This window comes from Helicoverpa armigera, chromosome 3, assembly GCF_030705265.1.
Source record: "Helicoverpa armigera isolate CAAS_96S chromosome 3, ASM3070526v1, whole genome shotgun sequence".
In the NCBI taxonomy this organism is placed as follows: domain Eukaryota; kingdom Metazoa; phylum Arthropoda; class Insecta; order Lepidoptera; family Noctuidae; genus Helicoverpa; species Helicoverpa armigera.
Genome location: NC_087122.1, coordinates 5,039,497 through 5,327,854, shown reverse-complemented (window position 1 = coordinate 5,327,854; position 288,358 = coordinate 5,039,497). Strand labels below are relative to the sequence as shown.

Genomic DNA, 288,358 nt, shown 5'->3' with positions numbered 1-288,358 from the left:
CAACGAACCGCTGAGAGCCGTCACATATTCCCTCCACTTGCGGCTGTTGGTCATTGTCGGTGTTGTCGCGAACTTTGGGCACTAACATTTATGCTCTGTGACAGCGGAGCACGCATGGGGACACGGAGTGATGCGGTGCGCGACTGAGCGTGCGGTGTAGCATGCCGCTGTCGCGCTAATATTACTCGGCCACGTGTTGTCCGCGTTTCGTTGTAAGCGCCAATGGTTAGCTGAACGCGCCCAGACAACACAATAATATTCCCGTTTTGTTGACGGTTTCAGCTGTCAAAGTACTGCGTGAAGTCGTCCGCGGCGGGGCGCCTCTGCCGAGCCTGTGTTGCCTGCCTAGCTTCAGATATTGCTGTTATATGTTTTATCGTTCGTTGTGCACCCAACCAGACAGATAACGTCACAATGTTTGTGCAAAACTTCACATCGTTAATTTTGTTTTGTTTTTTGTTTACGGGATTCCACCTTTTTGTAATGATTTCATTTATTTATACAATTCTGCTTTTTTACTGAAGAAGATGATAGCTACATTAGAACGTGACATTTTTGACAACCATTTTATTTCTTTGTAGATTCGTATTTCATAACTTACAATAAAAAGTTTCACTGTACTATAATTTCCAATAGGAACTGATTCAAAACAAATGAAGTCTTGTTGTGTTTACTGGTAATCACTTTACGCAAGGTTACGACACATGCAATATTCGTGGCAACCGCTAAAAATAGTCTTATCGCCTGGTTTTGTGTTCGGGAAATGTTGCTGTAGGAATAATAATAGCTTGTTGTATTAGAATGAAAATATACAAGTATTCATCACGGGTTGGATGTTTGACACTGATCATAATACTAACTGTCGCACGGAGAGCAGAAAGATCTAGACCGAAGAATATAAATATACACCGATTGACTGACTCACTAATCTGCACATTGGACTTGAGAAAGTCTAGTGCAGATCTGTTGCTATGACAACGATGTAAATAAAATTTCAGATGTAAAGGTTCAATGTCCAAGAAGTTTCTAATAACGTTACTTATTTAATATCTTAGATATTAACATTGTTTCTTCAGGGAGTAGTATACTTGGCAGCAATATAGAGTAGTTTTATAACTGATAATTATATTTTCTTATCCCTGTTAAATTCTTTCATCCGTCTTATGGTTCGAAACTTTCAAAGAAGTATCTTTGGTGCTCCTAAAGCCTAGAGCCCTTTCTATGAATAACTAGGTCCCAATTTGCCACTGAGCATGGCAACCTGTTAAGTGACTGTTTTCTAACAGTATTCTGTATTTGATGTGCGTTTTAAACTACACACACACCTACTGAAGGAAAAATGCTAATTTGCTAATTTTGTCAATTCAAATAGTACGCTTCAAATACCATGGCCCTAACAATTTATTATTTTAATTGATTTTACTTTTGTACCGTATTCTAACTGCTTTGTTGCCCATCAATGAAAGCGCCCGCATAGCTATACTTTGTTAGAAAAACAAAAACAATACAAAATAACAATTGATTTTACTATTTAAAAATAATAGGATTTTAGTGTATTGTGTATTAGGTACTTAAAGTTCTTGAACCATAAACCATAAACGGAATCCTCAGTTAAATATTGCACCTACCTACTTTTTCTCAATTTTTTTGTTGCTATTCTTGGGGCCAAAGGAATCGATAAAGAGGTTGTTTGAAGTGGTAATTTTAATGTAATAGGTAGCCATAGGCATTTTTCGGCAATGTCAAAGCAAAAAGCAGCAATTTTGTCCGGCGTGCATACTTTTTGTGAACACTACTAAAAAAAAAAACGCACGCTAGTATATTCTTAGATTTCGTTCGTCTCGGATTAGACAATGTTGGTATTTATGGTGCAATCCAGAATTCATGTTTGTGCTTGTTAAATTTAACTCGTATTAATTAATGATGCGATGACTTACATAAATCATTTATATGATGCAATCGTATTCATCATCCTTAAGAATAGGTTAGGTTGGATATCTACCACGGAGGAAGGAAAGTCATTTTGTTCTCCATGACAGCTACTTACATTATAAAAAGGACTTAGTTTCAAATAATGTAGATGCTGTCATAATTGCAGATATGTATAGTGTTTTTAACAGTATTCCTATTACATATCCTCTGATAGTATTTTCAACCATTTAAACGGCTTGTGGTACTTCAAATCCAGACACGAATATGTAAAAAACAGGTTCTTCACACTTGGCTGATCATGAAAGAAAAAAAAAAACTCCGAAGTAAGACAGTTAGTCGCCTAGCATTAACACCAATGTACGACATAAATCTAGTCAATCCAATTGTAACACAGTCATTCGTTTTAAGACGAAACTCTGCGATGTTACTGACAGGGTGATATATTTAAGTCTCGAAAAGAAGATTGACTAATGTATTGAAAGAACCAAAGTCAGGTCGAAGATCGCAGTTAGTGAGAGCAGATAGGTGACATCATCATGGCGACAGAATGCCTTAGGGACTGGCCGAAAATAAAAATCACCTTTTTTGGGTGCCTGAGAACTTGGTTGTGCTGCTTCCTTTTTTAGCAGCGTAAAGATGTTCAGGTACTCTTTTCTTTGAAATTAACGTAATAATAACACATAATGACCCAATTGTAGAAGATCAGATCCCTCAGCCCCGCAAGCTCTATTGGTTCCCAGTGAACTCTTCCTATCTTAAGTAGGTTGTCACTCAGGTTGACCGTATAAATGTAAATAAAACCTTTGCACATACAAACTTAACTATGTACAGTCCGTATTTCACTCCTGGAATAATCCCAAGACGTTTCTCTGAGCGCAGTATCTTTTTCTACATTTATTTTACACAATCCTGTAATTGTATTCACGGCGTAAATAAACAAATGGATTACGTAAAGAGGCTCTCGGTGGCATTTTAAAATTCCATGACACCAATACTGTTTTCGTAGTAAGATGTGTAAAGCTTTGCTTAAGTTACTTACTGAGGAGTAAGTAACTTAGGGACCGCAGTGGAACCGCAAGCTGCGAACGAATTTACGGTTTGTTGAACCGATGGGTGGGTACCTCAAGGTAACTAAACAACTAAACGTGAATTACTGTGACCTGTTAAGACATGTTAGGACGTGATGCAAAAACTAGACGTTCTGGTTTTATCGGTAGTACATAAAACACGTGCTGTCATGATTATCTATGTGCTATATTTCTGATCACATGATTGATTGAAATTACTAACATGATTTGATCGTAAGATAGATTTCGTTTTGAGATAATGATATCTAATATCAAATATCAGGAAGGTGAGATAGGACATGTTAAACTGGAATATACCTGACTTAATTTAATTACTGTTTGACAATAAGTAGGTATGCATTTTTTCAGAATTTATTTAGTTACCCAGTGGGTGTGAGCATGTAATCTGTCTTCCTGGAAATAATAAACGATTCAATTATAATTATCATAATCTGCGCTATGTATGTAACTATAATGGCATAGAGTTGAACACAAACAGATTACAGACAATTTGATGACTGAATAATTGAAGAAGAGACATTTGAATAAGAACATTCATTTCAAATTCCAACTTACCCTAGGTATAGTATAGTATAGTATATTGTTATAACAAAAATGAATCTGAGGAAAAGTTTGTGCCTCTGAGCTGAGTCCTTGACTGTTAATTGCAGTCCAATCTAATGTTGAATGTCCAGTGTCCATTTGTCAATTGTACACCGTCTACGTGTAATAGCGTGCTTTCATTAACGTCTATTGTTCCTCTTTTACTATTTCTCTTACAATTGGAAGCACGAAAGTCCGCACCGGATTGTCAGAACTTTTGAAAGTAAGGACAGATGAAGAGAGAAGTAAAATGCCAATGATCGTAGTTTCGACACTAATTGTAACAAACAAACACAAATTCGACAAATTCGATACTAATTGTAATGGAAATTACATAAGCAGATACTTAGTTGGTATATCAGCCATCTTAAGTTTAATTATATTATTATTGTAAAATATAATTAAAGCTCTTTACGGTATAAGTGCATTGTGCAAAGATCGTAAGGGCATTGTGCAAAGATTTAATATTTGTGGAAAGTTGGCGTTTGGATTGTCAATAGCCGTGATATTATCGGAAGCTTCAACGTAACCGGCTTTCCAAAAAGGAGGATGCTCTCAATACGGATGATTATATATTTTTATTTTGGTAGTACATAATTGCATCATACCTTCATTCGAATAATGTGTCATAAGTTAGATGGTAAACCGTTTAATCATACCTATTTGGGTTATTACATCTGACGAAAGAATGCCTTATCATGTATTGGGATAAGTGGACCGCATGACGATGTATACTAGATTGCATCATTCTGAGCGTAGATATTTGGATTAAGTGCATACTGGATTACACCTGATCGTTGGTTTCAATGGGATGCCAGATCTATCAAACGTGTTATAATGTTACAAAGCCCTGGAATGCAAATAAATACTTACAGTGGAGATACCTTTAGTTTATATCAAAATCATATTATTCTAGAATCTGCACCAATCAAGTCACCCTGCCAGTTATTTAAAATGCTATAAACGATTACATACGTCTGTATTTAATTCTGATTGCTGTTCCGAGAACATCTCGTATAAACCATGACTGCAGTTTATACCACATTGTTCAAATTGATATTTAATTGAGTGCGGAAAAACAATGTAGGTTGTATTCTTTTTGCACAGATACGTACTGAATTATTTACAATTGGCTGACTGTCTGCGTAAGTTTATTTTTTCAAAAAAAGAACCGTGGAGTTTATTTATTTAAAAAATACTGCCACATCACAAACATTTAACATTCGATAACTTAAACTACTTATTTAGTTTATGGTCATTCGGTTCCTTTTTTTTTTCTTTAAAGAATTTACGTTCAATGAAAACCAAAACCTTTCCCACGGCTCTGCCTTCAAACTCATTCTCATCTGCAATTGCTTTTTTCCGTACATTTTTAAATTTCTGTATTTATGTAATAATAATCTGTTACTATTTATATATCGCCAGGAAATCCTGACTATAGTCTGAAATCACCAACGTTCAATCCTTTTATACGTAAGGGGTGGCTTGTGCCCAATATTGGGACCATAAAGAGGCTGGACGACGAATATATTACTATAAAACTAATACAGTTTCGGTCCTCTATGAAAACTGTATGGATGGATGCGGGCTGTCCATGACCGGGATGGATGGCGTTCCTTGGGGAGGCCTACGTTCAGCAGTGGGTAGTAATTGGCCGATATGATGATGATGATTAGATTAAACTTTATAACATTTTAATCATAGTTACTTTCGGCAAAATATTGTAAGGTTATTTGGAAAATACGCTCCTGTTTAACTGCGCAAAACAATGTGCTACTTTATTAAATTAAAATCACAATACATTAACTGATAAAACAGCGCTCAAATAAACATAATATTATTATAGTATCTGATTCCTAAGCAAACACAATCTTCATTATATGGCGCATCAAACAATTGTGCTAGTGTGTGTAAGTCATTGTCGATTTGATCGGCCCTTGCGCTGACATAATATATACTGCAACAATAAATTCATTGAGTCGCAAACTCACGCGCACTTGGCCTGCCAATCATGGAATTAACCCTGAATTTAATTTTATTCAATAAAAACGGCAAAGGATCTTTCCATCATCAAAACATAATTTTAAAGTATATGTAACTTGTTGTAAAGTATATGTTTACCTTCAAATGTTTGGTAACAGACTGCTTCCAACATTTTTTTTGCCCTTGGAAGAAGCTTCCCCGCAGAGGCTTCACCAAGAAGTTACGTCTTGCGGCTGTGACGATAGAGATGATATATGGCTCCTGTTTTGGTTTGTAGTTTTTACAAACCTCTATCATCAATACCATTGTGATGAAACAGTGAAACAGGTAGCTTTGAGTGGACCATTGGCCTTTAAAAAGTCAACCATAATTTAATATTTTACTAAAGAGTATTCCTGCTTTTAATTACGTAGGCAGTTCACTTATTTGAGACCACAGAGAGCCTTTATAGTCTTTGATGTGGAAAGTCAATACCAGCAGTACAAAATAAATAAACAGGAAATGTTTGCGCGTATTTTTGGATACACACGTTCGTTCATTAACAAGGTTGTTACATTGCATTGACTTAAAAGCAATGCTTAATTATTTTTGCATTGGAATTTATTTCAGGTCAACGTATATGGATTCGAAATTATTATGCTGTCACTTCAATCAAGGTACATAATAAAAGGAGGTGGGAAGGGGAATTATGATTTTGGTCATATATTTTCTGATGTGTTAAAACACTGCTGTTTTTTTGAGCCACCACAAATATTTTAAGAAGATCTTCAAGGTTCATTTAGGATTTGCGGCATATATAAATAAACAACAAAGCGTTACTTTGAGAAGGAAGATAAAGAAACATTACGAATTATACGTATAGTATAGCGTATCATAATACTCTCGAATACGTTGCAAAGGGCTTCCTCGGCACACAGGAAAAACAAAAATAAGGAATATAAACAACGGAATTCTCTCGTTTACATGAATGGCAAAAATAAATACACCTTTATATTTATTTAAGGATTGGACTGATTTGATAAGATAAGCGATTCCTCTAAGTACTTGTTTATTAAAACCAATTCAATCAGATAGTGTAATTGTGAAGTTTACGAGGGTACAATAAGTGTAGCTCTGCTTCTAATAAATTTGAGGACTGTCGCAATAGCCAATCCGATGTTTTATTGAGGACTTATTTTTAAGTAAGATTGAATGAATGATTTTGTATATTACTTTTATTTATTGTTTTTTTTTTCTGAATGTTTGCTATGTAATTAAGGCATCCATTTTTCTTCAATAGTATGAGAAAGTTTGATTCAGATTTAATTGTAAGGCATGTCCTATGCAGGAAGGTAATACTTGTAAGTCAACAGGATTATAAGAATATAATATTATTACTAATAATATTCATAAACATTCCAAAATGAAATAAAGTACTAAGAATTTTATTTTAACAAAATACCAAAACGTTGCAAAAATTAATGAAAATAATTTTCACGTTTTCCTTTGAAATGAATTAAACTTTTACGCCCCATGATGCGACGTCGCATGAATTTTTATATCGTACCCACTGAATTCGGTACTCGGACGACGGGGTTATTTCTCCGTAGATTTACGAGTACTAAAGGAACGGACATCCGTTGAGAGGCACGCAGACATGCACCAAAGACGTCCGTTCTGAATGGAAGACCTTTGTGTACCTGTGCCATATCTACGGGACAGATTCAATGGGACATATTTTGGGTGCGGAAAATACGCGTATGTTTATATAAACATTCAAAAATGCTCTATAGGTCATTAAATGTGTGTATTGTGTAAGTTCAGATCAAAGATTTTTGATCTGAGTGTGTAAGTATAGAATCTGCAATATCATCCGGCGTATTCAGTCTACCCAAAATCTAGTTTTATCTTGTTTGTTAGTGAGTCAAAATTGCAATATTGACTGAAGATTCACATTGTTTGAGATGAGTCATCGCTGTAATTTCGTACGTTTCAACTTCAGCTGTTATAATCCGTTTTACTTCTCTCTAATGAGAATAGCATATACTGTGTAGGTATGTTTGCTGAAGGCATTAGTATAGTTTAACTTTATGACAAATAGGCCTCCACTGGATTGGTCATTACGTATATTTCATGATGGGGTATTTAGTGAAACGTCATGGAACATGTTAAAACAATTTTGTGTCATCGTGACTACTCTTAAATAGGCCAAGGTAAAGAGACGTACTTGTACTAAGAATTATTTGGGAACCACTAATATTTCCATAAACTATTTACAATAACACACATGCAATGGTATGGAGCCATAAAATAAGTTGTAAAAGTGAAATGTAATTAAAACTTAGCATAGAACAAATTGACTGTGTACTTGAAAATTTGTTAACAGTATAAGATTTAGAACTTTCTAAGGGTAAAAAAGAAGAATGTTCTTAGCTGCGCTATAATTATTAACAGCTAAATTAAAGTCTGCACTCAAGATTACCTGAAATAATGATTTTTTGTTTAAGTTACTTTATCTTAATCCTTTAGATGATAAATGCTACATTATTTAATACTTTTATAATCATTTCATAACTCCGATGATAAGGCAAAAACAGCGGTTACAGGACGTCCATCAATGTCATTTCTATCAACTCCAATACAATATAATTGAGAAGACCGTTGTTATGGCATCAAGTCTAAATAATAAATCAGATAAGGCTATTGAGCTCGTCAAAAGTGTATAAGTCAATTCATCTATTATTGCGATGATCTCGCAAAGACCTGAACTTTTTCTTAATAAAAAAAAAACCCATTATATAGTACCTAAATGCTTAATCATCACTACATTACATATACCTAATACAAAGTCAACCGTTGCGTCTGTTGGTTTGTTGACAATTATACTCAAAATTGTCAATATAAGATGAAGTGATTCATGGCATTTATAATAATAATAATAAGAAGAAGTCTATGAACACTGAATTAAAAAAAAATACCTGGTAAAATTAGTGTAGTAAATAGTAACTCTTTAGTGCAGTAAATAGAAAATCATCTGGACATAAGAGAATTAAGCCGCCAAACGTAACAATTACAATTGAGATTTTAGTGTTAAGGTATATTTTAATTTTGATAATGGTTAAAATAGCTAAAACAGATTAAAGAAAAATCTAGTTAGAAAAGATAACTATGTTAGAGATAAGATTTAAAGATAACAGCATATTTCGCAGCAGAATCTGATGTCGACCTAATTGATATGCTCGCCCCACCGCCCGCTTGGTCCGATAAAGTTCAAAGTAACTCTTTGTAAGTCAGAAAATATGCAACAAAGGAACTGAAAAAAATCCCCTGAGGAGTTCCAAGTCTCATCTATTTTGTTCTAGAATCTAGATGGTGAGGGAAAATTACGATATTGCACCTGAAATGGGAAGCTTATTTCTTTGGATCTCAGGAAGTTTAGTCTCTTAGGACTTTTAAAGAATGAATATTCTAGGTTCAAGCTAAAAAATTTACTTGACGGATCAATAATTGTACATTGCTTTTCTCACGCTTTTATTCGTCGAATATTTTTTTTTGAATATCATTATAATCGGGTTCACGTGAGTTTATTTGTGCACGAGTTATAGAAATATAAAAATTTGAATATCTATAATGAGAGCAACACGTTAAAAAACATAGCCGTTGTTAAAAGGACACTAGAAGATATACTGTACGAGAAAATAATGTTATGTGCATAAATATACTTGCATAATATAAAATAACGTTGAATAACCATTGCGTTAATTAAAGCAATACGGAATTATTAGTTCCTTCCTCGTTAACGAGATTTTATTTCCACCATTCTTTTAATAGCATGTTGTCTCATTTATGGCATTATATCGTTGTTGCATTTATGGCTGAACATAAATGTTACTTTATAATGTAGAACGTGCGTTTCTCTTAGAAGAGTAGATGAACTGAAATAATTTAACGTCTTTTAGATGGGGGTATGACATATAGAAGTAGCTTTCGTAAATTGGTTTATCAATGGTCGTCATCCTTTTTGCTTATAACAATTTTTGTCAACAAGAGGACTTTTCAAGAGGAAATACAGACGAAATGTGACTGCACCAATAAAAAACCTAGGCGACGTCTCCATGGAGGAAGGTAACAGGATTAAAACTTTAATTCGCAAAGAATATATTGCCTCTTTGTAAATAATTAAGAAGACGTGGATAGTTGGAGCGAGGCCACAACTTTGTTGACGGGGAGTTAGTTCCCCTCGCAGCGGGGGACTCACAGCTGAATATTAATTCAGCCACAGCTTTCTCTTTAAGGAGGTAATTATTTAACTGCTATTACGAAGTAAGGACTAGTTAGTAATAGGGGAGTGACCTGAAAGAGGGTTGACTTGTGTAAAGAGGAGGCCAACTCGCCCTCGTTACGCGAAACTGTCACCAACTATGTATTTTGTAACTTATGTGACTAGTTCCGGCGCCCTGCTGTGAACATGGGTGAAGTTTTAAATACTTTTTAGCGATAGCAACACAATATTATACCATATTTGACTTATTAAATTCCATATGGGTATACAATTATCCTAAGCTTTATGTCAGAATTAAAGCACCCTTGAACAAGTAATAATTAACACGAGTTGCACATGACAAATACAAATGTTGCTTATCATAGTCGAAATAAGTTGCTTCAACTAAGCAAAAAATGCTTTGCTGAAAAAGTCAAAGAGTGCCATAATGAGTGCTTTTTTGGGTTTCACATGACTGTCATTATATCAAGTATCAGAGTTTAGACTAACGATGCCCTTTCTTTTCTATAGTAAAATGCAAAAGGCCATACAACGTACGCCGTCATATTTTGAAGTGAAATGTAAATGAGCGCTTCTGTTTACCTACCTGTACAAATGTTTGCTATTGCTGTTTATAATGATCCAGCGAATGAATGAAAATGATCCTTATCTCCATAGTTGAACTATATTTCATCCGAATATGACACATTTACTATAGAGATTATAGATAGCAGTTGTAAACTTTCTGTATCGTTGGAGAGAAACTAAGAGTTGATCAGTGTCATCTTTTATCTTTTGTAACTTTTCTAAGAATATATCTAACAAAAAAGCAACATTATTATACGAGTCGATTTCAAGCGTAACATGGTATAAGCCTGGTTTATCGAACTCAGCACAGAGCTACCCTTGTGTATTTTTGTAAAAGTTAAACTCCTATTTTGTAGCGCATTAAAACCTCTTTATTTTTATGAGGATCCCTATACCGAACAAAGCAATCCCTGCAATAAACATGAGTGCCGTCCGTAGTCTACAGAAATTGTGTCTTAAAAAATAATGTTTCTATACCATCAAAAGCTTTCAACGTATAAAATTGCATGTTTCAAGATTTTAAAACACAATAGAGGAGTCTTCTTATGATATTTTTGTTCAGTGAAAGTATTTTGTGAGGCTTTCCTCGCAGAGATCGCGAAGCCGCGAAGCTGCTCGCTTGGGATGCATTAGAATTTATTTTGCGTTTACATCCGACTCGAGCTAGTTCTATCAAGTTAGATTATACGAAACTACGTGTAGTTCAAGAACATATCATAATCATTTTGAATAATGTCGCTGAGATTATTCTCTGCGGAGAGATTGCTAGATGATTAGGTTTGTGTAGCTATGTTTGGGGACGCTTGTTTCGCGTTGTACATGTGTATGTTTAATGAGTCACGAAGTTGCTCACTTTTTCGTACGCCTTTCTGATTATAGAGTTAATTTATCAATTTAAAATATTTCGCAATAATTCAATTTCCTGATTTATCACGCATCATACACCATATCACACATCACATCCGAAGTATTTAAATATTTTATTTCCGTAGTTATAATTAATTACACCATGTGACTACATTAATGCTATGTAATGTGTATGTGTCACTATGTATTGTGAATAGGTATTCCACTTCTAACTGGTTCACCTTACAACGCAACGTAAGATTTAGATTTTATAATATAATCAGAACAATATTTTTTGAGAATAAAATGGAGACCTATAGACAAGGTATACAAAACGGCATAAACGGTAAAGTACTTGCGTTACCAAGTTTAATGCGTCTTTTATATGTAGAGATGAACAATACCACGACCAAGAGGAGTAATTTATGCTCTCAAAATTAGAAAGGGTGTGTAAACTTTTGTATGATCAGTCTAACATCAAAACTATTAATTTGTCAGCGTATTAGCAAAACGTAAAGTTTTCTATCTGAATACATTTCAATGTTTATTCAGCAAGTTTATCAGATCATAAATAAATTTAACGCATCACTGGATGATTCTCCGATTTGTCCTAATTAGAATAAATCTTTGATCCATAACTTTATTTGGCTATTGACTGTCTGTTACAGCTGAATAGTAGTTTTACTTAAATTAACATCCAAACGAATCATTGAGACGTACGATTTACTTAATTTGAATTTTGGGATTTTACGTAAAACTTCTTAGACGAAACGCCTTAAATAGAAATTCTATCACTTCCTTAAATATAATGAGTTAAGGAGATGCTTAAAGTTTCCAATTTGTGAAGTCAGTAGGTGCAGTCAGGCAATTTTTATGTGAAAAGTTCACGAGTTCCAGGCAATTTCCACGAAAATCCTTTTCCATTTGCATTTGGTATGCCATTACAAAAGACCAGAGCTCCATAGATGGCGTTAGATGTCGCTAGATATTTGGCTTCGTTCGCAATTTATGAGTGTGGTCCCGCCGGCCTCATAGGGTTTTAATTAAAGTGCTAAACGTTAGCTGCATCTTTCGGGCCAGCCGGCCCTCAGTCACAATTCTCTTATTTTAGCCTCCCGACTTAATTAAGTTACTTTTTCAACCACGCTACCGGCACAATAGGATTTGAAAATGCAATTTTAATTTTGTTAGCATTCTCCAAATATATTTTCGTTTCGTTTCTGAATAGAAATAAATAATGAGCTGTTACTAAAAGTGATGCAATTCGAGGTCAAAGAAAACCTGTTGCTTCGTCCGGTGCCTCGTTCTAGAAACTTTTTGTGTCTAGATGTCAATGGAATTAGAAAACTTAATTAGATTTTTAATGGCGTTTCAATTTGCAAAATGTAAACAAATGTTATCTTGATTAATCATTATCGGAATTGAAAGGCTAGTTCATATTGTTTTGTTTACGGTAATTTCGTTTTCCTGATAAATCAATATCTAATTATTAGAATCGGTAAAATTTATTTACAGTTACATTTGTTCTATGAGTATCAATAGCATACATTATCAAAGATGATGAAAGAAAATACATATTATTTGTGTGGTGTGTTTGACGAACGCGCAATAATTCAAGTTGATACTAATTTGATTATATTGCACCTTGAATAGCTGTAGTGTGATTGATTCGATAATTGCATGACAGACATCTAGGTGTACCTGTGTGTGCAAGATCTCTGGTATTGATATTCATAGGGGCGGAATAAATACGCTCCGTACTGCCTGTACAGGCTTAGATTTATCTAGATGGTGCAAGAATGTTCATATTTATTTGTTTGAAAACTTACAATCGGGAATTGAGTTATCCAATTATAAAAAAAGATTCAAGATTTTCTGGCGTTCGATAAGCAGGCGCTGATCGAGTGCGACTACTTATTTCGAGACTGGTACATTTGCGCTGTCTAGGTCTATCTATATCCATGGTCGCATGTGAAGGGGCATTCAAGAGGAACAATACAGGATAGGTAATCATATTACATCAAAGTAATTGCTTTGTGCACACGTGTAACATTTAACTCTCAGTTTAATATTTAACATTTCGTTGTTTCCTAAACAAAGGTTACAATATAAGCTCACTTGATTCTCTTGTCCCTTGAGATTAGCCCCGAATCCAAATTCACGTACGAGTTCTTCGCCGAATTCGGTTCAAACGAAATTAAACGGACACAATACCGGCCATTGTTTCAGTAGCCCCTTTTTCGAGCAATAATGGAACTCGAAAAATAGTAGCAAGGAACACAAGCGTGGGATGGTGTGACTTGACACTTAATTCCGTAGCTCTTGCTAGTGTTGTGTTGTGTGCAACATGAACGAATGTACGATGTTCTGTGAGCCGCCTGTCAAACTATTTCCCTCTTCTTAACGTTATTAGTATCGTGTATGTCGTAGATAGCTACGTTGTCACATCTGTGAGAGGAATAACGATAGAAGTGCGGAGTAAAATTGTTCGCAAGGATACATATCGATGTTTTCGAGAGCGGAAACTTACTGTAACAACCTACGTAACACATACGTAGGTAGAATAAACTACTCCTCACCTATTAGCATTTTAGTAACTGCTAACCTATTAATATGTATGCCATTTTAGACTTGTTTGAATAATTTTGCACAAACACAAGCACATTAATATCGGATCGTTTTACGTTGTAACATTAGAATGTGAAAAAATATTCAGAGTCAAATATCATATATATTGCATATTCATATGGCATATTTAATAAACAGATAAATGACTTCATCATACCTATGCACCTATATATTCAATACCTGTGTACTCATAAAACCTCTTATACTTGGATATATTCTACTCTCGTTGATATTCGTTTCGCTAGATCCATATTCCTAACCCAGTACAAATACCTCTGAAGGTAACCAATGCATAAATTACATAACAGTAGCGTTGGATGGAAATCGAGTTTTCATGTACGCTCGCTGTCAAAATTTACGTGTAAATAACAAACCACCAAATACCATCATGGCGGATGAAGCTAACAAATCACAGTGCTGTTTGGGAGTGCGGATCATTTAGGCTTATCTGTCGGCCAGCCAGCTCGTATTGTTCCCAACTAATTTAACATCTAGATCTATCGAATGATTATCGATTACACAGAACTCAACATTGTGTGCCTATCGATACGGCCGACCGATTGAACCATGGAGCATTGTTCTCAAATACAATGTTCATGTTCATGTGTGAAAGTATCTTCCGTATAAACCTATCATAAAATGAAATATCGGGTTCATTCAGAATATTCTTCACAATGGAATAGTCTATACACAAAAGCATTGCCGGTAAATGGGCATATATGATTCGATCCAAATCCAATAGTCAGAGCAAATGCAAGACGCGCTCCTAGGCTACATCGCTTTCGGCAACTAACTTCGTTTGAGCAAACACTCCGGCTAAGAACTCTTTGCCCACTTGGCTCTCGCTTCCACTTGGTTTGCAGAACCTACTAAGTTCTATAAGAATATTCGCTGCCGTTTTAGTGCTCTCAGGCTTAATTAAAAACTTCGACTTCGAGATGCCTTTTCAATTACCGTTAATTATTTTAATCTCTAAGTATCCTCGGAGAACCACAGTTCATTTTTGTTGGACACAAGTTCGGTATGAGTGCAGCACGCGATAAGTAATGTTGAACTTTAGTGTCTTCCTCATAAATACAGGCAAGATAAACACTTTGCTGTGTTGGTGTCAGGGATAAGCGCAAGTGGACAATATAGTTTATGGAAGTCGCAAAATTTATATGCAATCTAGCGCTGTAGCCTGAAGTTCAGAGCGCCAAAGGACGAGGGCTCTAAGTTTGTTAATTTCACATAGTGGTTGGCATGCAACAAACTTTATCAATCTATGCGTCGCTAACTTTATAATTCGCCCCTAGGAACGTCGTATTCAGGAGTGGCTTTAAATAAGATACATAGTTGGAATCTTTGCACTTTCTGAGGTGGCAACACCTTCCAATGAATTCGTTCAAGATTAAAAATCTAAAGAACTGTTTTAAAGTCTTTTCAGCAATCGTTTCTAGTTTTCTGTAGTGAAAGGCAATCAAAAGGCTAACGGCTTCTTTTTCAAAAGCTTGGATGCTGGAATCGGATAAAATACTTGAGGTGCTTTCAACACTGCGGAACGGAGGCTAGTTATGTAATTCCATAGCACCGTATAATTTTAAGAGAACATAATAAAGATATATTTTTCAATGATACGGGTACAATATTTAATAAAGAATGATAAATAAAATCAACAATGAAACCGATTGAACATTTTAGATCCGGGCATTGTTAAAAGCTTGTTTGTTCCCGTTTACGAATTCGCCAAATGTTGACACAGCAGAATACAATAAGAACCAGATTTACGATTCGAACATTTTTACATACGATACCGGGTCTGCTTACCAAAAATGGAGTAGATACAATATTTGCATAATATTTCTGATACGGAGCCGAGGAAGTATCCCTTTCGCTCGTATGTGCTCGGAATATTATGACCTTCGCCTTAAAACCATATAAGCGTTCACTCCGACACAAAAAGGTACGATGTTCTCCCACTTGTGGGAATACCGGGATTAGATTAAGCAAGATACGTGATGTGATTAGTGATACGGATTATGTTCGGTTTAATGACGAACATTGGCAAAGGTGGGGCAGCGTTTTAGTGGTTTGTGGACGTTTAATACCAAAGTTGAAATATTGGATTACGAGAGTCCGCAAATAGTGCGAATGGTTCAAATATATATAAAATTTGCCTGTCTAAAACGTGTTGTTTTGATTCAAAATTATTGTACTTAGAAATACCACTTCACTGAATGCGGCGGAGGAAAACCTCTTCAATAAACTCCGGCCCTTACCTGGAAAGCTTCTTATCGAACTGCGATAGATCGACATTGACATTAAGTAGAACCCAGCTTTGCGTACCCCTTCGTGGAATTTAGAGTGTAATGTGTTGTGTACATGGGGTAATTTGTACCTTGCACTTGTAGGTCTGTGGCAGGCGGGCCGCAGGTAGCGACACCCGACGGCGGCGTCCACTCCCTCTCCCCGGGGACTTATTCTAGCAATTTATTTTTCCCCGTGACGTCGGGACTTTCATTCTGAATAGTTTTGCCTGTCGCCAATCCCATTTGTATCGTGTGAAGCGTAAACTTTATTCCCTTAGCCAAAACAGAGTAGTCAGTCAAGGAAATGTGAAAAGATTCTAAAGTTGTCTTTTCCTTTTGAGTCTTGCTGTTGGCTTTTCTACTACATCAACTGTGAAAGCTTCGTACCTGAGGGATTTAAACTTCATTTTACTTATTCTCTGTTGACATTTAAAGCATTCGACGAACAACAAGTTTACGGATAATGGCTTGCTCTCTTTTGTTCTCAGTGATGGAATTGGGCATTACGTGGACAAATTAATATAGGCAATAAATTGACAGGCCTATTTAAAAGGATCGTAGGGTGAAGCAAAAAATGTACTAACATAAATAACAATAAATCTAATAAACCGCTAAGCCGGGCTCAGTACAGCTGGCGGTAGGTAGCAGGCTCCACGTCGTGATGGACGACCCGCATTCGTTTCCAGCACACAGATAAGCCTCAGGCGGGATTTTGCCCACCATCTGGTTGCTAGATTGCCTTTGTCAGTCGAGGCCCGTGAACATTCAGCGCATACGAATACACTAGAGGTAACTTATCTGTCTGACGCAAGTTGCTAGTTAGTTCTAGTGAGTTTAACGCCACTGGAACATAGTTGTGTTATTATCAAGTGAGACCGCACTGGAACAAAGGCGCCACCTGCCCGCGAACTGCTTTAAACTTGTCTAACTAATTCGAAATGCCGTATCGTGTCGAAGTTTTGACTTTGGGGTATCAAGTTTCTGTGATTACTCAGCTAGCAACTACCTGTTTCAGGCATTTTGATACAATATGATATGTTGTGTCTATTTCTATTTGCGTCGGAAACTTCCTCCTAAGTTATCGTTTTATTGGAACGTGTGGGAAGATTTCGCAGAGAAAGCAAAAAGGTTTCATTAATTTAATGCTGTAGATAGTCAGGTTGATATCAGGAAGGCAGGTACATATTTCTTGCCGTGACAGTATTATATTGTTCGTGTGATCAGATAATTCGGAAGTGTTTGCTGGGCGGCCGACCGGCCACTCGTAAATTTTACCTTTTATGAGCCATTATATTGGCGATAATTCCGGCGGCCAGGACCGTTACACGAACATTTTGCACTGGAAAATATTCTATTTTATATCTAACAAACATTGTTATTTCTAAACCGCGGTTTTCAAAATATCAACGTTATTGATGCTATTAATTAGGGTATAATATTCCGAATATATAGAATGGATAAATACAATATCATATGATATTAAATGTTACATTAATTGACGATAGCCGCGTACTGGTGAACTATGAATTATAAACGTTTGAATATATTTTGCTTTATAAGGAGATGATGTGATATAACTTCATAAATATTACCCATCTGAAAATTGTATTGAAGATTTAGTAAAAATAGCTTACAAAGAAAGATGGGCAAACTTACGTATTCATGTAGTTTATTTAATCGAAATAACGACGGTCCCAACGTTGACCTACATTTCGATCAAAGAGCAGACCCCTGTCAGTACTACTCGTATATTTACTTGAAAAATAGACAGTTATTAAAACCAGTTCTTAACAGCATGCGACTGAAAAATATTTCCTTGTTGTTGCCATTATTCTAAAGGAAAAGTGCGGCCAGTAAATTGCGGTCTTAAGAACCGCCATCAACCACCTAGCTTTTGATGTTTGTCATTCGCAAACTTAACGGACCAGAATCTATTAAAATGAGAAAAGAGACGTTGTTGTGAATTTGTTTATACAAATTGTGGTGAGATCGAAGCGGACAGTTAACGACTCGGCTCACCAGTAGATTTGGCTTTAAGCCTGCTATTAAGTGTAATACGAAGCTCAACTACAATATAACATTGTGTATTAGATTAGAGTAGTTGGCAGCTAAGCCGTTACAGTCCAACAGCAAAATGGTATGGTAATGAGAAAACAGTCGCGGCGCTGGCGATTACTCTAAGATCCGATAATGCCGTCGTTTTTCTTCTATAATCCTGAAAAAGTGATGCAGCCCGGGCATTACGAGAATGGCTACAAAAACGATTCCCTGACTAATATAAATAAAACCTTTCGGATTCCTGTTTTAAATCCAATTGTTAAGGCTTGGGAGAATTCGGTATTGGAGAAATTTATTATTATCAGGCGGATACTGAGTGTTTTTTTTTATCCTGGATGGATACCTATTAGGTATAATTAGAATATATTTTTATGTGTATATTTAGTTAATGTGTATGTGTCCATGTACGAATGAACATTCAAACACGCCAAATTAAATGTTGATTTATTGGTTTTTGCATTATCGTCGTTATCTGTTTCTTAGGCTTTTTCAACATAATTTCTTTACAATAGCATTTTGTTCAACCAAGTTCGACCCCAAGAATCTATGTGGAATATTTTAGCTTTTTGTAATCAGCTTTTAACATTTCATTCTTTATGAAGATTACTGAAATATAATTAGAATATTAAGATAAAAAAAAAATATTTTATAAATTCAATTTTTCAATGTCTTACATAAAACATCTGGCGTTAATATTATTTTTTTAATAAATTGGTAACTTAAATAGAACGCCTACTAGAAACCCACGTGAACATCCATTTAATCGGTCTAACGACCCACGTTCAATGTCTTCTCATTAAATAAATAAATATTTTCAATCAAGTGTAATGGGAAAACTAAGCCTATCTTACAGTGATTACTGGCATCCCCTTTTCAGTTATTGCTGTAAATTGGCCTTCATATTCAACTGTTTTTTTATTCGAGAAAAAAACTATGGTTTTGATTATAATGGACAAAAAAGGAAGTAGTTACTTATGTTGCAGATTGACATACAAACAAACGACTTGTATGTTGGATGCAAAGTGTCCACATGGTTATCCCAGCATACTTCACCTAAATTCCTGTAGATACCTTATTACTTACATGATTTCGAATTATTTTTGGTGATTGAAACAACAATTTTATTTACCTTTTATCCTCCCGCGTACATTACAGTCAGAAATCCGCTCATTATCTCAGTCAACTTTGGAAATCTAAATATTGTTTCGCAGTTAAATTGAAACCAATATTCGACCACCAGGCGACCATAATTTATGCAGATGTCGGTGTAGTGTATATATACAATATCAGCACATATGTGTACGTCGTAATCAAGGCCTATTAGCATAAAGCGGAATTGACAAAGGCCGTCTAACCAGTCTCATCAGCTGGCAGATCTCATTTGTACATCGATAATGAAGTTGCTATTACGTATGTTTGAAGTTGGCTTATCAAACTGGGCCTCATTATATTGCTAAGGACGTTATTGTTGCTTGGTGATGTCCTTTGATTGTGTAAGGCTCTAGTTTTGGCATTGAAGGTTCTATGTGGAACGTAAACACAGGAAGTGTTTGTGTGATATAGCGTATCAAAATATAGTGTTATACCTACTGAGCGGCGCACTATCTGTTGTATGTGTAAGGCTCAACCAGCTCAAACCTCAATACAGGTACCCTTTATATGCAGAGTTCACGTGCTATTTGTGCGATTTCCATGTTATATCGACTGAATTAAGGATTATGGTAAAACGCTTTGCAAATATAGACGAGTGGAGAATATCCCACTATCAACTATGTATGTTCTACAGTTTTGAACGTTTTCCTAGTTTTGGTTGTAACTCACCAACCTTTATAGGATTATGAAAGCTTGGATATTCCCTTTGTAGCATTAGTTTGATAAAAACTTTAGCCTGACAACCCCATTGGTTTGCAAAAATTGAGGTAGTTCCATCCCATTTATTTGGTTGAGCGCGCTGAGTACTCTTACGTCCCCAACTGACAGTGTAGTGGTTACGGATTTCCAGTTAGTTAAACTTCCAGTTTTCCTACACAAATCAATCTTGCTGCTCGAATGAATGTAAAATAAATTGGACAAATTACAAAACAATGGTTTGCTCTTATAAAGGACCTGATTATTATATGTTCAAAATAATGAATTAACAATGTAATTTGTCCATAGAATGGACCGGGGTGGACCGCAGTGGTCTACCTAATGACCGGCGCAAGCGTTACGGTTCAATGTACCGCCGCAAACCAATTTATAATTTGTATCTTTTAAAATAGATTGTAAAATAAATTCGGCATTTCAGCTAATATAATTCGCTGGTTTACTGAATTAAACCTGTTTAGTCAACTTTATCAGGTGGTAAACTTTTATTGCTTGTGTTGTTGCCATCTACTATTGACTTCAAAACGTTAATGCCACCATAATGTACTTAATTACTATGTATAACCATAAGTAGGTGTTCTTTTATTTGGTACCTACCTATAGGCGACATGAACCAATCAAAATTGATTTGCGATTATACATATAAAGCAAATCCTTAACACCGTCATGTACCAATACTAATATTTCTCCGGGTTTTATCCAACTTTGCTTACTGTATCATATAAATCAAGAAGATTAACATTTTAAATAAATTCCGTAGTTTGGAAATAAAAATAACATTGTTTTATTTTCCAAAGAAATTACTAATTGTCTAGATAACGTTTTTGCCTTGTTACTGGGCTTAAATTGTGACCTTGTTCGGTCATCCTCATTTTTAAGTAAACGAAAATTTCCTTGTCCTTTTTAAGGTTGTTCGAACTATGCTATGCCAGTATTTTATTTATTGTAGGGACATGACATCTTTCAATCATCCATTTTCAAGCTGCGTATGGATGTTTATTTTTTTACACGTTCCATCATACCTATGCATGAAAAATTAAAAAAGATAGCGAGATTTAAACACACCTACTTGTTAACATGTTATGACTATGTCGTGTTATCCGATGGGGTTTTTCATTCAGAATTAGTAGTCCTTATTAGACGTTATGTGTTAACGATAACATAGAATAATTATTTACCTAACTGAAGAGACATGTGAATGATGCCGTCCTGTTATTACCTAAACTGTTTATTTATTTTATTAACTTTGAAACTTATTTCTGAAAAAAAAAGACAATTTGAGTCAAGATTTGTTTGTGGCTTACTCATCATCATCCTCCGAGCCTTTTCCCAAACTATGTTGGGGTCGGCTTCCAGTCTAACCGGATTCAGCTGAGTACCAGTGCTTTACAAGAAGCGACTGCCTATCTGACCTCCTCAACCCAGTTACCCGGGCAACCCGATACCCCTTGGTTAGACTGGTGTCAGACTTACTGGCTTCTGAGTACCCGTAACGACTGCCAAGGATGTTCTATGACAGCCGGGACCTACAGTTTAACGTGCCATCCGAAACACAGTCATTGGTGTCTAAGATATACTTAGAAAGTACATACAAACTTAGAAAAGTTGCATTGGTACTTGCCTGACCTGGAGTCGAACCCGCGCCCTCATACTCGAGAGGTCGGTTCTTTGCCCACTAGGCCACCACGACTTTTTTCTTTTTTGTTTGTGGCTTACTACAAGACATAATAAATCAACCTAAGGATCGGTTCACACGGGCACTCTCACCGCCCCTTTTGCCGTGAAATCAGTTTCAACAGTGAGCTGTCTTCAGTAGTATTATGCACGCGTACTGTCATTAGTGTAATACTTTCATACATTCATTCTTGCTTCACAATGTTCCAAGTGAGAATTGTTGTGTATGAGTAAAGCTTTTGTGGTTATGATGTGGCCGTTTTTATAATAGGTAGGTACCTATTGAATGAATTCACGAAAATATTATTCTCATTGAACGAATTTTGTTCCCTATGTACGAGGCTTTATTATAGCCTAGAGAGCTATATTTAAGTAAATATTGGTCCACGATGACGCACCTAAGGCTTTTAGCTATTATTAATGTAAGATAAGGTCAAACCTCTTATGTTATTTTCTGTAATATAAATGAAAACCGACTGTAGTTTCCTGTAGTGACTTACCACTTTAATAACAACAAATGGAATTTTCCACATTAAAAAGGAAAATAGAAGTGTGTAGGTAGATATTTAGTTTTTTTCAGAGAAGGATTTTTCCAAGGCTATTGTGTCGATGATTAAAAGTAACGTAGGCGTGAACTACAAAGATAAATACAATTTTCGACTGTTAAAAACCCAGAGCACGTTACATAAAGTTATATTAGCTACTTATTGATGTATGTTTATTATATAAAGTTAGTAAATAAGTAAATTAAGTGGCTACATGAATAACTTTGGGTCTGCAATTTGTCGCCGAAACAGTCAACTATCGTTAAAAAGCTACTGAAATTTAGCACTGTAAGAATGTCATAAAATATTTTAATGATTGCTGTAAACGCCGTGGGTAAAGCCAAGTATTCGGTCAAGTGGGACAGTCGCTCATGCAATTAATGCCCCATTTTGTAGAGTGCTTCAGGCAATTTAAGGACCTCAATAATTAAATTATGTCCTTTTTCCTGAATTATCTAAGAATCATTTTATGTGCGGATTTGATTGTGAATTTTATGTGTCTGATGATTTTTAATTTAATATTAATTTTCCTGAAACGCCGAGGTCAGATCAGTTGGAGCTGGGTTACCGATGGCCTTTCTCTTCAAGCTTCTAAATTATTATCAGATGATAAAAGTTTTCCTTCCGATTTAGAATCCGATAATAAAAGTCACACGAAGGTAAAGTGCAAGATGAATAGGTTGATTAATTAACACATTTTTTCATAAAATATCTTACTAGGACATTAATTGTAATTACATATGCTATTTTTTCACTATCACTGACTTTAAATACGTGCCTTGAAAGTGACGTCATAACTTGAAAATATTTTCCTGTAAATGCTGTAGGTATAATAATAGAACAACTACTTAGTTTTAATGGTACGTTACATGGCACGTTCATATACTTAACTTATACCTAGCTGCCCATAACATAGAGAGAATAATAATTTGTCAAACATAAACACACTGTTTATGTGTCTACCTTGCTAAACAGATCTCATTTGAATGTAAATATCAAAAGAAATAGGACACGCACGTTTCTGATAACACTTACACGTCACATATCTTTGCGATAAGTACAGTTATCTCGGTCATCTTACAAAATAGCTTCATATTCATATCAACGCTATAAATATATCACTAAGTATTTATTTAAGAGGTGTGTTTTCATTCTTATTTCTGAGAATTGGCATCATGACCCTGAAATTCTTTATCTCGAACATTAGTACGTGCGAGCAGGGAGATAAAAGAAATTACCACTGGAAGGCATGTGACGACACGCTGAATAAAAATGGCAGAAAAGTAACTGTTAACATTTTAAATGTTTCTTCATGATTACCAAAACATTAGGTTAATAAACACAACACTTTTTGGAAAAGCGATTTTTTTTTATTTGAAGGCCACATATTCTGACTATTGCGTGTAGGCACTATTAAAGTTTCCTAAAAAACATCTGAAGCCTTTGTATAACTGCAGTGTACGTATGCATGTATATGTAATATTTGACCTAGCTAACGGATAGTGATAAGTTACAAACTCACAAACCATGTGTGCGCTAGTTTGTAACAAGTTCAGCTTCTGTATTTCTTGTCTCGTAAGCTTTACAATGTTGGGAAGTCACGTCATAAATTTGGCGGTTTGGACAGGCGGTTTCCTTCCGTCAGGGCATGCGCACTGCACTCGGGAACCACAACTTTTTATTTTGGACTTCCGCAAACTCGCACACGCTTGTGCTTTGAGCTTACAAATGAATATTCTAGCTTTATCTATGGCTCTTCTATCCGGTTTGAAAATGGAAGGAGAATAAAGTGCTATCAACCAGTGTTTTTAAGTTCGAGTTATTGTAACTTTTTGGTCAGATTGAAATAAATCTTATTTCTCTCTACCCTAGACATCTAGTGGAAACGCGTGGGTCGAGGATAATTAATACTAATGTCTTTAAGTTCAGATCTTAGTTTATATTATTTTAATTGGCTTCAAATGCCGTAAATATAAATGAAAATTAATATCGTAGACGGATTTAGATTTTCTTAGAAGAATAAAATATGGATTATTTTCTTTATAATATAAGGCTTTATTTAATTTACTGTGCGTATTTGGATGCGTGCCTATAAAAAAAAATAAGCAATGAAAATATTTAAAAAATAAATTGAAAAACTGTCCACCTGTTGGTTTTTAAATGATAAAGTAATTAATTTAATTTTTTAAATATATTTTTATGATATTTTATGTAATATTAAATTGTAGGTTTGTTGTGTGGTGGGCTTATTTTTTATCTATTGAATGAATATTACAAAATATTTTTTTCCATAACTATTGAATCAATTTGTACACGAAAACTGAATTTACTGTATGAAAACGTTATGAAAGCCAAATCCAGCTTAGTTGTGAACTTTTAGGATTATTTCCATTTATATCGACTATATTTTTGTAAATACAGATTATAGGAATCGATGGAGGAGCCTAGTTATGTAATATTTTTAATTCGTTATATGAACAGTCGTCGATTGATCGATTATAAAGTTAAGCAACGCTTGGCGCGGTTAGTCCGTGGATAGGTGCCCACCTTGTCATAACGAGCTTTTCCGTTTTTCGGGAAGCACGATAAATCGAGGTCACGGTTGTCATTTGAACATCTTTGCCAGTCGTTAGTCAGAAGCCAGTAGGTACCTAAGTCTGACAATCAGTCTTACCAAGGGATGGGTTTGCCCGGGTAACTGGATTGAAGAGGTCAGAAAGGCAGTCCCTCCTTAAACGCACTGATACCTACTCAACTGCATCCAGTTAGGCTGAAAGCTGACCCCAACATAGCTGAAAAAAGGTTAGGCAAATAATGATGTAGGGACAGTTTTATTTCTCTTCTAATTCAGTTATAAACAAGCCACTTAATACGCTATGCTCACAGCCTCGTTGCAGCCAACAGTTTGCATGCACAGGAAACATCCATTAAAAGTTGCAATTGACTCGAACATTGGCACTGGAGTTGGGATTAGTTCCACGAACTAAATCATTTATCTTTCAAAAGTGTGCTCTTGTACGTTCTTAACTGTTCCAGTTCCGACGTGCTGGTGTTACGGAACCGTTCCTAGTATATGGTATTAGTTTTTACGGAATAGTATTAGATTATGTTGTTATTCAGATGTTTTAGATGGCAGCCTTGCTCGCGGTTTATGGAATATTGTAGATTAATTCTAGGAGAAGCTCGTGAATTTCTATGACATAAAATGGATAACTTAATTCTATAAGTAAGTCTTCTCTTAAAAACTGCTAAGAAAAAGGTTTGTTTCAAATTAGAGCGACAATAGCACCGACACCAAACGTAAAATTTTGAAAGAACACTAACGATAAAGGCAATTTTTTTAAAGTGTGATGTCGGTTAAAATTGGATGAATGAAATAAATAAAAAAAACACCGATTTAATGTATTCTACAACAGTAAAGTTTTACCAATATCGATAAACAAGTTGCTACCAAAAATAAACTACTATGTTTTAAAAAAATAGCTACAAAATCATTCTATGTATTTTCATTGAATGCCAGTTTCATTTTTGTCAACATTTCGTTGAGAACCAATTACCAATATTTTCATATGGTTCATATTTGTATACGAAAATTAATATTGTTTTCGTACATTGTTAGTGCTAAAACGCTTTCATGCAAATGGTCGTTTTATTTTTTTGCAAATAAAATATGCACTTGCCGTAATGATAATGCACGGTTTACACTGAAGTTTGGTTGATTTGGTATTATAAAATAATCATAACAACAACATGTATTTCTACCTCGTATTTCTGCGCTATCTTTTGTATATTTATTTGTGTTCTAAGTTGAATGTTGTTTTGCCCTAATTTTATTTTAAGAATAATAATAAAGAGGGCCAATTATTGTAAAATAATTGCTCTAGACTGTTGTTGTTTATACCGTAGTGGAAAGACCCCAGATTATTTATTGTTTATTTCTTATCAATAATAGGTACTTGTTTGTTTATTACTACCATGATTCTGAGTTGTTGTTTATTTGGCAAATTATATGAAGTAGATCAATTAATTATTTGGAACAATACTGCTGAAATTATATAGTTCTAAGATTCATAGTGTGACCAACATGTTGATTCTGCTGTGAAGGAAAGTAAGACCTTTATACTTCATTCGTCTTCATTACACACCTATTATGTTGTAAAGAAAGATAAATTCCATTTTTACATTTCTTCATACGATGAGGGAATAATATAGGTAAACCAAGAAGTATAAGTTAATAAAGGCTGCGTTTTGTAAGAATATAACACTTATTTTCCTAATTATCACAGAATATGGTTTTGGAAAGCAATATTTCAGATCATGTATGAAGTTTCAAACATAAGAACAATGTCGTTTATTTTATCACAAAACTTAACTGGATGTTCTGATGACATATTTAAATTAAATGAGATATTCTCGAAAGTTTTTTTGCTTTAAAGATATAAATAGTTTAGAAATGCATAATATAATTTCCCGATTATAGCACAACTTTGTGAAATGAGTCAAGTAAGCAATTCTTGAGATGCCAAATTAGAAATTTCGCGATGATATAAAGGATTCATTTGCCTGGAATCAGAGGTAGATATTCACAATTAGGATTACTAGAATATAGTTTCTAAAAGCTTTTATTTCAAAATATCATACAAAATTCATTCGAAATCTAATTCTTACAATCCGTTTTTTTTCGAGCTTAGTTGGCAACGCCTCAACAAATCCTGTTTATATCTGTTAATATTTAATACGACCTTGTCTTGCCTTGTCTGACCTATATTCGTACCTTGTTGCACTGAACAAAGTTTTTACACTTATATACTTACATCTATTTTTGTGCTCAAACTTTGAATTTATTGCTAACACTTACATACAGCTTTATGCTTGCTGAATCAAGTTGAAGAAAATTGTATTCTGAAATTGAACTATGAATTTCTGATATAAGGCTATAAATCTAAGCTATTATACTATAAATATTTATATTATAAAGAATACGTACCTACATAAATATTACATGTAGGTACATATATATTTTGTGTGATCTAAAAATCAAAGGGGAGAAAAAAAATACATTGTGTATTTCATTTGTTTTTTTTTTCGTCCTGAATGTACGAAAAGCACGTGGCTACTTTTATAGCTATAGGTACATTGATAGTTAGTAATTGAAGTGAGGCAAATACTATCCGCTGATCGCTCGATTAAGCAACGCTTACCACGCTCGGGTGGGCAGCTATACACTTACAGGACTATACTTTACAGGAGCCGTGCTTCCGAGAACACGTCTAACAAATATCTTTGACAGACGTGCGTATTGTCAGAAGCTCGGAAGTATAGATAAATAGAAGGATTATTTTCTATCTTGCTCTGTAGAAAAGGAATTTCAAATCTACTTATATACCTAATAACTAAGTATTGTGTGTTTCAAACTTAATTTAAAGTTAGATTAGTTGTCATAATATTCTATGTCAAAGATAAATTTATGCCATGTCTCAACCCAGTCTCACAGTATGATGAATGCTTAGTTCTAACCGAAGATAAGAGGATACAACTGAGTTTAGTCGCATACGGCCAGTTACACCTAGTTGTAGTCGGTTCAACCAAGGCCCGAAATACTAGCCGTATTTCGGGCATAAGCCGTATCATTTACATACATTTCACCATTAAATTTAAAAAGAGCAGCACAAAATTGCAAGTACAAAAACACATTTTACAGTTGCAGGAAGCCATATTGAACGAGAAGCAACAATTTGAAAGTTGTGCATTAAATTTATAGAGTACTTAGCTGGGTAGTGTTGCGGAAAGGTGAAAAGAACTCCGCACGGCGCAATTACGTGCCAGCTAAATTATTATTTCCAGAATTCTACAGTTGGACCATAAAATATTGTAAAATTGCCTCCAGTTGTTCGATAACCAATTTTATTTCATTTTCATTTTTCCACTGTGAATATTGTTTGTTTATTTTCATATTTGCAAAATGGCTTTTTCCGCGAAAGATCAGTAACGTGTAGTCGAATATCTCCTTGTGTTTGTCCGTGGGCATTCAAATAATCCAATTACATCTATGACTGATATCTATACCAACCTTCTACGAAAAACGGCTGAAACAAACCTTCTTCTATCGCACAAAATAGCGAGAAAAAAAATACAGTAGCTACAATTGATATATTAGGGCCTTTCGTTGTTACTTTACTTACCATATAACACATAGTACCTAGGTATGTATACTATTACAAACAGCCAGCCTCCAAAACAAACAAAATTAAATTCTCATTCTGTATGTAAATACTTTACTTTTAATCCTACCTCGATACATAAAAAGTGTCACAAGTTTGTAGGCCAGTGGTTTCCGGGCGCAACAGAGGGCAGGCGATATCTCCCACGGGTGTCATGAGGACGGAGTAAGGGATTATGTCGGGGTTCCCAGGTACCTGTGACCCAGTGATGCTATGACGTCATAATCATTCTGCTCTCTGCAGAATTGCCTTGGAAGAAAAGGTAATTAAAAGAAGAGTTGTTAAAGACTGATACTAAAAATGGTATTTACTACATAAATGACTAATTAAAGGTAAATAATATGGTGTGTAAGAAATTACAAAGGTTTGCTTGTTCTTCAGAACTTTGAGGAAAGTCATGAAATATGGGAAGGAAAGTCAGTATGATATATTGGAATAGATACAGAGAACTGACAGGTCTGATACGCTTGCTGATACCAAAAAACCCAAAATATGATTTAGTTAAAGCCATTACACGCTTCGAGGAAAATATTCGCCAACTAATTCTAAGAATCCAAAACTGTTTTAAGTTTCCTACTAAATTCAAGACAAAAGTACCTACCTAACTAAACTGCGCAAGTCGCAAACACAACCCTGAAACACATTCTATTCAACAATAATAACTTTAAACTAATAACAAAGACTAAACAAATGTATGCAATATGAATCAGTAACGACACCCATACAAAACGAATAATACTTAGTTCCGTTTCAGACAAACATAAGTTTAATACCTTACAGAAAGGAAATTGTACCACTCTTAAGGCTATATTCGGCTAGTTCCCACCTGCTCCACAAATTCCTTCCCATCACCATCCTCCGAGCCTTTTCCCAATCATGTTGGGGTCGGCTTCCAGTCTAACCGGATTCAGCTGAGTACCAGTGCTTTACAAGAAGCGACTGCCTATCTGACCTCCTCAACCCAGTTACCTGGGCAACCCGATACCCCTTGGTTAGACTGGTGTCAGACTTACTGGCTTCTGACTACGCGTAACGACTGCCAAGGATGTTCAATGACAGCCGGGACTTACAGTTTAACGTGCCACAAATTCCTTCCCAACGGGTTCAAAGCGAAAAAAAATTTATCTAAAACTAGTGAAATCCTTCCCCCGAGTTTTCAAAAGATTTTACATAATTACAGAGAGGTACATAATTTTGATATTTTTCTGACAATACACAACATTTTTTGGAGCCATGTGTAAGGAATTTGAAGGTACATTTAAATGGGCTGCGGGATTGTTCGAAAGAGTTACCACGGCCCCGGTACATAAAAGGCATACGACGGAGCACGACGGTTTTCAGTCAGTAAGAGTCTGACACTCCCTCACCGCTGCTAACCTACGTCGGGAGAGACATTTGTGGTCTTACTACAAAAACTTAAACACGTGTCTTACAGTTGTCTACAAAAAATGTGGTTGCAAAATGGACCTTATCTCAACGTCATAATTTGACATTTTTTTAGACAAGTCATAAACTGACGTTTAAAAGTTTTTGTGGTATGACGGTAGATGTTTTGGACGTCGTTAAAAAAACGTTATCAAATGTATTTATTTTGTTCCACAAAATTTTGGATCCAAGTGGAAGAAATGTATGAAAACTTTGCTGACAGAAAACAATGGGTTTGGGAGTAAAAGGGAACAAGCCTATTATTCAGGACAATACGCAATAAAAGTGCTTAGACATCACATAAGCCTCTTGAAGTAATGAATGGTGGCGGCAATAAACTGTCGGTTATCACCAAACGCCTTCTGCTACAAAGGAAACCACAGAAAAAAAGGAATACATAAAGACACGATACAATAAGAAATAGCTTTTTATGTTTCTAAAGACAACTAGTTGAACTTGATAATTTATTTGAATAAAACTATGAAGGGTTGAAGGTAGGTTATGATTATTATTTGTTCATCAGGAAAACTGGCAAATTATTTACAATATTTTAATTACTTCTTTTGTAGTGGTTTTGTAGGTAAATAATCATGTAAATAAGAGGAAAAAATAATTAATAAAAATTAATTAAGGAGCCGCAAAAGCTACTTGCTGCACAAACTTCACAGAGCCAACGGTTTTTCGCAGAATTGTAGAAGTAAACGAGTTTAAAATAATATGAATGGGGTGAGAAAATTAATAACGTTGCAAACCAGAATATTAAATACTTAATTTGATGTAAATTGTAATTAATAACGTAAAATAATTAAATATCTGCATATCACTAGGTACATGCATAGAATGGTTAATTTGTATAAAATTAATTAAGCATATAGTTATAATGAAATGTGCAATTGCCTTGAGTTTATATGAAGTACCAACGATCAATATTATAAGCATAAATCTTGTCAATAAACTCCATTATAGTGTACCTGTACATATCAGCAACACCCATGGGAAGTCCGATATGATGCTGACATGAAAAGGGTATGGGGAGGACCCATCCCTTCTGCCACAAAAAGGTATCATGTACCCATGTACCCTGACTAACACAACAAGCTACCCCTATATCTGATAAACAGAGTTTCTTCAATATTCGAAAGAACATTTTTTTATAGAAAATAGCTGTGTTATTGTTTGCCACACTTAATATCTAACAAAACGTCATTCGAACGCAATTTACAGTGGCTCCAAACAATGGATATTTTTCGTTCACGAAAATGTCACAGAAAATTTTATCGCCCCATAAATGCATGGAATTTTTATAAGAAAATATTGACTTACGACGCATTGGCCTTTCTAGAAGCTCGGTAAATAAAGATCGAGTGGTGCGTTTAAGAGTACCCACTGTAGATGAAATAGTCGGCCGACAGTTGCCCTGAAAAATATATTTTTATAAGAAAATCGTAAATCAAATCAAAGTTTTTATTCGGCTTGATACCTGATCTTTGTAATGTGCGTACTACAATTCATTTTCATACTGATTTATGAGCTCAAACAAACTATCGGCCGACTAAAAGTCTGTAGTATGCGGGTAGGCCAACAAACGGTTTAGTGTACGCTTCAATCTTTATTTAACTTCAGTGTTTCCTTCAAAATAACAGTGCTTTGTTCTTCCTGACCTTTGTCCAGTTTATAATAGCTACTTTATAAAGTTACTTGAAGGAAGTGTTTTAATATTAAAATCATTTTTCGTTTTCGGAAAAAATAAAAGCATTACAGAGTTTTTTTTTAGCAAGAAACATAAAGTTAGTGTTAGTCACAATAAACAGCATTATGCTTACGGAATAAACTTGTAAATATTTATAGTTAAGCGGATTTCACTACAGATTTTACTAGAAGTCACATGTCGATTTGCACACGTGAATAAACCACGTGTAAACTTTTAAAGGAAAGTCGGATTGAAACACCTACACAGGGAACATCAATATATACATATGTATTAATAAATTCTCTCATTTGCCGCTCATTGCGGAGTTCTGCGGACGGCGTAATAAACAGAAATCAATTAGTTAGCATCGATATTCAGATAATTTCATTTTTCCACTTCGAATAGCTGATATAATGAGGCTGACCCGTACTCTCTTTGTGTTTTCTCTCGTGCGCTTTACTTGGAACTATACGTAGATAATTAAAATTTAAAAAAATTACGTACCTAATGCAGTGTTAGAGTTAACTGTTGACCTATATACGTGATGTCTGTAGTCGGTCAAGAATATGTAGGATCGTAAATCAAAAGTTAGCGCAGCGGAGCTCGCCGGCGATTCTTCAATACCTCTCGAGGGAACACGAGCACTACATAAGTAATTCCTGTCTGAATATTTCCTCTGTTTCAGTAACAAAAAAATGGCGCGCCCTCGAGGCAAAAGTTTCTCTGAAAACGTCGTTTTGGATATATTGGATTTTTTGGTAACCCGAGACTTATAACTCGCCTCAGGCTTTTCTATTTACGATGATAGCAACACCATGTACGTGCTGTAAAATAGTCGCTGTAAAATATTCGCGTTCCAAACTAGCTTTGTTATATAAGTTGAAAAGGCATTAAGTATAATACAAGGCGTGGATTAGCAAAAGACTTGAACAACTATTTTCGCGACTTAAGTAAAGAGTAAAAGGCGTCTATTAGTACAAAGGTACCGAGACAAAGGAACTAACGACCGTCGCTGTGGTAATTAATGAATTCATTATCTTTTTAATTTCACCTGGAACAGATATTAATGGGGTTTGTACCTGTTTAATGTAAAATTTGCTGAAACTCCGTCGTCGACTCTTTCAGGTGTCAAGATAACTTCGTTAATAGTTGATCGATGGACTGGCGTGATTCGGAATTTTATCGAATAATCGAGAGCGTATTTTAGGAACGTTAGCGAGCGACGCCCCCATTTGCTAGTTAGTAAGAAACTACGCAAATGATTTGTCGAGGGCTAGTCTTTAAAGTGCATTGCCCTTACAATGAGTCTGAGTGATTTATTATTAAAATGAATGCACCCTTTCTTGAAGGATTAACATAAATTGAGCAGAAAACTGATTGTGCTTCACAAAATATTACCAAATCTAAATCTTCTTAAACGTACACTGAAATGTTAAAGGTTTATGAGTTAACGTATTTTACACTAAAATAATTCTCATATCTACCTCAATAGATAGGTAATTTTTCTTTGTATTATTGTAATTCATAACATAGGTAACACACAGTAAAATCACAAAGGTATTTAAACAGATGATGAGAAAATGTGAATACTTACATTATATAAGGTACGTGCCTAATTATATTAAAGTAGTAAGATACTTAACTTTTTTAAGTCGGCATTCGTGATCAGAGGCAGCGTAATAGTAAAACGAGCGATTTTCATGAAAACGCCATTGATTTGATTTGACTCGCTCACCAATCGCCCGGTGCCCGTTTGCCGACGAGAAGAGCACTAGATTTTAACGAGTTTTGCTCTAAGAGTCTTCACGAGCAATTATTATTATCCGCCGTTGACTTCTGTTAAGTGAATTTCCACTTATAAGTTTTAATTGTTCATTTTACAACTATTGCAAAAACTGCGCGGTTGGTATAGAAACGTACCTAGGAAAGTAGTACTTAGATTTTTACGCCTTTTGTACTAAAGTCGAACAAGTCAAGTATTTTCGAATTCTTTCGCAGCTTCGAGTCGGTGGTTGCCGAGAGTTTATAGGGAAAGTTTCCCGATGCGCTGGCCTAGTGAAATATTCAACTTGTTAGAAAACCGCACGAGACGTCGTAAAATGCGAAATCAATAAGACATTCACGTATTTCACTTTTAACCTTTAGGACAATGGGACGTTCTATCTAAAGCGTCTAGATTTAATTGCCCGATAAGAAAGAAGTCAACTTAATTGCGCAATGAAACAAGATCGAAAAGAAAGGGTGGCGAGGATAAAGAAAGGAATATTTCCATGTTGCTCGAGTTAAGCTGTTCGGAGGCCGTTATCATTCATTGTTATTTGGCTCTAAAGGGCGATAAACAAAAAGCGATATTGCATCGAAATATAAGAAAATACAAATGTTATTTTTATGTTTTGTTGGTTCCTTTTCTTGTTTACGTACGAGTGGCGTTTTCAATCCATGTTCAATCAATTTGCATGTGGCCTACATCGGCGCGCTTCAGCGACCAACTTCCGAAGGACTACCCTTTTTATTCTCGAGTTATGTGATTGAACTCATCGGTATTCCACCCGCAGCTTCTCAAGTTTTATACTTAATAAAAGACACGCACACGGTACAAATAATGCGAAGGCTATTTTGTTCTGTAATAACGGTTTTATTCCAACTAAATAAGTTTAAGAGCGGGGAGACGAAGGACGCCAATCTAAATGAACGACACGTAATAATTTTTATAAAGTTTTATTTTTAGACTCTATTGAGGTTCGGGCGGAGGAAAACGTGTGTTTTTCTCAAAGTAAAAACTCTTTTATGCGAGGAAGGAGACTGAAGGGCTGAAAAGCTCGTCACGAGTGGAATATTAGCTCGTTTCATATGTTAAAACTCAGTGAAGCAGTGTTCTGTACTTGTATTTTATTCTCAGTCTAGATTTACCTACTCGAAATTTGAATGACTACGTAATATGAAGTGAGTATATTTTTTAACCTCAGCTTGTTATGAAAAAAAAAATCGATGATATTTTATAAGCACCCTTATCACAATGAAAGTGCCCGTAGTCCATGGTTGAATACTTCATACAAGATACAGTTACTTCATACAGATAATTAATAAAAACATTTAATCTAATTTAAACGCGTACTCGTTTATAAATAGTAACTCGAAGATTATTTATAGCTCCATCTTTATTAAGCTCCGAGTGTGGGTAGTTAAAATGGCAAACAAATGTTAAAATTATGTTAAATAAATTAGGCGTACCCAGTCCCACGTTAGCAAAAATAGCATCAAGGGAATAAGAAATGTATTTCCTTATTAAGTACAACCTCTTCACAATTTTGTCGTGTCGTTAATTATAATACTTGTGAAGAGTGCCCCGTCACTCTCAACATCAACAATGTTGGTTACAACAACAAACTGTCGAGGTGGTTTCCAACAAAACAATAGATTGATCAAAGAAATAAGTCCCGTGGCTGTCCGCTCCGCAACTGTAAGCCAGCTTAGATGTTGTCTAATACTTGAAGAGAAACAGTTCATGAAGGTACACAGTTTATAATATTTCGCCTAGGTAAATAAACCTCCTACAATTTACAAAATGGAAAACGAGCCAATTTAAATTTTACGCAACACTCGGCCTCAAAAACGTTTTCTACGGACACGAATTCCCTTTCTGCGAACGTCATACGAATGAGCGTAAAAAGGAATTACATAGTAAAGCGATGCTTACTCTTTTACGGCCCAAAGATCGGGAAAATAAAGTTCTTTTTATTGCCCTCAGTTTTACAGCCCTGGTAATAGGTGAATTCGGTGAACTCAGCGTTTGAAATTCCTGGGTGCAAGCCGTGACGCGCAATGCACACTACCTTTTATGTTATTGGCGAACACTCGTGCTTGAGATTGTGGGAAACATTTTTAGTATCAGCGAGTGTAGCTGTTTTATCTAGGTCGGGAATAACTGTTCTGTTGCCTTCTTTTATTGAAGCTTGCAACTTTCTTGACCTCTGCCCTCAATACGTCGCTTTCGCATTTAGTTGAATCCGTTAAGACAGGGTTTATATTTTTATACGATTAAAGTGGTTACAGGGAACGCTGACTGCATTTAAAATGGATTGGAAGTAATTTTATAATTGTCTTGGTTATTAAGACAGATTCGTATCTGTCTTCAGTTTAGCACATACAGTCTCGTCATCCCACGTTAACATTATGATTGAACTATTAAGCTTAATTACTTGAGTGCTAGTGCTTTACAATACAAGAACACACAGCACATATTATTGCAGACCTATGTGGCGAGGATGATTTCAGGAAGTGGGCCATTATTCTGCTCGTATGCGAGAAGGAAGATAATGGTTGATACTACCAGGCCTCTGTCACTCGACGTACTTGCGCGCGATAAATGCCTACCGCTCGCTGGGTTACCGGTAGCCCCACGCGGCTCAGGGCTTTCAATAGTATCACGCGCCGCGCGCGTTCCAATATTATTATTTTTATTTCGTGGCATGTTATGCTGTTGGTTTTTATTAGTTTTTTAAGCTACCTAACAAACTGATGGATTATTATGAGTTGTGTTGGTTTATATGCGACTATTGTAAGATCTAGAAACATTTTATATTTATGAACTTATCTAGTAATTCAATTTTTTTAAAATAAATTAATAATTATCTACTTTATGATTTTAACAACAGAGATCATTAGGTACTTATTTTACTTTAGATACCTACTTAGTTATATGAACTGTATTGTGAGTTTTGTAGCTCAAAACACTTCTCGAGTGTAAGTAGGTATAGTTCTGGTCCAACTTAATGACGACTCGGAACATTACGCGTGTCGCTACGCAGAAACTAATTTTAGGTAGGTATGTATCAACACTCGACGGAGTTGTACCATATGGGGTATGGCGCTTGTGCTCGAAAAATAGTTGGAAACCGCCTTTGATTTTGACGAAAGCTTTACTTAAGTACTTAGGTACCTATGCTTACGTATTAGGTAATATTTAGTAATATGTACCTACCCATACTCCATTTTAGTAGGCAATACAATAGTTAACTAAAGAAAAATATTCTTGATATTACTTTTTATTTAAAAACTCAGTTTTAAAAAAGGCTATCTTAAAATAAGCGTAACTTTGTTTTCCTACTTAAATATTAATAAATTGTAAGAAGCAACCCTAAGCACGGCCACGGCACGGTTGCGGTCACTGAACTGTGCGCTATCGTATTGGAATAACAATCAAGCGCTCGAGCTTTTAAGGTTCATTTTATAACGCAGCTAGGAATTTGTAGGTAGTTGGGGAACTTGTAGGTGCTTATAACAGTAGGTATGGACTTTTTTCTATGGAGTGATTTATCTGTTACGTAGTAACTATTATATAATCTGTGATACTACTTGGAGACATAATGTAAAGCCGTTTAACTGAATAGATTGTTGTCATACATGATGACAGGTGAAGTGATGTGATGCGAAGCAATCTGTGTCGGTGTTGGGGTTAAGACATACTGCACCGTAGTTTTAATATAATGTACATTGTACATACTTAAATACATTCACATAAAGCGAAGGCAGCTAATGGTTGATGTATTTCAGGTATAATTACGTTAAATTGTACCAATATTGTTTAGAGGATTAGTTAGGAGTAAAGACAACAAAAAAGCGAAAGGTTAGCGTTTTAGAAACTACAAATTACAGCCTCTAGGTACAGGCCCATTTAATTTGAAAAGTCCCACCTAATCGATGATCCACATCAAATATTTGTGGATCCTAAACTACAACAAACAAGCGGTTGTTGACTTTGTAATAACTAATAGTTTATTATCATAGTTTAGTTGGATTTGTGAACAGTACATAAGCGCGGCAATACAACAATGTTATTTCAAATTATCGAGGCAACTTCACCGAGGGCCCGGGGCGTAACACTGAAATTAAATTCCAATACTCATTGGCTTCCAACAAGAGCCGTCATAATCAATACAAGAGGAAATAAGTTCAGCAGCGAGTCGCGGCTAACAGGTCAAAGTTCGTTACTTTCTTCCTTTATAGTTTTATCCCAGTTATTTTAGTTTTAAAAATATTGGAGCGCTCAAAGTGAAATTAAATTAAGAATTTTATTTTGTCGACGCGGCACTGCCAAGCCTTATAACGTAATTACTGGGTCAATAGGCTTACTGGGTCGGAAGTCTAGATATTCCAAAATTACTGTGTAGGTTCATAGCCATTCATTTTTGAAGCTTTCAATCGCTGGAATTTTTCAACCATATTACTATATCCTTTTTTGTCTCGGCAACAAGTTATGGAACGAAAAAATAGCAAAACTCATTGTTAGGTTGCAGCTTTTTTTATAAAACAGCCAAATAAAGTTAATAAATTTTTGAAGTGAGAACCTATACATTAAATTTAGACTCAACATTCAATTTTCTCGAAGGCGTCTACAAGATTTGGCGTATAGTTTACAAGGTACTTCCAAGAAGCAATCTATAGAGACAGGCAATCTTCATCAATGGCTTGTAGTCACTGAATATCAGATATTCCAATCTTGCAGTGGCCGGCAAACAAAGTGAATCCCTTGCTTTTGAGTAAGACACGAGAATTCGATCTCAGCCTATGTAACGGTACCGTTTGTGTTCAGGACGGGAGTAAACGCCTCTCTTACAGGTATGTCTGTTACTTGGCATAATACTGAAGCACAGTAACATAAGGTGATATGGCAATAAAACTTGACATGATTTGATTTTCGGATTTATAAACAAAACCCTCTCTAGAATGGTTGATTTTTTTGTTTGTTGACTCAGTCTTCAAAATCTGGCAAACCGTGGTTCCTATTTCGGCTAACTGTAGTTTACTCAATGTTTGTGTACACTTTTTTTGTGGTTATTCAGCGTAACATAAAAATTCTTCTAAAATAAAAAGTTGCGGCTTCACTGTCACCAAAACGAATTGAGAGCAGTCTTTGCCGAAGGACCGTTATGCCAGAATAAACCATATGGTTTGATCCATACCTACTAATAAAAAAATACATCAAAAAGTTCCACACATTCAAATCGTCTTCGTAAAACAAAACAAAAGCGATCTAGTTTCGTTCTATACTCTGCCGATAAATAAAAACGTATCCTTAGAAGAAATGGTTCACTCTATGACGCTCCGAGGTGATGGCCTAGTAATTTATTGCTAGTAAAATCCTTAAAGGAAAGTAGAAGCTGAGTAAGTAGTTCACGTTGATGTGAAGGCAAAATTGTTGGGTTACTATGTGCTAAAAGGTATGGAGAATAAGGTCCGTAATAATTGTTAGTTTGCGGCGAAGCGTGTTTGAGTGGTTTCCTACAAAAGGGCGTATAATGTTCGTTGGTGAATTTATTTTGGAATGCTAATTGGAATTTTGTTTGACCTTTGTGAAGCGTTGCTATGGATACACAAATTAGATTGCACACAATAAAAAACTAAGTGGTCTTATTTAAAGTCAAACTGATAGAAAAGATAAATATTTATTCAACTTGTAAAGTATCAATAAAACTCAAACGTGTTCAAAATGTTGCGTGGTATTAAGATAAAACACAGCATTTTATAATTTTTATGCTTTCGTTCTAAATGTCAACGCCACAGCCAATGAATTCAATTAAAAAATGCCTCCTTTTCGTTATCAACGAAGAATTACAAACACAATTAAGGTTTTATTTGAAATTCATTCAGAAATATAACTTGGATGAGCCGCTTTGACATGAGACCTCTCGGCTTCCTTGAAAAGTTATTTAAAGGGGCATACCCTTTAAATATTGTACTTTCGCAGAACAGACTATAACAATGACAAAGGTTTTAGAAGTAATTAATTAGACTCTTCCGCTGTCTCCTAACAACCCTTCAGATGTTTTATTTTTATGTAATTTTCTTGTGAAAGGTCTATCGTGAAGCATCGTCTGTTATGGTTGGCTGCTAAAGAAGGAAAATGAATTCCTTGAGAGAAATGTTGGTCTGACCTTTGAAAATATAAACTTAGAATCAATTTATCATACGGTCAGTTTATAGACTGTATTGAAGCGTTGTATTGCTGCTAGTGGGCTAACCAATATATAAACAATCCAAATAAGTTTTTAAGCAGAAAAAAAAGCACCGTAACGATTTGGAATAACAAATAATATAGTCTAGAATATAATAAAAATTGTTGAAAGTCTTAGCAACACATGACTCCCAAAGCCTTAAATCACAAAACTGAATTTCTGATACACGCAACAAAGCGCTGCCAAGTGGAAACGGATTGAGTAGGTATCAAAAGATGGAGTCGAATGTTTGACGCTCTCTTTCAAGTATTTGCCTTTAGGATTAAATCAAATGGAAAACATATGAGGGTCAAAATATTCGTGATTGGATTGGCGACATCTCATTCTAAGGTTTGTTAACACGTATGCCTTTGTACGATCTGTCTAACTCTTTAGAGTACAGCAAATAGTGATACGATGAATTATGTGAAACATTTACGCCAAATGAAGCGAGGTACGTCACTGATGCGAATTTGGAAATTCAAGAATTTAGTATATGTGTACACTTTCTTTGATAGTCTTGGCAACGATAGTATAATATCTACAGTTTAAATATTTTAAGTGAAATTATATAATTAGTGAACTGAAACGATATTTTAGTACTTACTTATCTGTATAGGTTTATCTCCAAAGTTTAACTAATTTATGCAAAATAATCCCAAGTCCGTCATTTAACGATGTTGTAAAACGACTACATTGATAGATACCATGTTTATCACTCATTAACATCCCGGTAATAAACTTACTAAATGACTAAGTTCCTAACTCAGGCTCATTCATATTCACGGACCCAGAGTTTAAAGGCTACGGTCAGAATTATTTTAAATCTCAAGAAAATTACAAATCTCTTAATTCTCTGAGAGTTTATCTTCTTTAATCTCTTCGAACAAAATTCTGTTGAAACAACTCCTTTAAGTAGCAACTTAGTTAAGAGACAAGATCCAATACTAAAAGGGTTTACTTTGTGACTCCACGCTTTGTGACTTAGCGACAACATTTTGATGTAGGTAATATTGAATGAACGTCATGTAAATTGTGTAATAATAATATATCCTGCATACTTTGAATTTGAAAGGTGAAGGACTTTTACCCGGTTCGCTTCAACTTCTTCGGGGCACAGTTAAGGCTTATCAATGTTTTTCTCAATATGAAACAGTGAATTCAAATAAAGAACGCTGTTTTCATTTGTTTGAAGTCCGATATAATAGAAAGATGTATTGTGGCAGTGTTATTTATGTTCAAAGTAACAAAAGAATCGCGAATCGGAATTCAATGATATTTTTGTAGAAACAGGCCACCTGTGCAGAACCTTCTAGGATGTTTTATTGACCTTTCTGTAATTCTACAGAAGCTCGCAAATATTTGTATCTTTTCGACATAACTTGTAAAATCCAAATATAAAATGCCTATTGGTGAAATCAGGTTAATTTTGAAGAATCGCTCGCTCACCGTGCTTCTTTTGATTTCCCAAGAGTACTTATGAAGTTACTAGAAAACCTGACGGTGTGTTACGTTCTTCCTTTAAGGAGATAAGGAAATATATAAAAGAAAAGGAAACAAAAGATGTACCTATGTAATTAAAAGTAAAAGTTTTTATTCTCAGAACAAAGTAAACGGAAAACATATTGCTATTAATAAAACATCAGGTTATTGACACTGTGGACATTTCATGGAGTTTAAAATGGATAATAGACTTCCAATAAATAAAATAAGAACCTTATTCCATAGAGGTCAGTTACCTTTATTGTTAAAAATAAATAAACCAAATAAAATAACAAAAGCGAATAGGTAAAGGCTAACAAACGGTGGAGCACGACAAAGTAAAATGGAGTGCGATAAAAATGTTAGGCGTTTATTATAAGTACTTACGACAATAACAAAAGAATTTCATTTGTAAAACAATTATTCTGATTTTAATACTATAAAAAACAAATGGTATTTCTTATGTCTAAAAATAGTATGAAGTGTTTTGTTTTTATTGTACTTGAAAATTAATTGACGATTTGATCCGGCTGAGTGGCACCATCTTAAATGTTGAGTGAAATCATCGGCTTAAGAGTTTTTAACTTTATTTTACCATGTCCAAATACAAAAGAAATTAAATAAGTACATTGTTACGCTAACCTTCTTTGTAGTTTACCTTTTTAAATTCGAGGATTTTTTAAGTTCTCAATTCGAATTTTCATTACTACAGATTTCATTTCTATCCAGGAATGCGAATGGCTCACAATAGCTTTGCTAATAAACAAAAATACCCTTTCAGTGTTTTCTTGGAAAAGCAGAATTAAAGTCTGAATGGATCCTCAGGTTTCAAGTAATTCTGAAAACAATTAGTTCCTTTTAATTGGGTCTTAGCATTGAATTGCAGCAAAACGGGAAGCTAGTCAGAAACGACGTAGGATTATCCTTTGTGCGAAAAAATGCAAGGGTTTTGGGATTGCAGGAGGAAAAATTCACCAATTAATTTCAGTCGAAGCAATAATCCGCTCTTTTTGAAGAACATCACTCAAGTTGCTTTGATAAAGGTTCACGCTTAAAATGTTCTGAGTAACATTTTCTGTCGGTAAGATTCACAAGTTCTGTAAGGGTCCTTCGCCTAGAAGTTATTACATACGCTCTAACAAGCGACCTCTTGCGTCTCCGGGCAGGGCTTATGCTTGGAGTAAGTAGGTAAGGTGTTAGCTCCTAACAACCCCCACTAATTGCGCCATTGACTTAGATTACATCAATTAAAATATGAACTTGGAGTTACTCAAAACCATTGCTAATGTAATGCGTGTAATTAGCGATATTAGAATTAGTAGGACGGTCGCCACTCGTATGAATCTCAGTTTTATTAAGGGAAAGGGCCATTTACATTTAAAATTGCTTGTTTGAATGACTTGTCAGGATAACGTTTACACGCAAATTAGGGGTTTAATAAACTGAGCTTCCGTAATGTTACGTATATAATTAAACTTTATAAATGATGTATTTTTGAGATCCTTAAAACGGTGGTAGGAAAACCGTAATACCAATTAATATGGTTCGGAAATATACCCAAATATTTTACTAAGCATAATCACCAATTTGCTTTCAAATCGAACCGTTTGAATATCGAATAATACGTTAATCCCTTGCAAGCCACGATTCCAGTCAAAGTGCTCTCATTTTTTGTCCCACTTTTTAGCCTGTTGCCGGGATGTGTTTTACCAAGCGTACGGGAAGTTCCCTCATCCATGCTACCCGGGACCAAACAGCATTAGCCGGGGACCACATAGAATTACCCTCAGGCTACGCAGTGCTAGGTACGCCGTACTTCCAACCTGACTTTTTTCCTGGCCGCTTAGATGCCGTAAAAAGTAGAATGAGCAAAAAGTTCCAATATCCTCTTTGATATAAAACTCATTTGCGTCCTTTAATTATGTTTTCTATTATTTCGCATTGTATTGAAGCCTTGATGAATATTATTTGAAAGATATTTCAGTAGAGATTGTAGTATGTGTGATTTATTTTTGATTTCCATTGTTTCAATTCCAGTTAACCCGAATTTATATAATAGACTTTTCACTTTCATAAAATAGTTTATCTACAAAATGCTATAAAGCTTTAAATTTAAAGCAGTTAAACTAAAAAAATATGTTACGATTTTTTACACAAATTATCAGCCGATTACAGACTTCGCAAAAAAACTATGTCAGTCGATTTGTTTTTCTAATTGGTTGCCATTAAACATAATTTCTGATAAGGCACCCACATTGTGAAAGAGTGTAATAATTCAGGGCTCCCTTTTAATTGTGACAAATGAGGGACTTGTCTGATTAATGATTAATTGTGCTTTGCGTAGATGTAAAAAAAATATTCACATATTTATTTTCAGAAAAATATTTATTCAAACCATTTATTTTTCATATTTTGTAGACCGTACTTTTTTTGCATTTTGTTAACATTGGAAAAATATTGTTTCTATTTAAAAGTAAAATTGACTATACAAAAATATAACTATTTTTCCACTCTGTATTGTTGTAGATTATTATATTTCATTTATTCAAATAAAAATATGTTCCTGATGCATGGGACATTGTTCATATAATTTATGTAAGTAGGTATCATACATGGGACGATAAATCAATACACCAGTTAATTAGTCACTGATTAAGCAACAAGTCAGTTCATGTAACATCTTATACGGCAGATGGCGTCTGTAACTTGACCTGTGCTTGATTCCACCAATAATTAAATCTAAGTAGGGTAAAGCAGGGCTTCGCAGAGGTCTGATAGCTAGTAATAAACCCTAAACTAAGATCATTTTACTGTGGAACTCCGCTAATCTTAGATTACGAACATCGATTAATCTTTCAAAGTTAACGACAGATTAAGCTGTTGCGATGCAGTTTGGGGAATTCAGACGCTATTCAAGTAGAATATTGTGTACGTGCATACAGTTTTAAATGGTAACTTTTCATAAAACATTTTACCATTGTGGTGAAAGCATTAATACATATTTTATTTTGTTATTATTAACAAGCTCATGGGATTTCCATTGAAACTAGGCATTTAAGCCTTTTGTTTAGTTTAAATTTGTCATAAATATTACATTAAGTATTTAAATTCAAAACTTTATCGAAATATTTCATGAAATTAAAACTAATTCAATCGGATGAAAATTCGTATTTTAGTGTAAAGCAGCTTATAATAACATAATTATCATAAACATCATTATTTTGCGCAAAAACTGTAACGTTAGGAACTTAATATTAATCAGCGATGAAATAACATGCGCTTTTGCAAATTAATTATGTTAAGCACAAAAACAGTTACCTCATTAATGAAGAGATGTAAATAATTAATAGCTACCAATACCTATTAAATAACCTAAATCTTTTCAAGCATTGACACAAAATGCGACAAATATCCAACGAAGCGAACCAGATTTAGTCCCGAACATATGAGCGTAAATCACAATCTGTAATTACGAGGCAGACTAAAAGACAGACATCGACCAGTCAGTGCCAACTCAGCTCTATGATTCGGTCTTTTGTGAGAAGGCGACAATTATCTGCTGCCACCATAATTACAGGTGAATTTGTCCCCACAATCCCTGCGAACTCAGCTAGGGTTCAAACAACGCTGAAAGCAACGCAAACGCCGGGAAAAGGCGAAATCTTTTTCGAATTTTTAGCTTTCCACGAAATAGGAGTCGATTATTTTTGTTTTTAGTTTTTGGGACGTGTGTTATAAACAGTTCTAAACTTGAATTTGCAGTTATGTGAGAATGGACTTCTTTTTGAAAATGTTTTGCTACACAAAGAGTCTTTTAGGAGAAAGATCAAAAATTATGGTATAAAGCAATCTTGCAACTTCAACTTTTATTTCTTGTATTTCTTATTTACCTAATGCATACATTTCAGTACTTTGAGCTTCCTATAATTTTTTTCTTCAATCACCATCTGCAGTTATAATTTTTTCAATCCGCGTTTTATGGGTTTCTTCAAGAAGTAATCACGTATGAGATCAGTCACAGAGATTGGGACCGACTGCATATAAACTTGTTCTATAAGTTATCTACTATATACATATATCTGTAATATTTTGCTGTATGTTTCCTTTCTTTTGTGTCATGTAATTTAATTAAATAGAAATCTTTATGTTTTTTTTATGTAGTATTTTTATATTTTTAGGGAATGCTAAGCGCGAGTTTAAACAATAACTGAAAAGGGTCAATATTGCAATGGCATAATAAACTGTAGAACTAGTTAATATTCGAATTAATTAATTCACACATGTACAATGTCTTGAGCGCCTAATCTTGCGTCGACGTCACACAGCCATCATCGCTCCTCTATTATTAAGTTCGAGATAAACCCACCCGATGACATAAAGGGTTTTAATTATTGAACTTAATATTCTGTACAAAGAGCATTAGTTCTGTTACAAGCTCAGCGTTATATAATCTCCGTTGCTTTGGAACATCGGACTTGAGCCTTATTGTAGTCTTTGAAATCTATTCAAAGGGTTGTCCTTGTAGCGAGGTATATTATCAGATTTACGTTAATGCAGTACAAGGCGGTCTGCAGACTTAAGGTAGACACATTACCCAGATTTGAGAATGTCGATGGTTCGCTTCGTTGATTTAATTGTAGTGCGGCGTCATGTTTGGTATTCGAACTAAGTATGTCTGGGGATCTGAGAACATTTCGGCTGTGGGTCGGTGGTTAACATGAAGGTCGTTAGACAATTAAACTTGATGGAGTCAGTGTTATAGATACACTAATGTATAATTCTGATAATACGAATGAATTAACTGATGAACTGTTTCGGATTCACGGACAGATAAATAATGAAACAAAATCTTTTTAGGTACACAAGAAAAACGACGTCTACAAGCACTGAAAACTTTATTTTTTTTGAAAACTCGGGTAAAAATGGACATAATAAAAAGTCGTGGTGGCCTAGTGGGCAAAGAACCAACCTCTCGAGTATGAGGGCGCGGTTCGATTCCAGGTCAGGCAAGTACCAATGCAACTTTTCTAAGTTTGTATGTACTTTCTAAGTATATCTTAGACACCAATGACTGTGTTTCGGATGGCACGTTAAACTGTAGGTCCCGGCTGTCATTGAACATCCTTGGCAGTCGTTACGGGTAGTCAGAAGCCAGTAAGTCTGACACCAGTCTAACCAAGGGGTATCGGGTTGCCCGGGTAACTGGGTTGAGGAGGTCAGATACTTAGGCAGTCGCTTCTTGTAAAGCACTGGTACTCAGCTGAATCCGGTTAGACTGGAAGCCGACCCCAACATAGTTTGGGAAAAGGCTCGGAGGATGGGTAAAAATGGCTACGACATAGGTACACACTGTTCACAATAAATTGGCTTGACAGTTTATACGTAGGCTAATTCGTTTTTATCAGTTTTTTGGTCGCAGAAACGAAACGGGAAATAGATTTATCCTTATCACGCAGATTCATTCATGTAGCATTCATTGTTTTAGTACAAACTCAGTTTAATAATGGATATGTTGAGTGTGGTGTTAATAAATCTGTATTTTTATGTTCTTGTTGTGAAAGTTCAAGGTAAGTTACGATTTTTTTATTTCAGCATTCGACAATGTTAAAAAATTTCGTCGTCTTTCTAAATCGAAATGTTGTTTTCATTAAGGTTTGTTTTTTTAGAAAACTTAAGTAGTGATTATTTATAAATTGGAGAATTTCAAACCTCTCATAAATAATCGTCCTTTATTATTTCTATGGTTCCAATTACTTTATTCTAATCCAATCAATTTGTCATCAGTGTAACAAGCAACCATAAAATGCTTTTATCATTAGCATAGTATCGGAAGATAAGTAAAACAATTCCATTTGTTTCCCCAACATAAAATCCTCTGGGTAATAAATAATGGTCCGTCAGTTTACGGGTCACATGGTAACTGCATTTTAATGTGACCACATGTCTGTGGGCCCTACGTTTTATTGTTGGTTTCTCGTTTCATTTGTACTTGTGTGGGTAGGGGGTGGCTTCCAGTAACGTATCTATCTTTTGTTTTACTTACTGGGGATAGGAATTTGACATTACTTCTACTATGGTCTACTGGGCCAAAGTCAATCTCGAGTTAGTTAAACAAAAGATAGATATTTTATTGAAATTAGGAGTTGGTTTATCTGTCTGTATATCTGTTTTAATTCTCCGAAGTAATGTTTCACTTTATGAGGTATGGGTGACGTAATGTGGTGTAGCTGCACGTGATTTTGGATCCCTAAGTTTAGAGTTTGAAGGGTATTTAACGTTTCAGCTATAAACGGTTTGAGAATGTTGGTCTAGATGTGTGGGCCTCGTTTGCAAGACCACAAAAGTCGTAGCTTGCTTGTTGGTATTTTTAAAGAGTATATCAGTAACCTTTTTCCAATTTCTCATGGGTTGTAAGTTCAACCTCCTTTCCTTCCTTGTCCTTTTTGTTTAAGTCTTATTAGGATTTGTCATTTAAGTATTCTAGTTTGTCCATGTGTTACTGAGATGTTTCTAGTTTCAGCATCGAGTTAGCTGTACCTAAGCTTGTTTGTGTTAAACAAATGAAGTAATCATAGTGTAATGTGGAAATGCTAAAAACTATAGCGTAACGTATCTGAACAATTTAGTTTAATGATATTTTGTAGGTATAGAGATACATAATTTTGCCTATTATATTTGTCATAATTAACAGTAGTATGTTAAAACAGTAATTTCCAAGTGATTAAGTTTGTAACCTTATTGAATGTTTCCATCGTTACTGTTGTTCATTAATTTACGTTCGCGGTAATGATTCATTCTCTACGTGAGCTTGTATTATTTTAAACCAATTGCTTTACTTTGTTTTCGGTTACATTGTTATTAATAAATACGCAATTAACGTACATACTTTCACAATTTTATAGAAATCAAGGATTTACGATCCTTGATTTCTATAAAATTTTGTCTATTTTATGTGTTTTCTTTTCTAATAAACATTGTGAATGAAATACTTAGCAATTAATGAAGTAACCCTTTCAAATATTTCAGTTTATTTTACTAAACTAAAACTCAAGAAAAACAAATACCATACATTTTTATATAAGAACTGGGTACAAGTTTGATTAAGTTGGTTGTTTGCGAAACTTCTCAGATTTCTTTATTTTAAGACCACGGCGCAACAAACAGAACCTAATAAAGTTTAGTTCACAATGTAAGCACGGCTGCGATGTGGGGACTTTTTCTGCTGTATGTAAGTAGCTTTATACTATAAACAAATAAGTTTTGAAACAAATCACGAGCAAACGCAATTCGTTACCGCACGTGTGTGCTGAACTTAACAATTTTTATAAGTAATGCTACTCAATATTCAACAGCGGATATTTGTTACACCTTTATTAGTTTCTTTGTTTAACTCGCAGGTACTTTGTACAAAAATATTCGCGACAATCACGTTCGGCTAATTTGGCTTCAGCGCACGTTTCACCTGAAATGTTTTATTGAGTAACACGCTTCCACGTTTCAGTTGCTTTTTGAAAAATCGCATCTCTCCGTTGGCCGACACGACCCAGAAATTCGGGATGTTCAGTGTAAAAGCAATTTGGAATGACCCTATTTGCGAAGGCGTGAAATGTAGTACGTTTCAAGTTAATGCCCTGAAATCAATCTGAATTCAGGTATTTTGTAGTGGATGGAGCGCCAACCTTTTTTTTTGCTGACGTCGCTGTTTCTATCATTCTGAAGTTTTTATATATGGAAAGCTTTGTAACTAGGTCGGAGATTTCTACGATCTTAAAATGTTAACCAATTTTGTTTAGTAAATTACTCGTGTCACAAATTAGTAATTTATATCATGTCAGCATCTGGACGTTCCATAATTCAAAGCAATCAAATTCTACAGAACTGTGAATTTATTACAATACGGATTCATTCTCTTGAATGTAAGTAATTCATAAGTATGTGCCCAGACTAATAGTTTGAAAGCTTTCACTGACATACAAGTTATTACAAAGCAAACTGTTAGCACGATGACAATGTCGCGCTAATTGCTAATTAACTACTTAATAAATTGAAGCGAATATTAGTTTCGTCTCAAGGAAAAAAAACACGAGGAATTCAGTTCGTAAGGCCATAATAAATAAATGACTGATTTTCCTGAAAATCCTTACGACTAATAAAAAAATGTTTAACTATTTACCGGCTATCAATAAGCAACAAGAGGAAATTGATTTATACGGTATAGGAAAACATGAATAAATAATTGAATAATAAACTTAAGCCCTCCAAGATTTGATTGTTCAATCGAAAGCCTTTTACGTTATTCAGACTCTGTAAAGCGAACACTTTAGCGAAGATTCTTATTCATGTGTTAGCCGACTAAATAAAGGAGGCCTCTATGTGTGTGTCGCTAGAAGCGGAAAGAGTGTTGTTGTTAAAAAGCCAGTTGGCTGGAAGCTCCGCTTCAGTAGCATACTCTCCCTTTAGCGAAAGACGAGCTTACGCACACATTCAAAGCGTTCGCTGACACAGAATTCAGCTGACTAGCAGCGGGTCTGTACGTTCTCTGCGAAGCTTTCAGTAAGAGCGGGTGTTTTGCATGTGTGCGTGCGTCAGGCGGGGAGTGTAGCAAGTGTTGTGTCAGTGAGAGGTGTTATCTGCCGGGAGCGTTATCACGGCGATGCGTATGGCGTATGTGCGTAACGACTGACGCCACGCCCCCCGACGTCTTCGGCTTCGGCACTGTTAAGATGCGCGCGCATTCCTGTTCTAGCGTTAGGGTGAGATCACAGCCGTGCGTCTGTCTGGACCTTTACAAATTCTGTGATTGACTTTTATTTATATTGCGAGTTTGATATCAGTATGAAGGTTTATGTCGTAAATTAGTTGGTTTAGGTACCTACCTAAGAACCAAAAACTGATCAGCTTACTGTATTACATAATTCTACATATTACGATAATGAATGTGTATGTCTTGAGCGTTTAAAGTATAAAAGTATGATATGGATATTTTTGGAGGTACTAGCATTTTTACAAAAAAATATCTGAAAAGCAATCATCGCGCATGATAATGAGTTCCCCCGACTAGTGGAATGAGTATCATATTCTACAAGGCAAGCCCCAAATGCTTATATCAACGATATTAGATTACGAGATATTATAGACACGTTTTCGTGTAATAAAGAAGCCAACTCATAAAAACTAATGGTGCACCCTCAGCCGTCGTAAATAGTCGTTTGTTCAGGAGATCGCATGTGAGCGAGGCTTAACATCGTGTCGTTCGCGTGATGCGTTGGAAAAATCTGTAGCTAGAATCAGCAGCGCAGCGCCGCCGTTCGGTCGCCGAAACTAAACGTAGCTACGTCACGCGTGCGCCGAGCGCCATCTAGCGGCGCGCTGCCTCCGCCGCATCGCCTCACCTGCCTCGCGCGACATTTCTCCGTCGCGCTCGCACCAGTGGCACGTAGAAATAACCTCAAAACTCTCGCGTACCAACCAATCACCAAAATATTGCTCCTCGCAGTATTAATAACAGTGACTACAATCCGTAAGACGGCTAACAGTGTTATGAACGTGACGTAATCCTGTCACACTCCTGGATTTGCCCTGCAGTGTTGCTTCATAGTGATTTTGATAAAATCGAAAGTTTACAGGACGAATGTTCCTTTTGGTGGGCTGTCATCGGGCAGCCCCCAAATTTTGTGCCATAATGTGGTGGTTAATATTTTTATGTGTTGTAAACGTTAAAACGTTCGGTGTATTAGCATCGAATAGCAGTGGGACTATCTCAGAATGTAAGTAGAATTTTTTTGATCATTGTTTAAAAATTGATTGTTGTTTAATTGCATGAATGTAAATAGGAACCTGATAAAATTGTAGTGGTTTGATAATTGGTGTAGATATTAAATCCAAGTAGAATGTAATAAAGTAAACAAAAATTGGTTCGGTATTTATATGTAAATGTTGATCGCGCGATCTTTTTAACAGCTGGGAACACCTTGTCCAGCGCTCAGTGAATGCGTTAACTAGCTTATTCATAGTACAAACAGGTTTGTTACGTACGTACCTGGTGTAAACACGTGTGGTTTACTTTTTCTAGTGATTGTTTATGTTTTTACTGATACGGCAGATCATAGACGTGATAAGATAATGTCAGACTGTCACGCCACCACCTCTTGTACAGTAAATAAGATTATATAAACACGCCCTATCAATGGAAAGATATTTTTCTTAGATGTATAATATTGTTATTTTATGAAGATCTCCTACATTATGAAAAATATACGAACTGTTTTAGAACCTCCTTTGCTTTTACTGGGGTAAAAGCAGATAAGCCGAAAGATAAATCGAAGCACGATAAATATCTAACTTAAGTTAATTAAAAATACCTACTATCGTCTTTGTCATCAATGTGTCATCTATAGTCTACGTATGAAGGATACCATCATGGAATTTTACAAAACTCACCTAAATCTAGAGGAGAACAAACTGTGGAACGAGTGACGAATTTATATGCGTAGTTAACAGATGTGCCGTTTGAACTTATATAATACATACCTACTTACATACCTATTACATGGCATGAAGCATGATAAACACCATAATGTAAGAATCATGATCAATTTTTACGGCAATCCTCCATTGTGTTAAGTAAAACGACACTAATATTGGTGTCAATTTTAACACCATACTGTTGTATGCTTAATTAGATGCCTTCACACCTGTGACTGCTCATTTCAGAGGAATACTCTTGTATAAAATTAAAAGATTGGTGGAAAAATACTGCCGCGTACATAGACTATAAATAAAGTTGAAGGAGACACATACTTATCTCAAGAGCTAGAAACAATCAACATGAATGTGCTAACAGAAACTCAAAATACAACACTAGAAAAAAGTCAAATCAAATGAAAAAACTTAACAAAGCCAGAATGCAATAAAATGACAAGTGTTCAACAAAACAAATGTCAAAAACTCACGGTTGTATAATAAGAAATACATAAGAATGTTAAAATACCGATAAACTGGTTGATTACACTGGCCTGATACCTACATAAAACAACTATTAAAACAGTCAACGCTTGTGTTGATGCAAACCATTCAAGGTCTCCTGCGGTTGTTGCGTCTCGACTATAGTGTTTGTCATGTAGATCGTAATTAATACCGTTATCCTTAGAATGTTCACCACAGAAACGATCACATTCATAGCCGTAAGCATGAATGTGATACAATGATGTATCGCTGACGATCTTACATTCACAGATAGGTACTTGAGAGGCAAATGGAAACCTACCATCCACCCATAGTCGTAAATGCTAGCTATTGTCTTATAGCATCGGTTTACGATTTCTTACAACTTGTAAACAATATTTTGCCATGCACGTCATGCTCTGTATCATTTTGCTTGATATAGGGTATGCGTTTTGTAGAACTGTTGCCAAAATCTTAAAATAGACGGCATAAACAGATGAAAGTGGCCGAAGACACTATGTTTTCCTGAATCGGTACAAAGTTCAATAGCTGTGGCGGAAAGCCAATATTCGGAACAACTATGTGACATTGTTTACTATTTTTTCAAACAAGTAACCTTCCCAGTAATAATCTACATATTTACGCCATCGTAGCGGTCGGCTAGGGTGATAAAGAGCTGCAACCGCTAAATGGGTGGTCGAGCGAAAGTAGTTAGTTATACTGTCTCAATTTTGGCGCCCCACAGCACAGCTGACGCGACGACCATAAAAGTCCCGCTGATGAAAGAGCACAATCCCATTGTGATGGCTATAAAACGGGCTTTGTGCCCGGAGGAGGCGTCATTATATGAAAAATGAAAAACGAATCGCACTTGTCACATTCAGCTCGATTTTATTGGAGACAGAGCCTAAGATCTTAGAATTTGTCAATCGATAGAATATTGTTTGTGAAATGTATTCTTTTTGGATGCTTCAGACGATCAAGCAATTTGCACAACTGAGAAAGTCGATTTGGCACCATTATGATGTTATAAATCTTCCAGTCTTTGCAAAAATTTGTTTATTTTTATGCAGGCGTGTGTGTCTGGATTGTTGCTTTTCTTTCAAAGTGGATGGAGGTGTGTTGAGAACATCATTTGATTGGTTAATAAGCGAAATCAAATGTAACAATGCGACAGTTACCCAAATAGAATCAAAATTGAAATATTCTAAAACTTTCGAACAGAGTGTTCTCCCATTCATTACGAAAACAATCCAATTTCGGGGACCCATTCAATTTTTTTCAACAACGAGCTTTATTTGGACAGCAGATAAAATTGGGGTCAAGTACATCTGTACGGTACCAGCTGCAAAGCAAGAAGGGACAACTGCAGATTAGATAAGGACCCACTTTTTGCCTTTGAGTTTAATGAAGGGCGCACGATCTGCAAACGCTGCACGTTGACCCGAAGCTTTTGGGAACTATTTGTACGCGTACTTACTTGAAGGAAAGGGTCGGGCGTCTAATTTAACTCTTCGAAAAGAGACTCCCGCCGTCCAGTTTGTGTAGACGTCCTATATTTTACAACATAGAAACAAAGCTTACTACACTTTATTTTAGGATTTATTTAACGTGTACTGAACATTGGCATAACATTCGCCCGTTGTTTGAAATACAGTTCAGCGCTTTGGGTAGTTTTGTTACCCCGAGCGTGTTATTAGTATTTTTGCAATTCAAACAAAATGAGAATTACTCTATCTAGTATAGTTTATACGATTTGAAATGGTTGCATTGCGTTGCAGTATATTTTATTAACTGGAATGTAACCAAACTATTTGAAAACAAAAGCATTCTGACGTTGGACTTTAGTACAGTTTTGAAATATTGTAATTATGTATTTGTATTCCTCAAATGGTACCTAATAACTGCTATTTGAAAAATATAAAATCTGAAAAATATGCGTAGTCTAAATTATAACAAGCTATTAATAAATGTTTGGTACATTGTTTTACGCTTATATTGCATTTTTTCTAAATATTATGATAATAATTTTCCGATATTGGATACTGATTACCTTGCTTTATTATTTTCTTTCATAACCGATATATCTAAAATCGCCTGAATAATTTAATTTGCCGACAAGAAAAGATGTATCTAAGCAAAGAAAAATGGTACAAAGCTTATTTAAGACAGGTATTCTCTAGAGGACTTTGTAATGGATGAAGCAGACACCGGCTTGAACTCTTGGATTTTTTTATATTTGTGGAAGAATTTGGTTCATTACACAGTGTTCGCGAGTGAAGAGGGAAGTAAGATTAAAATGTTTTTACGACTAATGTTCCTGACATTAGGTTTTGTTCAAAGATTAACTGTTACTCTTACCCGTTATGTATTAAGCTAGATTTGTTTGTGTTTCTTCGTTTATTAGGCAAAATATTACCAGCTCTGTTAATTCACCGACACGAGGATATACGGCAGTCATTTTCCTGCTTTCCAACTCTTGCACGTGCACGTACACACGTCTCGAAAATCACTTTGCCGCGTTATTCCTTACATTTCTGAGCTGGAGGGAAATTTACAGGGTAATAGCGAAATATAATTTTTTCCCCGTCCAATATAACCGCAACAGTGAGCTCGGAACCATCCATTACTTCGTGACGCGCGATGAGGGTCCCCAAATTGGTTATTTTAGCGACGACGCCGCGCACCGTCGCTCTGGTCGGACAAATTCACCAGTGGGCTTCACACGAAGGGTGACAAAAATTCCCTTTCTGAAATAAATACTTCCTCACTGGAGGTTAATTAAAACAAATCAATTTTTGCTAGCGATAGCTGATCAAGATTAAGTGCCCTAATTTTTAACGATGATAAATGAACATTTTGTTCGCTGACCTTAATTAATTTACAGGTGGGAGTAAGCAAGGAGTTGATATGATTAAAAAGAAAAATAGAAAAAAAGTTTCCACTAATTAAATTGCAGACAGATTTCCAAAATATTTATTTGGTTTTAAAAGCTATTGTATGTTCGTCTTATCTAGCCAATTTATCATGTGGTACACTAATACTGTGTATTAATTATTACATAAGAGATTTCGAAGACACTAAGTGAACAACTTAAATACACACAGTTGTAGCTGACTTAGTCTGGAGTCCCAACTCTTCCATTAATTGCAAGCAAGTTGTGTCTGCAAGTTTCATTAAACATGTGTGCTGAGTAATTCTTGTTAGTGATTTGTTTTCGAAACTTATCTCAATTCTATAATTTTATGCTTTGTCTTGAATTTGCTGTTCTTTCTTTTAATTACTGGCGCAGTTTGCGATTCCGCTCTTAGATTTATTAATATGGTTTTTACCTATCTTTTGGCTTAAATGTGGTTCGAAACCATATTATTCTTTGCAATAAGAAACGTACGGATACAGAATTTCATTGCTTTTCTTTTGTTTAGGCAATAAATCAATACCCAATGAACTGTCATTTCCGAATACGTTTGAGTAATTGATATTGTTGCTATCGCTTCTCTGGTGTTACATTCAATTGTTTACAATCATTGAATGTCCATGAAATTATATCGATCGTTGATTAAATGACACTGAAAAAAAAACAAATATTATTTAAATAAAGGCGAAGGAAATAGTGGTACATATTTTGATGTCGAAAAATACCAACGGCGGTATTCAATATGATGGGAGACGAGTTATCGACATTTATCGGCAACAGTTATAACATCGGTTACAAGCCAAATGATTCAGAGAAAAACCCGTATTTTATACAAATTGGATTTCGTTTATTCGAGATAGATAAAGGTTTGAACCTATTAAAGTTGAAGGTAAAATATATAAAAGCTGATATTATTTCATCTTTATATTTCCCTTTCTAACTTGAGCGGTGTCAGCTGAAGTGGGTTTGAATTCCACTGCAATATCGTGTCAAACCCACTTCTCCGAACTTCTATTATTTTTTCGTCGTTCCATTACTGACCACACGATAACCGCTCAATTAAGGGTCCGTGCCAAGTCCAATGCGACACTTAACGTTGACCTCGATTCTGTATTGGTCCGTTGTCATTAAACCTCACTGCTGCCCTTTGCTATGTCGATGATACTCATAGACAATTCTATAGCAGGGGTTAGATCGGAACCCATACCGAAAATTGACAATCGAATTTAATCCCTTCAACTTCAAAAATAAGTTCGAATATTCGTTGAACACAGTAACAGTTGAAGCCATTTTACTCTTGGGCCAACCATTTGGTTCGAAGCATGTATTAATTGTGGGCGAGTCGGACGCTCAGTACATTTCCGATCAATGGTTTATTTTGTTGGACACAAACTGAGTGGTTGACATTCTAGAAAGTCCCAAGAGAATTTCGACTTTATTAGGAAATGTCGAGCATTTTCTCTTGGCTCCAATAATATTAGTACATATATAAATATTTTGTTTCGTGGGCGTAGACTTTTCTAAAAATGTCTTTTTAGTTCTGTTGACTCTTTATGAAAAATATTTGATTTTGTGCTGTAAATAGCTTCTAGTATGAAAATAACTTCGTTGAAAATCTCACAGCCATAGAAACTCCAATTCAACTTCTGAAAAACTCAATAAAATTGAACATCGTGCACGAAAAGACATTTTAGAGACAGTTTTAGAGTCCTCAAGAGCTTGTTGAAATTCGCGACTTTGTGAAAGGGCCGGGCGGAGCTCTGCCACAAAGTTGTTGTTACAATGCTCCTGATGACTACATAAGGCCATAGTTAATAAAGTTTCGAACAAGTTATTCATAGTTACTAATGAGCCAACTCATACTAGATTTCTCTCGGCATGTTCTCAATTACGCCGATTCAATTGTAGCTCCGACGGCGGTAGGCGCTTTCATTATTTAATTGTCTTAGTTCAGCATTCCTTGAAATATGAATAATAATGATTCCATTTCAGAATTCCTAGTAGGTTGTCGCAAGCGTTAATTTATAAAGAATTCATTTTTGAGAATTACATTAATATTTTACTACCTTCATAATTTTTTTGGAATTTCCTTGAACAGTAATCAGAATGAAACTGCGCTATGCAAATATTTCAGTCGTTCCACGTGTACATTTAAATAGTGAAACGTTCTACGAACTATTCATTAAAATACTTTAAAACTGTGAAAATAGTGAAACATTTCAATGTAGAAGGGAGAAAATTGCATATGGAATGGTCGTAACAAGCGCTGAATCGTTTGGTTGTACGGAATGGTCCCCGGTCGCGGATAGTGGCGGAATGGAAAAAGTAATGCGCCTTACAGATGCAGACACAATGATGATAACGTATACACATTGTGTTGAGCGAACACATATTGCAGCTTTATTGGGATCTGGATTGCGTGAGAATAGATAATGATGTGCATATTTCATTTGTATGGGTTCTCGTGATGTATTAAAGATGTAAAATTGATATGTTTACTTGTTACTAGTAATGAAGCTGGTGTTACTCAGTCGCATTTTGCATATATTTACGTTATTTGGAATCATTATTACACTCTTGTCATCTTACGTTATAATATGCCTAAATACTGTTGAATACTAGGTATTGTATTGAACTAATCAATCTTCGCAAAATAATTTCGTAGTGAAACTCGGTACAAAGGCAATATACAGTCAGCGTTTCCTTTTGCTTCTTTTTCGAAACGCTATTCGCTAAGACCTGCCAGAAAAGATTCGATACTATTTTTTCCTTTTATAATTCTATTGGTAGGTACTTTTTCTCATGTATAGTTAGTTGACTTCGCTACTTTTTCGTGGATTTTCATGAAATTTTGAGCAAGCCACTTCGCAAGGCGTGTCGGCGTATCTGGAGAAAAGTTTGCGCATTAGCGGAACCGGAAAAAGGGGATGAAAAAGTTGACGACAACTTCTACCGAAGACACTAAAATCGCGAGGCGTTTGCAAAAGTTACGCCCAAAGTTAATAGCAAAATGATTTGGTCGGTTTTAGGATATTTATTATAAGTATAGGCGTTAGGAGTTTACCAACAACTTTAACAACTGTCTTTTATCAAATCTTTCAGCGCGAGTTCATCCTACAAGTACCGGTAGGAAGAAAACTTGGTTCCGGAACCATTCGAGTGAATTCTATTAAACGAAATAAATAGCATTATCAATCACCATCGCAATCCAAAGGATTATATTTCAGTCAAACTGAAAATGCAGACGTTCCGAAAATGAGCAACTAACGAGAATAGTTAAACGGACCTGTAATTTGCATACAGATTGGCTTTCAGGGATAAACGGTCCATTTGTATTCAAACGCAGGAACCCAGCTCAGTGGTCGAGGAGCATTTATCCAGTTTAGGATTTAAATCGACCACAGTATCATCTGCTTATCGATATCATGTACTCCTAAGCTCTCCCGTCACTACTAATGCACAATATTTTCCTTTCTATTTAACCTTATTTTGGCACTGTGCCAGTTCCACTTTTTAGGCACCGAATTTGGCATGCAGTTGATTTTTCTAGGATTCGTATTAAAATTTATCGATTATACGGTAATGGAGGACTTTTATCTGGTTTTGGATTGCGCTATTGCTTGAAATAAAAAAACGATTATGAATTTTTTACGAGGAGTATTTTTTTTCTTATAGTTGTCCTTGCTCCGATGTCTAAGCTTATTTATGTTGCCTATAAGCACAGCGTTTCCGTAGATCATTTCTAAAGGATTCATGAAACCGTTTGTAATACTATAGATTAACCTGCTCTGTCGTCACCCAGACTTTGACAGAAGCACATGAGAGACATAATGCTTCTGTTTGCGCGTCCTCTGAATATAATCCTCTTACGGTACCCGAACTACCACTGCTTTCAGTTTAATGGTATATTCTGACCTGGGTTTACTTACCAAACTGTGTTTAACTACTAATGCTTTTTATAACTAGAGCTTTTTTTATAGTAGGTAATAAAGAAGTAGTCTGAAGTCGTCCTAAAGAATTAATGACTATTATTACACGGCCTATTCGTCGCGGTACAATACATAGTTGAGGTGAATGACATACGACCGGGCCGAGACTTGCCGATGCTGACGGACGGGGGGAGCGCGAAAATAGACCAATCTGATGTACGTGACGTCATTCATACCCAATATAGGCATGGGCGGGCAATGTTAGATTTTGGAAAGTTTTTAAAGCTTCAAATTATTGAGCTGTTTTTTTTTGTCTAATAAGAAAAACTATTCCCTTGTCATTAAAGTTGAAAGTTGCCTGGCATTGTGCGGTCACACACAGCTTATCATTATCTTCCCCAACCATTATGGGGTTTGCTATCTGTAACTGTTACTCATAGGTAGGCCTACGTATTTTGTAGACGCTTATAATTTATAGTAAGGAAAAGGTAGCACGGAGGGTTTGGCAAGGGCTCGCAATTTGAAGCTACTAATGCGCTCGTTAAACCCTAAGGTTATCGTTGTACGTGTCTTCGATGAATCTTATGGCAGTCGGAAGTACATTCTATAAGCACATAGAACGTGGCGAGGAATAAGTATAAATGTACCTAAAAATATTGCAGAAGTATAAGAAAGAACCCTTTTTTTGTTTGAACTTTCTTTTTTATTTTTATATCTGTAGATACATCTATTATTTCTAAAGTACCCAACAATGCTGTAAGATCAAAGTCTCGAGTTCTAAAAATGGAAACATCAATGGAATTGGGATGTATTTTTTCCCATGGGCTTACATATCTTTGATGAAAATAACACCGTTCATCGTCATTCATCCTTTTCCGCGAGTGGAAAGTGATATTCCTATCATATTGCAATAGTTCCCTCTAACCGAATTTCCGCAATTTGATCTATTTTAGGGGTTCGCTCAGTAACCATGACAACTTTTAGCCCCAGTAGACGATCATTTATATCAGTACTTATGTAGTCTCATGTTATATTAATTTCTGCAATATTGAAGTCATAGGTACTGTTTTGCACATATTTTACTGTTTCAGAAGTAAATTGCTCTACCTATAACGTCACCCGTAGCTCTAGTGCACTAAACTTTTCAAAGTAGGGTAGAGTAAGATAATTCCTTCTGAAGTTTAGACAGGAAAGCAAGTCATGCTTACCTACGTACCGCCGCTAACTATACTTACCGCACCACGCCTCGCTTCTCTTTCAAAGTACTCACAATAACTACATACTTATATATTGTAATAAATTTCACTCAAGTATAATTTGATTAAACCCTACCAAGCAAATAATTAAGATCGCCCACCTCCTTGGTTCGTTTCTCAGTTTTTTAATTAAAATAATTTTGCTCGCTCGTGCAAATTCTGGGTTGGGAAGCAATGAAAATATTTCTTCAATGTTGCCAAATAATATCTCAAACTTTTTCGGAATAGTGGGTATTGTAATTAGCGTGGGCACAGTTTTGGAATTTTTGAAAGTGTTTAATATTAAAATACTTTCTTCGGCTTTAAGATTTTCTTTTTGTAAAACTTCCAATAGCCGTCGATGCGAGAATTGTTGCTGCCAACAAAATTGAAAGGTGCAAAGCAATGTCGAGTTTTAGAAAAAGTTCGCAATACAGTCGGGGTTTTTTAAATTCGTTGCCGGGAATCCCATCTGCTATTCACAGATTGGCTCTTTCAAACTGATGGTCTTGAAAAAACAAACTTAAAAACACAATTGTTAGAGTCCAAAAGGAAAGGGATAATTTAATGGACACTAGAAATAACAAGGGCCGAAGGGTTTAGACCTGAAATGGCGACAAACCCTTGTCTGAGCCGAGAGTCAAATCGAATAACAAATAAATGTATTAGTTCTAGTTGGGGTCACGAGTTTAGTAAATTCTAATTGGAATATTCCAATATATTCAATCACACACAGGGTTGGTCTCTTAGTTAAGGCAATCGAGTTGATAATTTGGAGGTACACGATTACTAACGTACAGCATTTAGTCAAATGAGTGAACTGAGTAAGATAAATTACCCTCTGCGCTTAGTTCATAGTGCTAACAGCTTGCTACAGGCCAATTATGACATTATGTGCGACATACAAATTGTAGTTAATAACCGTGTGATAAAAAGCATAATGTGCATAGTTCATTGAAGCAAAACTATTTATTATATGCTGCAGAAGTTATTTAAGTAAATAAGGACAAGTATGACGGAAAACAAACATAATAAAAATATCAATCAATAAATCGTATCAGCAAAGCAGATCACCTTCAATGTGCAGTAAAGTTCACGCGAGTTATAAAAGCTACACCGCTCGCTTTGCGAGTATTCACGCTCAGATTAATCAAACACATTTAATGGAATGGTGGACAATCGCTGTCGCTGTCACATCACGTAGATTGGGAGCTATTGGGCCGCAGGATTTCAGTCCCTAAAACAACTTCCAGTGACGGTAACCGTAATGTACAAATTTGCCGGGCCAGTCCCCCCAGGCTCGAGCGATTTGCTCTCAATGAGACAGACATGAGGGTTCTCCACACAGATTGGATGTCAGGGCGAGCGTGGCGCGCGTCACTACTCGCCACGGCCGGCTTTTAGTATAACAACCCTCCTAGAGTAATGAAATTAAATTAGTGTCCCTTTCAGACCACTTAGACTCCATGAATTATATTACCTATCCTATACCATTTAAATTAAACGAGTTTTCTCTTGTCAAGTTGATTCCCTGTCACGTTTTGTTGGCTGAGACAAATTGATGAATTAAGGCGTTCGTACATGTATCTAACATATTCTGGTAATGCAGTTTGAAAATGATTGTGAATTTTATTTTTAATTATAATACAGAGAAAATGACGTAAAAACTTTTCGCATTTGCGCTTCAGCCAAACGTCCGTTTTAAACATTACATTACACGGTGGGGCTAACGTCCAGTACAATTTGGTTCTTGTCAAGTCTGAACGACATTTATAAAAAACATACAGTTGCTAGTGAGGTGAGAACAAAATTATAAGAATTGAAAAAAAAAAGACATTGTCAACAGAAAATGTATGAGAAGGAAATCTTAAACAGCAGAAATTATTTATAATGCATAGACTAGTGATACTGAATGCGTTTAAATGAAGATGTAGGCAATGCAGGTGTGCGCAAGCGCATACAGTTTTAGCAACGCCGACTCTGGCATTGAGCCGGGAAAATGCAATATATCATGAAGCTTCGTGCTAATACTCCACAGTACAATACTAGTTTAAATTATATTTCTAAATTCACAGAAATTTGATATGATACACAACTCAAAAATACCAATAAAATTAAGCTTAGATACCTACCTACATTACAGAACTCTGTCGCTGCCCGACTACAATTTGGTACATAACCATCTCACATTTATATTATTATCCTTTGAAATATTTATGATCCAATAAACCCACAATGAATATTAGATAAAACAGACAATAAGTACTCTACCTACCAACAAAATACAAAAAGTTAATCGGAAACAATGAACAAAGCGTAAAAAATACACCCATTTATCCCAAGAGGACCGTGCTCATATTAAAAGAGCCTTTTGTTTCACAAATATTTACACAGAATAATGCAATCTGCTCTGTTTCGCTATAAATCAATAGCACGTATGTAAATCATTGATTGCAATATTCCATGTACAGGGGATGGGATGGCTTCTCTCGAAAATGTTGGCGCATAAATCAAGTCGAGCGGACAGGGAGATAGTCTCGCCGATTGTATTGACCGTCTGATTCCTTACTTCCATTACATAATGGACTTATAAAGGCTGTTAAGGATCATGGAAATGTACGTCCAATCGTACAGTAAGAGTATAGGCCCGACTGAATTATGTGCCAAGTTTTGATAGGCCATTTTCCTCTATTGTGTGTTTATCTTTGAAATGTGTGTTGGGCGTGCCAGTGTTATGAATGAAAGTTTTTGTACGACACAGATAATTGAGATGTTAACAGAAATACTTACAGAGTTTATGAGATGGGGGAGACACTTGGTACCACAAAAAAACTGTGTCATTATATTTTTCGTTACATACTTGTTTTGACCGACTTAGATATTTGTGGGTCATGAATCAGAATCATAATCCGGATTAGTCAGAAAATATTTTTGTGATATTCCATTAATTTGCAATCTTATCTTGTTAGCTATTTGTGTGATTATGATTCAATTGAAAATAAATCACAATAATGTATCATAGCTGCGATCAATGAAAGATTACCTTAATCACTATTATTGATAAAAATTGCGGTAAGTATAAGTGAAGTAATTTCGACGTAGGTATAATAAATTATGGCGTGACTGATATCAGTTGCTTGGTCATATTAGCATTATACGTTATCTTATCATTACACTTGAACGTTTTGTTGTTTTCCTTCGAACAGAGGAGACATTGTATTCTTTATTCAAAGATAGATTGAAGATAGGCACTGAATACTATCTCAACGGAGCAGTGTGGCTCAGTTATACATTTGAATAAAATTTATGGTTTTAATATTAATCAAGATATTCGTAGTATAAATATATATAGAAAAAAGTGTTTTTGATGAGAATTTATTTAGGTAATGCGAGCCTGAAATTCTGGGAGAATAAAAGCGGCAAATGGTTATTGCGTTTTCCTTATAAACCGGACACCTTTATGTCCATGGAGTTTATGTCAATAGTATGCTCAAAATGGGTCCTTAATGTGATGACGTAACAAACATCCTCTTCATTATTGAACAAAATACGAAGAGGAAGGATAAAATTATTCAAATAATACGAGTTAGAACAATAATAAAGCTACTTAATTAATAGTATCCCTATTCATCCCATTATGTTGATTGAATATGTTATTTTCCTTGAAAATATTTCCTGTAATTTTTTATTCAATTAATTATTCAGCATTGTTTCAATTATGTAGTCATAATTTCTGTGGTAGGAATATTGGTTCTCCTGCCGCGCCGGGGCTATGGAATTTTAAGGGTTCCAGAAGGAACATGGTGGGTTTTAGTCAGTAAGAGTCTGACACCCCGCTGTGGGTGGCTTAGGGGTCGTTAGATGATTTCCCACCAGAAAAAAAGTATATTGCTTTTCATATTTTTTATTTCTTATATAATCAACTGATATTGTCTACTCCCCGCTTCTAAACAATCTTTTGTGTAGTTTTAATAGGCTTCGTGAGATTGCTTACGACTTTTACTTTTTTCATGCATCGTCGAGAAGAAATAGCTTTCAGGCAAAATGGGGAGGTTTTAATGATGTGGTCAAAGTAGGTAGTTAAATGAAACACTGTTATAAAACATTCAATGCATACTTATGTAGCCTTTGGAAATGAAGCAGGTTATAATAGTAAGGAGATTGTAGCTGCCATGAACTTTCGTACTACTGGAATATCATGTACTTGTCTTAATATTGTGTTATTATTGCGAAAATTCATTTATTCAAGCAATGATGTGCGGCTTGCGTTTTATTTCAAAAATGTGGCGATTGTGAATAGGTAGAGATGATAACAATTTCAATACGGAATGATAAGTACTCATTACATTCTCTAAAACACTTAACCATCTTTTCTTCTACTTCCTACAGTAGCTCAGATACATATTTTTCTTTTGACGTGGCCAATTTTTTGACGTGGTAGAATAGTACCACTATGCAGTTTACCTGTACCAGTGAACATCACGTTAGGTGCATACCCGCACATAGCTAATTAGAGTTCCGTGTTTGACGTGACGTCAGATGCAAATCCATACGCATTTAGTTAGCGGAGGGGTGTTTGACACCCCAGCGCGGTGCGACGCATCTAGACGCAAATGTGAATTTATTCCATGAATAAAAACATTTTATCTCTTTGTTTTTACTCAAACAGGGCGATTCTGTGAAAGATATCTTTAAAGTTCTGACGTTGATGATATTTTGAGATTTGAATTTTTTGAATTTCAAGATCTATGCTTCTACAAACAGCTAGTGGACTATCAATATTCATGATCCTCAGATGTTTTATGTATTTAATAATACATAGTTACTACAAAATATACACAATAAACTACTTAAAACTAATCTATAAATCTACAATACTTGCAAATTATAACTGCTCTAGAACCAGGGTTACTTTTTACTAAATCATGGCCTACATCTGAAGCTAGGATGTAGATATAAGGCTAATATAAGACATATAAATAGGCTTCAGAATATTCTTCAAGAAGAAGTACATTAATTAAATGGAATCTTTTTTCTTTGTTACAGCAATATGTTCGTTGAAGCAGTTCCAGTGCAACAATGGCAAGTGCATACCCAGCATGTGGGTGTGTGATCTGGAGAAGGACTGCGAAGACAACTCCGATGAAGAAATTGAAGAATGCAAAAAAGGTTAGTGGCATATCTTTACACACTACAAAATTTTACTCGGCCGACAGTTTTGCTGCAAATGGAAATGAATTGGAAATGAAACATAACAACGATCAGATATTTCGCCAGTATCAGACTGTCAAAAATTTTCATTGAACTCGCGACTTTCTGAAAAAAAAATGTTTTTCTAACTATCGGGCAGACTGTAGGCCGACTGTCTAGTCTGCAGTGTGTGGATACTCTTATGGTTGTGATGAAGTCTGGTGGTAATTCGCTAAAATCTGTCGCGGTTTCTAGCCTATTTCAGAATCTACTACCAAAAAAACTTTCGCAATTCGGATGTTTTTAGAAACACCAACTTTTAGAGCGACGATTTTTAGACCAATTTTTCGAGCGTTTCAGCAAAGTAAATTTATTTTCCTCTCCACAGTTTTTTGGAGGCTGGTTGTATTTTTTAGATCAATAAAATTCCACTACTATCCCGTATGTGTATCACTTGGTAAATAAATATAAGTCAAAATACGTTAACTTTGGCTTAAATTTTGAAATGTTCACGTCCCTTCACAGTTCTCTAAATAAATAAATTTAAATGCAAAAACAAATAATCACGATTATTTTATCACGACATTTCTGACGATGAACGTCATTGAAGACAATATGAAAAAAAAAATCTGTGTTTTCCTTCATTGAACGTTGAAGTAATACATTGTTCGTATTTTAAGTCCAACTTGCGATATTTATAGACATAAAAAAGAATGAATGCGTCATTGTGTTAAACGCTTTAATTATGGCCCGTTTGCATGACTATCCATTCAGTAATAACAAACTGTAAACAACTGGTATTTTATGGTTTATTTATAGAAAATTAACGAACGAGATCGTGCCTAATTTTGCTAGCCTCCACTGCGTTCTGGTCATAAAAATCATTAATCCTGTAAAATATAAAAACAAGTTTTAACAAAGTAAAACATTAATAAGTTTCAAGAACATCTGCAACTATAGCGTCACTTTAATAAATGCTTTTACTATATCGAAAACTCGAAGAATGACGTCAAAAAATTACAAGACCCACCCAAATGATTGAAGGTTATATAATTGAGGACAGATACCCATTTATAATTTAAAGACAGAGTACGTCAACGTATCGTCCGATATTGTCCTCACTTGGGCACGACAAAGGCATCTTGTATTGACGGCCTATTAATATTTATTGGGGAAATAGCTTCGGTAACTTGACGGCTTTCCCCTAATTTTAGATCAATTGGTCTCTCTCAATTTAATTTCCAGAAGCAATTTACGGCGATGGTAGAATCAATACTTGGCCTTAACAGCTTTATGTGAGGGTCGCAAGTCGTGATGTAATTTAATTATTATTTAATTATTTACTGGTTTTAATTTAATATGTTCCGCACACAATGGAATAGCAATGCTTGGGAACAAACAAAGCTAGCGTATAAAGCAGGGCAATAAGTTTTACTGTAGGAATTACGGCTGAGCGTTACCTTAAGTCGCACAACTATTATTTAAACGCTTAATGTCAGTAATTTTTTCTCCTTTATTTCTCTATTTCCTTCATTTATTACACAAGTAAGTGTAATATTTTCTTGTATGCTACCGACTTTTGCTTCTTCTGTTTACCAAGGTTTTATCATTTCGATAAGATAAGGCGAATCTACGCCTGTTGATGTTTTCTGAATATCGAGATAGGTATTTATTTATGTCTGATTTCACCAACAATCTCCGCTGATTTTGATTGAGTGTTATTATTTCTTCGGCCCACATCCTCAATCATATTGTATTTACCAAGAATCAAGTCATACTCTCAGATATTCAAAATAAACGTTAACAATTTACGTATACGATGAAAAGCAGTTGTGCAAATAGAAACACGTGTACCACCCATACTTATTCACGAACACGTGTTAAGTCTTGTATGCCCAACCATTTACAATTACGGTACGATTTTGCCCAGTCAGTTAGTTCCCTCATTGACCCTGAATGGTGACACCTTATTATCAATCTGTATCAATTTATTAACGGCTGATTGCAAGCGTCCACTTGATTGCTTGGGCTTCCTTTATTGATGGGAGATGACTTGCCCCGACTAGCTGGCGCCGTTAGGCAATGCCCACTGCGCATGCGTCGTAGTAATAAACTATGACAAATTAATAATAAGTCATTGTGGCTAAGGCTTGCTTAAAAGATTTTTTGATGCTACATGCACATTCATGGGTTGTTATTCTCCGAAACTGTTGACGCAATCAAACATTTATTATTTACTTAATTTCGTCTGCGAAGAGGTTTGCTAGTTGAGATAATGTCAATTCCAATAAGAAAACCTGTTAATTACAATGTCTACGTAAATGACAGCTAGTGGTTATGTCACAGTGAATAGGTACATGTTTTCTTTTATTTACCATTCGCGTCATTGCTTAAATGAATACTTCAAAGTAACAAACCAACCATAAAATAATTTCGTTTATAAATCAATCTGAACACGTTACACGTTCCTGATTAACCAATAATAACTTTAAATTAATTGAATTCCAAAATCAGGAAACAGGAATTAATTTTCATAAACACTCGAGCATGTTTTCCTTTGTTTACCACTCAGCAATTTGCTAAGAATAATCACAAGGGTACGATATTAGCCAATCACATTAGCTAAACAAGTTTACCGATGTGTAACATTGGCTAGGATTTCTAAGGAATCCGCTACCGTTCAAAATGTACGTAAACAAAGCTGCTCCATTCTCGTTCCGTTTCTCGTTATCTTTATTCAAAGTAATTCGCACAACCGACACCCGAAAGGCCTTTTGCAATTTGTTTTTGCTTGTCTATTATTTTTGTGTGTTACTGAGAAAAGATGTTTTAATAGTTAAAGTAGAAATGATTTTTTTAAAGTAACAATTGAAATCACACTGAATCAGCGCAATGAAAATTGAAAAATAACTCTATAGTTAAGGCTATTTTTGTATTTTATACAAAAAATTAAATCTTTTTCGTTTTCTTTTTTCAGAATTTTGAACATAGTCTCAAATGTGAAACCTAATACGCATAAGTACATAATATTATCGAAGTATACTTTGATTTTATTCATAGACTAGTCTAGCTTAGAGGTAAAGCTAAGACCGCAGTTTGACCTTTGGGATTAATATTACATTTAGAGCTTCGCCTTTTGCCCGCTTTTAGAAACTATTTGTGTTTAGCAGAAACCTAAAAAATAACGCTCTGAAAATATTTTGATACGCACTGAAATAGCTTAATACTTACGCACTTAGGTTCTGTTTTTAGACGGGTACTTGGGCAATATTTATGTAGTCCTGTATAATGCTAGATGTATGTAGGCATAAAACCGTAGGCTTATACATAAACATTCGATCTGAACCTAAAATATTTGGTCAACTCAAAACAAATATTGACTCGATAAATATAGTTGTGACGTGCTCAGTTTTATATAATAAATAAATACATCTATAAAAATTAAACAAAACGCTTATAAAGTAAATGTGAGTAAAATGGTAAAAATACTTTTTTAATTTGTTGTACTTAGTTAAGGGTAAGTTACCTACAATACCTACTATAACATCTACCTCCCCTTAACACCCCTATTTTGTTTATTTGTGTTAAGAAGAATTTGCTCCTACTACAGGTAGACTTAACACCTTCATTTAGGCCCCTAACAATGTTGTATTCCTTTTACGGGGGTGCCTCGTAGCTACTAAAGATATTCTCCTGGTTCCTTCGACAGCCTAACTTCACCTTACCCAAGTCCCAATTGTCTTAATATCACAAAGAAACCCATTAATCATTCTTCAACCAATCTTCTTCACTCGCATTGATGTTAATTTATATTTCCAGTGAATCAGTTTGTTTATCTAATTTATCTTGGCGATTCCCTAAAGTAATCAACTAACTTGCCAAAGAACTGGTAAAACAAAATGGACGTGATTAAATTAGGTCCGTATTCGCATTTAATCTGTTAGATTGCGTATTGTTATCCCTTCATGTTCTATTATTTTTTTACTCTGTGACATGGGTCCAGTGTGCTTTTTGTGAGACGCAAACCATACGCAAAGGTTATGACTTGGCAGTCTGCATTTACAACGTTGCGTTGTTCCGTAATGGTTCACTGCAGAAATAATGTATTACAGTTCTCAGCATGCCTGACACTCTGCAAATTTTACTAGAATTAATATATTTTATAATAGGTGAGCTACACGTCACTGCTTCGTTAATATTATAGGTACTATATCTTGAAAATGCTCTGAATAAAATAAAACATGGAGTATCCTTAAAACGCGTACATTAATATTTTACTGCGCTCTCATAAACTTCAGTAGAAATAAAGGTATTTTCTTGCAAAGAACTTTTTAAATAAATAACTGTACGAGTTCCTGCTTGAAAGCCGAACATGTGAACAACCTGGAGGCTTTATGATTGTAACAAGGAACGGGAATTGTAGTGGTGGTTACTGGGTCACCGCTCAACTTATTTCCTCCCTCTGAGGTACGGAAAGCAAGCTACGTTGTATATTTTGCATTGTATGGACGAGCTCGCTAAAATGTTTGTGTAATATTCCATTAAGTGGGTATCTTTTAACTAGGAATGTAGGTAGATTGTTTGAAATGAAAATGTAAAATTAGAATGCGAGGGAAGTTTGAGGAGGAAGTTGATTTAAGTATATAATTCATACTTGAGTTTCCATAGCTACGCTTTTACTTAATTACTAACCCTCATTTATTATTCTACAACTATTTATTTAATACGGTTAAATCCAATTAATATCTAACTTTCGCTTCAAACCATCAAACCTTTTGATGATGGTACCTGAATGTTACACACTAATCCTAACAGTCAAAGTATACCCGAAGGCTTACAAGATATTTTCATAACTCTCATTAAATTATGTTTAACTTTGTGTTTGGCTTTTCTCCGCCTATGTGAGTATTTTAAATTAGTCGGTATGTCAATGAATATTAAATCAACTTGTTATTACGTAATTGCGTGTAGAACGAACTCGACAATATTTCGACGAATCAGAAATTTAAAGTTTTTGATTTGAGTTTGGTATGAGGATTTCTTCAAAATCTCGTTTGGAAACGCGCTATGTTAGCAGTTACAGTTAAGTGTCATTATTTTGATGACGGCTTAAGAGAGACTCATTACTTTGCGAACCGACTTCATTTTTTTGTTTGAAATCGCATCTTTTTTATCAGAAAATATGATGAGTTTTCAGTAATTTTTTTGACGTCTCAGTGAGATTATTTTTTCGTCAAATATCTGATGTTATTAATGTGTACCATATTGATATTTGCTGCATGTGAACTGAAACGTCGTCAATCATTTCATTTGATTGATTGTCAGTTTTCTCTTTTTAAGTTTTAAAATTAATGATTGCCACAGTCTTTTTCATTTATTTATTTAAAATAAAATGTACACTAAAATAAACTTCAAAGCAGACAAAACAGCAACAATAAAACTGTACCACTCCCTGAACATTATGTTTACCTATTACTACCGGTGAGAAAAATCGCTCGTAGAATATTTCTCAGTTGATCCTAGGAATATTTTCTGTCAGGTTCAAGCGACAGATGGCGTCATATTTGCTCGCGTTCGACATTTTCTAGTCGATGTTGACGATAGTATAGGCTGGGTATACAAGTGTAATATGTCGACATTTCAAAATCTGGTCACGCACATACCTCGATAGCCTCGGCGGCAGAAAATTGTGCGTACATCTAGACTATTCATGAATAACTACCTACTGCTACTGTGTACCTGGTATTTTGTACGGACATTTTGTTACGTCACCCTCATAAATCCTCAGGTTTTAGAACGGTGGGAACAAAAACTGTATTTTGAATGATATGTAAATCTTCGCCAGCCTATAACATTTGCATGAATTTACACCGGGTCAATGTCCTGAAGTTTAGCTAACATATCACTCACATATCTACGATAAAATTTGAGAATAAGTTGTGAATTGAATACATTAATCCAAAGATTCTGCGAACGCGATTACGAAGCTGGAAACTTAATCATATTTCAAACGTGCGTCACAAAGGTGTAGATTGTAGAATTTTGATTATTCAGCCTCCTTTGATCAGCGTAATAGTATTTACGTAGAGCGAGTCTTACTAATTCTACTAAGAATCACATCGCAGTCAAATAATTGTATTCTAAGATTTGCTGAAGAGGGTTGACGAAATACAAAGCGAAAAGGCAAATCTTGTGACATAGGTAGGTAATAACAAAAACGTTGGGTAACATCTAAAGTCTAAATATAGGGTAATAACTAAGTAGCAGAGGAAAATCCTTTGTTAGATATGTCCAACTGAAAATATCACGATAACCGCAAGACTTAGCTGTATTTCGTGCGCAGGTAGTCAAAGGGTGAAGGGTAAACCTCAAAGAGACGCGACAGTATCTCTGTGACCGTTGAGTGAGGTACTCCATTGATTTACTCAAATGACGGCTTTGTGGATACCTACTTACACATGCCAATGTTCTTTATAGGCGAAGGAATTATTAATAGGCCAAAGGTTGTAAACGTGATTGGAACTGATTTTTTCAATTGTAGACGTATTCTTGACAACAGTATAGGATTGATTATGATCAAAATCAATCAAAATTATTAATTGCTTAACAATACATACTGTACTAAATGATCCAATCTCAGCTTCAATATGAAATCAAGCGCTGAATTCGGAAAATAGTGAAGTTCTGAGTACCTACATAGAGTATAGCTATACCTTAATAGCTATTTAATATACAAGACAAACTTCAAGAGCAAATATCTTAACCTTCAAAGACGACATTAGTACAGACGACGTTTAATAGCTGTGTTTATTTCTCATATTATTATTCCCTTAAGTATTTACCTGCCTTTTCATATAAACTTTGTACTTTGAAAGGAGAAATTGTACAGCCAGCGTATTTCTACACATAAATACCTGAAATTACAGTACCGTAAAATGATTATACTATGTCAGGCTTACTGTGAATTTTATGCGCCATTAACTGTCGTTTGCGGCCACGTCAGCTTTATATAAAGTGACAACCCTTTCCGAGGACAGCTTTCTGAATGGCAGGCAACATTAGCGTTTATGTTATGGGTGATAAGAGCGAATTTTCTTTCAACGTGTCTCTTTAAATATATGAGTTGCTTCCTTCCAATACGGCTTTGGCGAGGTGAGGCAACTACAAGTAATGAAGCAGAAACTAAGCACTTTTTGTGTATGATACGGTCAACACTTACCTGATACAAAAGATGGAAGAATAAGTTTTTTTTTTATATCAAAGCTTATAATGTAATGTTGCTTAATGTTTTATTTTTGTGTGAATCATAAAGCTAATGAACTTAGATGTTTATTTATTGGATTGAACCCGCTAATCTCTGAAGCTACAGGGCCGAGTACCAAAATCAATATTTTTTTAAATGAGAACTGAAACATTTTCACACACAGTAAAGATGTGTGTGTGTGCGTGTGTCTGCAAATGCCCTTACGTTGAGCTGAGAGGTTTGAATACCAATGCGATGACTGGCATTGATAGTAATAGTATTTAGTTAATAATATTATTCAGCAATGTTATTAGAATTACGAGCGAACAGCTTCTCTGGCTATAATTACTAAGTACTATCTTGGAATTAGTTTAGATTGATGGTACCTATCATGGTATGATTGAAATGAACAACAAGCCGTTTTCCCGAGGTTTCACTCGCGTCACATGGGTACTACTATCAGACCCGGTATCTATAACATATTCGTATACGTATGTTATTCTTACTCGAAAAGAGTATAGCTTTCCAAGAGTGAAAGATTTTCTCAAATCGGTTAAATCGTTTTGGAGCCTGCATAAAATCATTCTCTTTATTATATCAGTACAGATAGATTAATTCCAAGTAATAACTTACATATACATACATAATTGTATAGTATGTAAAAGTGAATCGTCGAAAATAAACAAATGAATGTTAATGAAATGTTTTTATCTGAACCTGTTAACTCATTTCAACTGAAGCAGATTTTTTGCACATATTGGTTTTTAAACATTTCCAACTGTGGTATTTTCTGTTTGTAAAACTTTTCAATTCTACGTATAGTTAATAAAAAGTAAGTTTGGTTTATATATTCACAGCAAATTAGTTTTTTGTTTATCTTCTTTTGAGCTTATCAACGTTTTCATTGGAATTGCACCTAATTGAAATTATTAAAATTATCCTGTAATTACTGTAAACCGTAATGTAATAACTAACATTATATAGGTAGATATAGCCAGTGTTCTGAACCTGTTCTTCGAACTCATTGTAACCAAACACTTATTAGCTCGTTTGAAATTCCGGGAACTTAATCTGCAAACGTGATTGTGTCTAGTAACGTACTATGTGTGTATTATTGGTAGTGAGTATTGTGAGTAACATAATTAACAATTTCAAAAAGCTTGCCAAGCGATATTAGATAAAACTTGTTTACATCTACCCTAAAACAAACCGTCACGTAACAATTCCATCTGTATTACGCAGTGTTAACGTGATCGACACTGCAAAGGAAGGCTTCGACGCAAATAGATCCAATCCATCCAGGCTTTATGTCAAATCGAGTTCTCCTTCTTCCCGCCAATACCAACGTAGGTAATTTCAAAATTATCGGCGAACTATAAAGAAGTTGGGCATTTGGAATAATCAATGCAGTAACCCCGATTCCCGAAAATCCATAAAAGACAAACGAATCTTCGACATTACAGAGTTGAAGGGTAGTAATTGCCGCCATAAAGTGTGGTGTCCCCTCAACTGCTAGCGGCCGGTATTAAATTTTAGTGCTTTCCCAAGTTTTTGGCCTTAAATCCTTATCGATTCCTTTGTCCCCACATTTATTTTTAAACTCGATTCTTTGGAGTGCCTCAAGCTATTAAAGAGATTAACGGCGCAGACTTTAAAATATGATTGCAGTTATTATTCTATAGCTTACAATGGGTTCTGAAGATCGAAAATTACGTCATGTTAAGTAATTTTTATTTTCATTCATACGAATTTTCGATGATAATGGAGGAATGAAAGCGATTATAATAATTATTTCAAATATTACTTTTAAAGATAGCTCGCTGGGAGTGAAAACGTTTAAATATAAAATAATCTGCTCACCTCTCTTTTAGCGACTGTGAACTCAATAATGGAGCTGTCATAAATAATTAAAGAGCGTTTCAAACATTTTATTTCGATTTAACTTTACAAATGCTAATGAAAATGGTTCGAATAATGTAATCGAATAAATTGAATAGCCGTAATTAGTGCTATCGTGAATATTATTGAAATTCAACTGGTAAGAGTTACAGTGAAAGCTTTTTTTTTTAGTTTCTAAAGAATCCATAGGTTATTCTAGTTTCTCATGAATTAAACTAGCATTAGGTTATCAAAAGCTCCATTGTAAAACTATTTTCTATTACTTACTTATAGACAAAGTTTTTTTGTATTCTATACAATAGAAACTGAAAAGAGCTAAACAACAAAATAGATGGTTATTTCTTACAAAAACCTCTAGGTAACTAAAAAACTGTTCCAGACTAAGCTGTGTCTAGGGAATTATGGAAAGTGTCACTTGTCTTACACGGTCCTTCTTGTAACAAGTATAAAAGTAAGTCGGTCTCGGTCGTTGTCGCACCGGTCACGTCCCGTGGACGGCACGTCAACGGCTCGCTGTAAAATGTACGCAGCCAGCCGCGCCGCCGACCCAATTCTGACACGGAACAAAACCCTGCTGGATGACTAAATGATTAACCAGATACCACATTGATCGGCTGATGATCGGATACTTGGTTAATAGCTGTGGATACAGATATAGACTTGAAATCGATAGACGATTTTGTGTTCTCTTTCTGGGTTTAATGTGGAATTTGAAGTGCCATAAAGTATATTTACAAGTTATCTATAAGTCGAGTCATGCAGCAAAAGTATCATGAAGCGATGCTGTGACAAATACGATAAAAGGGACCTCGGGATGCGCCGCAGAAAAGTCCACTTTTTTCCAACTCGTTAAAAAATATTTCATTAATAAAATAAAAACAAACTTGCGACCAAATTAACTGGCCACGGTGACAGATCGCTGCGACTGCAATCACAATAAAAATTGTGAGTATAACGAAAATTTTAAGAAAGCAAGAGGCGCGTACTTCACCCAATTTACATGAAATTTCCGTCATGGAGAATATTTCTTTCTTTTCTCTTCGCCTTCAAATGGTAATGAGGGTCGGTTGGAAAATTTCAGAAGCAGATTAGATTTCCCCGCTCCTATATTGTCTGTTCAAATGAACGGCATTGGAACTTGTTCACTTGGCCTGATACGTTTTATTGGCGTATTGATTTTGTACTTACGTAATATTTTGCTAAATCTTGTAACTTGTAAACAGGGAACGGATGCTAAGAATATATATGAAATCTACAATATTGTTAACTGGTGTTATATCTCACAGTCAATTAGTTTTTGATTATGTTTAGTTTTATTTTTGTTTTTTATTTATTTTTTGTAGAACTCATTAATTCAGGCAACTGTATTTCCATAGTTCACTAATTACGCATTATAATTTGCACAAACTAATAAGCCGCAGAAATTAACTGCAGGTAATGAGTAGCGGGTTGACGTTATTGTGACAAATTATTTATTATCAATTAGTACCCTACCCAGACCATATTTCAACCATATTTATTTAAATGATGGCGGGTTGATTGTTATGAGTTCAATTCATAAAACATAATTAGGTTCTTTTTAGATGCACTTGGACCAAGAATTTTGGAGCTAACCGTCATCTCACGTTTATGACACAGAACATTCATGTGCTCTAAAGATAATGCATACAGGTTTTATGAAACTCACCATTAAGATAGCGAGACCAGACGTCAAACTGGCTGTAGAGACTTTAAGACCACATCGAGGAACGCTGCCTCGGCACTTGAAGATCCTTTACGAAAACTCAACGGGAAGCAGAAAGACAAGGATTAAGAATAAACCCGGGGCCGGACGTACTCCTTATAAACTTAAGTGGAATTTAGTCTATTAAGAAACCTGCACTCGACTCGAAAATATTCTAAAGCATAATTTTGAGCTAGGAAGTAGAAAAGTTAACTAGACTAAGAAGAGGATAGTTGCTTTATTCACTTTTTTCGTCGTTTCAACGTATATTATACTCTCGAAAACGTTTGTATTTTTAATACCCCGCTTTTGCTAGCTACGATGCAAAAATTTGCGCTGCAGAATAAAGATTTATTTAGAGAAGAAAACTTACCCAAGCGTAATATAAAATCCGCACCTGACGCGCATAATATTAGCAGGATGTCGTTCGCGGGTGCATATTTAACTTTAGTCCGGAGACAGTGTCAAGAACCTTCTTCGTCTCAATCCCCGTGCAAAAATGAAAATTTTCTGTTGAGTTACTGTAAAAACAGCGTATCTGTAACTCGAATAAAGAGGACATCTGCCCTTACAGTAGTGCAGGTAGCCTGAACATTTTTCGAGTCATTAAACATGGCTGACGGTCTCCGCCAACATAACAAAACAAGCCATGCCAAGCTTTGTTTCATAGTTCACGATGAAGTTGGTACACCTGTTTGTTTTGGATCACGTAGCGTTTTGATTACAGTGGGGATAATAATGTCGCTTTTGTGATTTTCAAGTCATGACTCGTTACACTTTGCTTTTATGTTTTGAAATGGTTTTTCGGGCATAAAAGTTGGTGATTAACTAAAATAACTATGAAGCTCTGTAACATATTCATACATTTCAAATGACTATTCTGACATGTCGCTAGCGTGCAAAATTAATACTTATGAATAAATAGTTGCATCCCTTAATTGGGTGCCCGCAATAATCCTAAATTATCGCATCGAATACCTGCACAGGAGATTTGAATTAGATCATTTGTAACCCGCCTTACTGCCGTCTATGTTCGATAACTTTCGCCTCACGTCCGCAGCGAGAAAAAAATCGCTTGTCTTCGTACGAATTTCCGCAAACACCGTCGCCGCGATTGGCTCCGAACGTCGGCGTCTAAATTAAGTTACATCCACCTGCCTAAGTTTTGCGCTTTCTCTTGATAAGCTCGGGGACATGCCGTGTAATTTTAGTTGTGCAACTATGTGCTACTTTTGTTTCTTCAGTTCCAGGTAGTCGCATTATTCAAGGAATAGTGGAGAAATGCTCAAAGTTAAATAAATAAAATACGGTTCTTTCTCAGAAACATAATCTACACAACTTTTCGTCAAGACTGAAATTAAAACGCTAAATTTTTCACCGTTAGTTTTTTCGTGAACGCACGTTAAAAATGACTTACTTATCCCAAGTACTTATGATAAAAAATATCGCTGATGGCCAAGATTTCCATAAAGTGTAAGAAAAAGCCTCCCAAATTACCTGACGTTGAGCCAGCTGAATTCAAAATCAGTCAAAACGCTCACAATTTAGCCTTAGTACGCGAAACGTTCGTGATTCCATACTGAAGAGGCGTAAAAAATGGTTTAACTAAGCTAAAAAACAGCGCTAGGCTTGTGACCTTTGTTCTTCCTTCGAAAAAATGTTGTTTCATTCAAAAAAAATATGTTAGGGCCACGTCAAAATTTGCGCCGCGGAATTTGTGTTTCTGTTACGTTTCGCTACATAATTTATAAGCGGATGAGCCATCCACTCGTATTTCAATGGCGGCCAGCGAGCGGTCTTTTCACGATACGAATTTTTAGCTTTCAGAACACTATCGTATGTTAATAAGCTCTCACTGAGAAGCATGAAACATGAAAATGTGGTCCCTTTTCCTGTGCTATAAAACATAATTAGGTGGGACTTTTATATTCTTTCAGTAAAAAGTTCTGTAAAATTGTTACAAGACACGTTTTAGCTAGTCACTTTGGACCAATTTCTTTATATTGCTTGTTTGCTTGGTCGAAGACTGTTACTTATAGTTTTATTTGTTCGCCGTCTCCTTGACAGTGATCGAAGACTTTAATGGCGTGACTGTGTAAGTGCTGTAAGTATATGTGTGTGAATATAGTCGACGGTGTGAGTTTAAATAGAAGTGGAGCATCTAGATATAAGGTGACATAAAGGTATTACAAGCGAGTAATCTCACTGAGCAAATGTGAGGGTACGATCTTTGTCGTATAATGGCGCTTATTTTGTCACATTCGCGTCGCATAAACGTGACGGAGCGGGCACAATAACACGTAGGCTATGCCGTAATGGCCGACGCCTCTGATTTATACGTATTTCTTTTATGTGCCAACCAAATGGCTTTCTTTATAGAATGTTTCTTTTTCGGGCGCAGCCACAAGTCAGTGTCGCGGCTGGCCGTCTCTAAGTGAGTTACGGTGGCGGCAATGCTTTTAGATTAAATTAAGTTTAACCTTAGTAGTGCTCAAGAAATAATGAAATCCCATTCAATATATTGTCAGTATGAGAATTACTTTATCTTTATTATTGGTACAGTAGGTATAGAATAATATTCGAACACAGCTTTTATATAACATTAGGTTAAAAATTACATAGGTATATGTAAGAAGAATGTAATACGATTATTTTTAAGATTTATATTTTATACACATATTACGGGGGGAAAAATGAGAATTTGAAAGAGTAATAAATAGTATTCTATCTATACTTTATCTTGAACTCGATACACCGAAGAACAAGACAATTATAATGACTAAAGTATACTAAGAACAACCCGCTCGTCACTACCGGGCAAACCGTTGTGACGAGCGTTACCCAGCAACAGATAGGCTTAATATTCTTTTGACACGATAACAGAGACACAATATATCAGCAATGAATAGCAAGCTCATGCCACGGAGATAACAGGCCAGGAACAAAAGGGTTCCATAAATCGTTATTAACTACAGTCTCTTGGTCCCTGTTCAGATAGTATGCGTCACCAGCTAGTAAATTAAATAAGTTGGAAACTGTTACAACTTGGTGCATGCTGTGTATCGCTTGCATAGTATCGGGGAAGTCTAAGTCGCTGAGCTTCCCATAGGTATTTACATGTGGTAAACAGATAAGGTGAGGGTACCCTGTGGCTAAGAAGCAGTCATACTGCTCAATCGATCATAAGGTTAAGCAACGATTGGCGTGGTCTGTCATGACAAGTTCCTCTGTGTTTTGGAAGACACATTATTGATGGGTCCATGGCTGTGATTTGAACATCTTTAGCAGTCGCTACGGGTAGCCAAAAGCCAGAAAATGGTATTGGGTTGCCCGGATAACTAAGCTGAGGGAGTCAGATAGACAGTGACTGGAGGCCAACCCCAATATAGTTAGGAAAAGTATTGGCTGATGATGATGAATAGATAAGGGCAGACCAGTATGTGTCTTGGTTATGTCAGGTGTTCTATCAGAAATAAAAATTTTTAATAGAAGCAAAATAACAGCATTCAAGCATTCCTTTTTATTCTAAAACGGTATAACATCGAATTGGGAATTACACACCTACTCAAACTGAAACATTCACTCTTCTGTATCCAATGGTCCAAAAATAGAATATTCGCTAAAAGTCTATTTTTACATTATTCCCGGAGGAAATAAAAGAAAAATACTTCAGCTTTCACATCTCTTTTGCAACGTGCGAATATGTACCTGCAAAATGGAGTACATTATATTGACAAGGGTCTAAAAATATAAAAGGATTTGAATGACGAATTTATTATGTAACTAGCTTCCTCCCACGATTTCACCCGCGTCCTGACATACTTTCCTTATCCGTGCGAACGTGTGTGTCTCACAACAATTTCATTCAGCCGTTAAAGCGGGATAGAGGAACAAATGTCTAAACCCTCGAATCCCCTTCCTATTCAGGTAATCTTTATTAAATAATGGCTAAAAATAATTTTCATCAGCCTTTTTTATTGTCTCACTGCCGGTCTCCTCTCACACAGAGAAGTATTGAGCGTAGACCACTAGGTGGCGGACTTAACAATATTTAATAACTAGCTTCCACCAGCGGCTTCGCCCGCGTGTTGTGTTGATAAAAAGTAGCCTATGTGTTAATCTAGGGTATCACCTATCTACATACCAAATTTCAACCAAATCGGTCCAGCCGTTTTTGCGTGATTGAATAACAAACATTCATCCATACATTCTCACAAACTTTCACATTTATAATATAAGAATTAGGAATAAGTAGGAATATAAGTAGCATATTTGTTAATCGTGACATTAAAAATGTTTTAAATCAATAAAGTAATGACAAATACTTACAAATATTCCCAATCGAACCACCCACTTCACAAACAGACGTCATGTTCAAAGCATGCAATGGAGCCATAATTGAATTTATTCGCCCATGTGCTAATTAATTTGAATGACTGACTTAATTAAATGTTACCAGACTTTGTACAATGTCCAGAATGTAATTAACTAGCTGCGGTTCAACTTTTTATTTAAGCAGGCATTATGGTGGCCTAGGTAAAGCACCTACCTCTAAAGTACGAGTGTGGTTCGATTCCAGAATAGGCAAGAACCAATGTAACTTTTCTTAGTTATATCCACTTTCTAAGTGTTTTGAACATCAATGATTAAGGAACGTGAAGGAAAACATTTTGAAGAAACCTGGACTTGTAAATTCGCCTTGAGCAAGAGAATCCTTCGCTATGAGAAGTAGTCTGTGCCTTGCAATGGGACCAAAAAATCTTATATTAATTATCTATATGATATTGTACCCCGGTACTCGCATACGGCTTCATCGGTACATTACGGTGTTTATTTTCATTTTCTCAAGAATACTCGCACAGGATTATAAAAGTACGATTATACAGAAGTGTATAGAACTTTCGTAGCAATAATAAAACCTGAAAGCGGTTTTAGCTTGAAAAACCTCGGCGTCGCATTGGCGACCGCAGTTTGTTGTTGTTAGAACATTTATTTACTTTCCCCGTTGCTCACTATAAAGCTGTTTTAAAACTACTATACCTATAGACTCGGGTTTTTTATCCGGCCCATGGCTTAGAAATCAAGTATAATAATTATAGCAAAAAGGATTTTTTTGTGTGTTTGTTTGTGTGTACCCCAAAGGCTCCAAAACTACTGAAACGATTTGAAAAGTTATTTCACTGTTGGAAAAGCTACAATATTCCTGAGTGAAATAGGTTATATTTTATTCCGGTACGGCTATTCCCTGTCATTCATTCACGAGACATGGGTGAAACCGCGAGAAAACGGCTAGTTATTATATCACAGGTCTTTCATGTGAAAAGCTTTAACCAAAACATCTTACAAGGTAGAGCATTACGGAGAACATTAAAGACACACCAAACATTTGCAACGATATCAATTTTAAGATAACAACAGCGCTCTATATTCTCGAATAAATGATGTAAAAACAGGAGACGGGGGAGCGTAACATAATTCTGCGTGTTCCGACGTCGTGGGAGCTCCGATAAATCTAATGTAAACACCATCGCGCCGCAGATAAGATATGAGAAACAAACGAGGAAATGAATCACTATTTATTACATTTTAATATATCGACACGGTGTAGGGGAGTCTATATCGTCATGGGATGAATTGTGAAACATCTTAAAAGTGAGAGAAAAAAAGAAATTCTGCGGTCTTTTGGAATGTGATATGATCAAAAGATTTGGAACGTAGATGCAGTTAAGATGTTGTTTTTTACAAATGTAATTTTTGCATGAATAACCTCCTTTATTCATAACATATCACCCTAGAACGAATCCTTATTCGCGTAAAACAGCATACCTATGTATGCTCGTCTCCATACGACTTTTACGATTTACTCGACACGACGACACTCATAAATACCATCTCTCTCTTTGCTGAAAACACACAAAACAAAAGTGAAGCGAATTTTCCGTATTCAGTTTAGAATTTTACACGCAGAAGTATCCTAAGTGAGATGGGCAGACATAATTATCGAATGTCAGTTGTAGGTACGAAGCTCCGCTCTCGACTCAGGTATGCTAGGGATGTGTTGCATTTGCGGGCATTCCGGCCAAACTGGTACTACACTAGAGATTGTGTTTGTTCAGAGTGCACCCCGATATGTTGGTTCATTTTACTCGGTTTACTCTAAACAGATTCGGTAACTAAAGGTTATTGAGTTCTTGGTGTGGTTATAGGTATTGGAATTTTGTGTACAGCGGGGACTTTTAATTAAAAATAACCGACACATAGCGTGGTTATCATGGATGCAAAACTATTTACACAAGCAGGTGAAGCTACCTTAACCAAGAATAAGTTACTTATATTCTATATTTGAACCACTCTCAATACGTCGTACAAAACTTTGTATAACCCGTGTGAATTCTGCATCTTCAACGTCTTACCAACCAAACATAACCTAGAATTTAACACATGTTTAGCTTACGGAAACAAAACACTACTGGCTACTACAAGTTCACATTTCTGCCACTGACAACAATTCTCTCATTGCATTACACACGTCAATTGTTTTACCCCGTTTTTGTCTTTCAAAGAAACAGTGCTTGGGTTCGTAGTTCGTACTATATTAAAATACAATTTTCAATGAAATCGATTGTTCAGAGAAAAACCATCACGCTTATTTTCCTCGAACGCTTAGTCAAAATGTACGTATCTACGAGGTAACCGATATTTAGCTGGTACCGTTAAAGTTATAATGAAATTAAAGGAATACGTATTTAATCTTCATCCAAGGACAGAGGGAAACTTCGTTAATTCTGGAAAATTCCACGAGGAAAATCCCAAAGCAACAAACACCTATTATTAAATGGGTGCAAGTGGTATAAACATCCGTACCATGGTTTCCTATGAGTAGTCGAGCTGTATTGTAAACAACTCAAGTTTACATGGCTAAATTGAGAATAGGGCCAGACGAATCAAACCTAGACTGCTGCGTCATTGTCGACTAAATAAATTGTTATTTGATGGACAGTGACTGGTTTCTTAGGTATTGATACGGATGCAAGTTGCTACATTATTCATAAGAATGTGAAGTCAGGAGGATTTTAAAATGAAAATGGACTGATTTATTAAGTATTTCTAATAATTTTTAATTTTTCTCTTAGAATACTACACTGCATGTTATAAATAAATATTCAATCTGGGATTTCGATATCATTTTTAATTTCTTTGCGTTATTTTATACAAATTAAATATTAATTCGTGCTTGTAATTTAAAAATATTTATTCAACCCAGCAAAGCGAACTGATTTTCAAACCGAGCCAGTCTTGTTTCTGACTGTACTCAAGCTGGTAATCCTTATGTTTTCAAACGCGGATAACTTATCTCATTACCAAGCGTCAGTAAACTGCAAAGCGTCTAATTATCAGCAAACTGAACTCGGAAACTCCGTCAAGCGAGAGTCAACCTCTAAAAGCTAAAACCTAGAGCTGTTCTAAATACAACAACCACAACTAAATAGTAGCTTTAACGAGTTTTGTATCGAACCAAATAAAATTATAAAACGATAATATAAATATACATGAGCATTCGTAATAACCCGATGGTTTTAAAGAATATAAAACATGGGAAAGTAATGGGAAATCGATTTTGTCTTACATAACAGAAATAAATAAGAGGGATGAGAGAGGGGACTTAACGGTTGCTTTCTGTCAACATGTGTTATGTATGCATGCTGCGGTGAAGAGCGTTATTTCACAAAGAGAACTTACAAAATAATATTAACAAAAAATTACGCCAGGTTCGTGAAATTACACTACTTCGGTAAATATTCAAAGTAACTGCCAATATTTCGAATAAAGATACTCGCAATTTAAGCTTCAATAATATTGTTTTTGTAAATTAAAAACGAAATATTTCAATATACATGTACGAAATTGAGCGACGAAATAATCTTCCCATTTGCAACGAATAAATAATACATAAACAAAGCGTTTCGTATTATTGCAGAGTTAATTGGACGAGCTCTAAACAGGCGGTGTAAACGCATCCATTTGTTTTGACAATTATAAATGACGCATTTCATTATAATCGAACGGTGCTAATTATTTCGGGTTACAGCTGAAAATAATTAACTGCCATTACAAATACTTAGAACCTGTTTACGAACTTTAGATATTATGTGGTGTATAAATGACTGAATCACGGCTCGTGTTTCTATAGTTTAAGTTTATATTCGAAAAGTACGTAATAAGCATTTCAAACGTAAGGCATTTACTAAGTATTCATTCATAAAAGTATCTAATTTTCATTAATTGAGGATTGGATTTCTGTTCTATTGAATTGATTCGCCTGATTCTCGCTCAGCTAATCCCAAACGTGATACCGAGCGAGTCATGCATTCTATTCCCGGCTGAGTAGTGTTATTGTGTTATTCCATCGGGAATTTCTTAGTAGTATCCCGGAGTTCGGGATCTGAGCCCCGTTGCCATACAATACAATGACTGGCAAAATGTGGGTGTAGGAAAGGATAGAGGCCACGTTTGTGCTCGAACCTTCGAGGAAATGGGCTTGCTATTATATGTATATTGTTTAATTATGCATGTTATATCGTATAAACTATTATTAAAATTATAAATAGCTACACTTCTGAGTAATTCAAATACTTACTGTTGTTTGCCCCGTCTAAAATTACGTAATCTGTTTTGAAGAGTGAACCTCTCACCTATTTGGGCGCTTCAATAACAAGTACTTGCTATATATTGCTGATTAATTTTAATTATAACACGGCACAGCGTGGCCTGATTTATAGCCTGTGTTACTAAGTCGGGGTAATTGAAGCATTACTTTGAGGTAGGCAGGTTTACTAAGCAGCTTAATCAGTGTCGGCACCTTGTTATTATGGTTAATGACTTGTTCTAATTCTCTCTCAGTAGTGCTCCAAGTTTTCGAACCGACTGCATCTAAAGCTGGGTACTCACTTAGAAGCGTAGCACGTAACGTATCAGATACGGTATCAAGCAAGCCGCTCGCGCGTGGAGCGCTGTAAGCTCGCAGTGACCCGCCGAGTGGCGGTTTCGCTGCGAACACAAAGACGGCTCGCAGTGTGCTCGTGAGGACCGTGGACGAGCCGTACCCACTTGCAGGTTGATACCGTATCTGATACGTTACGTGCTACACTGCTAAGTGAGTACCCAGCTTTATGAAAGTTTAATGTGTAAGAATCTAAAGTTCCTTAATAGTCGAGGATGAGGTATGAAGTTAAATTGCCTGCAGTTAGGATTAATTGCCGGATGGAGTTATTTGTGGCACGTGTTGTTGATAGTGAGTAGGTTAAGTTCGTGTATGAGTGATTATGACCTTTGAATGTCGTGAACTTAAGGTTGTAAGGTCACGTTGAATGGGTTCGTGTATTTAAATATATAAGTTTATGTAGGGTTTTTGTGGCATAAAGTTTGATTTATGACTTATGTAGGACTGACTTCAAATATTTGTGTTTATGATCTGTTTGGTAGTTGATTTAGGATTCTGATGTTCTATTTTAGTTTGCAAATTTGAATTATTAATTTCAGCATTATTTACAAAATATTGTTACACATAAAAAGACACACGTAAACAAGCAAAACAACATTTTACGATTTTTTTTATGTTTCGTCAAACGCACAACATTTACTGACCTATAACTTTTAATTGACAAACAAATTACACACAACTTTACAAAAGTAAAAAAGGTCATATTTTTTGGGATTCTCTGGGTGTTGTGTTAATTGCGCTATATAAACTTTTACGTCCAATTCATCTTTATTTTCGTACACATTTTTATACGTTCATATAATCCGCACAATAATTCGGCACCATGTGTTATAGGGAGCACGTTATCTCCAAATGAACGTTGTATCATTTCAAATGAATTACACCAACTGTTAACGCGATACAGCCTGTGAAGGTTTTGTTAATTTTATTTTCGGCGCCGCTCAATTCGCCCGCCCTTGTTTTATTCAAATTTGATAGCAAAACATATTTCATACCGAAACTGAGCTTTCTAGGTCAAGCGATATAAGCCAGATGATAATGCCTTCCACCACCGGCGCGGGCGACACTAAGTGGACCTCTAAATAATGCTGCTTGATTAACAACCTTCAATTTAATAACGCCTGTATATTTTTCAGTTTACACAAATCTGTCTACGTTGTATCTTCCGTAAAGCCACGGTCGAAGGAAAGGAAAACGATCTTCACAAAAACCGATCATTCCAGCGTTTTAAGCAATTGATTGAAATCCGGATCGGATAAACACTTGGTGATAGGTTAAAATGGAGATTCCTCCTTCTAATCTCCGAGCTTGCAAATTGAAAGTCTGATAGAAAGACGTACTTATAAGACGAACCTTTGTAATGTTACTTTCATGTCAAGCCTCGGGAAAATTTCCTGCAACACAAATATTTGCCAATTTCTTACTTCGTCACTTTTAAAAACAAGCTTGTTTATAAAATAACGCTGCTATCAAAACATCTTTGATGATCCTGTATTTTTGAATTCTCGTTGAGTATTTTTTGTAAAAGGTAAACAACAAGGTATAGTAAACTTGCTAATCTTAATTGAACACTATCAAAAAGTTTTCGTACCACTCATCTGCAAGTCCGCAGTTATATGCCTATATGCCTGCTACTGAATTTCAAACCATTTCAAAATCTAAGAAAATAAGCGGCTACATTTGAAAGCGAGTCAAACTGCCTTCCCTTTATCCGGCTACCTAATGGTACGTAAAATTTGTAACCGTTTCGAGTACTACGGCTACGACCGCGGTGCTACGAGCGTAGTACTTTTGTAGACCGTAGCGCTACGCTGAGTGGGGTTACTCGTTACTTCGAATGTAAGCTACGTAAAATAAAATTGGTCGTTTGAAGCAGTTTAGTAGATGTAAGTAAAAATGCTACGGATATTGACGGTGCTGCAAAAGATGACGTAGAAAATATGGAATATTAGAAAGGAAATATGTTACCAGGTGGTGGTCTAGATGCAATTTATTGGTACTTATGCAATTTTCTCTTATTGCTTTCAGTGAAATGGTAACAGGAATAGTAATCATTTTAAAGGCTTCTCATACTGAAAATGGGCCACCAGTTAATACTGTTATAGATGCTATTGCGAATTCAAATAGTACGTAATAGGTACGATGTTGAGAGCTTGCTTATTGAATATCTAATGGATCACTCCGCTTAGAAAATTATAAGAATTTAACTTAAAAATCCTACATTTTTAATAACAATTAAAACGTTCTTAATTCTGAATACCGGGGTTGACCTACTGGCCTCTTTACCTAATTTAATGGTATTACTTCCTTGACAATATTGCCATTAAATTAGGCTTTGTCAAAGACATATTAATTAAAATTTTGCGGATTACTCAGAAGGTTAACACCTACTTTGCCCTTATCCAGGTGTCATAAAATTGAATATAAATCCGAACAGTAAGACCGTTCCGAGGAAATTCCGCGAGTTATAAATAAAGACTGAATTAATATTAGTCCTTTCTCGTCTCGAGTAATAAATTACAATATTACGACCCATAATTAACGCCAAGTGTTCGGCTTTTATGTACAGTAGAATCCGGATATAACGACCTTCAAGGGACCGACGATACTATGTCGTACTAACCGGACGACGCACAAAACGGACGGATTATTTCTTAAGTACATAACTTAACTTTTACATACATAAATAACTTACGAATACATATTATTATCTGCTTATGTATAAAAATGAATTGATGTTCGTTAGTCTCACTAAAACTCAAGAATGGCTGGACCGAGTTGGCTTATTTTGGTTTTAAAATGTTCGTAGAGGTCCAGGGAAGGTTTAAACGATACGAAGTTTGTTGGGTCAGCTAGTCTTCTTATATATAAAAATGAATTGCTGTTCGTTAGTCTGACTAAAACTCCGGAATGACTGGACCGATTTGGCTTATTTTGGTTTTAGAATGTTTGTAGTAGTTTCATCTATACTAATATTATAAAGCTGAAGAGTTTGTTGGTTTGAACGCGCTAATCTCAGGAACTACTGGTCCGATTTGAAAAATTCTTTCAGTGTTAGATAGCCCATTTATCGAGGAAGGCTATAGGCTACTTTTTATCCCTACTGGTATGGGAAGTAGTTCCCACGGGATGCGGGTGAAACCGCTGGCAGAAGCTAGTATACTAATAAAACTGGTCGGCAATTCAGTGTTTTATTAGGTACTTAGTTATTATACATAGGTCACAAATGTTAGCGTTGAGGATAATAAGAGATTTTAATTGAAATCACCCCTTTGGGTTCTGTCAACATGAATATGTTAGAAGAATGTTTTATTTAATGAGGGAATAGGTTTATTTGTTTAGGAGTTCCAAATTATTATGGTTTAAAATTAGACCTTTTGTTTTTGCACGTATTTTTGTGTGGGAATGTTATTTCCTTTCTAAGGATTACCTCGTAGGTTTTGGGGACCCACGCACAGTTGATCATGGATTTTGTATATGTAAACTACAATTATTAAAATTTGATGTGGAAATAAAAAAAAAGAGTTAATTTTTGTAGCAGTTCGGTGTCTAGATTACAGAACATATTAATGAAATATATTCAAAACACCTTAACTTTACTTAAGTACACTTTTTCCCGTAGTTAACTGTTTTCTACTTGAAATAATTTAAAGCATTCATATATAGCACAATTTTGATGGCAATAGCACAGTATATGTATATTATGGTAGTAGCGCAACAGAACTAAGCACGAAAGCCCTACTAACCCAAAAGTCATCAAGTTAAATTTGCCCACGCACGATAACAGTAACCAAACCTAAACAGTGGCCATTGGTACCCATCCTATTTCAATTTGGTCCTAAACACGGAGTAAGGAAAGATGAGCGGAGATATCATAATGCAGGTAGGTCAGCAAGACGATCCCGAATGAGGTTCGGGCTCTTTCACACATTTGGCAACTCCTTTGTTAGGGTTCCGTACCCAAAGGGTAAAACGGGACCCTATTGTTTTCGCTCCTCTGTCCGTCCGTCTGTCATCAGGCTGTATCTCATGAACCGTGATAGTAAGAGAATTAAAATTTTCACAGATGATGTATTTCTGTTGCCGCTATAACAACAAATACTGCAAAGTAGAATAAAATAAATATTTTGGGGGGCTCCCATACAACAAACGTGATTTTTTTGCTCCTCTTTGCTCGATATCGTTAAAGATGCTTGAAATATTCACAGAGTACGACTCCCACTTGGCCGGTTTTTTCTTCTTCTTTTGTTTTTCTTCCCCCGCACATCCGCATTTTGGCGCGCTACGTTCTTAGACTTTCCGCTATGGCACCTCCGCTAGTTATTCTGTTCTCCATGGTCCTAAAGTACTTAGCAGCACAGTGCTATCAGATTTCCGCACCGTTTCGGTATTTGTCGGTGAGGCGGGATATCACATGGAATCTCATTTGGATTTCAAAGTTTGCATGAGTACGCAGTGTCGTCCACGGTAATACCGTTGGGTTGAACCTGCTCTGGTAATTAACCGTTGAGCTTGATCATGCGAGTTTAGACGCGATTCAATAATAGCCGCATGATGTTGGTCTTTGTGAATTGTTTAGCTGATACTGAATTTTTGCCTGAAAAAAAAAACACGATTTGAAATAACGTTACGGTAGGGGACAGAACTAAAGTTTACAGAAGAGAAAGAATAATAAATTCTTCAGACTTATTTTTTAAATTATTAAAGTGTCTAGGAAAATTTTAATTGAGATTTTTAATATACTAATCAAGACGATACCTACTTATATGGGTAGATAGATGATATAGGTTTTTTAAAACTTGAGTCTGGTGACGCTGAAAGTGTCCTGAAATATAGCTGAAAGTAAATAATCTCTTTTTTCATCCTCATTTTTGGGTCGTATTTTGCACGTTTTAATTCCTATTTATAATACGTTTTTAACGTAAACTCTCGTATTTGTTTATAACAGACACATAATCCTACTTTGTTTTTCGCGTTAAATAAAGATCAGTTCACGGAATCCAAAATTGTTTGTACAAAATTAAATTTAGCGGAATTACAAAATTCGCTTGAAACGTTAAATTACGCACGATTTAATATTGTTTAGAATGAAACACGAGGACTTACATATTATTATATTCATCTCAGGGTAATGTGAAGCGGTACAAAGACACACATGCATTGTTTTCTTTGTCTTCAAAAGGAATATTTGGGATGGAAGGAAAAACGACACGTTCGCGAAAACAGAATGTGTTACGCCAGTAACGTTTTAGTGACGTTGTAAAGAAAAGGTTCGTTTACGCTTAGTTTTACTCTCGCGGTTATGCTAAGATGTTTCCTCTTCACATAAATATGTACCAACATACGTATAAATACGAGAATATTCGTGTATTAAGGTAAATGGATGTATGCGGATGAGAGTTCTCTACGCGAGACATCGAGACGAATTTTCAATATCAGTCCTTCTCCATAATATGTTCGATATTTTATTATACAATTTCATTGTTAAGGTACGCAGCGAAATAGAAAACAATAGTTTTTGTTTGAATATTTTATTCACAAATAAGTAGCATGTAATATAACGTGCTTATGCAAGATTTGAATATGAACAAACTTGCATTGTTGTAGCCATAATAAAGATTGCAAGTAACAAAACCTTGCATACTCCTCTGTCGTCGGGAAATTTCAGACTGCACAGTTTTTTGTTCGCGCGATATAATGTGTTCATAACAAGAGTTTTGACATTGTTATGGAAAATGACACGGAAACGCGAATTTACGGCTTGTTTCACCCTCCTGCAGGCGACGAACGACTTTCCGACTTTTAACATTTCTTGCAAACTGCGCCCTTGTTTGACTTACATTATAAACATTTGCGACTTTAAAATAACTTTTAATTATCTGGAAGTTTTTAATTCTCTGGTTACGTAACAGTTACGATTGCGAGCTTTATCTGGGATCTCTGGATTGGGTCCACATGGCGTCGTGTTTGGGGTTCTTTATCGTAATTACTTTTGGTCAGTGTTTGCATTAGTTAGCAGAATGAACGATCGATATAATCGGGTCCCAGAGATTAGATGTCCGTCGTCTGCATAATAAATTAGAATCAATAAGCAAAACCCGATAGAGATGGGTCTGGAATGGATTCACTCTTTGTTTATTAAATGGGTATGGTTATCTACTCTGTGATATATTCGGTATTTAATCAGAATTGCGTCTTTCCCAGCCTATTGTTTCCTCAAGTATATTAATCGAAAGGGATCTGAAGTAGGATTTGATAGAGCTCCGAGAGGTTATAAGTGAGGGTAGTCGATACTTCACGTGGCAGGTATTGAATGTTATTCATTGGCATTTCCAGTGTATTGTTCAGATTAGCAGTTAATTATTACGTACGAAGAACTTGAAATGTTCTCGGAGAATACTAATACTCGTGTACTTGAGTGTACTGAACATAGATCCGCATGCAAATTGTACAGTTAACATTTATTTATAGGGAACAATGCGAGACAATGTTAAAATACGAGAGCTTCCGAAAAAGTTTATTTTAACCTGCTTACGCTTCTCCGTGCCTCTCTTGGGACAAAGGGGAAGTTTTTTCCGAAAGGTTTCCGTGGATTTTATTTCAAATACCCTGATTACTTACCATGGTGCTTCACTATGAATACATTTCAATATTTTTGCACAATTCTTTGGCAAGGGGATCTGTTGTCGAGTATTGTAACTTGATTCGCGATACTGAAGGGATTTGCAAGTTTTGAGTGGCCACTACAATGTGATTTTATTATATTTTAGTCAAAACTTTTTATTAGGAAAAGGTTGTTGACCATTGACCTCAATGTTGATTGAGATAGAAACGAGCTACTTCTAAATACAATAACAGTATAATTAACGTTATATAAACTGAAGTCTTTATTCAATATGAAAATGTCAAACCGTTAATTTAAGTCCAACGCCTACTAATTGAATTTTTACTAATTAGCAACACCCTCTGTAAAGAAACGATATTATTATTAAGTTATTTACTCAAAAGCGTCTCTTAAAATTCTAAAGAAATTCAATAAAGTACCGCGTTTGTTATGGACATCAGAATTTTATATAGTAAGTTTTTATTTTATCTTGGTTGCTAAGAAGTGGGCGGTAAATATGATATGTACCTTTTTATTATCACATGGCCTGAGCTAGTAAAATAACGTATGTAGGTACATTATTCTTATTCTATTTCATTCAATGAAAAACCTAGGTTCATCATCATTTCAGTGAGACAAAATACCTACAGCTAGAAGTAATAAAATTCACAAGTGCTAATAACGAAATGATTAAAATTAAGCGCCACGATATTTTTCCTTCATCGCGAGTATCTTCGGCGATACGTGACATGGTAACCTAAGTTCATAAAGGGCCGTTCTTCACACGTACGAGTGTCGGCCAAATAACGAAACTTATTTAACTCTCGCACGTCATATTATTGAACGAAGAATTTTCTCTAGTAATTAAGTAACAATATATCTGACCTCCAGACTTCAAGCCTCTATTTTTATTATAATCTTCACAATAAAGACGTAATTGGATTTCAATGCAATTCGATTAAGCCGAGCTGAATTCGTAAACGATGCTGTCAGTTGCTGGTGTCTCGATGCCGGCGACGTTTGTTCGTTTAAAGTGAAAACAAATCAACAGAAAATGCTGAAATCGTTTCTCAATGCCCGATGACGTATGAAATGGAGCTTACCAAGCAAAAGACAGTTTTCCTTTCATTCGAAATGCGTTTGCATCTGTATACAGATGAGGGTTATTGTTCCAACCCGGTGATGCGGGCGGGTCGGGTTCGGTCTAAAGCTCGACAGTGATAAATGTTTCATTTATTCTTCAGTATGCACACTGCCGTATTCCAAATCTGCTGCTCGAATTTTATTGTTTAATTATTTGTTCCTACCCTCCGAGTTTTTCCTTTCATTGGGTTTTCGTAACGTTGAATTATATCCACGAGCCTACGAGGTCATTCAAGGATATTTTTTCGTAAAAGTAATTTTATTAGATCTGAAAAATATTATATTCAAGCTAGCCCACGGCGGTATAAAAAGTGCTTTTAGCATGTTCTCAAATCTAATTTCAACATCAGTTGTACAAAAAACATGTTTTAATGTAATAAAAGTTACCAAAAAAACTAATCCATTACTTTTTCATTTCAGGTAAGAGTCTGCGTATGTAGCGTTAACATGTCGACAAAAGGTTGGTATTATATCACTAAAAAGCGAAAATTCTCGGGACCTATATCAAACTGAAAAGGTACAAAACTGTCTGAGGTGCTATATCATATTTTATCGTAAAAATGTAATTGCGAAATAGAGGCTCTGCTTGTAAATTATGTGCAAACAGCTGAAATAATGTAGGCGGCGCAACACGAGTGGCCACCGGGGACATATTGAGACACCGAGCCCTTCTCACCGCTTATTTATTGTTTATTTTTACTGTACAAGTGGAAATTGTTTATTACATTAACAACTTTTAGATTCAAACATTATTATCTAAAGAAAACAATAACAATAATTGAGGCACAGATCATCTAGGCATCACAATAAATTAGAATTCACTAAAATAAGTTTTCCTCCCAAATTCCAATTACGGACAAAATAAATATTATGTAACCGCAAGACCGTGGCCTTTGGTAATATGAAAGTCTAGAAAATTACATTATATCTAAGGCTTTGTCGTTAGGGACAAAAAATAATGTTACGAAAGTTGGGCATGTAATCTTCATTATTAAGGTGCTTTCTTTAGTAGCAAATCTCAAAATACGTCTTAGGGGACGTTTAATCAAAACGGAGTGGGGCACCTAGTACGTCACGGTGGAAATATAATGGTTTTTCCATTTTGCTTTATAATATTTAAAAGGCGGGTCGCCTGGCCGCACAATAACCCTGTCGACGTCACGTCACGGTCCTGCCATGATGAAAATAAATAACTCGCAACTTTACCACGGGATTATCCGTCACCATAAATAGGGATTAATAAGGTTTAATTACATGTCCTTTTTCGTATTCGGGTCCGTTATATATTTCCGAGCACGTACGCGGAATGTGCGCGCTCGTCCGCCACGCAACAAATGAAGCTTCGAAGTCGGAACAAACTTTCGACCATCGATTATACTTGATCTATTCGGTTTGTTTACTTTTATCTCGAGTTGCTATTCGATTATACGTAGTTATATCATGGTCAGTTTGCTCCAACTTTAAACTGGCAAAGGCATTTATTACTATATTGGAATACTTGAAAAACTTGGTCTGAATCTTCGAAACCAATATCTTTTTCGAAAAACGTATTCCTAAATAAAAAGACATACATAGGTACCAAGTAAAAAAAACAGACCTTAGTTTATCTATATTCCAGAATAACATAGGTGATCTACAAAGTATCCCTTATTTCCAAACACGAAGCATGATTTAAACACGAAACTATCAATAACCATCGAAACTCATCGTACATTCGGTATCCTCTTACCGAAACGTATTGTGTTTCATGTAAATATGCGGCCTGAAGAATGTGTAGGCAGGAGGTGCTTTCAACGTTACTCGGCTACGAACATGACTAAGAAATTCAATTCTGTTATATCCCTCGTACCCACACCAAGTATAGTGGGGGATCGCTCTAAGTGTAGTGCACATTTATCCTATAGTGTTTCACTAAGAAGTATTTCTTTGGATAGCGTTTAACCTCTTTTTGCGTAACCCATTAAGGTTGCTCTTACACTAGAAAATTCCAAGCACATTCAGTATTATTTTCACACCACAAACAAAGGCTGTTCTGTTTTATGAAATATGTACATATTAATGCTTTGTTTTCCCCGTTATAACCTTTTGTAACAGAGTAAATGACCCATAAGCTATCAAATGGACGTCTAGATCCTGCGAGAAAATTAGCCGTAAGGTATTTATGGTGATACATTATGTTTTTGTATTCTACGAACACAGCGGTAATAAAGAAATGCCTCTATCTATATTATTATTTACTGAATATTCCGTTACAGGTTTTATGTTCAATAAACTATTGTATTTTTATCTTGATAGTAAACACAAAAGCTTTGTAGATATCAAAGACAAAAGTCATGAAAACTGTTGTAAAACGAAAATATAATACAGAGCGAAATGTTGAACCAGTATAATAATTTTGTTGAAACACGTGCACCAAGTCTCCATAGTAGTTTTAAACATTTTGCAACTAGAAAAGAATTTACTATACAATAAACGTCGTGTATCGTGTCACATATTCGGTGTAAATTAAGCGACGGCTGTGGGCTTATCTCGCAGAATAGAGATGAGTGTCCCCTACACTGGGATTTGCTTGAATAAAACTTTGTTTCTGACAACCTCCTGAAACAACTATTTCATTTTTCAAATTGCTTTTTTCGCTGTGTCACTGACAAAACTTCCAAGAAAGGATAACGTAGTACGGTAATATTAAATGCTCAAGCTTGGCGAGAACGCTCAACTTGTGTATAATGTGTTTCCAGGTGTAATTTTTGTGAAAAATAGGCGCCTATTAAAGTGAGTTCACGTTGTTAAAAAGGTACATAACTCATAATTTAATGGAGAAGTTATTTTCACGTTAATAACAAGGCAAATGAGATATTGTCGAAAACTCTTTTGTTTAGCAAGAGCCTTAGGACATGGCAATTAAGTTTCATTGAGTGCCTGTTAAATTGCTAATTTACATTTAATGGATATGTATGGAGAGTTTTGGTACATTTTGAAATGTTGGTTTATATCTATGATTTAAAATACTTCGTAAACTTATTATTGCACATTAAACACAACATTATCAGTTATCTCGAATAATGGAGTTGGTTACTTCGTAGGATTTGCGGGCGCGTATCTGTTGCCCCGGAACTAATCAGATCATTATCAGACCCTTGGCACATTAATCATCTCGTAAGCCGAATCATAAACGTTGGTGGAGCGGTCAACCCGTGCCCGCGGTGATGGAATTCTTCTGCGGCCAGTGCGCAGAGCTTGCGAGTGGTTTAACTACGGCCAAACTTTGCGGTCAACCCTTATATTTTACGCGAATACCCCGATAGTAATTCACATAGCCTTAACAACAGTTTCACACAACTCACAAAGCTTTTGTTCCACCTGAATTATTGGCAATTATTTCGTATTTCTTTTAATTGAGCTCGTTAATATTGCTGACCTACTTTTATTGCGAGCGATTCGTGTTTTTCTTTTTACTCGAGAGAAAGAGAAATGGTAATATCAAATTAGTAAGACACGTGTAGACGATATTTGTATAAAAAATCTATATTAATAATTGAACATTGTATTATTTTCCAACAAATATACTTGAAAAATAATAAAAAGGCGAGTACATAGTATAGCTATACGAATATGAGCATAATTGATTGAGGTTTTATTAATTAAAGTAAAGTTTATTTTAAAAAAGCACCTTTTGAGCAGTATTGTAAACATGACAAGTTAGTTTAGTTTACGATTAATTAATTATATGCACGTACGTACGTTGATACTTTATCTAATTAAAATATAAAAGTTTCCCAATTAACTAAAGTTATTTTGCAATTATTAAAGTATTTTGAATAACAGTACATTAAATATGTATAATGTAATGTTTAAAATTATGAATAAGTGGTAATAAATTAAATCATTTCAGTCAAAGCTTAGCCCTAAGTTCAATACGAGATAACAGATCTACATCGTGGCAGTTTAACAGTAAGCATTATTTTAGTAAATAGTAAACATTGATCAGCTGAAAGTCACAGTTATAATACGTAAATGTGTCAAAATCAAAAGTCATTTATTCAAAGAAGGCTGAAAATCAGCACTTTTTGAACGTCAAATGTACAAAGTGTATCGTCAAACATAGCGATCATTTGATAAACGGTGACGACGAGAGCAAATGTCAAAGTATCATAATTAAGCCTCTAGATAGCATTGACATTTATACTTTTTTCAACTATTTCGATCAAAAGAAATACCCGACATATTTCAAAAATATACAGCCGTAAGGGATGATTCCAATGTTTCAGTGCAACAAAGTTATCTACAAAATTGTTTACCTACATCAATCGGATATTTATTATAATGATAAAGTACGTACGTACGATAAATAAAGGAATTCGAGGAAAAAGTACGATAAAATAAATGATGCATACTTAAGCAAATCGGTTCGATTAACTTTCTTTTAGAAATAAATTAGACCTTTGAAGTTGGCCAGACCTTTGAACAGTAATTTTGGTTTTATTCAACGCTGGTATCACAAAAGAATCGATTACGTAATCTTATTATTTAAGAGTGGAGATAAGCATTTGTTTTTATTTCTTATAACATTACTCGTCTTTACAGCGGGTTGCCTGATGTATCTGTCAGATAAAAATGTTGAACTGCCAACTTGAGCACTTAGTAATGGTACTTTTTTTGCAAAACGATAAAACCTTTTTGGTATTTTTAAGTTCAAGTACTCATTTACTCAAATTTAATTCAATGTGTCTATATTTTTTAGGAATTATACAAATATCAGCTTCTTTTCTTAATTTGGACACACTCAGTCAAAAGACAGTCTGCGGTGTTGTCGATCTTTGTTTAGAAGTAGATACGTGTATTAAATACATGATGGACCCTAAAAGAGCTTAGTTAATGTAGCGTATTATCCTCTAATGTATTTCGCGCCATCCCTGGAGTTAGTGATTGGTAACCAAGACCATCCCCCAATTCTGTGGGCCACCAACGCTATTATCGGAATGTCTCCCAACGACCAGGAATGCTGCTGGCTCAATAAACAAATATATAGCTATATCTATTAAACCGATCCCTTGTACTATTCCCTCATAATCCGATTAAGTGGAAATTCTCTGCTCCCAAAACTCATGTAAAATGAATCGAGCAAAATTAAGCAATTTTATTTTATTTTTAGACTTGCACCTGCTCCTTTTTAAATAATTCATCTTTCAACTTCAGTCTAACAATACATTTATCTTCAAAATCTCTTGAACCCAGAGTTCAACCTCTTACGTGATCTAGAGATAACAAAATATTTTTTTTAAATTAGGTGAGTTCGGATCGCGTAGAATTTTCATATTTAGACTTAAGAATAAGAATAGGCGTACATAATTTTCTTTCATGCATAATTTATTTTATTTTGGCGTTTCTCTTCAGTAGCGGCATCTTTTAGTGAATAGACTTCAATAGACTTTCCAACGAATGCCTAATTTTCTCCCTTTCCTTATTTACTCATATTTCTAGTTGCTATTTTAATTAGTTACCGTAAAGAGCTTTCTGCGTCATTAATTGAATATTTCTTAATTGCCTTCATTTGGCGCCTGAGTGCTTGATGAATAATTAAAGATTGAAGTTTCTTGTCAAATATTACCTACTCTAAAACATCAATCTCTAAAAAAATTAACAGCATGTAATTTAATTTTCAGGTTGAATTTACCTCTGTTGAGTGTGCGTTCACCTCGCAGGTTAAAAATACACACTCCTGTATAACTTGGACATGCTATCTCCATCGTGAATCCGCCGCTTCACGATATATATGGGATCTTTCTGGACCTTACAATCTCCCTTTGCATGCATAATACGTAAACTTAGTGAATTCCCTCCTCAGCGAATATAAAGTTACGACACCAGACCGAGTTACACTGCCTTAAAGTCTGATTGAACGTCTTCCAATGGAATATACTTCGCATTTGTTTAGATTATCCCAAGTAATGGCGATATAAACTTACCGGCTTCCAGAAATTGGTCGTATAAGTAGTTTATTATTTGTTCCCCGCGTTTATTGGATATAAAACAAACTGAAATTGATGTAGTTGATATATATTTAAATATATAGGTATTTTATCAGTGCTCGGTATGGCCTTTTTTATGATTGCCTATTTCGTTTTCGGACCTAAGTGAGTTTGATGTTTCCAATATTTGGACCGCATTCCATTTAGGATTTTGTAAAGCTGCGTGTTTATCATCTAAAGTCGAATAAACCAGTTGTCATTACTTATATTCCTCAGTAAGAGTATTTTACAAACATTTATAGCGATGAAAGTTTTAAAGTGCGGTGGCATTATCTCGCTCTTGACCAAATGGTAGACGTTAGCGAATGTGTTCGACGTGGGCACGGTATATAAATCACAAAGTTGAGAAAGCGACGACTTCCTTAACCAGTCGAGTTGCCAAAAGGCTGCTGTTTAGAAATAACGAAAAAGAAATTTGTTATTTTACGCCCTCCAGCTATGGCTTTCTTATTCAAATTACAATTCGGGCAGAATATTGTATTTTTCTTATGAAAAAAGACATCGATATAGCATTCTGTCCCTTTCAACATATTTTTCCATAATTCCGTATGAAATTAGTGTAAACTTTTAACTAGATCAAACTTTTAAGTCTTGTTATAGTTGGCAAACAAAGGACGGACATTCCATCTATCTATTAAATTATAAATCCGCTCTAGTCCCCGCATCACGCTAGGTGGCCATGTTTAAGTTAGCGCTTTGTTAGTGTTTGCATCGATGACCGACAACTGACGACCGATGCCATGCAACTCTCGCTCACTGTTAGCGCAAATGAAAACCGATGCTTTGTTCAACCACCACATGTTTATATGCCTACCGAGATTTACTGAAATCCCGTGACGTTTCACTGGGCGGTTTCGGCCTGAATTCACTAGAAGTATACCCCGCAATGCTACATTGTTAAATACAGCTCGACAGGTACATCGCAGGTATCTGGGGGCACGTAAACTGTACAATGTACGGACCAAACCACGCTCCCAAAAGGATGTCCCAGGGATTAAGAGAGCGGACAGATGGAGTAATTTCAACGAAGGATTTGTGTCCGCTTCTTTGTTTATAATGTAGGCGGTGTGAGGTTACAATATGCATGTTTGTGATTTGATATTCTGTTCAGGTAGCAAACTAGAGCAACGTTAGCGTTTATCTGGGAATATTATGTACACTGGGATGCAACAAATGTGGGCATAAGCGTCTTGGTTCCCGGGCTCCGTGTAGCGCCGTAGTGCCGTAGATCCGGCGGCGTGGCACCTCAAATAAATCTTGCTTTGTCCGACGACATTATGTATGCTAACGTCGGCCATTCCTTTGCTTGGTGAGCTGAGCGTTGCGGCCTCATTGTGTCCTAACTGGCGACTCTGCTCAGAGCCTAGATTAGTACGGCGTTGTAGCGCACCCGCGAACTTTTTAATAATGAAGTTGAACGTCTTTGTTAAGAACATTATATGGGTGTTATAAAGGATAGCTTAAGATTTATGTCATGGGGTGGAGCAACAAAGTCTTATGACTCGTCAACAGTATAAAATCCTTTGTGACATCATTTTTGCTAGGGCTTTATAGGGTCAAAAACGAGTGGTGACTGGTAGTAATAGTAATGATAATTAGATATCTGATTACATATATCCACGGACCGTGTTTGTTGTGTATTCCCTAGGGCACGTGGCTAATGTTTGAGATCAATGCTCTGTCATGTTGGGACATTTACAAATAGTAGTCGATACTAAATACGTTACTTTGTACTGGACAACCTGACAGGCTGACAGTACATATGTACGTACCTAAGTGTTAATGGACACAACATATCAATAATATATGATAATAATAATATATAATAATAATAATATTCTCTTACAAGGTTTTGTTGTTATGTGAAATAACTAAGAAGGTTAACAAAGTTCACGTTACTTAAAAAGTATGAAAGGCACATCACTTAAAATTTCTTATTTTTCACAAAGTTCAATGACTCTTCTTTTTCATTATATTATTCGACTTACATCTGATATCAAAGAACTTTAACATTGAACATTTAATAGTCGGTATTAGAACCGCGCTGTTTGAGCAGAACTAAGTTTGCACTTATCGATGCCAATTATCTCGAGTTGAGATTTAAATCCAGACACGGTTGCTATGCATTCTTCATTCCCGTGTGGAATATTGGCTTTTAGAACATTCGAGAAAGATCTATTAATGTTGCTTTATTAGATGTTTCTAGTTTATTCAAACCTTATTGTGGGCAATATTAATTGTTTACTCATCAATTAAGTAACCACAAAACTTGCTGAGATGAGGGTTAACAAAATAAGCTCCCGTCACCCCGTCGGACGCCCCACGTCCAAGCAAGACGTATATTAAAGAAGTGAGTCCTAAATATTTTCCCGTGGAGTGGTTAATGTGGTAATAGTGCGGACGGTCGTGCGATCCGTCGGTTCGTGCGACATTTATTGGCCCGCCGGCCGACGACCGACGCCGACATTGACGGACGATCGCGCCGAATGCGAAACGAGACTTATTGGCGACAATTTTTCAAAGTCATCCGATGCACGCTTGATACGGACGGCTTCCTCATTTAACTAGTTTTACAAGTTTGTCGAGATTCGCGAAGTTAGCCCCCCTCTTGGTCACATTGTGATGCCTACAAAGCTAGAATGCTCTAGAGATTATATTTTCTCCTCACAGAAATTAAATTATCCTCGTCGTTTATAAAAGCTTTAGAGAAAGCTATGTTTGCCGACTGATACTGGCTCGCAATCCCTCATTTTCTCACTTTCCTTAAGTCAATGTTATCCGACGTGCCCTAACGATTTTCCTTATTTGTAAAAACTGTAATATGGAATGAAATCGATTGCTCACTCATGCGGGGAAGAAAATAATGATGGTAATGATTCGGAATGAATTGAATAATCGTTAATCGACCAGAATTCAGTATTGTGCCTTTGTTTGGAGAAAAAAACATGATTTATGCCTGACCACGTACTGCGCACAGATTACTAGTGCTTAGCATGAAATATTTGATAAGTTTCCACCCCTCTAACCTGATCTGTAATAAAAAAAATTGTACCTAAATAATATTAAAGTGATTTATACCTAATTATGATAGAAGAAGATCAAGGCTATTTACAATGTAAGTGCGTACACAAAAATCATAGCAAAACTTGGCTCTTCATTTTAAATAAATACCCTTACGAAGTAGGTACTAGTTTCCAAACTCACTTACCTTACCACCCTGGAAATCTTTAAAATTCAAGTAGTGTACAAAGAGACAGATTTAAAAGTAAATGCCTTAGGATTGGTCATTAATTAACACGTTCCCCAGAGTCAACTTTTAGGATAAACATAGACAAAAAACTGTTTAAATTACAAAAAAAAGTTTTTGTGTCTGAAAAGTTTCCTCTTATCCAAATGGTTTTCGGATTAACGCGGGATAACAGAAATAAGTGTTGTGTAAAATACGAAAAATGTAACACATGTGTGAAAATAAAGTATATATGTATGTATCTATTATATAAATGTGTATGTTAAAATGGAATTTCGGTCTACCGAACGCACCATTATCCCATTTCAGGGATTACCTTTTACTATCCACTTTTTGCGGTGAAAACGTTTTTATAATTTTTCCGTGTTACTATGTTTTGCTTTCAAATAAAATTCAAAGGCTGTGTAAAAGCACATATAGCGTTTACTCTGCTAGCACTTAGGTATTGTTATTTTTGGAATCCTATTTCTAATATAATTAACAGATGAAAAAAATACTTTAGTTTGTACGATGTTTTCCTTTTCCATTCTGTAAAATGTTATGGAAACAATAGAATCATTGGAAATTAAAATCACTATAAATTTATTTTTAAACTTTGACATTAAGTTTCAGATGTATGTTTGGCTAAATCTTATTCCCTATGAAAGATTTTACCTATTGATATTAGATACATTCTTACATACATAGGTATCAACTAAAAGCTCCTAATAATTTAGCGTAGGAAAATTTTCTTCCACAATTACGAACATATCCCTTACATAACAATTATTATTGTAGTAATCGCTGTGAAATTACATCCTCAATTATTCCGAGAAAGATTCTAATATTTGCGTAACGACTTGGTTTAGCTTTCAGGTTAGCATTACCTACTGAAATTCATAATAATAACATAGTAGAGTTACCTACGATACATAGGTAAATAATACCTACATTATTTTATTCTTTGCTTATTTTGATATCATATTTACTTACTTGAATTTTGTTTATTTTAATTATTGGCATGTGATAGCGTGTAATTACATTTTAATAAAATTCTAGTAATTAGATATTTTAAATAGGTACCAAAATTATTTATAACAAATTATTTTCTTAATATTTTTATGTAAATAATATACCTACGCTTTGGTTTTTAAAGATGTTCATTATTAAAAAGTTTTATGATACGTATCTGATTACTAAAGGCAGTTTTTCAGCTGTAATAAACCCATAAAAGTAAAGCTACTATACTATACACATGGATGAAACTATCCACATGGCTTGCCCTCAAGGGAAACAATGTAATTTACAACACACGAGCACTAAGCCGGTCTAATTAGAGAATTTTGTTGTAATACACCACTAATTGCAGTGCATGCGCTCCGTACCATATGATCGCATCGTTAATATCTAAAGGAAATTACGAAGCTATCTAAACCGAAGACTATACTCACCAGGGCTGCGGGATTGTTCGAAAGAGCAACCACGGTTCTGGTACACAAAAGACTCCAGTAGAAATCTTCTTCTTCTTGTCCTTCTTAGCTTTTGTCCACTTTCCGTATCTTTTTCTTCCAAATCGCTCTGTCCAGGACATCTTCCTCTTTAAATTCGCAGGTTTTAATATCTTTCTTTACAATACTCATCCACCGCAGTTTTGGCATGCTTCTGCGCCTTTGTCCTTTAACACAAAAGGCTCCAGAAGGAACATGGTGGGTTTTAGTCAGTAAAAGTCTAACACTAGCACACGCTGCACCCGCACAGATAATCATTTGATGATTTATTTATTTATTTAATACACTGTGGAAGACTTACAGCTAAACAAAAACTAAACAATAGAAGGAAGTCATAGTCGACAGAGAGCCAATTAGAAGACCTCGTATAATATCAGCCTAGAAATAACGTGATCACACATCAGTGCACCGTTTTTTGAGATGATGCTGTTTCATAAAAATATAAAACGAACTATACGCACCAACATCACTTCTATTACAATATCTGCTTGAAAAACAGGAAAGAAAACAGTATTTTGTGAACAGTGTGCTTCACTCGCAGTAAGTGGGTTAAGGGTGCTCAAAGCGATGGGCGTCACTGAATGCATTAAACCATATTCACAAGCCTTTATTGCAGTTTACGCAAACTTGCTTTGAATAGCTTTATTTTTCTTCAAACTCTTTGCTTGTTTGACGGCTGGAGTTATTTTTTGAACAATGGAAAGGACTTATGTATATGTTGTTATTCTTATCTTTTGCAATAAAGTAAGAATTTAGAAGTCGATAAAAATTGAGTTTTTTGTTTTGAAAAGAAAAATTGGCTTTTTTTTTGTAGCTTACCACGTGAGTTTCGGGTGAATATTTTTTAAATTGTTTTATTGCGACAATTTATTCCATATTCTGCCGTTATTTTTATTTTCTCTGTGGTTTTGAATTTTATGCCATCCTCCCAGTAACAATTGCTATTAGGACCATTAATATTCTGTGTAAGATGAAAATAACTACAAAAAGAAACTTGAATATCTTAAAATAATATTTATCAAATACCACATTGTTCATGGCTTTGTGAAAAAATATTTAATCTCATACCTTTCCTGGACATTTCGGATATTATTACTTCGTTTATTAATGAATCCGTTTCCTACTTTCCGGGAACAGCGAGCTCATTCCCGCGCTCAGAAAATATCAATTTTCCGGGAACGGGAACCAGGAAAAGGACCTGTGTAGACACATATTTTAATTATGAATACTATTGTGACGAACCTGTTTTCATCTAAAAACTAAATTAAATTAAATGTAAATAAAAAAGCTCGTACTTTACCATTTACTCGAGTCTTTCAAATTATTTAATGTTTTGATTTTGACCTGGTTTGAACTACCTACTCTAGACTTACTTACCTCGTCTTCGGCAATTTGCTGTACAAAATCGGGTCATTGCGTAACGATCATGCTCTTGCCCCCATCCATCGAACCTAATGAAAGGATATGACTACAACTTGTTAACTATGTGATGTCGAGCACCGTATAAATTTGGGGTTGGACCGCCTCCCCCAGAACCAGTAATTAAACTGTAAATTACCGCTAAGTGCAGACCCGGCTTGAAGGTCGTATCGGCAGTCTCTCCCAAGAATACCAATGAACCTGGGGTCGTAATCAAAAATTTATTCGACTGCCTACAGGTCGGAACATACACGTGAAACTATTCGGTATACTGTTTTATATAGACACGTCTTAATCCTAAAACATTTGCATTACTTATTAATGAAAAGGGATGTTTATATCTTCACTTGTTTTTAACCTCGAACCTTTTAAAACTTTCACTACTCCTAAGGCCCATAGCACACGGCGTTTTTTAAACGCGCTGACGACGCGCAGAGAACGCGCGTATACACGATTCAAACGAGATTGGATCGCAACCTTGTAACTTAAGCACACGGGGCGATTATAAAACCTGCCTCTTCTGCGCGTATACGCGCAGGTACAGCGGTAAGACGCGCTGTAGTCGCTCGTACCTTTTGCGTTTTGATCAGAGACTCCTCTTCTTCAGTTGTACAATGGCGTCGGTTGAGACAACACTGCTTACTTTGGCTTTAGTACTTTTAAAAGTAAAAACGTAAAAAAGCGAATTTATTGGATAGATCCATTTACGAGTGAAAAAAGATTGAGTGGTCATTATCATACAACTTTTAAAAAATTGGTAATACATAGAAGATGGAAGAAATTTTATAATTGTTATCGAATGTCATATTCGTCATTCCAAGAACTTCTTTTGATTCTAAAACCTGAGTTAACTCGTCAAAATACAGCAATGAGATCATGTATATCGGCAGAAGAACGTTTGCTCATCACATTGAGGTAAGAAAACAACTAGTATTTATTTATTTATTTATTGTTCTGTTACATTTTTAAATCAATCGTAAAATGTTATAAGTGCACTTAGATTATGAATAAGAGAAAAAGATTTATTCAATATCATCATACATGTCAGATATGATATCGGAGTCATTTGTAACCGATTCATTGCTATCTAAATTTTGAAGTGAACTGACAGATTCGTTTCTTGGCGCTGATTGATTACTTGGATATTGTGGTTGAAATTCAGACTGATATCCAGATTCAGACTGATATCCAGACTGGTATCCATACTGATGTTCATATTGAAATGCACCTTGGTATCTATTTTCATTCAATATTCTCGATGAGTGTCCCATATTTTTATATTTACGAATTAAATTTATCATATCAGCTTTGGCCTCTAACTTAAATTCCTCTTTGATAGCAGAAAATCTTTAGCTAACGAAATTAAGAACAGTATGTCGGGATTTTCAGATAAAATTGTATTATTCGCTTCCTTAGACTGTTTGAGATTTGCTGTCAGTGCTTCATACAATTTGTCTTGTGGGTCTTCATGTTTTGGAGTCTTTTTAGACTTCTTTGGTGAATGTGGTTTTTGAAAATCACAGTCTTGGTTATTCCCCAGTGCTGCATCATCATTTTGACTTGGAGATCTTATTTCGTAAAGCGGGTCTAAAAAAGTTAGCAAATTGGAATATATGTAGGGTCTTCTAGGTTTAGCTCCAGATCCACTGGAACAGTTATTGTTCTTCGCCTTGTCTCTTTTATAAGCGTCCTTAATGCTCTTCCATTTTCTTTGAAGTTCAATGACTGAAAACAATAATAATGTAAATAGTTTAGTTATTTATTAGGTTAATTTTAATTCATTTGAAATAAGTAGTTGTAGGTTAATTTTAATTAAATATGTAAAATTTACGATAACAAGAGAAGCTTTAAAATGTTATTCTTTTCAGGTATTTAGCTACGGGTTGCTATTTCTCAGATATTCACTATGACTTTAAGTGTGGACAAACGACGGCAGGCATCATAGTCCGTGAAACAGTGAAAATAATATGGGATAAATTAAAAAACATCTGTATGCCAGAACCAACCGAGGAATCACATCTAAAACTGCTGAAGGATTTATGAAATACGCAAATTTTCCCAATCTACTTGGGGCTATCGATGGGAAACATATCAGAGTTATAAAACCTCAACATAGTGGATCAGAGTATTTTAATTATAAAAAATATTTTTCCATCGTATTGCTTGCAATATGTGACGCAAATTACAGATTTATCGATATAGATGTCGGATGCTATGGAAAGGCTGCAGACTCAACAATAAATGAATGTAGTGAATGGACCAAAAAGATAAGGCAAGGAAATTATAATATACCAAATGCGAGACCAATATCTAATAATGGAGTGCCAATACCATTTACGTTTGTTGGAGATGAAGGCTTTGCATTATCTCAACATTTACAGAGACCTTACGCTGGAAAAATCTTGCCACGAGAGAAAAGAATATATAATTACCGCTTGACACGTGCCAGACGATACATTGAATGTACATTTGGTATATTAAGCAACAAATTTAAAATCTTTAATCGGCCACTGAACGTTAGCGTGGACTTCAGTGTGGCTATTGTGAAAGCCTGTTGTGTACTGCATAATTTCATACGTGAACGTGACGGTTATAATTTTCATAATTCTTTGAGTATAGTTGGTTTAGAAGATCCTCCTGAAGATGCAAGTTTGATTTCGATTGGTGCAAGACGGTCACAGGGACAATTAAGCGGAACTATGATACGAAATATGTACGCTGATTATTTTATTAGTGATGAAGGTGCAGTACCATGGCAAGATTCTAAAATTTAGGGTACCTACCAGTAGCGTAGGGTGAAAAAAGAAAAGTAAAGCCAGCACAAAAAAAAGTTTACCGCGTCAATAAACAAGACGTCATTAAATTACTTACATAAAAGTTCTCATCAAGACGAATCAAACGAGCCCAAACTTGATGGAATTACTTTGTTTTATTACGAAGATCCTATAGCCGACTTCCAGCTCCATCGTCAGACCCTGGAAACTGTCTGAAGACAAAGTACTCATCAAGACAAATGAAACGAGCCCAAACTCGACGGAATTACGTTGCTTTATTACAGAGATCCCATGGCCACCCTCCAGCTCCATCATGAGACCTTGGAAACTGTCTGAATACAAAATACTCATCAAGACAAATGAAACGAGTCCAAACTCGATGGAAGTACATCGCTTTATTACTGAGTTCCTATGGCCACCTTCCACCTCTATCATCAGATCAGTTCTACGTCATACATCATCATAATATTCCACTGTCATGCGATTTACACATTTATGCAAAATTTCAGCTTAATTGGAAACCGACAAGTGGGTCAAATTTAACTTACAACATTATATTGCAACGGACAAATGAAACGAAATAATATTCTTATAATAAAGATTGTAAGCTATCACAGATCGGCTTTACCCGGCTCATATTATCGACAGTGTTTGCATGTGGTAGTAATGTGTATGTATGCGTGAATCGCATACATTTCAAACATTTGAATTCCCATAAATATGAGCGAGTAAAATCGGCACGCGTAAAATAATATACGTGTGCGTTTGCGCGATTCAAATACATTGCGTATTTTGTATTCAGCTTATTGAAGAATATTTTGTGAAAGGTGTAATGCAGTGATGTGGCAGGTTCCTGCCATTTTGACAGATTAATTAAGGACAAAAAGCCTGGCATAGATTTAATTTATATAATTAATTTACTGAGACTCTCAGTAAATTAATTAAATAAATTCTGCCAACTGCCAGGGTTTTTTTGTCCTTAATTAATCTGTACAAAATGGCAGGAACCTGCCACAAATGGTCACCCTGGTGTAATGTAATTATATTGTTTGCGATAATTACGTAGATTAGTCGAATAGATTTTTGTAAGACTAGGGCTCAGTGAAGCTATTGTTGTAAATATAAAAAAAATACATATACCTATTAGAATCTGCCAAGGGAAGCCGATGGGAATCGTGTTGTATGGAGGCTACGCCACTGGTACCTACCTAATTACATGTTCTACTGTTTTACTGTTCTATGTACCGTCGCACTATAAACTATAATAAATTATTTTTAAATAAATATAAGAAATCTTACCTGCCAGGTTTTTTTCCTTACTGGTTTTTTCATTAAAATTGTTATAAAAAATTTGGCACAATTCATCCCAAGCATTTCTTTTTAACACTTTGTTTGAATATTCGGGCAGTAGTGAATTCCATGTAGCTGGACGATTGTTTATTTCTGTTATAAAGCGGTCGGTGTCGAAGGGTTCCATTTTAAACGAGATACACGCGCAGCACACAATAAACCATTATTGCAACTGAGGCGCGGGCGCAGTGGTGGACCCCCACCCCCTCTGCCCTACTCCGCTCCTTTGTACGCGCGTTTGTACCGCTTCAAATGCGCGTATACGCGCTTCATGCGCGCGTTTCTATTATCAATGCAAACGCAACAATTAGCGTTTACAGCGCCGAAGAAGCGCGTTCCTGAAACGCGCGTTATCAGCGCATTTAAAAAACGCCGTGTGCTATGGGCCTAATACAAATTATAGGTCTTTAATCTTAATTAAACTGCGAACTTTTAATTCTTGGGTGCTATCGGGAGCATAACTTGTTTAATGCTATTATTTTTCCATTATCCTATTAAGGATTTTGATCATCATTGATGTACAAGATTTGAAGTTTATTTTGGCTATTCAAGTCAAATATATAAGCAATTATTTTGATGTTTAGCTTATGCACAAACTCATTTTTGTTGATGGAATTAATAAAGCATTACAAAAAAAGAATTTTACATATTACTCGAGTCATATTTGACAACCCATTACCAGTCTACTTACCAGCATAGTATATCTTCTTCCCCGACCAAGAATATGTCAGTAGTAGATAACGTTAAAGGCATCTAAAGGATTCTGTCAACTGGATAGCTGCGTTGTTCTTTCAGTAGCGACAAACTGCGACCGCCGATCTGTCTAGCAAGCGCGCTGTTTGTCGAGAATAGCCGTTTATTGTGATTTAGTTATTGGAACTGTGTTCTAAAGGATTTTACAAAGAGATACAGCCATTATAGACTGGCTCACTTCAATTGTGGATTGGCAGTCAAACAAAAAATGATAGCCAATAGACTAGGATTTCTATCATAGATTCTTCGTTGTGTTTTCTTGACAGAGCGTTACCTACCCAGAATTTGTACTTCTATAGTTAATAGGTACTACCAATCCTTTTAACTTTTTAGTAAAGTATTCGATTCACATACCAAAAGCTAAACATATTGAAAAGCCTTCTGTTAGTGCCCCTACAGTAGGTACACAGTTTTAGAAATTGATCCAATCACGCGGGCCGCTTCATATATACGTTGTGGCTTCACAAATGTGCCCTTTATAACATAATCCCTAGAGATGAAGGTTTCAAATAACATTGCGGCGAATTGATGGAAACACAAATATAGTTTTGAGAGATTATCATCGCATTACGCAAACATTGGCTTTTGCAAGAAATTTCATGCATAATAACAGAACTTGAAATTCCTGTAAATACATAATAGATATATTCAAGGAAAAGTTAAAATACCTATTCATGATTCCCATTTACGTATTTAATTTTCAAGTGCATCCATCATGTCATTCAGATGGTCTGGATACCCTCGAGTATGTGAATGAGGAATGTAGTAAGTAGTAACATGAGAACATATTAGGTCGGTAGTGTCGGGGAAGCTAAGTGGCATCATTATCACGACTTCGGCAACTTACACACGTTAAACACAGATTGCGTGCTTCTGTTGTCGGTGAACAATTAACTCGGTTCAGAATGTTCTTTAAGATATTAGCAAAGTTGCGACAAGGAGAGCGCGATGCGATCCCGCGACCGAACTTCTCCGGTACCGTTTAGCTCGTAAAAGAGCGTAACTGCCGCTGTGAATAGATAATAAGGATTTTATTAAAATTCCTTGTCCTTGTTTTGCCATTCGTAGGGCTCGCTCCAGCGGACGTCTTTTGTTCTGGTGGCATGCAAGCCTAAAGGCTTGCCAAATTCGCCCATCGTCAACTTCAATGAAATTTCAGTGCCACATTTATAGTCCCCTTCTTTGTGCTTTTTATATCAAGTCTCCGTGATGATAAGACATAATTTAGAGTGAGTTTATCTTGTCGCCATAAAACACAAACGCTTTGTTTATTATTTCAATGACTGCTCAAATGTTTTCAATTTTAGACCTAGAGGGATATTCGAACATTTGCTCATCACAGTCTGTAATCCACGTTCGTTTATAACGTAAATACGGATAAATGTTGCACAATAGGCACGTGGATGGTGCATAATATATGATTTACTACATTGACGATCGCCGTTTTAATTAATCTCCCTGCGCGAAATAACAACGAGGATTCAATTTTCTGGTCAAATGAATTGGTGCTGCCAAACGTGCGGGCTGCGGCCCCTATGTGGAACTCGTGTACACTTTTTATTCTTCATACGTCCATTCGTGTGAGTCAATACAATCGATTTCATGAAAGATCACAGCCTAGTCGGCAGCCGGACTGAGGGCAGTTTCGTATTGTTTTTAGAATTGTTTCGCTGTGAAAGCTGCCAATGTGCCAACAGTTCTTTTTACATTGTTCTTTTTAGGACCTTTTCTTTGTAAAATGGGCGTTTGTTTATATTGTGGGCAATATGTGATGCGGTGCACAACAGCGACTGCGTTTCATAAATCATCTCAACAGCGTTCGCCGATAGACTGTCTCTCGGAGGAGTCGTTGGGGCAAAATTACTTTCTCATGGTTTCGGTGGTCGGTGTTTTATTGCTTCATCCCAATGAATAATGTTCGTTATACAGAGTATTCAGGGAAAAATTGTGCTAACAACTGTTTCGGAACTTTAAATTGGCGCTCTGTTTGGCGGTTTCGTAAAATCTCGACTCTGATTCGTTTAAAACATTTTCAACGACTAGGTTTTTAATAAAAATGCAAAGTTTTATATTGTGCTGTAGTTTGTATGCTTTGGGTATCAATGCGAAATGCCTGTGTTTATGCTCGTATCTCAATTGGAGGTACAGACGCGAAAACAGTTCCGTTTGCTTGCGGTTTTCAAATTTGCACACGATGTAAAACATAGCTACGTAGTAGGTACTTACGTCTACATCTGATAATTTTGCGGTGATTTTCTACATCTATATTTGCTAATTAGTTCAATGCATTATGAAATTTAATCATATTGATTTTTTAAAATTGACTGACAAAATATTCGAATTTTAATGAGCCAAAACAAAACTCCCTTTTATTTTTTTTAATTTAATTTTTAAAGCAACGTTTTAATAGGAAATAATGTCAATAAATAAAGGAAATAAATAGCCGATTTATTTTCTTACTTCCTTCTGCAGCTTTCAGATACCTAAACGGTAAAATTCATACTTACTTTATTTTAAATCACTCAAAATGCTATTTGGAGCATCTTTATCTTAAGATTTCACTCTATTATTTTTAATATCTCATAAAACAGCAATAGGATTAGCCATTTCCCCAGTGACTAGGTTTATTGATCTAAAAATAGCAGTTGAAAGTTCTCATAAAACCGAGTTCAAGTTAAAGGTAATAAGAAATTTAATATAATACTTAAGTTGACTGCCGATTCTAAGTTCTACCCAGTAAACTGTCATTATTTACAATTCAATGAATACTTGAGTTGGTTTCCAGTAGTGTATTATCCCACCCAAAACAAAAAGACACATACCTCAGTTAAAAATAGTATAACTATTTTTAACTGAGGTATGTGTATGGAACTTGGTACTTATTCAGATCTCACTTCTTTTATAGGCGAAGGATTTCCATATTATCGAACTTGGCAGCCTTTCACATTTTTGTTTTGGGTGGGATTTCATTTATTTTTGTAAGGTTGTTTATTTTATTTTCTTCTTATGATTAGGTTAGTTAAGGAAATGTCTCATTTATACTATCTTTCAGATTTTTGAATATGCACTATGCTTCTTACAAAGAAATGAACTAGATTAACTAAATGGACTAGATTTACCAACTGACTGACATGACATGTTATCATATATTATGTTCGTGGATCAAAGTTACACATACGTTATTTTCGAAAGTGACTCACACTTGGCCGTTTTCAGATTTTTACTTTGACTAAATACAAACCTTTGTAACGAATTTCAGATCGGTACGACCATTCGAAGATATATTATATAAATATAAATAAATTTAGTTCGTTTTAGTTCCTTAGGGGTATAAATTTACACTGGGTATTTTACACCTTCATTATTTTGAAACCGACTCACACTTGGCCATTTTCAGATTTTTCCCTTTACCTTGACATAAAGACCTACCTCCATGCCAAATTTCAAGTCAATACGACCATTGGAAGTGGTCTAGGTTTTTGATGAGTGAGTCAGTGAATCAGTCAGTCAGTGAGTGTATAGTAAAAATAGCGATTTTCTGACGTCAATATCTCAAGACCTACAATAGGTATATTAATGAAATTTTGTATTTTAGATAAGTGAGGGGGTCTCAACAGATACTAGAAATTTGAAATGTGTAAATAAAATAGATTTTGAGTTATAGGGGGGTCGAATTTGGCCCGAAATGGTTCGTGTAATATAACCCACGGCCGGTGTGTCGCTTTTTTTGCTCGAACTTGGCGGACACACTGCCGTGTGTCTAGATATTCCAGTTGCATTGTACTTTGAAATCAAACCTCACCTCTGTTCGAGAAATATCAAAGCAATAAATAGAACAGTTATTTTAGCATCTCCAACAATAGAGTTTCACTTCGCCCAATGACTTAACCCTTCTCGAATGTCGGCCTGATCGATTCCGTAGTCATTTTATTGAACAAGACTTGACATCTGAAGCCCATCCAAAACTATGTTATGAATGCCTCTTAGTGCGTTATGTTGAAAAGCCACTAAGTTTCGGATTAATCGATTACATTGCGGGTTAGATTGGGCAAGTTTAACAGGCGTTTGGACGGGCCAAGTTAACCCATTTATCTGAAACAAGCCCTTACCCTTGACAAGAAAGATTTGACGGGGCCTCTACGACCTTACCGATGTTCTAGACGGGCTATCGAAATGAGTTTACGCTTCCATGAATTGAATGTCATGTGAACTTTGGTAACTGTATTTGGCAGAACACGTATTGTGCGAAGTTACGACAACAATTTTGTGAAACGAAATATGAATCCCCAAAATCAGCGGACTGGTATGACAAAATGGCCTGTGCTTAACGCGGCTCTGTGGACCGATATAATATTCATCACATTAAACCCTGAATGCCAATACGGATGTTCATTAAAATACATTGAAATAATCCTTTTCTATTAAATTTCTGACCTCGTATGGCTTTGTCTGGCGTCATTAATCTTCATAAATGAAAATGATATGTGCTGCAGGAAATCAATTTTCCGCTCGACTTCATTGCATCGAGTATTCGGTGGCCCGTGTTTGCCATTTGACATTTAATATTCCTCAATGGGAATGAACATTTTTTGCACGATCACCATTTTTAGGAGTAGGTACGCTGGTATTCCAGGGAATTTTTATTCTGATGGAAATTTTTCAAGTGAATATTTTTTGCCGGAGACTGAAATAAGCTTCATTTATTTTTTTAAACTTTCAATTAAAGTTATTCCTATTTGGTTACACGCGGAAGCTCTATTCTTTGTTATTCTCCGATAACCTCAGAAAGTCATGGAGATGCATTGATATAAACAGTATTTTCATGCATATTTTCCTTAAGTTAAAATAATTTAGGCACCTAAATACTTCTTCATATGTCAAATTCTGGTATTAACGATCCGTAAAATTCACAATGGCTTGAATAATATTCGTCCATATCTCCTGATTGTTGGAATTTCCGCGCCGCATGAATATATCTCCATTGGAATTTGGAACCCAGCGTATACGGAACTCCTCAACAATATTATTTGTCGTAGATATGCCAGTTATTTGGCAACTACATATTGTGCCTAAAAATAAAAACGTTAATATGTAGTGAAAATAGATGGAATAGAGCATTACCTATGATAGTTTTTTTAAAACAGCGTAGGTACAAAAAACTATCAAGATTTTTAACTCCAAATGAAAACCGATACGTTGAAAAACAGCCCTTAGTGACTTTCATAAAAAACGGAAACCCAAAAACATTTCAATATTGCGAATATGTTTTATAAACTTCACGTCCATTGATGGCCGAATAACAAACTGTGCAGGCTCTCGACTCTGTCAAACGGTATCCGATATACGTCTGTGACAGACAGAAGAATCCAAACTAATATTATAAATGCGAAAGTAACTCTGTCTGTCTGTCTGTCTGTCTTTCTGTCTGTCTGTCTGTCTTTTCTTCACGCCTAAACTACTGAACCGATTTGTGTGAAATTTGGTACAGACATAGTTTGAAACTTGAGAAAGGACATAGGATAGTTTTTATTACAAAAAAAATAAAAATAAAATTATTCCGGACATATAGCGCCATCTATTGGTCAAATCAAAAATCTGCTGGTAGTCACTATTCCACGCGAACGAAGTTGCGGGCAAAAGCTAGTGATTCCATAAACGGAATGTGAAACTCCAAAAAGAATTCCAAATTGGGAACCGTTTTTGAATTTTCCGCTTTTTTAATTCAATATTTTCCGTTGAACTGTCTCCTCGCTTTTTGATGAATGAGTCCATATTTGAGTCGTATCTCGATGCAAAAATATTTCCGTCGGAAATAAATATTATTACTCGTAGGTTCTTTTTTTACAAATGTTTACATTCGCCATTTTTATTTGTTAATACATTTAAGGCAATGAAAGAATGTATTTTGAAAAAAAATGTCGGAAATGTAAAATCTTCATGCACCAAACGATATTTTGGGTTTATTTTTAATCACCCGAAACTAAAAAAGTTTTCTTATTTATATCTTAAGGCTTGACTGACCATGACTAGACTGAAAGTATCGTAGGGTTATTTACTTTTTTATTTATAAGCTCCACACGTATCCTAACTATCTTGAGAAGGGTTGGAAATGACAACAATCGATAAAGGTCGGGTATCGAATCGAATCCGACATCGAATCTGCAGAATTCTTGACCTCACTCGCTTATACAGCCAGTGTAAGTTTTGAGGCATTTTAATAATCAACGAATAATCAACGATATTAAAATTTAAATTAAAATACCGATATTAATTTGTTGGAGTATTTTTGATTCATTCGCGAAATTACTTTTCCAGTCTTCTATGATTAATTCCTTTTCTGTGAATCAATCAATGGCTTTCGTTTGAAGCTTTTATACTAAATGGATATGAAAATAAACATTGCAACAGATTTTACTCAAAACTATTGCTATATATTGAAACTCGTATTTTCCAGGTCTTTTGAAAATATGAAAGTGTTTTTCGCTCTATGTTGGAATATACGAGAATATTAAGAATTATAGCACCCTATAAAACTCTCGTTGCTATAGCATGGGAAGGTTGTTGAAACTAAGCTGGAACTAGTTTCAGAATATTGAAGACAGTTTACAAGTACGCAAGTAACAAACTGTGTAGGTAAGTACATTTCGAAGTCATATTGAACTCGATTCTCTTCGGATATTAGTTTTACGTGTGTAAGAAGCACTTTATAACGTATCTTATAGCTGTTTACTAGAAACAGAAAAGATGTGAATATCAAGAAAACAATGCATTCTAAATCGAAATCCATTTAAAGGTGCGCTGTCTCTATAAATCATTGTAGATGCTATCAAAATAGCAGTAAAATCGTTTTCTATCTTTGACCGCGAATAAATTTTCAAAGCCCGACATAAAAGCCTCGTTTAGAAAATAAAAGTCTGCAATTTGCCGCAGCAATGAAAAATGATAACATTCACAAAAAAGGATACAAACAAAGTTAAGAAGGTATATAATTAATGAGGAATGTACCTGTTTCAGACGAGCACGCAACCTGTGCGGCGGACCACACATTAATATTAGCGACAAGGCCCACTTTAGACAATGTTATTTTTGTTCCAAACAAGTAAAACGTTTTTTGTTGTCAGGTTTGTTCACACAGAGATGTTTTGATATATGTCTAACAACGGATGATATTAAGCCGGTGAAAACCCCAAAGGGATCGCAGAATTGACCGACGCGGGTTTCGGGGTCCAAGGGCGGCGATTAGACCCCTTCAAGCGAACATACAGCAAAATCTCTTGTTGAAATACTGAATCATATATTCAAACAAACATTATCTAATATTCTAGACTACTCACACGTGACCCATTTATGCTTGAAAGGATCTTTGTACTAAGTAAATAACTGGAGGGATGACAATTCAAACTTCGTACGTGGGTAGGACGTAGCGGACAGTCTTGTCAGTTGGAACCGTCCTGTCCTTATTCCTTTACATCTAGATTCAGGACGGATCCCAGAAGAATAACAAATACATTTCACAGTAATACGGTGATATACTTCCAGGCACGTGTGAAGGATCCTTAACCTTGGAATTCGATTATCTCTTCGAAAACTGTAAACAACCTTCACTCACGAAGATGTTCAGAAATAATTTAGTATGTTTCGCTGATGAATTCGTGTGGCCTTCTGTTAAATTTAGATGTTTGTATTCGTGTTGATATTTTGGCAATATGAAGGAGACCATCTATTATAGGAAATATGTATTTTTAAATGTGTATATTTTGTCAATTTTAATGAAGGGCAAAAAGCTAGCTAGCTTGTAAGAAGTAAAGCTCTGATTTTTTGATAGCACACAATCCTTATAACACACGAGTAAAGTAGAAAGCATCAACAACAGTTTAGGCAGACACTCTAACAAATAACTTTGTTGTGGAGGATAAACGGACGGCGGGAACTTAGGAGCCCCGGAGGCCACTTAAAACTTATGTGGCTTCGTTAACCATAGTCCTATATTCCTACTGTTGTTAAGGCCTTACAGAATTATATAACAAGAGCCGTCTTCAAGTTTAAATTTAGTGTTTCGTCTCGTCATTGTGGTTTCGTTGAATTTAATCAGTATATCACTGCGACCCCAGTTTGTTTGGCGGAGTCGAGCTAAACTGCGGGGATCCCTGGAATATTCAGTATCAAAAATATGAACGCCATTGCTGAACTGCAAACGGCTTTGTGGGATTTAGATGGTTCGATATGATTGGTGAAAGGTATACAGATGTTTCGCTATAAAATACTTTTTTTCAATAGGTATGCGTATTCAATTGGAAGTAATCAATAGTTTTAATAAGTTTGATTTCAGAATAGGTTGAGATCTGAACAGTTGAGCTGTAAACAGCTAGGTAAGTATTAACTTTAGTTATCATAGAGTAGTATCGAGGTTGTTTGTAATCGATGTACACTGAAAATATCTCTCTGATGCCGGCTGACGTATTTTTGCAAATCTCTAGTCTCCTATTTCAAAGCTACCTTTTGTTTATGCCCCGTTTATAATAAGTAGGTCAAATATGGTTGAGAATATTTGCTTACCGGAATCAATTGACGAAAATTTAATTGACGTCTTTAAAATTGCATGTAATTGAATACAAAAGACACTGTCAACATTAGTTATAGATAGTTCAACCACAAAATACATAGGTACAGAAGTCAATCTACATACAAAGCGCGTTCGAGTCACGCAGACAAAGGTGTCTATGTGTGCGTGTTCACAGACGCGCTGTCTCAAAACAACTCAAAACAGTGCGAGCGCGGCTGCCGCTTTCTTGAGATAAGCGCGTCACACAAAGGTAGATAAATGTGCACGCGTTGTGATACCTACCTAACTGTAATTTGACTGTAATATTTTTAATTTTAATAACAAAAGAAAAAGTAATACTGGAGCAACAAAATTCGTATTATAATTGAACAAGTTGACGTTTGTTTTATACAACAATAAACAGTGAATTGTCGTTTTTTTAGCCTGCCGTATTACCTATATGTAGTATGTACCTACTTATTTTCTCATATTTCGATGGTTCGTTTAATAAACGCAGTAGGTAGGTACAGTGAGGTGGGTAGGTAAGCGCCCCGGCGGCGGCCTCTGGCCCAATGCCGTAATAAGTTTTGCTAGTGTCGACCCAGGCGAACCTGCCTACCTACCCTCAAAGATTATTGCTAGTAGGAGTTGATAATTTTTGTGATCATGGCGAGACTATGTTGTAAGGTAGACGAAATAAAACTCGCACATCAAGTTTTCTGTAGGTAGAAGCAAGCTTAGATCAGGGACTGTACCAACCCATTACATACAAAAATATTTTTTTCACAAGTAAAGAGTAGGGTAAGTATATATGTATGAATAACAAAATTATAAATTGCGGTTTCTGAAAAACGGTATCTCGTTCAAACGAATTTCCGTTGAAAGTGTTTATTAACCTCTTGTATGCCACATTAAATATTTTATTATTATTGGTTTATATTTCATTTTTCCTGTTTTATTCTCAACAATACATCAAATAATTAGATACGAGTACCACTACCACGTTAGTTTTATGCGCATAAAACAGTTGACAACCCTAGCGCGACGGCCGAGTTTAGGCATGAAAAGTGAAGTACATACATCAGATTGACTTCTGTACCTATGTATTTTGTGGTTCAACTCAGATTTGCGCGCGGCCCTATGTGTGCGTCGGCTTGTAAATATACAACTTTCATTCGTGTGACAGTGACGTCGTCCGAGCATGACGTGTTCTTATCACTTTTTCTTATGGGTACAGTCGTTTACGAACATACTAGTTATTCGCGGAGAAATTATTAAGGAGTCAGATAAAGCGTTTCAAAAAATAAAACGACATTCAAAGCTTTTTATTATTAAATATAGTTTTTCATTATTTTTTCATACGTCTTTTCAAATTGACATTGACAGTATCTAAGAATTGAATACTCCTTAAGTACATTATTTTCTAGCTCGGGGTACGTGGACAATAAATAAAAGTGTGGACTAAGAATGTAAAAAGAGGTATAATCTAGTATAATAATGTAAACAAAATGTGTGGGGAATTTAAAAAAGTTATATTGCTTTGCATAATGTCGACCAAAATAACAAAATAATGAAACTCATACATGAACGTTTAAGTCAAATTGATGAAGGGATGTGGCGTAATACTTGTCGACATGTAGAAAAGAAAAAAGAAGAATACTATAGACATTTTGACATTGGAGTCAGAATTTATAATTCTCCTTGGAGAGTAGCGAATCCGAAAATTCATAATTTGATTTTTCAAATAGCGATTCATAATCATTATAAATAAATAAACATTAAATTACGTAATAACTGTTTTTCTTTAAACCCCCGTATACAACCCCTAAATAACTGTATTGTACCCGACTGTACCTCTTGTCACGCACACAAAGTTACTGTATATGTACAAGGGTTACCCACACATAAGGCCGCGCGCACAACTGAGTTGAACTTACTATACAATACTGGAGATGGCGTTAGTCATTTATTAATGTTTGGATATTTTTGCCTTATTTTGCAATTTAGCTGTCCTTAAATCCTTTGACTAGGGATTACGACCTTGAGAGGGCTTTAAGAATTAGCCCTTAAATAGAAAGGCATTTAATATTATAGCTGTAGTGGAGTGCTTTTAGCTTTTGTTTCAGTATTTATGTTGTTATTTTCTTTGTCTCAATGCTGGTTAATAGAGGCCAATTGACATCAATGGACTATATTGATTTATTTACATCAGCTAGCACTTGGCGATGTTACAGATGGTACAATGTACGTATCTTCATTCAATCATGAAAACATCGCTCATTTAACGAGTATCGATTTAAAAGCTCGATTGGAAACATTGATTTCAATTAATTGACTTCAATACAACATTCGTTTTTCTGCAAGTAATTACTCACGAATATATTTATTCAGATGATAATTTAACGAAAAGAAATACTGTATTGACATGTTTTTTTTTTATGTCGTTTCGTAGAAATACTTACTTTCAAGGAGAGAAATAATCGAGTCATAACATCAAGTTTATCATTCCTAAGTAACCTAATAATAAATACGTGATATTTCTTAAAGATGTTTTACTAACACTAACATATAAGCAACCAAACTTGTCATAAGAAAGTCTCAGGTGGTGTTTATATGTATTTTCTCGTATATACTTAATAATTAAGATGGATCTACGACGTTTTATGACGCAACGAATAATTCCCCTGCGTAATAGAAAAAATGACAAAACCTAATAAAGGTACTATGGTAATACACTGAAAAAAGTACGAAAATCATGAGTTTACACCAATTTAATACAGTAAAGTTACTCGAATATCTCTCTTAAATCGCTTAATTGTTGGCTTATTCAGTGAAGAGTTCGAAACTGAACAGCTATCAATTATTCTTTATTTAATATTTTCAGGAAACAGCCTGATAAACGAAAATTTTAATACCACTTAGCTTTAAGCCGTGCTTCAACGTATTTTTGTCAATATAATGGCAAGCGCCAGAACTCCAATGAACGGATAATCAGTATAACTTTTATACGTTAAATACTCTTAGTAAGTATTTCTTGGACTCCAATTACTAAGTAATGGTGAAGGAAAATATCTTAAGAAAATCTAGACTTTTAACTCTAAATGCCCAATCCGCTTTGATTAACGCTCAATTCCCTTCCTTCTTACGTCATCTTAATCTCAGAGCGGTGGTCAATTCGAAGATCAGTTGTGACACTCGGTGCCATCACTTTGTGGCCGACATATTTGTCAACAAAGTACTAACAGGCACCCAGAACTGTACGGTACGGGTCTTGCATATTTTAGAAATCGGTATGCTCCGACAATCTGTTCGGAATCCTCGGGGCCCGAGAGCCGCGCAAACAGTATCTGAACGTGGCTCGAATGTTTGTCTATTGATCGAAAGCTAACGAACTTACTAGTAGCTTCACGTCTAATAGTTCCTCAGATAGATTCCACTCGTTTCGGCTAAAACCTAATATAAGGCTAGACGTCCGCTTGAAAATGTCTTTACTGAAATTCCGTGGGCGGTAAAAGTTCGATCGCTCGCTGCTTTTATTGTATTCACAAGATTTATTATTGAAGCTTAATAACGACGGTAATATGTTACCTTTAATAAAATGTATTTTCGTTGGTTTTAAAAATATGAGTTTATTCAATTTTGCAATATTGGCCAGATGTAATCAGCTGTCAGGAACAGTTAAAAAATCCAAATAGCACGTTTTTAGAAAATGGAAAACTAATTGAGTTCCGTTGTGGTACGCTTTAAAGGCGACCAGAACAACACTAGACCGACTACAGGGAGAAATTAATTTGATGGCTGTTCTGTTTTGCTGTTAAATTCATAGCGGCAAACAACGCCTGGCTATAACAGCCGAGTGTGCTATTTACTTAAGGCAAGAAAACACGCTCGGTGCAAAACTGCAGGCGCTTAAACTGCACTCGTACGATTGCAATGCGATGTTCGCGTTCTTGTTCCGTAATTAAAAGAAAGTTGGTGACGCCCGCGGCTGCTACTACGAAAATTAAATAAACCTCTTTAAGAATAATGCTGTGTAAGTATTTAAGGTTGTAGGAATTTTCCTAAAAAAGAAAATACCTAATTATAGAGGTACGTAGTGGATTTTTTCTCGGTTGCCAACTGAGCTAAATAAGTGTTTGTAGCCTCGCAAAAGTCTTATTGTTTTTCTGGCGACTACGTATTATTACAAAAAAAAATACTTACTGGTCCGAAAAACAACAACGTTCTTTTTATATTTTTTTCATAATTGTATTGTTTTGTCTTTTTAATATTTTCATGTTATGTCTGACTTAATACAAAATGTTATTTGGGAAAATATACTTACCATTTATAAAATTTTCTGACTAAATTCGCTATATTTAGGTAATTCAAAAAGTTGCCCTATTTACTACCTTGCCTAAGAGTGATATAAAAACTTGTACAAACATAATATAACTTAAGAAAACATGTATGTTATTTGAATTTTCTTAGATTTCCCAGGCGGTTTAGCAAAATTGCTTAGAATATTAATATAAAGGAGTATGGAATGAGCTAATTCTACTTAGGCCGTACTTGAATCTAGGCAAAAATGTAATCGATTTTATTTACTAACAAACATACATCTTTCATTTTATTGAGCTTTGCAAAGAGAAAATCGAGACACGTATTCGAGTTTTTTCTTAATCCTTTATGAAGCGTGGTGACCATTGACCGTGATTTCTTTCTTTGCCAAGACCTTGCCTTTCCTATATTATTTACATTGAAACTAATTACAAAGCAATAGCATATTTACTTGCTTAATTAGAGGGAATGGTAAATAATGACATAGGTGGGTTAGCAACTGCTAATTTACCCATAGATTACATAATTGCGTTGACAATACATATTTGATGGGAAACCATTAACCGCCATTTCAATTAGGCACCACAGATAATATTACAAAACAATAGATAATTAATTAAAATATTAGTGATTAATACTGTATGCTGTTGGATTATTATGTTCAACGTACCATTCATTGTAACTTATATTAGAATTATTTTAGGTCAAAGCTATTTTCCCGTTTATTGATATTGCCTTTATTTGTGCTTACACAAAGTTTGTTGATGTTTAATATTTTGTAATCGAATGGAAAACTGATTGCATCGCAAACATTAAATTACAAAGTGACTAAAAATAAAATATTTTCTAAGTTCTTACGAGCACAGTTAAATCTCTTTGTGGGAAAGTCGTTAGCAGAAGTATAACTACTACGCACTTGACACAAAGCATTTCTCTGTACTTATTATGAAGTACACAAGTATATGGTTGTGGTTGTAATTACATAAGCGAGATATTTCACCATTTTTTCGCCTCTCAGAAGTCGTCGCCGCCCAAGCATTTGAGAAGTTCCAAAAAATATGTACCTAATTAGGTACCTGTGGGTAATAAAAATCTCACATGCTTTTCTATGTGTAGGTATCTAATTTCCCTTTTTGCCTATAAATGCGATAGCAAGTTGGGGTAGGTCTTTCATAATTTAAAAAGTGTTTGAAGGTATCTCAAATGACCGTAAAGCATAGAAAAGTAGGATACCTACCTACTGGTAATTTGAAAAATATCCATAATTATTTAAGAATACGCACGCAATAATTAATTCATTTGTTCTTAGGTCCTATCCCCTTTAATTTTAAAGCAGTGGTTGAATCTAGTTTGTTTTTGGTTTCATTTGCATATTTCTCAATTTGTCTTGAGTTTTTTAAATGCTCACATATTTTTTTCAATGTTCTGTTTCTTTTTCAAACAATAACACTCTACAACCTGGAATCAAACAGCCCAAGCTCGTCCGGGCGAGTCTAGAACAACGAGGCTTCCAAACAAAAATAACAAATGGTTTAAGTAATTAACTTCTGTTGGTTGTGTTGGACAAAGGAAATTATTCTCAGCGCAAACAGTGTAAATATTCGGTACCCCAGTCTAATTAGGTTCAAATATTTAGCGTATCTTTAAAACGGATGGTTATAAAATTGGGAAGGAAAACCTCAGTTATGGCTGTGGTCTCAGAAAGTTAGCTGAAGAGTACCTAACGAAGCGAGAGCGACATTATTTTTTATCTAACAAGGGGGAGTCGAAAGAAAGGGTAAATTTTACACAGAATTATTTGAAGAGGTAGGCAAGGTAGGCGGGTTTCGGGTATCTGTTATTTTATTTGTATTTTTAGTCAAACTTCATTAAATTTCACGAATTTAAAGCATTAAGGGCCTACAGTAAAGTAGAAATTACTGTGAAAAATATTTATTCTCATGCTGTATAAATAAAGCTATCATATTTCATAATTTATTTAGTACTAGGTATTCTATTCTCGATTTTATGAAATAAAGCTTACAAGCTACGTACCCACACAGCTTGGAGCCTTTTTTACAAACACATACTCGTACTAGTATACTTCCCAACAAAGCTACGTATCTGAAGTAGATTTACCTACTTCAAAAGAGCACTGAATGAAAAAATAAGTAAATACCTACGTCTCGTTTTATAACGTATAAAAGTGTTTTCTAACGTCCATATCTGCCTCGTCTCTAAAAAAATATGCGCAAATGATATTTCACTTATCTAATACTGCATAGCAACATAAAAGACACGATGCGCTGACTCACTGCAGATTTTTCTCCCCAAGATACGCGAGAATGGCTTTATACACTACATTCTTTGATAGTCACACTTCACCGTTCATTGCTCCATTTGTTTACTAGACTTGCATCAAAGTAACCACGCAATAAGGAAATATGAGCGGAGATGCCATAGTGCAGGTAGGTCACGCGCTTTCTTCTAGGTCAAATTCGTACGGTGGGTATGAACATTATGATCAGTTTACGAGTGTTCTAACGATGAGTTTGGGTTCTTTAAGACACCTCTCAACGATTTTTGGTACCTAATACAAAAAAAAATGTCGGGTCCAATGAAAGCGTATAAACAGTTCCCTTCCTCGTCCCCCGCTAACCCGCAGTTTGGCGCGCTGCTTCTTAGGCGATTTTACATTACGGCACCTCCGCTAGTCATTTTGTTCTCCATGAACCGCATACACATATAAATTGGTGTGTCGCTAAAAGCATTTGTGAAACTACAGGAACCCATGTTTCTATTTAATACATCTCAATCGACTTTTATACGTCGTAAACATCTATATTTGTGGGATTACTTTTATAGTTGAAACTAATGGAAGTCTCGTTATATAATATTTACGATCGGTTGGTTGTAAAGCTATAGCAGGTAGTGTTGGATATATGACCATATAGGCTATCAATCGTGATACATATGAACTTCAAATTTTCACAGCTATTGTGGATTTTTGTATAGTAGTATTTATGGACAAAAAAAAACACAAAAAAAAGAACCCAAAGTATTTTTTCACTCCTGAAGGTGTTTTACAGATGTTAATAATTAATGTTAAGTACAGCTTAACGGCCCTTTTTCAGGCGTTTGCAGAAGAAACATGAGTATACATATTAATCAAAATTAATGAAATGCAACAGCAAAAATATTTTAATTACCTTACAATTGATATAATAATAATTCATTGACCTGTCGTTTTAGCTGTATCGATCAATATTTCAATACTTACGCGCCTCTCGTAAGTGGGACCTATTCTTAGAAGTTAAGAAACAAGTTTGCTTCAGGGACCGACTTGGACTGCTTAATTATTTCTCCTGCTATTCTCACGTAGGTATCGACCTCAAGTTAAACCCACTGCAATTCTGCATGTGGGTGCTCTGTAGTATCCAAAAATTCTAGATAATTTAATTTTGGTTTTTTTACCTAGGTATATTTAGGCATTGAAATTCTTGTTCTTTTTACAGATTAATGATAATGAAGTAAGGGTTTTTTTATTTTTGTAGGAAATGTAAACTGTTCGTGGCTACCTTCAATTGAAACAATCTATCAAGTAGGTTCAGTAGTTCTTGAGATTAGCGCGTTCATAAAAGTAAAGAACACATAAAATTCTCCATGACATTTTCCCCCCAAATTCGGGCAGGGGCTGCAAACTTTGAAGCGATGATAAACGCTATAATAAGCTCGTGAATCGGGTCCATTACTGTAACTCGTTGGGAACTCGTAATTTATGTTATGTAACTTCAAACTACCCGCAGCCCGCTCCAAGGATTAAAGTGCCAGCGAGATGTTTAATTGTACACACAACCATGGATTAAATAAGGTGAACCTTGCTGAAGTTTTCTCTTCGTCATAATTTTGGAGTCGGGCCCTTGTTCTTGTTTAGTGTTGATTGTTCTAAGTTGTCTAATTTTCACTTGTGTTGGCTTTGCCTTTAGTGTTTTTTTCAGTCAGTGAAAATAAGTGAGTTTAAATCGTAATAGCTTTGCGAATCAAAACAACCATTCTAAGCCCCCTCACGTTGTAGGTTATACCTATCAGTATAACGTTGTAAGTTATTAAAGTACATCTGTTGTTCCCATGATTGTAATATTTTCTTAAATTTTTATTCAAGATTGTACTTTTATTCTCCAAAACGAAGTGTAAACGTTAAGCACCTTGTATAACTCTCGCAAAGCCAATTAAAAACCGAAAGAAATTCCCAAGTTTTATTTAACGTACTTTAAGTTTTAATTGCATAAGAAACTATGTTAAATAGACGTATAAGAAATATTAATGAACTTTCAGAAAGTTTTCCAGACTTTGGTAGGTACCTGTAACTAAGCAACTAAGTGGGTATGTACATACCTACTTACTACATTTATCATCATTTGTAAACTTCGCTTCAAATTATAAATGGGATTGTTGCGACCGAGTTCGTAATAAGCAATTAACTAACATTGAAGAGCAATTAATCAAGTACAGAATGTTTTTAGGGTTAGTCCACAATAAATAACAACCACAAAAAAATATATAAATCTCACTCATACTGACATACCTACCTACTCATAATTAATTTTGGTTGGAGCAACTCCACCAATCTATTGACCCCTGAAAGTCAGATTGAATCGTGAAAACCGTAAATAAAATTGATCTTGTGGCTTCTATCAAACTACAAATAATATCCTTACTTACCTAATTAAATCAAACACGGTCAAACCTGAACAGTATGCATAATAATATTTCTACTTTTGACGACGCCAGGTAACTTTGTAGAGAACTCCCAGTTAATATTAACGGGCTTCGCGCAGCACTAGTTTGCTCCGAACAAACATAGAGAACGTTAGCAAATTCATAACATACGTATATATATGTATGTATTATGTGCATACAATGCGATGGCCGAAGCTTCAGTAGACAGCGGACAGCGTCACATTATTGAATTTCAGTCCAAAACGTCGTTTACAAAAGGCCCTCGAGTTTTAAAGGAGAAAATAATCTTCTGAGATAGGTATTCATATTTTGCTGCCGTTACAGCAATGTACGCCATATTGATGTTAGATATTACTGAAAAGCACATAAAAAAAAAATTGTGCGCAATCAAACGAAAGCCATTTTATTGACGCCTGTCCGTTAAAGACATACCAACTTTTCTTGTGCAGGCTGACAATAATTTCATTGTTTATGCTCGGCCTTTTACGATAGTCTTTTGTTTATTATCCATTTTTAGATCTGTCATGTTATGTGTTTTCTTTGCATTAAAAGATAATTATTAAATTACTCCTACTAAGTTCAGCAAATGTGATAGAATAAAGTTTAGTGTCAAAAACAAAGCGTGAATCCTCAATTGAAAGTTCAGTCGTTCAGAAAGAAGAAACTGAAATGTGATGCTATATGAAACGAGTATTTTGACAAGTTCCAACAAACAATGTAAACGTGAAACATGGAAATGGTTAAAGTTTCGAAGGTAATAGAAGTTGAAATCTATTCTATCTTTGTTGAACGATTCAGTTAAGTGCGTGACTTTTAATTTTCTCATGTCAATGCCTTTTTGTTTGCGTTGCACTTTATTGTCAACAGCAAATAGTTTTTCCACTTTATAGAAAGTCATGTATTGGAAGAATACTCCACGGTTTTGCAGCTTACATATAGTGAAAGAAAATAATATGAAGAAGTTCTGTATACCTACTAAAATATAAATGTTGGTAAAATAAGTAGTTTTAAAGTCTAGCGTCCAGGCTGGCCTGCTTTGCGGATTATGCCCACTCTCTAACGCTCTTTGTACCTGCGTTCAGGAAGCTTAAATGTTATGTTTAAGTAAGTACTTATATACTAAAAAGCAAAAAGTTTGTGCAAAAATAATATGATATTTATTTATAATATTTTGAAAAATAAATATGTATGTTGAAGCTGGGCATTGTATAATGCTAACCTATATTGTCATTGAACGCGTTTGATAACATGTCCAAAATACGTAATCTCATTACAGTAGGTACCTAAACTGTCACTCTTTTATACCTAAAAAATAGATATTGTGAGTTAACTAGCCATTATTAACTACATTTATGAACTTACAAGCTCCTGTTGATAAAATGTGTTTACAATACGCAGCAATGGTACCCAGCCTCCTTGAGATAACTAAGAGCAACTAGTAGATAAGTATCATTGCGTTCCTTGAGATGATATTTTATCATACAAACTTAAAATTACGTCGGACTTATATATTTGTAAACCTTTATTTCCTTACTACAAAATCTTAAACATCTGTTGAAAACTTGTCTAAAAAAATTTGCTGCAAAATGGACATTTTTTTAGACAAGTGTTCAACAGACGTTTAAAAGTTTTTGTGGTATGACGGTTACTGCCCCACTGCTGGACAAAGGCCTCCCCTATATAATCATTCTATCAGTCTTTTTACCATACCATAATTAAAAGATAGTAAAGGTACCTATTATAGTTTTCATGCATAATTACTTAAGCAATTTTGTACGATCGATCCTTCATAAGAACGTTAGATGAAGTGTGTGATTCTTTACTCTCGTTTTGCCGTACCGTAGCCGTGCAAAGCCATACAAAGCGAAATAACCGTAATTTCACGATAAAATCACAGGAAACTTTATTCCCACGGGATAGTGCTTATTTCATTTAAGTTTTATATTTCAATTAATATTTTGATCCTATGTGTTTATGCTATGAAAATTGGGAGTTGGCAGATAGAACGATATCATGATATCAAAATAAAAAAAACTAGTCCTAATCGGATTGTTTTGGTACCTTTATCACTTCTCAGGAAATTTGGAATTCATGTGAATTGTTTTATTTTGTGTGTCTAGTCATAAATTAATTCCCAAACTGTGAGCTTTTTTCTTGTTTACATACACATTCTAACTCTCAGCTTATTGATAATAAGGTTGGTTTTTTGTCGGTTAATATTCCAGGAACCAAGAAATCACGCCCGAAACTTGAAACCTTCATGAAATGAGATATTCTGTTCATTAGGCATATTCATTAAGCGAGTCTCGTTCCATTTAATAATGATACAAATGAGAAATTGGAATTGAATTTTAAAGTATGCATCCTCGTTTTATATCGAATAAGTAGATTGTTTTAAAATTAACAACGAAGAACAAGTCGCAAAAAGTTTTAAATTGCATCAGTGCAAAGAAAACATTTCAATATCAACAAAAAGTATCGCAATTGAAAATAATTTGCCGAAGAAATCAGATATTGGTAGCACTCAGAGAGCGGGAACCAAGAATATGTAATTATGTAATAATGACATCAGTCAATGAGCCAATTACTGAACGGAGCTCGCTCGGCTCCGGCACAGAGGACTGGCGACCACAAGCACTGACGAACAATAACTTCGTAACGACTTCCTCCCCCTCGTAAATAAACAAACAACATGGAAAACAAACAAGTTTCAATTATAGTCTCGTTTTCATTCGACTCCTGATTTTCAAGTACGTTTTTCTGTTCCCAACAAATTGTATATTTAACTTCAAAGATAGAAAATAAATGTCGCTGCTCTTCTGAACTTTCCAAATTATGAAACTCTGGAGCGTTTATTGCGTTCTCATGGAAAAGATTAAAGTGCCTTTGCCTTATCATCGCCGTCTACCTGAAGTAAGAGACTTTAAAGCTTTGACCAATTTTAAATAAGTTCTAGTACTTTATTTGCTTCACAAGATATTAATCAACTCCTAGTCGGGATCATAGAGCCCATTCAACTGATAATAATAAGATTGGAACTGATTTAATCTCAATTACGGAGCTACAATAATTGAATCTGCATATATAATAGCTGCTCTTAGGAGTATAATAACAAAGGTGATTGAGGAGAGAAACTGAACAAAGGCTTTAGTGAGAACTGAAATCAAAGCCTAGGTTTAACTTAAAGACTATTTGGAGCACACACAGAATTGAAACAATAAATACAGTGTAAGGACCAGTAATGCTTTGTTGATAACTTCATCTATTCATTCATAGAAACTATGAATGCATTGTATGAGGTCGTAAGTGTAAAGTCTGTCGCGTCTTTTTGCGGAAGCTGGATCGTCGCCAACGTTCATACAATGTTGTTATGAGATTGTACTGGGCAGAATTACCGTAACAACGCCGTTGTATTTATGGTAGTTCCCAACAAACAATTCATGGGACTCAGTTAATCTTTAGGGCTATAAGTCTTACTGCGACTTCTGAATCCGCTGTTTATTTGTTCTTTAAGACATTTCAGCTCGTTTGGCAAGCAGTTTTTTGACTAATTTATTTCACACGCCAGGAATGATTGCTATGTGTTCTTGCAATCACGCAGCTGTCAACCTCAGACTTCCTCTGCGCTATGCCAACTTTTTCGTTTATTCGTTCTTATTTAAATGTGCCCTTCGTCGGTACAGTCTGTGTGTAGACTGTTAAAGTCAATTATGTCGTCTCGTTAAGTTCGTGCCCATCTCAAACTTGTGTAATACCGACATCTATTTACTACCACGAACTTTAAGATCATGACTTATGGTAATTGATGCCTTAGTGGTTTTACTCTACGCTAATGCCCCAGTCTTGTACAAACTCGATTTACTGCTGAACCACTCGTGTTTACTTAAATTACTTACCTTAGACTGGATGGTTATTTAACATCTAAATAACTTCCTGCTTTATACAGGTCATAAGGTCACTTTGAAAAGCTCTCTTTGTAATCGTTGTAGGTAAGTGTAAAAGATTACATGATCGATTATTTAAGATTTGTGCGAACGTCGATAGTTATTACTTGAGTGAATAATGTTTCAATAATTGAACCAGGAATCCAAACATGAACCTGTTATCACCGCCACAATTTAACAAGCATTCCCAATCCATAAAAGCATCGAGCGGTTTTTCCCTAACTTTTTTTTTAATACATTGGCTTTGCAGACCAATTCGAATCCAATTTACATTTCAATCGGGAGGTTCATGTAAAAACATGAGCTTCAGAGAGCATGCCGCTGCGCTGTGGAGGGCTTATGAAATAATGTTACATTGGGGTGCAAATACACACCTATACATTTACAGAAGCTAAGTATTTAACATACTAGCTCCCGCCTGCGGTTTCACCCTCGTTCCTTGGGTACTATTCCGCGCGCTAGGGTAAAAAGTAGCCTTATGTCCTTTCTCAAGATCTTGATTAAGTATCTGTATATAAAATTGTTTTGTTTTGAATGTTGGACAGACACAGAGAGTTAGTTACTTTCGCATTTATAATATCGGTGAAGATTACATTTCTTGTGCATTCGCCTAAAAATTCCCCCCTAACTCACGTGGAGACATAAAGGTGAGAATTATAAATATTTCTGAGCAGAATTCCTGCTACGTTGGCGCGAGCGCCTCGGGTATGTGTTGCTTACGCTCATGAGATTTCCAACGTACAGACTTATCAGTTTGAATTATTGCTAGTTTTTGTTCACTTTGTTTCGGTGCTTTGGAGATGTTTGAAAATAAATTATGTACGGAGAACTTTCATTGTTTTGTTTTGAAGGTTCTGGTCTTAAATCTTGCAACCTTTGATGAAGTTCTGCTTCCTGTTAATTATAGCTAACGTGTACCTAAGTTAACCAAGGCGCTTTCGTTACATATATCTCATTAAAGGTTTCATCCAGGTAGTTTCTTGCATTTTCACCGAGTATTACAATAAATTTATTCTTTACTTAACTAAATAATAAAAATCAAGCTATATATAGAAAAGGTATAAGGAAAATATTGAATAAAAAAATAGACGGTTAAAAGCAACAGGCAGTTTGCCATCTTCATAACAAATTTTAATGCTCACCCTTTTGTACTAAAATAATACCTCCACTTCAGAAATTCTGGCATAAACCAATAAAGTTCCAAAACAAGTTGGCATCACGGCCGGTTTCTCTTCACTTAAACATGCATGAAAGAAAATACGTGGCATGTTTCTAGAAATATATTTTCAGTGCACATGAACCGCTGCATCGGCGAGTTTAGGGGTGTCACCTGTAAACAGAGATTTAAAATTGAATCAGAAACTGCCTTTGTGAGTGAAAACGCTCGTATTGAATGCGAACAACACAGAATGATAGTTATTAAGTATATGGAAGGGGCTTTCTAAGCGCATTAGGAGCACGCGGTTGACTAAGGAACCCGAGATAGCTGGCAATGCGGAGAATTTAAGCTTGAGCGGTTGGGAGGCTCGGGGCTCGGAGATATATCAGCCGCGAGGGACTGCAGGTTGTAAGGTGGTAGCCCTATTCGCAGATAAAGTTGCTAAGCGCAGCCCGAGTGCGCGCTGTAAACTAGTTTTATTCGGCCATAACAAAAGTCCCGCGGGATGCCAGAACATGTCTCGCAGTCTCCAGCTTTAACCCCTCATTCTTTTTCGTGTAATTTGCGAAGCAATGGCTTTTATCCATCGTTAACTCAGTTGTTGTTAATACCCGTGATATGAGCTTTTAAATTGTCTGTTTCGGTTAACGTTTTGTTATGAAGGGCGTTAATTATTGTGTTTACGTGCTAAACCAAGGCTTACTTTGCGTTATGAATATTCGTTCGCTTCGAAATTAGGAATCCTATTATTCTACCAATGTTTTAATATGTACGTGCGGTATATTATTGTGTTGTTGGAATAATTAAAGGCCGTAATGTTTACAACTAATTAAGCACCCATTATATTATTCTGTAACCAAATTTGCACTCAATCATGTCGTGATTAGGTAGTCTATCATGCTCTGAAATAGAACTAAAATATTCCAATCTGTCGACTGGCCATTACTCTCAGTTAACTCGGCTTTTTTATGTCCTATGTAAACGTGCCCCTTAAAAATTTACATAATCTGTGCAACGATATTATTTGCACTAGCTTCTCGTAAATATTCACTGTGGTTTATCACGTCAGCACTGGCTAAACACACTACTACTTTCATATTTTATACCCACTTAGATTTTTTTTGCATTTTGTTCTAATAACTTTACAAGTCGGTAATGTGTATGAGTGCTACAATGCCTGTTTTTCTTTATAAGACATAAGCAATACCTTATGTCTGTAACAATAAATTGGAACTAAACTATACAAAAAAATCGGTAAAAAAACTTTTAAGTTAAACGGTTTTATCTTATGTGCACTGAAAACTAGAAAATAAAAAAATAGTTACTTACCTGTCAACCTACGTAGGTGGGCCCGGTCATATAGACTAAAATAAAAACGTGGGGCCCATTAACTATTGCTGTACTTCTTTCTTCTAGAGGTATAATAATAGGTGTGGATTGCATCGACTTACTATAATCGTAACTGGAGATTTTGATCAATAATCAGCCGTAGCGGCTTCACCAGCGAACGCCGAGCTCATGATCTACCAAAGTATAGAGATATGCTTTGCCATAGGTAGGATTTCACAAGGGCCCCACGTTTTTATTTTAGTCTATATGACCGGGCCCACCTACGTAGGTTGACAGGTAAGTAACTATTTTTTTATTTTCTAGTTTTCAGTGCACATAAGATAAAACCGTTTAACTTAAAAGTTTTTTTACCGATTTTTTATTCTCTTGTTTTTAGTATTTAATGAAAATGCCTACCGAATATTCCTCATTCTATCTAATTCATTTAGTGCATCATTATTACACGGTCTCTTACCTGACAATTTATTACAATGTAGTAATTCCTCAATACATAGCCCTTCCAGATACTTTTTTTTTAACGACCCCAAAAATCATCACATGACCTCTCCTGCTGTGGGTCAGCAGCGGTGAGGGAGTGCCAGACTCTTGACTAAAAACCGTTTTGTTCCGTCGTAGGCCTTTTATGTACCAGGGCCGCGGTAACTCTTTCGAACAATCTCGCAGCCCAGGCAGGCCTTGGCCCTGTTGGGCCCCGCTGGAGTTACTGACAGTTTTCTACTTGTGAAGCCCTTTCATTTGATACCCATATTGGTGGGATTGATAAAAAATTGTTATCAGCCATTTGGTAGCGGCGGCCATCTTAGATTTCAATTTGGCATAGTAAATTGTATTCTACTTGTTGAGACCTTTCATTTGATACCCATATTGATGGGATTGATAAAACCTAAGTTATCCGCCATTTTGTAGCGGCCGCCATCTTGGATTTCAATTTTTTATAGTATATTGTATTCTGCTTGTTGAGCCCTTTCATTTGATACCCATATTGATGGGATTGATAAAATCTACGTTATCCGCCATTTTGTGCCGGCGGCCATATTGGATTTACAATGTTATTGATATTACTATATTGTATTGTCATCGGAATTAAAGGTGTATACAAAATTTCAGATTAATCGGTTGACAGGAAGAGGGTGAAATTTGAATTACTAAATTTGACCCAAGAATGAATAAATAATAAATAAAACAAACGGGGTGAGCTAAATAAAACCGTTTAAAAAGACTAAAATATCCAATTCTCAAAGTTAGGACTTCAAACTGGCTGTAGTGGTCACAAGCAATGAATCATATTTCGCTATATTGCTGACATTGAAATGGGTACATTTGCTTAAAAACTTTTATTAGATACCTCAACCATAGCGGTGACCTCCAACTATACTACACGTGTAGCAAGAAACTTGAGATATTCCGAGTACATTGACGCACGTGGAAAGCTTTGAAAGGGCAACTTGTTTCCCTTCAACCTTTTTAAAGCATATTTCTCTTATAGTATTTTGATAAAAGATAACAGTTCGCGTTTGTCTTCAAACTAAAGGTATTTGATCTAATATTTAACCTCTTATGTTCTAGACTTTTCTTTTCAGACGATTTCAGCTGATGTTTTAAAGCAATATTTTTTGTTATTTTTGCTTAAAACCCTTGAAATGCTGTCACGCCACTGTCTGAAATCTACATAAAATAAATTTAAACTAAGATGAATTATAGTTAAATAAGTATAAGGTATTATATTTTGGCAACCTATTGTATTTTCTATTTTATTGCAAAACAAATGAGCTGTCCACCGCTCGTATAATTTTAAGTTATATTTCAACAAGGTTAGACATAAAGTACTTACTGGTTGCTACTTTGAAACAAAATCTTTCTTTGTCTGAATTTTATAACAGGTACCTAAAACTAAAAGGCACAGACCACCTACGTGAAATACAAAAAAAAAACATTGTTTTAGTTGTATTTGAATTGTTGACATCTGAATTGACTTCTTACTATTTAACCGAACGCAAAATAAAAAGTACAATAGACATGTTTATGACTAAGATAAAAGGCAAATTATTTACCTTCAAACGAGCGAATTTATTCGTCCAGTTTCCATTCTTACTGTTAAAACAGACTTTGAAAACATTTAATTTAAATTAATTCCATCAGTATTATGGTAGGTTCTATACTAACTAGATTATCAGAAAGCCAGAAACTTTATGCAAAGTAGAGCAGCTTGACACAGTTCTTGTAACGTTGAGAGTTCTCTCTGTGAAGACTTAAATATAACAGATTAACTGGCTTAATTAAACGATACCTACTCGCTTCAAAGTGCATGATATTACAATTTTCATAACATTTATATGGTTGTAGCAAGAGCTAGAGCTTCGTGAAAGCATTTTAATCCTTTTTTTTTATGATGTCAATAAAGACCGCCACCCGTGTTCGTATTTGCAGTAAAATAGATTTTATCGTTTGACACAAACGCCAACTGCCAATTCTTAAAGCAGAATTTCAAAATATCTTTCCGTAATAACTGAAAGCTATATCATAAACTGGTCAAGTATTCCCAAGAGAACAAATTCCCCAACTAAGATATTTTCCTAATTTTCCCGAAAGGATTCTCCAATTTACTTTTCTAATTTCGGAAAAATGTGCTGTAGCTTTCGTAGGAATAGGGATGAAAATTACGTACAGAATTTCATATTACTAGAGCATCCAGGAAAGGACCCGGTAACAAGTTTTTGGATCAATGTATTTTTAGGAACGCTATGTCGATAGTTGGATCTGTCATGAGCTTTCCATGGCAACTACATTTCCCTGATAGCGCATAGCGAGCGCTACCATCACATTCATCGTTGAATGTCGTCGTTGTTTTGTGGAGGTCAAATGGCAGACACAATTCAAATATTAACATTAACTTGAACCCAGTTAGACTGGAACCCGACCGCGACCTAGTTAGAAAAAGGCTAGACGAATGATGCTTACGTATTCTCGGTAGCACCTCCAAAAATAAATAATCCTCAGGGTGACTACTACGTATGCACAAAAAAGGTCATGTCCTCTAAAACGCTGGCATCCAAAATTTATACGCATGTAGGGTAGAGGTGCTTTGTTCTCACATGTCGGCTCTAGGATCGCTTGAGAAGTTATTGTTTTCACATGTCATGCGGGAGATTTATAGTTCCTCCGAAGAAATAAAACTGCTCGCCGTACCGTGCAGCTTGGATCCCAACTTTTCATTTACATGTTGATTTTATTTGCCACGACTTTACATGTGTGCGCGGCCGCAGAATATCAATGTGACAATTTAAATGTATATACTGATATTCCATCCATATAAATCACAACCCTAAAATATTCAAGCTTAACTCCTGTTTATTTTTGCACGATTCATTTTAGGGAGAAACTGGTTCTGTGTTCATATATCTTTCTTATGTTGAGACACGTACGAGTTGTGGACACACTATTATGAAAATGAGGCTGGCTTGGAAACGCTACGTTTTCATCTAAATTTTTCAATCTGTGAGTACCTACAGTTAAAGTTATTTCCTTTGCGAAATTGTACCTACAAATTAAATAACAAATACATAGATATAATCGGTACACGATAGCTATCAAAGTACCTGCGCAACTTGATGACATTCCTATTGTTCAACTAAATTCACAATTGTGATCAATACCTACCTCTGAACCGCAGCTTAATAAATCTAAAACTTGGTTGCAACTTCAAATACTGAACTTTGTAAATCAAATGAATAGTAAACAGTTACTCGAGCTTCGATAACTAACATTCGAAAACAAATCGGGGCTAACTTTGTTTGAAAATGAAAAGCAATGAAATCGACAATGTTTCAGGCTCTTGTACGGAATACGTTGTTACGTTTCGTTATTGGTACATAGCACCCCTGTTTATGTCTTGGCGAATAACCGCCTCATAAATTTTACGAACTTGGGGGTAATATTGTTTGCTTATTACAACGCGTTTCGTTGGTAACGCAACGTATTAACCGCTCACTACCGCTCGCTGAGACTTATTTGCATAATTTTAATTTTGTTATGTATGATATTAAAGGCTCGAGCAGACCGGATGCGTATGCGTAACGACGCGCGTGTCTACGTTACGCAAGCGGTGTGGCCTGTCTCATACATTTCCATACATTACAACTCATGGTTACGCCGTAACTACGCGCGTGACTACGCGCGTGGTTACGCATACGCATCCGGTCTGCTGGAGCCTTAACTCATTGCACGTAGCTACGTGCCCAGAAATAGACGTTCATTTGTTTATCACCTAAATTACCTTATAAAAGTAGCTGAAACTTAGAGCACTTAAAGTCTACTACGTATACTAACGTAACGACCCCAATCAGTAAACTACATACAAGAAAACAAGCACATAAACATGTATAACATTCAAAACTTTGCCTGGCGAACTGAGCAAAAATATGATGAAATCTTCAGGTAAAGTAAAAGCAATACAATAAAGAAAACTTAAAATATTCACGAGGCACGCGAATAACAAACAGAACCTCGCAATCGCATACTTACGTAGGCTTCAGAGAATAAACTGTGAGCTTCAGTGGCAAATGGTGGGGCGGGCCAAGACCTGGCCGCCTGCCAAACACACGTTTAGTGGCCACGCGCATATAAAAACTACGGCGTTTAACACGCTCTATCTGTATAAAGCTCAGGGGACACTTCGTTTTACTCCTACTGCCTGCATAATATACACTCTTTTGCAAAAAAAACGGGCACCTATGCAAAATCTTAGTTTTAAGGACTTTACGTGTATTTCAAAGGGTTTTAATGATTGTAGTATGTTTCTAGCATCAAAGGAGTTAGCCGAGCATGCGTGAGAGTGTATTCTAAATTTCAATTTTGTACAATTGCTAAGAAATTGGTTAAACCATGTTAAGGACTAATTGCTAGCAGAAAGTACGTCGGTGTTTTGAAAAGTTTTTGAAGTGATTTTCAGGAAAATGATAATTCAGTTTTAATAAATGATTAATGTACTTTTTATTTAGATCAAAACATTTTTGAAAAACTATGCGTATTTGATAAAATTTTCACCTGCTCTAAATGGGCTATACTGATGATTGATGGCAATGTTAAGCGTTTCGGTATTTTAGTGTAAAGTGTTCTATTGTTTAGATATTGTACCCACGAGTTTAAAAATATCGCTTTTTCATAAATAAACACTATTTAGAAGAGTATCAGTACCTTTGGCTGCGACAAAACCAATTTAGAGTAAGCAGTGCCGATCACAACTCGTCTGCTATCGGACTTTGACATTTTTAAAAGTCTTGAAATTCTGCAAAATACAGAAAATAGCGCATAGACTGTGAGCACGAGGTCTTAAGGTCTCGTAATCACTGATTTTTAAACAGCTTCGTCTTTTAGGAAACTCAGTAGACCTCTGAAGATCTATGAGTCTAAGCGTTCAAATAGCGTGTTTTCATCCCACGGACATTTTGTTAAATAAACATGCCTACAATGAGATTTTCTGGCATCTACAGCACTTTCCTGCTTAAATCATAACAATAATTTGCTATCTGCTCATTTCTTAAGAACTATACGTTTGACCAATAATTTTGAATTCTTGACTCCCTTTCAGCTAAATCGTCGTTTAGTATCCCGATACCTATGGAGTTATCGAAAGCTTCAACGCGGCAATAATTTGACTTTTTAGATAGCTGTAACCCTCCTCATCATTTTTCATGTGGTTAATTTTAACATTTATTACAAAATTTTGTATTTTTTAAATGTCAAAGTCCGATAGGAGACGATTTGTGATCGGCACTGCTTACTTTAAATTGGTTTTGTCGCAGCTCAAAGTACTGATACTCTTCTAGATAGTGTTTAATTATGAAAAAGCGACATTTTAAAACACGTGGGTACAATATCTAAACAATAGAACGCTTTACACTAAAATACCGAAACGCTTAACATTGCCATCAATCATCAGTATAGCCCATTTAGAGCAGATGAAAATTTTATCAAATACGCATAGTTTTTCAAAAATGTTTTGATTTGACAAAAAAGTACATTAATCATTTATTAAAACTGCATTATCATTTTTCTGAAAATCACTTCAAAAACTTTTCGAAACACCGACGAACTTTCTGCCAGCAATTAGTCCAAAGCATGGTTTAACCAATTTCTTAGCAATTATACAAAATTCAAATTTAGAATACACCCTCACGCATGCTTGGCTAACCCTTTTGATGCTAGAAACATATTACAATCATTAAAACCCTTTGAAATACACGTAAAGTCCTTAAAACTAAGATTTCGCATAGGTGCCCGCTTTTTTTGCAAAAGAGTTTATTAAAGCAGATCGCAACAACACTCCTCATTGATAAGGAAATGCAGCTTCATTTTAATCTGCCATAAAAATAATGACAGTCATTATATTTTCAGTGAATATCTTATCAGTTCTCGTGGTTTAATATGTATATAATTTGCCTCATAAAAACTTCATAAAAGGCTTCTCAATAATTAAATACCGTCCAGCAAAGTGAAGCGCCAATGCCGCCAACGTTTCCGTCGGAAGAATTTTTAATTATTTTCTTATAACTACGAAACATAGCTACAACACTGAAACACGAAATTTGAAACAAAAATAAGTGAATTATGAAGTTGTTCTTCATCCATATTTATACAACGTTAAAGTGAAACGTTCCATCTTAAATAAATAGCGTCTAGAATTAATACACTATCCACATTACAAATTGCTTTCAATTTAAATGTGTAACGCAAACCATTTATTTCCTTAGCCTTCTGGTTACGTGTTTAACCCTCAACTATTAATATTATCTGGAGCCGTGTCGTTTAAGGAATGGGATAGATTTTCAATTATATATCTATTCTGGCTTAGGTGTTCCTTTTAATCAGCCATTAGGTACTTATCAGAACTTTGCTGTCAGCTACTTATTCATACTTCACGCTTGCAGTTAGGAAAGAGTCAATCGTTATTGGATGTTTGATATGGATGTTCGATATTGACACATTGAGAGCAATGGAAGTTCTGTTGATTGGATTCGAATCAATTTTGTTCATGCTGTAAAGGGCCCCACAGAAAACATAGAATAGCCCTTTGTGAAACGAGACCTTCGAATATGTACCGAGGACAAGGCAGTTATGCTGCATTCCAATTGATCCGATTTCAACGATAAGTGGGTACCAATACCGCAGTCATAGAAGCTTGTCAGGAGTTTCTTTGGGACGCGATTATAAAAAAAATCTACGGATACTTTGATAAATAAGACGCTAAATGGTGTCAACCCAAACGCCCACGTGACGGTGCGCACACTTTTAGTCTGAAACAAAAGACATTTACATTATTACTAAACATTTTTATAAGATGTGAGTAAGCCAAGTAATAAATGTATTTTAATATAAACTAAACCTTTGAACTACACCACAGTGAGGAGGCCATTTATTTAAGTAACCAACACTTAAGCGTAACGTAGGTATAATCTACCTCCACTCGAGAAAAGCCCGTGAATTAAGAGGATTCGTTCCATTTAACTTATGTACGCATCTAAGTTTTGACATTTTAAACGACTAGATATTTGTTCTCTAAAATATGAATATAATATTTAACTTTCCTTTTGTTATACGTGAGAATTGGCAATTTTGCGGCTTTAATCCTAATGCTAACTTATTTTAGTGATTTTAACAAATCAAAACTAAACACAGCCATCTATTACTAGATCCTTTATTATAACTTTTAATTAATATGGACTAAATGTGGTCACGTTTACATTAGGTCAGTTTACATAACCCAATATCAAAGAGGTTGCATACATATGTAAGTAGGTAGATACGGCAAAGGAGCTCCTTCAATTACAAACGATTCTGAAACGCCAATGGAAGGCAACCAGCATTAGATTCGATATCTTGGTGCTGTGTGCAAGATTTATCAATGCGTAATTGCACATGGCTGAAACCGCATTTGGATTTCGACCTTGCCTGGTAGAGTGCACTTAGGATAGGAGATTAGGTCATATTCTAAGCACAGTGGCAATATAATCTTATGATTTTAAAGAGGATGAATATTAATTAATTATGATGGCCCATTTGTTTGTTTTGTAAGTTATAGGTACTGAACTACAGTAGGTAAACAAATATATTTTGCCCGCGAAGTGCTTACTCGTGTTTGGCTATTAGTGAATATTAAATATCATTGTGGGCAAACGATTTTCCAATTAACTGGGTATATTGTTACTTTTGTTCATTGGAAACATTACTGCTACGAATATAATTACAAAGTCTTTGATACGGCTTCACGGCAAATCAAAGCGCGAACATAAATGAAACGCCGTCTAGCTTAAAAGGTCGCATTCCAAATAAATTGAGTCCCCTTTTTAAATGTTTATTAAGTTTAAAAAAGCTGTATTGCTGGCGGATAATTTTGTTTGGGGAGTTTATTTTTTGTTGGGGCTCTCGGTGGTACGCGGGCAATCGTGACGTAGGTCGACATACAATTTCCTGTCTATGGGCGGTTCTGACCGCTGCTCTTTCCCGAGAGATTTAGTCTCGTCTGACAACCTGGAAATGTTCTCCGGATATAGGATGTCAAGCAACCAACCTTTGCTCTAGGGCTACCGAAATTGCTTCCGGCTGACGTTCGCCTTTGTACCGTTGCATACAGCAATTGTTTGAGATTGCACAACAACTATGAGAGAAAAAGAAAACTTTGAAGTGTCAAGTCAATAGGTAAACCTGTCGCCGCTCGTACATAGATTTTGACAAGCACTCTGGATGTAACAATGTAGGTACCTAGATAACAGAACAATTCTACGAGTAGTGTAGGAATAAGTAATTTAGAAAGCTTTTGCCTAATAGATATTGCATTACTTACATTTGTTTACATTTAACTCTGGATTTTACTTTATGCATAAAATATTAAGTAAAACTTTCCATCACTTATATATTTCCGTGAGAATCTTCCACTTCTGTGTGTCGTAAATCTATATCTTTCAATTTATTATTACTTATAGATCCACAAGATGTGAAGGAGCTAGTAAATTCTAAGAATATTTTCTTTCAGTTTACTAGGAAATGTCTTTGACTTGTGAAGATGTTTTTCTTCAATAATAGACGGTACTGTAATAGAGTTTTCTTTCCTGTAGGAGATAAATACATATTTTTTTACGAAAGTGTGTACGTGGGTTGAAGGTGGTCGTGGTGATAAATTAATGTTTATTATTTGAATTCATCTTTATTGAAGTAGTTGGGCTCCTTGTTTAAGCTAAATATTACATGACTGGTATTGCATTTTGTAACAAAATGTTGGATAATGGGTATTACAAATCTCCTTTACTCAAATTAGTGTGCAATTTTCTCTTTGAAGTGCCTACCTAAGTTACAAACGCTTATAAAAAAATGCCGTTGGACTTACACAGTCATCACGGAAAAGATAAAAGCGCCTTGTAAGTGAAGGTACACACAATTATGAATATTACGAGGAAAATCTTACTTTATTCTCCCTTTGAGATAACCAGTCCTATAGCCATAATACAGTTACTCATAAACTCTTAAAACCATGGCATGTACCTGTGTGCATTAAGATTTGTGTCAAACAATAAAATATTTACAACAGGAAAATCTCGCGAAAAGCAAAATGGACTATTTCCCATAAAATTATTTCCATGTCTCTTTGAAGACAATAACGTGCAGAGATTGGTCATGCTGACGATAAAAACATAATTGGTAGTTAACAAACTTATATTTCATAGGGCGCCTAAGGTTTGCTAGTAAAATAAAAGCTTTCAATCATACTTGTCATGGAACTTTTTCTATACATTTAGGTAAATGATGAAAAGTTAACTTCTTATTTATAGCTACCTACTACATTTAACAGTAAACAATAATCAGCGGTAAATAACATGTGCCGCTAACAAAACACACCTTTGTTGAATAGCTTATTACATAATTAATAGATGAGCATTGTTCGATAATTTATTTCAATAACTACAACCTCCCTTAACAATTGCGAGTAAATTGCATTACAATAAAACATTTACCTACAACGATATTTTCCGATTTTAAGAGCAACACGCAATGTATGTATATTGTATAAACCCGCGGTCTATATAAAGTGCTTTTTTGTGTTACATTGTTCGTTTTCACAGCGAACGTTTGGTTTTCCGATAGGCAAACGCATCAGTGGATACGATATAAATTATTCAATGCGAAGGAGCTCAGATGCGTTGGGAATATAGCGCTATTGATACACTAGCAGGCAGGTATTTAGGAGATAGTTATAGAGAAATGAATTTTCTTATGACCGTCGTCGTATTGAGGTCATCAGTTCCTAAGATCATTTCGTAGATGTTATTGCGTAAGTAGCTACATAGCTTTTAATGGAATTGAAGTGTATACTGTTCTATAAGTGTACCTATGTTTTGCAGAAACGTGTAAAAGTAAGTGCTTTCAGCCATACCGGCGTCCCACAAATAACTATCCGAATTATTCCGTTTCTGTTATAGTTTTATTACTCTAACAAATCAAACGTCTATAACATTTGAGAATAGGGCAATTGACAAATTCAACGCTAAATCGTCGAACAAACGATAATCGCCCGTCATTAGATAGTTCAAGTCCTGGCATTCAGTGGACGATTTAACGCAAGATTTGTGACCATCGAGGAAACTTGTGGATAACATACCTCTATATACTTTTGCGCGAACAAGGAGAAAACGGGGGTAACAGCGGGTTGGAAGCATCACAAATGCATTTTAGATGCGGACCCAGTTGCGGAATAAAAGGAGTGAAGAGTTTTCTGAACGTTCTCACATATCTATAGGTTATTTGGAATAAGTAGTGGGTGATATTGTAACCGTGCTCCCGGGGAGTACGGTATATGCAGTAGGTATCTACACTTTATACGAACATAACTAATTGAATGTGTGTCAGTAACTCGTGTAAGCTGACGCAATAAGTTCAAGACATTGCTAGACCGAGACCCAGATAATTGTTATCGTATCGGAAATAGGTAAATGATAGGGAATATCGTTTTTGCATTTGGGTTTTATGCGACGCAAAATGTAAATGGGGTGAACGTGTGACGGAATGATCTAAACTATATGTGTTTAGGTATACGTTAGCCATTGCGATTTTATCTCCCAATCAGAATTCACGAAATCACAAACTTTGATAAATACTAATAGTTGGGGCTCAATTTAAACAAGGGTCGAAGTTTACTCTGCCAATGTTGTGTTTATTTGGAACGTAATAAATAAACTTCACTGTTTACATAATATACAGCTTAATAATAACGTCATTCATAAACATTTACACTAACATAATATTTTGTACAATTTTCATCATTTGTTTTCACAATACATGTCTAAAAATAGAAAAAATATATCAGCAACAGTAATTAGCGTGTTATTATTTTTCATCAAATCATTCGATTAAAACTAAAAACAATTAGTAGTTAAGCGTAACTTGTTGTTAATAATATAAAACAATAAAGCTTATTTATCGTATTGAATATTACCTATGTTTATTTAATCTTACAGCGATTTAATTATTTATTATTACGTTGAACTTACACTGACTGATATAAGTGCATTACACTGCGAACAAGAAAAATAATGGGTACGGATAAGAATTGTGTCCCTATATATAACTTGTTAATAAACTATTCCCTTAATTAACAGAGTATCTAGTAACAAAGGTATACTCAGATATAATAATTAATCTAATAATTACTAAATTAGGCAGAAGAGGTATTGACTTATCAGAAATATAAAAAATAAAAATTAGGTAATTTCTGGAAAAGTATTGATGTCAACTGACATCACATAAACCCAATTAGGTAATAATATTTAACACGTGGAATGTTCAAAATTTATTGAGGGCGATAACCCACATTCTTGGGTCAAAAAACTTCCAAAAACAGTGCACGAGTAACATATAGATCTTGCGCATGCCGTTTTCAGTCTCACACGTTTTGAGATAAGCCTAACTTACTATCTTAAGGAAGCACGTATAGTACAGAAGAATGCGCAATCTCTGCAAAAGCAGAGGTCAGCTCCCGATGTAATAATAAATGAACTTTAATCTCGAACAAAAGAGACCGCACAGATTAGCTAACCTAATAATGAACGTTATGTGCAATCTGCTAGGTCTTAATACGAAATAAAGGTCAATCGTTGTTAATTAAAATATGGATAGTAATTTAACTTCGCAATACTAATGTGTTGTATAATCGTAAGATTATAGTCCCTATGCTAAAAACAAACAAAGATTATGTCAAACTGTTGTAAGATAACGAAAACTACATTCGTTTTATGCACGTTGCATGTCAAGCAAACATTTGTTGTTTAGCTTTACGTATGTATATACGTAAAGCTAAACAACAAATATTCGCATAGCTACTCGTTCGCAGTCCAACTTCGATTCATATGTCAAAATGCAACATTCTTTTCATTCCATCTGCAATAAAATATGAAGCCTTGAATTATTATCCAGCACGTACACTGTACAGCTTTTGAATGCTTTAAAAATAAACTACTTGCTTGGAAAGGTGTTTCTGGTAAAAAGCAGCTCGAATGTTTTTTTTCTTGCTTGCGCAGCTTGCTTCCTTTTCTTTAGATCTATAAAGAAAAGACATCCTTCCTAGCTAGCAGTGTTGCGAACTAAGTTGTTTGTTGACTTTGTTGTTATTTTGAGTCAATATTGAAGTGGATTAAAAATAACTTAAAGACGTCTTTAAAGGACATTTCAGATAAAACGTCAAAGCAAGATCACGTGTGACCTATCACTATTTAGAAACAGAATCTTTGTACGTAAATACAACAGAAATTAGAAACAATATTAGCGATGCAAACCAGAAACGAGACTGAAAAACGTAAAGTCTTGTGACTTCCATATTCTCGTGCAACTACGTTTACCTACTCATAACAAACCGACACAAATTCTATTTGCTCAACGAATACAAAGCAACCGTTGAAATCCCGTTCGATCCCTTCGGATACACATTTGAAAACATGGTTCTGATTCGAGTTCAGCCACGCTTAAGTTAATCTGGCGAGCTTCGGCGCGATCACTACCGAATCACATCAGATGTAGCCACTGTTGCGACCACTTGCTCATTGATACGATGTATATGTCTACTTCATTAAGCAGTATCTACCTAAGTATGTCCATTGGGGCTTGCTTCTCGAACATATTCAGAAAGTTCACATACGATCTCAATTACTTTGATTAGTGTTCATGCCCTCAATGAATGAAAACAAGACAAACGATAATTATGATGACGCATTCCATATACAGAAAAAACAATCAAATATTTCTACGCGTCGCGGTTTAATTGGCACGTACAACCACGCAATATAAATATGACAACAACTGCGGAATGAATTCGATCAAAATATACGTTCAATATGAAATCCTGTCACGAGTCACTATAAACTAACTAGTCACTATTGCCTCGAATCCCCTTTAATCCGCGTGGTCTGGAGCGCAATACCAATGCCAATATGCCGAATCTGTATCGAACAATTGAATTGGCACTGATAATTTTTTTCAACAAACCCAATTTTTAGAACAGGCTTTTGTTGATTGTGAAATGCAAATGAATACCACATGTGCCTACATGTAGATACCTGGTGAACACGACATGTGAATGAACTGATGCTGAACATAAAAATAATATGGCATATTATGTTTGTAATTCATATTGTAGTTTTAACTATCTATATAGGTATGTGATGTTATTGTTGTATTCAAATTAAAGATTATAATTTTAGAAAAACATACTTACCTATTGGGGGGTGGTTGAGGCGAGAGTTAAGAAAATATTTGCAAAATAAGTGTAGAATAGAAATTATACGTAAATGGTGACATACGTAAGTAATCAAAAGTTTTCTTAATGCTTAGTTTTTGTAAGTTTCAAATGAATATTTTATTTACTAGACCTATCAGTTACAGACAATACGTATCCTACCAGTTCTACAAAATTCGAGTTGCAATCAAATCCATCTGTACTGTGTAAGCTGGATACAAAAGTAAAATCGTGTTCCGAATACGGACCATCGGCGTAATCGAACCTGGCTTTTTAACTCGAATCCAAAAGATTTTGTTACTTTATTGTATTTTTGCACATGTTGCTTTTTAGGTCTATAGCTTACAAGAGTTTTAAATATAAAAAAACTCGTTCAGAAAATAATATATACGGCGGCGGCGGCTTGTCATTTCCAATATGTTAATAGGATAAATTGGCGCGGGCATTATACAATTTAACGAACTCAATAACGCCTCTGTGAGGAGATGCATTGTGATGTTGAAAGAGGCACGGGTGTCACCGCTATTGTACATCTGACGTTTTGGCCCGACCTTATTTGAATTGCGAACACCTCCGAGCGATTCAAAATGGGAGCAGGAACGATTTTTTGCTCTTCATGAATGAGATCAGCGAGATCCGAACATCGTGTTCATGGCACTTAAAAAGTCATAAATTAACGTTGGTCGACCGCGAGCGGGAGAGGTGAGCTTTTACGTGAATAATGACCCTAAAGTAGTCAGCTGAAGGTATCAAGTGGATCCTTAAACATTTAATCGTAATGCTAGAATATTTTAATAATGAAAAGCAAAATTCTGAATCCAGTAAAAAGACACGATTACGTAATTTAAAACTTTGCTATCGTTTTGCCATACTTTAGAATAAGCATGAAAATGCAGTTTTGCTCCGTTTTGTAAATTATTTTACCGTGGCTCGTTAAAAGCACCTCGAGAAACAGAAGGTTCGCTGTGTATCGTTGGGTGAGATCGCGGTTGCTTGCTAGCTCTAGTCCAAATTGCCGCGGTACTCCACGTCGGGGGCACTTAAAGGGCTATAAATTAGTGGAAGCTGCCCACAAACGGTAAGGTGGGCGGTCTGCCACGTGAATAATGGCCGCGGCGAGACCACCAAGCCTCGTGATGTAAAAAAATCCGCAATAAACAAAACATTATTCGTAAATAATTTTTAACATTTTGTGGTTGAAATTCCTCCATTAATTTTGCTCTTGTCATCGCCGCCCATTTCAATGACAGTCGTTGGTTTCATAAAGCAATGTTTACAATAGCAGAATCGATGGAGCTCAAAATGAGCAGTGAGATGAAATATAAAATGCTCTGCGTCGTCTGTTTTTACTTTAAAGGATATCAGTCTTATAATTTTAATAAGCAGTAAATATTAAGCTAGAATCAATACTTAGTTAATTCGTGAAAACAATGAGACAGATCACACGATGTTGATAATAATATTCCAATGTAAATACCCACGGCCCAGTAATAAGATAAATAAGGGTGTTAAGAATTTATTTGTTTCTCTGACCTGGATTATCACTGAGTCTGAAAACTAATAATTGAACCTACATTATAATTATACCCCTACACATTTATGAAGCTATTCAGTCCAAATGTTTTGATTACACTTCGTAACAAGGATGAACCAACTACGAATACCTAAACAAACCGATATTAGTAAAGTTTATAATAACACAGCACAAATAATAACCGTGAAAGTTAAAATTCGCAATACTACGAAAGTGAGTTATTTTACTAATTAATTTGTTTGTTGTTGCAGGTAAGCTTTGTTTGTGTACAGACAGCAGTATGAAAACTCCTTCGCGGTAAGTCATTTACAGACAAACAATTATTTACAACTATGCCGAAACAGATATAACATCATCAATATTCTTACTATTGACATACGTAGCTGTAAGTTCTAGATATCCAGCATATCGGTGTTAAGGTCGTATTTTCACCAAAACAATCGTTTTAATATCAAAACAAAGAGACGCGACTGTCTATGTTGATAAGTAATTGGGTCAGACACGGGTCAAGTCTGGTCACAGCGATCTGGTGATAACCTAGCACGCGTTCCAGCGACGTCACATCATTATGTCGAACACGTATCTATGTTATTATATCGAACTCATCATGATACGAAACGCTGCGAATTAGGTTGGCACTCAAATGCGCAGGACATTTCTTCTCTAACGAACTCTGGTCTTATGTCTGCTCATTGATCTTTAGGTACATAATTTCTTGATGGTTTATCTATTGTATACCTAATCTTCACAAATTCATAGTGAAGTCATGTGTTGAATTGATATTGTGATATAGGGATTCTGCGTGTAACGTTTAATGGAAAGCAGGTCAGATATCCCATGGTTAGGTTGGCGTGCTATCGCATATAACTGGCGGAAACCAGCTACTACGAATATCGTCTCTCTGTCTCTCCTTGAGTAAGAAGCATAAAAATGATAAAGCTAGTATGATTTTATTAATTTATTAATTGCCAAGATGCAGGCCCTTGACATTCTTTTCAGTTCGCGGACAATCTTATGATAGCTAACAATATTTTTACGATTTGGAAATGCCAGACACATCCGAATAGGAACTATATCAGCTAAATTGAGGTCATTGTTTCCGTTTATTTGCCGTAGTTTTATATCACTGCACTCAAAAGTTAATTGATAGGAAAATCAATTTCAATTGCCACCTCTTTAAAAATAAACTTGTCGATATTTTTTTCAAATGTTATTTTTTGGTGAACCAGTTAAGTTAGGTTAGTTTCATGATTTTGTGTTGACCCACGAATTTCTTTTTATCGTTGCAATTTAGCTCGAAATATTTATGGCCGTTTATTTGGTAAAACATTTTCCCGGGGGTGTGAAACACAACTAGTGTGTCTATAAACCAGCTGTACGTGCGTTATTCTGGAGCTAGAATTTATCTTTCTACCTAGACCATTCTACACTTGACTTTCTATTTCCGGAGGATTGCAAGCGGTATCCTGCGGGATCTTCGTTGCGATAAATGAGGAAACTTACTTCCCGTCGGCTTTGTCTTAGCTAAGTGGGATGCTCCACGATTGAGAGTTCATTCCGCACTCGCGCTCTAAGATCGAATGAACGTCGCTCCTTAATAGATATACTCGATTATTAAGATCTTAATAAGCCATTTAGTTAGCCATTAGATAACTGGTGTGATGCTGAACACAGCTAACTGGCTATTAGGTACTTACATACCTAGTTTTACAAAGGTATTTCCATTTACCTTAAGTTAACATGAGCCTCCAGTAAAACACGTCATATTCAAAAGTGTTTTATATGTTTTAATATTTTAACGTTACGATACCGTATGTGTTTTCGAGAAAAGCAATATTGTATTGTGTTCAAAGAAAAATATTGCAATGCCGTTCTCGCGCAATTTCGCAGCCATTGCTATTTCATATGGTGCATATTCCGTTCATTTGTTCTGGTTTTTTGCAGATGCTTTCCCGGCGTGAATATTCATGTTCAGAGGCCGTCATAAATATGTAAACACTTTTGAACTCCTCGCCTAGGTGCGCGCAACTTTAAAGTGTAGCAGATAACACCTTTGCTTAGGAATATAAGGGATAACTGTTGCTTTATTCTAAACATAAACAAGTCGAAAGATTGGATTTTAAACTAGGACTCTTCTAACTTAGGACGATTGAATTAAAAATGTAATCGACTTAGCACCGTGCAGCTTACAACATCTAGGCTGGAGCATAATCCATTAGCCATATTTGTTTTCAACTCAGTTAGTTAATATGTTAATTTCACAACGTAAGCGATATAAAATATCCGTATTTTTTCAAACAGTTAAATAAAACCATAGAAACACCCATAAAACTGAATAGGCACACAAAGATCACCCACTTAAACTTCAAAAGAAATCCTCGTGATTACGCCACACTCATTTCATTATCACATAAAGAAGAGCGAAGCCCGCCTGGCAACTTTAAAGAATGAAAGTTTCAGAATAAATTGAGAGTTTCCGAAATAGGGCGCGCTAACGGCAACTCTATCAGACCACCTGCGTCCAAGATTCGAGAATTTAGATTAGTGCATCACGAGTTGGCGTATTCGCGGGAAGGCAACGTCTCTCAAAGTTTTCTCCCGCGGAAATCGTATAAATGTTAATGAAAGTCAGACGTCTCTAATGAGATTACCGTTCCCGTGAAATTGGATTCGCGTGGGACTTCTTTAATTTTCATTCAACGCGAAAATTAGGTAGATTTGGGCACGACTCGACTGCCATCTGACTGATTCACATTGCAGGCCTCTATAGAGTTATTATATCTGTTTGAGGTGCTTTATTCAGGTTGATGTTACCTTTGTGTTTGTAATTGGCTTATAGATATTTACTGACTATAGAATAATCGCATCTGTGAGCGTGATACATTTATCACTTATTAAGAAATTTGTTGTTTTTCAAAATCTTTAATACCTCGCACAAACTAATGGATGTATTTAAATAACCACATCAAATCATCATTACGTTAGTAATCACTAATTTATTATGTCCAAAGACATTTCAAATTGAAAGAAACGCTTAAAAACGAACACGGGAAAATAAATACAAACATTGATACATTTTCATCTTAAAATTTATAGCGACGCAGTCATCGTATATGCTGGTTCAATCAGTCAGAAGTCCCAGCACACGTCATGAATATCGCAGCGGCATGTTCTGCAATATTCACACCTATCTGTCGCTACACCTATCTTTATGGAACGTTTTCTGCATGACGTAGGTACGCAAATACGAAATTTCTTCGCATTTTCACTGTTATTTTTCTAATACCTTCCCCGAATTTTATTGTTAGGTAATGGTTCCAAATTGACGGCTGCGTTTCGTTATACATAATTCGCTATTTTACTGCTAGCAATATTGTTTGTAGGAATAAATAACCTGTAGTCAATATGTAGGTATATAGAAGCTTTAGAACACAGAACTACTATAAGTATAATTGAGTGGTCCAACTCGTGCCACTATTTAAACATTAGATAGGACCGTAACTGCACGGTGCATAAGCTCAAACAAAAACACTCTAGTCACGTCTCGTCTGTGTGGCAGTAGCGAATGCATGCTCAAATAGATGCCCCGATACCTACGTACCGCCACTGACAGTTCTGAAATTGTGGCCGAAGTCATAAGCTTAATGAGAGCGTTTCTTAACTTTTTCGATGAGAAGAAGATAGCTAGGTGTTAACACGTAAGTAATAAAGCATTCTTCCATCTATTTTTGATGACCAAGTTCGGAATGAGAATACATCTAGGTATGTAGCTCGGTTGTTAAGCTTACCAATGCAGGATTTACTTAGTACTTGGCATTAGTATGTACAGTGTACAGAGGGCGCGGAGAAGCATGGCCAGTGCGGCGTTAAGCGATCGCTCCGTGTGCCGCAAATTGAGAGGCTATCGGCTCAGTGCAAATTGAAAGCGCTCCCAAATTGCAGCAGACCTTTGTATTTGTAACCAGGGCCGGAGCGTCCAGAATCAATCAGGGTAATGGGGGTTTGTCCGAATCTGCTAGGATTAGTCGCGGTGGGCAACCCTCGGCCACTACGGCAACAGACTTTCCAATCGCCCAATGGCGGCCCTTTGTCGAATTGATTGAATGCCCTTTATCTACTCCCTCATTTGAATTTCGAACCGTGATCGTAATAAGAATCAGATACATTTAAGATAGCAGCAAATTTCACTTAAAGTATACTTTTATAAAATGCTCATTATAATTTGCAACTTTGCTCACGAACTGCAAATTTTGGTAATTTTGTATTCAGTTATGAGGGTGAAAAGTTATTTCGCGCCCACCTGGGTTAAGCGTGTTTTAATTTAAAGTAACGTTTGTATGTTCATAAAAATATAAAGGTTAAACTTAAAGTTCGGCGACTTATTCTGTCTTTAAAATGACTTGAATAAATACAAGGTTCAAATTCGGCAACATTCGATTCCATAGGTGTTTGTTTATCTAAGTTACGCCGTACTATGAGTTTCGACCTGGGCTAAACCTACGGAACGTACTAATTCAGAATATACGATATCAACACAGCTCGTTTCTTAGTACAGAGGTCACAATAGACCGTGGATCAAGCAACAGCCGTCGCTCCTAAATCTAAATGTTAATGTGGTTGATAGCTACAACGAAGTTGATTCTCCATCTTCATTAACGATAGTCTGAAATTTTGATTATAGCTAGAATCATTGTGAAGGTAATGCCATTCATTCATTTGAGTAGAAGGATAGGTTATTGTTACAGACTGAAGCTTAGTACAGCTTATGTCTACACAATAGTAGTAGTGACCACGTAAGCCCATAACGTGACCTACACAAAGCATTTACAGATTGCGAGCGAGGCTGCGGTGCGCCGCAGCGAGGCACAAAGCTTTGGGAAATGTTCGTACTCACCGGGCCTAACAATTAGCGTAATAGACGTTTGACCGGCCACCGCGCCATCCTTTATAGTTGTAAATCACTACATGCACAGATGTGATCTCAATTAGTTCTTGCCTGCTATAGCATTCAGTCTTACGTCCATGTTCGCTTCATATTTCATGAGAAAAAAAATACACTCAGGACCAACGTAATGTCCTCTGGGGATTCAAAACGAAGTTACCCGACCCGTGTGCACATGTTTTGCAAAATTAGCTGAAACAGTAATTTTGTAAGCTAAGAAAAAGTGGGAAATGAGCTAACAACTTGAATGTTAAAATGTAGCGGATACATAATTGTGTGCTACAGAGCCGAAGTTCTCTTTGTCTGAAACAATGAGTTTCAGTGAGGCAGCACGCGTCTGTCTAGACTAGGGACAGTTGGTATTGCGGACGGGGCAGAGCGGCATACGAATGAAGAATGGTGGACTGGGGACAACACGTAACTACGTATCGCTTTGTCACGTCACTATTGTGCCGGTAAACGGTAACCGGCGATATTTTACACTCGGAAATCTTTTACTTGTTCGTTGAACTGTTGAACATTAGGGGAATATATCTTTCCAGACATTTTCAAATAGAACCCGCACCAAGGTACATTTATTACTACTTTTGAAATAATATCTAAAAGAATTTTAGTTCGCTTTTGGTGTGAAAATGAAAAACACGAGAAAAGGTCTTTCCAAAGTGAATCGAAATCATAAGCTTTTTGATGAAAATTTAATGGGAAGGTAAGTTTTTCAAGGAGATTAAAACTCGACAAAATAACAACACTAAGCTTAACCCTCGTTCTCATTATGTACATGGACATTCTGCCTTTGAAACATATCTCGTTGAGAACAACCCTCCACTGAAGGGGTCCTTTTAAATACCACGATAGTGCTAATTAAGTGTGAAGTGTTGTACTAATTACTCTACAGTACGAACAAAGAACATGCACTCCTTTATTAAACAAAGATGGTAGATTGCATCAAGTTTGTTGCTAATATATTACGGGCGTGATTTATGGCGAGTTGTAAACTAAAAACAGTTTAAGGATCTGGCTTGAGTTAGCTTGGCTGTAAGGCCCAGTTAGAAAATTGCGGGACTATAGTACGGAACTGTAAACGGCGACGGTCGGTGAAAGTTTATAATCAATTCAATCCCGTGACGTTACGCGTTGTTCAGCTCGTTGTTTAGCAACAAGAAAACTTTACTGTTGGCATTTTCGCTTCCCGCAAAAATGTTGGTAAATGTTTTTAATAAACAGTATATGAACAACCGAAATTGTAATTTTACTCATTCGTTTAAATTATGGCTTGGTATAAATGTCTGCGGGAAGCCACGGTTCTCGGGCAATACCTACGGATACATGAATTTTGAAATTCCACGAGTAAAATTGTATGACGTGTTGTTTTGTGTTTACTGAAGTTGAAGTTCTTCCGCACAGCATAGGAATACCGTCAGTATTGATGCAGATCCTATTGTATTTCAACAGCAGCTATAACGAATATGTAGGTATGCCTTTTGGACATAAATTTCTACTTGTTGCTCTATTGTTATTAGCAACCTCAGTTTCACTAAAATTAATTATTCTAATTTTGATTCCCCCGAAATTATTTTGCCGAAGTTAAGTATGTCCTGCTATAAAAAGGTTCTAGTAAGATTATAATAGCTCTATCAGATTCATGTTTCATGTCCTTTATGTTGGAAAATGACATATCGGCTCGCTGTTGTCTTCATAAAATACATTGGTCGCGTGTTGATCAGATCATGGAGTGCGTTGTCAATTTTTGGGGTGAATTTATTGATTGATTCGGTTAAGCCGAAACAAAACTCGATTTGCCTTATCCTTCGGTTAAAGCGGCGGATTTTTATGTTTCATATGGCTCCCCACCCAATCTGTTTGTTTAGAACGCAATTTTAAAATACCCTTTTTTATGTTGCTTGTTAGGCAGATATTGTTTTAATGAAAATTAAATTGCTAATTTTCAGACTTGATAAGTTTGAAATTATTAATGAACTGTTCATTTAGCTAGCAGTAGGTTGCGTATTGTTTGTACCGTTGCCTGTTTCGCCAAAAACTTTTGATCAAATAAATTAAATTGTAAATATAGTATGGCCATAACCGCTGTGCACTCCCTGAGGTATGCAAGGCGAGGTGGGAGGCGAGGAAAAAAGAGCATAAATTCACATGAGATCAATACACGTCAGACAAATCTAACGATATCAGTTTTCATTTCTAAGGCAGGACTTATGGCGGAACGGTGGTCGGAATCTATATTATGCTCGATACTGTATTAAAATACCTAGACAGTTGATGAATGAGAACTAAAGTTAAAATTCAAATCAGGATTTTTTTTATTGAAAATTTACTATAATTACAAACAAATAGATATATGTAGATAGTATAAGAAGTTAAGTTATTCCGACATAGATTCTGTTTCAACTTCATCTTCCATTTCGTCATCATCTTCATCGTCCGTGTCGCCATTGGAACTTGAATCAGAGTCTTGCTTTGTTATGAATGAATCGATAATATTATCGAACCTAAAATCGCGATTCCAGTAATCATTTTCATTTTTCTGGACATGATATTTCATGATCGGTAAGCTTTCTCTGTCTACTTTTATTTTCTTGAAATATTCAGCCACTTTAAAAATCACGGTTTTTACATCTCGAGATAACGCACGACCCATCTTTGAATTTTTATCTCATGTGCATCTGACATTGACGGTCCGATACAAATGACACTACCTGCCGCCACGAGCGTTGACGGCGGACTGACAGACCGCGTCACCCTCCGCCTCTCCGCGCGTACCTCAGGGAGTGCGCAGCGGTTATGGCCATACTATAGTAAGCAATAGACTAACAATAAGCAAGGTCTATCCCGGACTAGGTAACCATTTTCCCACATTTTGTATGTACCTACCCTTAGTACTACAGTAAGCATGAAGGTGTTGCTGCTGTCGTAATAAAGTTTGTAACATAAGAAGTAGCCGCGACTATACTGAGGATTATTTCCGCCTTATTCCCAACAGCCTAAAGTTTGTACAGTGAAAAAGGCAATTGTTTCTGCACGCCGCGCTCGAAACATTTTTACGTTTTGAAAATCAACTCGTTCCTTCCCCACGGGTTAGTCGTTGGAACTTAATATTTTTGCTGAAATTCGCAGCGTTCTGGAAACAAAGAACTGTCATAACAAATCCAGTTAGACCTTCCGATTTTATACACGGTAACGCAATCCAAATTTTGGGAATCGGATATGCTCTAAGCTTTGTTTGCAATTTTACTTTGGTCACACATGAGAGAAATTCCTGTTTGCTGAAAATATTTCTACATCGGCAAGTTAGAATAACTAGAATCGTGTCTTTATACGTATGTAGGTACTAAATAAAAAAGATTAAGATTAAAATACTTCAACAAGAAGCTTCACCCATTACTCTGGGTTTGTCTGAAATACTTTGCAAGTTAATACCTTAAACTGAAATCTAATTTAGTTCCACGTTTCTACATTAATTTAATTTCCTCGTATCCATTGAGTTCGAGTGACATGAAGTGTTAATCAATTAATTAATGTACAAAGTTCTTGAAAGACGGTATGTAGGTATGTCCCCGATGTTTCAAGTTTCTATCCTAAATAACTAATACGGGTAAGTGCGAAGGAACTTGTTTCTATGGATTCCTACACAAGAGCACATTTAAGATACTTGACTACTTGATGCTCACAAGGAAGCAATCAGTGTTAATATGAAATTCTTAAATGTTTTATTTATAAAGTATTCATTTACGGCGTGGGTACCTAAAATGAAAACAGAAATCTGACTGAACCACGTTCACTGCTGATTGGTTGAAATACGTACTGATTTCCGATATGAATATTTAGGTTTGTCATAAGACCGTTGCTATGTACTTGAGGCGAAAACTAGAAAACGTAGACAAAATTAAAATACGCGGGCTAAAAGCATGCCCGGAGTTTGTTCAGCTACCTTTGAAAAGCGGGAAATTATAGCAATTTCAACTAAAATTTCTAGGTTAATAGAATAATATTCTCAACTTAAATTTTAATATAATTTCGGTTGTTTGAATAAAGTGTAGGATGTCTGAAATTCTAATTTTCCGCAGTGAGCATACAAATTTTGAGGTCAGGTTATCCAAACTTGAGAATTATTTAATACATTAATAATCACATGCTGAAAGTGGCTGCTGGTTTTCATTTCGATTTCTCCACTGTATTTCAAATAGGACTGAATTAATAACGATATGGTTACAAATAATTAATTTGCCATTTCAAGACTTCTTATTCTTACTGAGGATACTGGGATATAAAAAAAAATTGCAACAACTGTATTAGTTAGTAGAAGAGAAGGACACTTCGAAATAATCAAACACACCCTGGTCTCCTAAACTCAGTTACTTATCAGATGATATACGATTATGATCTCGGGCATTCCATCTTCGAAGTACTTAGATACAGCTGGTCCAACATCATGAATCATGTTATTGTCATTACGTCTCACCTTTGATTAATTCCGACCATTCCTAGCCTTAATTATGCACGGTTTAGTTGGCACTTCAGGCTATGTGCCGACAACAATAACATAATTGCTTCTAACTACTGCCTGCCAATCAATAGTGCATAAGTGGCAGCACGTATGCTTAGCGCCTTAGCTATTGTTATTAGGTACTGCCGAATTATTTCATTAGTTAATATAACATCATGTATGTTTTGCCCGATGGCATAAGCAGTATTTGTGTTTAATATAAAATATCACTTTGCCAGTACCTATATTTTGGAAGTAAAACTGCAAAATGTTGTATGACATCGCAATGAAATTAGGGGAGCTACTTTGAAGCTAGAATTTATAGAGTATCCCTCTTTCCCCAAAACAACATAATTTTTCCACAATATACGTCATAACTGCACGTTATAAAGGGCCGCTTGTTAACTATAAACGGCAACAAAGAAGCATTGCACACCAAGAAACGGACCCAAACAGCGCATTTCACGTGGTACTAGCCAATTTATTTGTGGTTAAGTGCACACAATAAATTTCTCAAATGGCCCGTGCTTACACCGACGAAGGCTGTCTGCTATTTATTTCCTAAGTCCGTGGTTTATCGTCGAATCTACGAACGCATTGTACTAGACAATAGAGCTTAGATTTGTCGCGTGATGTGATAATAAAAACCACGTATTACGCTCTATTTGTCGCTGCAATATACGCTTTATGGCGCTTTTATGGGCGTGCGTAAACTTAAGCTACTGAGAACAAAATACATTTACCGTTGACCTTCCTAAATGAAAGAAATGGGCTCATCGAATCTACTAAATTCTACACGAAGTTATTGAATATTTTGAAAAAATAATTTGCGGAAAAATAATTGAACAGCAAATTTTGATTAAAGTCCTAATTGTTTTGACGTAGAAACCGATGAGCCGAGTCGGTAAACAATTAGACTTCAATCAAAGTAAACAAGGGCAACGGCGAACAACAGGGCCCATAATAGGCACTGAACGTTTCTCGAAAACAAAACGAAACCATTCAAGACTTGATTAAACAACTAAGTCACTACAACTACCAACTACTGCATGGAAATATAAGAGTCTTTCGAATTTAGTTTGCGTAATATTTTCTGACGTCTACGTGGAAACTTAGTCGATCCGAAAATGAAATAAAACTGAATACGTTGGGAAATACACCGGCGGCGTCGGGTTTCTATGACGACAGTAGACGTCGGGCTATCAAACTGTCACGACAGTGGCGCTGGCGATTTCAAAACCGCAACGAAGAAAACTGGAAGGTATTTAAAAGTGAGAAAGTTTTGCAGCATTTTTCTCTGAGTAAATTGGATATCATTGTGTTGCTAGGTGCTTACTTGTCACAGAATATAAAACTTCGTTTCAAAGTTTGTTTCTAACTTTTTTAATTTAAATAAACCATTACAATAAATCCTAATGAAACCAAAACCTATTTTCGGAGAACAGCAATCACCTTGCGGAGCAGTCTACATTAATTTTAAATATGCAGTTTCTTCTTATTACTTGTTGGTAATAAAAATAAGGGGGGTTCGCAAAGCGTTAATGGCCGGTGTTAACGTTCGTATTTATGCACCGGCACGTTAACAAGACAACATTACACTGCAGAGCAAACTTCGTGTCTCAAACTTTATAATTAATGCCCTGTTTTATAATTTGCCCACCGTGCGCAGTATTAAAGTTGCGAGGTGATATTTCGGCCACGCGGTGTACGGGGTAACGTACTAGATTAGGATGAACTTTTAGAACTAGCGCATCAGCTTTGTATAACACAATCAACATTGAAGTAGGTAGGTACGTGCTATCGCATTGTAAGAGCATATGCAAATAATAATTGCGAACGCCAGTTACCTATATTAATTCTGAGCGAAGCTGTTTTTAGCTGAAATTTCGAAATTATAATAATATTACGAGTATCATTGGCATAATCGTAATGATAGTTGAGTATTCACTACCTATCATTTATTTATTCACCAAAGTTAATCCGATTAATTAGTCAATATTGGTGAATGGTCTATTTTTTTTATCACGCGCATTCATGATCATAGCATATACTTATTTTAGGGTCTATGTTTAGGTTTTATACGTCTCGTGAATAATATCAAAGTCTTATTGATATTACTTACTTAAATATCACGATGACGACTCCTGTCTGTAATTGCCTTTTTATCGACACACCAACACAACATTCACTAAATGCAAGAGTTAAATAACTGTACTGACGAAAACGTCTGTAAGTTCCACAGTGAACACACACTATTAAACACAAACATTTATTGCAACATACCTTCCTCGTTATTTGCACTGACAGACAGACGACGCTCAAATACAAATACTGCCAGAAATATATGCCATAAAACTTTCGGACGTAACTGGCGAACATGAATTCAACCTAGTGCTTACTGAAAAAACAACACTCAATAAAATAAACAAAAGGCTCTCAAATTGGAAGTGTAAAGCTTTGAGCGGAACTGGGCCAAAATTGCCTGGAACTTAACGGCGTTTTTTTAACGGTCCAACCAAAAACTGCTGTATATCTGTGTTCATTTGCTTCCCAAGCTGACCATAACTACACGGTTAGTGGCCAGGCTTTAGCTCCTAAATGCTGCAAACTTGCTTGCAACTTTGTTTTCAGTTTTTAGTGTACACTATTGGAAATGCGGATTTATTTAAGCAGGTATCTACGTTCACATTTTAGAGCAGCTTAAGGATATCACGTACAGTTACATGGTAACTTGTGTTTTGTATACTCGATATGCTTGAAAATAATAGCGTTTCTCTTTATTGGATTCTTTGCGTACAAACAAAGGAAACCTAACCAAAAATCCTTTTGTATTTCCATCGAAATTCTGGCGAAAGAAAATTCAATAGTACTTTTACATAGCACTAAAAGAAAACCCCAATCACGATTGGTGATTGCCTTTTATATAACACGTATTTTAGCTTGGAACCTACATAAAATGGTATGTTTTCATTAATACTAGAGTAGCTACCTAATCTGCTTTTTCTTAAGCAACGGCAATGGGCCACTTACGTAACCTTATTATGATCATTATGCCCTACATAATTTCATATAAATAAGCCGTTTTTCACAATTCCTAATGGTACGTGAGGGTACAATTTGTAAATCCTAATAACTGACGTCATGTAAAAGCGCACTCCACTTTGCCCGTCGTTGCATTCGAGGGTCGGCCATACAGGGGCCCACGGGAGACTTTTGGAAGCCAAATTGCTTCAGATGACTATTCAATGCGGCCTGCCTCCGCTCGAAACTGCCTGTCAGGAACTCGCATAAAGCTTCCGTTCTGTGCAAGCTGTGAGCACCTTGTGTTTAGTTAAGTATAGGTTTCTAGAATATCGTAGTAGTGGCGTCTCTATGAAATCTCTTTGGTATATAATCATGCAATGAACTGTGTTTTCAAAGACCGAATTACTTTCAAAGCCTAATTGCCTTAATTTGAGCGGTGCTTCCAACTTTTATTTACTGAAGAAATCAAATCATAACCAAACTGTCGTTTTCATAAATTGACGGCCATTTCCTGACAACTGCCGCAAATTTTCCCAAGTAAATAATAACTTTTTATTCGATTCTCTTTATTGTTTTGAATTCATTAATTGGTTAAAGTTTGGAACAGTTAGCGACCGCGACATTTTGTAAATGATCTCAGTTACATGAAATACGCGATAAGTTTTTAGATCCTAATTGGAAATCAACTATGTACGCAAACAACAGCCCCTACCCATCGCTGGGAAGTTTTGAACTACGAGTACATGCCTCGTAATTTATAAAACGAATTTTATTATTTTCTCATTAGGTGTATCAAACAACAACTCGCGTTAGGCCCGAAAGTGTCGACCAACTGACTTTGAAATGGGTTTCTTTCATTGCTTTCAAGGCAATATTCAAGACAGGGACAATACAATGTTATGTACCGAAATGAAGGTAACATTTCCCTAATAATTTAATTAAAGATTTGAAATAACCTTTACCATTTTTTTCATATGGATCTCCTCGTCGACATACCATTGATAATGTTAGGTAGCTAATACAATACATATAATACATATGTACGTGAATGTTGGTTCACCTGTAATTGGCGACTGTGTAAGCCCTTTACTACCTAAAACCTCCTATTTTGTTAATTTGTACACGGAAGCTGTTGGTGTTCCTTTCTTAAATAAATAAATAAATAAATAAGTAGCTAAGGTTTAAGTAACAATTGTTAAAAATGAAAAAGCAGTTTGCCAACCAAATATATGGAACCATAGTATGGAATTCAGAAAATCCTGTGCATTCCATATGAATGCGACGCATAATAGATGCCACACAAGAGCCAGTATCATCGAGCAGATTCAATCCAATTAGCATAAAACATCTGGCAAAGAATTTAGAGTTGGCTAGTTACGAACGGGATTGGAGACAAATGAAGCGGGGACAGCTCTCGACTGGGTGCTGCGCCCCGGCACACGGAGATCCACTGATGAAATTACACAAAATGCTAATGAAAGTCGCTGCTCGGGTGAGATTAGCGTCGTCGCTGTGAAATTGGACCTGTTTAGAGGCCAATTTTACTCCGATCCGGGAATTAGTTCCGACGTTTTTATTCTCAGAAAGGTATCTCTTTGTAGCTAGTCTTTACACTTTAATAAATTGTTGTCGTTATTACAACATGGTTTTGATAAACAAACGCTAACGTTTGTCAGTTTTATTGTAAGTGCGACGAGTTGACAATAAACGTGCGAGACGCTTTACATTACAAGCCTTAATAAAAGCCGGCGTGAAATATTATTTTACGTGCATAGTTATTAAGCATCGAGTAATTACGTTTACTTTACCCCTCGACTTGTGTATCGCGTCGCCAACTACACGCTGCGTACCTATCTAGTGTATAATTACATGCCAAAATAAATTATCTCCAACATAAATAACGTAACTTAATTATAAACACCAAGATGGCGTCATATTATGCTCAGGGCAGACAGTTCAAGTGTTGGACGAAGTGTCATAATATTGTAAATAAGGGATACCGTGCATGCTTGACCGCGCTATTTACACGTGACTAGAGCAAGGGGACTTAAAGTCAAAGAGTTTCTCACACCCCTTCTCTGACTTCTGCTTTATTAAGTATTAGATATAATGGCGTCCAGGAAAACATAACATGATTTTTAACAGTTTATTTTATATTTTCCACTCTTTATAAACAAAATAATGAGCGATACTTATAAATAATTGTTACGGTTTACAGTGGCAATAAATAATTATAACATTTTATTGTCAGACATACAAAGTACAATTTATTAAAATTGAATTCCAGATTAATTATTTTCATTCTGAACAGGCAACAAAGGGCGTGGTTTTAAACTGTTGTACGTAAAGTGTATACATCAATTTAATCCAAATCGTACAAAATATAAATATCTGTCATAATAACAGTAAATCATTAGTCATCCGTAATGCAGCTGACTGGTGTCAGTGAGTTACAACCGCGCACTGTATGTGCTTGACTCCTCACGCGAAATTAAACATTTCCCCGCAACTGGGCGTCGACGATGTATCCGGACAATCTGATGGTGTCCCCTGTCTAATCCCCCATTCCGGGATCCCGCGTCCCGGGCCCTCCCTAATCCAGCTCTATGAGCGTTTATTTCATATTTATCCACGTTGTCCTCGCCGCGCTAATGAAGCTTTTCTTGTCTTTGTTTTCATTATACTTGTGTTTATCCATTATTATAAATATAAGAATTTATGTGGCTTTATTGTAGTAGGGTTTCTGTGGCATAAAATTGCTTATTGGAGCCTAGATGTTTTGTTTGTGTAAGTGTGAGTGTCTATGAGTGTAGTGAACTGGTGCTGTAGTGTTGAAGTGGCAATGCCATCTGACTAGCATTACACATTAACGACCATTATCTGGCACATGTATCTTAAGTGACTCTTAGTTTATTGCTTAACACAAATTAATTAGTTAGGTCGGATTATAACATCTTGATAATATTGCATTTGAAGATATTCAACCAAAAGCTGTTTAGTTAAACTAATTAGTGAATTACCAAATCATAATGCTCCTTTGTAAACATAATCCCATGCTATAAAACGAAAAAAAGTTTACTTGAATAGAGTTTCTACGTAGCAAAGGAACAGCAGTATGTTAAAATTTACTGCAACGAAAGGAAGAATGCAGGGAGCTGAATTCTTTAACTTCGCCGGTTTGAGAAAGACGCGAAAGTACGGGCTAGTTCTACCTACCTACTATTTTAAACACATTAACAAAGAAGACGCTGCCACAAGTTCTATCATGAAATACGACGTAACCTATATTGAAAATCATAGAAATTTCCTTTCGATTCCAAGAAAGCCTTAGTGGACACTAGGAAACTTCACGACACAGGGCTTCTGAGAAAACACTCAATAGGTTTATGGCAACTGTCTAGAATCCACAGTGTACGTAGAATTGAACGTTGTAAGAATATTGAGCCTTAAGAAATATGAGAGAATAATTAGATGATTTCAGGTAATCAATTTACAAAAACACCTTGGTTAGACAGGTACTTAGTATTATCGAGTTTTAATGTGTTCAAATTAATTACTAGAGTAAGTGAACATTTAAGTTCATTATTATTTTAAGCTCACCTTAATAACTGTATTTAGTCTTTAGAAATTCTAAATATGAAAGTGTATTTTACTTGAAACTGAAAATAAAGCAGCGTTTCTTTTTCAGAATTCGATAAATGCTTTTAACGAAAGCAAAATAGAAAGTTACATAGATTGCTTTAAGAGCTGGCCAGTGGTTTGATTCGAGCGTTTTATTTTATTTGTGTGAAGAGAAGTCTATATAAATAAGTGCTGGGAAAACTACGTAATTACATTTGTACTACTGGCTGAAACTGCTATGTCATTCGACCTTACTTCGAGACTAAGTACCTACGTACCTAATAATATTAGTGTCTGAACTTATAAACATGAAAAAAGTGCTCGTAAAGATTACTAGCCTTATCTAACTATTGCTTGATACATAAAGCTAAAGAGTTTAAGTATCGACGTATCTATACCTAAATGTAATAGATGTCTAGAAGAATAAGTTTATTTTTGTTGCTCAGGTGAACACAGTAAGTTGTTAATAAGTTAGTCTTAAACATAAGATGACACATTCTATGTAATGGCTTATTACAACTTTAATTATAACTGAAATTACTTGTAAGCGTTTGAATAACATTCCATTTGCTTTGAGAAAAGATGACGTATTTTTTCTGCAGCAGATGGGAGTTGAACGCAATTTTCTTTAATTACTTAATTTACTGAACAATTTATTATTATGGTAGGCTGACGAATGAAGTTGAACCAACTGAATGAACTAATTCAAACGTGAATAAAGGTTTTATAAAATACTAGCTTCTGCCCGCGACTTCGTACGCGGATCCTATCCCTTATGCCAGCGACTACGGGGTCAGCAAAATCAAAGACCTGAATCGTCTGATATTGAATTTTAAGGGCCCGTTGACTTGAAAACAACGGATTACGCATAGCCTCTAATGAAACGTTCCATATATTTAATTTTTGTACTTCAACGGCAAAAGCACAGCAGACTAAAAAAAACGCTGAGAACTGAACCGCAATAGACGTGACCATAGGGATAAAAGTAGTCATTGTAATTAGTCCGCATTTAAGTTGTGTGTGGCAAAAATATTACACGTATTATTACGTAAAAAACCATTGTCTGTAAAGTCGTTTTACTGACGATAGTTGAACGTGACAACGTGAGTAGCTGCCGATTGTGCCTCTTTGTCGCTCGCTGCGTGCTCTCGCTTGCACTTCAAGCCTTAAACGGAACGCCTCAAAGCGAGGTAACGCCTCAGAGCGAGGTAACGCCTCAGAGCGAGGTAACGCCTCAGAGCGAGGTAACGCCGCATGAGTCATGTTTTTTCGTGCGTGCAGCCGGCTCCATCGATTTATAAGACGTTGTCACGTCAAAAAAACATTAAATGTTACTGAGATGACAAAGTCGTGATGACTTAGTGGAATTCGTGGTGGTTTAGTGGGTAGAGAACCAATCTCTCAAGTATGAGCGTGCGTCTTTGATTCCAGATCTGGCAAGTACCTGCCAATGCAACTTTTCTAAGTTCGTATGTACTTTCTACGTATATTTTGGATACCAACGACCGTTATTTGGGGGGGATGTTAAACTGTAGGTTCCGGCTGTCATTGAACATTCTTGGCAGTCGTTATGGGTAGTCAGAAGCCAGTAAGTCTGACCAGTTTTACCAAGGGGTGTTGGGTTGAGCGGGTAACCGGGTTGTGGAGAGTCAGATAGGCAGTCGCTCCTTGTAAAACACTGGTACTCAGTTGCATCGTGACTGGAAGTCGACCCTAACATAATTGGGACAAAGGCTCTTGAGATAATAACGACAATAATAATGTTCGTTCCATTACGTACTGATAGGTTCAAACTAATACATTTTACATCCTTCATCATCCCTTATTTTATCACCCGTGGGGGTAGAATGGGGGTTGAATTAATCAAAATCGTATTTAAGCGAACGTCATCATAAAATTCTGATTCGTCATCAGGACTTCTTCATAAAATCTAAGAAGATGTATACAAACTTTCATCCCCTATTTTATCCCCTTAGGGATGGAATTTATCAAAATCCTTTCTTAAGGGTTGCCTACGCCATAGTAGCTTTATGCATGCAAAGTCTCAGTCCGATCGGTTTAAAATTGACAAAGTTTCATACAAACTTTCATCCCCTATTTTATCCCCTTGGGGGTAGAATTGATCAAAATCCTTTCTTAGCGGATGCCTACGTCATAACATCTACCTGCATGCCAAATTTCAGCCCAATCCGTCCAGTGGTTTCAGCTGTGCGTTGATAGATCACTATGTCAGTCAGTCAGTCAGTCAGTCAGTCACCTTTGAGTTTTATATATTTAGATATAAAATATATGGGTTGATGCAGGATTCGTTGTATAATAGATTTGGATATTTTCTTAATGTATTTTCATTACTTATGAATGATTTTTATGAATTACATTTATAAAAATTACATTTGAAATCAGAATCAAAATTAAAAATTCCTTTACAAGTTTCATCACACCAGACAAGATTAAAAAAACACGCAATCGTTAAAAGCTCGCTTACAGACTCTGGCTACACAATTTATCTTCTGAACTTCAGTTGACTGAAGGAAAAATGTTGCTATATACTTACTATTGTGTGCTAAGCGCGGTGCTTAGCGACCCGTCACTATGTAACACTACACTCCACACGTCTTCCCTAAATGGGTCTTTTAAGACGACAACTTCGCATTTATATTACCGACTGTACCGCAACTGTACTGAAGGATCTTGTTCACATGTCTGTTGTTCGCGGCATTTGGTACATGCGCGAACAAAAGCGTTACTGTGGCCGAAGCTTGAGCTGTGCCAAACGTTCGCCCTGTGACATCGCCAAATGAAACAGTATAAGTTAAAAGACAAACTTATGTTACTTTTCTCTTTCGAGAACTTTTTTAAATAATGTACAGTTTGAAGCATGTTTATATTCAGATTTAGTATGTGGGTTGGCAATTACAGTTTCTATTTTGTACCAAAATGTATACCTAATTACGTATGACCTCATTTGTTTCTCGTTTCTGGAGGAAATGGACATTCAACTAAATTAGATAAGAGCTCGATTAAATTAGGCAAAGCTAATTCAGATTTTAGCAAATCAAATCCGATTATTATTCAATTTCAGCTGTTTAAAATCTGGTTTGCTAGTCGTTGGGGCGGTTATAATTCGATTTATGCTGTCCGACACACGCTTGACCGGTTTATATAATAAGAAACAAACGAATCAATATGAGTATGTTGACACTTCAACTGACAAGAAAGTACACGGAATATTAATTTCTCAATGGGCCATTGTCTTGATTTATTATTACTTGTGAAACTTTGTTTTCTAAAATAAGATAAAGAAAGTCATGAATCCCATATTTCACAGTGTTATTGCCAGGCAACGTGGTATATTTTTATCGAAAAAACATTCTGTAATGCAAGTTACGTACATAAATCCACCGTAATGGTAACATTGTGCATGTAATTAAAAGTTAATCGTTTTCATAAATCAATATTACTGTTTATTTTGTCGTTCGGTCTCGTTGCAAATAAGATCATTCAATAATATTAGTTATCGCAGTTACCAATAAATTATTCATTAAATATTATTACATTATTTTTATCTTATTGTAATAATAAATGGCAGTGCTTGGTACGGGTGTGAATCGAACGCTTACTATAAGAGATAGGACATCAATAAGATGGCACGACCTTCTCAGACAGTGCGATAGAAATGTTCTTCGCAAGACGAGTTACTTTGTCTCCAACCGTAAGTGATGTTTCGCAAACTAACAGGCCAAATATCCCTTTTAACTGTTTGTCATTATTAAAATGAGTAAACACCTACTACAGGGGGAGACAAATAAATTCATTTCGCCAACAAAAGGCGTCCAAGCTCGGCTAATGAAGAAGGACGTCTTGTTTAATTACCTTTTGTAATTTTTCTTCTAAGCGGGCCAACGTATAAATTAATTTTCTTTCAGTGGCCCGTCCATGAGCACCATTATGAAGCACTAAGTGAACCTTCTTTTGTCTGATATAACCTGGCGGGCTTGTTGGGAACTCTTAAAAAATCTTGCTAACAAGGCTAATTCACGACGAGAACACTATTTTGAGGTTTTTACAAGCGAAGTTGGCGTTTTGTGAACGTACACGTCTTTTATATGAGAACAAGTCTTGCGGAGTTTGTTTGCGTTAAATTTTGATATGGTTTCCGTACAAGTTAAAGTTTTGTTTTGATTAATTGGGAATTCTTTTGACATTGAGAGGCACAGAACATAATGACTGAGTCATCATGTGTACGATTCCGGATTGCGTTATCAAAAAAAGAGGAAGAGCCTACATTGAAAACAAAAGATTTACATAACCGAGTGTTGTGATAACAATGACGGAATATTTGTAACAGCAACAGTGTTTGTCATCCGTTGTAGTTTATCGTGGGCTAATCCAACGATGTTAGGAGTACACTACTGTCTATGACTAATGCATATAAAAGTGCAATTAAGTATTGTGTTTTGCACAGTCAAAGTACATATCTGAATAGTAATTTCCGTCATCCAACGATCAGAAAAAGATATCTACCTACCTACGAGGTGTGTATTTTGAACACTTTCCTTCTAATACAAAGAACACACAAAAAATAAGCGTGTAAATAACATAGCTTCTTAATAATGCACTTCAAAGGCTTCCGAGTCTGTTTTCGTAACATCACCTAAATCTCTTGGAACATCATAGGCTTCGTTTAAAGAGCTCGCGTACCAAACTTTTCCAATATTTTTTTCATCACGTTTGTCAACTTCCTCGGCTCGGTATCACGTCAACAAACAAACAATATTTCCGTGGTGACACGAGTTTTACGAACTCATTTCCATTGGGGAGCGCGTTGCTAAATATTTATTGACTAGTTGGACTTGTCAAAAACACATGGGTCTTTCTGGCAGACTGGTTCAATCAAAAACTACTTTGAAAAGTCATTAATATATCACTTACTTATGCATTTATTAATAACATAATACCTGAAGAATAAATTGATTAAAAGACCTTTGTTGTTAACCGTGATTATCTGTCTATTGATCTAAATAAATTCCAATCCATCTTCCAATGACCCGATGACAATGAAATGAATCGTAAAGCCATCGCAAGCTCCTCAACCCTAAATACTCCTATATCAATATACTTATGTACCTTTTTGTTTTCATTAACTGCACATCTCTTTTCATTAGCACTTAACGGTGACAAACAAACTTTCGTAAAGACGGGACATTCACCAACTGTCCAGAGACTAACTTGTACTGCAACTTTTTATATGTGAAAGAAAACCATTTTGAATCGTCGCCTCAGGGAATGGTTTAATAAAGGTTCAAATAAATAATGTTTTTGTTTACATTTCACTTAATGACGTATCTTAGGGATTAGTACGTTTTATGATAAGACATTCAGTAGGTACTTATCGTATCGCATACGTTATCTACACTCTACATTACTAGAACATTCTTGAGCAGTTCCTAATTAAATGATAAAATGACGAAGCTGTACATATAGGCCATTTAAAATTATAAATCTATCTGATTTCTCCGGCTGCTACGTAACATGAAATATTTAAATAGTATTATTATTTATTATTAAAGTCGGTCAGCTGTCCACTGGCAGGCTCGTAGAACGAGTGTCGTATCTGCGCATTTGATAGACACAGATATAGATAGGTACGCTGTAAGTGGGTCGTGCGTATCCGGAGGGTCGCTATCGGCAGATATTGTCGCTATTAGTGCATTAAACTGTTACTGTTATTGCACTATTAGAAAATCTTTATTAAACGCCAAACGTTCGACTGGGTAACGCTTTCGATGGACTTTTATTAAATTCGGAAATGAGGACGACACGGCTGTGAATGACCTTGTTTGATAGAACTAGGTATCATACTAAATAATTAACCGATAATTTAATAATTAGGTTGAATTAGAGATTTAAAGTAATCGTAGTGTAAATAAAACACTTATTTTCTACAATAAAATAGTAATCAAAAACTAAAGTTCTCAAGTAGTTCCGAAGCCGATGTAAACAAACGATGAAATCACTTAAAACTTTTATCCACCACGATGCCAACAATAAAATTAAGGTTTTATGTCCCGTTTAAGGTTTGAACTTTTAACGCATTACGTATATATTTCACAAGGAATAAAAAGCGGCGTTGCTGTAAGAAGGTGGGGTTGGGAGAGCTTCAATAGTTCGCAATCTTCTATTTGGAGGTCTGTGCAAATCTTTGGGGAGCGGGCGTCGCTGCCGACGGAGCCTGTCCCTAAAATATCAGCGAATTGCTGGATGTGACGGGCCGGACGCGTCGCCTATTGAGCGCATTCATTAATGATTCATGTGTAGATGACAGCCCGCCATCGATTTTATATCTCCGCGGAGAATCATGCCAATTTGATGTCCTTCGTGGGCAGAAAATGTGTGAGATTATTTTACGCTGAGTGTTAGAAACTGGGAATTAAAATTGCTAGGGTTAGGAAAAATTTTGCTTACAAAACAATTGTTGACTTCATCAAAAAAAAAAATTGTCAGACAACAGAATTATGGAAGAAGATAAAATGGTTATGATAAAAGAGCTTCATCACAAGCATCATGTATTTCCTCTACTAAATATAACATGGTGTGTGTAATTACACGTGGTAATATTTTTACCAGTTAGTTTATATGGCATGCAGGAAAATTAACATTTCCACCTTAAATTACACAGGACCGTTTAGTAAAAATTACACTGAAGATTTATTTGCGTAAACGTTCTTAGCGAGCTTTGGAAAAATTACACAAAAAGAGGGAACAAAAAATGCAGAAGACGTAGTTCCCGTTATATCATTTCGTCTGTCACGTCTAGTTAGAATAAATCTGCGTTACTGTCATACTAGACGTTTTTATCTCAAACGTAAACTGTGAGAAATAAGGGAGCCCAGTTTAGAAATTGTGCGTCGCAATTTCGACTTGCGTGCTTCTTGAATTGTGGTTCAAAGTTTATGTTCGCTTACGGCTGAATATAGGATTTCTGTTACAAATTAACGAGCGAGTCAGTCAAGTGTCATGTCGTCGAGCCTCATTGCTCTGGAGTAACGCTACACGTATGTGGCTGACACCTACCCCTCAGTTTGATCGGTGTAAACACCAAATTTGCGTCACAATAATACGAGATTTGTGTCGAAATTACTAACTAAACATTTCACTGTGTTTGTACTTGACAAATCCCCGGCTATATCCGAAAATAACTTTGAGGACTAACAGGAAAATCAAGTTGAAATTCTTAAAGCTTTTTTTTTACAGTATTACTGTATTTATAAGGAATTCCATCGAAAATGGCTTCTTGAATTTTTAAGATGAGTACGCATTTCAAGATGTTATTCGGTTCAAAGTTAAAAAGTAGCTTTATTAAATTTTCATTTGTAATACAGTTCGACGTAGGCATGTACAGCAAAAATGTAGAAGATATTTTAAAATATAAATATGTATTGGCAAATTCTAAATCAAAATTCTTTTGCAAATGCGTAAAACGTAATAACTCTGGGATATCATTCGGTAGCTATTTCCCTGATGCAATTTTCCGCCCACATCGATAAGATACCGGTTATTATTTAGACGCAGTAGAACACAGACAGCTGTTCATCCTGATGTTTATATTTATAGACAACTGTGACGACTTATTTTATTGTCATTTACATAATAACTTTTGTCTGTTGTTACAAATGGACTTTAGCTTATTGATTCATGTAAATTCTAAGAACGTAGTACAAAAACTATGGCTCAATAGACATACTTATCAAGCTAACAATATGTCAATTTGGTAACATTAGGTAAGTGTAAAGTGAATATATGGATCTTCGAACACTTAAGAAAAATAACGAAAGCGACCAACAAATACTAAATTCATCATCATCATCGACGAACGTCAACCATCCTCGTCATGGGCAGCCCGCTCCATCCACTGCCACCTTCTTTAAATCGTTGGTCAAACACACTAAATTGGTTTTCCAATTGACTTAGGTTGGACATAGATCAGAGATTTATTTTGTCACAATTTTTAATTAAATCCCTTGATTGGTTACAATTTGTAAGTATTTCAAGTAATTTCAAGCGAATATATTCCATTCTAACCATTCTACACACAAATAGAAAGCCAGACAACAAAGTAACTGATTACTAATTTTCCGGATCCTTAACATACATATACCTACATTGGTGGAAATATCCACTAACTATCGATTAGCTGTTAACCTACCACAACGACAATTTTAAATGACTTTGATACGATACAAAGTTGCAATCATATTCGACGCATCATATTATTATTAATTCCCTACCCGGCTTTTAACTTATATGAAGGCTGGTAATCATACGTTCGTCAAAGGCTTCGCTAAGTTAAAAGCATATGAATATTTATTACAAATTATAATCCACATAAAAATAACCTTTGCTTTGAGTGTTTTTGTGCAATTATTTTGGCGTATATCACGTGAAATTAATGTACCGTTATTGGTGTTTCGGTCCATCAGTTTTGATAAATGGATGTGTGAAAATAAGTTTTCTTAAGTAACTCGAAAAAGTAGGAGGCCCAACAAAAAAGCGAATTATAAATGTTGGTGCCATATTGTTTTCTAACTTAAGTTTTGCGAGTGGAATAGGTTTTTTGTTGCTTTTTTGTCTCTAAAGTGCTAAGTTGTAAAGATTAATTTTAAAACAATAATCGTAGCAAATTATGAACCCAATGTTTTCCTATAGTTTCTTCCTAGTTGTATGTTCTAAGAATGTAAGTTTTTCTTTCTTTATGTTCATAGATATTTCAGTTGATCGGATAAAAGCTGGGTCCTACCTATGGCACAGAGCACAGAGGCATGTTCGTAGGTGCACAGTATACCTAAGATGATATGCATATTAAGTAAATTGCATCACTGCTACTACAAAAGCTTTGTACTATGGAGAATGTGGACTCAAACACTTCGGTATCACAACAGTGTGGTACCAAGGAGATTCCTTTGACAGAATAGACTAATCGCAATAATGTAGGTACCACATGCCGCCTTCGTATGCAAACAAAGATCGCTTCAACCATCCATCCATCAATATTGTTGCTATTTCAATAAATTCGCAAACATATTTTACGTATCGCAAGATAGTCGTAAATGTCAACCATCCGTGGTAAACGGCCAGTATTAGGGATAACCATTTTTATCATATCTTTGTTTATACACGCCTTTGCGGGCTTTTTGCGGGTAGCCTAACGATGTTTCCCTTCGTCCGAGAGCAATGCAATAAATATATTTAGCCGTTTACAAAACTCTAGCTCATTTGTGTTGGGGTCGTTAATCAAAGTCATTTTTTGTGGAACATTGCATATGCCGTAAATATATTATTTTACTTTCAACAAGGAAGCTATACAGTTTAAGCAAACATAATGATGTATGACGCGAAAATTATAACGACTTCATTTAAGAGGGCTCCTTAAAATCAGCTGTTTGACTAAAGACGAATCTTGTAACGTAAGAAGTCTAATTAACAAAATTATGAAGCCTTTTCTTTCTATATCAAAGGCATGCCTTCTTGTTCTTCCTGCCCTGGTCCCAATTTTCCACCCCGTCCATCTTTTTTCGGTCTTCTCTCTTTCAATCCATCCACATTCATACTTAAAACACTCTTTGTAACAGTCTTTAATCACGTATATGCAAGGCTAAGCCATCACGGCATGAACAATATTTATAATTTGTACGAAATAGCATCCGCAACTCTCTACAACTTAGCAACGGGGAACTGTTTATTTACATCCTTTCCAGTAGCCGAACTCTAACGTCACTCCAAATTATTCATAGGTAAATATCGCTCTAACTTGCAAGACATTGCCATAGTATTTAAGCCGGCTTTCCATACAGATGGCTAGGTGTGCAAAGTTGACCCTTCCGCTGCTGACTTTGCTAAGCTTCTTGGTGAAGTCCGAAGCAAAGTTAACAGCCATGATTTGGTATTATTATACTCTTCCTTGTGGTCACAGACTTAGGCAACTATAGCGGTCACAAAATTATGACCCAGCTTCTCGGCTTTGGACTTCGTGTACCTACTTAACGAATACAAGAAGGTTCCTACTTTGATTTTGTGTGACTGCTTAATTCATAGTTCAAGTTTTTCACTAAAAGTTGAAAAACTTTAATTAAATTATTGGAATTTGAAGGGCATTTCAAGAACCAAGCCTAACCGGATTAGTTCTAGTTATTATGAGCAATATTTTCCAAGTACAAAATATTATAAATTAGTATTGAATACCCAAAGGCTTGGGTTCGTTCTGAGTAAATTCAGATTTTTCTATAATTCGAGTAACTAATTAGTATCATTCAAAGTTGTAATGATTTGAATTGGGCAATTAGTAGTAGGCTCTTGCTTATTTCAGTTTGATAATTTATGTACATAATTTCAGGTACTGATTTTTGTAAATTAATAATTCAATTGATAAAATTATTATAATTTGTGTAATTGAAAATGATTCAAAGCTTTGTTACGAAACAAGTTAAACATTGTTAGGTTAGTTTTCTCAAAAAAAAAAACTAATAACAAGTAGGTAAAGAGTTACATAGAACCTTAAAAAAACCCATACTCATGTTATTCCAAGAAGCAGGTAAATGATAGGAGTGTAAACATAGCTTATATTTCATCAGATGTAATTAAGTTCATTGGAAAGGATCTGTCAGGTAAAGTTGACTGATGCAATTTAAACGGCGCTTGCACCGAGCTTTGCGAATTGCGCGCCATAATTATGGTATATGGGAAAAAGTGGCCACTGCTGTCTGACGTAAGAAGTCATTATGTCGTATCAGATCATGTTTTGTTTTAGTCCTTATTTTATGTTGCATCACTATTAGGGATCAAATAAATAGACTCTACTTTTTGTAATAGGATAAGCTTAGACATTCTATACAAGATGCACATTGTATACCTAAGCTTTTATTTCAAATTGATGTCTACTTTCGTCCCTAATCCTACAGTGAGTATCACTACAATAATAAACCTAACTTGTACAAAGCTTTTAGTGCCGACAAACGCTGAAATTCTCGGCCGCGACACGAGTTCATTTCGTAACACCTAATAGGCGATAAAGCATCGATTTTCACACAAAGAGAGGTTAGTGGCGCAACAGCGACCCCTTTTCAATAAAATTCACATTTTCTTTCACAAGTCGGGTGTTGGTGCCTGGGTAACATTCATGACGGAGTTTAGTGACTTCCGAAGTAGCAGGTTATCAGACGTGGGGGTACAGGGCAGGGTGCGCGCGGGAGGGGAGCGGGAAAAGCTGGATGCTGGTGGTGGATTCGCGCCCCCGCATTCTAGTCCCGGCGCTCGGCGCGCTCGCTCGCGCCTCCCTGTCCGCGCGACTCGCTCATTACGCGTCAGCTTCTCTATTTTATTTACTTACGCAGCGTCTGATCGTCTTTTTCTATTACGTGTGACGGAGGTTTGTTGTGAATGAAGTGTCGATGTGATTTTGACGGTTCCTTTTGTCTTTGTTTTATGGTAAATTAAAGTATTTAGATTGTTTTACAACGAATAAATATTTGAACATTGATAACGCACAAACAAAAACTAATTTAGTTTAAAGAGACGATTTACAAAACTATTTTAACAATACGATAACGATAGCATTACAAATGACAAGTGTTTATTGTGTCAACAATCTGGGTATCTATTTATAGAATTTGATTCTTCTTGTAACCGTTAATTTATACCTATTAACATATTATAGATTAAATTATGTCAAGCAATATATTATAATTGCTAAACCATCGATTAAAATCGCAGTTTATAAACATGAGTCTGTATGCCGCTCGATCCGGCTAGATTGCTAAGTGAAAACGCTTGGCTTCATTAGGTAGCCGCTATATAATATACACTTATTAAAATAAATAGGTACCTAATCGCTAAGCTATCGTGTATGTGTGAACTGACAGCACCCTATTTGTATTCATATGAACGCCAGCGTCGAAACGACCGTCAATATATTCAGTAATTTTGTGCGAAAAACAAACGCAAACAAAACTGAATTAGGTAATGAAATGAAATGTGATTAACAACGTATGTATTTAACATTACAGCAGCTAGCATTTATTATTAGTAAAATGTGTTTAAACGGCCATAGGCAGCGTCAAATTAAATTACTTTAAATTGTATTTATAGAATGTTTTATGTGTACAAAGTTTCAACAAACGTTACGCTGTACAAATAAATGAGTGAAATGATTTACTTTGCAACATAAACAGAACGTAGGTCGCGGTCGATGAATTAAACATACTCAAGATTTATTGTTTGTGAATGTAAATAAGTACTGAAAAGCGCCAAGATACATAAATATTTTCATTTAGCTTTAAAACCAATTTTATTACATGGAAAATCGAGTTTGATTAGGTACCTAGGATAAACATTGTAGTATACCATAGTACGACTGTATGGGATCTGATTCCCATGTGCCGTCCTACTCTACTTGTCGGGCACTCGCGCAATGTGGCCTCACACGCCAGTAAAAACCATAAAACTGCGCTTTCGATCCGGACCCGCCGCTCGTGGGCGAGTTTCTATCTGGGATGATAACCAAGTACAGTCGCGTGCGAAACTCGCTGGCCCTTTATGACGCCGACTCTTAATTGGGGGCAATGTTTATGTAACGCAACTTTATACATATTTTACGAGCTATATACAACGCCCAATATTTACACCACCCAACGCAGTAAACACATTTTAATTATTTTCTTTTATTTTTTCTCAGTTAACCCAATTTACTTTCTCATTCCCGTTTTAATTTGTTTTGCGCATTGAAAAGAATGTCAAGTATCTTATTCCTTCCGGGAAAGTTTGTATTTACACGGGACTCGTTAATGTTTACATTGTCCAACATAGACTCCTCATTAAAATGAACATCGAAAAACAACTTAATCCAAGCTTAAGTTGGGGACTGTCCAAATTTTGTTTTAATTGCCGTGTTATTGTAGTTATTAAATATGAAATCATATTCTTAAGGATAATTTTGGCTTTTAGCACGCCAAGGGGATTTCAAGTTAAAAAGGATTTTAACTTCTTTTTCTTTACACAAATGAATTTTTAGAGTAAGAGGTAAAGTTTGGAGTTATTTTAAAGTTAGAGACGTGACAAAAATTATAAAATGGACCTCTGAGCTACCAGATAAAACATTGGTTTAAAATTCATTACCTTTGCTAAAGGTGCGCATCAAACATCTTTTGAAATTGTAGCAAAGATTCTTTAGATTAGCAAGCAAATCAAAATTCAAAAAAATATTTAGGCATTGATGTTACCAATCCATCATACAAAGTATATGGATATTATTCACAAGAAAAGTGCTTCTATGAAGTACGCGATCGGAAGCCTAAGCTGGATTGGCAACTTTCTTAATACGTCCTTACACTACCATCGCTCTTGATGTCAAGTCGGGCCACTTAAACACGAATCTATTACGGAAAATAACACGCCACGGCTAATAACCACGGATGGGACGAGACAGACTAATAACTTTTTAATAAATAAACTGTACTTTGAGATTAAATTAACCGATAGCACACTTTTGCTTAGGTTTTTATTGTAGGTCCGGTATAAAAAGGCCAAAGAAAAGAGCAATTTAAGCCAAAAGGGTGTCGGAAAAACCATCTTATTCTAAGATGGTTCAGTAAACCTGTGATAGATAGAATTCCAATCAATTTCGACAAGGTCTATCGAGAGTAACCTGCCAGTACGCGATACTTGCTGTCTGAAACGATTTACGTTACATTTTCATATTTCCGTTACTTGGCAAATATTGTAATTTATTCGATGAGATTTCTCAGAATAGACTCAGAACTCCTTCAAAATCAAATGGTCGATGTAGAAGAACAGACTTGAACTGAAAAGCTTATATAAATATTTCAGTACCTACGGCTTTAATCCATTAATTTTCTTTATTAATCAATAAAAAATAATGTTTCATTTTGGCTGAGTATTCCTTGTTTGTTCATCTAATTTAAAAATTTAATTTTAGCTCTGAAATGGCGAAAGTTTTAATTTCTAGAGAGGGAGGATCTCTAGTTTAGACTAGCATCTGTCGTTATTTCTGTCATAACAATCGCAGTACCAATTTATTCTGTCGCACTCGTTATTATGTTCTCTATTGTCAATTTTATATAAGTTGAACATAAGTTTTATTCTACCTTTAATATGTTTGAGTTTCACGTTTACAATTAATGAAATAGGTACATGATATTGATTTCTGACACTTACGCGAATATTAGACATTTAAATAAAACTACTTCTACGGATTTTATCGCGGTTATATTATATTATTTTAATCCCGACGTTTCGGATCCTTTACAGCATCCATGGTCACGGGCAGACTAAGGTGTTGGTCGTCTTGATATATTAGTTACAAACAGCTACCCTACATTTTGTTAATTATTATTGACAATCCGATTCACGCAAAACGAGCTCACTGTATCCTTAGGTCGAGCAGTTGTAGGCTTGGATTTTGATTTAATAGTTTCTATGATGGGATTCCAAGCAGGTGGTATGACCCAGCCGTCTTCTCTATTGAAATTTGGATGTTTTTTAATTTCAATAGCCTCGCGAATCATCCTAGGTAGGAATCGGTTTTCTTTTGCAAGGACTTGTGGTTTATCAAATCTGATGTAATGCTGGGCCTTGTCTAGTGTGTGTTCACAAACTGCTGACTGTCTGGAACGGCGGTGTTTGACATCGGCGATGTGTTCTTTTACGCGGGTCCCTATGCTTCTTTTAGTTTGGCCTATGTAAGAGAGACCACAATCACATTCAAGCTTGTATACACCCGCATCTTGTAGAGGTATGTGACACTTGACAGGTGGTAAGAATTGACTAATCTTCTTCAGCGGCTTGAAGTAGGTTTTGATTGAAGCTCGCTTCAAGATGTAGCCAATCTTGTCTGTGACTCCTCTTATGTATGGAAGAACAGCAGGTAGACGCTCAACTGTGGCTGGTTTCACGCGGGTTCTGCGACGAGGGCGCGGTACTCGGAGCTTGTTGTCGTGCAGTACTTGCTTAACATGTTGAAGCTCAGCACCCAGGTGTTGTTCATCGCAGATCCCACGTGCTCTCTGAAACAATGATTTACCAACGGTAGATAACTGTGTTGGGTGGTGGTGGGACTCACCATGAAGGTATTTGTCTGTATGGGTTTTCTTCCGATACACAGTGTGACTCAAGGTGTTATTAGGGTTACGGATAACCAAAACATCTAAGAAAGCTAAGGAGTTGTTTGCCTCTGACTCCATAGTGAATTGAATTTTGGGGTTTATGGAGTTAAGATGATTTAAAAATGCTGTGACTTTGTCAGATGGTAGTATTGTGAAAGTATCATCTACGTACCGCTTGTAGAATTTGGGTGTTACGGGTGCAGATTGCAGGGCTCGCTCCTCAAAATCCTCCATGAAGATATCAGCAACAATGGGAGATACTGGGAGCCCATTGCTACACCATCCACTTGCGTGTAGAAGTGATTATTCCACAGTAAATAGCCAGATGTTAGGCAATGTTTTAACAGTTCAGCATATTCAGTAGGCATGTTATTCTCTGCTAGTTTCTTAGACACAATCTTGATGCAGTCTTCAACGGGTAAGCATGTAAACAATGACTGAACATCAAAACTGACCATAGTTTCATTGTCAGCTAGTTGTAGGTGTTTTATTTCACTGACAAAATGGTACGAGTCCTTTACATATGCTGCTGTGTTTCCTCTCAATGGTGAAAGTACTTTAGCCAGATGTTGAGCCAATCTGTAGGTTGGTGAGTCGATTTGGCTGACTATTGGTCGTAGTGGAGCATTAGGTTTGTGTATCTTCGGTAGCCCATACAGCTTTGGTGGTTTTGCGCAGCTAGGAACTAGGTATTTTACGTCTAGATTCAATGTTTCGGAGTACTTTTTATCAAATCACTAGTTGATTTCAATGTTTTGTTGTGGGGTCGGTCTTCACTTGTTTATATGTACTTACATCCGATAAAAGGTCTTGTATTTTATCATTGTAATCTGACGTATCCATCACCACCGTAGCATTACCTTTATCTGCACGTAGAATTGTTAATTCAGGCCTGTCGCGAAGGTTTTTAACGCTAGATATTGATTTTATTTAGATTCGGTTTGGGCAGTATGTTGCGACGTAATACAGACGAAATGTCCTGACGTATCGCCTCCGAATCATGTTTATTGATTTTATTTTTAAACAGGCAGTCTTCCACGTTGCATATAATGCTTTCTACCGGTATTTTTCGAGGTGTTACAGCAAAATTTAGGCCTTTCGATAACACTTGAACCGTATTTTCATCCAAGACATTTTTTGATAGATTGACAACTGCGCGTGATTGGCTCGCAGGTAACGGGCGCGTTCCGTTTTCTTTTCGTGTGTTATTTTGGACATTTGATTTAGACGTTAGTTTTTCAAATTTGATTATTTGTCTGTTTTTGCATTCATTATATTTAGATTTTTCGCGCTCATCTAGTATTTTCATGCAATTATTAAAATCAAATGTAGTTAAATCTATCTTTAATTCATGGGATGACGCCTCAAAGTCTTGATTAACGCGGTGCAAATCGGATCGTGTATTTTGTATTAACTGCTGTAGTAACTTTTTACTTGCCTGGTTTAAGATCTTAGCGCTTCCTCGTATGTCCTTCCTTGGTGAAATTATGGCACACGTAGGAATGATGCTGTTGTCTCTGCATCTCTTCAAGAAATTCAAGGATGTTATGAATCTTGCGCGCTTAGTCTTGAGATCTTCCAACCGGCGTATTTTATTTGCAATTGGCAGTCCGTACTGGTTAACATATTGATTTCTGACACTCGTCGCAGAACCCGCGTGAAACCAGCCACAGTTGAGCGTCTACCTGCTGTTCTTCCATACATAAGAGGAGTCACAGACAAGATTGGCAACATCTTGAAGCGAGCTTCAATCAAAACCTACTTCAAGCCGCTGAAGAAGATTAGTCAATTCTTACCACCTGTCAAGTGTCACATACCTCTACAAGATGCGGGTGTATACAAGCTTGAATGTGATTGTGGTCTCTCTTACATAGGCCAAACTAAAAGAAGCATAGGGACCCGCGTAAAAGAACACATCGCCGATGTCAAACACCGCCGTTCCAGACAGTCAGCAGTTTGTGAACACACACTAGACAAGGCCCAGCATTACATCAGATTTGATAAACCACAAGTCCTTGCAAAAGAAAACCGATTCCTACCTAGGATGATTCGCGAGGCTATTGAAATTAAAAAACATCCAAATTTCAATAGAGAAGACGGCTGGGTCATACCACCTGCTTGGAATCCCATCATAGAAACTATTAAATCAAAATCCAAGCCTACAACTGCTCGACCTAAGGATACAGTGAGCTCGTTTTGCGTGAATCGGATTGTCAATAATAATTAACAAAATGTAGGGTAGCTGTTTGTAACTAATATATCAAGACGACCAACACCTTAGTCTGCCCGTGACCATGGATGCTGTAAAGGATCCGAAACGTCGGGATTAAAATAATATAATATAACCGCGATAAAATCCGTAAAAGTAGTTTTATTTAAATAGGTACATGATTTAAAAATTGAACACTGAAACCCTGACTTTAGTGGGACTGGTCCTATACATATGGAACCACAGCTTGTTTAATCAGCAAGTACAAGTACGCGAATATTGTTATTCATGTATGCATACACGTGCGTTCCCATACATACAACACATCCTACGATCTACCCCCAAATCGAACGTGGATTTGCCATGGTAGGTATCCACTCGGAATCCATTTTCTCTCCTTTGACAAAGCCACGAATAAACCCTGGTATTAAAATATTCCCATTAAGGAAAGGATGTTGCTCATCATATTCGTAAAACCTTGACATTTCTCGAGTTTTCTGCGAACGGGTGAACTTTATGTAATATGGAAGTGGCTTAGAATACATCTCGGCAACATTCAAAATTGTACGTGGGATCATCCGCGGCACAATCGACGGAAATGTTCAAAATAAATAACAGACGTGAGATAAAAACGTTTTTTGAATTTGATTACTTAGCTACGCGTATCAACTCTTCATATGAAAAAATAGATGGTTATAAAAATATGGATATAACATAAGAACTTTCGACGATTAATCCGCAGAAAGGAACGCAATTTATTTTTTGCTATTTACATTTAACTATTCTCGTCTATGCCCTGAATGTTACAAGATAGGTCACAAGTTTAAACTTTATTTGAACTTTGACATTGCAGACTAGTAACGATTTTGAGAAATGAAAGACTTGAAAGATACTGCTCTATTTCATAGGCTTTAGGCAGTTTTTGCGATTAGAAAATTAATAGTTCTCCCGTACCTACGCCCCGGCTGCCAACGTTTGAGAAAAATAAACATAATTACGTTGTCTGGCTGTGTTATTGTAAAATGTTGTGTTATGACGCTACAGGGCCTGTAACTAGAAGTCTTGGTTATGTCACGTAACATCGGTTACCTACAATACATAGGATCTTATCTATTTCACTCTACGTTATATAAAAAAAGTTAAGGCACCGAAACCGTAAAATCCGATGAGGTTTAAGATTCCTTACACATTCTGAATTGAAAAAGATATATGTAATACAAATCCTAAAAATGATATAATATTTTTATCCCTAAGATATATAGACTTACGCACTTGAAATTTTATTTTCAGAAACGAAAGAATAAATAAAACGTTAACTCCAAAACGTACTGGGCGTCCAATATGATATCTGATGCAAATGCATGCACGAGTGATTTACATATTGTGTTGTAAAAGAGTTTGAATGGTGACCAACTGACCTATGACACGAAATTCTTATTTTTAATTAAACTTTGTTTAATTGTTCAATGTGTGTTCACGTAAAGGTACCCAATTTAATTGATTTAAAGTGATGACAAGTAGTGAAATATTAGAGAAGCTCGTACTTTATACTGAATCTAACAATGTAAGTTTTTTTTCAAGGTATTATTATATGCTGTGTAATATTAATCCCACCCAAAACAAAAATGTGAAAGACTGCCAAGTTCGATAATATGGGAATGCTTCGCCTATAAAAGAAGTGAGATCTGAATAAGTACCAAGTTCCATACACATACCTCATTTAAAAATAGTTACTTTTAATGATGTTACTTAGGGGTATAAATTTACACCGGGTATAAAACACCTTCATTATTTTGAAACCGACTCACACTTGACCATTTTCAGATTTTTCCCTTTACCTTGACATTAAGATCTACCTCCATGCCAAATTTCAAGTCAATACGACCATTGGAAGTGGTCTAGGTTTTTGATGAGTGAGTCAGTCAGTCAGTGAGTGTATAGTAAAAATAGCGATTTTGTGAAGTCAATATCTCAAGACCTACAATAGGTATATTAATGAAATTTTGTATTTTAGATAAGTGAGGGGGTCTCAACAGATACTAGAAATTTGATATGCGTAAATAAAATAGATTTTGAGTTACAGGGGGGTCGAATTTGGCCCGAAATGGTTCGTGTAATATAACCCACGGCCGGTGTGTCGCTTTTTTTGCTCGAACTTGGCGGACACACTGCCGTGTGTCTAGATAAGTCTATTCGTAACACTTTTTCCAATTTAGAAAACCTACGTTTTTATCACATTAAAACTAATTCTGAACTTACAAAATTACTAAAATTGCTCTCAAAATGAAGATAAAAGCTAAGAAATATTGTGCCATTCGATCACTATTAATTCTCAGGATTTTTCTAGGCATTTTAAGGCGCCTGCAAATGACACTCTGTCCTGTTCTATTCAAATAAGTGAAGGAGGCGTGGTTTAAAAGAGACGAATGGGTGTGAATTTGACAGAGGTTGTTAATTATATGGTCGTCAGTGTCGATCGCGAGCTCCTTGCGGTTTCAAGGAAAATTACGACCCACGTACATGGCTCGTTTAACACGCGCACAGTTTAATGAAGTCGTAAAAAAGGGAAATTCAAAGGTCTGACTAGGAGATTTCTTTCTCTCTGTAGAATTTGTTCTTTTACGCAAATGTATCGTAAACGTGTAACAGGAATGCGTAATTTATGGTTTGAATTTCTAAATCTCATCTAATTGGTAGTTAACAATTGAGTCTTGGAGAATATTTTCTTTTTCATTACTGCCCACATAAAAAGTAGTAGTCAAAGTATTGGCAGTACATCATAGGGATTCCCAATAGTGGTTATTTTAATTACTTTCACTGCCTCTTGTTTACTTTATAACAGAGAAAAGCAAATTAATAAGCTTCTCGAACTCCGACCCAATATTGTGGTTTATTGGGTCTCGAGTTTGTTTAAGTATAACACACACTTTAATATCCTCGTGTACACTAATATAACATACAAAAGAAATAGGAATCAAGGACTTAAACATCTGAACAAAACGTGGCATGTCTAGAAACTTTACACAATTTTTAAACGAAACTTTAAATTAAAAAGTTCTGAAAGCGGTTTGTAGCGTATTTTTTCCTTTTCATTGTACACTTGTACTCGTCAAGTACACGTAATACAATTGCAGTTAATTGTCTGCAAAGTTCGAGTTAATGTGTTTTGTTCCATAACTCATTTTTAAAAAGCTTTTCATGACCTATCCATAAACAACTTTAAACTGAGTTACACAACTTATAAGTACCAAGTTATTACTTCTACAAACGCGTTTTTAGGATTGGACAAATTAAATTGTGGTTTTGTTTTATACGTTTTGATAAGCTGTAAAAATTTAACTTTGCTTAACAGTTAGTCATTATTTGTACAATCAAACTCGTTTAGATCAGGCCGCCCGCAATGTGGGGAGAGTCCGAATAGAATAATGGCGCGGTGTAATTGACGGGTCCCTGAAGTTCGGAGTAATTAATTTTAGACTCGCTCCGATCTATCAGAGTTTACATGGAATTAATAAGGATTTTGGGAGGGCGATAAGCGCGCCTTTTTAAACAGCGGCCACACTTGTGCGCGTAGTTCCGACAGGGCAGACCTCGTTTTCGAAACACGCCTAATTTGCATGCAAAACTTTTCATCAAAGTTATACTTAATCTAAGCCACAATATTGGCAACCGGGAGCGCAAATAACTTCTCAGTGCTACTTAACCCGAGTATAACGTTTCAATAAGCTGTGATTAGGTACGTCAAGGTAAGCGATATACGCTAAATTAATAGCTGTCTTATTCAGAATATAGAATTTGAATAATTATCAAGTTTAAACAACAGTTTTCAAGTTGTGGTTTTGAAATGCTCACAAATGTAATGAACAATTTTAAGCAGTGTTAAGTACAGCCTCGTGCCGAAATGATTGCTCATTTTAACGTACATAGGTACCATTGAAGCATTGAGGACTTTAATTCTTTTCAACATAATGTAGAATATACACCTATTAATATAGTATGTTAGGTACTTATGCATAGCTTAATAAGTATGTAATAGTATATAATAATGCTGTTATTTGTTTTAAGCATGATCAATTTGATATGTACATACAATTTATGATTATCTTTTTTTCCGTATAAATATACAAAAAAAAAACATTTTTTCCTTTGTTAATTTCCAGCAATAACCTCTAGGTTCAGAGAGCGCAATAAATTACTGCGCAACGCTGTATGTCGGAAAAAACCGTCTCAGAGCGATCTCTTATTTCTTTCTAACCGTCTTGTATCTCTGGACGTAGATAAAAATAAACTACATCTTCATAAATTTTCTTTACCTGCCTTGTGTCCAATAACATGTTGTACAAAGCCTTTCGTTTATCTTATTTAATATTTTATTTGATAAATGTAGGTAATGTAGGCGGCTCGGAAACATTCGAGTCGTGTAGTGGGGTCCATATTAGCATTCAACGTGTTTAGTTATTCAAAAGCAAAATTTTGTGGACCGCACATTCTACTGGTATGCGCTAATTTGAGTCACTGTCTACTGATTAAATAAGGCGGGCTTTGGACTAGCCACAGATATCTAGGAGACTGGCATTGCAGCTGTATCGTAGAAATCCTTATCAAAGTTTGATTGCTCAATCAAACAGCGTCGTGTAACCGGCTCTGGAATGCCAGGAATTATTAATGCACTAGTTTGCTTTGCCCGCACACCTTAATTGTAACTGACGGTTGTTGTTTATTCACGTTTCACTTGTCCATTTACGCTATTTCGCTACGGGAAAGTTATTAGAACTACTCATGTTTTTATCTGTCTGTGTTGTAGGCCTAAGTTTTTAAATGGATATGTTTACCGAAGAATTGAGTTTTATTGAAACACTTTTTAAAATAGGTATAATTTTACCCTTCCTAAAGATATTGAATTTACAGTCGTTTTTGGTATCATGTTGCATGGTTATAGTCCAATAATATTAGAGTGCACTCAGACTATTGTACTCAACGGGAGTGGCGATGCGTTTGCCTACTTTAATTTTGTAATAGACACCTTTGTCTGTTCTTTTAGTACTAGCTTGGGTAGAAAAACATAATTGATTACCCAATTCATTGTCAATCAATTCCAGCACGTTTTTATTTGGTGGTAAATTAAAGGCAATATTTACTGCGTTCGAAGAACGTTAGAAGAACTGGAAGCCGACCCCAACATAGTTTGGGAAAAAGGCTCGGAGGATGATGATGATTTACTGCGTTCGAAAAACTAAGCGACGTTTATTAGATTTACGATGTCCTCCGAGAATACTCCACAAGGTAATTACTTATTAGATATTGCGGTAGTATTTTTTATTTACGGATACATTTACGAGGAAACCGCCACCGTATAATTACTTCTTACGATACAATTTATTTCCATAGCTCTTTGATATAATATTAAGCAAAGACGATACGATGGCTAAAATTAGTTCTATACAAATATTGTGTGGACGTTTTCAGTCTTAGAGGTCTGTCTTCAAGGACAAATTTCAATACTCCTACGTAAAAATAATAGTCGTCTTATATAGCTTGTTTATTATTCTACAACTTATCAAAGCAGTAAGTATTACTTTGTGACTATAAAACATACAGTTCAATACATAATCACTGACCCCATTTAGGGGAGCCGCCCCTAAATCGTAAATAACTAGGTATCACGTGGTTCGAAATCACGACGTGAATGAAGAAATTTATTACAGTCGCACAGAAAAATAAGTCCCTGTTTATTGCTAGAGAGGAATACTATTCCACTTATATTATTTGTTAATGAGACCCTTTATGGGCGCTGATAGCAAAGGTTAAGGGTGTTTAATGGTAATAGAAACGTAGAATATAAATGAGCTTTCTAGGAATACTGAGTTAATTATTTTTTGAAGTCAGTCGTATGCATGTAGGTACTGGATGTTTGTTTTGTACTTTACGAGCGGAATTTCCTATTTAAATCATTGCATTTATAAGTGTAACTAATGTAGTGTTAACATACCGTGTACAACTTCGGAAACTTAATTTCTCCGTGTAGGTAAAAAAATTACCATGCTGCATTCGAAAGAAGTCGTATTTGAATAAATCATTCAAAACTATGTCAGGGCCTATACGGGAATGACAGCGTCGATATCGAGTCACACTCAATGGAAAAAATCGAGTGCTCAACCGGTATCATCGCGATGTTTGCCGAGAATATGTGAACGCGTGTGAAAAGGTATCGATTACCACGCCGACAACGTTAATATCGAGTCAGAAAATCATAGAATTTTCGTATTACACCGCACTAATGTGCGGTAAAGGGAAAACGCCAATATTTTACCTTTTTTGTCGGGTTGTTGAGCTCTCGCACTAAAGCCCGTACCTACTTTTTCTAGACTCGAATATTCCTTACCTTTACTTGAACACATTTGTAGAATTTATTTGAATAACCTTAGGTCTTATTTGACTGTTGAAAAATTCCTATAACCTAAAGATTAATCTCACTATCATAATATTTTAAGGTAAACTTTAACAAAATGACCTCCGTGAGACAAAGGGTCGATAGGATTACCCCAACTACCTGAGACAAATTCAGGTATTTCCCAGTAGATTCATAATTTAACGCTAAACTTCAGGCATACGATAGTTTGCACACTATTTGGCTGTCAGATTCGTTAATCTTTATTATCTAATGTTAAATCTGCTCCAACTATTCCGAATATTGAAGATTTATGTAGAGAGATATCTGTGTGACCTATATGAATAAAACATTCAAACGAGTGTTCACTACGTTTTAATTTTATGCGCAAAATTGTACACGATAAGTGCGTAAACAAATTAGGTCTAGTACCGAACATCGAATAAATACCACTACAACACTCCCATGGAAACTAGAAGTCGAGTGGCTCGTTGATTTTTAAACGGGCTGTAAGCTAGTTATCTCTATGCGAGTAGGGCTGGTAACGATATTAAAAAAGGAACCGTGAAAATCACTGAGCTTCGCACATGTGTGCTCGGTTTTATAATCCTGTTTCCCGTCCTTATTTGTTTGTATTTTGTATTTTAGTGTATTGAGTGCGTACAAAGACTTTGAAGTGAAGGAGCGATGGCGTGCTCTTGGATAATTTGTTTGGTAGCGTTAGCGGTGACGGTGGAAGCCACGCTGTATGACGATGATTACGACACATATACAAAGGTGTATGACTACAAAAGTGCAGGTAATTATTATATTTAGTTACTAAGTAAGTACATTTGGTTGGTTTCGTTGGTAAATGCAACTGTTAATACCATATTCAACCATGGTTACTCATTACAACTATATTTTATTATTTTAGCCATAGGTTAGAGTTAGGTACCTACTCAGTTTAACCACATTTATTCACTTGAACCATAGTGACTCAACACAACCACGGTGTTCACTTAAACCATATAAACTTTATTTAACTATAGTTACTCAATTTTATCGTGAGCTCACAACTCTTATGTGGCCAATTTGATTTTCACCGTTATGCCACTCAATCGAACCGAATGGCGTCCTCTCAAATTGAGTTTTGTAACGAAGCCTTGAAGGCAATAGTCGCCGGAGCTTCTAACTAGATTTTCGTTACTGCCTAAAGGGAATAGATTTGAACAATGCTCTGTATTTAGTTTTCACTAGTACCTACTAACATTTAACTTGGCTAAGACAAATATTTTAGGGTGGCTCGAATACAGCAATAAGCAATTTATAGTACCTACTTGTACATGTACAATGTTTTATATTAACAGTTGAGATTTGATAGGTTCTTCATTCACATTAAACATACCCATGTGTGAAAGCGAGCCCTTAATTCAGACAGTGTAACCGTGCCCGAGAAGTCTACTTAGACTAAAACACTAATACATTGTTAAAACGTAGCTCTCGTTGATGGTTTTAATACGATTAAGTACAAACAAGTCTAACTCACAAATTTACATAATGTTACAATAGGTATGTACGTGTAAAATATAATATGGAAAACCAGCCACTTTACACAATTGTTATGCTTACATTGTCCCACATGACACTTTTCTACATGTTGTGTTTTTTTGTAATAAAGTCAATGTTTGCTTTGTATCACATACAATATTATACAGTAAAATATGTCGACAATAAGACAGCACAAAGTATGAAATTCGTAGGCGATCCGCGTCGTAGCAGATGTGACGCTCGCCGCGCTTCCGTAGCTCTAGCGTAGCGCTACGCATGTAGAAAACCAATCTCGAAACTTTTCGTACAACTTGGTTACGCGCACGAACTAAATTTCATTTCCGATGGGTCAACAAGGTGTCATGTCGATCGCTGTTTCGCTTACTTGTCCACCTTAATTCGGACAACATAATAGACACAGCTCGCAATATGCAAGCCGAGAGGCGACTAACATATGCAAGTGCGCTCCAAAGCTCCCAGTTACGTCGGTAACGAATGCACTCATCGCTGTTGGCTGCAAGTAAGGCCCGGTAATACAATTTCCCGCTGCTCTGGCGCTATTGCCATCTTGGGGACAATTTGGTCTAATGCTTGTGCATCCCGAGTTCGCAACGAACATTGTTTAAAATATTTCGCGGAAATGGCCATAGTCGGCGGTGGATTTCAAGGAAATTGAAACTTTAATACACTTTTTAATTCCACTTTCAAGACAATAAAAGTGTGTTCTGAACCGCAACAACATACAAATGAGCTCGTTTGTGATAGTTCGGTAAGAACACACAACACGTACAAGTACATACCTCCCAAGCTCAAAGAAGTTTCACAGAAAAAAATAGGTAGGTCGTACCCACTAGGAACCCGTTTTGAATATACGCGTACATACACACAGTTTGTTACAAAGCTCTTTTGAAACATAAAACCCTTGTTCAGTCACTTTTATTCTTTTGAAGCTTGCTCATAAAACGCTGTGATATTTTAACGAAAGAAACACAAGTTAGAAGTTTTAGGAAGATCAGTAATTTGGCATATCGCGATTAAAGAATTAATTTATTAAATACATTAAAAAGTTTCAAATTATCCAAAAGATTATGATATTCATCTATGGGCAATTTTCCAATTATAATACATATTTTCAGTAGTTCAGTAGCTCTTTTAGATACCAGGAAAGGTATAGGTATAAAATTAAAAGGCAATACGCTGCTAACTCACATCAAGGCCGGCTAATTATAAAATCCAATTTCACAATAATTGGTTAAACTCATCTTTGGAGAAGCCACAGGATAAATATGAAACAGTTAATTGGGCTTGATATCATTATTCAAATTAAACCGCAGCATGGAAGCCGATTATTTTGGGTGTTATTAACAGTTTGAACTAAACCAGGTCAATACCCATCAAAAACCGAAAGCATTATACTCCAAGCCGTCGTTTCATTCTTACTAACCAAATACTTGAAGACAGCTTGACAAGTTCAAAGGAACGAAACTCGAAATCGACTGTGTGCGATTGAATGTGAACACGATATGTCATTACATCAATGAGAATCGTAGATACGAAGGGCTCCAGAGGCAATTTCGCGGACGGCAATTTTTGTCGCCATTTCGCGATAGAGTGATTCCATTCCACGAGAAGACATAGCTGTCGAACTAGCTTATCGGACGGGCGCAGCTCGCCGTATCTTCGATTCACCCACTTGTCTGGCCGCGGCTCAATACCACAGACATTTATAGCCTTTTCTTGCGGACCCGATTAGTGATTCACGTATCTATCGGCCGTATAACAACTGCGTGACTAAATTGCGAGTTCGAGTAATAGGACCGTACTCGACAGATTAATTAACTGTACACTGTTGATTAATATCTTTGTTCCCCACTAACGACTCGTAAGGATACTTGCATATGGGTTAATAAGCCAAATTAACTACGATAATTGCCTATCAAATATTTGATGACACATTCTAGTTTAACATTTCAGGAATGTTTGCCTGTGTAATGAATGAGCTTGCCTATTTAAATTATATGCAATATCCTCCGAGAATCGTGAAAAGAGACAATAATCCTTTGAGCAGTAAAAGATTTTGCTACTAACTGAGCTAAATACTTCTTCAGTAACAACATAGCAGTTGGATATCTCACGTAAAACATTAATGAGAAAGTTGGAGCGATAAGTTTCAAACATGAATTGAAGCAGGACGGCTGAAAGAAGCTCCTATTAACATTCCAGCGTGAAGGGGGCAATAATGTGGGTGTTACACGGTGAACGTTTCACTCGAGCAAATGGCCGTGCTCCGGGGATAAGGGTGTTCTGTTACGAAGCGGTATGCCCAACCGCATCGGTTACTGCTATCGGGGATACTAAAGCTGTACCGATATGCTTTACTAACATAGAGGTACAATCTCCAAAATGACGGAGACAGCAAGATTGAAAATAACGTACCTAATAACCTTATTTTTGGTATGACCTTCGTCGAATCTTGAAAAATAGTCGGTGAAACGATCATTACCGGCGTTGGTAACATGAAATTTCCGAGAAAAAACGTATCATATCTAGCAATTTTGCGCTCTATTTATATAAATGGTATTATATGTATTATCTATAGCTATACTGTTAGATCTTTAGTTCCTTCACAAGATTGTAAATAAAAATATGACTAAGCTGATATTACGTATCTTGATCTTTGAACCAAAAATAGGTAACTTAGATAATATTAAATTCTAAGAGTTTTTAGCAACTCAGGATTTTTCTTTAAGACGTCACAATAATTGTCATGATAACATTCATTTCACGTACATGCTTAGTATATAGCAGAACAAAGATACGCCAAGTTTTATACTTAACGTTAAACGTGAAAAGATTATAAAGACAAGGCATGAATATAAACTGTAACGACGAGACTTAGAATAAGACTACTATAACATGCACATACAAACGTACAAAAGTTATTACCTAATATGACCCCTCTCAACGTTACCCTAAATTCTGGGTAAAATTAGCCAACAGTTTGTAAGTGAAGTGTATACCTATTGTTAGTGAAGTTTTTTACGGCAAGTACGGTGCGAAATACCGTTTCACGTTCCAACAATCTCTGATGGTACACTTGAATTTATCGCACGGGTAACACTGTAAAAGGGCTACGTAGTCGTGGATGCCGGCGAGGCGATATTATTCGGCGGGGGTGCGTTTTGTTTACAAATTGCTTGGCGGCGCGTGCCCGCCCTGCCGCGCCTCGAATCACCTCGAGATAAACCGGCTGCTGCTACCCGCCGATAATTTTCTTAAACCTTGTTTTATACGCACGTTGAACGGTGATTTCAGCCGTAAATGGATTGATCCAGTTTACGGCGCCCCCTGCGAAGGCTGGAGGGAATTAGAGCGATGCCGTAAAATGGATATACTTAATAACGAAATTTTTACAAAAAATAATAAGTCTTTGTCCGATATTTGTCTGGAGGTTTAATTTAAAGGTTTGAAAATTATTATTAATAAAAGTTATACCAACAATATCCATCGTCCAACTCGTTTATCATAAAGTGACTTTGATATAATTTATAGTTGGCTTAGGTATTTGCATAAGAAATTACTCTTAAGGCACATTCTCTTTTGCTAGTTTTAAATGAATGCTATTAAAACAGTCTGTGGTCCCGCTTAAGCAAACGATATAATTTATATGAAATCATTTGTGTTCTTAAAAATAGCATTTTGGTATCTAAGTTACTTGTACCTCTATCTATCTATCTACTTATAAATTCACAATATGCATTTTACATAATATGTAGCTTAGTTCAATATAAACAGACATGAAAGACCCTCGGATGTGTCAACATAGTCCCCGTCACATCTTGCAAATAAATTAAAAAGGACTAAGATCCTTTAGGGTGTCACCTCTCTAAATATTAACATTTACAAATGCATATTTGAGTCATTTTACACTGACGTTTGGAGAAGAAGTAATAAAAAATCGCCCTTCACGGAACTAGTGTAAACCTTTATCGATATTGCTGGATACTTTCGTCTTGTTTACCATTTTATTATTGTCTGCCTTGTGGTGTTTCTACTTATCTAATGAATGTTTTGTTTGTCCATTTCAGAAAGTCGCACGTGCACACAGGCAGAGTTCCGATGCAAGACTGGAAGATGTATTCCGATGTCCTGGCACTGCGACAGTGAGAAAGACTGCCCTGATGGCTCAGACGAAGATCCTAGCACATGCAGTCAGTATCTCACTATAGTATAGCATCGCCATTCTCTATACGAGTAAACTTGCCATAATAACAAGCATTTTTTAAAGAGTTTTACAGAGTGTGAACTCAAGAAATTCTCGCCGAATAATAACCTGGAATTTAATAACAAACTTATTTGCGTCGTACCTACCAAAACATAATTTAATTAAAACATTGTAAGACCGGAAAATGACGATGCAAAGTAGACATGTTTCTAAGTAAATTCTATGAATGTGTATTAAGTTTCTTGATAACGTTGAAAGCAACTTCAAGTTTGCGTGGCCGCCTACTTAGTTTATATTTGTGTGTGGAAAATAAGCGAACACTGTTATTTTGGCAAATTTACTTTAGGGTCGAGTTGGCAGTCACTCGCCTATTGTTTAGACGTAGAACAATGAAAAAACAAGGTCGCAAAATGACAAAGCCAGCGAGGGTATGAAAACTGGACGATCCTGTGATCCCGACCCGAGAGTTATCCCTTGTTATTGAAACCGAAAAACTTTTTACTAACCGCAATTTTGATTTTAACAATCTGCGCTAGAGGGCAATCAAAATTTATCATTCAGACCAATTTACTAGTATAAAAGCATAATGGACCGTTACTCTATGTGAAATGAAAAAGGTTTGATGTAGTAATAGAAAGGTTTTAAAACAAAAATATTTCGTCGGCTTTATGGAATATTCACATTTTAGTTAGCAAATCCGTAAGTGCCTACTATTTCCATTCGATTGGAAATGTTTTTTTATCCCCATTATTTACGTACGTAGTTAGATAATCTGGTGTAGTAGATTTATTTTGCAGCAAAAGGTCAATGTAGTTAATAGCATAACATCAATTCAAGAACTGAAACCGTAAAAAATAATTATCTAACGATTTATGAGGAAACTTTTGAAATACGCGTATTTTGTCCTCAGCGGGACACCCAACGTAGATTAAAATCTTAATTACGACCAACTTTTCAGGATTAAGTTTATAATCTTTGCCCCCACTTACCTGTTTCTACGGAGGATCAAAAATTAGCATCGCGTTTCAATCAAAATGTTTCCAGGACCTATCAAAGCAGTGCTTAATCAAATATTCAAATTTTATTTTAGTCCTAACGAGAAGACTCGTATCCTTTATGGAAAATGTCATTACAGAAATGTAAATATGGTCCTATTATAAGTAAGTCGGTAAACGTAATGTGAAAAATGTGAATATTCACAAAGACGCGAGGGTCCCCAAATGAATTTTTGCCGAGAGCCTGTGGTATTTAAATAAAACACGTAATACGAATTTAAACATTCCATGGGGTGCGTAGAGGATCGTGTTAATTTATTTATGGTTGGCACATGAGATAGCGGACAAGGAAGGGAATGTACGATGAAAATTGTACTTGTTCATCTAGAGCTAAAGTCAAAGTGCCATAACCTCGCGTACTGAGTCGTGTTTCTCTCAATAAGTTAGAAATTTTCTATCGATCCGTGGTTACGTGGCGACCATGGTTCGCCAGCGTCTGACGCACCTAATCTCCCAAACTCTCCACCTTGTCAAAACTTTCAAGGCGCGTAATCCTATTTATGTGAAACGATTGGCTTTGGGTACTTCTTATTTTTAATACAATTTATGAAACAAAATGGTAGTTATAAGAGATATAAATATTTTCTCAGTTGAATTTAGTTTGAAAATATCATTGCAAATTTTATAGTTTGCACAGCAGGGCTATGATGGATCTAGCTGAAAATAATGATGCCTTAGGGATTCGAGTAAGCTCCCAAATATTTGTGCTGATAGGTATTCTACTCACAAATATAGTACCTACTAAACATGAACAAATATATATTTTTACAGCTTCGCATCACGAAAAAGTTTTTATTCATATTTGTTAAATAGCGATCACATAAATGTTTAAACTGGAAAGGCATAAAAAGACAATGTATTAAATAAACGACTGCCCACCCCATTATTCAAATGTGAAACGAGTAGAAAATTACGCGTTGGCTTTTTTCGTTTGTCGATCCATGGGAGGGTCACGCCATAAATTGAGATTTTTATCACCGACACTTTTCAATATAAGTGACCCGTAAAATTAACACGCCTTTTCACAATTTACTTTGCCTAGGTAATAGTCCAGTTATTGTGATAAATCATAAACTTAAACATAATCCATAAAGCTCACCCGAAGTGTAATGGTTTTTCGAAAATGATTTTCTAGAAAAGTAAGTTCAGGTTGTAAACGTAATTCATATACACAACCAAGCACAATTCTTAATTTGTTAATGTAATGCAAGCAAGCATTGTCAACAAAACGAGTTGATCCAGCGTCAAAGGGAGTTTTAATTCCTTGTTTCTCTCAAACTGCAGCGGTGTATAAAAAAGCTTGTGAAACTTTGCGAAGGTTTTATTTCAACGGAGGTGGGGTTATGGCAACCGCGGGCGTAACTTTGTACACTTAGAGCTACTGTAAGTCGTCCCACATAATGGAAAATCCTTTTTTATTTGGCAGGGACACGCAATGTTTTGTAGCCGACAATGTATAAGGTGGTTATATACACCAAGTTTATATAGCTAATCTGGCTTTGTTGTCCTTGTTGACAAATGTATTTATAACCAAGGTTTCAACTTGAACTGTGATGTTATTTCGTGGGATAAGCAAGCTTTATGGTGTCATGTCCTTTGTGAAGCAAGAGCAGTCGTAAGCTCGTGGATTTTATACATCGAGTAATATTGCTTGTCAGCGTATTTACTTTGCACATTATTTACCTGTGCCGTGACAAATGTTATCCAATATAGAATTTACGACATCGATCATGTTCGGAATGTATTACCGTTGGCTATGAAGTCATCTTTCAATGTCTATTGCAGTCTTTATTATGTACCTACTTTTAACATAATATGAATATACAATATGCTGATGCGAGTTTGTGGTATCTATGTAATAAGCTGTAAACACAGTATAGGTAGATTAAATTCTAGCAATTAACAATTGAATGAATTCCCCTTGTCATAACTTAAAAAGCCGTGTTCATTTTCCCTTTATTTAAATATAAACAGCTAAGACTGTAGATAGCTCACAGAATCTTCCTCCTCAACAAAAACTTGTTACATGTTGTCAAGCTTCCTCAATTCGCGTCTCTAGAATTTTGTTAGCCGCGTCGCAAAACAACATTACACTCTAATAAGGGGACTGTTTAGAATCATTAATTACGTTTCAGCCGAGCCCGTGCTTAGCATTACCATTTATTATATTGCTAAAGCACTCGGCTAGCATTTTAAACGTGTTTGCTTAGTCAACTTAAGTTGCTACTGATAGCCCCGTTTCAAGTCATTCAGTTTGTCAAGATTAATTACATCAGTGCGAATTGTTTATACTGGGACCCCTGATTTATTTGTGCCTGATCGCAGATAGTTTTAATGACATTAAATTGTTTGCTCCTCGACTAAAGTCTTGCAAATAGTTTCCAAGTAAAGCGCTCAAAGAGTAACGTTATCAATGCTTAATATTTCGAAGTAACTCCGACGGCTTAGACAGCTAAGAAGATATCATAAAATGTACCCTAATAAAAGAGTAGAGATAAAATGGGGATCAATGTTATGAGAGAAATTCGATATGAATCCAAGTTTCGTACACAGCTACGGAAAGGCGTTGTCCGGAGCACAAATTTGTGTGCACGACAGGCCAGTGCATACCGATCTCGTGGAAATGTGACGATGTGGCCGACTGTGTCGACGGCTCAGACGAACACCAGTGCGGTAAGAGCATGGCTCGCAATGGATCAGAAGCATGATACCAACAACAATTGGCATGTTCCTATACACGGCTCGACATAAATGGTATCTATCGTCTGTGGTATAAACATAAATAAGCATGCGACTATAAAATCACATTTTACGAGACCTATAAAATTCTTCGTTTTTGATTAAATTATAGTAACGGTACGTTTTTCTATGATGCTCACGGTTACTTTATAACTTTAGCATTTTACTACTGAATTTATTACTTTACGAATTGATTACTCGACAGAGATAAAATGTAAAGAAAACAAGCAATTACGGTTTGACTTTAGGGAAAATTAAAGTAAAACAAAATAATTATTTTACAAGGACATCAAAGTAATTGGTGTTCTACTTAGAAAACATCTCGGTAGATATTTCACAGGAAAAAAATCTAAAAGGCTTAAGCGTAAAGTAGGATAAGACCAAAATGGATATCGAATCCCTGAAGGGATTTGTGTAAGTGTATCGTGTCGGTGTATACTCGCATCGTACTTAGCATGTGCATGAATGGGTTGACAGAGGTGAAGTCGTGCGGGCCCGAGGAGTTCACCTGCAGAGGACGAGACGGCGAGTGCGTCCCGCTCACGTGGATGTGCGACGACAACGCCGACTGCTCCGACGGATCTGATGAGAAAGCATGCAGTAAGGGATCTCACTCAAATGCAGGAGTAATTATGTCGAGAACAAAATCTGCACCTAAACTCCAATGTCGTCACTCAATTTAGAGTGCGTTTAAATCTCACGCTATTACTTTCTTTCAAAGTGCTATTAAAGCGAAAGCAAAGAGAATTAAGCACCACTCAACATTGATTAACGTTGCAAAGTTCCGGTATATCACATTTTCTTTCTTTTTCACCGTTACATAAATAAAAGAGATAGCGAGAGACATGAGGGTGCTTATCAGTGGCGCGACTCTTCAAAGTTAATTAAATTATGACGCTCACATAATTACTCCTGAATTGTTTCACATTACACTTGACATTTTATACATGGGTCAGCATTTATGTTATACAAAATTACCATTAAAACATATTCACTGACTGTTGACATTTATGCGATATCAAAATGGTGTAATCGGCTATGAATGTGGAAATTGCATGATGCCGACCTCAATATTTAATTATCTTCCTATTTTAAGTTAAGATAGTGTAGTACAAAGAGCACATCGTAATTTATTACTTGAGTTCTAAGATAACTCTATTGTTCCCTTTACCTACTTACTTCATTGACAATGTTATTGTTTCATTAACAATTTTGTGCCGCAAAAATCATTGTGGGAATTTTATCGCTCATTTAAAAATCCCGAGCATATATTTATACACAACGACCAAACTTAACTTCTCATACATATTGGTCAGAGCAATCTATCATGAATCAATCATAGGATGGTGTCCCACCTAAACTGTGTGTATTCTATGAAGGCTGGGCTCATCCATCTATAAATTCTTATCTACCCACTGGGCGGCCCAGTGTGGCGTGAGCGATAACATTGCGTGCTTACTTCAATACACGTGAAGGTTTTCTTACTCCAAGCCTCATCACGATTATGTCATCGTTTATCTTATTACGTACATCCTACTTATTTCCCCAGGAAACTCTGATACAGTATAAACAAGTCTGTATCGTGCAAAGATGTTAGCCTGCAGCTTACTTTGTTGAATTTGCTCTATCAGGTTACACATTAAACAAATAAAAAGCTTCATCTGAAGCAAAATAAATTGTAGTTCTCAAATGTTTTTGTACAAATACAAGTTAAATATTGTTGCAGAGATTTTTTGTTTTTAGAGAGAACGTCTGGAACATATGTTTGAAATCTAAAAACATAACGAACTACATAGTAGATTTTGTTATTCTATTAAATTATACTAGCCACTTCATTAGATTCATTAAAAATTGTGAACTATCTGAGGAGAATGTTAATTGCGGTGCATTTTATGCGCTATTCGTTTTAAATTAGGTGTGCTCTTAGTACTTATTGTGACTTTATAATTCCACTTTTTATTGTGTTTGTTAGTGTGTAGCAACGAATTGGAAACATTTTGTTTATCGAAATTACTTGGCTTCAATAACATTTTTTGCTTTACTTTTATCAATATACCTTGAGGCTTTATTTATCAATCTACTGTCAGACAATATTTGTTTTAAATTCCATTTATTTCAAAAGAACAAAACGAAATTCGACTTGACCGTGTAAACTTAATTAAAATTTCTTTTTAAATTGTCTTTTTAACGACTGAACTTCTTTTGTAACCAGGTCTTTGATGAATTAAACATTTAGAAATAGTTCTCCCAAGTTGATAATTGTTGAATTTGACACCTATTAAGTTATTAATGCCTTTGGCCTTAGAACCTTGGCTTAAAAGGTTATTAGAGAATCCATTGACGCGATTAAGTTACTGAACTATTTAATGAATGTTGTTTAATGAGAACAGAATGTTTCCAATACAGATCTTACAGCGGATTTAGTGTCCCTTTACTTCAACTTAAACGTGATACGACTGAACCTACAAAATTTTCATCAAAATTTTAACTATGTCATGTCGGCGTGCGCCAATGTTCGATGTCATTTGGAGGATTCCAATTATGGCTGCATGAAATTCCACAATCGAATCGTCAAGAAAGGACATACCTAGCTAAAGTTTTCTTGAAATCTTCGAGTCGTATAAAATTTATAGAGGTTTCGAAACAAAATAGATGTCTTTTTATACCATTCAACCTACTTACAGTTTTTTTTTTCTGTAACAGCCTTTATATATGCTTATAATATTCTTAAGACTAAACATTCACCTGGTACATCAGATGAGACCTGTCGTTCGGACGAGTTCACATGTGGCAACGGCAAGTGCATCCAGCTCCGATGGGTGTGCGACGGTGATGACGACTGCGGGGATGACAGCGACGAAGTCAAGTGCCCTCCCCCGACCTGCCAGCCTCAGACACACTTCTCCTGCGGGAACGGTCACTGCGTGTCAGCGTGGTGGCGCTGTGACGGCACTGAGGACTGCCCTGATGGAAGCGATGAAGTTGTAAGTATTTGAAACCATACCTATTATATCAAGAGTAATATTACCTAACTGATTACTGCGTTAAATAGTAGCTGGCGAAATTAAATTATGAAGATAAAGATTATTTCAGACAAAGCTATCGTTGGAATGAAATAGTATACCTAATTGAAATAGTGCTATTTTTACATAAAATAGAAACATTTTTAGTGTTGATAATGTTCTAAATGGCTTAATGAATAAATAATAACTTAACCTATTGAATTAATCGCACACTTACATGTTAGCATGTTAGAAGTGGAGACCACCCGGCTGCTACTTTAGTGACACTCGTGAACCGCTTATCTGAAAACTAAGCGGCATAATTACATTATAATAGGATTAATCTAATCAGATTAAAGTCATAAAACATAAATGACTCAATCACAGCTGAATGCAAATTAACTGTTAGATTATCACCCATGAAGTAGGAATCCGAATAAATTAAAGTTTTATGACGACCAGCAATTGATGAAAATGCTGCTTAAGCTTAAAGCTCCTATTACGAAGTTCGAGATACCTAATATCGGGTGTGTCGTTCACAATCACATTAAATCATATCGCATATACTTTATGATATTCTATGGCGAATTGTAAAAAAAATAACCTAATCCATTCAGTGGTTTAACCACAGGAGTCATTTTTCGTTTTTATAATTTACAACATCATGTGTAAAGCAGAGATAAAGTTAGGAGTATCGTATGTTTTGATCAGTTGACAGCTGTCAGTTTTCAAGGGAGAATTTCAGTTGTTTGTAATGACTGACTTTTATATGGTGTTCTAATTTTTGCACATTTTTATTCCATTTACTTTGTTTGAAAAAAACATTTTTTTTATTTTTACGTATTTTTATTTTATCTTTTATATTAACGCATTTCATTTAATGTGATTATGAACGACACACCCGATATAATAAATCATGCATAAATAGTTTTTTGCAAATTCTTAACGCTTCAATAAAATTTTCCAGGGCTGCACAGCGACACCAAAAGTTCGATCACCCTGCATATCATCGGAATTCGAATGCAAGGACCGCATGACCTGTGTCCACAAGGCGTGGGTGTGTGATGGAGACCGAGACTGTCCGGACGGTGGTGATGAAGACCCTCAGCAGTGCCGGAGAAACATCACCTGCAGGCTTGACCAGTACCAGTGCAATGATCACAGCTGTATCCCTGGAGCGCTGTACTGCAACGGAGATAAAGACTGTCCCGATGGAAGTGACGAGCGTAATTGCAGTGAGTATCAAAAAAAACTTATACAAATTACAAAAGAAGGTATAAACTTTTTCACTATGAAGAGATTTTTGCATAGGTTTCCCCGCCTTTTATAACTTAAGCCAAAGAGGGTAGATACAGATATATGTTTAATAGTTATAGCAACGAAACTAATACCTAACTCCATTTCTATTTCAGCACAACCAAAACCAGTGTGCGACAAGAAAACAGAATTCGACTGCGGCGCTGGAATGTGCATTCCTCTCTCAAAGGTGTGTGACAAGCATCCAGACTGCCCGAACTTTGAAGACGAGCCTCGAGACAGATGTGGGGAGAACGAATGCGAGAAGAACAACGGAGGATGTACACAGCGCTGTGTTGACACTCCTGTTGGATACTACTGCGACTGTGAAAAGGGATACAAGCTTGTTGATAACAGGACTTGTGAAGGTGTGTAACAATAATAATTTCATGTAAAACTTTCTTGCAGTTTCTTGGCAATAATTGAACTATTCGATGCATAAGTCAAAATGCAGAAAAATAAGTCAAAATAGCCTTTCCTCTGGTTTGCTAATATTTCTGATCCTCAAGATTTTGCATGTAGCGGCATTACAAAATTACAAGTGCTGAGTCAAAAGGAAATGCCAGTGGATAGAAATCAATTAGCAGACATAACATAACAAGTGTCATTAATAAGTATCAGATTAGGTAACCTTATCTTATACTTATTTTAAGCAATAATAGATTCAAATGCGAGATTATTAGATAAAAAAGCAATCACATTTTTTGCGCAGCCTTAATTGTTTTGATAACTTACAGCTGCGAAAAATGACTAATGACAATACAACTATTCAAAACGGTAAAATGAAAGCCTATTTACAATAACTTTTTTTTTCAGACGTCGACGAGTGTTCAGACCCTGGCGCATGCTCACAAATGTGCATCAATGAGAAAGGCACCTTCAAATGCGAATGCCACGTCGGTTATGCCCGAGACCCTCGAGATAGGACCAGGTGTAAGGCTACTGAAGGCCATCCTTCACTCCTGTTTGCCAGACGGTTCGACATCCGCAAGATCAGCTTAGATCACCACGAAATGGTTGCTATAGTGAATGACACGAAGTCTGCGACTGCTTTAGATTATGTCTTCAGGACAGGAATGATCTTCTGGAGTGATGTTACTGATGAGAAGATTTACAAGTAAGTTGAGAATGCTCGCTGAATTAGAACCACTTATTGCTTTATGATATTTGTGACCCATTCCTTAACTTTCGATTGAGTTAGCATTTTGCATGCCTGAGAATCAGGTAAAGATTATACATTATTAAAATATACAGCAATAGCTGTAGATGGACGTACTACATGTTACTGGTAAAGTAATAAATATAATTATGGGCCCATCCTTATAGACTTACGTCGAAAACGATCTACCCGTATAACTGATGTAGTCGTAAAGTCCTCTGTAGATTACTACATTTAATTATGAGCACGTGTCACAATTGACATAAAGAGTAATGTAAGTGAATGATTCACAAAGCCGGTCAAAAGTATTTTTATCCTATCGCACAATAAGAATGAGTCAACTAATTGCTTTTACGAAATTTATAAACAAAGATTAAAACAATGTAAACATCTTTTGGTTACCTATACCTACCGAAAAACGTCATCACTGTATCGACTATTAAGTAAATTAAGTAAGTCATTTTCAACAACGTACATATGTATGTAGGTACAAGTTTACGGGCTACCATTAAACGTATAAATCATGTAAAGTATGTAGGTACACATGCTTTATTTATCAAGCTTCTTTTGAAACGTGTAAGCGTGTCTAGTACCTACCATAGAGAGTCAAGATATGTTCTATATCGGGCGATATAGAACATATCGCCCTTGGGCGATATAGAACATATCTCTATAGAACAAAAAATGCATCTTAACACTAGGCAATTAGAATTTAACGTGACCTCTTTAATCAAAACTAAGACCACACGCAGCAATGTGAAAGTGTTTGATCGAGAAATGTCATTGGGATTCTTCATGTACTCGTAGAACCAATTTCTAGGTTCGCTTTCTACATGAACTGTTATGTAATTTCGCTATTATTTTATCACAGAGCGCCAATCGACGAAGGCACACAAAGAACAGTCGTGATCGGAGACCAGCTCATCACATCCGACGGCTTGGCAGTCGACTGGATATACAACCACTTGTACTGGACGGATACTGGGAAGAACCACATCGAGTTATCAGACCTGCAAGGGAACATGAGGAAGATCCTCATCAGGGATCAACTTGAGGAACCTAGAGCTATTGCCCTTAATCCTCTAGATGGGTAAGTGTATAAGGAAAAAGCTTTTTTAATACTGTATAGCCAGCATATTCACAATGGCCAACTTAACCATGAACGGGGTTTCTTTGGCAATCTTTAGAGCAATATCGGAACAGCTAGTGATATGATTAATTAGTGCGCAACACTTACGGTAAAAAAAACAAACAAAGAAACCACATTAAGATATTTTAATTAGGTCTCTTACGACCAAATAAATTTCCAGTCAATAAAATGCTTCTTCAAGACTATGGAGCTTAGAAACCTTATAACAACAAGGCCTAAGCTACCTAGCTAACCAAGCGAGTTGGTGACCTAAACAATAAAACGTTTTTATAGGTTACCTATCTATAAAAAACCTACGTCAGTACCTACTAAGACTTACGTACGAATAAGGCGTTGAAAAGCAATAAGGCTTCATTACATTGTGTTTTCACGTGCGTCTGTGTAACATATTAAGTAAGTTTGAGTGGTGTTTACATAATAAAAATACACACCACGGTAATCGTCTTAAATTCTGACGTCATCATTTTAATACTAGCTAAATTGAATAATACTTCAGAAGTATTGGAATTGCCCTGTCTATAACGTTTTGACAAAAAAAAATAACACTTACCTGGTTGTTTAGCAAGGCTGATCAAATAATATCTATGAAAGCATTTCTTACCGGTCTGACTAACACACCTAATACACGGACATGGTAACATGGCGATCAAAACAAACAACATTGCTAAAATCTAATTAGTAAGTATATTAAATTGATAAACACCTGACTTTCTGACCACTAAGTAGGCATAGAGATAAGACACTTCTCGTTAGGTAAATCACGTGGGTAACCACGTATTGAAAATTTTAATCTGTTTCCTATCGTACCCATTTGTTTGGAAAACCGGATTACACCGTTATAATCTGGTTTTCCAGATTATGATAAAAATTGATGAGTTTCATTCTTTTATTATTGCAATTTAGATACAGCTAATGGAGACATGTGCAATGTGCATTCTTACTTAGCAAATTCTTAGATAAGTGCACCATAAGGAACCATCATTTAAGCTATTGAAAAATAAACTAAAACGATTTTTTTCCTTTTGTTGTTTTTTCCTTAGTGGAAGGTGTAGGTGATTAGATCGTCGTGGAATGTTTTAAAATTGCCAATTTTGTTAGGCTATATAACAACATTTGAATATAAATTGGATGTAAATAACAAACTTCTACGATACAGTCTATACTATACTGCTGATACAATAAAGAAGAAACATTTTTTTTTGTTTGCTTTTACCCTAAAGCCGCCGAGGCCACTGAACCGATTTGAAAAATTATTTCACTTTCTGAAAATTACATTATTCCCGAGTAACATACGAGTACCTAGGCTAAATTTGAATCAGATAAGTTTCCCAGGAAGCGGGTGAAACCGCGATAAAACAGCTAGTAAGTAGTATACACGTTTTATCAATTCTATTAAATCTTATTGACTGAAGCATATTTGGTCAATTGATAAAAGAATGCAGAGTTATTTCGGGTCGTCGTTTATGAATTGCAATAGCACTTATTATTCATTGACGCAATTGAAATAAGTGGAGTTATTGATTTTATTGTTGACCTCACAAAATAAAACGTGGAAAATCACAGTAAATATCTTGTGATTTGCAATCGTAATTAGACCCTTCTAGATTATAAAGTGATTTTCCATTGTTTTTTTATGAATTAGCATACTCACTACAGAATAGGGTATTTTAGTCTAGATGAGAAAAAAATTAAAAGTGAATTACAATGATTGTTTAGAGGAAAAGCAATCGGGAAATGTTAGTTTCACTTCGTAAGGTACATAAATATATTTTTTATTGCAGTTTAAAGTTTTTAGGTTTTTTTATCTGTCTTTGAACACTACGAAATGTCGCCGCCATGCTAATGACGTCATTACGGTAGTGTCAGTTAAAATTTTCAATACATAGGGTCATTTCGCCTGTTCGCGTCCATAGCCCAGTTCGCGTCCATTTTGCCGATCTCCTTTTAAAAATCCTCGAAAACAAGTCAATTAACACACTAATCAAACGAAAAGTCATTACCGCTAATACGTTAATGTATAAGAGGCACGCACAGATAGACAAACGTTCTGTGCGTCCAACCAATCCTTTTAGAAATAATAATTAGTCTAGGCTCTTCAACAAGAAAGCGAAAACACGCAGAATTTTAGATAAAAATTAGTGTGCAGCGGCGTGTTTGATGGTAAGTTTTATATTGTTTTATGTGAATTTTAGGATAGATAGCTATTTCTTCAGTTTAATGATGAATAAAAGTATAATGTTTATTATGAATTTGGTAATGTTTTTTTTTTTATATTTAACGAGTAAAATAAGGTGGACGCGAATTACTACATCGAATTTTACGAAACTTCCACTTTGCATCCACAATGGACGCGAACTAAAACTATCCTCTATAATAATAAACCAAATTGCATCCACTGTTTTCGTTTAATACTTGCTTATAAAAAATAATTAAAACATACTGTTTAATATTAATATATTAAACAGTACATTTTTTTATTAAGATATATACGTGGTTATAATTAAATTATCAACTGATATAAGTAATTTCATTTAAGATAAGTTCTTCCGATACAGGAAAAAAGAAGGAAAAGACAACATACACAGAAGAAGATTTAAATAAAGCGTTAAATGTTATTCGAGAGAAGAATAAATCGATAAAAAATATGCAAAGAATATGCTACCTTGTCTGATAATTTATTGACTCAACAATTCTTTTAGTTGTATGTTTACACAAAATTATTAAATTGTTTTGTTAATTTAATATGAAAGGAAATCGATCTACGGATCGAAAACGCCTGGAAGAGCTACTGGTCCATGAAGGGAGAACTCCCTTTATGTCTGAAGCGGAAACTAGTCGACATGTGTATTCTGCCCATCCTAACCTACGGCGCTCAGACTTGGTCTTTGACCGAATCTCAAAAGTCCAGGCTAAAAGTATGCCAAAGGAGCATGGAGCGTAGCCTGCTCAGCATACGGCTTAGTGACCGGATACCTACGCAACACCATTATCCGGTCCAAGATCCGGGCATAGTAGATGTGGGCAATAAGTCTGCAAAGTTGAAGTCGAATGCACCCGGACAAGTGGGCCAACATCACCACACACTGGATCCCTGAGGATGGAAGGTGACCGAGAGGGAGACTAAGAAAACGCTGGAGAGAAGACTTGGACAGCTTCCTCTCGGACTGGCCACAAATAGCGATGGACAGAGAAAAATGGAAGGCTATGGGGGAGGCCTTTGCCCAGCAGTGGGACAGCATAGGCTAATAAAAAAAATAATATGGCCAAAAACTTAGTATAATCAAGGCGGATCTTAAGCATTCCCTGTGATTTAGAGTAAAATTAACAGAATTGATTACTGTTTATTCTTCAAGTTTCAAAATTAATTGCCTAATTTTAAGTTACTTAAACCAATGTTGAGAAGAATTATTTTTATTTTGTAAAGTGAATTTTAAATGATGATAATGTTGATTTTAATAATTAAGTGTATTGTTAAATAAAGAAATTGTTCAAATACAATCTTTCTTTATTAATTCTTAACAATTTCACCCCTATATTCCTTTTCAAAGCCGCTGGACGCGAACTGGACCATGGGTGGACCCGAATTGGATTTTGTGGACGCAAACTGGGTAAAACGCCTAATTCTGAGGTTTATCGATTTAAATAGAAAACGTAAGATATTTCTTATACAACTGAAAGTTAATCTTAAAATAGAGTATATAAGGAATACATTACACAAATTTGACATGGAAATGAGTGCTGGAGCATTTTTATTATCGCCGTCAAACTTGCCAACTGCACTAAATGGTCGCCAACAGGCGAAATGACCCTATCAAAATATGTATTACTGACAGCTGTAGTAGCGTAATGACGTCATGACCAAAAAACAATCATGGCGTCCGTTGTGTGCCGCGTTTTCGCGAAATACGCGCGAAATTTGAAATTATGATAAAACAATTAATTTATATTCGTACATAACGTGAGAAAAAAAAATATTTTTAATTTTTTAGAGATATATCAAGACTAAAGAATTTATTTAAGATATATTTCAAAAATGCATGTAATACCCTATTGATACCAATGGTAAATTACTGAACTGAATCGTAATTTCGCACAATTCTGTTAATTGTAACCAAATATGTGGTTTTTGAACGGAATCGGTTGTCTGAACTTACCAAAGTTATTTGGTGAATTTTTTAATTTATGTACATGCATATTGTTTATAAATATGTAAATAGATTTAAATTCGCCATTTGACATATTTACAAAGAAAAGTAAATTATACAAAAAATAAATTATTATCAAGTACAATACTTGACAATAATTTATTTTCCGATCAGTGTTCGCAATTGAAGCTTCGCAGAATCGCTGCTAAAAGGGTTTAAATATGTAGGTCAGGCAAATTAATTGTTGTTACGGGTTCATATTTACTAGGCAGTCATTAAACGTAAATATTTTTGTATTTAGATGGATGTACTGGACCGATTGGGGCCAGGTGCCGAAGATCGAGCGAGCTGGCATGGACGGCTCTCACAGACAGACCATCGTGTCTTATGACGTCAAATGGCCCAATGGCCTGACACTGGACCTCGTCCGCAAACGAGTTTATTGGGTGAGTGGAATATTATTCCAAAAAAGTCGAAAAAGGGTCTTGTACCTGGGTTTTTCCATATTTTGTTACTTAGGTATATAGGTTCTGGAATTTTCCTAAAAGTAGGTACTTGATGGACGGAGTAAGATTCTGTTTACGGTTTACTTTAGGTAATTCGGCTTTGGTGATGATTGAAGATTGAAATCAAAACAATTTGGTTTTCCCACACCAAAATATTTACGCAATTCTTTATCTGCTGGTCTAATAGAGTCAGCTACCGATATAATTAATTATATTGTTGTGCTATAAGCAATATCAGGTATTATGTATTCATATCGTAAAGAGACAGTGATTATTATGATAAAACGACAATAATTTCAATTCTAATTTTGTCAAGATGATTCATTATGTTGATGACATTTTGCATGATTAGTAGACACACGTAAATTGTTATCACTATTTTTAATGTTGAAATTTGGTGCAGGTGGACGCTAAAATGAACATGATATCCTCTTGCAACTACGATGGAACAGGGCGTAGGGTGATCCTGTACTCCACAGACGTGTTACGTCACCCATTCTCCATCACCACGTTCGAGGATTGGGTCTACTGGACTGACTGGGACAAGGCCGCCGTCTACCGCGCCAACAAATTCAACGGAAAAGATATTGAAGCTATTACTCCTACACATAACGTAAGTGAATGTGCATTGCGGCCACTTAGGAAAGATTATGTAGGTATAAAAAATTGAGGTTATTCAATTAATTAAACTCGCTTCAGTATAAAAGGCAGACCATTTCCTACAATTATTATTTTTTAATTGTAGATAATGAAAGTCTACCTCGTTGGTCTAGCGGTCTCCACCGTGACTGCTGAGCATGATGTAATTCATCAATATCAGACTAAGAGTATTTCATGGTAAATGATCACCCCCTAGGTAACGTGGGACGTTAGCGTAACTAGCAAAATGTCGGCATGGTTTTATGTGATCTATAAATATAGGGAAACAGAAATTCTAATATCGACTATGATATACGATTCTTTCATATCTTTCGAAAAATTAAAACATCCTTGTCGATAGCAACAGTTAAAAACAATTACTCCGCTCTTTTCGGTCATTTCCAATAACGAGTTACAAGTCTCCTTGACATCGAATTTTAATTAACGCCTTCGCGCGACCTTCAGAAATGTAAAAATTGAAGCGAAGGAGTGAAATAAGGAAATCAATTTCTGCCAACATTGGATCAAACAAAGTTATATCATTGGCAGAGATAGTGAAAATAGAAACGTTTTACAGGCGCATTAAGATCAATGATAAACACGAGGAGGCACTCAAGATAAATATGTACCCACATTCAACTATTTTCTTATCTCAATATTGACCACAATAAAGAGATTGTAGTTTTTACACCATTCTTTAAGCAGACAGTCTTCTGATCTATCGATGATATGATATATATTTTCTTGTCTATACACGAAGTTTTTGTCACCACCAGAAGTATATTTTTGGGTGCTAATGTTTTATTTTATTAACAGCTCCAAAACCCGATGGTGATCCACGTGTATCACCCATACCGCCAGCCCGATGGTGTGAACCACTGCGCGGCTGTCAACGGTCACTGCTCCCATCTCTGTCTCCCAGCACCACGCATCGGGGCGAACTCCCCTCGCGTCTCCTGCGCCTGCCCCAATGGGCTGAGACTACTGCCTGACAACCAGATGTGCGTCGAAGACAGTAAGTGGACTTCATTCTTTTATTCTAACGTTTTTTATTTTCCCAAGGGTGCGGCTCAAGTGTTTGCTACTCGCTCAATTAGTGAGTTCACTTTTGACGTCATGAATTATGTCAGCATTGACAAATTGCTTGCTAACTTACTATTGTGTAGAAGAAGGCATTCAACAATGATGCTGACATAATCATGTCCAATGATGAGCATAATATTTGTCGTTAGATAGTCCTACGTTGAATTTTGATCAAACGTTGCAACATAAGGAACGCGTCAAGTCAGCGGAACAACCAAGTCATCCGACTTTTGACTTTGTAAACGTCTTCTGCCTAAGGTCAAAATTGTAACGCTACTTAATTTTTATGTTGAATATTTTTATGGGAAAATGTTACGAGAGAAAGGTTTAAGCAATGTCAAAATGGGCAAACGGTGAAATCTTGAATGTCATGTGTTAAATGCACCGTGAACGCTTTTATTGCCAGCCATTTCTGTATATTTAGAAATAACAATTTATGATGCATGTACTAGTAGGTCCATGAGTTGTTTTAGTGAAGTCAACTTTGCGGATGTCATGCTGATTCGAAGAAAAGGCGTTTCAGATCAGAAAACGAAAACATAAAGATTCATACGCATTATTAATTCGACTGCTATTTATATCAGTACCCTTGTTTGTATCAACAACTATGTTGTTTGCATAAGGTTAAAAATAGCACCTACGTCGGACACGAGGCTCCCACTATTAAGTAACAGTGATAACCAAAGTGAACGACATATCAGGGTCTTTGAAGAATTACGATTGAAAAAAATGCAGTTCCTAGGCAATTTGGCGTTGGACCAAATATTTAGATTCAAAAGCAGAGTTAGTCTGGTATGTGTCAGTCCGGTCTGCTATAAACTGCGATTTACTTCATCTCGTATGTTTAGGTTTTCCCAACTGAGCAAGCGAAAACAAATGACAGTCATGTTTGAAATTTGTTTTTTAACTTCCAACCTCTGACCTCCACTACTCTATTTCTACTGAACCTGGGATTGTTTTGTTGACCGAATTTAGGGCTAAATTGAACTAGGGTTACAGAAGCCATTGGCCCCCTTTGTTTTGAAACTGTTATTCCTTACTTGAACACGGATGAATTTACAGACGTATAGGCCAAGTTTCATACAATTCCGTTACGATGCGATTTGTTGGTACTTATTGAAACAATACAGTAATAAAATCACAATGGGGAATATGTACGTTGCTGGGTCAATTGCCTATCTGAACCAAAGTACTTGCATGCACTTTTCGCATAAGTATTTCTCATCGAAAGGTCATACGAGAGAATTTAAAATTGTTGAATGTTGTTATTTTGTAAGGAGATTTTTTTTTTTTGCACAAAAGTACAGTAAATATATTTATTTTCGTAATACTTAACACTATAATACAAAAGAATTTCACTATCTTAATTACAATATAATGAGAGGATTAATTTGAATGTGGACGCGGCGTGATGATTACGGATATTATTATGTCGACGTATCAATGACATTGATAAGCTGCTAGAATTTTCATTCAATCGTAATTAATTTGTTGACGTTTTTTTACTAAGCATTTGTAGTATTGACGTTATAACCAGTTTTAAACGGTATTAACCAGTTTTTTTTTCTCTAGAATTTTTTGTCTTATTTTTTCTAGTCATAAAATTTTCTTTTAGGTACCATAATAATTAGGACAAAAAAACTAACATACATATATTAACAAACAAGTTTTTCAAGGATATGCATAAAAATAAATTAGGTACCTAGCAGGCATTTGCATTCAAAATTGAATGTTTAGATGCTTATCGAAAGAGTAGCGTGGAGTGGTAAACTCAATATTAAGAACTTGCAATTCAGCGTGACTACGCACTATAACAGTAAATACTGGACATAACATAAGTCCTATAAAAGGCAAAAAGCTTCTTTAGAAATATTTTTCTACTACACATTTTAGAAAACTTGATTGAAAAGCACAAACGTGCATGATACAGCACTTATTTTTAAATCTATGAATAAGTTCTAACAGAGTTCGTTTGCCTAAAATGCTAATAACCGATGCTAAATTGTGGCTAAATAACGATGACCTAATCCATTGAACAGAGTGGTCTGATTTCGTTATACAGAAATACTGTTGAAGAACCATGATACCATGCTAATACCATTCTTACTGGCGACCATTTATGCACAGAACAGTAGTGTTTCAATTTTATTTAGGAGTATCAAAGGCACTCTTTGATGAAATTAGCTTGAATTTGACAACCAATCTCAGTTTAGAAATTCTTTGGGTTGTTGTGGAGGTCAGAGAGGCCATCTTTTTTTGGCTAAATTCAGCCGATTACTTACAAGTTGGGAAAACCTTAGTGGTAGATATAGATATGATGAGAATGTTAAAATTTCAATTTGCGTCGTTCAGCATAAAACAGTCTAATCCCTACAATCTAGACAACAGATAAATTAATTAACGATAAAATTGACTGCAAATTAATTGCTTCAAAATTGGCACGAGTAGATAAGGCTTAGTTATAATTTCATATTTGGTTAGATAATAATTAATCAATTGCTTAAATAGGGAAAATATTTTTCCCTATTTTGTAATGAAATTATGAGCGTAAGTTTCTAATCTATGTACAGGGAAAACCTATCGTTTTTCTAGTTTTTAATTCAAACCGATGAGGAAAAAAAATTTCAATTATATAATTAGGAACAATCTAAAATAAATTTAAGATAAGGATTAAACCATGAACCACGATGTTACAGGATAATAGAAAAAATATCTAGCCAAAACCACAAACTAATTCATTTAATTGTTGGTTTAAAATTTTCCTGCAATTGTGAAAACAGTCCAATTGTCTACTGCACTTGTATGACCCACCGATTGCTGGAAGATAACCACACAGATAAATAAGATACAGTATCTGGGTATATCTAGTGTAGTTTTTTTTGCTGAATAAAGATTATACTGACATGATTGAATTTTTTCAATGGGAAGTTTAGTTATATAGACACAAAATGAAGCCATAAATGAATGAATGTTATAATTACTTGATTCTTATAACTTCCACGTTATATTATGAGAACATACAGCTACAATTTCAGATCATCTATTTAAGATGTATTCTCCTTCATTGAATGCAGTCATCTTTTGATTAAAGTACAATTGAATGGGTCAATAAAAAAGACATTTAGTACGATTGGTAACGTTTAGTAATGATTGATTGAACTGGCACGATCAATAAAGCAACACCGAGTACTTGGTTACGTAGTGTCAGAACGAGGAAGCCTTACAACTATCAATTTGGAGTTTAAAAGGTACGATGCCGTACATGTAGACATTACTTATTATTTTTTTAAGTAGGCAGGTAGGCAGGTAACTTATTTTAAGGTAGACAACCTAAAGATCAAGGCAAAGCAACTTTTAAATAATTCTAGGTTTAAACGCAGGGTTGATCGTACATCATATACTTGATCTTGATTACTTTTCGATTAACTTTTTATCTATCAAATGATTATAGTCACACCATCGCGTCATTGCATCAGGTGGCGTGATATTCGAGGAAAACAAATGATACCCGCAAAATCGGTCCTTGTGACGATCATTTTCGTAATAATAATGTGGAGACAAGGCCACCAGAACGTTGAAGTGAATTTTAAAAATACGGCCGACCGGAGCTCCAACGCCGCGGACACGTAATGGGCCACGTCACGCGATGACGACACATCGTACGATATTTTTTATCACTGTTAAAAATTAGGATGACTGATCAGTTACGGAGAACTACTAGGTAGATATGTTATGACCGGAATATACCACGCCTACGTGTTATCACATACCGCTAAAACATGCGAGTTAATCGTTTCAATTTATTATTACTCATAATTGTTTATAAGCATATCGTTATCATGAGAAATGCCTTACGTGTTGATATCGCGTGTTGCGCTGATTTGTAATTCGTATTTACCTACATAAATCACGTAACAGAAATATCGATTTAGTGGATAATTTTGGAGCGATTACAGGATTTAGGCTTATAAATACGTTTATATTATTTTGGCGGCGCTTTCGCTACTTGCAGTCTACGAAAATGCGGAGTCAAAACATTAATCATTGAGCTAATTTTAAATTTTAAGTAGATAGGTAAGTTTGATAAGAATACAAATTATAAGGATAAATAGACAATCTTTTAAACTTTTCGGTAATGATTAGACCTATATAAATGACTCACAATGTTTATGTTCACCTGTGAGGATTGTGACCTCACTCATGAGTGCTCATGCACCGAACGGACCTACTTGACGTACTAGCTCATGTGGAAACATAGAACGCCCAATACTCTAACAGTTGGCGAATAAGGCGACGTGACGTCACGGCATCACGCCACCTTTTGTTCAGTGGCTCTACCTGCGATCCGGCACGCCGCATGCGCATGCAAGCAACGCTGTTACCGCACACTGGGTTGCTTTAAAAAATTTTAACTGTATTATTTATTTATCCTATATTTACAGGTATTATTAAAATAAATGCTATTTGTGGATGCCAATTACATACCAACTAATCATATTTTAAAATGAACTATGATTTAATATATTTTATACTCTAGAATCTAGAAAATATACTTAGTCGTTGTGTAAAAATAGTTCTACATTCTACATTAAAGCAATTCAATAGTTTTAATTTGTTATAATTAAGTCAAAAAGAATATATAAGTTAGTTATCGTCTTTACTTTCGTGGTTAAAATTGACTAGTTCATGGTTTGTAAGTGCGAGCCAGATCGCACTCAGTTAAATTGACAGAAAGCAGTGGTGGTGGGACGTCAATGGCGGTTACACGCGACCGGTTTTCGGCCTGTCTCATTCCGAATCGGAACCCCGTACGTGTCGCGTGTGCCGTGCCATTTGCGTGAAATACTTCGCTGTGTGATCAATATACAAAAATTACCCTCGTACTGAAAATGAAAACAAGAATTTGTTACTAAGGAAGCATTCTTAAGTTGTTTATTTAATAAAATCTACAGATGCAATAAAACCAGATGAGGAGGTGCATTATAAACCGACTATTGGTTCAAATGAAACTGTAGTTAACGAAGAAAAACCTGTAACCAGTGAGTATTTTGGAGACATACATTCAATTTATGGTTAAACCAGTTTACCCCTTGATCTGTCTCACATGAGTTTGTTCATTAATCAGTATCGTGACGTTTGGAATGTTGCGTTTAATCCGGCGAAATGAAAGTGAACGTGGTGGGTGTATATCTAACCTTGCTTTCAGCAATGGTTAAGGAAAATAATTGTCTATAGTTTCAGTAATGTTGTTGATCAAACGCCACGATTTTGATTAAAGATTGCTTCATGGATGGGTTGAATCATTTAATCACATCGTTTGATAAGATAAAATAGCGCCCATATATACATAAGGTAATGGGTATCGAACATCACTAATACACATCAGACCATCAACTAACAACAGTTCATTGTGAATGATGACTCAATATCTGTGTGTCTTCAACTTGGGATTCCTTGACTGATTTGCAGGGCATGTCAATCTGCTAGTTGTCAAACAGATGTATTGCTATTTTGAATGCGAATGATTATCGGGAACGTTTGACACATATGGTGAATTACAAAAGAGAAGGGCTAAGCCTTCTCTTAAAGTTGGGACGAGGCCTCTTGAAGAGCGAGGATACCACTGAAGCACCCGAGGAGACGGAAGACACTACCACCGCACCAGTGGATCCTGAAGCTGAGCCAATGAAGGCCTATTGGGAAACTGACAAACGAGATCTGGGAAATAGGAATCAGCCGTTTATAGATCTGTTTTTGAAAGGAGAAGCTCTGGAGAGAATACCAGACGCCACCGAGGAGCCCGTCAAAGAATCTCATTATAATTTTGAACAAATCAGTCTGGTTCACTTACCAGACGCCCTGAAAAACTTAAATATTGAGGGTAAAGTATTATAATTTTATTTAATTTTCTTTTAAAGCCGGAATCATATTTTTTATGACGGGAAGACACACAGATTCATTATGAGCTGGGTGCATGTCGCATAACCGTGTGTGAATATTTACTAATACCTAACCAAATATACTGCAACTAACACACTATGCTAGATAAAAGTAATAGTTTCTAAATATCTACTATCTAATTTTATTTTAGTGGCAAATATGTAACATTGAATACATAAATTAAAGTTTAATTGTCAGTTTGGAACATTCTAGAATAATTTAAAATAATACCAAGTCACTGAGCATAAAGATGATTTTGATACATACGTTGTATTCTAATGTACTACAGGTACCTACATGGTTTCCGCGTTTTGTTATGTTAATACCAAAAACTGTTTGCCTATGTACCTTTTGTTTGATTGATATAGATAGACCTTGCAATAAGCTATTTATACATACAACATTACTCATAAAAGAAAACATATATGTAATGTGAAAGTAGGTTAGGATATTTTAGTTAAATAGTATTAGTTGGCACGTTTCATTGACACTAGCTTTAAATAGAACTAGTCTAGTGCGATCGGGTTAAGCGCCCACACAAACATAAAGTTAAATTGACAATTAGATGTAAGAAAATTGTTCAGAGACGCACACTGTGAATTCAACATGTCTATGTGGAAATACGTCAATATAAGCAATTGTCGTCATTCTTCTACAAATGTTTCTTATTAATTTGTTGACAATGAACTTGTCAACGAGGGCGGATGTTCAATATTGTTTACTTATGACTCCACAAGAACTTTGTTTTTATCAATGGTTTTTATTTGCCTAAATGATATTCTGTCATTACATTAGCCTCTTAGTTGATTTAACAATTTTTTCGTTCATCTCTTCACTTGTTTTTATGTTTTTCATTTGTTTCTATGTTGCTTTCAATTTAACATTGTCACAGATCACCTGTCTTTTCTGCTTTTTGGTGAAAGGTTCATTTTTTCCACAAAAACAACACCAACGTTATTAACGATTACCATAATTGTATTACAAACCTTTGCAAAGTTTTCTTCTATTTAAAATGCTGGTAAATAAAACAATTGTACTTGAACCTATAGTTCATTTACAATTTAATGTGTGCAATCAATTATCGATACATAGCTGACTTTCGCTTCATATGTCTTGCATACCAATGAACACGTTGCAAGGGTTTAAAGAACTGCAAAACGTGTCACTCAACAATGTATTAACTATTGTTTTGTTTTATTATTCTAGGTGTCCCTGAAACACCTAAGACTGGTACAGGAATCTCAAGCAGCGGCCGCGATGCCGGCATGGTAGCCGGTGTCGTTGTTGCAGTAATCTCTGGAATCATCATATTGGCAGCACTGGTAAGCAACCAATACAGTACTTAAGACTAGCAACCCGAAACATAGATCTTTCTAGACCACCCACCCAGTCGCTAACGATGCTCACGACAAAATAGAGGCGCAGGCAAAAATTGGAACACCAAAATTACCGTTGGAATGTGTTAAGAGAATCTGCTCGTGAAACGGATAGTCCCGTTTTATTTCATACTAATTCCTGAACTAGCTTGTCATACTTATGATATGTAGATAGGTATTGTTGCCACCCAAGTATTGTATCTACTTGGAAGTATTGAAGAATCTGCAAGTTATGGACATGATTCTAAGAAATGCACGCGCATGTTTCTTTATCTTGAACATTCCAATCCGTGTGCGAGTTAGTGTCTTTCTAAGCCCAGTCGCTTTTGTTGTCTTTTTGCAACAATGCTTTTCGATTCAAGGAACTCACAAAACAGCTCATCCTTGAATATTTTCGGTCCTGTCAAGATAAGGATCTAAAACCATAATTAATATTCCTTGAAAATAACGAAATGCTTATCTGTCAACGCTATTGGCGTAATCGCGGAAAATATTGAAATTCGAGTAGACGGCGCCTAAAAACTACGCACGCAATATATGAACGATTAATCTGCTTATCTCAGGAAATGCCACGGAACGACAATAGCTCTAATTGATTATGATTAATAAAGGTACCTACGCACTAGTCAAGTCTGCGGTTAAACACTAATGCAAATTCCAACCTGCAACAGTCATTTCATGACGTTGGGGAAATTTGTTGACAGTCACACTAATGAATAAATTGCCTTCATTAATGGCCATACCGAGTTAAATTGCATCTTTGTAACTGCTCTAACAGACACCAATTGGTTTTATTTCTTTGATGATGTAACTTTTTCGACCTTCGTGAAGATTTTGCCCAGATGTATCTTGTCTAGTAAAAATCACTTGTAAAATTAACGATAACTACTCTTTACAGATCGCAGTGGTTATGTACAGACATTACGTGCACCGTAATGTTACATCTATGAACTTCGACAACCCGGTGTACCGCAAGACGACGGAGGACCAATTCGCGCTCGAGAAGAATGGCTACGCACCGGGCAGCAAGCTGTACCCCAGTACCGTGGGAGAAGAGGTGAGAGCGCTTACCGCCATGGAGTGTACGCTTAACATACAGAACAGTCTAAGATAAGTCGCACAAGGACGCACTGCCCTCCGCCAAGCCAATTAACGAGTTAGTGCCTCACGCCACTAACTCACTTCTTCCTTTCATATATTTTTACTGTAAACTAAGAATATTATTTTAAAAATGAGAACATCACTCCAACTTCTTGTGTACAATGAATTATACCCCGTGTAACTTGGCCAAAATGATAAATTGTTGTAAATATCAATGAAAACTAGCATTATTTTACTATAGTAAATAATTATTATAAGGTCTGCCTAAGACATTTTAAACTTGATGTATTTAGAGTTATTATATTTACTAGAGATTGTTTTAAGGATTTATAGGAGATATTTTCGTTTAGATTTAATGATTGTGGCAATTTATAATGTGCCAACATTTTTACCGCATCAGTATTAAATCATAGTTGCCAAATTATTGGCTCTAAGTGGTAGGTGTAAAATGCTGTAAATAGTCCCTTTTAAATAGCAAATATGATTTTTGTAATCTGCCTAAAGCTTAACATAGACTTTACTAATAATATTTTACTGCCGTAATATTTATTTTTCATGCGTTAACATGCGAGGGCATTAATATGGTAAGTTTTGAGTAGACTGAACGTAGGCAAACTTTGATTAATTTACGTCACAATGCGATTTAGTTGCATTTCGTTGGTTCTTAGATGTTCCGCTTAAGAAGCAGACATTCTAGATGTCATGCTCAAGAAGCTCAGATAATTGAGAAAATGTTTTCGATGACTAATGTGTGTTTCTCTTTGCAGGCCCAAGAACCTCTCAACACACCAGGTACAAATGACTTTGTATAGTGTACAAGCTGGAAGTAAATACAGTATAATGTCATTGAATGTGAAAAGAAAGAGAAGGACATGTGATACTTAAAATAGTGTTATCCAGTGAATGGGACTTAAGCTAACATTTTTGTAGTAAACTCTAAAAATAGTTAGCGTTAGTGCAGTGAAGTGAAAGCTTATTGGAACAAAGTTCTGTTTGCTGTCATGCCTCGCGCCGGGATGGATCTCAAAATTACGATTATTTCATCAGCTGTCATATCACAAGACTTTGGTTTTTATTTACACAGATGTAGAGAAAGGCAGATGTTTGTTAAAGTGACAAGTGACATCTGTTAAAATTGTCGATGGTTTATCAAATTTGTTATACGATTACCATCTTCATGTTATGTAATTGGAAGCGTGGCGGTGTTCAGTCGGTAGTGACGGACTCGCCGTGTGGTCAGCTAGCGCCATCTCCCTTTCTCCGCGTCTGTTCTCAGTACGTAAGAGATCTTGGTAATGCTTTTGTATCTGTATCACATTATTCGACGTTAGAAGGGACATGTTTGCTCTAATTTTCTCTTTACACTGTGAATAGTATAAACATTCTTAATATTGCTTTATCAAATGCCTGGTGCATTGTAATTATTTATATAGAGTTTACAATTTTTTATTCCACTTTAGTTGATAATGTTAAATATTATACACCTATACAGCAATCTTAAACTCTGTACCGCATTCAGAGAGAATGAAAAGCTCATGTTTCATAATGAAATGTACTTAGTTAGTAGTTTGTCATGTTTTCCTAAATATTTTTTAAAATTGAACTGATTCTGCATATACGAATATGAAATCTCCAGGTACCTATTTACCTAGATTGATTAAAAATAAATAATGGATTTATTTATTGCAACACACTAGTAAATATAGGCTAATGATAACAGTATAATGTGCCAATTTTAGTAAAATTTACAATTGTGTCGCCAAATTTTATTGTACTATAAACTTGATAGTAGTTGAATTCTCATACGTTTGTTGCGTCTGTAATTTATTTGTACTATATAAAATTGTTATTATTAGCATAAAGCAGTTTTAATATGAATTTATATTTTATGTACCAGTTGAGTTTTTCCATCGAACAATTTATGTATTTATAATATTTAATAGCAATGAACGCATAGTATTTGGAATGTGACTTTGTCAAGCAAAATCCTGCCAAATCCTTAAAATATAAATATTACTCTATTTTTAATGTAATTCAATTACATTATTACATACTTGATGCACATTTCATACAATATGCCTAGCTCAATAAGTGTGGTCACCAAAATAAATTATTGTGTAAATATTGTCAGTAAAATATATGTAAAAGGTGTTAATACTATGACTTTTATTTATTAACCTATTTACTGATTTCCAAATCAGACCAAACTTCAGCTATACATCCGAACGTATATTAGGACCAAAGCTCATAAATGAACATTAACATGAAAAATGGTTAGACAGACAATATAAATATTTCAAACACAAAACATGCAAAGGAAAAATAAACGATCCCATATACATAATCACTTGGTTTATTGTACTATAACAATTTAAGCTACACATACGGCATACAGGCGGAAAATATATACCTACTATGAATATTCATCACGCTTTAACTATTATGGGGTAAGAAATCACGAGCCTGAAGAGTGATCTTTAGGCTAGGCCACACCGAATATAGGATGACAATATGCTTTACCCGTGCAGAGCAATCGGGATTGACATTGACATAATATAGTCTATGAATACATAACTTATAATCAGCTGACATTCACGGGTGCATAGAAAAAAAAACTTGAAAATTCTTTCATGAATAGGCACCTTATGATTGAAAAGGATTTAAGAATCTTATCATTATTACACCTCCACTTCCTCATATTAATGCCAATTAATATAAATCAAGGACTTAATTATTACTTAAAAATGGCATAACACTTTTATCTGCAGTAATCGATGTAAGCCGGCCTTCAGACATTACATTGATGATTTGCAACAATGTATAACATATTATTCGTCTTCCAGCGTAGTTTTTAGTCTTATAAATAAATATAATAATAAATAACATAAGTTATTAACGCTAGTTACAGCCACACTGTTGTGAACAGTTCTATTTGTGTATTAAATATTTAAATAAACTTAAATAATTATTATTGAAAGTTTCTTAAGTATAAATAATAAAATTAACTATAACATGTCCGGGGTTTCGGTTCTATCAAAAAAATATTCGCTAGCCCATATAAGTACACACGTACGTAGAAATGGAAAATATAATAACATCCAGCAAACGCTGCTTGATTCATAATATGACCGTTTTAAAATACTTACCTTATTTTTTAAACCAAAATAAAAACAATTCTACAGTAACTGAGCAATTCATATGAAACGCGGAATTCAAATTAGGGCCGTCAATAATTGGCAATTGGTTTTAATACGATCTAAAAGATATAAAAATATATCGCTTAATTGCAGTCATTGTTCTATTCGTATCTTTTTCGTTATCAATGCAATCGATATATCAAGGCTTTGATAAACTTAACACGTGTATATTTTCCCCATTTTCAACGAGGTCGAGCTGTATTAAAAAAAAATAACGTGAAAAACTTAACGTTTCAAAAAACAACTAAATCTCAAGGAGCGAGGTAGATATAACTACTCGTATTATTATTACCTAAATGATAAATTGAAAGGGCAACATTTTCAGAAGTAATTTTGATCGTTTTTTCACCAAAATATACATAATATCAAAAACGATCGGTTAGGTATGTGAGGGATCACACGCAGGACAGAGCTCCGTAGTCAGCTACAGTGAGATAAAAGATTTAAATAAAAATATTCAAATTTTTGCTTTGAATATTTGCTTTTGGACAGTAATTTAGGATTTGTATTATATGCGTGTAGATGACAATGAGTATCAGATAACGAACTTGTTCATGACAGATTCACGCGTGCTTACCAAAAAAAATAGTGGTTTTATTGTTTCAAATGACTACGGAACCCTAAAGAATTTTAAAGCCAACATTATCCTAGGATCACAAAATCAGTATAAATTTTTGGTTCTAAATCACATAATTAAACTAAGTTAAATAATTACCCCTATCGCATGTTATTTCGTATGACGCATTTTCACTTATCAAGTAATATTTCTAACTACATTTAAACTAAAATAATATTAATTTATCTCCAAACAGAAGACATTGGTGCGAGGCAAGGATCACATCCCGTGACGTACAATATACAACAAAATGGCAGAAGTGTTCAAATGCATCATGGATATAATAAATGCAAGTCATGCCTGTTTGACGCCGTGCTTTGAATTAAGCATAATTGGCTAAATAATTAATCATAGTTTAACAAAATAATAATTAAAAAATTTTGCTACCAAAGTTTCGAGAAAATGAGAATCCAAATTATTATAATCAATACATCATACCTACTTCCTTACTTTTTTTAGAAAAGTTTTAGGTTTAACCCTTATTTTGCCAGTCAAAAAACACGATACACAAAAGCTACTTGGTGGTACTACATGGTACATTCTACAACTAAATTCGATTTTACAGTACAGTAACGTTATTCTACGAAATTCTACCATTAGCTACTTTAATAGTAGGAATTTCATCGTCACTCACTCGCAGTCTCTTCTTTACATGGTCCGTTCCGTCTATAACATCGGAATCTTTTAGCTCGTCGACTCCATTGGTAGTTTGAGGTAGTTTAAGAGTTTCATACTGTTTGGTAATATGTTGTTTGTATATTTGGAATGTGTTTGCTGCAATATGCTGGCGGGCGTGGCGGAATAGCTGGTCGAAATGATGGAGATTGTGGCTGGAAGTCAGAAATGGTAGGTATTAAATAAGAGTACGACGAAGGTTAAAACTTTGGAGTGATGGTAGTGCGTAAACAGTCGAGTACGGTTTATTTTTTTACAATTCGCCATAGAATATCATAAAGTATATGTGATAGGATTTAATGTGATTAAGGTAAACGCGGGTGAAGTCGTCATGCCCCAATAGTCGTCAATTAATCTTAAAACTTTTATTATTATTTTCTACTGAACTTAAAATGGGCCGGTTTATATCTCAACATATTCTTGATAATCTATTGCACAATTGAAATAACAATACGGGGTTTTAACAGTCACGGCTTCTAAGATATGTTATTTCAAACGTGTGTGCCCTAACAAAATCGTTTTTTCGTGAAGTTTAGCTGTCAAAAGTGAAACTCAGCACGTGGTTTTGTGTTTTGATTTACATAACTCCAGTGGGGTCTGTGGTATGTTTCTTTGTTCAATTAGATAGTTAAGTTTATTTGCTAGCGATGTAATATGCAATTTGGAATACTTTTAACATAGAAGATATATTTTTTTAATGTGACATCTATTGGTACTTCAAAACTCCCATTTGACCCAAAACCCGTCAATTTTACAATTATTATGACGACTACTGGGACATGCTCAAAAGTTGCACCTAAACTCGTCATAATGAGGATATTTTGTGTTTTACGGTACAAAATGCGAATAAATAGCTAATATCGGGACTTTTACAAAATTGATAACTGTCTAGAACAAACATATTTAAGGTTAAGATTACATTTGTTCATAAACTGCGTTTCTTTTAAGCTTTTTCTTAGGGGTAAATTTTACTCTGCTAGATGCACGTACACAGTCATGTTATTCGATTCAATTAATATGTTGCTTAATGGTTAAATCCCCTGTTTTCTATAAGGATGCACTTTCTACGAGTGTTTTTTCAGGTATATATTGGCCGCTGTAAGCCTCCGCCATTTGATTAAGATCTACCGCTTTGGGTACAAGTAGGTCTAGCACTAGCCTTTGTTTCTACTACGCTTGGATTACAATTTGTGGCAAACAAAAATTGACTGTTCTTACACTATGCTTTTTGTTCGAAATAACTGCATTTCGTTATGCGTATTGTACCGCGTCTTCCTAACGTGTCTTAATAGCGCCTGATTAAAAATATGTCATTCAACTAGTTTTGACGCAAAAATATTAAAATCAGTTTTAAAACTAAGATGCCATAGCTTCCATCGCTGTCACTTCTTTGCTTGTCGTATTCGATATTGATGGGTAAAGAGTAATCTTAAGTAAGATTTTTTATTTAAAATTGTCTGTATTTAGTGATTGCATGATCGTAATTTTAATAGCAGATCATGACTGAAAGAAACTACAAAAAGAGGGCCTTTTAAAAGTCATAAAAGCTCTAAATCAAGGGCCCACACACAACATCAGATGCAGCAAAAAAATTTAAAACGCCCTTTTAAGACAACTTTAATGAAATGGCGACACAAAACCGACGATTATCCCTGTATATACTATAGAAATGAACCCAAGGACAATCTCCGGTTCTGTGCTAAGTATTGCTAACTAAGGAGGAAAACTACTTGGGCTATTGCGTTGCGAGGGATGTTGATTGGATATAGGAAGCTATAGGAACTATGGCACCTGGAAAAAAGTCGTGGTGGCCTGGTGGGCCAAGAATCAACCTCTCAAGTATGAGGGCGCGGGTTCGATTCCAGGTCAGGCAAGTACCAACGCAACTTTTCTAAGTTTGTATGTACTTTCTAAGTATATCCAGCAATGACACCAATGACTGTGTTTCGGATGGCACGTTAAACTGTAGGTCCCGGCTATTCTTGAACATCCTTGGCAGTCGTTACGGGTAGTCAAAAGTCAGTAAGTCTCACACCAGTCTAACCAAGGGGTATTGGGTTGCCTGGGTAACTGGGTTGAGGTGGTCAGATTTAGGCAGTCGCTTCTTGTAAAGTACTGGTACTCAGCTGAATCCGGTTAGACTGGAAGCCGACCCCAACATAGTTGGGAAAAAAGGCTCGGAGGATGATGATGATGAGCAACTATGGCACCTGCCGATGACAATGTGATGATGATGATGTCCTCCTAGCCGATTATCGGTTATGGCGGCTGTTCTCATGTAAGGAGATTAGCCAACTACGCAGGACATATTATAGTGCACGAGCATTTGCGCAGACACAGGTGCACTCCCTATTCCTTCACTCTCATAGCCCGATGGGACGGTAATCCGACACGACCGGCAAGAGATCAGGCGTAGGACCGACATTCACGTGCTCTCCGATGCACGGGTGTATCAATCACCAGCTTCCAGGCTCCGTCTTCTAAAACCCACAAAGCGATTTCGGCCCGACTCGGGAATCGAACCCAAAACCTCGTGCTCAGCAGCCGCACATGACAATGTATAAAATACATGTTAAAATGGCAGGTGGAGACTCGCCACCTCACTTACTGGGCCCCCGGGAATCAGTTGCTAAATCGCAACAAGAGGGCAACAGGTAGATGAGCGGCCGCAGGGTGAGGATACCTCGGCGGACTTTAAACGCAGATCACGCGCTCCCTGTGGGTCCAGCATCACCGGCCCACTCGCCACTTACCACGAGGCACCTACCCTCCGAGCAGGGCTGTTAACCCTGCTCTAGCGACTCCACTCTGGTCGGCCAATGAAGGCAAGCCAAGAGGCGGGAGACCTTCACTCCAGCAGGCCGGAGATGGGGGACAGTATACTCTCCCCGGAGCACTCGGATATATAGCCCCGCGGGGTCGCTACTCCCCGTCATCCACCTCGGATGCCCTGTGGGGCTTATTAGATATTATTATTATTGAGTTTGAACGGTTAGTTGTACCTAATTACCTAATTTTATTTTTTGATTGATACCTTTAAGACAGTAGACAGTTTAAACTGTCTATAGAGATTTTTGCAAATGGTACTTAGCATGCGCTAAGCAGTTCAGAAGTTTTGATGAATGACAACCTTACCTACATATCTATGAATGTTAGTAATTATTTCGCGATAAGCTATATAAATGAATGTGGCTTTTATTTTTTGTGAATACTAATTATTTTATTTTACAATTTAAATATTTTAAAAGTAATTATTTTACTCGTGCTACATATGCACATGACTGCATCGTTATTATGATTAAAAAATAAAACATACTAGCTTCTGCCAGCGGTTTCACCCGCATCCCGTGGGAACTACTTCCCGTACCGGGATAAAAAGCCTATAGCCTTCCTCGATACATGGGCTATCTAACACTGAAAGAAATATTCAAATCGGACCAGTAGTTCCTGAGATTAGCGCGTTCAAACAAACAAACTTTTCAGCTTTATAATATTAGTATAGTTATCGGCACGAATCTTGAGCTCTGACCTACTCCTGCGCAGAAGTATTTATTGGGTACCTTTTGTGGTATGAAGTGAGGCGCGGGGACGGGCTAAAGCGGTGACTGGCCCGCAGTGCATCGCGTCATAGCGGTCACTCGGGATTGGTTCTTTGCTAATAAATCACTTCTGCGCAGATGTAGGTCAGAGCTCAAAATTCGTGCCGATAACTATATAGATATTTTATACATAGACTGGTTTTGTGATTCCAAGCGTTTGATAGATAGGAATATAAATTAAAATGCAACCATGTATCTGTTTTATTGAATACCTGCTCTTCTAACAGATTATGACCTGCTATTCTAAATAGGAATTTGGTTTTTTATCTATCTACCTACCTGATGTTTCAAAAGCACAAGTATGCTTAACAAATTCAAGCACAAAAAAAATTTACAACTTGAACCTTATGTTCAAGAGCACAGAGTTTACATTAGCATTAAAAGTTGACGAGTACTGGGATAATTTGACGAGTATCCGTACAAATCAGACGACTATTGGTACAAATCGCCCTTTTTTTACTTTTGCCTTAATAAGTACATAAACCCATCAAAATGATTAAAAAAACATTAGTTAATTAGAATAATGAATAAATACTCTATCATGTCATGCAAAAATTTTCATTTTCTATTGAATATTTAACACACAGTAGCGCTTCAAAGTCAGTGATTTCCGAAATCCGACGACTATTGGTACGTTTACCTTAGGTACGACACACCCGATATAAAGGCTGATAGAAACTACAAGTCATAGGAAACAAAAGGAACTGTCCAAACACATTACTATCGGCTATATTATGCCCGATGGTCTTATGCATCTAACCTGATTTTCCCTCTCTTATCTGCCTGGATGGCTTATACGCTGCTACGTATTACAAGAGGCGGATGGAAAGTAAAGGTATAGGAAATAAAAGGTTCTACTTACATGCTCAATAAAACTGACGAAAGCATCTCCCTAGTATTCAAAAGATGGCGTATATAAGCCCGCGTATGTTTCTTACAAGTCAAACATTCGCATCCTTGTAATACTGGCGTAAAATCTTCCTTATACCTGTAACATAAACATTACTGTTGTTTACCGTCAAACCATAGCCAATTACGTTGTTTGTTACAAGTTTTTACCTGAGCAGGAAATAGTTCCGCACAAAAAGTTGTGATGATAAAACATCAAACAAAAGACACAAAAAAGGCAAGTACGTTTATTTATATACGATTTCTGAGGATTGGTTTGGGTGGGTTTTCTCAGCGATTAATTGAAGGTCCAAAAATAATCTTAACCTTAAGTTAATACAAATTAAATTAAAAATCCATAATGTGCAATGAAGAGGCACTGTTAGTTAACTGTTTCTGCGTAATATAATACGAATATTTCAATTTAATTAGTATACAAAATACATATTGAGAACTATCACAACGCTGCCTAGCAACGAAAACAAGATAGTCACGTTTTAATCATCTCGCGGTCTGACACGTGAGTTCTGGCCTTTCCAACAGGCGCTCACGAAATTCCGCAAGGTCGTTTCTCCGTCTGAGCAGCCCGTGTACTTTGCTCAATATTGACACCAAACAGGTTTTTTAACATGGTCAAACTTTAGTTCGGATCAAAGTGCAAAGTCCAATTACTTGATCGACCAAGAAATAAAACAAAACCTTTGACCCCATTTAAAAAAAGAACAAGGAAAACTATTAAAAATGATTATCATGCTCGTTCGCTATTCAAATGAGGAAGATCAAGGATTAAAGGTCAAAAGATTAAACATACCTTTCGTCAATGAGATCTAAGATGCACGGTTCAGCACTATATCGATTTGTATCGAAGTTGAGCGTTAATGCATGGCCCGCGTTGCTCAGTTTAGTGGGATATGAGCCATCGAACACGTCCCAGCCGTGCTCTATCGCCGACATAATGATTGCTGGGTTCCAGCAACCTTCTACTATTCTTAACAAATGCTTTGGCAGTGCGTCCTGTAATGCACAAATGGCTAATTGAGGTAAACAAATATGTTGTGAATATTTCGCAGATATGCAGTCCTAATGGGTCCTAAATATCTGGGCCTGATGTATCACACACAACACATAGAAATGGCCTTATGTTACATTAAATGGCCTGAACCTATACAATACATTAGTAATTATTTCCTTAAAAGGGATATTGTTTGGTTTATACATGACTAATTTAAAAATTATTTTCATGCGTGTTTCATAAGTCCACTTTATACGCACGTCTTAATCTAAAAACATGAGGTTTTCATTTAACACATTGAAATTGTGATAAGTTTTATCGCGAGCGTCAAGCGTGTTTATATTTTACGTAACATTCATTTCCACATGCCTAGCGCACGGCGAAAAAATGAATAATTTTACTACAGAGTTACGTAAAGTTAGTAACTATTTGCTAACAAAATTGTTATGAGAATAAAAATATTTTGGACGTTCATTCGATACACCTTCAGCGTAGTATTCTATAAATTCATTTAACATTTTTATTTTTTTATAGCTGAGCATAAGGCTGAGCCTTTGATACAATATTACAAACACCATCAAAAATATAGCAGTATTTTTGCATCCATGTACCTTCTTAGTATGATCACTCAAACCCGATAGAAACAAAAAAAATATTAGGTATGCATCTGAGGTCTTTATGCCACATTCCCAATTCCATACGTCGTAAAAAACTCAAGATATATGAACCATAATTCGATGATCTACCAATATCTAAGGAAACTAATAAGGAGTTCGATCAAGTTTCTATTCTAATCTAATATAAAGAAGGTTGTAATACCACTGACTAATCAAAAACGTGGGATTAGGCACACGCCATTCTGATGTCAATGAAGTCACAGAATATTACGTCATGACGCAAGAATGTAGGTGATGTGTACATTGAAAACAAGTTTTTTTAAAGGCCACTTTTCCTACTATTTGAATAGCTGTGGAACAGTGGAACGTAACTTTCGTAATAGTAAACACATTTTTGTAACATAGGTTAAAAAAAGACAAACTGCAAAACATTGCAACAACATTTCTAGCAGGCGCAACAAAAGATAAATCGCATTCGCATTTTGGCATTATAAGCTGCTATAAAGAGCTTTACGTATATTATTGGTATAGGCATTTGTAAAACAAATAAGGTCAAATAGGATGACAAAACTTATAAAACAAGTCCAAATGCAACACAATACAAATAAAAAAAAGTTTTTAAAAGTTTTTGCATAAATAAGTATGTATAACATAACTTACACCAACAGTTTTGAAAATGCTTTCAATCTTTGCTGTTGCCAACTTCATGGATTCTTCCGTTCCATCGGTAACTCCTGCTAAAGCTACTCCACTCAGGTCATCTTTATACTGCAGCAAATGTTTTATTGACTCCTGGCATTTCTTTGGTACACCAGTCGCTACTACTACACCTGGAAATATTAAAGAGATTTTATAGCATTTAATTTTTAACCCACCTAAAAAGTTTTACTGAGGAAATTAAAAAATATTTGATATAAGGGGTCAAAACTAATTTCATTTCAGTTCTTCACACATTAAATAAAAGCACTTAGTTCATAACTATGGTCACTGTTGTTCTTTGCAGTTAATAGCCCAAACTTACTTCATCATCATCATCATTTCAGCCATAGGACGTCCACTGCTGAACAAGGGCCTCCCCCATAGATCTCCACAGCTACCTGTTGGAGGTGACCTGCATCCAGCGTCTTCCAGCGACCTTTATAAGGTGGTCAGACGTCCTACGCTGCGCTTGCTAGTCTGTGGTCTCCTCTCCAGCACTTTACAAACTTACTTGGTTTATTACAAAAAGTATTATAAATCAAATTGATACCAACCTATGAGAGCACTATTTCGAAGCTGCTTTGAGGCCTTATATCGATGCACACAGATATCCATCAAATTACAGGTCCTGTCCACAGATTTCAATATTCTCTTGTACCCCTCGTTAAGCGACGTACGGCAATCTGCAATCGCCAAAATTATGTCTGGTTTGTAAACTTCCATCAAATCCATATATCTGAAAATTTGTTTAATTGACAGGAATAGAACTCTATTTCTAATATAAACTTAAAAGAATGAAACAGTATATTTTCAAGTGATGGCTGGTTTTTATGTTATAATTCATAATTTCAAATTAATTACAAAGGGAAAGTATTAGTTACAAAGTAATTGATCAGAATATGTGTCCAACCTATCGAAGCAACTGTTTTAAAAACACAAAATCTAATCTTATCTTCATGATACATAAATAATATATTTTTCATAACAATTCATGCTTACCTCTCCGCAGTAACCATTTTCTTTCCATTCTTAGTCCAAAGAGGTACTTTGTTAAGTTCAAAATGTCCTGAAGGAGTTACCTCACTCATGTTATGTGGTGTTACACAAGCAAAATGGTCTGGTAGACCAGTGAACTTGGCAACTCCCTCTCCTTGGGCTCGAAGGCCTGGTTCCATTTGCAGAGAGTTTGATACTGGCACCCATAGCAGTTGCGGAGTTGTAAACACTTTGGATAGTACTTCAGCAGTCATATGTAACACGCTGCCACCCTGTAACAGTTTAACATAATTTATAAAGAAAACATCTCTTTTGTAAGTCAAGCTGTTAGTCTATAGAGGGGTATCATCTCAGCATTTTATAACTGTGTTGGGGCAGATTCTATCAATTAAACCCATATAAAAGTGGTTGGCCAATACTTTAATTAATACTACTTTGCTAGGCTTTGGATAGCATAGAACAAGTTTCCATATAAAGTCAGTTGATACCTACCTAATCTTGAAATGAGTCAACATCTGAGCAATTTCTTGGAGATATTACAACATAATCAGATTTTCCACTAAGAAACAGGAAGATATGTAAAATTGTCTACATCAGAAGAAATAGATATTAGCATTGGAATAATATAAAAAAATCCTAAATGGTTTGTAAGGGAAAAATAATCGGAAAATTGTTGCAATATGTTGTATAGCCGCTTTCGTTCTTATTACAACGAGATGAAATTTAGATTAGAATTCAAATGAGACTACATTGTAGATATTTCGGTCAATAATAACAACAGTTGGTATACAATAATAAATCAATATTTTGCTAAGTACCTGAGTCAGTAAAGCTGTTGTTGGAGTTTCAAGTATGGTGCTAGGCGATTTCAAAAATCCCGTTAAAGTGCCGATACGTTCACCACCAGAGGTAGCTTGTTTGATAGCGAAACGCATTTTTATATTAGAAATAGGTATTAAAAGGTAACTTTATTTACACTTCTACGCGCCGCGCGTAAAAATAACCTCAAAGCAAAGCAAGGATTGGCAGTCGCAATGACACTTAAGTCGCCGAGTTGCCAATTTAATTTAGTAAATATAAGGTTGTTATAAAAATTATTTTGGTAGAAAATAAATAACAATAAATTAGATGTTATGAAATAAAATACCTACCTTTTTAACCTTTTGTTATAATTAAGTAAAAATTGCTTGATATAATACCTAAGGGTGCATGAGGAATACATAGAGTTGCAGTATATAAGAGTAGATAAGGGAGTGTGTATGGGAATATATCAGGGTATTCCAATATCCTGTCCGATTGAGACACAACCTGACGATCTCAAATTCTCAATAGAACATAAAAGAACTGTGACGTTACAAATAAATCAGAGTTATGGGAATCCGGTTCTGCATCTAAGCTATCTCCTGTCGTGACGGATTGGTACCCATCCGACTATGAGAGTGAGGGATAGGTAAAAGATTGCACCTGGGTCTTAAGTCTAGCTGCGGAACAGCTGGCTGATCTTTATGAGCTTGGGAGCAGCCACCGTGACCGAAATTCCTGAACCGTTGTGCACGCTCAACCGACATGTGCCTTCCCTGTCTGTTTAGGAAGGTACCTACTTATTTATTTGAAACTTTACTTAAATCTCGTTTCGCTATTTTCTCCCTTGAAAATTACGGTAGGTTGTTATTTACCTCTGTAATTTAAAAATGCTTCTAAATATACTTAGTTAATAAGTAGATATATGAGACCAATTACCACCAATATTTTTATTTGATAAAGGCATATAAGCTACATCTGTTCATGATTTCTGTTATAGGAACGTGATTATTTATCACGCCATTCACGAAATAGGCTTTTCAGCTGCCATTATCGTAAGTACCCTTTGGAGGGCTGGTCCTACAGAAGGGAACCCACCCTTTTACGTCTCATTGTTTCAAAGAATGTTGCGAGATCTAATGGATATATTAATTAAGTTTGCTCATTTACGACGAATACTGTAGGTGCTTTGCAGCATTAATTAATAACTGAAAGGCCCCTTTTAATAAGTGGCTTCATAGCAGGAAATTTATTTTTAAGAAACCAGGTGGAACTGTAGTTGGTATCATTTTGTATTCCATGCCTCTGGGCATTTTATCATTTATTAATTTTCATATCATTTACCGTATCAACCCCTCTGCAATTCTGAGGGGATAAAGTTTTATAGCTGGTTGCCGCAATGGGAGCTTATTTGCAATTTTGAAACTTACTGAATTATCCGTACCTACTTTTGATAAAGGGTTATGTTATGTAGAGATCAATTTTACTGACAGCAAAGAAAATAGAAGTAGGTAGGTAGGTAATAAATCATAGATCCTATATGATACGTTCAATTATATCAACCTTAGACGTATGGCTGGTGCCGCAGTCGCGCCTAAAATTACTGATATGGTATCAGAAAAAACAACTCGCGATTCATTGTTCTTGTAGACCAAACCACCGCACAACGGTAGGATGCGTCTTTATCGTGAGACTATGAAGCCTGCCTATTTCTCGAAAGCTCTGCTGTTTACATTCTCGGGGTAGTTAACTTTAATATCAAAACGTTATGAGATTCAGTATTTTAATGACCATTTCGATGGCGATATTAAAATGTTATTTAACCAGTGCAAGTTAATCTTGGCACTTTACAGCGTCCTCTATTAAACGCGAGGTCATGCCAAAGGCTGGAATCCAGCGCAATATAAAACTTGAGCAAACCACGTCAAAGCGACTCGGAAAATTTTTAGAGCTACGTGTATTACCCGAAACCCTAATATTAATGTATGCAAGCTAATTTGTGAGTCACACTCAGATTTTAATGCGGGGTGGAAAAACCTAGTTTACGGCAGGAAAGCTGGTAAAAAGTTGGATAATAAGTTTCTCGTATGAGCAGGCGTGGTCATGCGCCCCTGCGCGTCGGTGCATTAATGCCTTACAACTTAATGCTAGCTTGCACGCCGACCACTCGTGCCCGTAACGAGTCCGCAAAGAATATGTGATGGATCACACACAAGAGAGTTTTTGCCTGCGTTTATAGTTTGCTTCTGAGGCCATGTATTTTTGAAAGTATTCCATATACTTAGTTTAGATAATAGACATGTAGGTACTTTGGAAAGAAGTAGACATGTTTGAAAATGTCATAGAACTTTTTAATTTAGAAGTAGAACTTTTTTGTATCCTTCTATTTCATTTAACAATTAAATTTTCAACCACCACTACGGTTCACGTGCGTCATGGCTAAAACTGCCCCAACTATGGGATGTATGGATTAGATAGTAAGATAGTTTACGACGTAAAGCTAGGTATTTTATGCGCGTTGCACACCTAATGCAAATGTCTATCACATCTGCATCAGTTTACCTAAATTCGCTACTCTCCAAGCTGCTGTGGCTAAAAGTCTAAAAGCCTTTGTGCCTCGGCTGAATCTAGAGCTACTTGCGCGGCGTATGTATACCCGCCTTTATTTTCTGTGTTTACACTTACCTCTTTTATTATGATGCACACGGGCGGATTATTTTACATGGTACGGATTTTCAAGTGAGGAAAAATGAATGAAAAAAAAACAAAATGGCACAAAATATTAATGACACTGCTCGCCCTTGCAGATAACCTGGAAGAAAATTATTTTAGAAATTCCGATTCTAGATTGCAATTGTGACAATTTAGTTAGGACCTTGGATAACAAGGGAAACTATTTTGCTATGCAAATTGATTATCCTCATTCTATTGAGCAGTGCTACCCAAGAGACCCAGTAACAGCAGAACACTAGACTAATGTCTGTGACTACCATATTTGTTTGCACAATGACGAACGTAAGCTTCTCCCTAAGGACCGTACACAAATCGGCTTTACATAAGTTAGTATGCTAGACGCAGGCTACTAATTTCTTTAGGTGCGTGGGCCAAATTGTCCCATATGACCCTTACATACACATTAATCTTCTCATAAGTCACTTCAAAACCCACATTGCTTGATATTTCATTCAGGTACGCCAGACAAGAGGCCCCTCAGGATATGTATAGAACTTTATCAACATGTTAACTTGTCGTCTTATTTACAAATGTAATATTCAACGTTTCCCACGAGGCTGGTTTAGACGCCATATTTAAATTACTTCTCTCAAAGCGGGATTACGTTCGGCTGAGGTTAAGAGGCAAAATTTCACTTAATGCTCTCTCACATCTTGTAATTTCTTTAACTTAACCAACGCAGTCGGCTTCTCTCTGCATTAATGCTAATACCCTCGTATTAACTCACGTTTATACGACCTACATCGCAAAGCTTTGAGAAAAATACATTTATTTAAATAAGATGTTGTCGTATGAGCTTCAGGATTGTATTACGAAAATAACCATGCTGAAAGCTTGATTCTATTTAGCATAATGTTAATGTTTGTAGTTGAAGCTGTATACATTTTTGTTTGTACATAGGTAACAATTATTCCCTTAGTTGATTGACTGATCCTCACATTCGTCTACAGTGTATCTCGGTATTGTGTAGACTCTACACAATAAAACTAAATAAACCATTTTTTTCTGTTGATTAAATAATGTTATTCTAGTTGTAACAACAAATAACAGCAACACGTGTAAAAACACTGAGTAGGCAAGTAGGTAATTACTAAATGGAGTATCCATCCGTAGGCACATTTTCTCCAACAATATCACTTCACAAATTCTGTAATGGAATTTGTGAAGTGTGTGGTAAAAAGCCCGTGTTTGGCTTTGTGTGATCTCATGATATGCCACGATGACATAAAAATAAATTCATACAGGGATAAAAGTTTAACATTGTACTAGCGTTTTCGGAAAATAATAACTGAAGTTTCAACTAAGTTACAGTACTACAGATTTTAAAGAAATTTCTAAAAATAAAACATAGAAGTTATTTCGGAAACCCATTCTAACAACGTAGGTATGCCAGATAAAAAAAATATTCATGACGATCAATAAATTATTTGAACAGAAAAAGGTCTTGAACATAACCATGAATATCTAGAAGCCCTATTAAACATCACTACATTTACAGGCAGAGGACCAAAAATAATAAAATTAAAGCACCTATCTAGGTACCCTACATTAATATTCCGCTTTATAACAAAAAAACATTTACATTGGAGAAATGCTAAGTATTTGCAGAGATCGTTTGATATTTTTTAAGGCCACGGAACACAAAAAAAAAACTGTAAGTAGGATTTTTTGCGGGTTTGCAGCAAGACTAGGTTTGTTTAAATTATCTAGATCCAGACTAGATTTATTCATGCTAGAGGCAATAGAGATAAAAAATCTTTGATAAACAAAAAAAAACTTTTTTTTTTGACGAACATTTACATTCTAATTCAAGTATCTAGGCACGGTCCCACCGAGTACAGTTTAAAATAAAGTAAGGACAGAAATATATTATTCACAGTTTGAATGTAAAGTATTCAATTTTTTTATTCTAGAAAATAGAATCCATGTAGAGCTTTTATTTTAGTCATTACTTATGCAAGCACGATTTAAAAGCTACATGGTTACCTTCATAGATTTCTATGGTAACCTATTACTAATTTAGTTTTACTACTTTTTCAGAACAAATTCTACCAATAAGTACCTCAATATTAAACTGGAATTGGCCATAAAACTGTGAAAGTATAACAAACATACGAAACGGAAAGGGCAAAATAAAAAGTTACGGGCCTGTACCCGACAATGGAGTAAAATTCGTTCCCATAAAACGGAGGTCGAAAGGCATTAGTATTAAACATTTATGCGATAAAAATATGTCTGCGGCCAACCTTGACTAAATATTTTATTCCCATTTATAAGCCTGCGTGTTCCATAAACGTCAGAAAAAGCTTCAATGTGTAACACATTGGCGACACGTGACGTGACGCGGCGAGTCGACGCTACTTAGAATCCCGAACGTCGAAGATAAATCATGTAAAACTCGCGTAAGCCACTCTCACCGTTTATAATGTGAAAGTCAAGACTGTTTTTCCAGATACTTCAATTCATATTTATTTACGAATTCAGATGAGATTTTATTTTTAGGTTCACTTAACAGGTATTTTGGTTTGCCTGAAATAAAAAGTTTATCTTATTTTTTCTGTACTGAACGTCACTACTACTTACATATTATTTACTTCTTTACTCCTAAAATATAGTGTTACATTTCTTCTTTTATTTACTAAGCTTATATGAATAAGCTGGTAAATGTTATTTTCTCAGACACAAATCCAGTATAGCAGCAGATTTGTATTCACACATAAAATAGCGAATAAAAATAGAAGCTCATCTCTACCAGTAATAAAATACGTTAAATTATAGGATTACCGTCAAGTGCGTACAAAGGAAGCCAATTTCTCTAAGAGGTTGGCGTCGAATGCGTATACAAACCCAATATACTTTATGTACTACTCATTTCATAAGCCTAGGAAATGTGCCAAATGTCTTTTCTTACTGCGATGCTGTTTTACAAAATCCCGCTAAGTAAATGAACAATGTAATATACGTTTCAAATGCTGTGTTTATTTTTCTTACTTATTGTTCAAGCAATGTTTTGCAGCTTCACGTTATTGTGAAACTTATATGTTTCAAAATTACTTAAAAAGTTTTAATGTTTCGGATGAACTCCAAAACATTATGCAGAAAGGGGGAAAATTGTGTCCCAGTTTGGGTGAAACAATTGAAATATGTCACAAATGACTCATCGGTGATGTAGCAACTTCTGAAAAGGGTTTAAGTATTTCTTATTCATTGATCTTGTGAAGTACCGTACTGGGTAGGATAATGCTCCTATTAAAAAAGGCATCATCTACATACTTTAGTTGACCACTCAATTAAATAGAAGTGCTTACCTATTTAAAGATAAACATTAATCTATAAACTCCCATGAAAGACTCGAGACGCGTTAACGGCCGTCCTTTCAAAGCTTATATATCAGCCATTGATAACTGGATTCGTATTGATAATATCTGTAACGACCGTAACCCCGTATAAACAGGTAAATTTCGGTTTTGTAAGTAGGTCAGGATTTGTGAATAAATCTAGGTTTGGCGTAATGTGTGTCGACATTACCGTGCCGGGGAGGGTCATGACTGTTCGAGAGATAGATAACAGTAGACTGCTGTGTCAATGGAAATAAATCTGATAATAAAGCGGCCATAATTACCTGCAACTATCGTTTGGTTTTTTGTTGGGCTTGCTATTTATTTTTCACCGTAATGTAGCAAGCAAGAAATTGTAGTTTTGGAAATGCTTTTACAAGAAGTTATATTATTTTCTACTTATAAGTCTGTGTGAATTTACTTAATTGAAAATCAACAAACAGAAAATATGATTTGTCACCAAACACCAGCATTAATTTCATAACGAATATGAAACCCAGTTAAAACCGATCGCTCTTAATTACAGTAAAACAGAATAACAAATTACCACTTTTAAAACACGCATCAATATTAAAACAGAGCAAAAGCAGCATCAATCAATGTTCCCAATAAGTTGGAGGAGCCTATCATTTGTCACGCAGTACATCATGAAACTTTGTACCTACGACATTTATACACATGGCCAATAAATTAATATCGGTATGATAAAGGGCTTCGAACACGACAGCCGAACCAAGAGGTTATATCCGGGCCATCCGTCAATGTGAAAGTACTCGATTAGGACGTACGTGCGATTTATAACTTTACATAACCACATTAATCATTGACTCGCTTTGACCCAGTTTAGCGGTATCAGTGACGAGGACTTTATTAGCTTAGCTTTTACTTAGATGAGGGTTTTTCTCGTGTGAGGTGTAGATTACGGGCTTCCGGGAAGAGGATGTTTATGATTAATTTGCTACTGTTTTAATCTTTTCGATGTTGTTTAATAAATTACATCATGCTTTCGAGAATGTTGAGAACTTTTGGAGAGAGTTTTCTTTGTCTGCTTCATCTAGCGCAATGTAATTTCAGTAATATTTTTCACAAATGGCAAGGGTGTTCAATAGGACCTTTTCAAAATCTCGAGCATATTTTTTCTGCTTTTGTGTTGGATGCCATACATGTTAAACTAACGTCAAAATATTTGCGACACTCATAAGGCGGTAGTTCACTTATCTTGTCATACGGCACGTTTAGGAGTGCATTAGGCAGTGATTGAGCTAAGTGCGCGACGCATTAGCGATGCGACGCCGGCGGACATCCGCCCCGCGCCGCGGTCCCGTGACGTCACTTCACGGCCATATTGTTATGTAAACATAATGCAAGCCTTTGGCTATTTGTGAAAACTTGCCTGTTCGGGAAATCTGCGGGTGACAAGTCAACAATCCCCGAGTTGTATCGATTATGTTGCGACTTTTAGTTAGCATCCTGAATAATATTCAAACCGTACTCTTTAGTAATAATGATTCTTTTACCAGTCTGACGCACTAAAAAAGTAGGAAAGTTATACGAAAACGAAGCTACGCAATTAATATTTCTTAGCGGCAAAACCACTTGTAATATCGGAAAGATTGTGAAGAATATGAATGAAAAAGTTAATATGGAGGACCGCACGCGCGTGCGGCAGGAAAAAAAAGATGGATGTCCGTGAATAATGTTCGGTCGCGAACTGTAGTAATGGACAGCACTAAATATTGCACCAAGGGAAAATAAATTACACCACTTTTTCAGAGGCACAAAAAGAACTCTTCGTTTTCTCTTTCAGTGGAGCGGTGAGTAGAAAAAAAGTTTAATATGTTAGGACGCCGGACACTGATTATGTAGGCTGAGTGGTCGTGGGCGTGTGCCCCCGATGGTTTGTATGCCTTATGTAGGGGCACATATGTGTTTGATTTACGTTTCTTACGGAAAAAAACAGCTGCTTTGTTGATTTTTCTCAATAAGACATTATTTAAAAGGAAGAATATAAAAATAACATCGTCACATTTACTGCAATTTAAAACGCCCTTTAATGTAATTAATAGAATTCAATACAACTAATTGGATGCAATTAAAAGTCAAACCGGAAAAACGAGCGAAGGGAGCATATCCGCGTCACACTGCCAATTGCGTGGCATTGTAAGGAAAAATTAGCTGCAACCAGAACCAAATTCACAAATTGTGTAGTCAAACTAATTTCCAGTTAATGAGGTTACGGACAGCTGCATGCGAGTGAGAAGTTTAAATTGGTTCACGACCATTGCCGCTTCGGTTTTTGTCGGAGGAATCAGCGGCCCCTTCAGCGGTAAATGGATTTATTACCCTGCACCGTTCAGGTGTAGTCGTAATTACTCTTATTGTGCACAACCGGATTGTTTATTGTTTACAGTTGGAAAATTGCAACATATATTTTATGTTCGACGCGCTCGTTCTATGAAATATTACGTCTGCAATTCGATATATAATTCTCATCGCGGAATTAAACGAGGGATATTGTATCTATTACAAAGATGTATGTTCTCGGCTGTATTGGAAAGAATATTGGATATAGAGCTTTGTTTTTCAAATAAGTATATATTTAGATAGGTATGTACTTATAAAAAAAATGAAGAAGAACGTTTGCATCATGCTTTACCTATCATACCTAAGTATAAATGACATGAATACGAAGAATATTACACTAAGACATCTGCTGACCCATTGTTGTAAAATTCAATCCAGTCCTTTTAATTAACAGTGAACTTCACATAAAATATTCACGCCGCCAATGAACCAATCACGTCCAACAAAGATTCAATCGAACAAAGAAGCTGATGTGTGCGTTACCACCCTATAGATACATACATACACACTTTTAAAAGGAAAATCCTCGTGTATCGGTTGTTTCAATTTAAATATCCTAATCCTCGTTGTAGTGGCGAGCAGTAATCAGTCGACAGTAAGCGGCGTCCAAAGGGATTTAGTTTCAATCACGCCGGTGGCCGAGAGCTTGTGATTAATGCATACTAAACAGGACACATAGACGATTTCCAGATAATTTACTTTCCTGTATAATCGTCTCGTACGTTCAGGTTTAAAGTTTTTCAATTTCAGATTATACGGTATACATTTTATGATCGATTAAGAACGTTGAACTGTATTGTTCAGCAACACGGAAGAAAATTCTTTCAGTAGGGGGTTGCGAGATTATAATGTATATTATTTTTAAATAAAAATACGTTAACAAAGATAAACGTTAATAAGTAAAACACTATAGTTACCATCCCACTTAATGATTAAAGTGGACGTCTGCAAATTCAAGTACTTACCTAATCAAATTCACGCAAATAGCGTTTGTTATTTTGTTTTTGCTTAGATTCCGTTTTATAAACTCAAGTGGGCAAATAAAGCGTTGTTGATGACAAGTGACTGACTGGCGGGCAATTAGCGGGTGGCCAGGCCAAGGAAACAAAAGGGCCTCTTAGTTTCACTTAATTAAAAAAGAGGAAGCCGGCGCGAGGCAGAGAAAAATTGCTCTGAAATAACGAAGCACCGCTGTGTACGAGACCGTGTGAAGATATTTTTAAAGTAAAACAAGGCAAAGCTTGGTAAGTGTACTTTCATGTAATTACCTATACTCGTAGTAGACTTTGCAATGAAGTTAGAAGAGGAAACTTAAACCAATACAGTTTTTCTTCAATAGAATATTTATTATTATTTATAAATTTTCTCTTTCCATGTTGATGGCGGCTTAATTCCAAATTCCTAGTGATTAAAATTTGCGGAGTTCATATTCTAAGAAAGAAAACAATGTCTATTATTTGTACTATTTGTAAAACAATGTATATTTTTCGCTAGTAAAACAATATTTTTTTTGAAATCTTATCAACCTTAGATGCGCAACCGCCAAATGCCAAATGTACGCACGTGCGATTTTTTTGTTTGTTACTAAAAACAGTTGAATTGACTGAAACGATGTCATTCGGGTGATTTTGTTTAGGTCGATGTGTTATATTCGTAATTATTTAATTAATGATGTTCTGTGCTCATTTTACGTGTTATTACATTTAGTGTTATTACACAGTTCAAAAAAAAACTAATTGGACAAAAGAAAGGCGTGAAATAAATAATTATACGCTGGTGCTAAATACTGTATATTTTGAAACAATTAACGCAGTTAATGGCTTTATAAAAGGACATGCTTATTATTTCAAACACATTTCCAAATAATACTCACGGTTAGCATCATCATGCCCTCGGATCTATCAAAAATTTTTGAACAAACATTGAGATTCTTAAATTTTTTCGGAGTATGGGCTGGCAAAACACCCTCAAAATATTACAAATATTTTTCCTTTATTAGTGTTTTTCTGGCGGTTGTTTGCTATAACTTACTTCTCACAATAAATTTGGTTTATACTCCCAGGAATATCGAATTAATCCTACGAGAAGTGATATTTTTCTTCACTGAAATAACTGTTACGGCGAAAGTGTTCACAGTTATCCTTATGCGTGATGAAATCATTGAAGTATTAAATTTTATTGATAACGATAAATTCATTGGTGACAATGGAAAAAAAGATGGGATCCTTTACAAAACTCATAAGGGTTACAAATTCAGTTGGCGAGTATACAACATTTTGGCACACGCAGCGTATATTTTTGATATAATTGCTCCACTATTCCTTGCTTTTCTACGGGGAACCAAATCTGAATTGCCAGTGTGCAAATATTACTTTTTGGACGATGAATTTCGAGATTCCTATTTCTTTATTTTGTTCTTGTATCAAGCTATTGGAATGTATGGGCACATGATATACAACGTGAATGTTGATACATTGAGCGCTGGGTTCTTAGCTATAGCGGTAGCGCAATTGAAGTTGCTGAACAGTAATTTGACTACTTTGAAATTGTCTGCCGAAGAATGCAAGCTACCCAGAGAAATTCAAGAGAAGATTCAAATAACCAGACTCAACAAATTGTTACGACACTATGAATTTATTTTGAAGTACAAACCAATTTTAATTAAAATCAGATTTTATTGGCTCGATTTTTTATTAAATGATTTTTTGTTCTGTTTTAGTTATTGTGGAGCAGTTCAGAATGTTTTATCAATATCATTATTCATTCAATTCGGTGTTGGATCACTGATAATATGTGTCGTTATGTGCAGTTTACTGATGGTGAGTAAGAAACGATTCCTCTTTTTTATCTCGAACACTTTATCGACTAAGTATACTGAATCAGATTTCAAAAAGAATATTGGTATTTTTTAATTAAATCTAAGTTTATAATAATCATGACGGTAATTATTATTACCTATACTAATTGTGGTTAACTAACTACATTGCCATTCTTGCTGTGTTTACAGCCTGCGTCGATGGAGAGCAGATTATTTATGGTGATTTATTTACTAATGATGACAGGACAAATTTTTGTACCAGGCTATCTTGGGACTCTGTTGACTTACGAAGTACGTGAAATATACATATTTTTCTTTAAATATTATAAACTAATACTATCAAATTATGTTTTTTTATTTGTATTTTCTAGAGTCAAGAATTAGTTACGGCGGCTTACAACTGTGAGTGGCTAGTGAGATCAAAATCGTTTAGAAAGGACTTGATCCTCTTCAGAGAACGAGCTGCAAGACCTATACGGATTTCGGGGATGAAAATGTTTCCTTTATCCCTCGTCACTTTTATTGCAGTAAGTATCTTAGTACTTAACTACTACGCTTCAACGCAAAAAGTAAATTAAAAAGAAAATATGTGTGTACCTGTGTATCTGACTGTAGCGCCGTGCCTTTTTAATAGATGAACCGATTTAGATGCCGTCTTTTTAGTTGACGCAATATTTAAAATAAAAAATAACGTTGTATGGCAGTATGTACAGTCTGAGAGACTATACTTCGTTAAGATATACAATGTGTAACTTGATAAAATATCACGATGTTTTAATCTACTCTTCTATATTGCTTTTCTTTCAAACAATAAGGGTATTTAAAATAAATTCACCGTTTAAAAATAACGGTATTTAATATCATACCGTACTGTTTCAGATTATGAAGACGGCGTATTCTTTCTTCACGTTGATAAGAAATGTTCAAGATAAATAGACTCACCGTTGGTTTATGAAGAAATACTTTCGTTAGTTACCTAATTATCTTAGAGTTTTCACCCTCAAATAAGGGATGGATAAAAATATTCACTGGATTTTATCACCATTTTGCCACGTTAGCAACACTCATTTGAGAAAATGTTTTGAATAAATTACCTCTAATTATACAATACCTTTATTTATCAGACTTGACTTTCCAATTTCAAACATTTTGACATAAGGCCTTTAAGTAAAAGGTTACCTACTCAATTGTTCAAACTGGTCACATTACACACTAACATTATACAAGCCATCTTATGTACTCCTTTTATGTACTCCCTTATGTACTCCTCCTATGTACTCCCCTTATGTACTCCCATTATGTACTCTCTTATGTACTCCCTTATATACTCTCTTATGTACTCTCTTATGTACTCCCTTATATACTCTCTTATGTACTCTCTTATGTACTCTCTTATGTACTTCTCTTATGTGTTCTCTTATGTTTTTCTGTTGTGTACTCCCCTTATGTACTTCTCTTATGTACCTCTTATATACTCCTCTTACGTACTCTTTTGTCATAAGAAAAAAAAAAACATCATACAACATAAATTCAGACATCGTTTTTTTTGGCCATCTCCTTTTCCTGTGACCATGGAAAAATCCGTCGGCGCGAAGTTCGCAGCGTGTGAAAAACTAAATTGCTGGTTGGCAGTCGACGCGCATGAAATTTCTAGCAAGTTTAGTGAGTATAATTTTCCGGCGTCCACGAGCGCGCTCGCACAATGAGCGACGCCCGCAGCCATAATTAAGGTGTGTATGCGCCGTTCGCGGAGCCTCTTTCTTCCCTATTTCCACTTCGACTACTTTTCCATGTGGATGTTTGGATCCTGAATTCTGTTACTCATCGTAATAAGCATTTGCCAAGTATTGTATCTGAGAAAAAGACACGGAATGTTGCGGATATTTTCCAGATGAAGTGATGTCTTCATGTAAAGGAACTCTAAAAAAGTAGTCCTCTCACGGAAACACTCTGTTTCTAGTACCTCGAAAAAGTGAGTTATTTATCTTCTTAATTGTATTGATTTAGTAAATGTACTGAAGAGTCGAGTTTGTCCAGAAGTTTGGTTGAAGTGAAAAGTTCTACTCCCATGTTGACTAGTAAATAAATGATTAATGAGTCGTCCACAAGTCGAGGCGTTTAATTACTTTCATTCAATAATTGTGAAATAAAATTGATTGTTAAATTGAAGGCTCTATTTATTTTAGTAGAAGACGATGTAAACTTTTGCCTGCTTGAAAGTAAGTTATTGAAACAAGTATCTCGTCCCAACTTTGTACGAATTACCTAATTGATCCTTAAAATCCCTCTGAAAAATCTCTAAATCAGTTCTGAAGGCTTTGTGATTTTTGGAACCATCACCTAATAATGTAGTGAGTGTTAAAACTTGACTGTCAATTTACTTCACAGCACTTTGTAGCACCTTTAGCTACGTCGTAACCGTGACGACTACGGCGCAGCTTCCACAAATACAATGATTTGATAATAATTTTCTCTTTAAAACAAGTAAATGAACCCTTAATTTGAACTGATATTAGGAAATCCTTCCATAATTTTAGTATAACCAAGTTTCCACGTTACATTATTTGTTTAGGGTAATTAATTTTTGAGGGGTAAATCTAACATCATGTAATTAGCGGAAGGCCGTGGCCAAAGATGCCTTCAAGTGTATTTGTACATAAACCGCGATGTTCCCTTTTTATTGTTATTGCTGAGAATTTTGAACGAAGAGAAAAAATGAAGCTAAATTAAATTGAACTCAATTTTACTTCCTGGAATTGTACCTATATAATGAAAACGAACATTATGTAGGTACATAATAGTACATCAAGTAGTTTGAATTGAGTCATTAGTATGCCATTAAGTAATTACATAGCTTGATAAGGTGTCTTTCTTACCATGTCGTTTCTTGTTACCGATGTTTTAGCTGTTGTCACAAGTTTGTTTGAGATAAGTTTTTTATACATAAGGATCCTTAATTTTTTGATGTTACAAAAACATACCTCAGTGCCTCAAGACGAAAGTCTACAACCAGCGTGTGTTACCAGTGATGACTTACGGCACCGAAACGTGGTCTCTCACTATCGGCATCATCTCAAAGCTCAAAGTCGCTCAACGAGCTATGGAAAGGGCTATGCTCGGTGTTTCTCTACGTGATCGAATCCGAAACTAGGAGATCCGTAGACGAACCAAAGTCACCGATATAGACCACAGGATTAGCAAGTTGAAGTGGCAATAGGCAGGCTATATTGCTCGCAGAGCAGATGGCCGATGGGGCCGAAAAGTGCTGGAGTGGAGACCACGGACTAGCAAGCGCAGCGTAGGACGTCCACCAACAAGGTGGACAGACGACCTTATAAAGGTCGCCGGAAGACGCTGGATGCAGGTCGCCTCCAACAAGTATCTGTGGAGATTTAAGGGGGAGGCCTATGTTCAGCAGTGGACGTCCTATGGCTGAGATGATGATGATAACAAAAACATTTATCCGATCCGATCGTTTCAGTTTGTGAATTTGAAACAATGATCATAATCACCGGGTAATAGTTGTTTAAAATAATTATTATACAGCACAGAAATGAAGGTGGTCAGTAAATAACTACTGACGTTCAATCTGAGGGCTCTAGATTAGCTGGAAGGCTTCAATGCTGCGGAATTCGTTGACATATACTTGACTGAAATATTAATTTCAAGCTTTCTTACGGTCAATAAATGTCGAATAAAACTTGGTCACAATTTATTTATGGTACAAAGAGAAGCTTTAGGTACTATGTGCACGTCCCTTAAGGTAGTCAACGATATTATTAACGACGTCACGTACCTACGTTTGCCACTGAGAATAGGTGTAATTACTTCATATACGATACAAAAGAATTGGATTATAAGAAAGGCGTAATAGGGGACAAATACATAATGATACGGCTCTGTGTACCTACCGTTGTATATTCTACAGAAATTGAGGCTTGCAGCTTTATAAAAAACCTGCTTAGAAACACAACACTTACTGACGTCGACAGCATCATGCCGTCGGATCAATCTAGAATGTTTGATCCACCGTTGACCGTTTTGAAAATATTCGGAGTATGGGAAGGCAGAACGCCTTCGAAATATTACAAAACCTTTTCATTTCTGTTCCTTTTTGTGTCATGGTTTTTTTATAACTTTCTTCTTACTTTAAGCTTGGTTTATACTCCTCGAAGTGTGGAGCTTTTTCTACGAGAATTGATGTTTTATTTTACTGAAATATCTATTACATCGAAATTTTTAACAGTTCTCCTCTTGCGTAATAAAATACTTGAAGTATTTAGTGTAATTGATAGCGATGAGTTTGTCGGTGATTATGAAAACAAAGACGGTATTCTATACAGAACTAATAAGGGTTACAGTTTATGTTGGAAAGTATACAACGTTTTGGCGAACATAGATTATACCTGTGTTATAATAATGCCAGTAGTTATTGATCTTATTCAAGGAACCAAATCTGTACTGCCCATATGCAACTATTACTTTTTGAGCGAAGATTTCCGAGATTCTCATTTTGTTATTTTGTACCTCTATCAATCTATTGGAATGTATGGACACATGATGTATAACTTAAACATGGATTCTTTGGCATGGGGATTACTAGCTGTAGGTATAGCCCAGATTAAAGTACTAAATAAAAATTTTACGGATTTAAAATTATCAGCCGAAGAAAGCAAGCTGCCGTTAGAAATTCAAGACAACATTCAAAAAACGAGGCTCTTTAAATTGTTACGACACTACGAAGCAATTTTGAAGTAAGGTCGATGAAAAATATTTTGTGTACCTATTTCGTGAAAAAATATGTTTAGAAAATATTGTTTGTTCTAGCTATTGCGATGCGATTCAAAATTTGTTATCAGTAACTTTCTTTTTTCAATTCAGCTTCGGAGCGTTGACAACTTGTGTTATTATGTGTAGTTTATTGATGGTAAGTACAGACACCAGCACATCAACATACTCCAATGTATAAAAAAAAACATTTAAGTTTCTCTTAATATTTTTATATCTAATTTACTTTTGTTTTCAGCCAGGAACAATGGTGTACAGAATATTTCTGGTGATCTATTTTTTTGCTATGGCTGGTCAGATTGCTGTGCCAGGATTTTTTGGTACTCTACTAACTCATGAAGTACGTAACATGTCAATTACTTGTAGTTTTTTCCATTCAACAAATGTATATTAATTTTTATGTTTCTATTGTAGAGTCAAGAATTAGTAACAGCGGCATATAACTGCGAGTGGATAGAGAGATCACAGTCATTCAAAAGAACTTTGATCCTATTTAGAGAACGGGCAGGGACTCCGATCATAATTTCGGGCATGAAAATGTTTTCTCTGTCTCTCGTCACTTTTGTTGCAGTAAGGACTTATATTTTTAGCACTAATTAATATCCTGAGAAAAGTAAGCTTGGTTTGAATGGTCTAAATCTGTTTTGTTAAATATCGATCTATATTTTGGTAACTGTGAATACCGTCATCAGTATTTATAATAATAATGGCGTCCACCGATTTCGCTGATTTCGGCCACGGCGGCTGTTCCCATTTAAAGAGATCAGCCAGTTACGCAGGACATGTTATAGTGCATGAGCATTGTATTTAACATAATTTGTGTTCTATTACAGATCATGAAAACTACGTACTCCTTCTTCACGCTTATAAGAAATGCTCAAGAAACATAAACTCATCGCTATTTAAGGTTACAGAGCCTTTCTTTATTCACCTATATTTGATTTTGTTAATTAATTTATGCATTATTTTAAGGTAGTGACTGTCAAAAATAAATCATACAATACGAAAATACAAGACTTTATTTTTGAATACCACGCAAATAATACGACTCAAGGAGAAGCAAGTTGTGCAAGCAACCAGTGACGCTGGATGACAACGTTAAATCGTGCACTCTCAATTATCTGTCGAACACTTCTTTGCCAAATTGTACTTCGTTTTCCTTCCGTCCAGCTACCGAGGGGGATATAAAGCGTTCCATTTTATCCATTTCCTCAAAGGCAGTAGGAGATGATGGACTTCATCTTCAAATGCTTCTTCCTATCCTTGATGTACTAATTCCTGTAATTTTACATCTTGTTAACTACTCCTTATTGACCAGTTCCTTTCCCTCAGCATGGAAAAGAGCCCATGTATTGCCTTTGCCCAAGACATCCAATCCCTCCACAGTTTCCCAGTTCCGTCCAATATCCATTCTTCCAATCCTCTCTAAAGTCCTTGAGAGTGTTGTCAATAATCAACTGTCTCACTTTCTTTCCTCTAATAGCCTGCTGAGTCCGTACCAATCTGGTTTCCGTCCTGGCCATAGCACGGTATCTGCATTGGTGAAAATCACAGATGATATCCGGCTGGCTATAGAGAACAGGCACTTAACAGTTTTGGTATTACTAGATTTCAGTAGTGCTTTTAACTCAGTTGATTTTGACATCCTCCTAGGTATCCTCTCCTCTCTTAATATATCTTCGTCTGTAACTGCGTGGTTTAGCTCGTATCTTCGAGGTCGCTCGCAGTCGGTTCGCTCTGACGAGGGTTCTTCTGAGTGGTAGGATTTTGCTGCGGGTGTTCCTCAGGGTGGCGTTCTCTGTCCTCTACTTTTCTCCGTTTTTATTAACGCCATCACAAAGACACTTACTTCATATTACCATCTCTATGCAGACAATTTGCAGCTTTATCAACATTGTCATCTTGAAAAGCTTCCTAAGACAATTGATGCCATCAATAGTGATCTTGACAACATAAGTCAATGGGCTAAAAGCTTTGGTCTTTTGGTCAACCTTTCCAAATCTCAAACCAGCATTAAACCCATAAACTGAAGTTTTATTTCCCAGAAATCATTAAAACCTTCACGCAAATTAAAGCTGAAAAATATTTTATGTGGCCGATAAAAATTTACTTAATAGACACCAGTTTCAGAGCAGTCAAAGTGAAATGAAACTAATAAAACTGAGTTAAAAATAAATAATTATCGGAGGCGCTATCGTTATCAGCATTAAATTATGTAGAGACCATTGTGTCAACATCATTGCAGTCATAAACAGGAGACCAGTCAAAAATGCCCGCATCTTCTCTTAAACGATCCATATCAATGTTCTTGAAGAGAAATTTGGCTTCACGTTTAGGTGGACGGATCTTATAAGATAAAAATAGAAGGTCATGATAAGAGGAAGAGGCAGGGAGTTGCCCATGAGTGGCTACTTTGCTAGGGTCGGATACTAGTATGAGATCTAGAAGAGAAGGATTGCAATGAGGGGCATGATGTGTAGCGTTAAGCTGAAGGATATGCATATTGACAGAAGAGACAAGAGAACGGAGTTTGCGGCTGCGCACATCATCCTTAAGCAAGCAAGTGTTAAGGTCTCGGTGTGAGATGTTCAAGCTTTGCCTCAAATTATGTGTAATAGGTACTCAATTGTACACATTGGATTATAGAACACCCCCAGTAATAGTTTGTTGTAATTAAAAGTAATTTCAATAAATAAATGTTCAGCAGATTTTTAATAATCACTCGGAGACTTATCAACAGTTTATATGGCATGTCGCCACGGAGATAAATGGCTACCCCTTCCGCCTCCCTTGCCAGTTCTGTCATTACGCACAAGCTTGTAGCCGGGCAAGGAGTATTGAGTGGCAGGGAGTACTGGTTTGAGAAATGATTCTGAGACAAGGATGACATGGACAAGGCTGTAGTCAAAAGAAGTTAACAAGTCCGCATGATGAGCAGGAATGCTTTGGGCATTTATGTGGACCGTATTAAAAAACTTATTATATTATGGTGAAAAGGTAGTAAAGAGCTGATCGCGAAGATGTACCGTGTCATTACTGTATGCACTAGCGAAACTCTCATCAGATGCACAAGACGACGAGCAAGAAACAAAACTATCATCACAATGATCAAACATGATATATAAATATATAAGAAAATATGTAAATATATATAACAAACAAATAAGATACTAAAATATTCTATAACAGTTACCTGCTATCTCAAAGTCTTGATGCACTCGCCAGTTAACTTAAAAGATCAAAAGACACATATCTACACAATAAGATGTTTCCGAACGAGTCTCAAGTATAAAGTACGGGTTATGAAGTTATATCTAAGTCAAACTAATAGAACAATAACAAAATAAAAGAGCAGCGGCGTAGCTACAGGTGCTACAAAGTGCCACTCATAGTATTGACAGTCAAGTATTAGCAAGCACTACATATTAGGTGTTTTAATCACAAAACCTTCTTCTGAGGGATTCATTAGGATCAATTAGGTAATTCGTACAAAGCCGGAACGAGATACTTGTTTTAATAACTTACATTCAAGCAGGCAAAAGGTTCCCATAGACTTTTCCTAAACATAAATACAGTCTTCAATTTAACCATCAATTTTATTTCACAATTATTGAATGAAAGTAATTAAACGCCTCGACTTGTGGACGACTCATTAATCATTTATTTACTAGTCAACATGGGAGTAGAACTTTTCACTTTAACCAAACTTCAGGACAAACTCGACTCTTCAGTACATTTACTAAATCAATACAATTAAGAAGATAAATAACTCACTTTTTCGAGGTACTAGAAACAGAATGTTTCCGTGAGAGACTACTTTTTTAGAGTTCCTTTACATGAGACCGATTTAGACCGCGTAGAAACCCATTTGAGAATATTAAAAACTTTGTTTGTTAAGTGCATTACTAATCTGTATCCACTTCCTTAAAAACAAGTAAATGAACTTAATTTGAAGTGATATTAGGAAATCCTTCCATAATTTTAGTATAACCAAGTTTCCACGTTACATTATTTGTTTAGGGTAATTAATTTTTGAGGGGTAAATCTACCATCATGTAATTAGCGGAAGGCCGTGGCCAAGGATGCCTTCAAGTGTATTTGTACATAAACCACGATGTTCCCTTTTTATTGTTATTGCAGAGAATTTTGAACGAAGAGCAAAAATGAAGCTAAATTAAATTGAACTCAATTTTATTTCATGGAATTGTACCTATAACTATATAATGAAAACGAACATTATGTAAGTAGGTATATTCAAACAGTCTGAATTAAGTCATTACTATACCATTAAGTAATTATGTACTTTGGTAAGGCGTCTTTTTTATCATGTCGTTTCTTGTTATCGAAGGTCAGTGTGTAGGAAGGTACGTACATATTAGAGGTATTATAGCTGTTGTCACCGCTTTGTTTGAAATAAGTTCTATATTTAAAGATTCCAAATTTTTTTATGATACAAAAACATTTCTGTCGATTAGGTGGTTTCAGTTTGTGAATTTGAAACAATGATCATAATCACCGGGTAATAGTTGTTTAAAATAATTATTATGCAGCAAATAAATGAAAGACGGTCAGTAAATAACTATGCGATAAAAAACAAATGAAATGAAGGAACGTCGCCCCCAGCGTAATTGATACCCTCAGAAGTATCCCATCAAAAGTTATAATATTAGTATGCATTAAATGAGCCGTGTGCGGTATCCGAGGCTCCCAAGAATTAAACGGTGAAGATTTTCATGCCAGCGGCGCCCCCTACCGAACAACCCTTGCAATTAAAACGCACCCGAAGGGTTGCACCGCTTTCCACATTGCAAACACGTCCATTGTTTTAATCTTCTCCTCTCCCAGAATCCTTGGTATAATACTGGAATAAAGACTCCTAGTGTACCATGACATCATCATTCATCTCCAGCACTTACGTTCAATGACGTTCAATCTGAGGGCTCTAGATTAGCTGGATGGTTTCAATGCTGCGGAATTCATTGACGTATACTTGATTGAAATATTAATTTCAAGCTTTCTTACGGTCAAAAAATGTCGAATAAAACTTGGTAACAATTTGTTTTTGGTACAAAGAGAAGCTTTAGGTACTATGTGCACGTCCCTTTAGGTAGTCAACGATATAATTAATGACGTCACGTACCTACGTTGGCCGCTGAGAATAGGTGTAATTACTTCATACACGATACAAAAGAATTGGATTATAAGAAAGGCGTAATAGGGGAAAAATACATAATGATACGGCTCTGGTACCTACCGTTGTATATTCTACAGAAATTGAGGCTTGCAGCTTTATAAAAAACTGCTTAGAAACACAACACTCACTGACACAGCACGACAGCATCATGCCGTCGGATCAATCTAGAATGTTTGATCCACCGTTGACCGTTTTGAAAATATTCGGAGTATGGGAAGGCAGAACGCCCTCGAAATATTACAAAACCTTTTCATTTCTGTTCCTTTTTGTGTCATGGTTTTTTTATAACTTTCTTCTAACTTTAAACTTGGTTTATACTCCTCGAAGTTTGGAGTTATTTCTACGAGAAGTGATATTTTATTTTACAGAAATAACTGTTACATCGAAATTTTTAACAGTTCTCCTCTTGCGTGATAAAATACTTGAAGTATTTAGTATAATTGATGGCGATGAGTTTGTCGGTGATTATGAAAACAAAGACGGTATTCTATACAGAACTAATAAGGGTTACAGTTTCTGTTGGAAAGTATACAACTTTTTGGCGCTCATAGCTTATACATGTGATATAATAATGCCAGTAGTTATTGATCTTATTCGAGGAACCAAATCTGTACTGCCCATATGCAACTATTACTTTTTGAGCGAAGATTTCCGAGACTCTCATTTCGTTATTTTGTACCTCTATCAATCTATTGGAATGTATGGACACATGATGTATAACTTAAACATGGATTCTTTGGGATGGGGATTACTAGCTGTAGGTATAGCTCAAATTAAAGTACTAAATAAAAATTTTACGGATTTAAAATTATCAGCCGAAGAAAGCAAGCTGCCGTTAGAAATTCAAGACAACATTCAAAAAACGAGGCTCTTGAAATTGTTACGACACTACGAAGCAATTTTGAAGTAAGGTCGATGAAAAATATTTTTGTGTACTTATTTCGTGAAAAATTATATTTAGAAAATATTGTTTGTTCTAGCTATTGCGATGCGATTCAAAATTTGTTATCAGCAACTTTCTTTTTTCAATTCAGCTTCGGAGCGTTGACAACTTGTGTTATTATGTGTAGTTTATTGATGGTAAGTATAGACACAAACACACCAAGCTACACCAATTTGTAATATTTTACCTCTATTTCTGTCTTAATGATGATTTCCTCCTAGCCGATGATCGGCTACAGCGGCTGTTCTCATGTAAGGACATAAGCCAACTGCGCAGGACATATTATGTGCACAAGCATTTGATGCACTCAATATTGCTGCACTCTCCTAGTCCGATGGGACGACAATCCGACACGACCTAATATATTTACACTATGTTTCTGTCTTAATATATTTGCACTTAATAAAGACTTTTGTTTTCAGCCAGGAACGATGGTGTACAGAATATTTCTAGTCATTTATTTACTTGCTATGGCTGGTCAGATTGCTGTGCCAGGATTTTTTGGTACTCTACTAACTCATGAAGTACGTTACATATCAATTTATATACTAGTTTTTTCAGTACTGTAACATTAAATGGAAATATTTTAATTTCTATTTCTATTGTAGAGTGAAGAATTAGTAACAGCGGCATATAACTGCGAGTGGATAGAGAGATCACAGTCATTCAAAAGAACTTTGATCCTATTTAGAGAACGGGCGGGGACTCCGATCATAATTTCGGGCATGAAAATGTTTCCCCTGTCTCTCGCCACTTTTGTTGCAGTAAGGACTTATATTTCTTAACACTAATCAATATCCTGAGAAAGTTAAGCTTGGTTTAAATGTTATAAATCTGTTATGTTAAATATCGATCTATGTTTTGTTTTCTATGAATTGGAATCCCGTCATCAGTATTTAATATATTTGTGTTCTATTACAGATCATGAAAACTACGTACTCTTTCTTCACGCTAATAAGAAATGCTCAAGAAACATAGACTCATCGCTATTTAAGGTTACAACGCCTGCCTATCATCATCATCATCCTCCGAGCCTTTTTCCCAACAATGTTGGGGTCGGCTTCCAGTCTAACCGGATTCAGCTGAGTTACAACGCCTGCCTATACATTACCTATATTTTAGTTTGAATTAAGTTATTTATCAAACTAAAATATAGGTAATGTATACTAAAAAAACGGATTTTCGTAGAGCATGTTTTATTTTTGACAGTCACTACATATAGCGTACCTAATGCATTAAGTTCAAATTAAGTTATTTATTGAACTTAATGCATTAGGTACGCTATATGTAGTGACTGTCAAAAATAAAACATGCTCTACGAAAATCCGTTTTTTTTTGGTGAAAATACGACTTAAGGAGAAGAAACTTGCATAATTAGTTATTTTACCGATCGTACCAGGAAGCCGTTAATTATAATAGAACGATCAACGAATAAGATTTCGCGTATCGCTAATAGGTGGCGCCACCTGCGCTAAACTCATTAGTGACGAAACTTCAAATTGTCGTCAATTAAAATTTACTAACATGGTTATAGCCACAAAGGGAGTCACGTTGATTTTGGCACGTGATATTTGCTAATAATGTGATTACGTTACGGATATTATGTAAGTATTATTGGAGGTATATATATATGCGTAACTATGTCAAGTAAACAGCGTAATGTTTAGAGACGGCTTTACTCTAAAATATATCTACATAAAACGTGGCGTGCACTTGGAGAGGCATATACAGTCATGGACACATAATTAAAGACACCCCCCGACTCGAAGTGAAATAAATGGTTATGGTACTGACATGAGCTTAAACACGGTATAAACTGTAGTGTAATAATTATTAAAACAAACATTACATTGTGTTCTTTAAATTAAGGACAAAAAATATTTTCTTTCTTTAATACTTTAGATATAAAGCTCTATGGGAAATGAACACTAACTTTTGTAGCTGATACTTGGCTGGTCAGCTAATTAAAGACAGTTAAAGCCCAGTTAAGAAAAAAAAGGAAAGATACAAATAGTTGCCATAGTTTTTTTTTTTAAGTAAGTAAAATACTTATGAAAACTCGAATTAGGTAATAATTTAGGTTTATTTCATTAAAAAATTTCATTTTAGTCCTATCAATAAGACTAGAACAAAAATTCTGCTAAGTAAAATGTTTTAGGCTTTTTAATATTATATTTTGACATACGGATTTATTCATACCACTTGATCTGTAGTAAGGACATGGTAATAAATTTATTATTAAAGATTTCTTATCAATGGCACTAAAAAAGGCAAGGTTTGAGAACAACTCAAAACCGACCCCAAGGAAAACTTGTCCGCAAACAGACTTTAAGGCGGTGCTATAGGCAAATAGAGAACCATTTACATGATTCGGTACTGGTTTTTTTGGGAGTCATCTGATGCTAAAAAGACGACAATTGTGTCTGCAGAACTTTTAGACTACAACCGGGTCGGGAAAAGTTGTAAGGCATGGGTATCGGAAGATGTTACTTTTGGAAAAGCACCGCGTGTCCATACTGTAGTTGGCTATTTCTATCAAATGTGAAAGGTGCAGTTAACAAGTGTTCAAAAATGTATTTTTTTTCTCATTAAACAAAGAGATACGAATAATCCTAAAATAATGTATCGAAATTAGTCGCCTCCAAAACATGAGATGGAACCAAAATAGACTAAGAAAGTTCTCAAACATAGGAGGCGAAAAAGTAATAGTGTGGGGCTTCTCTCCACTACTTGGTGTGGTGATCTTTTAGAAAGATATTATTAAAAATAGGCGAATTCAAGTACTATAATATTTTAGAAATAGCATTTTGTTATATGCTAAGCATAATTTACCGGTCCTTAGCGCTTTCCAAATTAGAAAAGTTCTGAAAAACACGAGTAGTAAAAAGGACTCTTTGGTCGAGCAACTTATGACGGTTTTGGTTTGGCCCATCGCAAATTTAATAGAAAAAAAAACTGGTGATCGGCCAGAAAACACAATGGCGATAATTCATACATGAAACATTGATCAATTTTACACAGATTTTTATGAAGCATGGAAGAAAATTCCCGTAGCGACTTAAAACAAAACTGACCGCTTGCACGCTTAGGGATGTCGTGCTGTCATTGAGGTAAAAGGAAATAAACCAAATATTAGTACTCATTAGTATGCTTAATTACAGTGTAGGGAATGTTGTTATAGAAAAGTACCATCAATAATATTAATAATTTGCATTTCTTCCTCTGAGCAAATAGAGTGTCTTTAATTATATGGCCAGGCCACGTTATGGTTCATACCGCTCGAGATTCGGATAAAGCGAAAAAAAACTTGTCGCGAAGGATCACTGAAGATAGTCTTTAGTTTTAATATTTCACAATGCCCTCTTAAATATTTTAAAATCTATACATATAATAAATCTGTAGAAAGTGATTGTTTGTTCGGGATTCACGTAAAATCTACGAATTTAATGCAGACAATGCTTATATACAAAAGTTCTACGTAACTTGGGGTATTACTTAGGCTTTGTTTCATCGAAATCGGTTCACTCTATCAAAAGATATGATTAATTTAGTGAATTCAAGATGTAAAATATTACGACACGCAATCTGTTTGACAAAACAGTACAGGTTAAAGTAGCTCCATCTGTGGTAAATAAAATACATCAAGAAGCGAGGTGGTAAATAACAATGAATTACCATTTACATTCTTTATATACTATTATTTCAATAGATGGAGTTGTGTATTTTCCGTAATTCACCATATTTTAACACGTAGTGTAATTTTTCGATAGACATTTCAATAGTGTTTGTCAGTTTGCCATGCCACATCAAAATCCAACTATAATTATTACCTTGATGAAAGGAAAATTAATAGATCTCAGCCAAATTTAAAACGGTGCCATCTAAATTATTTTTTGAACATTATGTCAAAAATGATGACTTTAGTGGAACAATTAATTATAATTTAAAGTTACAGATGGAGTTCATATCAGGATTTTTTCATAAACATAGTTTAGCTTATCTTCCACTAATGTGGTGGCCTTAAACAAATTACTTTGAGTGAGTAGTATTATTTTTTCTGATGCAAAATATGAAAACTTAATCCTAAATTTAATCGCTGCTAAGCGTGAGATAATGTAGGCTTCTGTAGCTTTAAAAACCAGCCCAGATACAAAGATAAGAAATGGGAGCTGCCTTATCGCGTCTGAAAACGTACAAAATACGCGTCGCATACCAGAGACATGCTTACTTTCAACTTCCGATCGCAATTAATACACTGTTCACGATTACGAACAGTCTCAGTTAGACCCGAGCCAAGTCTAAAAAAAACACCTTTTATATAAAACTACGTTTGATATCATTCAATTACAAAGACAGAATTGTTCTCTGTTGCAAATCCTATCCACCTATATCCTATCCTAATCCAGAATGCATTGCAGGTGTGCATTGCACAAAAACCAATGGTATCCTATTCGAGAAGTCAAAAGAGTCGACCTGCCAACGTCAGCTTCTGCGCTAAGCAAGTGTTCTTAATAGTACCATCAGAATTACATTCATCGTTGAATGAGGTGAATAAATTTTCAGAAACCACAATAACAGTAGGAGCCAAAGCGTATCGCTTCATAGAGCTCTGATTGGCCCCAGGTGACCAAGTCAGGTCTGATTTGTTCGTTCATCAGATCTTTGAAAGTGTTTCGGTGGATACTTACTGTCGTCCTGTTTACGTGTGACACAAAATATGGTATATAAACGTCCTCCGCAAGAGCGAAATTTTCCCAGTGTGCGGTAGTGACGCACAGTATACAACACTTATGTTTCTTTTGATTTGCTGGCTCCACCAAAAAATGACAAATTGCGAGCGTACATTTTGAAAATCTTGGCAAAACTGCAGGTTTCAAGTACGAACACATGAAGTGGACTCTCTCAGATACGTACATTTTGCCTATTCGTGAACTAATGCAATTATTTCGGTGGAGTCCCTGCTTAGGCCACCACATTAGGCGTGCGCGATCCTCGGGCGTGTGAGTAGCGCGGGCGCCGCGCGTGCGTCGCGAGCGCGTTGCGTGAGCGTCGCGTTTTGCTGCCCTGCGGCATTTGTAGCGCGCACGCGCCGCTCTCCTTGACGTTTAACTGCTAAGGCGTTTAGCGGGCGAAGGGGTAAGAACGCAACTCGAGCGCCGCGTGCTCGCCTCGAGCGCGTCGCTTGCACTCTTCACACATGCCGCAGGGCAGCAAAACGCGATGTTCACGCAGCGCGCTCGCGACGCCCGCGCTACTCACACGCCCGAGGATCGCGCACGCCTAATGTGGGGTCAGCCTTACCATAGTCAGTAAGTGAAACTATCCTACCCTATGCGCCTGCTGATGATGATGACTCATTTCATCATCCATCCAGCTATTCCCCAACTATGTTGGTGTTGGCTTCCAGTCGCCGAATCTGTTCGAGTACCAATATTTTGCTTGGAGCGACTACCTATCTGATCTCTTCAATCCAGTCACATTACAAGACATTATCCATGGTAAGACTGACAGACTTTCTGGCTTCTGATTAGTCACAGCAGCTGCAGAAAATGTACAAATGACAGCTTTGTCAGACTCAAAGCATATAGACATAGATTATAGCTGTTTCCTGTGAAAATTACTTACGCACTATACGTAATAATTTTCCAAATTGGCTGACTAGATCCAGAGATATTCACAACGTCACAAACTTTACTTCTTTTGTTTAGATAAATGGTCACATCCACAACACAACCTTGATCATTGAATCTATGCGACTGCTAAGTGCTAATCCTAATTATACTGTCACGTGAAAGAATGCACCTACGGGATAAGTAGTATTTTGACGATTCTATATTCCCCACGCAGACGAAGTTGCGGGCAACAGCTAGTAGAAAATAAAGTTCCAGTAGCAATCAGAAAAAAGAAATACAGATGAAATGCGGCAGCAATTTAAGATTCCAACAGTGTCTTTAATTATGTGTCCATGACTGTATATGTCCAGCAGTGGACTGCGATAGGCTGATGATGATGATGATGATGATGATACATAAAACGATAATATGCTATTGTAAGCATCAAACGTGGACCAGAAACAGCCAAAAACCTCGTAGATTTTTACCAGTGCAAAAGTTAGTCTATAAAATAAAGAAGCATTTAAATATATTCAATTGCAGTAACTAGTTTCAAAAGAAAGACTTGTGTAATCACATCTTTCACTGACTTGGGAACAGATAAACGAAAAGTTGAAAAGTTTTGATGAATGCATGCAATCGTCACCGCAGCGCCAATGACCGACAGACTTTCATGAATAAATTAATATTTTTAATACGATTAAACTCAGTTTATTAGTTTCATTTCACTTTGACTGCTCTGAAACTGGTGACTATTTAGTAAATTTTTATCGGCCACATAAAATATTTTTCAGCTTTAATTCGGTTGAAGGTTTTAATGATTTCTGGGAAATAAAACTTCAGTTTATGGGTTTAATGGCTTCAATGGCGGAAAAATATTATTTTTGTTCAGTGCAGTAATAACTCTTTTGGTAATAGACTTGTTTCTGGCTTGTCAGCAAAAACAGTAAGATTTGACTAGTTTTATGTTATTTTCAGATAGGTTTTATAATTAAGCAATATGTTTTGATACATACTTACCTAGCTGATGATGTTAACAAAAATAAGACTCCTCGATCATTACTTTGGTATACGCCGCTGAATGTTAAACATACAAGCAAGTTACTTAACGAAACCAAAACGCTGTCACAACTAGCTACGGATACTTAAACTCCCCGATGCTCACACTAGGGGATAATTTCGCATTCTAATGTTTCATTTCGACTACGACATGCAAAAGTAGTCTTACAATAAGACAGAAAAACAATGGAAAGTTTGTCTATTTACATAGTTATCATGGCGCATTCACATCGTCACTGGGGAACTGGCTAATGGCGCGGCTCATTACGCAACTCCTTACAGATATTGTTGGAGAAAAACAATTAGAACTCAGTGTTAAACAACTTGTTTTCAAAAGTACGTTGGCGAATGCTCTACGATTTTTTCAAACATTTTTTTACTGGGTGTGTAGGCAAATATGCAGGAATTACCATTTAAGTTTAACATACCCTAGTTCGAGCTTGTCTAAGCTGTACTTACAGTGAATGCGATGGTAGGGCGCGTCATTTTACTGAGACGAGCTATAAATTTGTAGCTTCATATTGAAGTGCTGCATAACACAAGTGGGTATATAGTGGTCAAGAAACCTCGAAAAAGTCAAAATAAAGACTGTAATCAAATTAAAAACGTGCTTGCCTTTTCATCATGCTTGGACACTTTTAAAACAGAATATTACAGTAACATCATCAAAACACTTTCAAAGGCCTTCCAAGATAAGATTTAATAAAGTTAATCTTCAAAATCACTTGCACCAAACAGATTTGTATCTCCAAAGTGTTTTGGTACTTAGCAACAAAAACTCATTTTGCCTTCGTTTGAACACTGGCCGTGTATATTGTGTGCAGGCTAGACAAGGGCTCTCCAGTTAGTGTTAATGAGCTTGGTCATTACCGAGCGTGCGTGCCCCGGAAACAAGTTTCTGCAAGGAACCTTAAACACCTTCCCGGGTAGAAACAAGTTTCTACAAACTTAAACACGGCTCTAAGAAATCATAAAAGCGGACGCGTAATGTACAGCACATGTCTTTGATAGTGTTAGTGTAAACGTTTTGCAAGTGAAAACATATTAAAGTAGTTTCTAAGGCAAATGAGTTTTCGCAGAATTTGTAGATCAGATTTAAATTAAGAACGTTCACCTTATGAAGTAAATAAATGTTATCCTCATATCCTCTTTCCTTTTCCATATTTTTTGTAAACAGAATACTATATCCTGAGTAAGCAAATAGCAAGGTTGGTGATATAGTTCAGTTAAGCACAGAATTATTTCTTGGAAAAACACATTACATGTTGGTGTGACTCATGACAAATAAACATCTTATAACTATATTTTCACGATTCTCTTTGAAAATAACACAAACAATCCTGAAAATATAACTAATTTATTTTTGGTGAATATGTTGCAGTGAAAATAAAATAGAGCAATAATTAACAAATTAATTTAAACAATCAGTAAATGAAATACATAAACAGTAAGACTCTGTGGCTAATTTATTGAAGCTAATGATATCAAAACACAGCGGTCGCATTACTTTGTTAATTACACAATGTCAAACTTCATTAGTGCACACACAACAAAATTAAATTTCGTTGAGTCTGAGTTTGAGTACGAGTCTTAGAGCATCTAACTTACTGGAACCGCCGTAAGTACAGCTATGAAGTGAAGAAAAGAGTCTGGCATTTCAAGAGCGGGGTACGAAGCAACGCATCAAAAATACATTTGCTTTCGAAGTTTATAGACATGATAAGTGAGTAAAGTTCATTACTCACACATGTACCTAGACAAGATACATCTATGATGCAAAGGCCTTTTTGACCACCCCTGATGTGGGTGCAGCATTCATGGTGTGTCAGACTCTTATTGACTAGAACCCACCATGTTCTTAAGCCTTCATGTACCAAGACCGCGGTCCCGCAGCCTATGATAGCATATACTTTAAGAAGAGAGGAAGGCACAATGGCAAATTGGCGTGTCCAGTTGGTGAAATGCTCTAACACACGAGTACTAACATACAACAACATTGTGCTTACTTTATTCGTCTGACTAATGTGGGGACCGCACTAACTAAACTCCATGTATTATGTTGGTGGTTTAACGCTGGTTTATGTTCGAATTACGGGCTTAGTGACGTCATTTTACGTAACAAATGCTGATGGATTGCTCATAGCTTTGTTGCGTGGTCCTTTGCTGAACTTTTTTGTTTGCCAATTAATTTATTGATAATTGTTTTGTACAGTGTTCTTCTAAAAGAGAACTATGCTCTTACTTGTGGGTACATAGTGGTAATGCAATAGTGGTAATGTGAGGAATAGATATTAAAATCGTTTTGTTATTTTGGTCTATAAAAAACCTATACCTACGTATAGAGATAAGTAAAGTAAGTATGCTATGTATTTTTTTCAAAATATTTTTTTTGTAGTTTTTTAGATTTCGAATTTAGTATAGATCGAAATATAAAGTTATGATACCCAACTGTTCCAGCCCAATAAATAAATTGTTACCTTACATAGTTACCTAACATACGAAGCTTTAACAAACTTAGCAATCCCACTAAACTATTTTCCTATAAACCCCAACTTCTTTACTGAAGCGGGACAAACAGCTGACAAAACAAAACACAAACATTTCCAATTCCATTTACAAACAGAAACAAATGCCTTTTTGTTCTGCCATTAAATAAATCCATTACAAAAATAGTTTGCTTTACCTACCCAATTAATTTGTAAAATCACAAGTCGCATCCCCCGGCTTTCAAGTATAATTTAAACATTACAGTAGGATTCCCGCTGGGCTGGGATTAATCACTGGCTGTTTAAAAATTCAAATTATCCATTCTACGAGGCTACTTTTCGGATTCGTTCGGAAAACGAGAATTAATATTTAAAATTTTAGATGCTTCTACTTGGATGTATTTACTGAAATGTACATGAAGATGATTTTAGGAACTAGCTTATGATAAAGATTTTTGCGCAACGAGATCAATTATGTGGTTATAGGATAGAAGGCTTATTTTATTTAGCTGTAGACATTATTTTTGGAAAAAGAATTGGTGGTACTTACTTAGTCCTATAAATTAATTTAAATCGAATTGCAAATGAGTGAGTGAGAATCTAAAATTCATCTTCAAACTTTAAAAAGAAAAGCTCAAACCAAATTCACGCCATCATTAGACTGTATCATTTCACCAAACAATAGCTCGCTCTTACCCAACACATACTTGTACGCAGAGCAACGCAAAACGTAATCCAAAACGTACTTCACACTAGGTAGCCTCACAATCTCAAGCAAAACAATAGCAGGTAAAGAGCTTCCATCGGAGAGGGATGATGTGCTCCACGTAACGAACCCCTAGAGGCATGCTTTATCCTCTGAATAAAAATAACACAATGTACACAATCAGTTGATGCTACCTGTAAACGTCTGCCTTTGGGCGCAATACTTTTTTCCCGACAGAAAAATAAAACAAAAGCCTATCTAGGTTCTGCGGGCGCTGATAATGGATTTGGGCTTATAGTTCTACAAAAACAGGAGGCTTTTACGCCTGTAGGTTTTAAATAAAATGCGCAGAACCCATTCTAGGTTTCACATGTCGAGTTAAACAGATTTCAGTTTGATGTTACGTTTATGGGCTCGTGAAAAATATGGTAGGTAATATCGTTGTTTGTTTAAGTAAAGAAAGATGTACAAGATAAACAGTAAGAGATGGTGATACTAAAAAACGTTTTTATGACCGAGCAATTTTTTGGTTAATATTTTCTGTTTTTCATTGTCTTTGAAAACTGTGGAATAAAAATAATTCAGTATTGTTGTAACGCATAAATCATGAAGAGACAAAAAAGGATCAATGCATTTCACAATGACAATTTAACTACAAAGGATTTAGAATCATAAACAAGCATCATCATAACCATAAACTAACAAAGCCCCGACCTCTATAAAAGCAAATAACTTCATTCTACCGTAGATACGTGCATTTAAAGAGAATAATAATTGAAAGTGTTCCAACTATGCTGAAATAGAGCATCACTAGTTTTCGAGCAACAATTTTCGTTCGCTGAAAGTTACCTGTTGAAACTGAAGTTTATCATACGTGAAAACAACACTGAAACTTCGCAACTTTGCAGGACAACAGTTTTCACTTCTATATGCATAATATACGGGAAACTTTCTTTATTACATTAACAGTGCAGACTAAACTGTCGACCGATAGTTAGCTGACAGTTGAAGGTAATCATAACTCCAATCAAACATTTTAGTCGGTCTAATACTATTGTAATGTGCGGGCTAGGTAAGTACATTTCAATACTGATTTATGAACACTTTCAGACGACTCAAGGTTTGCAGTGTTTATTATTTTCAGCAAAGATTTTACCTCGTCAGAATGTACAATATTTGTTCTTGCTGTTATGAATGTACATTTTTAACGAACTCGTGTAATATTTAAATTCGTAAAGTTTACTCATCAAACACGTGAATATTAAAAGTAATAAAATAAAATTCTGACAGAAAAAAGGTAAGTAAGGATATGTCGATCTATATGGGTACAGAAACAAACTGTCTCTACTAAGGATTTTGTCTGTACAATATATTGGTGTTAAACAAATAAAGACTAATCCTATTTTTTTTTATTATTAAAGGAATGAGTTCCCTCAGATCGCATGCGAAAGTGCGGACAGAAGCTAGTGAAGTAGGTATAAGTACTTTTATATCATACTTAATTTAGTTTCTGATTCTTCAGAGCATTTTTAAGACACGTAAAAGATTGAGTAGCTTGTATGCTGTATTATCTCAAAAAGCATCTCAGCTTAAAAGAATTCTTCTGAAACAACGAACGGTTCCGCGTTCAATTTATTAATAAATATTGACATGCAAGGCAGCGCCTGAGGCGATTGATTGCGATGCAGCACCTCGCTTACCTAGACACACTCCGGGAAAACTGAGATCGTAAATATTGTGGAAATATATTTAGGAGTAAATGTAGTGCCAGTATCAAAATCAGTCGAGAGCAAAAAGGTGTACCTAGGTTAAAACCTATCAATTTGCTTATTGAACTCCTATAGGTATGTTTTTTAAATACAGTACGTCGGTAGTTCGAATTTTTAGATTCAGAACTACAGTTGAGAGTAACATTACCTATATTGAAACTAAAGGTAAAAACTGGTGAATAGATTTTTTTATAATTTTAAGATGATTATTTCATGTACAATTATACCTAAGTCGTAGTAGATAATAAACATTTACTGTGTTAATAAAATACTGACCAAAATAGTATGCAACACACTGCCTCCATTCAACGCAATTGAATACAAAATTAAAGTTCAGGTACACCAATAAACTTTATTAGACTGTTTACTTAAAAAATAATATCGAAAAGCTTATAAAATATGGTTCAAAGATTAAATGTCATAGATGTGACAACGTAAGTACGTCGACGCAGTAAATCAAGCGAAGGAAATTGGTTGCTTTCTAGATACTACGGAGCTATTGGCAACCTGTTACTATTGGTAAGCTATTGCCTATCTATTGGCCTAATTTATTGCGCTTGAGTTTCTCTTGAAGGTCCTCTACTTGAACCATGAACCGTGGAAAATGATATTGTGTTACCAAAATATTGTTACCCTAGATTTGTAATAACATTTATTTTATAAGACGTCGAAGAGTTTTCTCCTTTATTTGTTTTCTGTGCGTGCTCTCAAATGGCAATAAAAATTAGAAGTTGAAATACGAAATATTGATGATAATTTGATATTCAATATCTAGTGATTTGCATGCATTGGACATTAGAGGTATATTCGTTTTCTTATGAACTGGCAAAAAATCTAACCACTTAGTTCTCTTATTAAAAACTTCCTAAAGGAGCTCTGAATTATCCCATTGTAAAGTCTTAGCCTCATAATATAAAAATAATTAATAAGTTCCATTTTAGCTAACCCTTTGTCGCCGCAACTGGCTAAAAAACAACAAAGAATTTTTAAAGCTCTTTATAAATAATTTTTAGAGTTCTTCAGTAGTCTGTTAATTAGAACGGATCTCTGGTTCCGTTTCGCGGATGGACGAACGTCACCTTCGTTAATTGCATCTCATTTAAAAAGTACGGAACCCGCAATTAACCTACATCCTTTCCCAACGGTCTCTGTTTAAGTAGAGTAGGCACTTATTGTAATTCACCCCCTTTGAAATATACCCACCAACTAATAGTTCCACAGTCACTTTGAAGAAACGTTAATGTTGTAGTAGTGTATCTTTAATTAAAGTGCATGTTTTATAGTAGAAAATAGTGCTAATTACAAGTACAAACAAAGTTCCCTGTACACTAATTTTAGCTATAAATACTTAATGTGCAGTAGCCTAGTGGGTACAGGACCAACTATTCAAGTACGTGTGTATGGGTTCGATTCCAGGTCAGCACCAGCAAGTACCAATACAACTTTTCTAAGTTTGTACGAACTTTCTAATATATCTTGGACAGCAATGACTACAGGGGAAGGAGAGCATCTCGAGGAAACCTGGGCTATAAAGTCTGAAATCACCGACAGCCATTCAGCAAGTACGGTGATTAACTTTCAATCCTTCTCTAAGTGAGAGGAGGCCTGACCAGCATTGAAACGATAAAAACGCTGATGATGATGGTGATAAATAATAAATGATTCGAAAAAATATTTCTTTATATGAAAGAGTATAATCACAGTTGGGTCCCATTGTCACCATCTCAGTATCTGATGTTGGAAACCCTGGCTGAAGACCAAGGACCAAGAGACAGTAGGGTGAAAACTTGATATTCGTCTGTATATCGGATGAAGGGTGAAAATTTGGACCTTATCTGATGATGGAGACAACAGTAAATCAAGGGAAATCGAATCAGTATTTAGCAACTGCCAAGTGTCTGGGCTCATTTCTGTACACACTGTTACATGTTATGACTAATATGTCTGAACTGCAAGCAAACTAGTTTACCGAACTCCTCAACGGTTGATAGCAGATAGAATCTGTTTGGGCATATTTTATTTATGGGTATTGGTAAGGACTTTGCACTATTATGCGTTACGTCTGCCACTGTGGGTATTCATAATATTAAAGTATTGGACCCAAAAATTGAACCGCATAAAACATAAAACTTTTTACAAAAAAGTTTAAATTTACTTCATAAAACACTGAAAGATACAAAATAAGACTTTTGACATGTTTTTCCGATAAACCTTTGTGACTGAGCGAAAAGTTACATTATTATGCTGATGAATCTAAATATAACTATAAAATAAAAAATTCGTCTAATTTTAACAATGAAGCTATAAAAAGTAATATAAAAATAAAAATACCACTCGAGTGCAGTCTGAATGTTATCTGTTCTGCAATTCCTCGCTACTTTGTACCACGGCGCCTATCTGATTCACACGGTAAAACACATGTACCTACAACAATTTGGATAATGGAATTGCATCAAGTAGACTGCTTTTGAATAAACATGTAGTTTTGGAGTTTCTTGCTTTTTGGTCCAGGGACGAGAACTTATATGACATTTATTATGACATTGGTTCTGGTATATTTCATATTTTTAATCCGAATTTATAGACTAGATTCCACTGTAATGTGAAATATTATGATCCCAATGGTGATGATGATAGTTTCAAATAAATAGAACATTATATTATCATTCAATAGCTTACACGTGCTTTTGTTGATATACAATGCATCTTCAAGGTCTTCTGTGAAATGTAAAAACATAGTTATTTTGTTACAATGGTTTTTTTATTCTCTTTGAACCTATCGTAATGTGGCTTTCTGGTTTGTGTCTTCAATCTAAAAAACCGACCAAGTGCGTGATGGGCCATGCTCAGTGTAAGAAGGAGTTACAGACAGAGCCAGAACTTAAATTATTTAATGTCTTTATAAAGTTCTACTTGCAAGCGAATTCTCCGAACTGCATTGATGCGCTTTGAGACATATATTATGGTCATAATGGTCTTACGTCAAATAGACTGCTTTATAATTAACATGAAGTTTTTGAAATACCTCGCCGTTTGGCCGGGTGAAGACTCGACTCCCAGATACAAATACTACTCCACAGCATTTATCACGATCTACATATTCGTCTACATGACATTATTCACCATAAACTTTCCCTTTTTGCCCAAACAGTTGGATGTTTTTGTAGAAGACATGCTTTTTTATTTCACCGATTGTGCCGTAGTATCTAAAACTCTAACCATTGTGTTTATGCGTGAAAAAATATACGATTTATTTGACATGCTGGAAAGTGATATTTTTCAACCAGATGACGTTGAAGGCTTGGCTATAATAGAAAAAGCAAAGAAGTTTATCAAGCTTTATTGGAATATTTTTACGTCGGTCTCGTTTACTTCAAGTGCCGTTCATCTCTCGCCGATAATAGTGCATTTTATAATAGGAACTGAACTTAAACTACCCGTCTGTAGCTACAGGTTTCTGTCAGAAAATTTCAGACAAATGTTTGTAGTTCCGTTGTATTTGTATCAGGGCTCAGGAAATATGTTCCACATGATGTACAATGTGAGTATAGACACATTTTTCGCGGGCTTGATGGTACTAACAATAGCTCAACTGGATGTTCTTGATAAAAAGCTAAGGAGAGTGACAGATAAAGATGAACATGAAGATGCAGATGGTGAAACATTTAGACAACGTCACGACAAACACAGAGAAGCTGTTAGGAAAATAAACCAATGCATAATTCATTATGAAGAAATAAACAAGTAAGTAATCTCTTTAGTAATCGAGTAAAGGCCAGATCTTTTCGAACCAATTATCGTAACAGGGTAGTTCTTTCAACAGAAAACATGCATGCAACATGCTGAGGTGAGGTCAGTTTTAGGGATAATGATAGTACGTTCTTGAGTTGACAAAGACTTATTGATTTCAGATTTCGCAGACTAGTTCAGGATGTGTTCAGCATATCGTTATTTGTACAATTCGGCATGGGATCGTGCATCATCTGTATATGCTTGATGAGATTTACTATGGTAATACAATTTCTTACCTTTGGTGTTTGGTATATTATCTTGGTTTAGAGAAATCAATGTTTTTAGTTATTTCAGCCAGCACCGCTTAGTTATTTCTTCTTCCTTGCCACTTACATGTTTCTGATGGTCATACAAATAATGGTGCCCTGCTGGTTTGGGCAGCGGATTATAGATAAGGTATTCGTTTCATACTTAGGACCAATCTATCTGTTATTTAATGATTTTGAGAACTTGTCATTTAGGATTAAGTTTTTATTATTGTAAAAGTTGTGAATATTGTTTGATTCAGCAATTTTATTTTTTTCTTCTCCATAGAGCAACTTTTTGGCTTTTTCTGCTTATAACTGTGAGTGGACTTCTGAGACTCGTCAGTTCAAGAGTAACATGCGACTTTTCGTAGAAAGGGCTAACAAACCCCTCTCTATTACTGGAGGGAAGATGTTCAGCCTTTCACTCGTCACCTTTACTTCTGTAAGTATTGGCGTCCATGAAACGCGTGTTGTTTTGATTTTCTCTTCAATTATTTTTTCCAATTTCAGATCATGAATTCTGCTTATTCTTTCTTTACTCTTCTTCAAAATGTGAAGTCTCGGAAGTAATTATAACTATGTCAGTATTCATTTTAAAATATTACTTTTATTCATGTTTGTATGGTTTTGAAAAAGTAATTTTATGTCATTAACGATTTCAGATTATAAAGTCTGCTTATTCTATCTTTATTTCTTAAAAATGAGCGGTCCTGGGAGTGCAGATTCTGCAAATTGAAAAGCTTTAGTTACTTCACGTCTTGAACGACTATTGTGCATTTCATAACCTATAAATAATTAATGTCATCTTCTAATCTATTACGCAATACTTGAATTATAAGTTTCAGATTATTGTATCAATGATTGATTACCTTAATAATTTTAAATAAACGCACCACAATGCTCACTTACTAAATGTTTAATTTCTATGGGAACCAATTAAGAATGCCCTTGTAGCTTTAATGTAGTCTTGCGAAGGAATTATAAATATGTGATTTTCTGAAGTGATTATAGACGATGTTCTACTTCGCCAGTTCCTCTGTATTGTCAAATCCTTTGATCTCCATGGTGACTACATTGTCGTTTCAAATAAATAGAACATTATCATTTAATACGTACATTGGTGTACATTGCATTTTCAAGGTTGTCTTTAGAAAATAAATACATACTACTAGGAATTTTACTTTCTTTTACAAAGACATTAGTTTTTTTATTCTCTTTGAACTTACTATAAAGTAGTGTTTGTGTGGGTATTGCTCTTTAATTAAAAAATAAATGCATTCATGTATGAAAAGTCCTAATCACCGGATAGGTAGAAAGGACAAGTAGAACAAAAGTAATGGAGCTGTCGACACTTCTATTCTATTTCGCTTTATTTCTTATGTTTACTAACATTTGAAAAAAAAATTTGTTCAAATTTAGGTATGGTTTTAAAGTTGAATAACGTCCAAGTTTAACTATTTAAAATCAGTGACATAAGAGACAACCAACCAGCATTAAAAAAGTGAGACTTTACACCACTCTAAACCTCTAACCAAATATCAAGTTGATTTCTCTAATCTATTAGAGCCATACACAGGCTGCAAGACACATTGGACCTTAACAATATTTATGATAAGGGCCTTAAGTCAAATAGACTGCTTTAAAACTCACATGAAGTTTTGGAAATTCCTCGCCGTTTGGCCGGGTGACGATTCAACTCCCAGATACAAGTACTACTCCACAGCATTCATCACAACGTACATCTTTATCTACATGATATTATTCACCATAAACTTTTCTTTCTTGCCGAAACAGCTGGACATTTTCATAGAAGACTTGCTTTTTTATTTCACCGATTGTACCGTAGTATCGAAATCTCTGACAATGATTCTTAAGCGTGAAAAAATATACGATTTATTTGACATGCTGGAAAGTGATATTTTTCAACCAGATGACGCTGAAGGTTTGGCTATAATAGAAAAAGCAAAAAAGTTTAACAAGCTTTATTGGAAAATTCTTACCACTGTCTCGTTTACTTCAAGTGCCGCTCATCTCTCGCCGATAGTAGTGCATTTTATATTAGGAACAGAACTGGAGCTACCCGTCTGCAGTTACGGGTTTTTATCAGAAGCCTTTAGAGAAATGTTTGTGGTCCCCTTGTATTTATATCAAGGCTCAGGAATAATGTTCCACATGATGTACAACGTGAATATAGACTCATTTTAACAATAGCTCAACTAGATGTTCTTGATAAAAAGCTAAGGAAAGTAACAGATAAAGATAAACATGAAGATGCAGATGGTGAAACATCAAGACAACATCACGACAAACACAGAGAAGCTGTTAGGAAAATAAACCAATGCATAATTCATTATGAAGAAATAAACAAGTAAGTAATCTCTTTACTAATTGAGGTGACAGAAAACATTGTTGATGCCGAGATGAGGTGAATTTAAGGGTAAATGATGGCACGTTTTTGTTTTCAGGTTTTGCAGACTAGTGTAAGATGTCTTCGGCATAACTTTATTCGTGCAATTTGGCATGGGATCATGCATCATCTGTATATGCTTGATGAGACTAACTATGGTAATACCATTCCCTATTTTTGGAAATTCTCCTTATCTTAGTTTATAGAAAGAAATCAATATTTTATTGATTTCAGCCAGCACCACTTAGCTATTACGTATTCCTTGGTACCTACTTGTTTGTGATGGTCCTACAATTCATGGTACCATGCTGGTTTGGGCAGCGGATTATAGATAAGGTAAATATTTATTTCTTTACGCTAAAAAATAGGTGGCCCCTGATATCGGGTACAGGGTCTAAAGCATCGGGATTAGAGTCCCAGAGACAGAAACCTCCTCACAATACGCGCCGTATCAAGGAGTACTGCCTTCTGAATCAGTCCCTTGATCCAATCGCCTAACGAGCGCCTCATGAGGTGTTGGTCGAAGTTCATGTCTGTAACGATAATCGGCACAATAACAGCCGTGTTGACATTCCACATGGAGACAACTTCGTGTGGAAATCGAGATACTTTATTTGTTTCTCTTTCTTAGCTTTCCAAGGTTCTCATCATGCGGAGTATATTGATCTATCACCCCTATTTCAGGCTTATTGGCTGCAATAGTCATTCAGGCTTTTGTTATTATGATTGTAAAAGTAGTGAATATTGTTTAAAACAGCAATTTTCTTTGTTTGTTCTCCACAGAGCATTTTTTTGGCTTTTTCTGCTTATAACTGTGAGTGGACTTCTGAGACTCGTCGGTTCAAGAGTAACATGCGCTTTTTCGTAGAAAGGGCTAACAAGCCCCTCTCTATTACTGGAGGGAAGATGTTCCGCCTTTCACTCGTCACTTTTACTTCTGTGAGTATGAGTACCTATTGGTCTAACGCTTTTTGTTTTTTTTTAGTCTTAAACCAAATTTATTTTATATCCTTTCCAATTTCAGATTATGAACTCTGCTTATTCGTTCTTTACTCTTCTCCAAAATGTGAAGTCTCGGAAGTAATTATGTGAGTATTAATTTCATACAATTACTTATACTGGCATGTGTATGGTCTTGAAAAAGTAATCTTATACCATTTCCAAATTTCAGATTATAAAATCTGCTTATTCATTCTTGATTTCTTCAAATGAGCGGTCTCAGGAATGAAGTTACTGCAAATTGAAAAGCGTTAGTTACTTCACGTCTTGAACCTTAAACGACTATATAGTATATTTCATTGCAATTAATTTTAACACTCTTGTCATATCCAAAATTCAATCTGTTAAGCAATGCTTGGTGTATATTTAGATTAACTTAACTTCATAAGTTTTAGATTATTTTATCAATGATTGATTACCTTTTAAGATGACATAAAATTTTCAAATAAACGCACCACAATGCTTACTTATTAAGTGTTTAATTTTAATGTCTATTAATTCAGAATGTCCTTTTAGCCTTAATGTAATCTTGAAAAGTAATTATATCTATGTCGATGACAAAGGCGTCGATAAAATTTTCTAATAAATGAGTGAAACATGACAGGTTTTAATTTAAAATGTTTACTTTAATAAATTACAAAATATTGAGTTACGCCTTTAGTTGGAAATGTGTTCACTTGTGATTAATGATGTTCGTCTATTTATTGAGTAGCATACCCTATTTACATCGAGAATTATAATATTTTTTGATTATGTTTTTAATTTCTTAAAAAATATGTTCGAACTTTGTGTAATGAACAATAGTAATAAATCTTCTCTTACCTTCAACGTGTCTATAAGTCAATTAGAACATTAATTTTAAATGTAAACTTTCATACATTAACCAGAAAAAACATATATTATGCTTTTAGAATGATTTCTTGGTTGACGCCCGTCACTAATTGCATCTCATTTAAAACCTACTACGACAGCAATTAACCTACATTCATTAAAACCTCCGTATACTTCGTATTTACAAATATTTTAATATGTCTTGGAAGTGTACCTGCAAATTAATTCCTAGGGGCTGTTAATTTGCTTTGAACTGAAATGGATGTAAATTAGAAATTTCAAGACGACCGACTAAAACGTGCGATGCATTTAAACACCTCTACTTATTAATTAAGAATATACCTAGTTTGACTGTAATTACAGGTATGTTTCGTGTCTTTTTGACTTCGTCGTATAAAAAGGGTAGCCCAGTCTGTCAGTCTTGTTTTCGAGGAGTAGTGAGGGCAGACTGTTAGACTTAACATAAACATGGGTTACCAACAAATCGATTGTTTCGACATCCATTTAAAAATCCTCAGAATACTTGGTGTATGGCCACATGATAATCCAAGTATCTACTACATATATTTCTCCAGAATTTTTGTGTTTACATTCACAGTTTTATATGTCGTGATATATACCATGAACTTCTATTTTTTACCACAACAATTGGAAGTTTTCGCTGATGAACTAATATTTTATTTTACCAACGTCGGAGCTCTATCTAAAGCGTTGGCCTTTATATTTCTGCGTGACAAAGTAAAAAAAATGCTTTTTATGTTAGAAAGTGAGATATTTCAATCTGACGACCCTGAAGAAATTAAATTGATAAAGGAAGGCAAAGAGAAATCCAATTTTTATTGGAAAATAACTGCTGGGTTATCGGTTTCTGCAAATACAGTAAATGTGTGCCTCCCGTTGCTGGTACATATAATTTTTTCGGTTGAGCTTGAGTTTCCTGTGTGCAGATATTCGTTTATTCCGGAGAAATATGAAGCTATGTTTGCGTATCCAGCGTATTTCTATCAGAGTATAGGAATCACGACACATATGCTGTATAACGTGAATATCGATACATTTCTTCTGGGCGTGATGTTTCTTGCTATGACCCAACTGGATATTCTTGATAGGAAATTGAGGAAAGTGACCGATGTTTGTATAAATCCTGACGCCGCTCGCGGTTCGGTTGATAAGTTTATTGACGATCAGAATGCCGTATTGGAAATTATTAAGTGTATCAAGCACTATGATGCTATTTGCGAGTAAGTTTTTACACGCTTTTTATTAGCTTCACCTGTATGTTTGTAACCGACTTCTTTGGGCGCGATTTTGACCCACTTTAAACGGCCAGATTTCGTTCAAACTTTGTAGATTTATTGAGGACCGATGACAATACACTAATTTGATAAAATTATTCCATTTTTAACCGACTTCCCAAAAAGGAGGAGGTTACACATACACATCGATTACTCCGAGGTTTATAGACCGATTTACGTGATTCTTTTTTTGTTCGACTCGGAATAGCTGCCAGTTGGTCCCATATTCATCAGGTCAGGATCTGATGATGGAAACCCTGAGAAATCGAGGGCAACCTTCAAAAGTTGTAGGCATACATAGGGTAAAAATTTGACACTCAGGTGTACGCTTAAAAGCACTATTCAACTGTGAAGATTTGGAGCTGAACTGATGATGGAGACCATAGAGGGTCGAGGGAACTCGACAACTGAATATGTAAACTACCTCGTGTTTGGGCTTAAATTATTTGTATTGACAAGACCTTTGCAACAGTGAAGGTTTGGAGCTGACCTGATGATGGAGACCAGAGAAAGTCGAGGGAACTCGACAACTGAATATGTAAACTACCTCGTGTTTGGGCTTAAATTATTCGTATTGACAAGACCTATGCAACAGTGAAGGTTTGGAGCTGACCTGATGATGGAGACCAGAGAAAGTCGAGGGAACTCGACAACTGAATATGTAAAATACCTCGTTTGGACTTATATTCTTTGTATTGATGAGAACTTCCCACTTGTATGGATAGTGACAACTATTCGTATCACTGAAAAGCTTTAAATAAATAACCTTTTTACAAAAAAAAATAAACCGACTTCCCAAAACACTAAAAAACAAAAAAAAAAAACAAATTTTAGGTGCATCGGCCTAGAAGTCGGTGGCAAAATTAACTTAGTAACATCCATTAGACACCGACTTCTAGGCTTTTCAATTTGCAAAATATGATTTTTGTTAATTTATATAATTTTCATCTATAGTCGATAAGGTAAGAAAATTAATTAAAATTTTCTAGAATTTTTCTCTACAGTCGATAAGGCAGGACTCGATGTTAATTTTTATTTCCAATAATTATCTTTAGCCGTTTTCTCTAATATTGACCAATTTTTATATACTAAAGAGAATTTTAATTCTACAAAACAAATAATAGTTTTAAAACGAACTAAAAAGTAGAAAATAAATAATAGTTTAAAAAAACTAAAAAACACGCTTTTTATAGAAAAACGAACTAAAAAATAGAAAATAAATTTTAATGAATTTAAATTAAGAAAACAGTGTTAAAAATTTCAATGAATATAAATTAATAATAGTGTGAATACAAAAAAAATATTTAAAAAAAGCGTGGGGTGCATGGTGTCAATAGTTATAAATATTTTATTGACAAATATGAGTACAGTGACTTTCATTTCGATAATATCTTAAAAAGCACCCCACGCTTTTTTTTAATATTTTTTTTTTGTATTCACACTATTATTAATTTATATTCATTGAAATTTTTAACACTGTTTTCTTAATTTAAATTCATTAAAATTTATTTTCTATTAATTTTTGTAAAGTAAAGATATTTCAGAGACGTAGATAAAGTGTTCCAATTTTCGACTGATTTGTTTTAAACTTAATGAATTTTTATGTTTATGTTTTCAGATATTGTAAATTAATTCAAGATGCTTTCAGTGAGATATTATTCGTACTATTCAGTTCTGGCTCTTGTAAGATATGCATGTGCCTATTTCGATTCACAATGGTAGGTGCTCACTAAATTATCTTTTCTACACTAATATTATAAGCTGGGTTCGTTTGTTTGGGAAGACTAGTCCGATTCGAAAAATTATTTCAGTGTCAATAATATATTTTACTATCGAGTTAAATAAAGGTTTATCCGAGTACGTGAAGTAATTTTCATGACGTTTTTTTCAGCCAGCAACGACAGGATATTTTGTTTTTTTGACACTGTATGTAACTGTCATGACACTTCAAGTGATGGTGCCTTGTTGGTTTGGATCTCGGCTTATGGACAAGGTACAAACTGATTTTTCTTAGCATAGTTTTTGATATCATGAATAGTATAACAATACTGGACTGTTTCACAGCTTCTTTAGTCATTTGTAGATTTGTGAATAACAGAATAGCAATTCTAAATATAATTTTTATAATATTAGATAGTCCTAAAAAGATTTTTATTATATCAAAAACTGAATTTTAAATAAGTTTTGTGCATTTAGAATTTTGATACATGAATTGCTTTGAGAACGGAGTCTGATTAGATTTTAAAAGTAAATTAGACCGTTTTAATATTTACCTCTTTACCCAACAGAGCAGTCAAATTACTATTGCGGCGTACGACTGCGACTGGACGCCGCGATGTCGCAGGTTCAAGAGCAATTTGCGACTATTAGTCGAACGAGCAAACAGACCTATCACTATTATTGGAGGGAAAATGTTCCTGCTCTCACTAGGAACTTTTACTGCGGTAGGTAGCGATAAAGATATGTCATCATCATCAAGCGCCTAGTCCTTCTTTCTATTCTATTACCTATATTATTTCTGTTGGATTGACTGGATTGCAAAAAAGGCTAGCTTGAAACCTATTGATGTGAACAGATGTGGATGAGTATTAGTACTTTATCCTAGAATCGTCGTTTACTTAGAGCGCTTTCACTCTAGCGGGTTTTTTCGGCAAAGAATCGCTTGGTTCGGCAAACAATTGACAAGTACCGCATACCTGATACCGCTTGACTATAATGTGTCGCACTTAGAAAAACCAAACATACCTAAGTACATATACGCAGAACAAACTGTTAGTAGTTTGAAAATTATTTTTATGTATTTTTTATAGGTAAAAAATATGTTTCTTCTTTTGTTTCAGATAATGAACTCTTCTTATTCCTTCTTCACTTTGATGCGTCACATGCAATCTCGTTGAATACTCTGTAAAATAGTTCATACGGTACTTGTATTATTTCTAAGTCTTGTTATCAATATTTTTCAACAATTTGCTTTTTTTATTAGTTACAATATTAATGTAATTTAATTCAGATTTCATCTTAAAGGACCAGAGCAAAGCTAACAAGTTCCCTTATTTGTCTATAATGAGGCCTTGATGAATAATTACGTAGTATCCGGATAAATTAGATGAATTCGCTACCTTTAGATACCTATAATTATTAAAGCTTGAATATTCTTTTACACGAGATTGTATTAATCAGAATAAGTATTTTTATATGTAGCGTAGTTATACTTACAACAAAAATAAAAATGTAGTAGATGTAAGTGTATTGCAACTGTTCCACTTTCGAAACTCGTAGTTTTCCTTTTATTTTACTTCACAAGGAACAAAATAAATATAGTGAACACATGAATAAATAGTCGTTTCTCGACGAGGGAGTACAATTTTTTCTTGGCATCTGCGAGGCACAAACGTCACACACAAGGTTCGGGGACAATGGTCCCGTTCAACAGTTCATCTGTTAGCCGGTGGCGGTAATAAGGCGTGTTTTTGCCCGAACACACAACGGAAAAGGAAACAATGATTTTGCTCGTGACTAGATAAATAAGATGTCCGGACGTGACGAGGGTACCATTACAGTTTTTATGGATTCTTTCAGTGGGTATAGCACCACCCGATCCACCTGGATCTCTTTGTTTAGGTCCGAGTACATTGTCTATCTGCGAATGCGAACATTTTTATCGCACCTCCACTGTCAAACAAGGCCACAACTTGAATCGAATTCGTAATCATTATCACGTGAAATCTGTCGTGAAAATGGAAATTGTAATTACGGATACAATGGCAATGTATCCATTTGTTTCCATCGATGAAAAATGGATAAAAATTGCGTCCGCACACGTCCTTCCGTCGCGCCGCCTGCAAACGATGATTTAGTGGCGATCCCTGGATTTATAGAGCGGCCCGCCCCGCCCAGCGACTTCAATGAATAATAAATTGAAGATCTTTTTCGATATTATTGATACTCCGGGTATCTTCGTGTGATGTATGTTCGGGTGAGAATTGAAACCCTTTTATTAAAACATATATTACAGGACACGTCCCGACGGTGACACTGAATAATACGCTCCTTGTTGCGACTATTCTTTGCAGAGCTCTCTCTTATTTCGGATTTTATTACTCTAGGATTATTTATTACATTGTCTGTACAATATACTTTTGTAGAGATTCGTCGAGCCATAAATCCTTTGACTTTATTATATTTTGCTTGCACTTAAGCCAAATAGGATAATACGCAAGTTTGTACGTAATCATTTGGAGACGTAAGTAGTTTAAGCCAAAGTAAACCCGTGAACCGCGCACTGCAGCAAAATGTCTTTAAGAAACCTCGTGCACAAGATTCTCTTGCAAACTGCGCTTGGTAATCAAGACTGCACGTTAACTTGGTGGCTTTCAAAATTCTGACAACAGTTATCGTCGCTAGTTGTCAGGCGTACAAGTGGAGGAGTTGGATGTTTGAATTTGCCGAGCTAATTCCGAAGGGCGTACGTACCAGTTTGTCTTGCCGAGGCGCGGCGTCGGCACTCGCGAGACGTACCCACGACAGCGGCAACGCAAACATATGGTAGTGGGGTTAAAACTTGCCCCGCATGTAAAATTAGTTAAATAACTCCCCGGGAATCTTCACTCTCTGTATGGAAACACGTCTTTGCTCTAAACCCGAGCAAATTAGACTAGCGAACTTGCACACATTAAGCTCGCTTTCTAAATTAATCTACGTACTGTGGCTAATTAAGAAAAAACATTGTTCGTGAACTGGAATTTATGTTTGTTTGCGTTTCAAATTATGAAAGGCTTGTTGTGCAGTGTCGAGTCTGTGCCAGAAATGAAGTGTATTACAATATAAAACGAACTGACCATACATATGCAAAAGCACATACCTACATAAAAATTATCCATACTTCATGTACTAGTATTGAGAAGTCTGTATGAAAACGAATCGTTAATAGTCCAATGGATGATGATTTTAATCTACGGCAGGTAGGGTTCAATTTCAGCAATACATTAAGCTTATGTATGTTTTCGAATATCTTTCATACAAATGCTTGCAGGTACCTATAGAAGAGTACTTTATATAAATAATCTAACATACGAGTAAGCTTTTAGACGATTTATTGGCATCCATTCTCTAAACGAATTGCTTGATCCCAATATAAGGGCATACAGGCTTTATTACTTTTCTTTGGAAAACAATGGCTTTTAACAAAATGTACTTACATCAATATATATAATTACTTTATGTCCATATGTAACGCACTCGTAAAGTGACAGTTATTTGAAAGCATTACTGCGCATAACTGAGAATTTCTTCGGGCAAGTACTAATCTATACTGCTACACTATTATTATAATAAAGACGAAATATTGTCAAATCACTCAAAAACGATTAGTCTCTGAATGATAAACTATATTTTATCCGGGAACGGGAAGTTCCCGGTGTTCCAAGGTATAAAAGTTAGTACATATTACATTAAGAGTTCAATTGTCTTGTATTTATTTTTAATGATTATCTAACACTGGTACCTTAGAAACAAGCTCAACGCTTCCTCAGACAGGATCCGAACTAGGTACTGCAAATGTTCCTCAACGAGCACAATTTGACAAATACACCCACAAACATGCTTAGACTATCGAGCGACTTGAATTTCAATGTCCCCACTAATTCTGGAAGCTCTCAGCATCTCCATGTTTGTGTTATTTGTGTAACTTGGCCGTCTAAACACTTGGCCAGTTAATTTCTTCAGCCCGCCCCTTGAAGCGTGTTTAGTGAAATGGTTCATTTAAATATATGCAAATGGCTAACGAAGTATCCACTCGTGTTTAAGACGAGTACTGACTTATGGATGAAGGATTTGTAATAATATAATGTTAGGTAACTTGTTAATTTGAGACGTGACTGGCCACCCTTATAGGTTTCATCAAACCCATATTCCTAACCCTTGTAGATGTTATATCAAATTAATAAATATAATTAATTACCTTTTTTTGATGGGAAGTCATCGAATGACCCCCGCTGTGGGTTAGCAGCGTGAGAGAGTGTCAGACTTTTACTGACTAAAACCCATCTTGTTCCTTTTTAAGCACTTTATGTACTAGGGCCGCGGTAACTTTTCGAACAATCCTGTAGCCAAAACATAAATACCTTGAGGCAGCTGTCACGATTGACAAAATATGCCAAATCAGGCAACCAAATTAGAGTTATTAATATTTTTAACAACATAGGAACTGGTAGGAAAGAAACATCAGGATTAACTTGTCATTTTTATTTCACCTAACAGACCATACCAAACGACCTTCAGCTGATTAAACAGTCACAAATCCTAATCACAATAAACATGTTGGATAGATCGATGTCGTCGACAGACGCTGATTAGTAGCAAATGGTTGCGGTTGTGGCTGCTACTGCTGCACTCTGGTGGTTCGTGACCCTAGAGTCGGATCTTCATGGAAGAAGCCTCGTTTTATGTTGCAGGGTAACAATTTTTGAATTTGGAATTTGAGTAGTCTGCGGTAAGCTTAGGTTAGCTTCAGAGCGTCAAGAAAAATGCATAAAAAAAAAGGGTCTTTCAAATAAACGTAACGTGGTATTCATAAGCAGTAGTAGTATAAGCGAGTGGTCTTAGATGGTGATAATCGCTTTGCACGGGCAATCCATCTGCTCGTTTGCCCCTATCACATAACCCTATTTCATAGAGAAGGAATTATAAGAAGGTTCTTCTCAGTTTATTAAGTTTATAAATATTAATTGCGACAGTACAAATAGGTATGTAACCAGTAACCAGAATGACCTTCAAGGATACTTATACATATTGTTTATTGAACCTTCCTTTCGTCAGAGTTTTAAGTCTTATCTTGATTGACAGCACTTATAAAACTTTGTACTGTGGTGAATCTCGGCTGGAAGTAAACGCTTATAGTGTCGTCGTATAATCTTACAAAAAATGCTTTTATAGAATTAATTTGTTTGTTCAATATAATGCGAGTTGCAAAATTTTACGATAAAAGAACTGTTTCATTGATACACTCCCAAATATTTTGCATTAGTAAACTATGAAATAATTCTTGAGCTCAAAAAAGAAATTCATTCAGAAAACTCAACAAAAGCTTAAGGTTTTTATATTATTTTCTTCGCAAAGTCTGTGCCCTTCTAGTGTATCTAGTCCCGGTCACATTTGCTGGGTCGAGTGATCGCAAGCCATCTACTCGTACGGAATGAGTTTTCTATTTATCTAAAGAGTCAACTAAGCTCAGTCGGATAGTTAGTTGCGGCAACTGATGGTTTAAATAGTTGCAAGCAATGTTTGTGCACTGATCAAGATTGCTATTGGGAAATGGTGACAGAATTTATGTCAGTTTGTGGTCCTTTTTGTTGCTGTTGCAAATTGCTTGGTTGTTTATTTGTAAAAAACTAGTGTTGGAGTTTCAAGTGGTCTTTATTAATAAGCACTGAATATAGTTTGTTTGTATGTTTTTAATGAGTTAATAAGTAATCTGAAAAATAGACTATTATACGGCAACAAAAATTTATACCTAAATGTGCATCATACATGATTTTGAGAAAATTAGCAATAATTGAGATGCAAGAAAACGGTAAGTTGACCAACTTAACTTTCTTTATCAAAATAAATAAGTACATTTACCTAGAAGAAAGGAATAGAAACGAAAAATACATTCTGTTTAAAAGAAAATACTTGATTTCCAGCTAAAATGCTTAGAAAACTGTATATTCGACTGAAGCAACTTAGGAAACTATTTGTATGCGAACAAACGCTAATATAAAAGTCGGGACGCTCAACATATTCCCACAAAAGCTATTGAACAAGTCCATTTATTCAATGTTTTAAAGACACATGGTCTCTTGAAACTGTTCAGGGTAGAAGAAAAGCTTTGAGTTGATCCGTTGAACTAAAAGTTTTCAACAACAGTTCAAACATTTTGTGGCACGACATACAGCGTTCCCCTTTCAGTGGAGAGCCTTTGTGCTCGATGCATTAGATCGATTGTTTTGTGTCGCCAATTTGCTGTAATGTGCTGGGCTCCTTATCATTTGTTGGAGAACGTAACAGAAATTACGTGGTCTTGAAAATTGAATTTAAAAATAATTTTTGATATAAAAATTTGTATTTAGCCAATTAACTAAATGTGACGCTAAAAGACTCAGTTAAAATTTATCGTTATCAAAACTGTAATGAGCTAGAACTTAGCTTAAGTAAGTCGCTTTAATAATATAAATAAACATTAAAAACACCCACAAAGCGATTACCAAACATTTTAAATGCCTATAACAATAAACAAATAATGTCTTTGCATAATTTACTCTCTGAAATTAACTTTAATTATTCCATAAATTCAAACGGACACCCTTCACATTATTAGCATTCACAACGTAACTACAGTCGAAATAAAAGGGTCTATAGTCCAAATATTTCAGGTCAACTTAATTTGCACGAAAATTGCAAGTTTAATTTCTTCCAGTTAAGAGTCCATTTCGCCTGTCCCGCGTTCGGCTTTGTCTTCACAATTAATTTAGTATGAGGAAATCTCCATTCCGTGACAATGTCACAGCATTTACTTTTCTTACAGCCGTGACTTTCATTTATATTTCAAAGGGACTAGCTGCTCTAATGAAATTGTTTTAAAGGCTGGCTTATGATTTATTTATTAACATAGAATCCGGTGAATTATGTCGTTATGGCCGCCTTTATTATGATTTAATAATTATGAAGTAAACTGTTTTGCTGTTCCGTTTGATGTTTTAATTGTGACAACCGCTTTATTCCGCTCAGAGTTATGGTGAATGGTCATTTACAGAGCAGTTTATTTTCACAGTACTAACTATAATATATATTCCTCTCTATGAACATAAACTTGTTTTGAAAAGGAATTCCTGTTTGGTAGAATATTCATTTCACTACTATTATTCATAACAACAATACATTTCAGTCCTGATTTGAGTTAAATTTCCTTTGCAGCAGTATTTAGGAAATAATATCATAACACGAAAACGCCCTGTGGTCAAGCAGCGAAACAAAAACACATCACAAAAGCGCAAAAGTGCTGTATTGTAAATAAAACCTAAAAGCACTCTATTATTTTAATAGCGGATCATTTTTCCACACTGCCCCTCGGTTCATGTTTAAAGAAATAGCCTGTAGTACGATTTTATCGTTGAAAAAACTCGCCCCTAAGTTAGTTGACCTGTGGCGCTAGTTTTTCAGTGGATAAATACGATTCGCATCACCCTAGGGGGTGATTCATCACGGTCGTGAGTAGCCTCTAGGACTTTTTCCTCTCAAGACGGAGAGTATATTATACTTAGAAGCTATGATTTTTTTCCTGTTTGAGCTATGAAGTTTATGGGATTGTTTTATTATGTGGAGTGCTTCAGAGAGATGCTCTTTTATATTTAATAGTTTATTATGTCTCGCCTGTTTGGTTAAAAGGTTTTGAATTTAACAATCATTTCTATGTCCTACCATAACTCATACTTACGGTATTTACCAAAATATTGAAAGATATTATTTATATGTGCATTAATTTTATCTCCCACAGACAAGCATTACAATCTATTTTTGGTTACAAAACAACGTAGCATTATGAAGGCTATTTTCCACAATAATCATTTATAAACAATACATGACAAAATCACAATCAGCAGATTATTGGAACGTGATAACTGAACATTAGTCTAAACAAAATAAATGCACGGCCTGAAACAGATTAAGTAAATACCAATAAAAGCAATACAAACACGTTTGTTAACGAAACGAATATTATAGGCTTTGTCATCGTGCTATTACTAATTGGACGTGCGACTGTTTGTATTCATTTAGACCTAATAAAATGGCGGTTAGATCTCACGCTATACAAATTGTTTTATTATGAGAATTGAAATTGGCAACGGAACATAGTGGGCCTACAATAGCATGTTATGCGTGATTGCGGAAAAAAGTCAGCTGCAATAAACATTCATAGATTAGACGGTATATGTGCAAGAAAATGAAGATAGAAGTCGAACTACTACCATGAGACATAAAAACATAGTATAAACCATACAAGCCCCATAAGAAACATGATATAGTTTCCACAACGTTAACACACCGTGTCGCATCATGCACTAAAACTAAAAACAAGACTGACAACAAAGCTTAGCCACTCAGGAGGTGTACACAACTGCCTGCTTATCTCCATCGCTCATCGAGTAAAGTATGGTACACAAAAGTTACAAGGAATATGATGCAACGTGAACGGGAAGTGTTTGCTCTAATGAAACGCGATTGTTCCCCAAGCACACCTGATGTCGCATTCTCTTCGCTCACAAAACTCCCCTTGCCCGGAACTGGCTGAGATAGGAAAATGTTATTCTTTTTTAAATCGGAATTGTGTGTTCTTTGCTGAGTTCGTAACGAGGTAGGCAGAAAGTGCCAACGGCGACTGTCTGTATGTTTTTTTAGTTTGCTTAGTTATTCTTTGTTTATTCTGCGAAAGTATGTTTTTTTTTGTCGTTTGCCCATTTCATTTATTTTGCCTTTTTTTATATTAAAAAGTGTACTACAATTTGAAAGCACATTTCAGACTAATCAGTAATTCAGCAACAAACTGTACCGTACAACTCTAAACCTAGGTAACATTGACGTAATTACAACACGTTTCATTTAGTATTCTACATTACGTTGGTACATACAGTTAAACAAATTTGTCCGGCAAACAATTTCAGTTTTAGTTAGTGATTTATTTGAAGCGAACATAGTTTAATTAGATTGGCTGGCCCGCACAAAACTGAATACGATTTACGTATTTATTCGTTCATGCGGCACAAATCTAGCGGTGTCGCAAATGTGATATCAAATACAAGAGTATGTTTTAAAGGTGGTTTTGAAAATAGTGAGGATTAGGCATTGTAACAGTATGAGTATGTTGAATGTCCTGTGTGTAAAGCTTCTATTCAACTTCAGATAAAAAATGGTTTTATAACGTCAATCAATCTAGAACATTTCAGACTAAAATCTTTTCTTAAATAAGAGTTTTATTCGTAGCAATGCAATGGGTCAAATCTGCCGTGGTCTTGATTCCTTGGAAAACCTACTACAATAACTTAGGCCTGGCTTGAAGTCACTAATAAAGTAGTTTTATCATCATTCATGTTTTCATTAATCTTCCATAGTTACCAAGATTTAGTGAGACTTTCGACATAAATTTTATGTCTTTATCCGATTCAATTTCAAAAGGCTCTTCAAATATACCCTTAACAAAAACAGATAGACATTCAGTACAAGAAGCTATCCCCCAAGACCTTAATAATAATTTGTAGCGAGATCTGAATGTGTCGTTTAGGCTGGATGTGATGCTAAGAACATTATCTGAGGAAGGAAGGCGTGAACCAAGTCGTTAGTGAATCTACAATGGGTAATAGCGCCAAAACGGACTATAATATTCAACCATGTTGGGTACTTGGAAATTATCATGAAATTAATTTTGCGGGAGACGATGTTCTGTTGAAGTAAATAGTGTAACAGCTGTTTTAAGCGGCTACTGAGTATTTGGAGCAGTTTCTTTGGACTTAGTTTTTTTTTAATTCTTTGTTCTACTGCACTTTTTATAAACATTATTTTTACTTTTTTATTTTTAGAATTACACATGCATTTTGGGACAGAAACTGATTCCATATTTATTCCGTCTCCAGACAAAAATATTTCGGGCATCCACCGTCACGTAACGTCACCGTCTTAAATATAA

At 35.6% G+C, this 288,358-nt stretch overlaps 9 protein-coding genes and 2 long non-coding RNA genes across 22 annotated transcripts in view; 8 read left to right on the top strand and 3 right to left on the bottom strand.

Annotated features, from left to right (window-relative positions):
* Window positions 1-369, bottom strand: part of LOC110383773 (facilitated trehalose transporter Tret1) — a 24,697-nt gene extending 24,328 nt beyond the window's left edge. The window contains exon 1 of the mRNA XM_021344657.3: window positions 9-369. Within this exon, the coding sequence (XP_021200332.1) occupies window positions 9-54 (46 nt within the window). The 5' untranslated portion in view covers window positions 55-369. The remainder of the gene's footprint in view (window positions 1-8) is intronic.
* A 46,236-nt stretch (window positions 370-46,605) lies between these two features.
* Window positions 46,606-222,317, top strand: LOC110383871 (low-density lipoprotein receptor). 12 transcript variants are annotated; one of them, XM_049836771.2, is made up of 16 exons: window positions 46,606-46,697; window positions 65,202-65,324; window positions 194,833-194,955; window positions 199,241-199,363; window positions 201,521-201,747; window positions 202,733-203,000; window positions 203,178-203,429; window positions 203,878-204,178; window positions 205,092-205,310; window positions 209,817-209,961; window positions 210,425-210,634; window positions 211,477-211,675; window positions 216,696-216,782; window positions 218,890-219,005; window positions 219,958-220,116; window positions 220,928-222,317. In XM_049836771.2, exons 1-16 carry the CDS (start codon window positions 46,634-46,636, stop codon window positions 220,970-220,972), a joined length of 2,661 nt encoding a protein of 886 aa, XP_049692728.2. In that variant the 5' UTR covers window positions 46,606-46,633; the 3' UTR covers window positions 220,973-222,317. The 12 variants fall into 12 exon arrangements, 11 of the variants coding, with proteins under 11 accessions (XP_049692728.2, XP_021200494.2, XP_021200495.2 ...); XM_021344819.3 differs by lacking the exon at window positions 46,606-46,697 and adding an exon at window positions 50,389-50,897; XM_021344820.3 differs by lacking the exons at window positions 46,606-46,697; window positions 199,241-199,363 and adding exons at window positions 50,389-50,897; window positions 198,578-198,697.
* On the top strand, window positions 105,822-107,909 carry LOC135119298 (uncharacterized). The gene is made up of 2 exons (XR_010278146.1): window positions 105,822-106,055; window positions 107,009-107,909. It is a non-coding gene; the product is annotated as an uncharacterized LOC135119298 (long non-coding RNA).
* Window positions 132,652-141,864, bottom strand: LOC135119299 (uncharacterized). The gene is made up of 2 exons (XR_010278147.1): window positions 141,149-141,864; window positions 132,652-132,872 (listed from the first exon to the last, which is right to left on the bottom strand). It is a non-coding gene; the product is annotated as an uncharacterized LOC135119299 (long non-coding RNA).
* A 180-nt stretch (window positions 222,318-222,497) lies between the features above and the next one.
* On the bottom strand, window positions 222,498-233,503 carry LOC110383872 (queuine tRNA-ribosyltransferase accessory subunit 2). Its single transcript, XM_021344831.3, has 7 exons — window positions 233,278-233,503; window positions 232,463-232,731; window positions 232,018-232,199; window positions 231,425-231,594; window positions 229,947-230,149; window positions 229,110-229,235; window positions 222,498-224,803 (listed from the first exon to the last, which is right to left on the bottom strand). The coding sequence occupies exons 1-7, from the start codon at window positions 233,392-233,394 to the stop codon at window positions 224,554-224,556; spliced, it is 1,317 nt and encodes a 438-aa protein (XP_021200506.3). The 5' UTR covers window positions 233,395-233,503; the 3' UTR covers window positions 222,498-224,553.
* Window positions 233,504-243,518: 10,015 nt separating this feature from the next.
* LOC110383838 (odorant receptor 7a) lies at window positions 243,519-245,491 on the top strand. Its single transcript, XM_021344753.3, has 5 exons — window positions 243,519-244,339; window positions 244,415-244,514; window positions 244,703-244,804; window positions 244,885-245,040; window positions 245,393-245,491. Exons 1-5 carry the CDS (start codon window positions 243,582-243,584, stop codon window positions 245,447-245,449), a joined length of 1,173 nt encoding a protein of 390 aa, XP_021200428.3. The 5' UTR covers window positions 243,519-243,581; the 3' UTR covers window positions 245,450-245,491.
* A 2,071-nt stretch (window positions 245,492-247,562) lies between these two features.
* On the top strand, window positions 247,563-251,056 carry LOC110383832 (odorant receptor 59a). Its single transcript, XM_049836789.2, has 5 exons — window positions 247,563-249,267; window positions 249,341-249,440; window positions 249,540-249,641; window positions 249,716-249,871; window positions 250,135-251,056. Exons 1-5 carry the CDS (start codon window positions 248,402-248,404, stop codon window positions 250,189-250,191), a joined length of 1,281 nt encoding a protein of 426 aa, XP_049692746.2. The 5' UTR covers window positions 247,563-248,401; the 3' UTR covers window positions 250,192-251,056.
* Window positions 251,057-254,640: 3,584 nt separating this feature from the next.
* LOC110383830 (odorant receptor 59a) lies at window positions 254,641-256,493 on the top strand. Its single transcript, XM_064043544.1, has 5 exons — window positions 254,641-255,401; window positions 255,476-255,575; window positions 255,861-255,962; window positions 256,047-256,202; window positions 256,360-256,493. Exons 1-5 carry the CDS (start codon window positions 254,644-254,646, stop codon window positions 256,414-256,416), a joined length of 1,173 nt encoding a protein of 390 aa, XP_063899614.1. The 5' UTR covers window positions 254,641-254,643; the 3' UTR covers window positions 256,417-256,493.
* Window positions 256,494-269,972: 13,479 nt separating this feature from the next.
* Window positions 269,973-271,680, top strand: LOC126053495 (odorant receptor Or1-like). The gene is made up of 5 exons (XM_049836419.2): window positions 269,973-270,814; window positions 270,982-271,081; window positions 271,157-271,258; window positions 271,397-271,552; window positions 271,621-271,680. The coding sequence occupies exons 1-5, from the start codon at window positions 270,012-270,014 to the stop codon at window positions 271,678-271,680; spliced, it is 1,221 nt and encodes a 406-aa protein (XP_049692376.2). The 5' UTR covers window positions 269,973-270,011.
* Window positions 271,681-272,635: 955 nt separating this feature from the next.
* On the top strand, window positions 272,636-274,611 carry LOC110383866 (odorant receptor Or1). Its single transcript, XM_064043543.1, is given in 6 exon segments — window positions 272,636-273,310; window positions 273,313-273,478; window positions 273,576-273,675; window positions 273,752-273,853; window positions 274,301-274,456; window positions 274,542-274,611. Coding segments are annotated over 6 exon segments (1,176 nt in total). The 5' UTR covers window positions 272,636-272,718; the 3' UTR covers window positions 274,602-274,611.
* A 1,204-nt stretch (window positions 274,612-275,815) lies between these two features.
* Window positions 275,816-279,793, top strand: LOC110383826 (odorant receptor 67a). Its single transcript, XM_021344737.3, has 5 exons — window positions 275,816-276,588; window positions 278,261-278,360; window positions 278,534-278,635; window positions 278,931-279,086; window positions 279,483-279,793. Exons 1-5 carry the CDS (start codon window positions 275,816-275,818, stop codon window positions 279,537-279,539), a joined length of 1,188 nt encoding a protein of 395 aa, XP_021200412.3. The 3' UTR covers window positions 279,540-279,793.
* The last annotated feature ends 8,565 nt before the right edge of the window (window positions 279,794-288,358 follow it).

What these genes read in the sequence shown, in the direction of transcription:
- LOC126053495 (XM_049836419.2), top strand. Translation starts at nt 270,012, where the DNA reads ATGCGCTTTGAGACATATATTATGGTCATAATGGTCTTACGTCAAATA. An exon ending in GCTTGATGAGATTTACTATG is followed by an intron (nt 271,082 to 271,156) that starts GTAATACAATTT and finishes TAGTTATTTCAG; the next exon opens with CCAGCACCGCTTAGTTATTT. An exon ending in GGCAGCGGATTATAGATAAG is followed by an intron (nt 271,259 to 271,396) that starts GTATTCGTTTCA and finishes TCTTCTCCATAG; the next exon opens with AGCAACTTTTTGGCTTTTTC.
- LOC110383872 (XM_021344831.3), bottom strand. Translation starts at nt 233,394, where the DNA reads ATGCGTTTCGCTATCAAACAAGCTACCTCTGGTGGTGAACGTATCGGC. An exon ending in AAAATGGTTACTGCGGAGAG is followed by an intron (nt 232,200 to 232,462) that starts GTAAGCATGAAT and finishes ACAAATTTTCAG; the next exon opens with ATATATGGATTTGATGGAAG. An exon ending in TTAGATCTCATTGACGAAAG is followed by an intron (nt 229,236 to 229,946) that starts GTATGTTTAATC and finishes TTTATGTTACAG; the next exon opens with GTATAAGGAAGATTTTACGC.
- LOC110383830 (XM_064043544.1), top strand. Translation starts at nt 254,644, where the DNA reads ATGCCGTCGGATCAATCTAGAATGTTTGATCCACCGTTGACCGTTTTG. An exon ending in CACTACGAAGCAATTTTGAA is followed by an intron (nt 255,402 to 255,475) that starts GTAAGGTCGATG and finishes TGTTTGTTCTAG; the next exon opens with CTATTGCGATGCGATTCAAA. An exon ending in GTACTCTACTAACTCATGAA is followed by an intron (nt 255,963 to 256,046) that starts GTACGTTACATA and finishes TTTCTATTGTAG; the next exon opens with AGTGAAGAATTAGTAACAGC.
- LOC110383838 (XM_021344753.3), top strand. Translation starts at nt 243,582, where the DNA reads ATGCCCTCGGATCTATCAAAAATTTTTGAACAAACATTGAGATTCTTA. An exon ending in CACTATGAATTTATTTTGAA is followed by an intron (nt 244,340 to 244,414) that starts GTACAAACCAAT and finishes GTTCTGTTTTAG; the next exon opens with TTATTGTGGAGCAGTTCAGA. An exon ending in TTATGTGCAGTTTACTGATG is followed by an intron (nt 244,515 to 244,702) that starts GTGAGTAAGAAA and finishes CTGTGTTTACAG; the next exon opens with CCTGCGTCGATGGAGAGCAG.
- LOC110383832 (XM_049836789.2), top strand. Translation starts at nt 248,402, where the DNA reads ATGATACGGCTCTGTGTACCTACCGTTGTATATTCTACAGAAATTGAG. An exon ending in CACTACGAAGCAATTTTGAA is followed by an intron (nt 249,268 to 249,340) that starts GTAAGGTCGATG and finishes TGTTTGTTCTAG; the next exon opens with CTATTGCGATGCGATTCAAA. An exon ending in TTATGTGTAGTTTATTGATG is followed by an intron (nt 249,441 to 249,539) that starts GTAAGTACAGAC and finishes TTTTGTTTTCAG; the next exon opens with CCAGGAACAATGGTGTACAG.
- LOC110383826 (XM_021344737.3), top strand. Translation starts at nt 275,816, where the DNA reads ATGGGTTACCAACAAATCGATTGTTTCGACATCCATTTAAAAATCCTC. An exon ending in CACTATGATGCTATTTGCGA is followed by an intron (nt 276,589 to 278,260) that starts GTAAGTTTTTAC and finishes TTATGTTTTCAG; the next exon opens with ATATTGTAAATTAATTCAAG. An exon ending in GCCTATTTCGATTCACAATG is followed by an intron (nt 278,361 to 278,533) that starts GTAGGTGCTCAC and finishes CGTTTTTTTCAG; the next exon opens with CCAGCAACGACAGGATATTT.
- LOC110383871 (XM_021344819.3), top strand. Translation starts at nt 50,762, where the DNA reads ATGTTCCTTTTGGTGGGCTGTCATCGGGCAGCCCCCAAATTTTGTGCC. An exon ending in ATCTGATGAGAAAGCATGCA is followed by an intron (nt 199,364 to 201,520) that starts GTAAGGGATCTC and finishes CTGGTACATCAG; the next exon opens with ATGAGACCTGTCGTTCGGAC. An exon ending in CTGATGGAAGCGATGAAGTT is followed by an intron (nt 201,748 to 202,732) that starts GTAAGTATTTGA and finishes AAAATTTTCCAG; the next exon opens with GGCTGCACAGCGACACCAAA.